The sequence below is a fragment of the Jaculus jaculus genome, chromosome X (assembly GCF_020740685.1).
Source record: "Jaculus jaculus isolate mJacJac1 chromosome X, mJacJac1.mat.Y.cur, whole genome shotgun sequence".
Taxonomy (NCBI): domain Eukaryota; kingdom Metazoa; phylum Chordata; class Mammalia; order Rodentia; family Dipodidae; genus Jaculus; species Jaculus jaculus.
Window position 1 is genome coordinate 114,054,368 of NC_059125.1, and position 288,358 is coordinate 114,342,725.

A 288,358-nucleotide genomic window follows, 5' to 3' on the forward strand; every position below is an offset into this window, starting at 1 on the left:
TGTTGTTATGCAAAAAGAGAGGATGTCAAACTGCTTTCTAAGTATTTATGATTATTCCCATAGATTAGTGCTACTCACATCCTCTATTAAAATGTTTCATGCTGGGCATGGTGGCACAATCCTTAATCCCAGCACTTGGGAGGCAGAGGTAGGAGAATTGTTGTGAGTTCAAGGCCACTCTGAGACTACATAGTGAAATCCAGGTCAGTGTGGGCTAGGGCGAGGCCCTACCTCAACCCCTCCACAAAAAAAGCAATTTCAATGGGCAAAGTTAATGCAGAAGTTCATAGCTTGCAAAACGGCTGAGAATAAGTAACTCTCATGTGCCCTAAACCGAACAACTACACCTCCCCCTTCAAGGCTCAGGAAACCTTGTGGAAGAGGGAGTAGGAAGAATGTAAGAACAAGAGGATGGGGGGATGGCTGTGGAATGCTGCCTTCTGTACATGATATGGCTGTTGCATTCATGAACGTATAACAGAAGTGGTTTCCTGCATAAGAATGAACCTGTCAATGTTTCATCAAGGATGGGAGAAGGGCTCATAAGACCTCATACCTTCCAAAGTTGCTAATGGCAGCTAATAAATGACATGGTAGGGGTGTCATGTTCTTCAGTGGTGCAGCCACTGGTAATTTGTCCATATGCAAGTAAATAACTTCCCACCCATGCTCATACAAGCAAAACTGATTTAACTTAATGGGTCTAATCAGGCATTAAATAAGATGGATATTGATTATGAAGAAGAAAGGTTTTAGTGGGGGTGGAGGGGAAAAGATAAGGCTGAGAAAGCCGTACAGTAAATAAGATCAAAATCCATTATATACATGTACGGAAATGTCAAGAACAGAAATTCTAAATTTAAGAGCAGAGTTATAAAGGGGAAAGTGGGGGAGGGGAGGGAAATACCATGGTTTGTTGTCTGTAAGTATAGAAGTTGTTAATAATATATATCTTTAAAAAATTACAAATAGAACTGCCATATGGTCCAACTGTAACATTCCTGAGCATATAACCAAAGGACTCTGTATCCTACCACAGAGATACTTGAATATCCATGCTTATTGCTACTCTATCCACAATAGTGAAGAAATGGAACCAGCCAGCACACACACATCAATATGGGAAAATGTTGGTAAAAATCAAAAAGCTAGAAAGATGACTGAGAGAGTAAAAAGAGATGATGGAGATGGGGCAGAAGGACACGTATGACATAAAAGCAGAAAGAAGAAGGAGTAGATATGAGGTGAGGGGCCAGGGGTGTGGAGACACGGGAAGAAGAGAATAAACTAATTCAAATTGTGTTTGAAAATGCCATAGTTATACCCAAAACTTAGTATGCTAATTTAAATTAACAAATACATAAATACACATTTTAAAAGAACTAAATAAAATATTGAAAATCTGAAATAATAGGTCAGCATATTTGCAGCCTAGAATAAAAAAAAACTGAAAACCAAGATGGTTCTTCAGGCTGGAACTCCTAGAACAAAAGTATTCAAAGCTGTCTGTACTAGTAAATTGAAACTGAAGGTGCTTCTTCTTATTTGATGTTGATTTGGCTACATAAAAGTACTGGCTGAAAGAAGATCTGATTGAGAAAGACTAAGTGGATCTCATTTATTCCTGAAATGCATTAGTTTGAAAATGATCATTTGTCCCCAAGATCTGTAATTATTTGTGGTGATTTGATTCAGGTGTCCCCCATAAACTTAGGTGTTCTGTATGCTAGGTTCCCCAGTTGATGGCAATTGGGAATTAATGTCTCCTGGGGGGAGTGCGTTGTTGAGGGTGGGCTTATGGGTGTCATAGCCAGTGTCCCCTTACCAGTGTTTATCACACTCTCCTATTCCTGTTGTCCACCTGATGTGGTCCAGGGACTGATGTCCACTCTCTACTCATGCTATTGTTTTCCCTGCCATCATGGAGCATCCCTGTCAAGCCTGCAAGCCAAAATAAACCTCTTTTTTCCCCATAAGCTGCTCTTGGTTGGGTGATGTCTACCAGCAATGCGAACTTGACTGCAACATTATTTATGGCAGACCACTAGAAGGAAATGTTGCCATAGCATGGCAGAGAAGAGATTAACAAGAACAAGTAATAATTAAAGACTAATTACAGCAATATATTGTGATCAAAGTTACATAAATGTTCTCTATCAGTAATTGTATTGTACAGTAATATTGCACTATAATTTGGTTTGACCATAGGTATTGGAAAACAACTGAAAGCAAAGCCTCCAATAAAGAGGGACTACTGGATGGATATTTGCTGAGGGTAGTTTCCAGTCCAAGCTACTTTTATTTTCTCCTCCTCTCCTTCCTTCTACTCCTCTTCCTCCACAAGATAGTCTTCAGAGCCACTGGCATCTCCTTTGTGTGAACACCTTAGCTGGAGTTAGGGGAAGAGGAAGTCACCAACATGCAAGACAGTCAGGCTTGCTCTTGTGGTAGAGAAAAACAACCAGATTTGGAGGAAGTATGTGTTTACAGAATGTTTCAAATGTAGTTTTATTACTTTCAAATAGATATTCAATAACAAAAGCTCCACTCCAAGTATGGTCCTCAGAACCGACTTGTCTGAGCAGAGATGACACAAATTTGTAAACAGACTGTGAGAATATCTAAACACACATACCCATCTGTCTGCCTGCAAGGCTTGCCTGTTTCAAAAGCTGAGGTGGAGCTCATATGGGGGTTATGTTTTGGAGAGTAAAAGTGCATGTATATGAAAGGGCCTTTGCATTTTTTTGTTGGATGCTTTCCATTTCCTTCTGGCTGTGTGAGAACTCTGATAGAATTCCCTTCACTCTCCCCAGATCCTTGGCTTTCAAGAGCCTAGGATGGGGGTAGTGATCAGGAAGGAAGAGGGATCCAATTTTCTTTTCTTTCACCTCTATCCAGGGTAAAAATAATGATCTCCAACCTGAAAATCACCAACATAGAGAAGGCACACAGATTCCTCATTCACAATTCACTCAGCTGAGAGTTGGAGCTATGAGGCTACTGGGACCCCACAGCTGCCACCTTCCAGGTCAGAAGTTGAGCCAGGTACTTTTTGTGCATGCAGAGCTATCCAAAGCCCACACCTTGCCCCCATCCATCAGCTCATAGAAGATCTAGTTAGGGATCTACCTCTCCTTGTAGCAGGAGACTTGCTTGCCTCAATAGACAGGTGTCCTGCCATTTAGTCTGAAAAAAAAAAAAACTGATCTGGATTCCTTGCCTAGGCAGCTGAAAGAAAAAGCAATCCCCTGGGGTCTGGACACATTCACACTATCCAAACACTCCCTTGATGAAATTCTCTTCTTTCTTTTTTTTGGTGGGGGGAGGGTTTCAAGGTAGGATCTCACTCTGGCTCAGGCTGACCTGGAATTCACTATGTAGTCTCAGGGTAGCCTCGAACTCTCAGCGATCCTCTTACCTCTGCCTCCCGAGTGCTGGGATTAAAGGCGTGCGCCACCACGCCCGGTCCTCTTCTTTCTTTAATATCATAAAGGAGTTCCTGGTACTTCCCCTTGCAAAGGCATCATGAGTGGGAAAGTAGAAGCATATAGCTTTGGTAGCTGGCCTCCAAGAACTCCCAAAATGAAAGGGAAAATGGTTAGAAAATTCTGATAGTACACAAAAGATATTTTAAAAAATTGAGTCAGGGTCCTGCTATATGGCCCAGGCTAACCTCAAGTTTACACTTTTCCTATCTCAGCCTCCCAAGTGCTGGGGTTACAGGAATGCACCACAATGCTGGGCTGAAAATATAAAATGTTGACACATGAAAGCCCATCTCTGCCTTCATCTCAACTAAGACCCCATCCTTCTTAGACTCCTTCTGGAAACAAAAATACTTGCATGCAGGTAACCACACATACACACACACACACATGAATGCACATACACACACACTCCTTATATACAAACACAGATGTGTTCTCAGTTGTGTTCCTTTTCCCAGGTGCCATGTGCATGAGCTCTGTAGGCAGCCCTACTGATCCTATGCATCTAGCATTGTAGAATTTTTGCTTGTTTTTCTCCACATTTTAGCTATTAATTTGAGAGAGAGAAAGAAAGAGAGAGAGGTAGAGAGAATGAGCACACCAGGTCTTGCAGCCACTGCAAACTAACTCCGGACACATGTGTCAACATATCCATCTGGCTTATGTGTGTTCTGGGAAATAGAACCTGGGTCCTTAGGCTTCCCAGGCACAAGCACCATAACTGCTAATCCACCTCTTCAACCCTGTTTTATATTGTTGACAGGATCTCTTAGGTTAGACTGGCCTGGAAGTAGTATTAGCCTAGGCTGGCCTAGAACTTGAGAGCCTCCTACCTCAGCCTTTTCCATCTGTATTAGTCAGGGTTCTCTAGAGGAACTGAACTACTAGAATGAATTATTTTAAAAAGGGAATTTATTGGATTAGCTTATGGTAGTCCAATAGCAGTTGAAGGCCCAAGAATCAAGGAACCTGGTAGCTGCTCAGTCCACGTGGCCAGATGCCTTAGCAGTCCCAATCCAGCACTGAAGGCCTGGAGGCTTCCTGAGGAGCCCCTAGGTTTCAATCCACATGGGTCTTCACTTGATGCTAGTCTTCTGTCTGCACTGGTCTTAAGCAGCTCCAGCAGCCAAGTGGAAGGAAGGAAGGAAGGAAGGAAGGAAGGAAGGAAGGAAGGAAGGAAGGAAGGAAGGAAGGAAGGAAGGAAGGAAGGGGCTCTTTTCACCCAGAACTTCTTTATATAAAGTCCCCCTCTGAGAGGGGCCTCCCACTCTGGAGGAAGGACTCACTCTGGGGGAAGGACTTCCTCCTTCAGTGAATCCTTTCTAGAAGCAACCTTGGAGATCCACCCAAAAGGGATTTCTGTGGATTACAAAATTGATCAAGTTGACAACACCTTAACTATCAAATCATCCTTTTCCCTAAAAGCTGAGGAAACAGCTAGCATTCACTCACCTCCTCCTGGAAACCTTGTTTCCTAATGAATTGCACCCAATCCTAGCCCTGAAATGTGAAATCACATTCAATTCAAGTCATTTCAAGGTTGCCTTTTGATGGGTAGGTCCTTGAGAACAGGACATGTACTAAGAACTCTTTTGTCACACATTCCACCTTCCACATGTAGTAAAGCTTTCTTTGTAAACAAGGATGCGACCCTGGCTGCTAATTCTTTAGGAAAATAATCAGGTTACTTAAGTTACTCACTGAAAATGAAAGAAAACTGGAAGACTTTCTGAAATAAAAAAAAAAAAAGAGCAACAGAAATTACAGTTAAATGGCCTTCCTAAGTAGACCAAATATGATTAAAATGAAAATTATAAAGTCAGCCCTAGGTTTGAAATCCAGCTGTACTGAACACTAAATGTGGATTCAAGCAGGCCAATGTTGCCTCCATTTTCTTAATCATACAAAAAGGATAGTAATCACCTTATCTTACAGAGCTATTACCACATTTTCTCAAGACTACACTTGACAAGTCTCTAGCAGAAAGTCTAGTATATGGAAATGGCCCCAAGCTGTCAGCTGTGAGATGATGATGAGGGTGATGTCAACCCATCCCACAAGGAGAATGGCCATAGCCTTGGGACACTTCTTCAAAAAGCAGAGGTGACTTCTAGAATCTTTAATGGATGCCTAATTGCTTTCTGGACTATCCATACTTGACTATAGGAGTCAGTAATGATAATCTGAGCTCTTCTGCTAACATAATTTAGAGAAATGTCTGTAGAAATTGTGAGAATCCAGGAGTGCATATGAAAACATGGTATGAATGGTAGTATCTCATGGTATTGGAGAAGAAATAACATAGATCCTTGAATATCACAAAATTCTGTCCTTATAAATATGCTGACTACCATGGTATACATAAGGAATATTTCATAAAGAATCCAGAAGTAGTCCCTCTTCTAAATTTAGTGCCTCTCTCTCCCTCTCTCTCTCTCTCTCTCTCTCTCTCTCTCTCTCTCTCTGTGTGTGTGTGTGTGTGTGTGTGTGTGTGTGTGTGTGTGTGTGTCTTTTCCAGCATAGACTGAAGACCAGAAGTTCTCCAGGAATCCTTCAGGCCTTCAGCAACACATTGGGGCTATTGAGACATCCAGCCTCATGGACTAAGCAGCTACCAGGTTCTTAGACTCTTCATCCTATAGGCAGCCATTGTTGGACTGTCCAGCCTATATCTTGTAAATTAACCCAATAAATCCTCTTTGCAATCAACATTCATTCTTTGGTTCAATCCTTCTAGAGAACCCTGATTTATACCCTTCTTTTGTTAGTACTCAATTCATTCTTTCCCTACCATCTACAAAACTATATTTGAAAAGTCAGATCTTCCCAAGGCCATTTCCTGCTTTCAAAACACCTTCATGTCTTCCCAAACCCTGTGTAATGAAGTGAAAACACCTGGTCAGACACAAGCCACAGCTGCAGATCAACTGTATCCAGAATTCTTTTCTGGGGTGGGTGTTATTCAGACAATTTCTATCAACAAGAGGAGAAATATTAGTAATGAAAGTTCTTTCTTCTCCTCCAAAGTGGTAAATCTCATCTACATTCAAGACTTACTCAAACCTCATCATCCCTGTGAGGTATTCCCTGTACTCTCCTCACTGCTGCTTTTACTTTGCATGCTAATGGTGCCTACAATGCCCTGAAGAGAACCATCATCACATTGTAGTTATCTGTTCAAACTGAGACCTCTCCAGGGAAGGGACTATATTTTGTCTATCTCTACTTTGGCATTCAACACAAGACTAAGTCCAAGGAAGGTATTTAATAAAGGCTTGTGGAAGGAGTCAATGGCTTCAATAACTTCCTATCCCAAAGAACAATAGGTCAGTATATAATGAATGTTTCCTGACTTTGTTAAGAACAGAATGTGAAAATTTTTTAAGGGACTTGAAGTCTGGCCTTGACCTTGACTGGTATTCAGTTTGCAAAACTACTTATTTCAAGCCAAACTCTTCTGTCTCTACTCTCCAGATAAGAAGCATACAGAGTAACAGAAACACTACTGCCACAGTCCTAATCATTTGTTCAAATAGTCACTCTGTCCTCTCCAAGATCTCCTCCAGCCCTTTAGGCTTAGATAGGAGCCTTGCTATGAACAAAGACCATTTTACACCCCTGCCCAGCAAGAGATTTACTCTCTTTTGAACACCTAGAAAGCCCATTGCCTGGAGAACTCTGGCACCCAGGATAGACCACCTCACTGGGTTAATTGGTTTCACTGGGAGTCCCAGACTCTCAGAGCAGAACCTCAGGAGATCATCTATTCTGACTGGCATTGTACCAGGGACCTGGAGGCTGAGAGAGAGAAGTACCTTATCTGGATTCTCTTGGAGAATATAATCAAACTAGATTCTTGGACTGTACCCTAGATTTATGAAATCAAAATAATAATCTAGGGGATTTCAGTTAAGAATACTGAACTTCGGGCTGGAGAGATGGCTTAGCGGTTAAGCGCTTGCCTGTGAAGCCTAAGGACCCCGGTTCGAGGCTCGGTTCTCCAGGTCCCACGTTAGCCAGATGCACAAGGGGGCGCACGCATCTGGAGTTCGTTTGCAGAGGCTGGAAGCCCTGGCGCGCCCATTCTCTCTCTCCCTCTATCTGTCTTTCTCTCTATGTCTGTCACTCTCAAATAAATAAATAAAAAATTAAAAAAAAAAAGAATACTGAACTTCCTTCTCTGTTGTAAATTGGTTTGGTGTCCCTTAACCGGCTCACTAGAGACCACAAGCTCTTTCATTCTACTTCTGTGTCCTCCAAGATTTAATTCAGTGCTCTAATCAGTTTTCTCTGGTGACTAGCCCCTTCACAAAAGAATGAAAATGAAGACAGAAATTCAGCTTGAAATGAGTCCACCTGAAAGCACCAATGAAGAGTTGGCCTTGTGATTTTCCAAGTACTGAGGTTCTACCTAACCAAAATGTTTTCAGTTTGGAAGAAATTATTTCTTAGGATGATTTCTTAGGATGACTCCCTGTTGAGGTAAGTCTCTGCACTGTCCTAAGTTACTCCACATTGTGTAAAACAGTGGTTTATCAATTGTGCCTTCCCCTGAGAGACTCAGTTGTACAAGTATCATTTGACTCCGTTTTGAAGACAGAGGATGACTTCGCACCTTGGTGGATATATAAACAACACCATCTGTCTGGAACTACCTACAAGGCAGAGACTGGTAAATAAGTCTAAAAATACAATTTACACATTTATCAAAGTCATTTGGGGCTATAGGAACACACGGACATAAAATTCTATCAGGAAAACAAGGCCCAAAAACTTATCAGATACACTAGACTGAGAAGAGTGGAACACCCTCACTTGGACCCTGTAGGAAGGAGTACACCTAACATTGGCATGGTGACAGCCCCACCCACCTGTCCTCTGACCACCTGTTGTATATATCAAGGTACTGACAGGGACAGAACTTCTGACTGTACCAGGGGCTTCACCTTAGCTCAGTCCCTGCTGTTTACATGCCATTGTTGAATTGCCATCCTCCTGCCTACCTGTACTCCTGCTATCTATCCACCCAGACCACAGCCTCTATGGTCTTGTATCTCACTTCCACAGCTGGACACTATGCTGAACTCCACTCTGCAGCTCCCCTCAAACCTGTGACTAGACTGTCTGATTCGACAGCAATAGCAAAAGCAGCAAGCCTCCAGCTGTGTGATGTGTGACATGTTATTTGAGAGTCAATATCAGAAATTAAGATTTGAATAAGGGGGCCGGAGAGATGGCCCGTCAGTAAAAAGTGCTAGCATACAAAGCCTGATGGCCCAGATTCAATTCCCCAGTACCCACAGGCAGAAGAGCTAATAGGCTTCTGCAGAGAAGAGATTTTTTTGTGTTTTTGTAAGCTCTTCTGCCTCTCAGGCTCCAAACAGACACCACCATTGCACCTGTTGGTACATTTGGCCTAGTTGGTCAACCCTAAAGCTTTCAGGGTCCACTGCTGGTTAAGACCATTGATGGATTTTCTCCCCTCCAAGGCTGTGTATTACATAGCTCTTTCCAGAATCCTGATGAGTTAATAGGGAGGAAGCGTCCAGCTCAGTTCAGCTTAGCTCCACTTCAGTTTGACAAGCATTTTCCTTAACTCCTCTCTGAGTACATAAACGGGCATCCCAAAACAAACACACGTGATTACCTGGATATATATTGGTGTCAGTTTTATATTCTGTTTATGTGTATCCCGAGCTTGGGCAGTCATCCCAAGTAACCAAGAAGAATAGCTACTCCACAAATATGCTTTATAGTCATCAAACTGAGTTCATTAAGACAAGAGAGTAGTCTCGAACATTTTGGTAACACATCCACCTAGTACCATGACAAAATAGTCTCTCTACTTAAGTTTTGGCTTATCAGAAATTCCCACTAAGATTCTTCCCTGAGAAGGCTCTGCTTTGCTAAGAAGGCCAAAGATATGCCTAGCTCCCCACTGACACTACCACTCCTATAGCCAAAGGCTACTGGGAAGAAATGTGGCCCCTATGCTTGCCAGACATGCCCTAGCATGGCCCTTAAAGAATCTTCTAATACTGAAAAGTCACTGCTCTTTCCCTGAGTATTTGATCACAAGGAAGAATCATTTGCTCACTCTTGTCACCAGTCATCTTTCAGGGACCTGGACAGCAAGTGCCCTCTAAAGCCCATGAATACTCATTTGTATCCAGTCACCCCTCTGAGTATAGAATTAACAAGGAATGATAGTCTAAGCATGATGGTGGGGAGCTATATAGACTCAGGAGGGTTACCTAACATCCCCCCCCCTACAAAGTCCAAGCTATTTTCTGGAATATCAGAGGGTCAGTGACAGGAATGGCATGTTTGGTTGTTAATTTCTAAAGGGTACTGCAAATCCAGAAATAGAAAATAAGAGCTAAAAAGTAAGATACACCACAGTTGTTGAACTGAAATAAGATTGGAAAGTAAGGGTAGGGATACAGTGAGACCATCTAATTGTACTGTGGGAGGGCAGAGTCAAAGCAGAAACCCAAGTCTCAGGATGCTTGAGCAGCATCATTCTGGGCTAAAACCCAGGGTCCTTTCCTTTCCTAATGCTACAGTTTTCTGCCACCACTTCCTCTTCATAACCTTGCCCTTAAGGAATCTAAAATCAATTAATCAAGAAAATCCTTCATGTAAAGGAGGTCATCCAATCCTAACACTAGTGCATTGAAGGCCTGGGTCCCTACAGACCACCATAATGTTTAATTGGGGGCCCCTCCATATGGAAAGATGTCCTTGTTCCCTACTCCCTCAATGTCTTCATGTGAGTTTTGAGTTGTTTTCCTATACTAGACAAAATGACCTTAACATTCTTTCAACAAATCTTCACTGTGGCCATGGAAACATATTTGCCAAATTGGACTGGCTTTACTATCAAGGGTTTCTTGCCTAACGCACTGAGTTCCAAAGAACAGAGATAACTTGACCACCAACACATGAGGACACCTTGAGAATGAACATTCCAGTTTCAGCTTGGCCTGTACAGTTTGATAACTATCTGAGGCTATCAGTCTTCTGCTCCTTTTCACTAGCTGAAAGCAGTCAAACCCATGGATCTTTCTGATACTTTTTGTGAGACAAAATCTCTTTTATGTGTAACCCAAGGTGGCCTGAAGCATGTGATCTCTTCTGCCTCAGCTTCCCTAATACTGAGTTTATCAACATGCACCAACATACTCAGCTCTCTGACACTTTTTTTTTCTTTTTGAGATAGAATTCTATGTAGTTCATGCTGGCTTCAAACAACTCCTGATCATTCTGCTTCTACTTCTCAAGAGTTGGCCCAGATGATACTTTTTAAAAAAATCTCTACAATTCCATGAGAAAGACAATATACTCTTATAATGCTTGGGGGAGGAATCTGAGCCCTCTGTCACCCTAAGACAAGAAATAATAACTGCTTGGGCTGGAGAGATTGCTTAGTGGTTAAGCACTTGCCTATGAAGCCTAAGGACCCCAGTTAGAGGCTCAATTCCCCAGGACCCATGTTAGCCAGATGCACAAGGGGGTGCACACATCTGGAGTTCGTTTGCAGTGGCTGGAGGCCGTGGAGCACCCATTCTCTCTCTCTCTCTCTCTATCTGTCTCTTTCTCTGTCACTTTCAAATAAATAAATAAAAATAAACAAAAAAAGAAATAACTGCCATCTGATTGGATGTCTGTCTTGATGCAAGTAATGTGTATACTTTACACATATATTACCAAACCTAATTCTCACTGTACTCCTGGAACAAAGGTGCTTTTAGCAGGCTTAATTCACAGAAAATATCAATGACTTGCCCAAGGTCACACAGCTAATATGAGACAGGATCAAGATTCAGACCCAGATCTCTTGATCCAAGTTCCATGCTCTTAGCCACTGCCCCTCTTGTTTTCATGACAGGTTTTTTTTGTAACATTTATTTATTTGGTTAAGAGAGAGAGAGAGGCAGATGGAGAGAGAATGGGCATGCCAGGGCCTCTAGCCACTGCAAACAAACTCCAGACACATGTGGCACCTTGTGAATCTGGCTTTATGTGGGTCCTGGGGAATCGAACCAGGGTCCTTTGGTTTTGCAGGCAAATGCCTTAAATGCTAAGACATCTCTATAGCCAAGGGCAGGGTTTTAGAAAACATTAGCAGACCCCAGGCCCCACTTCTGACCTTCAGAACCCTGATGTATGGGGCCTAGGATCTTGTAACATACCAAACTAAGTGTTTCTGTGATACTTAGAAGTTTTTGAGCCTTGGCAATACCATGTGACCTGCATTTGTCATACAGTGTGGGCAAGAAGGGCTATAGCTTCTTTGCCAGGCCCAGTACTCATCAGCATCTTACTCAGCAAATCTGCAGCCTGGGCATTCAAAATCAGAAATGCTACACCAGGCATGATGACATGCATCTGTAACCCTAGCACTTGAGAGGCACAGGCAGGAGGATCAGAAGGTCAAGGTCATCCCTAGCCACATAGCAAGTTTAAGACCAGCCTGGGCTACATGAGAATTTTTCTCAAAAAAAAAAAAAGAAAGAAAAACTAAAGATAAAAAGAGAAAGAAGGACTGGAGAGATGGCTTAGCAGTTAAGGCACTTGGCTGCAAAGCCTAAGGACCCATGCTCAACTCCCCATATCCCACATAAGCTAGACACATAAAGTTATGCAAGCACTTAAGGTTGCATGTGCCCAAAAGGTGGCACACATGTCTGGAATTTGACTGCAGTAGCTGCATGTCCTGGCATGCCAATTCTCTCTCTCATAAAAAATTGCAGAGAGAGAGGGAGAGAGAGAGAGAGAGAAGAAAATAGAAAATCAAGACTAGCCAGACTAGGACAGCCAAGCCCTTTCATCCAGATTGAGGATTCTTTCTTAGCCTTCATGGGTGATATACCCCTTTGACAATTCATTAAAAGCACACAAATTCAGTCTTTCCACTTCTACACACAAATAGAGACTTGTGTTCCATTGGTAGCCTCATCACCAATAGAAATGCAACCTTTTGCACATATTGTCAAGGGATGTATAGCTCCTCTGAAGCACTTTCCTGAGCCCCTTCCTTTAATGCAAGGATCCAATATTACATCAACTTTTGATCTAGAAACATAGACACAAACTATGTCTGCTGGTTGTGTTATACTCCAATCCGTTCAGTATCAGAGATCTGTAGTGGATCATTAGAGGAGGAATGTTGTATTACCTGAAATTTGTTTGAAAACACTTCCTAGTATGTGAGAATAAGGGGCATGGTGAGTCAGAATGCATACAATTTACCACAAGTTGATGGTTGTTGAAGGTGAGAATTCAATATAGTGTTCTCTACTTTTGAGCAACTTCAGAAATATCCATATCATATCTATTTAATATTATATCCAATTATATTTTAAAAGCTGAGTTATGGGCTGGGGAGATGGCTTATTGGTTAAGTGCTTGCCTGTGAAGCCTAAGGACCCCGGTTTGAGGCTCGAATCCCCAGGACCCACATTAGCCAGATGTACAAGGTGGCACATGCATCTGGAGTTCGTTTGCAGTGACTGGAGGCCCTGATGCGCCCATTCTCCCTCTCTCTCTCTCTCTCTCTCTCTCTCTCTCTCTCTCTCTCTCTCTCCCTCGTTCTCTGTCTGTCACTCTCAAATAAATAAATACAAACAAAAAGAAAACCTTTAAAAAAAAAGGTCAGTTACAAGATATGTGAATTGTGAATTATATCTCAAGAAAGCTGATTAAAAAAAAAAAAAACCTTCCTTATTAAGACCTTCCTAAATCTGCCACTGGACATATACTAAAGGCAAAGATACAACCTTTTACCTTCTTGCCTGCTGTTCGTTTAAGTCATAACAGTTAGTTCAGATCTCTTGGTGTGACTGAGATGGCAGGAACCATACCAAGCAGGCCTCCTTAAGGAACAGAGAAGGCTAATTGCTATATACAAGCACAAGGCCCAACTGCCTCTAATAATAAGCTTTGCTCTACAAATGATGAACTCAATAATGATAAAGTCCCATTCCACTTTCAGGGCATTTTATGAAATTAAATTGAGCCAAAAGTTACAAATACCCTGCCAAGACCTTAAAAAAATCATGACTAGTTCCCAGTTGTTTAAATCATGAAATAAGAAAAATGTTTCCTGGGTGGATTTTCAACTGTATTTTATTTTGAGACAGAGTCTTGCTATGTAACCCAAGCTGGCCTCGAATTCACTATGTATGCCAGACTGGTCTTGCCTTATAGAGATTCTCCTGCCTCAGACTCATGTGTGCTAGGATTATAGTTGCCCACTCCTGAATGGATTTTTAAGGGCAGTCTTTAAAGCTAGCAAGTTGTCATGACATCCATGAGCAAGACAGAATCTGACTATCCCCCAACAGGTTTTTGATACTGAGGGATTTGGGGGTGAGGGCAAAGTGACATTCCTGCCTGTGTGCAAACATCTGCAGGTTCCTTTTCCCTTCTTCTCCAAAGGCCCCAAAATGCCTCTCTTTGTGAGGCCTCTGAACACTGAGGCTGTCTTGTGACAAATGATGAAACTTACAGCCATCTACAAGGTTGGCCTAACAATAACATTTTTCTGTAATATCAGGTCTGTCTGCCATTATAACTCCTTTGTGAAAAGATAATGACAGTAGTGTCTGGCTCAGAGAATTAACTTGTGGATTTTGTCATTTTGTTTTGCAGTATTGGGCCTTCTGGGTGCGAACACAGAACTATATCCCCAGCCCTGATGTAAGGTTTAAATGAGATTTTGTAGGTAAAGTTCTCAAACAGGGCCTGGGCACGCAGATCTCATTAAATATTAGTAATATTGTTGTCTTTGGATTACTGCAGTACAAGCTGAGCCATCTTCGGATATAGCAGAGTGGTAGCCAATAGCATCCATCCAACCTCTCCTCTCCCATTGCACTTAATGGTACCAGGTTGCTAAGTGCCAACCAGTGGGCAGACGGTTGGGTGGTGGAAGTTGAAAAGACAAGGCAATTAGATGGTGATCCACTTAACTGGCAAAGTAAAACTAAGAAATCTGCTATTTCCCTCACACACCCAGGTATGGGTTGCCCATTCTCTTTTCTTGATCCCCATGAATGAGATAGTCCATGCCTTCTTCTCCCTTGATATGCATTTTACCCAAAGTTTCATTTGGGTATGATCCAAGCAAAAGGGGAAATGGCTAGAATCTGATGCCTCTCTATTTTTTCTTTCTTTCTTCCTTTGTTTCTTTCTTTTCCTCCTTCCCCCGCCCCCACTTTCTTTAATTTCTTTACAGGGCCTCATGTATCCCAGGCTGGCCTCATACTGTGTGACGAAGGATAATCTTGAATTTATGATCTTCCTGCCTCTACCTCCCAAGTGCTGGGATTACAAGTCTGCACCACCACTGGTGCTAGGGATTTATCCCAGGGCTTTGTGCATGCTAGGCAAGTACTACCAACTGAATCACATCCTAAGACTAATTGTTCCATCTTTCCAAGTCTGGTACAACAAATACAGAAGTGGTGGCTGACCTTCCTCAAGCCTAAATCTTTTATCCTCTTGCTTTAATTTGTTCTGTTTATAATGTTCGGGGGCTTTATTCTTTGCACAATTCTTCTATTTAGATGGGCATGAAGGAATTTTTAATGAGCCCAATCCCGCAAGGAGTGCTTTCTCAAGTCTAGGTAGTCTATAGTACCATGGGGTGAGCTCTGTACTCTGCCTCTCAGCTTGAATTTGTTACTGTTCTGTGATACCAGGAACTCATGCACATTGGGCCAGCACTCTACCACTGAGCTACATTCTAAGCTATCTTTTTACTTTGTTTTAGACAGGGCCTTTCTAATATATTCCAGGCTAGACTTGAACTTGTGATTCTTCTGCCTTAGCCTCAAGAGAAACTGGGATTGCAAGCCTGACAGCAATCTGCTCCATACGCCACACCTTGTTCTTTGACATTCTGTAAGTGGTGTTTAATAAGGATGCCAGCTGAGTAGCAGTGAAACCAACAAGAGAGAAAGAAAGCGCCATAGCTCTTCATTTAAAAAGCACAAAACATTTAGTTGCCTTTTCCTAGATAGAACCTTGGATGACTTTTAACATTAAAAAAAAAAAAAAAAAAAAACTCAGGGCTGTAGAGGTGGCTTAGCAGTTAAGGCACTTGCCTACAAAGCCTAAGGACCCATGTTCAATTCTCCAGGCCACAAGTAAGCTGCACAAGGTACTGCATGCATCTCGTGTTCATTTGCAGTGGCTAGAAGCCCTAGCGCACTCATCCCCTCCCTCTCCCTCTCCCTCTCCCTCTCCGCTTCTTACCCTCTTTTAAATCAATCAATACATAAAATACTTTTTAAAATTCCTACTTTAGAGCAGAACATCTTAAACTTTTTCCATCCATGACCCCTGTTTACCCCAAGAAACTTTTATATTATTGAAAAATATAGATATACAGTTCAAATATATACCGAAAATAAATCGTAAAGGAATTAATTTTCAAAAAATTATTACCATGTGTTAAAGATGAAAGCAGGGCTGGAGAGATGGCTCAGCAGTTAAAGTGCTCACTTGCAAAGCCTGACTGCCTTGGTTTTGATTCCCCACTACTCATATAAAGCCAGATGCACAAAATGGCCCTTGTGTCTGCAGTTTGCTCTTTTTTTATTTATTTATTTGAAAGAGAAATAGGCAGGGCAAGGGAGAGAAAGAAAGAGACAGAGAGAGAGAATGGGCAGGCCAGGGTCTCCAGCCACTGCATATGCCCTCCTGAGCATCTGGGTTACGTAGGTCCTATGGAATCGAACCTGGGTCCTTTGTCTTTGTAGGCAAGTGCCTTAACTGCTAAGTCATTTCTCCAGCCCTGTGTCTGGAGTTTGTTTGCAGAAGCTGAAGGCCCTGGTGCATCCCTTCTCCTCTCTCTCTCTCTCTCTCTCTCTCTCTCTCTCTCTCTCTCTCTCTCTCTCTCTCGTGGTGGTATATGCCTTTCAGCTCAGCATTCAGGAAGATAAGGTAGGAGTATCACTAAGAGTTCAAGGCCAGCAGGAGACTACATAGTGAATTTCAGGTCAGCCTGGGCTACAGCAAAACCCTACCTCAAAAAACCAAAAAGAAAATAAAAGATGGAAACAAATTTGCATACCGATGAGATGGATATGTTTGTTTATTTTTACCCAAAGAATCAATGAAGCTATGCTTATACCCAATGCAGATTAAACTGCATATTTGATGCTACCATATGTAGAGCATCTTCAACATCTTTCAGAGTTGAGAAAAATGGCTTAGGGTCATTTCAGAAATTGTTGGAAATTCTGTCCTAACCCCAACCTAAGTTCTTTGCATGATTTATTTTTCATTTGTGTGTTATGTGTATATGTAATGTGGTGTGTGTGTGTGTGTGTGTTTGTGTGTTTGTATAGTGTGTTATATGCACAATTACATGCCTTTGTGGTGCCCCATGACCTCATGTGTTGTGGTGGGGCTGGGGAGACTCCTTCTTTTGAGCTGGAATCTCTTACTGATACTAGAGCTTTCTGTTTTATGTGAGCCTAGGGTCATTCCCTAGTCTTTGTTCTCCTCTGACTGAGTGGGGTGCATTGAAGTGAATGGTTGTTTTATACCTAGGGTACAGTTGTCTTTGAAAATTAATATATTCACATTCATTTTTCTATGTGGTGTTATTCTTTTATAAACTATACAACTCAATATTCACTGACATGAATATCCCCATTCAATTTTGCCTTCTTCTGCACCATGCTTCCATGTTGTTTCGTGTACACAGAACTTCAAGTCACATGCACTCATAAGCAGGCTGCAAATTTAGCAGAAATACTACCAGTGATCAGAGGGCAGCATCATTCAGAGTCTTATCCTAGTGTGCACATCATTATTTCCAAATAACTGTTTTCAAGATTCTGGCTTTCAGGATTTCAACAGTATGGGTTTTAATCTTTTGGAATTGTGATATGGGGGATTTTTCTGGATTTTAACTTTAGGATTATGATGCTTGGAATTGTGTCTTTTGGAATTATTGCCCAAAACTGTAAAACTGTCCTTATTTGTACATGGTATGACTGTTTACATAGAAAGTCCTAATCAGTAGTTGTGACAATGACTTGTTGGCTAAGAGAGGCAGCAGATGGCCTTGGAATCACTGATGGCAACAGGAGACACTGGAAAGCAAAAATGGAATCTGTGATCTTTGAGGATTTGGCCATGAGTTTCACAATGGTATGAGTGTGAGTCACCTTAGTATTCTCCTAGAATTTTTGTAGCCATTTTCAAGGTTCTTTTTTCTTGGTACCTTTATTTTCCTATGGCAGATAGGATCCTGGAGTTTTCCTACATCATATCTCTATGGAGCTTCTTTCCAGAAGAATTCAGCAATGCTCACTCTGCAATGAAATTCAGTCAAATTTATGAGGAATCTCAAAATGAGAGGAAATTTGAAAAACTACCCAATGACATAAACATGCCCAAATTCAAGTGGCTTTAATCTCAGAAAACTTCCTCCAAAAACTCATACAGGTTTATCCTCTCTATCCAGAAAATCGAAAACACAGTATAGTCCAATATTGGATACATGAATAGTAGCAGCATATTGTGGCAAATGATAGTCTCTGGTGGTTTAATATATGCAAACTTTGTTCCATTATAAAATTATTTAAAATATAGTATGGTGGGCTGGAGAGATGGCTTAGCGGTTAAGCGCTTGCCTGTGAAGCCTAAGGACCCCGGTTCGAGGCTCGGTTCCCCAGGTCCCACGTTAGCCAGATGCACAAGGGGGCGCACGCGTCTGGAGTTCGTTTGCAGAGGCTGGAAGCCCTGGCGCACCCACTCTCTCTCTCTCCCTCTATCTGTCTTTCTCTCTGTGTCTGTCACTCTCAAATAAATAAATAAAAAATAAAATATAGTATGGTGCTTGCAGATATTGTTCAGTGGTTAAAGGCACTTGCTTGCAAAGCCTGACAACCTGAGTTTGATTCCCCAGTACCCACATAAAGCCACACAGTGGCACATGCACATGGATGGAGTTCACTTATAGTGGCAAGAGATCCTGGTGTATGCATTCTCTCTCTCTCTCTCTCCCTCTCTTTTTCTCCCTTTACTTGAAAAATATTAAAAAAATATTAAAAAATAAAAATACAAGGGTGGAGAGATAGCTTAGTGGTTACGGCACTTGCCTGCGAAGCCTAAGGACCCATGTTTGACTCTCCAGGTCCCATATAAGCCAGATGCACAATGTGATGCAAGTGAAAGATCACACATATGCACAGGGAGGCACACGCGTCTGGAGTTCAATTGCAGTGAGTGGAGGCCCTGGTGCGTCAATTCATTCTCTCTCTCTCTCTCTCTCTCTCTCATAAAAAAATGCCAGTCTGTTGGGCTTGCCTCAAAAAAACTAAATAAAATAAAAATAAAAATACAGAGTGAATTTCTTCTGCTTTTAGTATAAGTATATATGACACAAAAGTGATTTATGTTTCAGTAGAAATCATGTTGAAGAAATTCCATTGTGTTTATGCACAAATTTTATAATTTAGAAAAATTTTGTTAAGAATTTCTCACGAGAAGGAATTCTGAGTAAGATGGCATACTGGACACTGCCTTCATGTAATTTGATGAATGAAAGTCAGAATAAGAGCAAATACTCTATTCCAAAGAGAGGAAGCACTTGGAAATTCAGAAAGGAAAACCTGAAAAGTGGGGGCTGGATAGTTGGATTAAATGTTAAGGCACATGCCTGTGAAGCCCAAGGACCCAGGTTTGGCTCCCCAGAATTTACGTAAGCCAGGCGCACAAAGTCACCCATGAGCACAAGGTGGTGCAGGCCTCTAGAGTTAACTGCAGTAGCTAGAAGCCCTGGTGCACCAATTCCCTCTCTCTCTCATTCTCTCTCTGTCCCTCTCTCTCATTAAAAGAAAAGAAAAGAAAACCTGAAAAGTGGTGAGAAAAAGACAAGCAATGCACTGAACTGAAATAAGCCAAAGTGAACACAAGTTCAACCACGTTTATCCCCACTGCAGTTATGGGAAGCAGAGCCGTATCCAACAGACACGGCAAGAAGATCTGGTATAAAGATGCTGGAAACCCTACACCAGAAAAAGCACACAGCTCTCACACACTTCAAATCCAGTTTGGAGCTTTGAATGACAGAAATGGATCAGAATTAGAGAAAAATCTCATTTTGTCACTCTGTATGACTCAGAGGGCAGTGATGGGGCACCATCTTGAGAAGGAACCGATCACTTTAAACTGAGCAAACCCAGGGGCCTTAGAACAGGGAACCTCATAAGTCAGTGAGTCTGAAATTACCTTCCACAGGTCAAGAGACAGACCTTGGAGCCAGTTATAGAGAGGGGAGCCTGATCCTGACAAGCCAAAAAGTGCAGACAGCCAGAAGCTCAGTATAGGCAGTGAAGTGCTCATGGGGAAGCGTCATGCTCAGCCAGGAGCAGGCTTCAGCAATTGAGAATAACTAGAGTTTGGTACACTGAGCCTGAGACCAGTGGGTGGCTCAACCTCCGGAGCCACCTATCTGCCTTCACTGCTGTGGTGCCTGAGGACTCTGAAGTTCCAGCAGAACACCTAACATCCACAGCTACATCCCTCATGCACAGGGATTAATCGTGGGGATTGGGCCTGGACATGCAAAGACAGGTCTTCCATCTGTACAGGTCTCAGTGTCATAGCTGCTTCCTCCAAACTGGGAGGCACTCTTGAGTTTAGGATTTACAATCAGGGGTTGTCTTGGGAGTCAGGGAGAAGCTGCTCATCCCATAGACTGCAAAGATTAAGTGTGCCCAGCAGAGGTCACTGGTATGCAAGAAGGGACGCTACTAAAAGAGTATTCTCTGAGACTTCATGGACCTGTCCACTACAGGCTCAACACCATCATAAATCAGAGACAAAAGTCCACAGGTTCAATTGACACCTCCTCCCCATGTGTGTTACTGGTAACCACCAATTTCCAAGGACCCAATTGCTGCAACGATTTATCTGTTTTTGTTCCTTGGATTTCCCTCTTTAAAAAAAAAAAAAAATACACTTTAGCAGTATCTTCACTTTATTGTAGTTTTTTAAAAACTGCTGTCTAGATTTTTGTTCTTTATCATACAGTCATGCAATTTTGCTTACTTTTATTTTTGGATAATCATTTCCTCTTATTCTACCTTTATCTTTTTTTTTTTTTTGTTTTTGTTTTTGCACCATTTTCTAATTTTTCTTGCTTTCTACTAAATTTTAGTAGTATATTGACTTTATCCTATCATTTTTAAAATATTGTAGTTATGTACTTGTTTTTTTGAAAGAGAAAGAGAGAGAGAGAATGAGAGGAAATGTGTGTGCCAGGGCCTCTAGCCACTGTAAATGAGCTCCAGATTCATGCACCACATTGTGCATCTGGCTTGTGTGAGTACTGGGAAATTGAACCAGAGTCTGAGATTTCACAGGAAAGTTCTTTAACTGCTAAGCCATCTTTCCAGCCCAATCTTATTGTTTCTTAATTTAAAAAGCTATTGTGTTTTCATTTTTATTCAACTACTTATGTTTATCTAATTTCATTTTTTGCCTTTCTCATTATGGAAAAATATGGTTTTTCCTTTTCTAGTCAGTCCCTCTTTTCTTTTTCCCTCTATAAGATTCTTCTACACTCATCATTTTATTTAACCCTGGCACATATTTAGTCTCACCTATCTCTGCCTTATACCTTTATCTCATTTAATATATCCACACTTACCATAAATAAATTTTAACTCCATAGGACATTATTCTACAATATCAATACATAGTGAGACCTTATGACAGAAATACCAAAAAAAAAGTCAATTAGCATTTAACTCTGAAAGCTACATAACCAACCATCCAGGCAAGATGTGCACACTGGTATAATAGTGGCATGTCTGATATGGAGGTAACTAACTGCTCCATGATTGGATTTAGGCCTCCTCCACTGGAAGGAATTCATGTCTGATACTTAAAACCTAGTTAAAAGCCTATTGTTGTGAAGGTCATAAGCACTAGAGGGAAAGCTATTACTGCTCTTTGGTAAAATGATTTTATTATGCCTTTAATATTGTCCTCTATGGGATGGAGAGATGGCTTAACAGTTAAAGCACTTGCCTGTGAAGCCTAAGAACCCAGATTTAATTCCCCAGTACCCATGTAAGCCAGATGCTCAAGGTGGTGCATGAGTCTGGGGTTCGTTTGCAGTGACTAGAGGCCCCAATGCACCCATTCTTCCTCTCTCTCTCTCTCTCTCTCTAATAAATAAAACAAATATTAAAATAAATAAAATATTTTCCTCTAAATACTCATGTTATATTAGTGCTACTTTCACTTCTGGGCAAAGAAGCTTTTCTTTTCAGTTAGTGGTGACTATTGGGGAGATTCAAATCTTTTCAAATAGCTGAGAAGTGATTGTTGAGTGTTTAGCACTGCATGAGACATGTCTATCATACTCTTCAAGGCTCAGGAACAATAGTTGAAGAGGTGGCAGAAAGAATGTAAGTGGGCTGGAGAGATTCCTTAGCTGTTAAGGAGTTTGCCTGCAAACCCTAAGGACCAAAATTCAATTCCCTTGGACCCATGTAATCCAGATGCACAAGGTGGCACATGCATCTGGAGTACCCTTGCAGTGACTGGGGGCACCTCCTCATTACATTCTCTCTCTCTCTCTCCCTCCCTCTCTCTCTCTCTCTCTCTCTCTCTCTCTCTCTCTCTCTCATAAATAAATATTTTAAAAGAAATAATGTAAGGGCCAGAGGATGAGGAGGATTGCTTTGCAATGCAGTATATCCGACAGAGAGTGGTCACTTCATTCATGGCTTTACAGCAGCTGCCATTACCTGCATAACACCTGCATAATTTGGGCCCATCAACACGTTGTCATGGATGATGAAGGGGGGTTAAAAATAGGTATCAGGGCTGGAGAAATTGCTTAGTGGTTACAGCACTTTCTTACAAAGCCTAAGGACCCAGGGTTGATTCTCCAATACCCATGTAATGCCAGAAGCTCAAGGTGGCACATGCATCTGGAGATTGTTTGCAGTAACTAAAGGCCCTGGCATGCCCATGCTTTCACTCTCTCTCTGCCTCTTTCTCACATACTCTCACTCTCTCAAATAAATAAATAAATAAAATATTTTTGAAAGACATCAAAGCTACAGATATTAGCTCAGTGGTAGAGAATTTGTCTAGCATGCATGAGGCTCTGGGTTCAATCTCCAATAACACCAGAAGAAACTTGAAAACATCAACCTGGGCATGGTACATGCATTTAAGCCCAGCACTCAGGAGACAGAGGCAAGAGGATCTCTGTGAGTTCAAGGCCAGACTGACACTACACAGTGAATTCCAGGTCAGCATGGACTAGAGAAAGACCCTACCTCAAAAAATCAAAAGAAGAAGAAGACATCAAAATAGAAGAAGACATCAAAATAGAAGAAGAAGACATCAAAATAGAAGAAGAAGACATCAAAATAGAAGAGGGAATAGTTAGAAAAGAGGCAGTTCAATATCAAAGAATGAAACAACCCCTATGAATATCACTATTTTGATAATAGCTAGGTTTGATTTATACTATAGAACATTTACCATAGTTAAATTCAAAAACTCTTATAGGGCATAAATCAACAGGTGTCCCAGAAAATAATCTGTAAAAAACCTTAGTATTTGGCTTCTCATGTAGTAGACAGCTCTATGAATACAAAGATGGTTGTGAGAGGAAAATTCTGTTGAATTCTTACATGCTATTGTGAACAAGAAAACTCATTGTGAAGGGCTGGAGATGTGGCTTAGTAGTTAAGGGGCTTGCCTGCAAAGCCTAAGGACCCATGTTTGTCTCTCCAGATCCACATTAGCCTGATGCAGCAAGGTGAGGCATCTACAAGGTTGCACATGCCCACTAGGTGACACAAGAATCTGGAATTCAATTGCAGTGGCTTGAGGCCCTGGTGTGCCAACTTTCTCTCTCTCCCTTTCCCTTTCCCTCTCTCTCTCTTTCTCTCTATCTCTCTCTCTCTCTTATTCTCTCTAAAAATAATAATAAAATATCCTTATGGAGTAAAGCTAAGTAAAAGATAAATATATGGCAATATCACCATTGTTTATTTATTCCTAAATTTGCCCATACAGTTCAGCGGGAGATAAACTATGGAAGTATCAGGAATATTCAGAGAAATTTTATACATGTCAGGAATGTAGAAATGCCATAAGTTCACCTCAGTGCTTTCTGAAACATTTGAGAAACTCTATGAATATAAGCAACGTCGGAAAGACTTCAGTAGACATAGTTATATTCAAATATATGAAAGAATTCCTGCTAGAGAAAAATCCTACGAGTGCAAGCAGTATGGGAAAGGCTTCAAAAGCCTTATTGTCATCTAAACCACAGTATAGTACACAATTGAGATGGCTCATATATGTGTAAAGTTAGGTCCCTTCTACTGGACTCATGTGATAAGCTCTTCATATTCTTTTTTTTAATATTTCATTTGTTTCAGAGAGAGAGAGAAGAGGCAAGTAGAGAGAACAGGTGCACCAGGGCCTCTAGCCACTGCAAACGAACTCCATACACATGCACCACCATATCCATCTGGATACTGAGGTATCAAACCTAGGTCCTTAAGCTTCACAGGCAAGTGCCTCAACCAATGAACCATCTCTCCAACCCATCTTTCTTATTCTTAAATTTCATATTCTCTGTTTAATTCAAATAACATGTAAGTGATTTTTCTGTACTATTTTTTTTACTTTTTTGTTCCATTATGTCCTGGAACTCACTATGTAGCCCAGGCTAGCCTTGAACTCATGGAAATTGTCCTACATCAGTCTCATGAGTGCTGGAATTATAATTGTGAGCCACTATGCCTTACTTATTTTTTTTACTACTTCTTTTGTTGGGGCATCAGGTGGTTTCAGTGTAGCATCTTGCTCTAGCCCAGGTTGACCTGGAATTCACCATGTAGTCTCGGGCTGTCTTAGAACTCACAGAAATCCTCCTACCTCAGCCTCAGAATTCTGGGATTAAAGGTATGTGCCACCATGCCTGGATAGTTTTTACTTTTGATGTACATTTTCTTCTAATAATATTTCTGTGCATGCTTTTGGAGTTTCTTAGTTGTTTCAAAGAATTATAGATTAACAATGCTAAGAAATTTGGAAAATAATCATATATTAGACCATCCTTACATTTTCCCATTTTTCTCTTTTCAAGTAAAGAGTGATTATTTAATATCACATACCTATAGGTAATGTTCTTTTCCTCATATAAATTTTTCATGTTTATATTATCATACATTTATCATAATAATTTGTCCTCACTCCTCATATGAAAAGATACATCCTGTTAGTTTAAGTTGCAGTGATCAAGTTTTCCACACAACATAAAGGAAATATTAGTTACACTATAAAATAATCCCTAGAATTTATACTGAGTTAAGCAAGGCATCATGACATAAGATCCATACAGAAAAATCTACTGAATTTCTTTTAAAAAATATTTTAGGGCTGGAGAGATGGCTTAGTGGTTAAGCGCTTGCCTGTAAAGCCTAAGGACCCCAGTTAGAGGCTCGATTCCCCAGGACCCACATTAGCCAGATGCACAAGGGGGCACACACATCTGGAGTTCGTTTGCAGTGGCTAGAGTCCCTAGCATGCCCATTCTCTCCCTCTCTCTCTCTCTCTCTCTCTCTCTCTCTCTCTCTCTCTCTCTCTCTCTCTCTCTCCCTCTCCCTCTCCCTCTCCCTCTCCCTCTCCCTCTCCCTCTCCCTCTCCCTCTCCCTCTCCCTCTCCCTCTCCCTCTCCCTCTCCCTCTTTCTCTTTCTCTTTCTGTCTGTGGCTCTCAAATAAATAAAAATATACAAAAATTTCTTAAATATATTGTATTTATTTATTTACTTATTTGAGCGAGGGAAAGAGGAAGATAGAGAATGGGCACGCCAGGGCCTAAAGCCACTGCAAATGAACTCCAGACACATGTGCCACCTTGTGCATGTGGCTTTATGTGGATGCTGGTGAATTGAATCAGGGGCCTTTGGCGTTGCAGGCAAGTACCTTAACCAAAGCATTCATCTTTCCAGCCCATATATTTCTTTTTTTTTTTTTTTTTTTTGTTGTTTTTGTTTTCGAGTTAGGTTTTCACTCTAGCCCACACTGACCTGGAATTCACTATGTATCCTCAAGTAGCCTTGAACTCATGGTGATCCTCCTACCTCTGCCTCTCCAGTGCTGGGATTAAAGACATGCAGCACCACGCCTGGTCTATATATTTCTTTTTTTTTTTTAATTTTATTTATTTATTTATTTGAGAGAGACAGACACAGAGAGAAAGACAGATAGAGGGAGAGAGAGAGAATGGGCGCGCCAGGGCTTCCAGCCTCTGCAAACGAACTCCAGACGCGTGCGCCCCCTTGTGCATCTGGCTAACGTGGGACCTGGGGAACCGAGCCTTGAACCGGGGTCCTTAGGCTTCACAGGCAAGCGCTTAACCGCTAAGCCATCTCTCCAGCCCTATATATTTCTTTATATTATCCATGAGTACATGGACACAAAGTTTTAACTGAAAATGCTTAAATCTAACAAAACATGTATAAAGCATATTGGTTAAAACATTGATGAAAGAAATTGAAGATCTAAATAAGTGGAGAGACATAGGTATTTGTAGATTATAAGATTCTACATAGTAAAATTGACAATTGTCCCCAAAATTATGTATAAATTTAATGTAAATGCATGTTCTCATTTACATGGAGGAATTAGAATAGATGAAACAAGTTTGAAAAGGAACAAAGTTGGAAGTTGGAGGAGTTGGTCTACCTGGTTTCAGAACATACTACATAACTACAGTAATCAATAGACACAAAGATCAATGAACAAACCAAAGAAATCAGAGCTAGACCCATACAAATATGCCCAACCTACTGTTTACAGAGGTACAAATGCAAGTCAAGGGAGGAAAGATAGCTTTATCAATAACTGGGGTCTAGAACAACTGTGAATCTATAGTCCAAAGAGACAAAATAGCTTAAAATGGATGCCATATTTAAATATAAAACTTAATAGATCTTATAAAAATAAAACCACAGGAGAAAAATCTTCAAGTTTTAGAACTAGGCATTATCCATAGAATTGCCACTAAAAGTATAATCTATAAAAGAAAACATTGGAGAATTTGACTTCATCACAATGAAAGCTTTTTGCTCTGTGAAAGACCATTGAAAGAGATTATAAAGACAAACAACAGATTAGAAGAAAACACTACAAACCACATATTTAATAAAGGACTAGTGTTGCAGTTACTTTCTTGGTGCTTGGGAAAACACCCACCCAGAAGCAGCTTATGGAAGAAAAGGTTTATTTCAGACTTACAGAATCTAGGGGAAGCATTATCATGGCAGAGGAAGCTGTCTCATTTCCATAGATTCATAGCAGAGGGTGCCACCAACAGCTAGCCAACACCAACAGCCAGAGCTCAAAGTGGTGGCTCTTTACACACCTTAGGGCTGGGCTAAAAGATCCACCCTCACTTCCTCTATCAGGTTGCTGGAGACTCATGTTGCAAGCTTAATCACAAATACCACAGGCGAGCTGGAGAGATGGCTTAGAAGTTAAGTGCTTGCCTGTGAAGCCTAAGGACCCCAGTTCGAGGCTCCATTCCCCAGGACCCACATTAGCCAGATGCACAAGAGGGCACACACGTCTAGAGCTCGTTTGCAGTGGCTGGGGGCCCTGGCACACCCATTCTCTCTCTCTATGTGCCTCTTTCTCTTTCTCTGTGTCCCTATCACTCTCAAATAAATAAAAAATAAACAAAAAACATTTTCAAAATACCACACAGGCTATGGAGAACATGCATTCACTTTCAAGCCACCACAACTAGTGTATAAAATATATAAATAACTTCAAACTTAATAATAGAATTGCAACATGCTAAGGTTTGGAATTTTAGTGTCCCTCAAAAGTTCATGTGGTAAAGGTTTGGTCTCCAGTAAGAGCCATTTAGAGATGGTGGAATCTTTAAAAGGTGGAGTCAAGGATGCAGTCTTTAGGTCATTGGGGGAAAGAGTCATGAACCCCCTTCCTCTTTTTTCTTTTACTTTTCTTCCTTTCTTTCTCCATTTTTTAAAAATTTTTGCTTCTTATATATGAGGTGAACAGTTTTGCTCTATAATGTTTTACTATAGTCACAAGCATCAGGACCAACTGATCATGGACTAAAACTTTCAAAACTGTGAGCCAAAATAACCTTTTAGTTTTTTTTTTTTTTTAACTTGATTATCTAAGGTATTCATTATACTATTATTATGGCAAGCTGACTAATACATAATCTAAAAGGACTAAATGACACAAATAGGTATTTCACCATAGACTAAATACAGATGGAAAATAAGTAGATTCAGGGCTGGAGAGATGGCTTAGCGGTTAAGCGCTTGCCTGTGAAGCCTAAGGACCCCGGTTCGAGGCTCGGTTCCCCAGGTCCCACGTTAGCCAGATGCACAAGGGGGCACACGCGTCTGGAGTTCGTTTGCAGAGGCTGGAAGCCCTGGCGCGCCCATTCTCTCTCTCTCCCTCTATCTGTCTTTCTCTCTATGTCTGTCGCTCTCAAATAAATAAATAAAAATTAAAAAAAAAGAAAATAAGTAGATTCAATATATAGTCAATATAATTGGCCATTAGGGAAATAAAAATTAAAATAGAGTGATATAAACATAACATAATAACGCTAAATGTTAGTGAGTATTTTGAGGAAGTAGATCATTCATATGTTGGTGATGGGGATGTAAAACGATATGGCCACTCTGAAAAATGGTTTGGTCATTTCTTACAGAAATCAAATATATTTCTTAAAACATACAGCTAACATGACCCAGTAATCACATTCTTGGGCATCTACCCCAGTTAAGTTAAAACATACACACACACACACCCTGTACAAATGCTCATAGCAACTTTACACATAAGAGCCAAAAACTTGAATCAGACCAGATTTTCTTCAACAAGTGAATGGTTAAGTAAACTGATACATCTATACCATGCAAAAGAAGAAAAAAAAAAAAAAACTCAGCAATAAAACCAATTAAATTTTGATGCATATAATCACTAGGACAAATCTTTATGTAATTATGCTGAATAGGAAAAAATCAATCCCAAAGGGTTATTTCTTGCAACTGCATGTGAACCTATTCTCCCACTAAAAAATGTTTCATTTAAAAAGGCATTTCTAGTTCCTCTATTTATTCCCCTCGCTTGGTCCTACCACAGTAATCCATGCTGAAGTGTTACTGGGCAATAAAGGCACAAGCATTATCCCAAGTCCCATTTATATCTTAATGAGGGCTTCTTGGAGATCAAAGAAGGGAAGTGTTTTGTAAATAAAAGAACTTCCTTGAACTTAAAAAAAAATCAGGATACTTTGAAGTCTAGTCTTAATAGGTTTGGGGGCCTTGGACAAATGGTTTGTTCTTTTTTTTTTTTTTTTTTTTGGTTTTTTTGAGTTAGGGTCTCACTCTGGTCCAGGCTGACCTGGAATTAACTCTGTCATCTCAGGGTGGCCTTGAACTCATGGCGATCCTCCTACCTCTGCCTCCCAAGTGCTGGGATTAAAGGCGTGTGCCACCATGCCCAGCGGTTTGCTCTTTCTAAAATTACATCATTCACAAAACATTGAGGGAGATCAGGAATGTGGCTCAGTAATGGACCACTTAGCTAGAGAGAGAAGAAGAGAAAGAGAAAAGAAAAGGGAAAGTAAAGACAAAGGAAGGAGAAGGAAAGAAAGAGAGAGAGAGAGGGAGGGAGGGAGGGAGGGTGATGGGGGTGGGGGAGAGAGGGAATGGGAGGAAGCAGAGGAGGAAACAGAGGGAAGTCGAAGTTGGGGAGGGAGCGAAGGAAGAAAGACTTTAAGTGACAAAGTGGAAACATTTGTGTATTGGGGGGAAAACTCTTAAATTCGTGGTTTCTTCTACTGTACATTCAATACAGATTATCTGTTTTTCCAAAGGTCTCGGAACTTCTCACCACCAGCAAACAAATAAGCAAGCATTTCTCTACTGGAAAACAGCTAGATATCCTCTGATCGAATTTAGTTCATACATTTATAGTGTCAAGAGTCCAAAGGTTGAGTGCTTAGTTGCCAAGATTATCTTTCCAACTTTAGCTACCAGTCACAGGCCCACAGTTGATTTTATCTGTGCTTCAAATTAACTGGCTATGAACAGGGACCCCACATTTGACTAATTTGTCTCAGCAGCTTAAAGAACTCAGGAAAATACTTATGGTTCCAGATTTATTTTAAAAGATATTACAAATGGTACAGGTGAAGAGATGATAAGGAAGGGGACGTGGAGCTTCCATGCCTTCTCTATGCATGCCACCCTCTAGGGATGTCCACATGTTTAAAAACCTGGAAGCTCTCCCAGCTCTGTGCTTTTGACGTTTTTGGTCATTTCATTACATATGCATTATTCCTGATAGACTGTGTGGGAAATACCATGAAAGCCTGTCTACTCAGATTCTTTTTGTTTTCTCTCTCTCTCTCTCTCTCTCTCTCTCTCTCTCTCTCTCTCTCTCTGTGTGTGTGTGTGTGTGTGTGTGTGTGTGTGTGTAGTGGTGTAGTGTGGTGTGTAGAAATACTTTCTTCAAAGTATAGGATAGGATACTTTCAGTTTGTGTCTGGACACAAAGGCTTGGTCTCCAGCTTGATAATAATTGAAAGAGAATCTTTGGGAAAGATAAAGCCTAATGGGAGGAACTTTGGTCATTAGAATCTTGACCTTGAAGGGTATTGTGAGGCCCTGGTTCTTCTTCCTGTCTTATTCCTGGCCCCCAAGAGGTAAGCAACTTGCTCTTTCAGGCAATTACTTCTGGCCCAAAAGCAAAGAGATCAACTGACTATAGACTGAAACATCTAAAACTATGAGCCAAAGCATACTTTTCCTCTTTTTAAGTTGACTGTCTAAGGTATTTTGTTACAGTAATATAAAGTTGACCCACATAGGGTCTTATCACCTACTTTTGGACAAAACAATAGGGGAAAATTCATTTCTACAACCTGACCTGGAGAAGAGAAATTCTAATTTCTATGAGCTGTCATGGTAGGGGAGTTTTGAGTCAGAAAGCAAAGATGAACGCATGAGGTGAGGAGAGAAGAGGAGGGTAAAGGAGAGGGGAAGAGAGAAGAGAGAAGGGGAGAGGAGAGGAGGGGAGGGGAGGGGAGACGAGACGAGAGGAGACGAGACGAGACGAGACAAGGCAAGGCAAGGCAAGGCAAGGCAAGGCAAGACAAGACAAGACAAGACAAGACAAGACAAGACAAGACAAGACAAGACAAGACAAGACAAGACAAGACAAGACAAGACAAGACAAGACAAGACAAGACAAGGAGATGTTATGAAATCACAAGTTGGTAAATTATAAACTAATGCACCAAAGAAAGATCTTTCCTGGATTCCTCTTTTCCTATCCTCATTAACTCAGCTGTAGAAAATAACTGTGTCCCAGGTCTTCCTCTATCCTATGCTTGGCCCGAGTACTTGCTCCAAGAGTTTCTGGATATTTGGTAATACTCATAATAGCAGAGTATTTAAAGCCAGTCTTTGGGTCTCATGAAGGATAAGGAAAGTTCAGTTTTTGCTTAGTGGGACTTTCAAGAGCTTTTCTTAATAGCTTTTTTTTTTAAAATTTTTATTTATTTATTTGAGAGTGACAGACACAGAGAGAAAGACAGATAGAGGGAGAGAGAATGGGCGTGCCAGGGCTTCCAGCCTCTGCAAACGAACTCCAGACACGTGCGCCCCCTTGTGCATCTGGCTAACGTGGGACCTGGGGAACTGAGCCTCGAACCGGGGCCCTTAGGCTTCACAGGCAAGCGCTTAACCGCTAAGCCATCTCTCCAGCCCTCAAGAGCTTTTCATAGCATCCCAAGTAGATAGCTCCCTGTCCAGGACATAACTTCACTCAGAGACCTCATGTGATAAAGAGCCAGGGCTCACAGAACAAGCCAGCTGCCTGTTTGGGGGAGCAGAGAGGCGCAATGAGAAGAAAAACCTCTTACCTTTACTGTGGTGATTTGAACGGATGTCCCCCAGTTGATTCAGGAGTTTATTAAAGCTTGTAATTTAGATCTTCAGCTGCCTACCTAGAGGAGGTGTCACTGTAGGCAGATCCTAGGGACCCAAGGTGTGTTTGGGGACTGATCTGTTTCCAGCCAAAGCTATGCAAAGTGCTGGAGCTATGCCTGTGTTCCTGAAGTGTCATGATGGTGGCTTTTCTCTCTGTGTGGACCTGTGAACGGGGGCCCAGATTCTTCTGTCATTATGGAACTGTCTGTTAGTTTCAATAAATCCATTCCCCCTTTAAACTGTGCCTGGTCTGGAAGTTCATCCTAGCAGCATGAATCTGACTACTACATTGACCAAGAATTTCTTATATATTATATCCTTTGCTCCTCACCATCGTTGTTATTTTCTATCTATAAACATTGAAACTAGACAAGGCTGAGCCCTGCCTAACATTCACACTTTGAGTGAGTCCATGGGCCAGCTGGGGACAGAATCACAGGCCAAACATTTCCCACAACACAAATAGTGCCCAAAAGAAGAAGCCAAGCCATGAAAAAATGTGGCCATTCCTGTCCTGACCTGGAATCTTTCCCTAGGGAGGTGCAACCAGGCCTCCCCAGGCCTTTCCACACAACCTCTTCTGTGAAGGCCTGGCGGACTTATGGTGCCGCCTGACATGGCTGCCCTCTGTCCCAGCCCTGAACTTTCAGTGACCTGTGTAAAAGCAAAGAAACCAGGCTGGGGTTTAGGTATCTCCTTGAGCAAGCATTGCCTTGCACAATCAGCTCTTCAGGGCCTCCTCAGACGCCTCTTCCAGCCTCTCCTTGGTGTTGGCAGCTGCAAGGGAAGGAGACTAGCTGTTTTCATCTATCCATGAAGGCCCAGAATGTCCTTGAAGGCTCCCCAGAGACCGAACAGAGCCAAGTCCAGGCCTCTCTGGAAGACAGGCTGAGGAGGTAGCAGCCCTCTGTGCTCTCCCTCCTCCCTACACACACCCCTCCCTGACCAAGGCCTGGAGGATGTTTTCCCCATCTTTTCACTGTTGCCTACACCAGAGAGCAGGGATAAAACTGGAATTTGGAAAATCAAATACTGCTTGGGAAGATGACTACCAGAAGCCATTTTCTTGGATTAGTTCACCATTTTCAAGTTGCCAACTTGGAAAACAGAGTGGAGCTTTGAGGCCAGGAATATTTGGATGAGAGAGGAGGAGGGCTTGAGGTTGCAGTGTGGCCTCTTGAACATTCAGCTCTTTAATAAAGAAGTCACTGGATAATTCTTTTTGACTATCAACCCCGCATCTAGCGCCACACTGCATTTCAGGGGCCACTGATTCTGAACTCCAGTTGCTGTCTGTCTAGGTCTAGAATGAGGGGACCGAGCTCTTAGGAAAAGCATAAGGCAAGAGTGTAGGCTAAGGCCAGGGAGGTTTGGCCACCAGTCAATTTGCGGGACCTTCAGCATTCATATCCTCATTTATTCAGTATTCCCTCATTAACCATTCCTTCACTTAACAAGTATTTATTGAGGCACAGCGATATCCTGCTGGAGCTTACATTCTCATGGGGAGGAAGATAAAAGAAAAGGGGTAAGAGAGCCTCCTTGTGATAGGGTTAAAAGAGGCCTCTCATTACCATGATGTCACTGTAAGAGTTACCTCTTAAAAATCCACACATGCTTTCCAGTGTGTGCTGCCAAACCCAAGATCGAACAGCCGCCTGAGAAAACTGCCAACATTTTGCAGACAAGCAAGACTCAAAAAACGGGTCCCTAGCACCTCATAAAAACCTTCCCCTTTTCAAGGCCTCTCACTAGCATACAGGAGGCCTTGACTAGGGAAGGCAGAAAGGGGCTGTAGAGAGGGCTCTTGGACATCCAGCTGTTTACTTAGTGTGTCATTCCCTAATCCCTTATTCCCTATAGCTCCATAAATTTCCTCCCTGTCTTAAAGGCACAGTAACTTAAGGTCATTCAGCTCTGTGTTTCTTCATTCATGTACTCTAATAGAACTTACTGAGCAGTTTCGTAATACAAACAGTTCTCTGTGAGCTGGAGATTTAGGAGTGAGCTCCATAGCCATGACCTCTTCAGGAGTTTACAGTCTAGTCAATTGGAGAGAGAGTGATTAATCAACTACATGAATAACTATTTAATTAATTAATTACAACCATGGTAATTAGTTTCAGAGAACCTGAATAATAAAGTGTTTCTTACTCCATGAAGGGGCAAGGAAGGTTTCCTGAGGAGATATTTAGAGCTGAGACCTAAAGAATGAGCAGACTTGGCCAAGTGAGGCGGTAGTAGAGATGGCTGTCTTGCAAAGAATATGGCACATGACAGTCACAGATCAGTGTGGTAGTCCTTTCTTTCTTGTTTTATTAGCATGCATTAATTGTACAAAGAGAAGAATCTCATTATGACATTTCTATACATGCATATAATGTATTTTGATCATATCCCCCCACCCTTTTCTCCCTTTTCCTTCCTCTTCCATATCCATAGTAGTTACCCTTTTATTTTCAAGTACTTTTAACCCCTAGCTTCCCCATATGAGATAAAACATGATATTTATTGTTGTAGGACTGGCTTAACATTTACTTGTGAATGCAAATGTCATGAATTTTTCTTCTTCTTTGTGGTTGAATAAAATTCCATGGTGAGTATATGCTGTGGTCTATTTATCTATTCCCTTTGGTTACTGCAAATGGCAGAGCAATAAACGTGAGTGTACAGGTATCTATATTGTAAGCTTAGAATTCTTTTGGTAGTACATTCAGAATTGATATGTCTGGATCATAAAGAAGGTTTATTTTCAATTTTTTGAGGAACCTGCAAGATACAAAATCAATATACAATTAAAACAGCACAGTGGTAATTACAATTCATAGAAAAGTAAGTCAGGAAAACAATTCACATAGCATCACCAAGGTGTAACTTACCAAAAATGATAAAGAACTCTGTAATGCTAATTATATAGCACTGAAGAAAGATGCCAGACCTGATGGCACAGGTCTATAGTCATTAGTATGTGAGATCACATATTCATGTCCTGCCTGGAATATAAGGTGAGTTTAAGACCAGCCTAGACAAATTAGTGAGAGTCCATTTCAAATTTTTTTTAAAAAATAGGAAAGGGGCTGGAGAAATGACAGTGGTGAAGCCCAATTCCTGTGCAAACATGAGGACCTGAGGAGACCTGAGACTGCTTGAAATTGAGTCTCCAGAACCCACATTAAATAACTGGGCTTGGTCATGAGTGCTTATATCCCAAGTCCCATAAGAAAGCAGAAACAAAAGAGATTCCAGCTCAAAAAAAAAAAAAAATGGAAGAACCCTGGTACAGGACATTCTGTGTCACATCCTCCATTACAGGGGAGTGAACCTGAACCCCACCACAGGTGAGTGTATGGGGCACCACAAGGGCATACACACGCACATGCACACACACACACACACACACACACACACACACACACCAGGAAAACAAATATATGAAAAAAAGCTGGCCATGGGTTTTATTCACAGAACCACAAAAATAAAATACCAGAAGGCTGAAAAACTTTCTATGTTCATGGATTGTTAAAATGAACATATTACCAAAAGCCATATACAAATTTAATGAAATCTTCATTGAATTTCCAATGTATTTTTTAACAGAAAAAAAAATGAAGCTCATATGAAAACATGAAAAACTTCTGAATAGACAAAGCAATCCTGTGCAGAAGATAGCTGGAGGCATCGCAATGCCCCAGTTCCAATTCCACTACAGGGCCACAGAATCAAAAATAGCATGGTACTGGCACCAAAACAGATACATTGAGCAATGGGATAGAATAGGAGATCAAGAAGTAAGCCCAGAGGTCATAACCATTTTATTCTTTTTATTTTTTCCCAAGGTAGGGTCTCACTGTAGCCCAGGCTGACCTGAAATTGTTCTGTCATCTGAGGCTGGTCTCAACTTCACAGCAATCCTCCAATCTCTGCTTCCCAAGTGTTGGGATTAAAGGCATGTGCCACCATGCCTGGCCATTCTTTTTGTTTCTTTTTTTTAAGTTTCTTTTTAAATTTGACTTATTCATTCGTTATTTATTTATTTAACAGAGAGAGTTATTTGGGGTATACCAAGGCCTCCTTCCACTGTAAACAAACTTCAGACACATGCATTACATCTGGTTTTACATGAGTACTGGGGATTCAAACATGGGCCATCGGACTTTGCAAGCAACCACCTTTAACTGCCTAGCCATCTTTCTAGTCCAACCATTTTATTCTTGACAAAAGTACCAAAAGCATACTAGTGGTGTGGGAAAATAGAATGTTCACATGTAGATGACTGAAAATAGCTCCCTTGTCTCTCACAGTACAGACATCAATTCAAAATAGACCAAAGACCTTAATGTAAGACTTGAGATGTTGAAACCAATAAAGAAAATCATAGGAGCCGGGCGTGGTGGCACACGCCTTTAATCCCAGCACTTGGGAGGCAGAGGTAGGAGGATCGCCGTGAGTTCAAGGCCACCCTGAGACTACATAGTGAATTCCAGGTCAGCCTGGACTAGAGTGAGACCCTACCTCAAAAAAAACAAAAAAAAAGAAAAAGAAAAAGAAAGAAAGAAAGAAAGAAAATCATAGGAAAAATACTTCAAGATCTAGCCATAGAATGACTTTCTGAAAGGGAAGCCCATAGCTCAGGAAACAAGAACAATAACTTAGAACTGGGATTGCATAAAATTAAAAAGCCTCTGCATAGCCAAGGAAACAATCCACAAAGTGAAGAGCTATCTTATAGAATGGAAGATTGGACAAATATTCATCTAACAAGACATCACCATCCAGGATATATAAAGAACTCAAAACATAAATGCAAGAGAGCAAATAATCTAATTAATCAATTGGCAATGAAAACAAACAGACATTTGTCCAATGACAATACTCAAATTACCAATAACTACATGAAAAAATCTCCAATGTCCTTAGCCATCAGAAAAATGCAAATCAAAACTAAACTGAGGAGGATTGCTATGAGTTTGAGGCCACCCTAAGGCTACATAGTAAATTCTAGGTCAGCCTGGGCTAGAGTGAGACCCTACCTCAAAAAAAAATAAATAAATCCAAAAATAAACAAATATTGATTAGGAGGAGAAGGGATCTACTGGGAATGTAAATTGCTCTAATGTTCTCATTCCAAGAAACTGCAAACATGCAGATGTTGGAGGTGTGAGTAGGAAGAAACTAACCCTAGATAGTTCTGGAATATAGGTAAGGAGGGACCAGACAGGCAAGGACTGTCATGCCATTGTAGAAATTTGGTTGCATCCTAACAACACCAAGGACCCCCTGAAGGGCTTTTGGTTGAAGGCTATGGTAAAGTTGCATTGGTTTGGGAGAGAAGCCAGACTGGAAATGGGGTACTGTAAGAAAGCTGCTACAGCCACTTAGGTTGGAGATGGTGATAACAGTTTTGACTACTGTGGTGTGGTGACATTGGAGAACAGTGGTCAGAGTCTAGCATATTTAGGAAGAGGAGTAAACAGGTGTGGAAGTTTGAATGGAAATATCCCCCATAGCCTCAAGTGTTTATGTTTAAGCCTCTTACCTAATTCCCATCAGGGGGAGCTCTGCTGGAGGAGATGTGTCACTAGAGGCAGACCTTGAGTTGGATTAGTCTAGCCCACTGGATGCTCAGAGCCAGCTCACTGTTATCTCTCTGAGGCAGATGTAAGAGTCCTCACTATCCCCAGGGGTCATTGGCCATCAATGTCCTGGGTGCAGGAGTGGGGGGGAGCAGGGTGAGTGCAACAGGCCCCGGAGACAGTCTGGTGGGTAGCACTTTGTCTCGTTTATTCAAAAGGGAAATGGGTTTATAAACACTTGGGAAAGGTTGAGAAGGTACACACAGACTATAAGGTGGTTGGATACATAGGTTTATGAGTTGTTGTTATCTAATTGGCTGGTGTTGGAAGGCAGAAGTTGTGAGGGAGAACTTGCAAGGGAGATAACAGAGGCAGCCAGAAAAGCGTGACTTCAATCACATATTGGATGGCTACAGCAGCAGGGAGACTGTTTACTACCATGTAAGCGTCTCTTGTGCAGCTGGCCACAAGGTCAGGAACTGTGGGGTCAGGGAAGAACCTTAGACTATGGAATGTGCAGGTGCTTTGGGATGGGAGGTTTTGGATGGAGGCTGCCGCTTCCGTTTTCCTCTAGGTGAATATGAGGCACACTACAACCTCGCGAGAAGGGAGGACCCGGTGCCAGAGTGGGTTCCCAATGTTAAGACCAGCTGCAACCCCCACAGCCCAAGGTCTCCGGCCATGTCCGATAGCCCAAGCCAGCTTTCTCACAGTCCCAGCCCGTGGTTAGCAATGCCCGACAAAGATGTATGATGAATTGAGACAGCTTCCTCCACAATGATGAAATTTCCCCTAAAACTGTAAGCCTGATATAAATCCTTTCCTCCCATATGTTTTGTTTCAGAAACAAGAAGCTAACTACTACAGCAGGGGACTGTGATCGATTGCCTGTGGAACTGCAGGTTGCAAAAGATTCATTCTCATCTTCTAGAATGAGGTTAAGAGCACATAGGGGACAGAATCTTCAGAACAAAGGGCTTGGTGAAGACTTGGATGAATGTCAAGGGCATTATTATCAGTGGGGACAAAAACCTATCTCCAAAACAGATATTCTATCTGATTCTGTTTTAAATAGCACACTTGAAGTGACAATATTATAGAAATGGAGGACAGATTAATGATAAGCAGGGGTTAGAGATGTGGCATTGTAGACTGAGCCAGTATGGTGATATGAGAGTAGATTAAGGAAAGTCTATGTAGTGATGAAATGATAGTTCTGTATGTTGATTTGTGGTTACTCATGTAATAGAATGACTTACTACTATGTACACACATTAAACCAGTTCATTATCCCATTTCTAATATTGTACTGCAGTTTCATAACATGCAGCCATTGGGAAAGTGCAGAATACATGAGAAAATTCTCTTCTGCCTGAAAACTTACTGTGAATGTATAGTTCTCTCAAAACCTTTTTTTTTTTAATTTTAAAAAAGATAAAACCCATCTTAACTTATTGCTGAAGACTCTGCATGCTTGGGCTGCAAGGTCACTGAGAAATCAAGCTAGAATTGAGCTGAAAACTTCCTCTCTGTAGAGCAGCTGACAGAACACTGCAAAAAGTTATGCTGCTTGCGGCCCTATGGGAGAGAGAACGCATCAGTACAACTAAATAACAGTGGACACTGCAAACCTTAACTTGGGCAAGCCAGGCCAAGTGAGCCAAAGGGTGCAATCGTGGCATTTCTATTATGGGGGAAACCAACCATCTTCTCTCTAATTGGACTGGAAGCCCATTCCATAGGAGGAATACATACCTGATACTGAAAACCTATGAAGGGGGAAGTCATGAGCCCTGGAGGTGTATTGCCTGCTGGTGTCTGGCTAAATGTGTTAAAAAAAATGCTCACCAAACTGCCTGGCAAGCAATTCTCTCAACATTCATGAGCCCTAGGGGTGTAACACCTGCTGGTATCTGGCCAAATGCATATATTATGCTCACTGAACTGCCTGGTAAACAATTCTCTTAACATTCATACCCATGTATTAATGCTACTTTAACTTTTGGTTAGAGAAGCTTCTTTTTTCAGATAGTGGTAACCTCTAGGATGACTCAAAAGGCACCATAGTGCTAAGAAGAAGTGACAGAGAAGTGTTCAGCGCTGAAACATCTCTATTACGCCCTCCAAGGCTCAGGGTCCATTGCCAAAGAGGTGGTGGAAAGAATGTAAGTGCCAAAGGAAGGATAGGTCTGCTTACAATGCACTCTTCCAGACATAAAAAAGGTCCAGATATCATTACCTCACAATGCCTGGTTCTACCTACACAAGACCATCATAATAGGAGGAAAAGATAATGACATCCAAATAAAAGAGAAACTAATTGAGAAGGGGAGGTGATATAATGGAGAGTGTATTTGTGAAGGGGAAGGGGAGGGAGGGGAGGGAATTAGCATGGTTTATTGCCTATAATTGTGGAAGTTGTCAATAAAAATATATAAGAAACTCACCTTAACTGTGGGTGGTACCCATCTATGGACTGAGGTCCTAAACTGTCTAAAAAGTAGAAAGCCAACTCAACAATCAACAGCATTTATTCTTCTCTGCTTTTTGGTGCAGAGTCAATGTGAGCTGTTGCCTCATGTTCCCACTACCATCCCCTCCTTTCTATGATGGACTCTAACCTTGAACTGCAAGCCAAGATAAACCTTTCCTGTTAAAAAAAAAAAAGCAGTTTCTTGGGCTAGAAAGATGGCTCAGTGATTAAAAGTACTTGCTTGCAAAAGCCTGATGGCCCAGGTTTGATTCCCCAGCATCCACCTGGAGCGAGATGCACAAAGTGGCACATGCTCTGGAGTTCATTTGCAGTGGCAGAAGGCCCTAGCCCTCTGTCCTTTTTGTCTTTCAAATCAAACATTTTTTTAAAAAAAGCAGTTTCTGTTATGTGGACAGTATTTAAGAAAATGTGGCTATTAGTAGGGCTAGAGATATGGCTCTGTGGCTAAAGATATTTTCTGGCAAAACCTGATGGCCTTGGTTTGATCCCCCAGTACCCATGTAAAGCCAGATGTACAAACTAGTGTGTGCATCTGGAGTTCATCTGCAGTAGCAGGAAGCCCTGGAATGCTCACTTTCTCTGTGGCTAAAATTAGATAGAGGCACTTCCCTTCTATTTTCATCAAACTTCTAGCTCAGTCATGAGGGCAAGAAAATAAAGAACCTTGTGCCTAAGGTAACTTTTTCCCCCTTTTGTTTTCTAAAGTAGGGTCTCACTCTAGCCCAGGCTGACCTGGAATTCACTATGTAGTCTCTGGCTGGCCTTGAACTCACAGAAACCCTCCTACTTCTGCCTCCTGAATGCTGGGATTAAAATCATGAGCCACCATGCTTCTAAGGTGACTGTGAGTCAGGGAAAATTATGAGTGTTACAGAGGAACAAGAACAGGACCAAGGGTAAGTGGATCCATGAGGACACTGGACATTAAAAAAAAAAAATTAAGAGTACAGATAAGGCAAACCAGAAGTTAGGGTAACAGAAAAAGAAACTGAAAAGCCTTAGAAAGACCCACCTGAGTTTGTGATTTTGTTAACAGATTACCAACTCTCAAATATCTAAAGGGTGAATTGTCAGAGAAACCTTAGCATTTAGAGCCCCCTGGTGGCATGTCAGCTAAAATAACTGTGTCCAACCAGGCAACGCCCCTTCACTAATACCAGCCTCCTGAACAAAACTAACATTTTAAGATCAAAGAAATGTTCATAGAACATTTTAGGTTCACAGAATAATTAAACAGAAGGTACAGAGAATTCTCTTAAAATCCCTGCTCCGAAAGAGGTGCAAGCTCTCTCACAATGAACATTGCATCCACCAGAGTGACACATTTGTCGTAGTGGATGAACTCACATTATTACTTAAAACCCATAGTTGGTCCTGATTGTGCACATTCTATGGGTTTTGACAAATATACAACAATGCTTATCTACCTTACAGTATGGCACAGAGTAGTTTCACTGCCCTAAAACATCACCTGTGTTCTATCAGTCCATCTCCACCTTCCATTTAGCCCCTGGCAACCATTTTTCTTTTACTGCCTCCATAATTTTATACTTTTTCCAAAATGTCCTATTTTTCATGATTTGATGGCTCATTTTTTGTTACTCCTGAATTTTCCATTGTCTGGATATGCCACTCGTCATCCAGTCACTTACTGAAGAACACCTTAGTTGCTTTGAGGTTTGAATAAATAAGAATAAAATTGCTATAAGCATTAAAAAAACTGCTATGCATATTTTCATGTGGTCATGAGTATTCAATTTGTTTGGACAAATACTGAGATGTGCAATTGTGTGATCATATGTTACAAATATATTTCGTTTTGTAGTAAGCTGCCAAGCTATCTTCTAAAGTAGCTCCACCATGCTGCGTTTCCATCAACAATGAATGAGAGCATCTATTATTCCACATTCTCCCTAGCATTTGCTGTGGCCAGTGTTTTAATTTTTGGCCATCCTGATACATGTTTGGAATTACCTCATTGTTATTTTGATATTTAGTATTGCTTTGTTTTCACAGTGCTGGGAATCAAACCTAGTGCCTCACACATACTAAGTAAGAATTTGACCACTGAGCTATCCTACTATCCCATCATTGTTGTTTTAATTTGTATTTTCCAAATGATGTTTGATGTGTTCCACCTCCTGATAGTCATACATGCCATCTTTGCATCTTCTTTGGTGGGTTTCTGTTAAAAACTTTAGAAAGTTTTAAATTGATTATATTTTCCCTTATTGCTGAATTTTAAGGGTTTTGGTATGTTTTGGATAATAGTGTTTATCAGATGTCTTTTTTTCTTTTAAATTTTGATTGAGAACGTTAATATATGAACAAGTTGCAATTTGGTCATATTCCCATCAGGTTATACTCTTATGTCCCCTCTCCTCAGTCCCATTGCCATAAAGGCCCTCCTCAGGGGGTTACTGGTATTCATTGTGAGAGAATGATTGCACCAGTCACTCTGCTGGGGTGATTGCCTTTGAATACTCTGTGCCATCCTGTGGCTCTTACAATCTTCCTGCCTCCTCTTCCACAATATTCCCTGAACCTTGGAGGGCATATTTTAGGCCTCCCTTATTATTGAGCACTTCTAGCCTCTGATTCTCTGTTTTAATGAGTTTAGGGACTCCTCAGTGTCTACTATCATCTCCCTGAAGGAGGTTGTCAGTCTAGCAGTGAGAGCAGCACTCATGTGTGATCCATCTCTTTCTCCATGATGTTTCATGAGACCTGTCAGATGTGATAGAGATGGAGCATCTCCTGCTAGGTAGTTGACTTTCTTTCCTTGTCATATGGATGGGTCTTGGATCTCCTAGGTATTTGCCACCATCTGTAAAAATCAGATTCCCGGCCTGGGGAGATGGCTTAGCAGTTAAGGTGTTTTCCTGTGAAGCCAAAGGACCCAGGTTCTATTCCACAGGACCCATGTAAACCAGATGCACAAGGTGGCACATGCGTCTGGAGTTCGTTCACAGGGGTTGAAGGCCCTGGTATGCCCATCCTCCGTCTCTCTCTTGCTCTCTCTCTCTCTCTCTCTCTCTCTCTCCCTCCCTCCCTCCCTCCCTCCCTCCCTCCCTCCCTCCCTCCTTCTCTCTCTCTCTCTCTCTCAAAAAAATAAAATAAAATAAAATCAGATCCTCCAACCAAGAGTGAGAGTAGAGTGAATCAAAGAGTATAGGAACACTCACTTAAAAACCCTTTTGAGAGGCATACCCTCCTATCTTAGCCAAAGAACAGTGGGAGCTTCCCTCTAGAGTCTATGCCCTTCCTATTCATAGGTTTATGACTTTGTTCTCAGTACAAGTTATGGATGGCCCTCTCCACTGAGCAGGCCTCCTATCCAATGACAGAGAAGTTGATTAAACCCATAAACTGTGTGCCACTATTACATATGTATGTATATCTTGCCCAGCTGGCTGCTTTTGGAAATTGCAGGATCTCCTGTTTGTTCAAGCTGTTGGTGACCATTATACCCCATCAGCTCCCATAGCAGGAGGCTAGTCTTTCTCAGTTCCAACATGAGCTCTCAATGTTCTGTGACCACAGCCTGTGATGTCTTCAGCAATAAGGTCTTACCATTTAGATATGGTGGGTAACCAAGTACTTTGGCAATGACCTGCATTATTTTGGGGACCTCATGGGCCTCTGTGACCAATAGCTCACTGCTTGAGATAACCCAGTTCTGGAACAGGGCTTTAATAGCAAAGCCTATGGTTTTAGAGCTAAGATTTCTCCATCCCCTGCAGGGTACTTCTGCCCAAACAAATCACCCCCTTCTTAATAAGAGTTATATCTTTTAATTCGCTAACCAATAGGAATGATTCTATGGTACTGACTCATGCCTTCGTTAGTTTTGTAAACTTCCCCCTCCTACCTTTACCTTTCCTTTACCCCAGTCACTTCCAGTACCTTTCCACTTCCTATACTCTGTCTTTCAACTTGACTGTCAAGCATCACTTCCTCTCATCCATTCCTGTTTTCCTTCTCTCCTAGCCTCATCCTAGTCCCTTGTCAATATTGCTGATGCTTACTACAGCATATAAAGAAGCTAAGCGGTTCCATGTTAAGAACTGCATATAGAGAGAGCATGCGATGTTTGTTTTTCTGAGCCTGTGTAGCCTCACTTAGTATGATTTTTTCCAAGTCCATCTATTTATCCGCAAATTTAATCACTTCATTTTTCCTTAACACTGAGTAGAATACCATTGTGTATATGTACCACATCTTCACTATCTATTCATCAGTTGATGGGCATCTGGGCACATTCCAATTCCTTACCATTGTGCATAGAGCAGCAACAAATATAGCTGAGCAAGTATTTCTATAATAAAGAATAGAATGCTATAACTGGATCAAATGGTAGATCGATTTTCAACTTTTTTATTGACTTATTTATGAGAGTGAGTGAGAGAGAGAACAGGTGCCCCAGGGCCTCTAGCCACTACAAATAACTCCAGACACATAAGCCACCTTGTGCATCGGGCTTACGTGGGTACTGGGGAATTGAACCTTGGTTCTTTGGCTTCATAGGCAAGTACCTTAATCACTAAGCCATCTCTCCAGCCCTTTTCAGGAGCCTCCATACTGATTTCCACAGTGGCTGTACAAGTTTACACTCCCACCAGCAGTGGATGAGGGTTCCTCTTTCCCCACACCACCCCAGAATTTGTTGTCATTTGGCTTTTTTAATAATTAACAACTTCCATGATTGTAAATAATATCCCATGGTAATTCCCTCCCTCCCTCCCTCCATTGTCCCCTTTGAAGCTCCACTATACATCATATCCCCTCCCCCTTTTTTATGATAGCCATTCTGATTGGAGTGAGATGGAATCTCAAAATCAATTTGATTTGCATTTCCCTGATGGCTAAAGATGTTGAACATCTTTCTAGATGTTTATTGGTCATTTTTGTATCACTTCCTTTGAGAACTCGCTGCTCAGTTTCCCTGCTCCACTTTTAGAGTAGGTTGATCAATTTTTAAATGTTTTTATTTATTTATTTGCTAGGAAAAGAAGATAGAAGAGAGACATAGAAAATGGGCATGCTGGGGCCTCCAGCCACTGCAAACAGACTCCAGATGCATGTGCCTCTTTGTGAATCTGGCTTTACATGGGTCCCGGGGAATCTAACTACAGATTTTGGTCTTTGCAGGCAAGTGCCTTAACCACTGAGTTATCTCTCCAGCCCTAATAATTTTTTTTTTTTATTGCTTAGGTTTTTGAGTTCTTTGTATATTCTAGAAATAAACCCTCTGTCAGATGTATAGCTGGCAAAGATTTTCTCACATTCTGTAGGTTGTCTATTGAGTCTCTTGACAGTTTGGTCATCTGTGCAATAACTTCAATTTCACGAGATCCCAATTGTTGAGGGTTTGCCTAATTCCCTGACCTACTGGAATCTTATTCAGAAAGTCTTTGCCTACATCTATATCTCAAAATGTTCTCCCTGTTTTTTCTTCTATTTGTTTCACTTTTAGTTCTTATATTGAGGTCCTTGAAGCCATTTGGAATTGATTTTATGAGGATAAGCGGAGAGGGTCCAGATTCATTCTTCCACATGTAGCTATCCAATTTGTCCAGCACCATTTGTTCAAAATGTTTTCTTTTCTTCAGTGTGCACTTTTTGCTTCCTTGTCAAAGATCAGATAGTGTCTGTTTTTATACCAGTACCATGCTGGTTTTATTACTATGGATTTGTAGTATTTATTGAAAGCAGGTATTGTGGTGCCACCAGTAGCATCCTTTTGTTTAGGCTACTTTTGGCTATCTGAGGCTTTTTGTGCTTCCTTAAATTTTTTGAGACAATGTTTTCTAACTCCGTGAAGAATGCTGCTAGAATTTCATTGAATCTGTATATTGTTTTGGGTAGGGTGGCCAAATTTGTAATATTAATTCTTCCAATCCATGGGCATGGGCGATCTTTCAATCTTCTCATGTCTTACTCCACTTCTTTCTTCAATGTTTTAATGTTTTCATTGTAGAGGTCTTTCACTTCATTGATTAGTGATATTCCAATATATTTAATTTTTGTGGTTATTGTAAATGCAGTTGCTTCCCTGGTTTCTTTTTCCATATGTTTGTCATTGGTATATACAAAGTCTTTTATATTTTATGTGTTGATTTTATATCCTGCCACTTTGCTGAAATAATTTATAACCTCTAGATTTTTGGTGGAGTCTTCCAGGTCACTTATGCATAGAATCATATCATCAGATATGTCTCTTGCAAATATTTTCTCCCAGTCTTTCTTATCTTCTCATCTCTTAACCTTTCACAGATTTTTTTTTTAATTTTAATGAAGCCCAAGTCCTTACTTTTGTTTCATGTAGGCTGTATTTGGTGTTGTATCCAAAAAGACATCATGACAAGATTTTCTTCTATTTCCTCTGTTTTCTAGAAGTTTTATAATTTTGTGTCCAAGTTTTAGTTAAGCTGTGAAAAGCAAAACACCTGTGTCTAGAATTTTCGCATACAAAAATCCAACTTTTCTGGGCTATGGTAATAAACAACGGTAAGAGGAAAATTATTTTCCTTGATCCTAATTCTTGTGGAAGAAAGTCAAAGTTCTTAGCATTAAAATTTTTTGTAAATGCCCTTTATCTCAGTGAAAAAGTTTCATCAAAGCTCATTCTTGTATGTACAGTAAGCTAGGGTTTGGGGGACAATGAAGTGAATATTTTGTTCCACTAGATGGCGCTTGGCTTTCCTCAGGTTTCCTGTCTTTGCTTAAAGCCAGACTTCCTGTTAAAGACAATCTTACGTAAGGTTAGATTTTGATAGGTAGATACTATGACAACTCCTGGGTTAAGAAACAAGGGAACACAGAATGTAAGTAAAAAGAGTGAGAAGTCTACCCTTCCTGTTAAGTCTGACAGGCATGTATGGGCAACATATGTCAAAGTACATCCCTTGCCCTTTTTTATTAATTGAGCGCTCAGTTCAAAAAAGCAGAGGTGACAATGATAATGATGATATGAGCTATTATGTTTCAAACATGTGTTAAGCACCTTGCTCACACATGGCTTACTGGGCTCCCATTCACTTGGTGACAGGGAAAGATAAAGATCAATTATAGATCCAAAAGAGGACCAGAATCCAAATTTGATTATGTGTTTGCATTCAAACATACCAGTTCACCAAACTGGGCTCCTCCACCACAAACCCAGAATCATAGGGCACATCTAATTGCAGAGTACCTGATCCTCCTCTGAATAGGATACCTCGGAACTTCCATCCTCACTTTAGATTAGGACCAGCCCCCTTGTCTCCCAGGCAATCTACCAAAATGTAAATCTTTCCAGGACAGGGCACATGCTGTAGTGGTCTCACAGGGAATACCAAGTGTACTCCACATGGGATGAAAAGAAGCTGTGGATGGCTATGAAGATCAAAAGAGCTGAGTAGGTTGGAAAGGGGAGCGCTCATAATAGGATGAAGGAAGTGCCAAAAAATTATGTTGATGTGTAATTTGAATGTACTACTTTATGGATGTTTTAGAGGGGAAACTCAGTGCTTCCTAAGATAACTAAACAAGTTTAATATCTTTATGGAACGAAAACCAAAAATATGAAAACTTTGGCACTGAATAAATGCTAAAAGGAAGAATATTAAATTAATTGTAGTTGATGCTGGATTGTGGGATTATGGGTTTATATATATACACACATATATGTGCACATAAATTATACATCTCAATATATCTATATCCATCTCTCTCCATATATATATGACTAAATATCGCACTCTTCTGGCTAATGTGAGTGACTGCTGCTCTGCTGCTATTTGCCAATTACAGCTTTAGCCCCACTATCTTGCCCTTCCTGGCTCTACATAAAACTTACTGAAGTAATATGATGGAGAATGGAATTTCAAATAGGAAAGTGTGGGGGTGGGGAGGGAGGGAATTACCATGGGATATATTTTATAATCATGGAAACTGTTAATAAAAATTTTTAAAAAAACTTATTGAAATACGTAATCAGAACTATCTCTACTTTCGAATGGGATGGTATTCAAGCTAGAGCAAAATCCAGCTTCCTTAAACCCTCCTCAAATTCCAGAACACAAATTCAAATCCTGTAATTAGCCTTTTCTTGAGGTGACCATGGTTCATCGTAGGGTGTATTATCCCTTCCTGCTGGCTAGGGGTTCCAGGGAGAGGGGAAGAAAGGAGGAGAGGGAGACCCCTTACTTTTTCTCTACATGATTTTATCTTAGTTTTTTTAAATATTATTTATTTATAAAGGAAGAATGAAAGGGAGAGAATGAGAATTGGTGCAACAGGGTCTAATACTGCTGCAAATGAACTCCAGACATATGTGCCATTTTGTGCATCTGGCTTTACGTGGGTACTGGGGAACTGATCCCAGGCTATCAGGCTTCGTAAACGTCTTCAACCCCTGGGCAATCTCTCCAGCCCCCTTAGTTTTAAACTTACCACATACCATAAAAAACAGAGACTTGACATTGTACTCATGAACCCATAGCAGCCTGATAACATTGCATCATGGATGAGAGAGGAGCTCACAAGACCCCACTCCTCTCTGAGGAGCTACTGGCAGTTCATACTTGCTGTGGGGGAGGGATCATGCTCTTCAGAGGGGTAGCCATGGGTACTTTGCCCAAACTCCAGTAAATAACCTCCCACGCATGCTCATGCAAGCAGCCCTAATTTAACTCAGTGGCTTGCACAAAAGCCATGAAAGCATAAAGGGGATTAGTTGGGAATAAAAAGGGTTTTAGTGGGAGTGGGGATGGGATAAAGTAGGGCAATGTGAGATAAATAAGATCATAATCAAAATGCATGTATGAAATAGTCAATTTTTTTTAAAGTAGAGCCTTGGTTAGACTTCTGAAAAACAGTGAAGTTTCATCAATTGAAAGAGCCAGCCGGGTGTGGTGGCCCACGCCTTTAATCCCAGCACTCAGGAGGCAGAGGTAGGAGGATCGCCATGAATTCGAGGCTAAAAAAAAAAAAAGAAGAAGAAGAAGAAAGAACCATACTTCACCATACCTGACTAATACTATTTCAGACGGCTGAAATTTCTTTGTACTTAATATTAAAAAATAAAAATAACCAAAAAGGGGCTGGAGAGATGGCTTAGCGGTTAAGCGCTTGCCTGTGAAGCCTAAGGACCCCAGTTCGAGGCTCGGTTCCCCAGGTCCCACGTTAGCCAGATGCATAAGGGGGCGCACGCGTCTGGAGTTCGTTTGCAGAGGCTAGAAGCCCTGGCTCGCCCATTCTCTCTCTCTCCCTCTATCTGTCTTTCTCTCTGTGTCTGTCGCTCTCAAATAATTAAATAATTTAAAAAATAACCAAAAAGTAAAAAATAAATTTTAAAAAATCAAGCCCAGGGTAGTGGTGCATGTCTTTAATCCCAGAAATCAGGAGGCAAAGGTAGAAAGGTCACTGTGAATTCAAGGCCAGCCTGGGCTACAGAAAGAGTTCCAGGTCAGCCTGGGCTAGAGTGTGACCCTACCTCAAAGAAAAGGAGCAACTAGAAAATTAATGATCCAGTGAAAATGGTGAGAAGACAGTTCAGCTAGTTTAATTGGCATTAGTTTGTTTCCTAATTATATACTAATTTCTTTAATTTATCTATTCATTAACAAAGATCAAGTAGACTTCTACTTAGTTAAAGCTTGTTAATCATTACTTGAGCCTACTGTCTTACTTGAAAGTAACTAATTTTAATATTGTGTAGAGGTGCTAGGGAGATGGTTCAATGGGAAGAGAACTTCTTGTCCAAGCATGACCATAAGAGTTCAATCCCCAGCACCAAGTTTTTTATATTATTATTATTAGTTTTGTACTCAGTGAATACAGTCAAGTTGGTACCATTGTTAGCCTCCTCCCTGTCTTCCTCCCTCCACCTGGCTCCTCTTTGTTGGGATATATGGGTCATGCATTGTGGGGTTATCCATCAGTTATGGGTAGGAGGAAATGTCCCTGTGTATCACGAGCCAACGTGTGACTCTGACATTCTTTCCACCCCCTCTTCTGCAAATTTCCCTAAACCATGTTGGGTTCATTTTAGGTCTGCTTCAGTGATGAGGTCTTGGGAGCCTCTATGTCTCTGGATATCTGATTGGTAGAAGTTGATTGTCCTCTGTGTCGATCTCCTCCACCCTTGTGCTGATATCAAGTTCACCAAGAAAACAGCACACTTGCTTGTTTCACCAATAATTCTTAGTTTCAGCTGGGGCCCTTTTGATGTATGATGGGGTGGTTCTCTCCTTAGGATCTACGTCTATCTGAAAAAAAGAAGCAGATTCTCTGACAGAGTAAAATTAGCACCAGATAAATGGGATAACCATTATTTTTTTAGAGAGAATGTAATAGGTGTAGGCCCTCTTATAACCCATGATTGGTGGTAGCTTGATAATGGAGAGTGGGCTCATGTTTGGATCTGGTTCTGACTTGTTTCCCAGCTCCAGCTATGGGTTTCATTCCACTGAGAAGATCAGTTAGACAAATGAAGAGCAGTTGGATTCCCACCATGGCTGTGTGCCACTATTGCACTTGTGTGGACATCACAACAGGTTATTTGCTGCTAAGTTGGTTAGACCATGAGTTTCTTGGACAGATATTGGTCATTTTCCTTCAGTTGCCCATGTAGCACCTTCTGGCACTAGACACACTGTCTGGGGACTGACTCTTTTCCAGCTTCCAGCCATGTCACTCCATGTTATGCGTCAACCACATATGGTGTCTTCAGCAGTAGGGTCTTACCACTAACCTTTGGTGGGTCATCAAGTACTTTGACAGAAATCTGTCTTTTAGGAAACCTTGTAGTTCTCTCTGATCAAAAGCTCATTGTGGATGATAGCCCCATGCTGGTACTGGGACTTACATGTCAGTGCCCACTAAGAAAATGAGGGAAAAGATAACTAATATACAAGAGTTAGAGAGAAGAGAAAGAGAGAAAGAAAAAGAAGATTAAGGCCAGTCTTCATCGTACCCTCTCCAGGGCCTTGTGACTCAGATGTTCCCCTTAAGGGCCTGGTGAAGGTTCAACCATTTGGTCTGCCTTTTAGGATGTAGAATTTTATGGTAACATTGCCATTTGGGTCCAGATTTGTGACCCATACCCCCTCCATTGCCTTCCCTTCCCTCCCTACCCACCATATTGTCTATTCCTCGAGAGGTTTTCTGGGTATGTTGGCATCTTGAGTAGATTCAGGTTAGGTACTATAGATGAGTGAAAGTATGCAGCAATTATCTTTCTGTGATTGGGTAAGTTCACTGAGAATGATCTGTTCCATGTTTGACCATTTTTCTTCAAATTTTATTGTGTCGTTTTTTCTTACTGCTGTGTAGAATTCCATTGTGTAGATATACCACATCTTAGTTATCCATTCGTCTAGTGATGGACATCTGGGTTGATTCCAACTCTTAGCTATTACGAATTGAACAGCTATAAACATGGTTGAGCAAATCTCTCTGGACTGAGGCTTGGAGGTTTTAGGGTAGATGCCCAGTAAGGGGATAACTGGGTCTGTTGGTAACCATATAGTCATTTTTTTTGTTTTATTTTGTTTGTTCTTTTTTGGTTTGTTTGTTTGTTTGTTTGTTTTTCAAGGTAGGGTCTCACATTAGTCTCAGCCTGATCTCCAACTCACAACAATTCTCCTACCTCAGCCTTCTGAGTGGTGGGATTAATGTGTGTACCATCATACCTGGCAAGGAGAGAGAGAAAATAGGCATGCTAGGGCCTCAAGCCCACTGCAAGTGAACTCCAGGTGCATGAGCCACTTTGTGCATTTAGCTTTACATGGGTATTGGGGAATCAAACCCAAGTCATTAAGCTTTGCAGGAAAGTGCCTTAATGGCCGAGAAATCTCTCCAGACCTTGTGTTGTTGTTGTTGTTGTTGTTGTTGTTGTTTTCAAAATCCAGCTGTTCCTTTGCATTCCCATAACCTGTGCTGAGGGGGTGAAGACAGTAGGATCACTGATGATAAGCCACTGTAACCAGAAATAAGGTAGGCGAGCAATAGAGGAGGACACCCACCATCCTCATCTGCCTCCACATATGGGCACACATCTGCACATAAATACACCAACCACACATATGTATACTATATACATTAAAAAAGATTTTAAGCGGGACATGGTGGTGCACCACTTTAATCCCAACACATGGGAGGCAGAGATAAGAGGATCACCATGAATTCAAGGCCATCCTGAGACTACATAGTGAATTCCAGGTCAACCTGGGCTAGAGTGGGACCCTAGCTTGAAAACAAAAGATTTTTAAAAGTGCTAATAAATCAGACTTCTTTCTATTTTCAAAGGAGCCTTACCTACTAATTTTTCAGAAACACTAAGAACAACTACTTATCCACATGCCATCAAGGGTCCCAGCTAATTCCTGGATTAGAGAAATGGTTAAAGAAAATTAGTAACAGATAACCTCACTGTAGTTTGACCAGCGATCTGAGAGAGGAAACCTCAAGGAAATGATGGGAATCCCAAGAAGGATACCTGTTTCAGCCTGGAAGGTAAGGGAAGAGGCCCCAGAAGATATAAGGGTAGAGTCAAATTATTAAAGAAGAATGAGAATTAACAAGGCAAAGGCTGTGTTGGGCTTGGCTGAGCTACAGCCACTGGGAATTGGGGGGAGGATCTAGAACAGCTGGATGTGACAATAAGGTCTGTGTGCTGTAGGCTGTAGAAATTCCAAGTTGTTATTTATTTCCCAGATTCAGGGAAGAGCAGTAAGGGATGAGAGGAGAGCATAGGCAGAGGCATGCTCATGAAAAGCTAAAGATGGCTTTCTTTAACCTGAAGGACCATGGGTCATATAACCCCCAGAAACTCCTGGGGGACTGGATATAATACACATTTCCTGCTGCCAGAGATGCTGATTCATCTGGCCTGTTCTTAAGGCCCAGGTACCTATGGTTTAGTTTTTAGACTGTTAATATGGTGGATTATAGTCATTGAGTTTCAAAAATAGAATGTTCCTTTCATTATAACATTAACTCCACTGGGTCATGGTGTGCTATTCTTTTTATATGTTGCTGAATTCCATTTGCTAGTGTATTACCAAGGATGTTAGAATCTATATTCATAATAAACTTACATTTGTAGTTTTACTGATTTACTGACTGATATTTAGCAACCTGTCCTGTTATCAGGGTAATACTGGCCTCATAAATGAGTTGAAAAGTGTTCCCTACCCCCTCTATTTTATGAAAGAAACCACGTAAAACTAGTGTTTTTTTTTTTTTTTTTACCTTTTCTTTAGTTTTTGTATATGCATGTGTGGTATGGCTGTGTGGATGGGTGGTGTGTGTGCGTGTGTGTGTGTGTGTGTGTGATCAATGTCATCAGGGATCTTTCTCAATTGTTCGCCACATTATTTTTTGAGACAGGGTCTCACACTGAACCTAGAGCTCCATGATTAGGCAAGACTACCTATTCAATAAGCCCTAGTGATCCTCCTCTACCTGACTCCCCAGTGCTAGGATTACAGGGGTACACCACCATGCCATTTTATATGGGTGCTAGGGATTCAAACTCATATACTTCATGTTTGTGTGGCAAGGGCTTTTCTGATTGAGCCATCTCCTCAGCTTGGTGTTTTCTTCTTTAAATATTTTGGTAGTGGTCATTAGTGAATCCATTTTGGCCTGAATTTTTCTTTGTGAAATGTTTTAAATTACCAATTCAATTTCTTTAATAATAATAATAATAATAATAAGGCATGATTTTAAAAATAGAGAGCACTAAGGGACCTAAGAAAGAAAAGAGTCCTTCACTGTCCTGGACCTGACTTACATCTCTCACTGCTGAGTCAAAAGAATTTGGACACAACTCATCAAATCATGAGCAAGATGGCCTAACAAAGAACTATACTCTGTTTAATAAGAACTGTCTCTAGCAACAGTATTAAAGCAACTGATGGTTATGTCTTAAACCATTGAAACCTATGATTTTTAATCTTATCAGCACTCCATTTTATCCATAAACCGTCACAATGCATGTCATAAACCACCCCACAATCTCATAAAGAAATGTCTTTAGATGAAAGGAAAATATACCAGCTCACTTTTCTTAATTTTTAAGCTTTACTTGGCCTTTAAATTTGGTTATAAATTACATCTTTACAACAATGTAATTTCCAAAGACAAGAATCATATTTATTGCTATTATTAATACTTAAGCACCTATCTTTCTTTTGATTGTGTGCATGCATACATGCATGTAGGTATGTTCGTATGTATGTGGGCACATGCATGTGGAGGCCAAAGTTCAACATCCTGTCTCTTCCTCAAATGCTGTCTACCTTATTTTTTGTTGTTTATTTTATTTTATGTTTTATTGACAACTTCCATGAATATAGACAATATATCCCTCCCAACCCTCCCTTTTTCCCCACCCATCACCCCTTCACTGAATTCCTTTTATTTTCTAACTAGTCTCTCTTTTATTTTGATGTCATCATTTTTTCCTCCTATTATACAAGTCTTGTGTAACCACTGTGAGGTCATGAATACCAAGGCTACTTTGTGTCTGGAAGACAGCAATGTAAGGAGTCCTACCTTTCCTTTGGCTCTTACATTCTTTCCACCAGCTCTTCCACAATGGTCTATGAGCCTTGGAGGGTGTGACAGAGATGTCTCTCTTAGTGCTGTCGCTTTTTCTCATTACTTTGGCCAGTTTTGAGTCACCTCAGTAGTCACTGCCATCTGAAAAGATAAGCTTTACCAACCAAAAGAGAGTAGCATTAATATATGTGCATAGACATAAGTGTTTAGAGGCCAGTTTAGTGGACATAATCTATGCATTTAACCAGAAAACAGTAGCAATTTCTCCCCTAGAGCTTATGACATCCTCAGCCATAGGCTTTTAACTAGGTCTTCAGTACCAAACATGAATTCTTTCCCCTGGATCGGGCCTCAAATCCAATCAAAGATCAACTGGTTTTCTCCAAAACAGAGATGTCACCATTGTACCAGTTGGTCTTCCTTATTTTTTGAGATAAGGTCTCTCACTGAACCTGGAGCTCACTGGTTTGGCGAGACTAGCTAGCCAGTAAGGTCAGGGATCCTTCTGTCTCACCCCAGTGATGAGATAACAGTCATGTGCTGCCATATTTAGCTTTTATGTAGGTGTTGATGCTCATGCTTGAAAGTAGGCACTTTTACTCATTGAGCCATCCCCCCTAGCTTATGTGATTCATGCCCAGACCATTCTGTCTCATTGTGTGGTCTCCTTTGTTTAACAAACTCTACCTTTGCTTCATATTGGCTTGTCCTATAATTCTTTTGTGGTATGAATCAGCTACATTTGAGTAGAGATCTCTGGAAAGAAATCCTCAGCCTGTACAGCTGGGTACATCAAGTTACATCTCTCACTCCCAGTGACAAAATGATTAGTTAGATCACCTAATTCATATTTTGTGAATTTTATAAGTTTGCACTTGTTAAGTAACTGATACATTGCATTTAAAATATTTATTTATTTATTTATTAAGGAGTGAGAATGGGCATGCTAGGGCCTCTAGCCACTGCAAACTCCAGATGTATGTGCTACCATGTGCATCTGGCTTTTGTGGGATCTGGAAAATGGAACCTGGGTCCTTAGGATTAAAAGGCAAGCTCCTCAACCACTAAGCCATGTCTCCAACCTGATACATTGCATTTAAATTGTCAAATTTATATATATATATAACTGTTGGAACTATTCCCTTTTTATTTCTTTAATATCTATCATGCCTTTATAGGTACATCCTCATCCTGTTTCATTTCTTGTATTTTTCCTGTCAGTCTTGCTAGGGGCATATGATGTTCATTGTCCATTTCAAAGAATATGTTTTTAGTTTCATTGCTTTTCTTGCTTTAATGTTTTCAATTTCATTGGTTTGTGCTCATTGTTTTTTCTTCTTTATACTTGCTTTGGGTTTATTGTACTCTTTGTAGTTTCTTGCATTAGGAGTTTAGTTCGTTTATTTGAAAATTTTTCTCTTTTTAAAAGTATATTTATTTATTTGAGAAAGAGAAAAAGAGGCATAGAGGGATAGAGTGAGTATGTGTACAACAGAGCCTCCTGCCACTGTAATTGAACTCCAGACACATGCACCACTTTGTGCATCTGGCTTTATTTGCATCAGGCTTTGCAAGCAAGTACCTTTAACCACTGAACCATTTCTCCAGCCCCAAATTTTCTACTTATATAAGCATTTAATGCTGTAAAGTTTCATCTCAGTACTGCTTTAGCTCTAGCCCACACATCTTTATACATTATATTTTCATTTCTATTCAAAATATCTCCTGATTTCCTTTCAATATTCCTCTTTGACACATGGCTTGCTGAGAAATATTTTATTCACTGTTGAAGTCACAGTATTGGAAATGTTCTTATTTTTCTGTTACTAATTTCTAGCTTGATCCATAAAAGTCAGAGAACACAGTGTGATTTCAATTCTTCTTCTAAGTTTGTTGAAACTTGTTTTATGACTCAGTATATGGCTACTTGAAAGAAGTGCTTCTGTGTAGTGGGGGAAGTGTCCTGTAAGTATCACTTAGCTCTGCTTGGTTGATGATGCTGAGTTTCCTGATGATTTTGTCTCTAGTGTCTATCTATGTCTTTAATCAAATGTAGGGAAATGGCATGTGGCCTTTACTTGAGATCCTGTGCTTTGGGCACTGAAGTCAGGATAAAAAAAAATCTGATTTAAGGTACACCAGGAATACAAGGTCTCCCTAACCTCAAGTCTCTCTCAAACACGATGCAGAACTTACTCACCCAAAGTCATGTTCTCTGACAGAAGCCATCCCAGCTTACACATGTTTAGCTGATTAAGTCTTTCTACAAATGGAGCAGGCTGTTGAAATAAGTTGGCCTGTAAGAGGGTTTTGATTGGGAGAAAGAGCAGGAAGAGCTCAAATGTACATAGAATTTCTATTATAATTGGCTCCTAACAACCTTGCTGTAAGGCCATCCTCTCTGGGCGTGAAAGAGCTTAGCATTAATGAAGATTCTCAGAATACTGTCAGCTCCCATAGTGCCATGAAAATGAAGGAAACCTTGGTACTTCTTCACTGGCTGGGGTCCCAGTATTTACTAGGGAAATAAGTTCCTGTGTACCCAGGTATGGTTGTTTTGCGGCAGGCAGCCTTGAAAACAATCTGTCCAAGAGATGGCATCAAGAGGCAGCACCAGCTAGTTTCCCCCTGGCATTTACTTAGTTTGCTCCATGCCCAAGCAGCTCATTGCCTTCTCTTCCTACCGGCACCTATAACAGGGCCTTATATGTACCTAACCAACCCCTCTGCCAGAAGTGTTCCTTCTGGCAAAGATGTGATGAATTGTGCTGGGGTGCTTGAACAACCCCATGTTCCCTAAGCAAGATTTTCCCACACCTCCACTCCACTCCCCCTTCCTAAGTGATAGCTGAAGCACAGGTAGGATCTCCCAGGTGGGCCTGGAGTATGTGACAGATGGAAAATAGTAAATGCAGTGGTTCTTAATCATCAATGGGTGCCAAAGCCTTGGGCGAGTTTAATGGTTTTTGTCCTTTTTTCCCAGTTGTAGGGATGTTTGTAAATTCCCAAGGAATAGTCTTTGAGCCCCATTTTAAGTACATCAGGATTACCAAAAGCGACAACATACCCAAATCATTCCCTCTAGTTTTTTGTTTGTGTTTTGTTTTTGAGACAGATCTCACTATGTAGCCCAGGATGGTCTAAAGCTCTTGATCATCCTTCATCAGTCTCTGGAGTGCTGGATTCAAGGCATGTGCCATCTTCCTGGCTTGCTCAGTCTTCTGTGCATTTCTTATTGTCATGTTCAGAGCAAAAGACAATAGCCAGGCAATTCTAGGCCTATATATCTTCATGAAGTACTTGATTACCTCTTCCTTAGCTTCATTTCTTCATGTCCATTATTCTATATTTGGTCTCATTGATCTTTGTTCCCAGTCCCTAGCAATTCAGGCTATTTTGGGATATAAGAGCCATTGATGTGGGGGGGGGGGTGTAGCATGATGTCTATAAACAGAAAGTGATGACTAGGATATCTTCTATGATTTCAGATTTATGCAAATAATATGTAGGGATTCAGTCACAGTGTGATAGACTGCTGCAACAAAATATATGACCTGACCTTCCTGCTCCATCTTGTCTATCATCTTAAGTATTTTGTCAGGGAGATTCAAAGAACTATGTCTACATGAGATGAAGTAAATGATTTGCATTCTTCTCTTCTCATTACCATATCTAAGATCAATCAACAACTATTTTCCAAGGCGTGAGGTTACAGGTCTGGCCCAAATGCCCAAGTAGTTGGATACAAGTATTTCTACTTCCTGAGGTTGGTGGGTACCACTAAAGGTGACAGGAATATCCATCTTCCTGAAGATTAATTGGATAATGAATCAGATTCCTGTCTGTACATTTTCACCACATACAGATTTCTATGCTCTTAAGGATCCTGAAGAACAAAGGTCATGGTCAAGTTCAGAGAGACACTTGGGTACTAGAATGCCTTGGAATGTTTGAGACACATACCATGCTCCTTGACATCCTCGGGCCTTGGAGGAGGCAGAGAGGAATCTATGGCACAGTAAATGAAACCATTTCAGGACAAGAAGTAAAAACTATACCAATCTATATCTCAGCTATGCAGTTTTTCTTTTACTTAAGTTGTTACAATAGTTCTGTAGTTAAAATTTCAAAAGAAATAAAAGAGGCTCAAGATTAATCCACACTCCCATGTCTGCACACATACACACACACACACACACAAATGCTTCATCAGGTCAAGCACTGTTGCTTTTTTCTCTGTGTTCTTCTATGGATATTCTATTTCATTTTTCTGTTTAATTACCTCCATTCAAAGTTTAGATTGGGACTTTTTTGCAGTGTTCTGCAAACACAGAAATTTGTCTTTCATTTGAAATCAGGGGTTACAGAAGAGGTCTTTCCTCCACAAAGCACTGTTCTGAAAGGCTTGCTAGCCCCTAGCATTTTTAAAGTATTCTGATTCTATCCCATGAGAATTAATGCTTGCCATTCTGCATCCTTAGTGAGTAAAGATCTTGTTATTGTTATGAGGTAAACTTTTTGTTAGAGAAATAAGTCTCCCTACTCATCTGATGTAGTGCATGAAGATTTGTGGGAATGATTTTTTTTAAGCTTTAAATGTCATGAGGGAAAGTTTGATCTCAATTCTACTGATCTTTTATAACCTAGTGGTAAAATATCTTTGACATCAGAATAGATCTTTATTTAAGCCCAAGCTCTAGTCCCTGGTCAATTCTATTAATCTCTCTGAGCCCATTTCTTCCATTGTAGTGTAATGCTAATCATTTATCAAACATTAGCTAAGATGAAGATGTGACACCTAATCACAGGTGCCTGTGGCTCACAACTTTAATCCAAACACTCAGGAGGTAAAGGCAGAGGCAGAAGAAGCAAAAGTTCAAGGACAACGTGGGCCACATTATGAGAATGTGCCTCAAAAAATTAGAAAGAAGAGAAAAGGGAAGGGAAGAGAAAGAAAGGGAAAGGAGGAAAAGGAAAGGAAAGAAAGAAGGAAGGAAGGAGAAAAAGATGTAGTACTTAGCATATAATTGATGCTCAACAAATACATTAATTGCACATTTTGTGGGAGAAGTTACATGCAAATTAGGACCACAATCATACTATGTGTGTATATGTATTAATATACTGGTGCATATGTATGTGTAATAGAAATGGTATTGACAGACTCCGGCCTTGTTACCTGACCTCTATCCACTATGATGTGAGAAGCCTCCACCACACAGTTGTGCCTGCATGGACTCTGTCATGGTGAAACTATGAATCAAAATAAATCTCTTCTCCCTTAAATTGCTTCTGACAGGTGTTGGGAGTCATGATGACACAAAAGTAAGTAATATAAGTTCGTATCTTGAAAGCAATTCTTATGAACAGAAGGATTACAAATGGAAAGATTACTTGTCCTTGATGGTCCTGAGACAGGCAAGATCACACTAGTCCAACTCCCTAATTTTGTCATCATTCAGCATCTTTAGCAGCAGACATAATTTGCCATGACAAAAGGGAGAAGGAATGTGTGACTTTAGATGTTGATTGAAAATTAGGGCACCCATAGATTGCCATAGTGACCATGAAAAGGAACATGTTGCTTCTACCAACTCATATCTTCAGGGATTTTTTTTTCCTTTATTTTTTCCCTTTACACCACCTTGTAATAAAAGTTCTGAGCTGCTTAGTTTACTTTATAAGATGAACTGGGGCTGGAGAGATGGCTTAGCGGTTAAGCACTTGCCTGTGAAGCCTAAGGACCCCGGTTCGAGGCTCGGTTCCCCAGGTCCCACATTAGCCAGATGCACAAGGGGGAGCACGTGTCTAGAGTTTGTTTGCAGTGGTTGGAAGCCCTGGCGCGCCCATTCTCTCCCTCTCCCTCTATCTGTCTTTCTCTCTGTGTCTGTCGCTCTCAAATAAATAAATAAATAATGAACAAAAAAAATAATTAAAAAAATGAGATGAACTGGGTGAGGGATAAAGCTGGGCTGGATGCTATAGAGATAGATTTGGAAGGACTTGGCTATGCCACACTGCCTGTTAAGTACTAGCCCTGAGGTCTGCACTATGATTCTCATGTCTCCCTGGGATGGTAACTCTGGTCTTCCTAGAAAGTGAGGCCTGAATTTGGGGAGAGAGTCATGCCCTTAATGTTATGGATTTGGAGGGGGGTGAGGTAGGGTCTCACTCTAGCCCAGACTGACCTGGAATTCACAATGGAGTCTCAGGATGGCCTCAAACTCACAGAGATCCTCCTACCTCTGCCTCCCAAGTTCTGGGATTAAAGGCGTGTACCACCATTCCCAGCTATGTTATGGATTTTTTTAACTTTTTAATTTTTTTACTAACAACTTCCATGATTATAAAAAATACCCCATGGTAATACCCGCCCTCCCCCCACCTACCCCTTTGAAACTCCACTCTCCATCGTAGCCCCTCCCCATCTCAATCAGTCTCTCTTTTACTTTTGATGTCTTGATCTTTTCCTCCTCTTATTGATGGTCTAAAGCAAGTAGTGTCAGGCACTGTGAGGTCATGGATATCCAGGCCATTTTGTGTCTGGAGGGAGCATGTTGTATGAAGTTCTGCCCTTCCTTTGGCTCTTACATTCTTTCTGCCACCACTTCTGCATTAGACCCTGAGCCTTGAAAGGTGTGATAAAGATATTGCAGTACTGAGTATTCCGGTCACTTCTTTCCATCACCATGATACCTTCTGAGTTGTCCTGCAGTCACTGCCATCTGAAAAGAGATTCTCTACTAAAAGTGAGAGTAGCATTAATATAAGGATGTGAACATTAACAGAAGTGCTTACTGGGCAGTTTCATAAGCATAGTATATACATTTGTCCAGACAATAGCAGACGTTATACCCCTAGGGCTCATGACTACTCCTGTTTTAAGTTTTCAGTATCAGGGATGTATTCCCTTCCCATGGTGTGGGCCTCCAGTCCAATTAGAGGGCAGTTGGTTTCCCCCAGAACAGACATGCCACTATTGCACCCTTTGGCTCATTTGGCCTGGCTGGCCAATTATAAGGCTTGCAGTGTCCATTGATGAGTATCTTCATTGGTGATTTCTCTTTCTCCCATTGAACTGCATGCAGAATGGCTTCTTCCAGCTTTCTGTCAGCTGGTCTACATGGAGGAGGTCATCAGCTCAGATCCAGCAAAGATTTCTCAGTGGCCTTGCAGCCCAAGTATATGGAGTCTTCAGCAATAGGGTCTTACCATGTATTCCTGGTGGGAAACCAAGGGCCTTGGCAATGGCCTATAATGTTTTGGGGGCATCAGGGATCTCCCTGGCCAACAACTCACTGGAAGATATCCCATCCCTGGCACTGAAAATTTTCTAGCAACAATCTATGGCTCCTGAGTGTTCCATTGACCAAAAAAGTCGGATTACATATGTTTTATTTATATCCTCTTAGATTTTAATTAGCTGTCCCTCCACCTTTCTTTTACTTAATCTCTTCCTCAGACCTCATTTTGGGCCTTTTCACCCCCATTAATCTATTCTTCTACTTACATGTATGCAATACTATCCTATTAAGTACCCCCTCCCTTCCTTTCTATTCCCTTTCTATCTCTTTTCTAGCTTAATGGCCTCTGCTACTGAGTTTTTTCCTTCTCACACAGAAGCCCAGTCATCCACATATGAGAGAGAACATGCGATGCTTGGCTTTCTGGGCCTGGGTTACCTCACTTAGTATAATCCTTTCAAGATCCATCCATTTTCCTGAAAATTTCATAACTCCATTTTCCTGTACCGCTGAGTAGAACTCCATTGTATAAATGTGCCATATCTTCATTATCCATTCATCAGTTGAGGGACATCTAGGCTGGTTCCAATTCCCAGCTATTGTGAATTAAGCACAATAAACATGATACAGCATGTACTTCTAAGGAAATGAGATGAGTCCATAGGATATATGCCTAGGACTGCTATAGCTGGGTCATATGGTAGATCAATTTTTAGCTGTCTTAGGAACCTCTACACTGATTTCCACAATAGCTGGACCAGATTGCATTCCCATCAACAGTGTAGAAGAGTTCCTCTTTTTCCACATCCTCACCAGCATTTATGTTCATTTGTTTTCATGATGGTACCCAATCTGATAGGAGATGGAATCTCAACGTAGTTTTAATCTGCATTTCCCTGATGATTATGGATATAGGACATTTTTTAGATGTTTATATGCCATTCATATTTCTTCTTTTGAGAACTCTCTATTTAGTTCCATAGCTCATTTTTTAATTGGCTTGTTTGGTTTCTTATTATTTAATTAGTTGAGTTCTTTGTATATCCTAGATATCAATCCTCTATCAAATGCATAGCCGGCAAATATATTTTCCCATTCTATAAGTTGCCTCTTTGCTTTGTTCACAGTGTCCTTTACTATAGAAAATCTTTGTAATTTCATGAGGTCTCAGTAATTAATCTGTGACTTTATTGCCTGAGCAATTGGGGTTGTATTCAGAAAGTCTTTGCCAAGACCAATATGTTGAAGGGTTTCCCCTACTTTTTCCTCTAGCAGTTTCAGAGTTTCAGGTCTGATGTTAAGGTCTTTCATCCATTTGGACTTAACTCTTGTGCATGGAAAGAGAGAAGAATCTATTTTCATCTTTCTACAAATAAATATCCAGTTTTCCCAGCACCATTTGCTGAAGAAGCTGTCTTTTCTCCAATGAGTATTTTTGGCATTTTTATCAAATATAAGGTGGCTATGGCTACCTGGACTTACATCTTGGTCCTCTATTCTGTTCCATTGATCTACCTGTCTGCTTTTGTGCCAGTGCCATACTGTTTTTGTTACTATGGCTCTGTAGTATAGGTTAAAATCAGGTATGGTGATACCACCAGCCTCATTTTTGTTGCTCAGTATTATTTTAGATACTCAAGTTTTTTGTGATTCCAAATGAATTTTTGGATTGTTTTTTCCATTTCCATGAAGAATGCTTTTGGAATTTTGATGGGGATTGCATTAAGTGTGTATATTGCTTTTGGTAAGATTTCCATTTTCAAAATATTGATTCTTCCAATCCAGGACCAAGGGATGTTTTTCCATTTCCTAGTGTCCTCAGCAATTTCTCACTTGGGTTTTTTATAGTTTTATTGTAGAGATCCTTTACTTCCTTGGTTAGGTTTATTCCAAGGTACTTTATTTTCTTTGATGCAATTGTGAAAGTGAGTGATTCTCTGATTTCATTCTCTGTGTGTTTGTTGTTAGCATATAGGAATGCTAATGATTTCTGTGTGTTTATTTTGAATCCTGGTACATGGCTGTAGGTTTTGATCAGCTCTAAGAGTTTGCTGGTAGAGTCTTTAGGGTCCTTTATATACAGAATCATGTCATCTGCAAATAATGATAACATGATCTCTTCCTTTCCAATTTGTACCCCTTTTATGTGCATCTTTTGCCTTATTGCTATGACTAAGACTTTCAGTACTATATTAAATAAAAGAGTGGACAGTGGACACCCTTGTCTTGTTCCTGAATGTAGTGGAAAAGCTTCCAGTTTTTCCTCATTTAGCAATATGTTGGCTGTAGGCTTCTCATAAATAGCCTTTATTTTTATTTATTTATTTATTTATTTGAGAGCATCAGACACAGAGAGAAAGACAGATAGAGGGAGAGAGAGAGAATGGGCAAGCCAGGCCTTCCAGCCGCTGCAAACGAACTCCAGATGCGTGTGCCCCCTTGTGCATCTGGTTAACGTGGGACCTGGGGAACCGAGCCTCGAACCGGGGTCCTTAGGCTTCACAGGCAAGCGCTTAACCGCTAAGCCATCTCTCCAGCCCATAAATAGCCTTTATTATATTGAGATATGATCCTTCTATTCCTAGTCTTAAGGACTTTTATCATGAAGGGATGTTGGACTTTGTCAAATGCTTTTTCTGCATCTAACAAGATGATCATATGATTTTTCTCCATCAGTCCATTTATATAATGTATTACATTTATTGATTTGCATATGTCGAACCATCTCTGGTATAAAGCCTACTTGGTCCATGTGAATGATCTTTCTGATATATTCTTGTATTCTGTTTGCCAATATTTTGTTGAGAATTTCTGCATCTATGTTCATGAGGTAGATTGGTCTGTAAAATTTTCTTTTTTTGTTCTATCTTTGCCTGGTTTTGGTATCAGGGTGATGCTGGCTTTGTAGAAGGAGTTTGGTAGGATTCCTTTTTCTATTTTATGGAAAAGCTTAAGAAGCAATGGTGTTAGTTCTTCCCTGAAGGTCTGGTAATTTTTAGCAGTGAATCCATCTGGGCCTGGACTTTTTTTATTTGAGAGATTTTTGATAACTGCTCAGATCTCCATACTTGCTGTAGGTCTATTTAAGTTATTAATCTCATCTTGATTTAATTTTAGTAGGTCATATAAATCAAAGAAATCATTCGTTTCTTTTAGATTTTCATACTTAGTGGAGTATATGCTTTTATAGTATGTCCCTATGATTTTTTTGGATTTCTCTGGCATCTGTTGTGATGTTACCTTTTTCATCTCTAATTTTATTAATTTGTGTCTCTTCACTCTTTCTTTTGGTCAGATTTTCTAAGGATTTATCAATCTTGCTTATCCTTTTAAAGAGCCAACTCTTTGTTTCATTGATTCTTTGGACTGTTTTCTTGTTGTTGTTTGGTTGGTTTTTTTTTTTTTTTTTTTTTTTTTTTTGGTTTCTATTTCATTAATTTCTGCCCTAATTTTTTATGATTTCTTCCCATCTACTGATTTTTGGTTTGCCTTGTTCTTCTGTTTCCAAGGCTTTAAGGTAAAGCATTAGGTCATTTACTTATGATCTTTCCAATTTCTTAATATAGGTACTTAAAGCTATAAATTTACCTTGTAGAACTGCCTTCATTGTGTCCCAGAGATTTTGGTATGTTGTGTTCTCATTATCTTTTGACTCTATAATTCTTTGATTTCCTTCTTGATTTCTTCACTGACCCATTCATCATTTAGTAGTGTGCTGTTTAGTTTCCATGATTTTGTGTATGCTCTATAGCTTTTGTTGCTATTGATTTGTAGTTTGATTCTACTGTGGTCAGACAGAATGCAAGGAATTATCTCAATTTTCCTGTATTTGTTAAGATTTGCTTTGTGGGCTGGAGATATGGCTTAGCGGTTAAGCACTTGCCTGTGAAGCCTAAGAACCCTGGTTCGAGGATCAGTTCCCCAGGAATCACGTTAGCCAGATGCACAAAAGGGCACACACATATGGAGTTCATTTGCAGTGGCTGGAGGCCCTGGCGCGCCCATTCTCTCTTTCTCTCTCTATCTGCTTCTTTCTCTGTCTGTTGCTCTCAAATAAATAAATAAAAATAAATTTAAAAAAGATTTGCTTTGTGTCCTAATATATGGTCTATTTAAAAGAATGTTCCGCCGGGTGTGGTGGCGCATGCCTTTAATCCCAGCACTCGGGAGGCAGAGGTAGGAGGATCACTGAGAGTTCAAGGCCACCCTGAGACTCCATGGCGAATTCCAGGTCAGCCTGAGCCAGAGTGAGACCCTACCTCGAAAAAGAAAAAAAAAAAAAAAAGAATGTTCCATGGGCTGCTGAAAAGAATGTATATTCTGCATCACTTGGATGAAATGTCCTGTAGATATCTGTCAGGTCCATTCCTTCTATGACCTCATTTAGTCCAGATACCTCTCTGTTTATTTTTTCCTGGGATGACCTGTCAATTGATGACAGTGGAGTGTTGAAGTCACCCACTACCGCTGTGTTTGGTGTTATCTGTGACCTTAGTTCTCATAGTGTTTGTTTGATGAATTTGGGATCCCCCATGTTAGGTACATATATGTTTAGGATTGTAATGTCCTCCTGTTGGGATATGCCCTTAATCAATATAAAGTGACCTTCCTTATCTTTCTTGACTAACGTTGGACTGAAGTCTACCTTATTAGATATTAGGATAGCAACCTCTGCTTGTTTTCTAGGCCCATTTCCTTGAAACACTGATTTCCAACCTTTCACCATAAGATAATGTCCATCCTTTGTAGAAAGGTGAGTTTCTTGGAGACAAAAAATTGTAGGATCCTGCTTTTTATCCCAGTCTGCAAACCTATGTCTTTTGGTTGAGGATTTGAGGCTGTTGATATTAAGAAATATTATTGAAAGGTGTGTATTTATGTTTTTTGTAGTTCTGGTTCTACCTTTGCTCTCTTGTGTTAACTAGTACTTTAGTATTGTTTGTTTTCTCTAGGTTCCTTATATGTGTGCTTTTCCTTCTCTTCTGCATGGAGTATTCTTTCAAGTATTTTCTGTAGAGCTGGTTTGTCTTCAAATACTCCTTTAGCCTGCTCTTGTCATGGAATATCCTTATTTCTCCATCTATTTGAATGGATAGCTTTGCAGGATAAAGTAACCTTGGTTAACAGTTGTTATCTTTCAGAACTTGGAATACATCACTCCAAGTCCTTCTGGCTTTTAAAGTTGTGTTGAATAATCTGCTGTAATCCTGATGGGCATGCTTTTGTAGTTAACTTGATTTTTGTCTCTAACTGCTTTCAATACTTTTCTTTGGATTGTGTGTTTGGAAGTTTGATTATAATATGGCGAGGAGAGGTTCTTTCCAGGTTTTGTCTGGCTGGGGTTCTAAAGGCTTCCTGTATCTGCATTGATACCTATTTCCCAATTTGGGGGAAGTTTTCTTGTATGATTTTGTTGAAGACGCCTACTATGCCTTTGGAGTGAAATTCTTCTCCTTCTACTATGCCCTGAATTCTTATGTTTGGTCTTTTCATAGTGTCCTGTATATCTTGAAATTACCACTCATACTTTTCTATTATTTTGTCTTTCTCTTTGTTGGACTGTATTAGAATGCCATCTGGTCTTCTAGCTTAGTTATTCTGTCCTCTCCTTCATCCATTCTACTGGTGAGATTTTCTACAAAGTTTTTTTATTTCATTAACTATTTACATTATTTTACATTATTATATTATTAACATTATTTCATTGCTAGTAATTCTGACTGGTTTTTCTTTATTATTTCTAGTTCCTTATTTATGTCTTATATTGACTTCTTTATTTCATTAAATTGGTGTCCTGTGTCTTCTTTGATTCCTTTGATTTCCTCTTTGATTCCTTTGATTTCTTCCTTGACTTCTTTGAACATATTTACAATCATTCTTTTGAAATCTTTCTCAGGCATTTCCCCTAACTTGTTCTCACTGGAGGTCATTTCTGATGCATTAATACTTTTTGGTGGATTTATATTGTCTTGATTGTTAGTGTTTCTTGTGTTATAATGCATATATTTTGCATCTTGGATTAAGTTAATGCTTGGATTTTCTAGTTAGCTGGGTATTCTTAGATTTATCCATCGATCTGATATTATATATCTTCAGGGTAGGAGCTTAAGGTATTAGGTGTGGCTCTTAAGACTCTCAGAGTATCTACAAAGGTGTTTCTAGAGGCTGGGTTTGCCTGCTATGTGAGTATTCAAGTATGCTGAGTGGAACAAAATACAGATAGATTCTAAAATATAACTAAACAATGCACACATTCAATGAAAACAGCACTGAGTATTTATGCTAGAGTAGGTATTATAACAACCAGATCCCCTATCAACAAAGAGGTTAAGATTTCCAGTTTGTTGAGGGTTCCAAGTCAGCTTGTGACCAAGTGAGACCCTTCCCTGGTGCAATCCCAGTTACCTTTTTGGATTATTTTGGTCTCAGTTATGCTGTGCTCTGCTTGCCTCCCTCTTTGATGCCCTGTGGGTTCAAGTAGGCTGGCTATATCACTGGACCACTGTTCTGTTTTCTGGAGCTGGTTACTGGCTTTTTCTGTGGGCCAAGCCAAGCCTGGCAGCTGTGTCCCCATAGACCTGGAACCTCTGCTGCTGGAGCTGCTGCTGCTAGAGCCCCCACTGCCGCTGCTGATGCTGATGCTGCCGCTGCTGGATTCACTGCTGCTGTAGCCACCGCTGCTGCTGCTGGAGCTGCTGCTGCCCCTGCCACTGCCAGACTTGGCACTGCCAATGCCAGAGCTGGAGCTGGAGCCGCCACTGCCAAATCTGAGGCCACCACTGCTGGAGCTGAAGCTGCTGCTGCTGGAGCTGCTTTGGCCTGCCTGTGTGTGCTCTGGATGCTCTGGATCTCTCCTACTTCTCTGCTGCCATTTTAATTTCTCATATACTTCACATTTTAGTAAAAGTGTGTATGTTGCTGGGTGTTCTTTGACTTTTTCTCCCCTAGGCTGCTTTGGTGCTCTTCCTAAACCACCATCTTAACTGGAAGCCTATATCTTTTTTTCTGTTATGGATTTTTAATGTACTGATGACTTGGTCCATTCACAGCTCCCCTCTCATGATGGACTCTTTTCTTACACTGTGTTTACTAGAAGATGATATAGGCAAAAGTGTTCAGATAACAGATAAGTCACTATATTGGAACATCACACAGAGATCAAAGAGACCACATGTATGATTCCACTGATAGGAAACGCTCAAGTGTATAGAGATGAAAGGAAGATTAGTGATTTCCAGGGACTGGAGGAGGTAGAAATGTATAATGATTGCTAATGGGTACAGTTTCTTTCTGCAGTAATAAAACATTCTGAAATTATGGTGTTGCTGGTTGAATGACTCTGAATATATGAGAAAAGCAATGAATTATGCACATGCACTTTAAAGGAATGAACTTTTATCTTATGTAAATTCCATCTCAATAAAACTGTTGTTTAAAAACAGTCAGGAAGATTTCTTCATTATGCCTCCTAAAAAGCCCATGCATATGTAAAACATGCTGGGGGTTGCTGAATTTTCACTGTCAAACTATACTTAAGAATCGATATTGTTATATTAATATTTAGCAACAACTTCAATTTTATAAATCCTCTTTTGCTAAAACTAAGAAACCTTGAGAATGGAGCAAAGGTAGGTTTTTTGTTTTTTTGTTTTTTTTTTTTTGATGATGCGGTAACAAAGTAAAAATAATGGCCTTAATGAAATCTATCAAAACAAGAGCATAAAAAGTCCAACAAACACAATAAGAGATATCTGCACATTTTTTCAAATAATCCAAGGTTTTAATGACCTTGGCAGTATTGCCAAGGAGCCCTGGAATTAGAATGAACTATTCTCATATCATTTCTCTGAGATTCTAGGTATGGGAAAGTTTTTGCTCAACATTTGCTAGACATTTAATTCATTTCACCATTTTGAAGGAGTTGTCAAGGGAATTCACAAAGCATAGCCAAGAAAACATCTGTACCCACACTTCGGTGAATTATTTCCCTTCACAGCTATGTGAAATTCAGTTCCATAAATGTTCATCAAGCACCCACCAGATGCATGGCACCATAAAAGAACAAGACCGTTATTCACACTGCCTTTTCCCCCTGGCTGTGAAATTGCTTCTAGGAGTAGGGAGGGTAGGAATTATTGGGTGCCAAAATATTGAAGACAAGAGGAAAAGGTGTGAGTAGCACTGTCAAAATTCAGCTTCACCCATACCCAGGGTTAGCTCTGCTGTTGAGGTATAGTAGTTAATAGTCATACTTGGCCATTCTTCATGATTGTGGTACTTAATCTCTAGTTATCAGTATGACAGGATTTTGAACCACCATGGAAACAAATGTCTGTGAGAGATGATCTTAATTAAGTTAACTGAACTTGAAAGCCCCACCTTAACTGTGGGCAGCACCATTCCATGGGCAGAAATCCTGGACTGAATGAAAAGGAGAAGGCAAGCTGAGAAGCAGCATTCATCTCTCTCTGCTTCCTCACTGGTCTGCATGTGACTAACTGCCTCAAGTTCCCACTTCCATGTCTTCCCCACTATGATGGACTGATTGTAAGCTTGATCTGTAAGCTGAAATAAACAATTCCTTCCTCAAGTTGCTTCTCATTAATTATTTGGTCACAACAAACTAGAAAGTGACTTTTAACATATGTACTGTTCACATGTTCTGTCAAATTGGTGCCATCTGCCTTATGAATCCAGAAAACCAATACAGGGCTGTACTCACAAAACCTCCAAGCTCAGGCTTGGATCTACCACACAGTCAGTATATGAAATTGGCTAAATCACCCCTTCTTCTATTCTGGAGCATTTTCTGTCATAAAAAATGAGGGAGAAGAGTGAGACCAGTTGTTATATAATGTACTTTACAATTTGGCCAACTTATACTTTATAGTATTATGCCTAACCACAATGGGGTTAATGTGGAGATCAGGATTGAAAGGCAATCAATGAGATACTTCCAGATGCCAAAAAAGAAAGGGCATAAAGTAAGAAGTCATGGGTAAATTCAATGTGCTTTACATAGGCTGATTTTCATAAGCAAGTAATGCTAGTGATATGTAGGGTTTTTATACTGGCCTCAAATTAAGAAACAAGCCAAAGATGTTGTTTTAGTGACTGATTATGATCATTTTGTAAGTTCATAACAGTTATAATAACCCTGTGAGACTGACCTTACAAATTGTGTTTAGGAACATTGGAACTAAGAATATTCCCTTGTCCCCACAAAAGACCTCATTTCCAAGCTTATTATTGTAAAACTGAGCCAGAAATTCAAAACCACTCAACAGATCACAATAATCATATTCACATTATGGAGGAGGTCTACTGTGGGCCAGTCTCTGTTCTAAAATGTTATTTCTATCCACTATTTCATTTAATCCACTTAATATCTCTATAAAGTAGAAATTATTACTGTACCTATCCTGAGAATGAGGAAATAGAGGCACTAAATCTGTATACATTTTTGGTTAAATCTTCATATTTTTGAAACCATAAGGAAATGAAAAATTAGAGGAATGGGGTAAGACAATCCCTATAATCTCGAGACAGTTCTGTTAACTAAAATCATGTCAACTTTAGAATAATGTTGTTAAAAGAATTTGCAGATGATAAGGAAGAGCAAAGACTGGTCACTAAAGATAAATCTCCATTTTCTCCCTTGAGAACAAATATCCTGACTTTTCTTCCCTCTTTTCTTCCTTCTTCCTTCTTTTTCTTCCTTCTATTTCTCTCTCTCTCTCTTTTTCCCTTTCTCTCTCTCCCTCTCCTGCTCTCTCTACTATGTAACCCAAACTGACCTCAATATTCTGGGCTCAAGCAATTTTCCTGCTTCAGTATCTCCATGTGTGTACCAGTACATCTGGCTGAATCTTCCATTTTTGTGATATTTCACAATAGAGATGACTTGACTCACAATTTGTGTATGACATTATGAGTGACTTTAATCGTTTTGTCACTCTTCCCACATTGTCCATGTTTTAATATCTGGAAAACAGAGGGATAGTGTGCAACCTTTTGTCTCCAAGGCTCATCAGTGCCAGGCTTTGCCTACAACATGAAAAAATGGACAACTTTCTGGGAGCCAGAGGATATATATGTGTGTGTGTGTGTGTGTGTGTGTGTGTGTGTGTGTGTGTGTGTATGTATATATATTATATATATCTATATCTATATTGATATCAATATATCTATATCTATATAGATATAGATCTCCAAAAACTGAAGGAAGAACAAAAGTCAATGTGGCCCAGTCTGTCTCCTCTGATGCCTTAGCCCAATGCATGGCCACTACCGACTGTCCATGCTTCAATAACACCATGTTCTTTCCATCTTTGTGCCTTCACACAAGCTTCTCTCATGATAGCCCATCTTATTCCCCTTCTTCATCAAATAAATGCAATTGCAGCCAAGATCTAGATCACATTCTGTCACTACATCTTGTGACCTTTAAAGCGTATGCACCCCACATCTAACCCTCAGAATAGATTTCTTTCTCTTTCCCTGCTTTCCAAGGAGAATGATAGAGCATGACATGGTATGGTAAGTACATTCATGGAAAATCCCCACCTATATTTAGCCCTTAGCTCTTTAAATGTGCACCATCCCCAACATACATAGCCATCTCATATGCACATACCCTACAGATACAATAGAATGTTGTGTTTGGGGAGATGAACTCAGGATACTGTCCCAGCTTTGTCATTAACATGAGGATGACCTTGAGAAAGCACCAAAGCCACTGTGTTACTCACTTATCTCCTCTGCAAGATGGGGGATAATAATACTTCTCTCAATAGGTCATTTTAGGGATCAAGTGAGAAGGTCAATTTCACAGCACAGTACCTGGCATACAGTAAATCCCCATCAGTCATTGATAACAAGTATTACTATTTCACAAGCCTGGCATATAGACAATGACCCATTCATATTTGAGGGAGCATCTGAGCATAGTAAGGCTTTAGAGGTTCAGGTGGGTGGGAAGTCAGGGCAGCTGGGCTAGTCAAGCTAGATACCTTGAATTTATCATTGCCTTTCATTACACTCTGTTCTTTTCTTTCAGAGCTTTGATCACCACATGTAATTATTACATACATGCATGTATTTTTTGGTGTTTCCCAATAAAATGAGCTCCAAAATACCAGAACCCATGTGTAGTCTCACCACTACAACAAGTAGGTATGTATACACACACACACACACACACACACACACACACACACACACACACACACATCTCAAAAGTCTATTTTTTAATTTTTTAATTTGAGAAAGAGAGACCAGAGCTTCATGCATGTTGAACACACAGTCTACTACATAGTGGCAGCCAACCCTCTAGCACTTGAATTTGAAGAGTTTACTCAAAAGAAATTATTAACACAGAAAATAATTATTATTTGTGGTGGTTTGAATGTATGTCCCCATGGACTCAGGTATTTTATTAAGATTAACCTTCCTACTTATGTGCCCAACAGGCAGATCCCTTCTACAGGTGGCATGTCACTATGGGCAGATTTGTAGTCAAGCCCTACTAGGTGTGTAAAGAGACAGTTTGAGCTCCAGTAATTTTGAGTCTTGGATGTTGGTGTTTTCTGACTGTTTGGTGATGTCACTCTGCTTGGATCTATAGAAGTGAGCCAGCTTCTTCCACCATGATGATGTTCCTCTTACAGGATTCTGTAAACCTGAAATAAACCCTTTCATTCATAAGCTACTTCTGGTAAGGTCTTTGTCCAGCAATGTGGAGCAGACTGCAATAGTACATTGGTACCAGGAGTTGGGTTATTGCTGCAATGAATCTGACCATTTGGGTTTTGGTTTTTCAAAACTTGTTGACTGGAGGAATGTGGAAGGATTTGGTTCTTCGGAATGGAGAAGCCTTACAACATTGTAAACAGAGCTTGGTGGACTATTCTGGTGAGATTCTGAAAATGATAAATGTGAAGAGAATTGTGGACAGTGAAGACTTGGCTTTAAGACAAGGGATGACTTTGTTGGAACTGGACTAATAGCATAAAGGATGACTGCATTCTTCTGCCCATGCAGAGAGTTTGAACAAGGTTGTATTTAAAAGTAATGGACTGGTGTGCTTAGTGTAATGAATATAGAACAGAGATATATGAAAAATATATGGTATATCACCAGAAAAATTCAAGCAAGTTTGAAGTTACTCACACAGAGACTGGTTTTAACTTATTAATGCTGCTATTGTATGTTGTTTCCTACCATTAAGGATGGGCCAACTGCTTTACACTGGGACAATGGAAAAGATACCTGAGGATGAAATCCACCCTTGGCAGGTTCAATGAATAAGACTGCAGACTATTTTCTAAGGATGTGCCTTGAAGAATTCTAAAGGAGTATGCTGCTCTTCAAGGTCAAGATTTTCTCCCACCTAGATTTAAAAATTTGGCTATGCTATAATCCTGGTACTCATTTTGGAAGCATGAAAAAATGCAGAAAAGCAGGTCATGAAGTACACATGGTTCTAGAAGCAGCTGCTGATATGTGGCCTGTGAAACATGATAGAAACCGGTAACAAATACACTTGAGGCAAAGTAAGGTCATTATATGAAGGTGAACTGGAGCATGTGAAGCAGGGTAGAAATCCCTGTATTGGAAGACAAGCATGGCCATTTTATGGAGCTGTGAAGATAAATCATGGTTTTTAGTGTAGACCCAAAGATGTTTTGGATATACCAGTACTGTGGACCAGCTGCCAGATGGAGTGACAGAATTGGCATCCAGAGACTTTCATCACTGATTATGAATGTTGGGATTGGAATTGCAGATGCTTGATGTTTACCTGCTGGTTATAATTTGTACTGATACAATATCTGCTTATTATACCTTCTTACAATAGAAATGTTTACTCTGTGCCATTATGTGTTGGAAATAACTTGTTTTAATTTTATAGGGCACACAGTTAAAAGACAGTCAAATCTCAGATGAGACTTGGGACTTTTGAATAATGCTAAAATTAGTAAAGACTATGGGGATCTTTGAAGCTGGTCTGAATGCAATTTACATTGTGAGATGTTTATGATTCTGTGGGGGCCAAGGGTAGAATGTGATGGTTTGAATGTATGGACACATAGACTCAAGTGTTTTATTAGGATTAAACTTCCTATCTAATCCTCCAACAGGCACATCCCTGCTATGGGAGGGTCATGTTACGGTGGAATCATCTGTAGTTCAGCCGTACTAGGTATGTAAAAGTCAGTTTGAGTTTGGTTTTGAGTTCTGGCTGTTGGTGTTTGTTGGATATTTGGTGATGTCCCTCTGGTTGGAACTATGAAAGTAAGCCAGCTTCTTCCACTGTGATGGTTGATGTCACCCCCCCCTACACCGCCCAGCTTCTGTAAGCCTGGAATAAGCCCTTTCTTCCATAAGCTGCTTCTGTTAGGGTGTTTTTCAAGCAACATGGAACTAATTGCAACAGTATTCATAGGGATAACTGCAATTATAATTCATAAAAGAAAATAAGAAATAAGCCTAAATATGCAAAATAGAGTAATAATAAAAATAAATCAGGGTAGAAACATATGGTAATATTTGCTGCAATCATTAAAATTATATTCATGGATCTGGGCGTGATGGCACATGCCTTTAATCCCACTTGGGAGGCAGAGGTCAAAGGATCACCATAAGTTCAAGGCCACCCTGAGACTAGTGAATTCCAGGTCAGCTTGGGCTAGAGAGAGACCCTACCTCAACAAAAATTTATTTTCATGGAGAATTTTAGTTACACAGAAAAACAGAAGAATGTTCAGAGACCAAGCCAGGACAGATAATTGCCTATATAACTCATTAGCTTTATAATCTTGGGTTACTTACCAAACATTTTTTTAAATCTAAGTTTATTCATATGCAGGATGGTATAATAGTAAGAGCAATTTAATAATGTGACTTGAGGGCTGAGATAATGGCTTGGTGGTTTTGAGTGCTTGCTGCTTAAGCATGAGGGCCTCTAGGTCCAGACAAGGCACTTCCAAGTTCAACTCCCTAGAGCCCACCTAAAAAGCTGGGTGTGGCCACCATGTCTGTAACTCCAGTGTCAGGTGTAGGTATGGATTCAGAGATTCGCTAAGGATCACTAATGGACAGCACCTCTGGGGTGAGGTAAAGACCTAGCATCAAGGAAATATATGGATGAATGATAGATCTTTCTGGTTTCCTCACACAGTGCATGGGGCATGAATCTGTATACACATGTATATATCACACATCACGCACACCATACCACACAAACATGGAAAAATACACATATAATATTTACATATATTAAGTTATATATATATATATATATGTAGACACACACACACATAAATACACATCAAAAAGGAGAAAGAAATATCAGTCAAGATTTTGTCACCAGTAGCAATCCAACAGTGTCCTTATATCTCAGACCCTCAGTTTCATGGACGTTGGGAGGCAGTGTATATATATGATATCTTAGTGCTTTCAGATTACCTAAATTGCAGCCATGGTGTTGTATTCTGAGAGTCAATAGTTCTTGATTGCTCACCTTCCTGATTGGGGGTGGGGCAGAGGTTGTTGTGAGACTACTTAGAAACAAAGTCCTAGAATCAACTCCTATAGGCTATAATCAATTCTTCCAGTCCTTTCCCTGATTTCTGGTATTGATTTATTAGATTGATTTTGCAGAGCTAGGGGTCAAACTCAGGACTTTTCACATACTACTGATTTTTGTAAGTACTCAATTCACTGTGCTTTTCTCCTAGAAATAATGAAATAGTTAATTTTTCTTGCTACTGAAGACTAGGAAACAATGCTAACCACTAAGTAATGTAGGCACCTTTGTGAGCAAACTTCAATATCTATGCATTCATTTCCTTTATTTTCAGCTGAAACGTTGTGACACAAGCTGAGCCTTCCTAGCCACTATTTGAAACTTTCCAGTGTGTTCCATGATATTGAGCTAAGCATGCCCAAAAATGTATCTACAAGGGCTGGGGAGAAGGATCAGTAGGTAAAGTGTTTTCCTTACAAACATGAGGATTTGAGTTTGATCCCCAGAACCCATGTTAAATAAGCTTGGTTTGGTGATGGTGTACACTTGTAATCTCAATGCTGGGGAGGCAGAGTCATGAGGATACTCTGGACTCACTAAACAGCCAGTCTACTAGTATACCTGGTAAGCTTCAGGTCAATGATAGGATACGTATCAAGAATGGTGGATGTGGGCTGGAGTGATGGCTTAGCGGTTAAGCGCTTGCCTGTGAAGCCTAAGGACCCCGGTTCGAGGCTCGGTTCCCCAGGTCCCACGTTAGCCAGATGCACAAGGGGGCGCATGCGTCTGGAGTTCGTTTGCAGTGGCTGGAAGCCCTGGCGCGCCCATTCTCTCTCTCTCTCTCTATCTGTCTTTCTCTCTGTGTCTGTCGCTCTCAAATAAATAAATAAATAAATAATTTTAAAAAAAAAAAAGAATGGTGGATGTCATTTGAGAAATGATACCCAAGGTTGTCCTCTGGCCTCCTGGCCTTCACATGCACATACATGCACAAGAGTACTTCACACACACACACACACACACACACACACACACGCATACACACACTTAAAACATGCATCTTCTATCTTTCCTCCTTAAATTATGACTTCTAACTGAGCATGCTCAGTAATGTTTCCACTCCTAAAATGTTTACCTATATAAATATGTGTAAGCTTCCCAGATTGTGTGTGTGTGTGTGTGTGTGTGTGTGTGTGTGCATGCATGCACACATGTGTATACACTTTTTTGTTCAGGGAGGGCATTGTTTTATTAAATGACTCCTAGAGGTGTTAGGGAAAATAGATTAGTGGGTAAAGTGCTTGCCATGGAAGCATGAAGATCTGAGTTTGATCCTTGGAACTCATATAAAATGTCAGGGGCTGTGGTGTGTTCCTATAATTCTAGCACTGTGAAGGCAGAAACATGGGATCCCTAGGACTTTCTGGCTCTCTAGTCAAGCTGAATCAGTGAGCTCTAGACTCAAGACAAGATCCTGTCTCAGAAAATAAGGTGGTGAACAACTGAAGAGGAACAAATATTGACTCTGGTCTTCAGAAGCCTATACACACGTGTGTACACAATCCCATACATATGTGCCCACATACCTATGAACATACATACATACAATACATCCACATCATACTTATGTACATGCACAAAATACAATGACTTCTACACCTTTCTTACTCACTACCGGTAATAAACATTTCCTTACCCCTTCATTTCTTAGCCATTCTTGTTTTGGCTTCATAGTCACCAAAATGTGAACTCATTACTTCTTGGTTCAACAACAACAAATAAATATTCTCTTTAGGATATATACAGATGCTGATGCCTATTGATATTAAGGATCTACAGTTTATTCTTAAGATTAAGGTAAAACATTTAAACATGTGAGTTATACACATATGAATAACATGCTAAGCCATTGGAATAAATGAAATCACTAGGGAGACAATGACAATGGAAGGTAGGCCAGGGAATACATACAACACTCCAAAATTTCATGGCTTGGGAAAAGAAGTGGTAAAGATGGCTTATGAGTGGCAAGTAAAAAATGAGAAAAACTATCAAAATGTACACCCCAGAAATCAAGTAATGAAAGCATCTTGAGGTGTCACTATCAATTCTTGTTAAATTCTCTTAAGAGATAAGAGTGAGGGAGGAATATAAAAATGTTCAGAGATGGTGTTGAGGCAACAATGAAGGGAAAGCCCACTGGAATGGATGGAGGAGACAATAGAAGGTAAGATGTGGAGAAAGTACATATAAATACCCTTTGTAAATAAAGATTTGGATATACAGGGAGAAAAATTATGGGACAGTAAATAAAAGAAAGATTTGGGGGCGGGAGAAAGTATTTTAAAGAAAAGAAATATCTGAGCATGTTTATTAGCACATAAGTATAAGGAGTTAGATGGATAAAATTAATATGTAGGATGTATAAAGAGTAGCTGTGGGAGCTAAGGCTTTGAGAGTGTGTGAATCAAATGAATACAGAGTCTGGGGGGGGGGCTTGGTTGGACAATAATGCCCCTTATAGAGAAAACAGAGTGTAGCTACAGATAGAGGTCAGTGGGCTGTGTGGGGGGAGGACAATGGAGTTTCTTTCAAATTGCTCTTATTTTTATTAATGAAAGTAAATAGCAAAACATAAGTTAAGAATGAGATTATAAGGACTATTGGAAATTTGAACTGTGTAGAGATTGCATAAAAGTCTGACGATTGGTGAGAGAATTTACTGTGCCCAGGAAGTGTAGCTGTTGGACAGCATAGTCCATTTGTCAATTATGTTAGACACTTTCAGCCCCTCCACATCTTTACCCTCAGGTAGCCACTGGTCTGCTTCTTGCCATCATAGACTAGATTACACTTTCTGGAAATTTATAAAGGTAAAATAATAATATACATAACATATTTTACATTTTGATGCTATATTTGTCAAGGTTCTCTAGAGAAACAAAAAAACACAATAGACTAAATATATACTATAAAGGATATTTATTATTATAGCTCTGAAGGCCTGGAGGATCCCTGGAGTGCTGTTGGTCTTGAGTATATGTAGAAAGGCAGAAGAAGCCAGGTTCCAATGTCCACTAAGGATGGCAGCAACAAGGTAAATGTACTCACCAGCAAGTAGGATGGCAGCCAGGCAAAAGGCACTGCCTTTTCCTAAGCCTCTTTACACATATGCTACCACCAGAAGGGTTGCCCACTCTAGAGAAAGTTCTTCCTCCCTCAGTTAATTCTTCCTTGAAACACTTTCACAGACCTGCCTAAGAGGCTTTATCTTGCATGATTCCTGATCTGATCAAGTTGAGAATAGGCATTAACTGTCACAGTTGCTATTATAAATAGCATCATTTTATTTGATCATTGCTAAGTACTAGAAATAGAATTAATTTATATGTCAGTCTTTCATTCTTCAACCTTCCTAACTCACCCCTGAGTTCTAGTAGCTTGTTTGTAGAATCCACTGGATTTTCTACATAAAAAGATCATGACGTCTGTAAATACAATTTTATTTCCCTCACCAAATTTGTTTCAAGTGAGTAGAACCCTGTGCTTTCTACTATAGGTTCATTTATTTATATGATACTAGGGAAAGGGAGGTTAGCAACTGGGATTAACCAAGATAGAGCTTTGGAAAAGATTTATTGTGTGGCCAAGAGAGTGGGTGGCTGAGCCAAGTGCGGTGGTGCACACCTTAAATCCCAGTACTCAGGAGGCAAAGATAAGAGATAAGGTCCTAAGTTCAAGGCCACCCTGAGACTACATAGTGAATTCCAGGTCAGCCTGGGCTAGAGTGAGACCCCTACCTGGAAAAAAAAAAACAAAAGAGAGAGAGAAAAAGAGAGGGGGGGCATGGTTGGGGTAGGATAGAAGAAAGGCAGTGGTGAAGAAAGTCACAAAAGTAAAGGACAGGGCGTGAGACAGTCATCCATCCAGATGGCAAAGTCACCAGAAGTGATGAAAGCATATTAATTTTGGGGATACCACTGGATTTAACAAAAAGGCTCCTTCATTATAATTTGATAAAGCCTGCTTATAGCCTTGAGGATGAGGCCCAAAGTGTAAATCTTGGGCACTCACAGATATTGCTTCCCACATATCCCCATATGTGCCAGGATGAGGGGATCGTTCATTTGCTGGTGCTTGTCTACAGTCCATCTTTTCCACTCTCCCCCAGAGGCCTCTGCTCACATATAATTTCACTCTAAACTCACAACAACCCAGATTTTTTGTTTTAAAACAAAGTCCTGTTTACTGTCCTCCTGATACAAGTGAAGTCCAATATCACAAAGACTTGGCCAACCTTTGTTACAAAACCGTAAAGGGGAGAAGAAATTTTATTTAGCTATATATTTAGAGCAGAGTAAAATGGGAGATAGTTAATCTCTTGGTTTGGTTACCCTGCCACCAAAGAAAAAAATCAAAGAAGGAATATTTCCCTTCTATTAACCTTAGATGCTTACAGTTGGCAGAGGTATTGGTTTTTTCATTACTATAGTAAAATACTTGAAACAGCCAGTTTATAAAGAACAGAGATTTATTTAGCTCACACTTTTTGGAGGCTCAGAGTATGATGCAGGCATTAGCTCAGCGCTGATGAAAACCTACTTGGTTTATCACATTATGACCGGATCAAATGTGCACATATATCTGTGTAGCTTCTCTTAAAGATAATTTTAATCTTGGGGTTCCACCTTAACAACTTTATCTTAATCACTTCCCAGAGGCTCCATTTCTAAACATCATAGGAAAATTAAGTTTCTACCTTTTTAATACCTTTAAATGGGATTAAATTTCAATAATGAGGCCTTGGGAGATATCAAACCATATCCAATCCCAGCATTGGGATAGATATAGGATTATATCTATATATAGCAGTAGGAGAGTACATAGGATTACATCCACAGAAATTACCCACTGTGTGCCCTATGGAGCAGAAATCTCTCTAATTGCATTGCCATTCACCAGTTCTCTTTTAGATGACATGGATGTGAATGGGTTAATATGATTCAAAACCACCTAGTATTGCTTTAGCAAACCACTGTGTTTCCCAGGCAACACAATGCCTGCATTTCTCCTGTTTCTTCCTGTTCCTAAAAGTCCCTATGGAGGGAATGGTGAAAATATTAACATTGGCCAGCACTCAAGCCCTCGCTCTTCCCTTCCCCCTCCTCCAGCACTTAACCTTGATTCCTACTGCATGGAAAATGTTGATGTCATGATGTGTGAATTCTCTCAAACTTGGGGTGTCCAGATGGCTCTACTTATCCTCTTAGAGGCTGAGCTCTGGTGTCCTCTTCTTATTCTTTTGATTTCATTCTCTTCTGTTTAATTTTATGCCACAGGGTTGAATATTTCCCTTTTCCTGTATTTTCAATCTCGAAGCATCTGCTAGCTATGTTGTTACAGCTTAAATCTATTACACAGCTTTCTGAGAAACAAAAACTCAAGCCAAGAAATCCGCCTTCCCCCTCTCTTCTACACACTACCCCCTTAGTCAAATAGCTTAGTTCATTTGTGCTGCAATAATAGAAAACACAAACAGGGTGATTGTGGTGGTTTCAATGTGAAACATCCTTCACAGCCTCATGTTTGTGATTAAGCTTTATACCTAGTCTGCAGCTGATGGAACCGTTGGAGGTGGAGCCTTGCTAGGTTGGATTCATAAAGATGGTGGCCCTCATGGCCTAATTACCTCTCACTGGGCCCCACCTCCCAACATCAAGGATCAAGTTTCCATGAACTCCAGGAAACACATTCAAATTATAACATTAAACTTTTCAAACATAGTTTTGAGAAACAGATCTCAACCCTTACATCCCACTCAGTCCCTAGGCCACTAAAGCCAGGCTTTTGTCTTTTCTGTACAATAATAAGAGGACTTTGGTATATGTAAGCTGGGCTTCCTAGCTACCTAATCCAACTTGCTCTGTCTTCTTCATTCATGTTTCTTTCTCAATCTACACAGTACTGAGACTCTGTACCCCCTCCAACTGCTTCTGGCCCTCTTTACTCTCTATAACCTACTAACAATCTAGAGATGCCAGATAATGTGGCTGAATAAAACAAGTATGGCATGATATTTACTGGAATTCACAAAGAAATATGCCCTTGCCCTTCTTGTTCTCTTTTATTTTCCATTTCTGAAAGTCATGAATAACAAAGAAAATATCTGGTTAACTCTGCTATTAATAAAACGAAGCTAATACACTAAAAGACAAATGGTACTTGTTCTCAGCCTTGGGGATACAGTAGGAATAAGTGGAGTTCATTTAGGTGTACTCTTCAAAGGAGAAACTGCTAATCAGCTCTGGCCAGCTGTTGCCATGCATATCTGATCCACTCTTTTTGTTTTGTTAAAATAGGGAATTGCGGGCTGGAGAGATGGCTTAGCAGTTAAGCGCTTGCCTGTGAAGCCTAAGGACCCCGGTTCGAGGCTCGGTTCCCCAGGTCCCACGTTAGCCAGATGCACAAGGGGGCGCACACGTCTGGAGTTCGTTTGCAGAGGCTGGAAGCCCTGGCGCGCCCATTCTCTCTCTCTCCCTCTATCTGTCTTTCTCTCTGTGTCTGTCTCTCTCAAATAAATGAATTAAAAAAAATGTTTTTTAAAAAAAATAGGGAATTGCCATCCATATCATACCCTCCAAGGCTCAGGAAACATTTCTGAAGAGGCAGAAAGAATGGGTTTTGGAATACTGTCTTCTGAACATGAAGTAGCAGCTGTATTCATGACCTCATAGTGGCTGTCATTACCTATACAAGACCTGCACAATGTTGAGTTCATCAACATTTTGTCAGGGATAATGGAGGAGGTAAAACAAAACACAACAATGTATAAGAGGAACTAGTTGGAAAGAAGGGATTCAGTGGATAGAAGAACAAAAGAAGGTAATGAGAGGGAAATATGATCAAAACACATTTTGTACATGTATGGAAATTGTTGATAAATTTTATTTTTAAAATAGGGTATTGTGGGCTGGAGAGATGGCTTAGTGGTTAAGCACTTGCCTGTGAAGACTGAGGACCCCGGTTCGAGGCTCGATTCCCCAGGACCCACGTTAGCCAGATGCACAAGGGGACGCACGTGTCTGGAGTTCGTTTGCAGTGGCTGGAGGCCCTGGCGCGCGCCCATTCTCTCTCTCTCTCTCTCTCTCTCTCTCTCTCTCTCTCTCTCTCTCTCTCTCTCTCTCTCTCACTATGTCTCTCTATGTCTGTCGCTCTCAAATAAATAAATAAAGATTTTTTTTAAAAAAAATAGGGTATTCTTAGGTAACTTGGGCTGACCCAGTACTTGCAATCTTTCTGCCTCAGCTTCCAATAACACATATGCTGAGATTCATTTAAAAAATATTAAATACAGGTTTTGTGAAAAGACCTTCAGCTTACATGTTTGTGAAGACATTAAAGATGTGCCACCTCAAAACATGCAACACTGCAGTATTGTTTCAAGGTGAAATCTCTTGAGGAAGTGTAACATCAGTAAGTGTGGTTTAGCCACTTGTTTCTCTGAATATAGTAAGCCATAAGGATTCTTCAAGAAAGCTGGCCTTGGTGGCACCCATCTGTAATCTCAGCGCTCAGAAATCAGTGGCAGAAGGATTGCAGCAAGTTTGAGGCCACCCTGGTGTGCATAAAGAATTCAACGCCAGGGCTGGAGACATGGGTCAGTAGTTAAAGCACTTGCCTGTGCACGTTAAGGACCCAGGTTCAATTCCTCACTACCCATCTAAGCCAGATTCATAAGGTGGCACATTTGGAGTTCATTTGCAGTGGCTAGAGGCCCTGGAGCACCCATTCTCTCTGTCTCTCTCTCTAACTGCCCCTGTGTCTCTCTCAAATAAATAAATAAAATTATGTTAAATTTATTTTTATAAAAGAATTCAAAACCAACCAGAACTGCATAGTGAAATCCTATCATACAAAACAAAAAAGACTCTTTAAGGTTGGATGTCCTTCCCATAGCAAGGTCAGAAAATAGCCTTGAACACTAGACACTGGCCCCTGGGTCTGCAGTGACTGTGAACAAACTCTTTGAAGTGACCCTGACCTCTCACGAGTGTCTAACCCCTCCCTTATCTATCTGCACAATACCCTTAGAATTCATTGACTCAAGTGTAGAGATCAATTTGTCTGCCATGCCTTCATCTATTTACTCTTTTTTGTATAAAAATATCATGCTTTGGCCATTTCTCATGAAGGCCCTCATGTACAATGTACATATCCTCAATTTCATCAAAGGCCTCGTGTACTTGTAAAATAAATAAATTTTATGTTTTTTTTCCCTGTTGAATCAGCTCCTATATTTATTGGGTCCTCAAAACCAGCAACAAGAGTCCACATAAGAACAAAGGAGGAAATATGGAGAATCTCTCTCTCTCTCTCTCCCCTACTTTTACATCTAATGTTTATTTTTATTTAGTTATTTATTTTCTATTATTTCCAGCTCCCGCATAGCCAGGCACACGGTGACGCAAGCACTCAATGTTGCACATGCGCACAAGGGTAAGTATATGTCTGGAGTTTGTTCTCAGCAGCTGAAGGCCCTGGTGCACCCATTCTCTCGCTCTTTCTCTTTCTCTCTCAAAATAAATTTTAAAAAAATATTAAAAGAGGATGAGGTATGGGAGATGACTTAGTGGTTAAAGGAGCTTGCTTGCAAAGCCTGCTGGCCCTGGTTCGATTTCCCAGTACCCATGTAAAGCCAGATACACAAAGAGGTGCATTCATCTGGAGTTTGTTTGCAGTAGCAAGATGCCTTGGCACACCCATACACTCTCTTTCTCTCTCTCTCTTTCCCTCTCTCTCAAATAAATGAACAAAAATATAAAAGGAGGATGATAACAGTCTCACTTGTAAGAGATGAATAAAGAAATATACAGAAGGTTCTTATAGCACTATATACACATTAGCTGGGATGTTGACAGGTCCTACCTGCAGCATGGTTGAAGTGTTGAGTGTAAGGAAGAAGTAGAAAAGAGAGAGAAGTGAAGAGATAAACTAGATCACAAAAGCCTGAGTTTCCTGGGAAACTGATGGGAAGTAGCCTTTAGGGAGCTTTGGAGGAGTGCTCTTGAGATGTAAACCTGATAGTGAAGAAAAAAGCAGCAGGACTAGGCAGAGGAGGAAATGGACCTATTAAATAGTCTCAGCTGGGTTCGCATCAATCACACAGGGAGGAGGGCAGGGAACAGGCTATCTGTACCTGTATTGGCCATTTGTTCCTATGGGCTAAATTGAGAAGGGGTTGTAACTGTATGTAGCAAGTTCTCTTAGGCCCAGTGCAATCTCAGAAGGTTCCAGTTTGAAACTGAGCTGCCAACAGTTGCAGTAGTTGAGCAACCAGAGATTCAGTGCTTGGATCTTGAGTGGGGGTGGGAGGCGAAATCTGATTTGTGTGCCAGTTAGGCAAACTATATTCAGACTTTGGACTTGCTTTTAGTGGCAATGCAGTCTTTATGAGGTTTTCCTAGAATAGAGCCAGCCATGTCACATCTTTCTGCTTTTGCTCAGAGTGCTTCATCTACATTTGCATTTCTTTTGGAAGCACCATCAGAACCTGCGGGATGCTTATACACTTGAGCTGCAATAGCTTAGTAATGAACTGCCAACAGTTAGAGCCATGCTAATTGTATTGGAGTTCTGACAAGGCCACTTATTAGCTGAGAGACAGTGAGCAAGTCCCTCAACTTGTCTGTACCTATGTTTTCTCAGCTACGAAATGGCAATGACATAACCAATACCCTGGCGGTGTTTTAAGAAGAGTACATGACTTAATACAAAAAAGTGTGAAGAATATTGTCTGGCACAGAACAAGTGCTCAAATAATGTTAGCTCCTACTCAGGATGTAGATTCCCAGGCTTTCCATGAAACCTACTGGATCAGAATCTTGGAGGACTTATCCTAGGGATGGATTATGCCAATCTTCACTAAATATTGTGACACTGGTTTCTTGGAGAATTCCACTCCTTCCTGATTCACCTGATGAAAAGTATTGAATCCACTCAAATATTCACATGCTTTTCTGTATAAAGCCTCTCTAAATCACACCTTTCCCATCCTTTTTGTACCTCAACCTTACCCTGCCCATAACCTTGTGAAAGACTATCTGTTCTCAGCGCACACACAGGAAATGTAGACAGGGCGGGAGCTGCTGGCATGGTATTGGGGGAGAGGGGCAGTGGTGAGCCTGCTGCTCAGTTCGACTCTGGGTGATGAGGAGGTGGCATAATTGAGTGGATTAACTAACTCCAGTGAATTGTCTACTTGAAATGCTTCATTTTAGCCCAGCCAGGTATGGTGGCGCATATCTATAACCTCAGCACTTGAGAGGCTGTGGTAGGAGGATCACTGTGAGTCCCATGTCAGCCTGGGATAGAATGAAACTCTGCCTCAAAATAAAATAAAATAAAAACCTTAATTTTATGGATGAAATTCATTCACACTGGAGAATTATTATTATTATTATTTTGCAGAATAATAGTTTCTAGGAAGGCTGAACTCTCCCCATCACTCACAGGTGACAGGGCCATGGGCAAAGTCACCAGTGTGAGTCCATGGGTTCTGGGTCTGCGCTCAGTCTGTCACTCTGTAAACCTGAGACCCACAGTAATGACCTCTGTGCTCCCTTGGTCTCAGTACCCCCTCTGTCAAATGGGGTGTCTCTGGGCCTTGTGAAAAACCAGCTGAGCTCAACAGGAGAGTGACTCTGAAAATGTCAGCAGAGGACAAGGGTCAGTCACTGCACTTCCCACTGTGGATCTCGATCCTGGAGCAAACATGAGCTGGGGTGCTCTAAAACACACACCACCTAGATGCGGGTGCGCATGTGTATGTAGTGTATGTGTGTAAGGATACGGGTAATGTATCTGTGAGTGTGTTAGAGGTGCACTGTGTGTGCACATAAGTGTCCACATAGATGTGCTGTGTTCATGCATGTGTGCAGATGTGCACACCCCACACACACATGTATAAAGGCCAGAAGAAAACATTGGGTTTTCTCATCCACATACTTCTTTCCTTGCTTGCGGCGGGGTCTGTCCCTCAGCTCAAAGCTGCTTTTTGTCTGTGAGAGCCAGCGATTCTCCAATCTCCATCCCCACAGGCTGTGGGTGTAGACGAGTGTGTCCACACTCAGCTTTTACATGGGAAGTCAAACTTGGTGTTCTCCAGCCGAAAGGCCCTCATGCGTAAGCAGCAAGTACTTAATGGCTAAGCCATCTCCCCATCACCTACACGGTCTCTCTCCAGCATGTGCGTGAAGCTCAGCACCCACCAGCTGCTGAGCAGTCACTGAGGACCATGTGATCACAAAGGGCCTGTGGCTCTTCGCTTCTCTTACCCTTGCCCCCCCCCAGTGTGTTTCACTGGGGGCTGGAGAAATGCTCAGTGGATAAGAGCATTTGCTGCACAAACATGAGGGCCTGATCTCCAGCACTTACGAAAAACCTGGGCATGGCCACACATGCCTATGACTCCAGTCCTATGGTGGGCAGAGACAGGAGAATCATTGGGGCTCACTGATCAGTGAACACCAAAAACAGCACCTCCATATTCAATGAGAGACTCCATCTCAAGGAGACATTTTGCAAGAGTGATAGGGGACACATGATGTGCTCTGGCTTTTACACACATGATACAGGGTAAAAAAAAAAAAAAAAAAAAAGACTATCTGTTTGGTCCATAAGCTCCTTTCTTGAGAGTAACAGCTGTGTATCTCTAGCCTCACCACCAAGCCTCATGTGGATCCAGGACTCAACAGGGCTAATGGATGGACTTAGGAAGATCCCTTTGGGTCTCCAAGATTGAAACACTAAGTGCTGCCCACTCTAGTTCAAGACCTAGTTGGCAACTATGCCACCTTTTTTGCTGCTCTTTGAATGTTTAAGCTTTTCTTTTGCTTTATATAATAGTAAGAATAAATGCTTACTGTATAAAAAAGAAAGCACAAATTATCCAAACTCATAAGTTATTAACTTTGGGGTGTTTATTTCTTTCATTTTTTTCTCTATGCATGTGTATTTAATGTAATTAATTTTCATAGTCAGATAAATTCAGTTTCACAATTTTTGTATATTTTTGAGAGAGAGAAAAAGAACAAAAGAGAAAGGGAGAGAATTGGCATATTAAGGCCTCCAGCCACTACAACCTGACTTCAGATGTGTGTGTCATCTTCAGTGCATGTGTGACATTGCACTTTTGCATTACCTTGTGTATCTGGCTTACATGGAATCTGGAGAGTTGAACATGGATCCTTAGGCTTTGTAACAAGAACCTTAACAGCCAAGACATCTCTCCAGCCCTCACAGATATTTTAATATTTTATTTTTTTATTTATTTGAGAGAGAAAGAGGCAGATAGAGATAAAATGGGCATGCCAGCACCTCTAGCCACTGCAACTAATTCCAGATGCATGTGACACCTCGTGCTTATGTGGGTACTGGGGAATTGAACCTGGGTCCTTAAGCTTTGCAGGCAAGCACCTTAACCACTAAACCTCTCTCCAACCCTGTTTCCCAAATATTTACTGAGAACCTAGTATGTGCTAAGTACTGTTCTAAGTGTATAAGACACAGCAGTGAAAGAGTAGGCCAAATTTCTGCTCTTTTTTAGATTATATTGAGGTCATAGGAAGTTACAAAAATTAAAAATAACATCTTATATTATTATGAAGCAATAAATATGAAAATAATATGTAAAGCATATGCACATGTGGTGGCAACTCACTTGTAACCCCCACACTACATAGGATGAGGCAGGAGGATCAAGAGTTCAAGGTCATTGTACTGGACCAGCTGTTAAGGCACTTGCCTGCAGAGCCTAATGACCCACCTTCAATTCCCAAGCGCCCATGTAAAGCCAGATGCACAAAATGGCACATGTATTTGGAGTTCATTTGAAACGGCTAGAGATTCTAGTGAACCCATTCTCTCTCTCTCTCTCTCTCTCTCTCTCTCTCTCTCTCTCTCTCTCTCTGTCTGTCTCTCTTTTTCTCCTCTCTCCTCTCTTTCCCTCCCTTTGCACATAAATAAATACAAATATTTTTTAAATAGTTCAATGGCTGGAGAGATGGCTTATATGTTAAGGTTCTTGCCTGCAAAGCCTAAGGACCCATGCTCTATTCTCCAGATCCCACTTGAGCCACACACATAAAGGTAAGGCAAGTGCAAGTTCGCACATACCCACTAGGTGGTTCAAGAGTCTGGAGTTTGATTTCAGTGGCTGAGGCCATGGAATGCCAATTATCTCTCTCGCTCTTGCTCTCATTCTCGCTCTCACTCTATCTAAAAAGATAGTTCAAGATCAGTGTGCATTACATAATAAGTTCCTGGCCAGCTTAAGCTACATAGTAAGATCCTATCTCAAAAAGAAATACATGTTGGGGATGGATAAATAGCTCATCAGTTAAGGCAGTTGCCTGCAAAGCCTAACAACCCTGGTTCGATTCCCCAGTACCTACATAAGGCCAGATGCACATAAATACATGCCCATTCTCTCTCTCTCTCTCTCTCTCTCTCTCTCTCTCTCTCTCTCTCGTGCATGCACTCTCTCTTGCTCTTTCTCACTCTCGCTCTGTCTCTGCCTCTTTTTTTCTCTCTCTCTCAAATAAAAAATTAAAATATTTTTCAAATTAAATACATACATAAACAAGAAAGTAACGCAGAAAAAAGGGATAAAGAGTGGAAGAGAGTGTTTCAAGAGTGGAAAGGAAATATCTGGAGGATATTCCAGGAAAAAGTAATTGTGTAAGTAGAGTCCCTAAAATGAAAGATCCTAGTTGTTCACTGGGCAGCAAGGAGTTTAATGTCGCTAGAGCGCAGGGATCAGGGGTGATGGGATCAGTGAGGCACTAGAGTAATAATGGTAACAGTAGGTGGGTAGTCATCAATGGGAGAACTATACATGAGGCCTACATCTCCCCAAGTAGCTAATGCCAGCTAATGATTGCTGGAGGAGAGGAAGTCAGGTTCTTCAGTGATGTAGCCTCTGGTAAGTTTCCCATTCCACAGTAAATAACCATCTACCCGTGATCATGCCAGCAACCCTAATTTAACTCTATGGGTTAAAAGGCATGAATGTAAGATGAGAGTTTATAGGAAAAAAGAGTGCTAATGGGAAGGGAAGGGAACAAGGGAGGGTAGTTGGGGTAATGAGATCCAAATACATTATATATGTATGAAAATGGAAAAAATAAACAAAAACTTTTTAAAAAGAGTAGATAGATAATGTAGACCTGTGTGGACCTTGCAAGATAATATAAGAACTTTGTTTTTTTTTGTTTGTTTGTTTGTTTGTTTTTTGAGAGTGACAGACACAGGGAGAAAGACAGATAGAGGGAGAGAGAGGGAATGGGAGCTTCCAGCCTCTGCAAACAAACACCAGACGCGTGCGCCCCCTTGTGCATCTGGCTAACGTGGGTCCTGGGGAACCGAGCCTCGAACCGGGGTCCTTAGGCTTCACAGGCAAGCGCTTAACCGCTAAGCCATCTCTCCAGCCCAAGAACTTTGTTTTTTGGTTTTTTTTTTTTGTTTTTGTTTTTTCGCTTTTCGAGGTAGGGTTTCACTCTAGCCCAGGCTGACCTGGAATTCACTATGGAGTCTCAGGGTGGCCTCGAACTCACGGCAATCCACCTACCTCTGCCTCCCGGGTGCTGGGATTAAAGGCGTGCGCCACCACGCCCGGCAGAACTTTGTTTTTTATCATGAGATAGGTAAATATCTTTGGATATTTAGGTGGTTTCTAGGTTTTTCATGTCATATGTCATGCTCTATAATTTTTTTCTACATCAATCTCTCCAGATTTTTCAACAATTTCCTAGGTTAATATTCTTAGAAATAAATTTCCTCATTATAGGTCAGGAATGATTTGAGGCATCTGTTACATATTGCCAAAAGGCTTTCACAGAAGTCTATACCCATTTATTTGATTTCCACAAATTACCCACTATGTGCCACGCATGGACTAGGGCTTTGAAGTAGATCAGTGAAAAAATGAATCTTGTATTCTAGAAATTTCATTCTTGCCAGCATGTATCACTGTACTTGTCAGGCTATCTGTTTGTCAACTCTAAGTATTATCATTCCTAAAATCTTCAAGGGGGAAAAAAAATGTTCCTTTGGCTTCATTTGCTTGCTAATGAGGCAGAATTTTCTCCCAAAAATATACTATCTAATCAACCAGTTACCCTGTCTATCTTTAAGACCTCTTTAGAATGTATGAAAGTCATGTTTGAAATTATTAAAAGACTTAACATGTATGTTAGAAAACAAGTAGTCCTTATATCAAAGTACATAGGATTTCAAACTTGGTTTGAAACCAAAGGGTGCAGAGAATGCAACTCTTACATTCTGAGGAGGGCTTTTCAGTCATGAGCATCTGTAGCATTTACCTTCTTAATGCTGGGACAAAACATACAACCAGAAGCAGCTCAGAAGAGGAAAGGGTTTTATTTCTGGTTTATAGTTTTGAAGGGAAGTTTCATCTTGGCAGGGAAAGCATGACAAGGACAGACAGGCCAGGCACCACATCTGCACAGCAGCAGGGAGGAAGTAGAGAAAATGAGATGTGCTACCACTAGCAAGTAGGGCTGGACTATAAACAACCAAAACAAGCCTCCCATGGCACTCCTTCTCCGGCAAGGCTCCACCTTCCAAAAGCTGTACCAGCTGGGAATTAAGTATGAGGCTTAATCACACACATATGAGGCTATGAAGACACTTCACATTCAAACCACCATAGCATCCTTGTTTATTTCCAGGTAAGTGGAAAACTGCCACACTGGAAGACACCTGTCTATCCAGCATGGATTCTAACATGAGGTGGGATGTTTTTCAGCAATCTAAACATCTTAATGTTACTAGTAGTCCACTTTAATATAAAATCTGGTTTGAAAGCAGTTATATTTTAAAGCTGCATAACCTCTTAAGATTTTTTATTGCATATTTTCTACCCTCTATAACTACCTTTCTTTAATCCGTTCCTCTCCCAAATGGATCCAGAGGTATAGAAGAAAGGCTGTGATACATGAGAATGACATGTCCCCTCTAGTCCTCCATGCAAACAATTTCTACACTTTTAATAGTGGTCACCTTGAAGGAAAGAATATCAAGAGCAAGGAGAAGGGATTTAATTATCTTGTGAGTCTTTCTATAGTTGAATATTAAACCTTGGTGTGTAGCCCACTCTGGTCTTGAATTCAGCCCCTCCTGCCTCCAACTAATGACTTCTGGGATTAGAAGCATGTGTCATTATGCATGATCATATTTTGAATTGTCTGACTTCACACAAATAACTTAAAAAATTCCCAGCAGGTGATTTATTTTTAGATTATGCCTGTATTAGGAAAATCAGACAAATTGTGTATTATTTTAAATTATGGGCCCATTGATAAGGGCACAAGGGCACAAGAATGATGACCCAAGATCAGTTCCCCAATACCTACATACAAATGTTAGGCATGACAGTGTGTACCTGAAATACCAGTGCTGGGGAAGCCAAAACAGTAGAATCTCAGGGACTTGCTGACTACCTAATCTAAGTGAGGTCTAGGATCAGTGAGAGACATTGTCTTAAAAACAATAAGGTGGAGGGCTAGAGAGATGGCTTAGCAGTTAAGGGACTTGCCTTTGAAGCCTAAGGACCCAAGTTCGATTGCCCAGGAACCCACATAAGCCAGATGCATATGGTAATGCATGTTTCTGGAGTTCGTTTGCAGAGCGGCTAGAGGCCCTGGTGTGGCCATTCTCTCTCTCTAACAAATAAATAAATATAAAAAATAAGGTGGAGACTGATAGAGGAAGATATCAGACATCAAACTCTGGCCTTTACACATCCACACATCCACATATATGTACATGCAAAAAATAAAATGAAAGTAAAAGTATTCCCAGTTTTATAAAACAAAATCTGCATGTGTCACTGTGCTTTTTTTTTTTTTACTTTATACATTTAGGTGCTGCTAAACTTTATCATAGTGAATATGTGTAAGCATTGTACATTTTTGAGAAAAAATAATAAACCATTTCCCCAGTGCTTAAAGTGACATTTTCCCTTTGTGGAAAATATTAAAATGTATAAACAAGAAACCAAAAAATCATAAGAATTAGTTTGTTTCTTTTCAGGTTTCCTTTTATGTATGTCTGGGACATCATTGAATTCATACTGTAGATAGTTTCGTATCCTGTTTTCTCTCCTAACACTAAAACATAAGCATTTTCCCATGTCGTTATGGCATTTGGACAGCTAGAATATTATTTTATCACAATTCTTATGGGCTAATTAGCCATTGTTCCAGTCAGGTTCATGTTCCTGGCATAAAACACTCGACCAAGAGCAGCTTGTGGGAGGAGAGTTGTTTATTTTGGCTTACAGGCTCAAGGGGAAGCTCCATGATGGCAGGGGAAATGATGGCATGGGCAGAGGCTGGACATCACCTCCTGGCCAACATCAGAAAGGACAGCAGCAACAGGAGAGTGTGACAAACACTGGCAAGGAGAAGCTGGCTCTAACACCCAAAAGCCCACCTCCAACAACACACTGCCTCCAGGAGGCTTCACTTTCCAAATTGCCACCAGCTGAGGACCTAGCATTTAGAACACATAAGTTTATGGGGGGACACCTGAATCAAACCACCCCAGCCATTTTATTTGAAGTTAGACATTTCGGTTGTTTCCAGTGATTCTGTATTAAAAATCAATCTGTGATAAGCATCTTACTAATGAAAAATTTGCATTCTGAGTGGGATGGATTCATAGAATTACTGGGTCAAAGAGTAGGTTTCTAGAAGCAGAATTAATGTATAAAAAAACTTTTATGGATAGAAAAAGTTTATACTAATATCCACTCCCCAACAGTAGATGAGTGTCTCCTCACTCTCATACCAGCATTATATATTATTTCCTTTCCTTTTTTGGTGCGTGTGTATGCACACACGCATATGTGTGTTTTGTTTATAGTATGGTATGGTGCGTATATCCATAGTGTATGCACATGTGTGTATAGATGTCTGTGGAGGCCAGAGGGAAACATAGGGTGACCTTCCTCTAGCACTCATATGTGTATTTCTTTGAGATGGAGTCTCACTGAACTTGGAGTTGCCTTTTTTTTCAAACATTTTATTTACTTATTTATTTGAGGCAGAGAGAGAAATAGATGATAGACAGAGAGTGAGAATGGGTGCACCAGGGCCTCCAGCCATAACGAATAAACTCCAGATGCATGTGCCACCATGTACATCTGGCTTACGTAGGACCTGGAAAATCAAACCTGGGTCCTTAGGCTTGTCAGGAATATGCCTGAACCATTAATCCATCTCTCCAGCCCAGGAGGTGCCATTTTTGGTCACACTAGCTGACCAGTGAGCCCCAGTGATTCTCCAGTTTCCATTATCCACAGGACTAGGAATACAGGCATGTTTGGTAATACCCAACTTTTGATCAAACTCAGGCCCTCGTGTTCATGTGTCAAATATTCTTACCCACTGAGCCATCTCTGAGACCCCTTTCACACCCTCATATTCTTCCAGTAGGAAGGTGACAATGACATCTCTATTTTTTATCACTAACAGAACTGAAGATTTTTCATATTTCTATTCACCACTGTTATCCTCTTACACATATGCCTATGTTGCTGTGGTCTATATACTTGCTTATGCATGTACGTGTGTGTATGCCTGTGTATGTGCATGTGGAGGCTAAAGGTGGATGGCAGATGTTTTCCTCAATAAGTCTTCACCTTACTTTATGAGACAAGTTCTCTCACAAAACCTGGAGCTTACCAATTAGGCTAGACTAGCTAGCCAGAAAACCCCAGGAATCTTCCTGCCTCTATCAACCCAGCCCTAGAATTAGCATACAAACTCAGGTCCTTCATGACAGATACTTTACTAACTGAGCCATCTCCCCAGCCCCTAATATATGTTCTTGTGAAATCCCTACTAGTTCCAATTTTGTTCAGTTTGACTAGAATCTTAAAGGTTTTCTTATCAATTAAAATGGGCTCTGAAAGATAATAATCCTTTGTCATTAACTGCAAATGAAAATATTTTTCGCAAGTTTGCTGGTTTTTAAAAATGTCTCAGCTATACACAGTTCTTTTTAAAGGGATTTGATTCTAAGTGGAACTGAGTGCTCTTAGTTTGAGCTTGTTTCAGGGTGATTAAGTTGAAGAAGTTTGACAAAAGATCTGGAGGGGCAGGTTCAACTAATCCTAAATTTAGCTTTGAAAGAAAAATGCATGAGTCTGATATAAAGATTGTTTGGCTCATTAAACTTTAAGGTGATTTAAGAATATGAAGGAGGTTAGGGATGAAAGCAGTTTTTGCCAGAAATTTTTAAAATTTAACCAATTATCTCTTTGGTTTTGTTGTATGCTTGAAGGGGGGGGGGTAAATTATGAGCCAGCAAACAAAACTCTTGATGGAAAATTACTGTTCTGGGCTGCAGATGTGTGTGTGGCTTGGTTTCAATTATTTTTCCCCATTTCTATCCTGTCTTCTGCTCCCCTCCTCTCACTACAAGAACGCGTCCAGATTAAGCCTCTAGAGGGTAGAGACAACCCTTGTACCACAGAGACATGTTCTAGCAACCTATTGGCACATCAAAGGCAGGATGAAATACCTGGGAAAGAAAGGATCTAGTCCAGCATCCTTACAAACTTACTCCTTTGTCAGGAACCCAGAGCAAGATTACTATGGCTGCCAAGGGTAGCTCACAAACCTCAAACAGAATGTTGCCAAAATAAAACAAACAAACACTTTGAACATTCCAAGATTTGTCTCCTTTTTTCTTCTTTATTTTTATTTATTTATTTACTTCAGAGGAAGAGAGGCAGAGAGAGAGAGAGACAGAGATAGGGAGAATGGGAGTGCCAGGGCTTACAGCCACTGCAAAGAAGTCCAGATGCATGCTCTACCTTGTGCTTAGCTTACATGGGTCCTGGGGAACTGAGTCAAGGTTCTTTGGCTTTGCAGGCAAGCGCCTTAACCGCTAAACTATCTCTCCAACCCGAGATTTTTAATTTTTACTAAGCTCAGAAAGAGAATGTTACTTGCTGGTGCACTGTGACTAAGCAAAAAAAAAAAAAATCAATGAAGGAGATTTTTTTGGAGAATACATCTAAAGGAAATTGGACTATTCGAGCCCCAGATATTGAGGAGGCAGTTCTGCCCCACAACATCCGGGGAAGAACTGGGGAAGGGCCAATCAAAGTTAATGGAGGTTTCTAAAGTTTAAAAGAGAGTGAAAGAGAGAGATGTCTAGGTCTCTAAGGTGGAAAATGAGTTCCAGGAAAGAGTTTTCTGTGTCCTAAAACAGCTTCGTGGTCCTGGGGAATGTCCAAGCAAGGGAGGAGTGAGGGGCTTGGGAAAGAAAGGAGAGGAAAGCTCCCAGGCAGGAGAAATGTAGTCTGGTTTTGACATCCCTGAACGTTCAGGAGGAGGGCTCAGACAAAGGCCCACAAAGCAACGCTCTCTCAGAGGGTCTGCTGGGGCCAAGCCAGGAGCCCAGGAGGGCTGCGCGCCAAGTCACCGTGCCAGGGCGACGTGAGGCTAGGGCCGGGCCCGGCAGGTAGGAACGAGGAGCGAGCTGAGCTCAGTGACAGGGGTGGAGGAGCCGAGTCTGGATCCCGAGCCTACGTGGGGGGCCAGAGTGGCCTCACAGCGCGCCTAAGCTGGGCGGGACACTTAGGTGACCGCGAGGGGTGTGGCTTAGAGGCTCCGCCTCTCCGGGTCCCGCCTCCTCCACTGCCTAGTCTTCATCAGCCGCCCTGCCGCCCGCTTCACAGCTAGCTGAGAGGGAGGAGAAAGCTGTGAGTTCCGGAGCTCAGACTAGCCCAGCCCAACAGCCCAACCTTAGCTTTAGAGATCATGGCTGCCGAGGATGTGGTGGCGACTGGCGCCGATCCTAGCGAGCTGGAGGGCGGAGGACTTCTACACGAGATTTTCACGTCACCTCTCAACCTGCTGCTGCTGGGCCTCTGCATCTTCCTGCTCTACAAGATCGTGCGCGGGGACCAGCCCGGGGCTGGCAGCGACAACGACGACGACAAGCCGCCCCCGCTGCCCCGCCTCAAGCGGCGCGATTTCACCCCCGCCGAGCTGCGGCGTTTTGACGGCGTCCAAGACCCGCGCATTCTTATGGCCATCAATGGCAAGGTGTTCGACGTGACCAAAGGCCGCAAGTTCTACGGGCCCGGTACGGAGGCCGGCGAGGGGTGCCTGGAAACAAAAGAGGGGCCCCTGGCGTGGAGCTGGGTCGGCGAGAGGCTGAGGGGATCGAGAGGACCCCAAGTGAAAGGGAGGGATGGGCGATCGTGGCAGGGTGGCTGCCCTGGCTGGGTGGGGACCAGAGGCAATCCGGAGGGGCTGCAAACCGGTGGGAGGCGCGCACCCCCCAGCCCACGCTGCTAGCGGCAGGATGGGGGTTCAGAAAGAAGGCTGAGGCTTTGAAGCCACGGTGGGAGAGGTCTGGAGAGGCTCGAAGGCCCAGAGCACTGGGTGCCGGGGGAGTTTGCGAAATGGGGGGGTTGAGGAGGCTCCAGAAAGGAGGGGCTGGTGTTCGAGAAAAGGAGAGTGGGAAGGCGGCCCACACTTGGAGAAGATGCGAAGGCTCATGATGCCAGGGGTAGCCATGGTGGAATGTGAGGGTGTGGGGAGAAAGGTGGGGGGAGTGATTTAGCATCAGGTGGAAGCATTGTTCATGGTGGAGAATGCTGTGTGTGAGCAAGCTGTGCATGCGCGCTGTGTGTGTTCTATGTACACGGTTGGTCTGCTGTGTGTGTGTGTGTGGCGCACGCGCGTGTTGGTGTGCTTGGAATGTGGCATGTGTCGGGTATATGTGTGGCATGTGTCTGGTATGTGTACGTGCTGTATGTAGTGGACTGAACTGGAGAGGCTGGAAGGTGAACAAGGGAAGTTTGGTAGGAGGAAGAGGACTGATTAGAATGGAATCATGAGAATGCAGTGGACAGTGGTAAAGTGTGGCAGGATGATTGGTAATATGGTACTCAGTGTATAGCAAAAGAGAAAGGCCTAGAAGGCAAAAACCCCGCCTTAAAATGAAAAAAAAGGGGGAGGAGGATAAGACTATGAAGGCTTCTGGGGGAGGAGTGTCTGGAAAAGCCAAGCACAGAGGAAGTGAGGGATGGATGACTGCTGTGCTGTTGGAGGTGGAAGGTTTGAAAGGATTCTTAGATATAAGGTTTATGAAAACCTGATTGTGATTATCTTATGCTTGTGAAAATACAGATTCCTGGTCCAACCCGCCATAGCTACTGATCCAGCTAGATGCAGAAAGTCTTGCTTTCTAAAACACTTTCAGAGGAAGAAGAGAATTTAGCTCCTACAATATGGACTCCTCTCAGGTCTGAGGAAGTGCATTCACATGCTCAGTGGTCTGAGAAAGGAGAGAATAGCCAGCACTAATCCAAACCAGTCACACCCTCTCCTTCCTTTAGCTCTCCAGAGTCCAGCTAATCAAGATCAGATATGCCAGGGTACTCACACTTAATTTTTACTTTTGGACCTTTTAGAACACCTATTTCTTGTAAGCATGTAGCTGCAAAACAATGTAAAAATCTGTCACTATAGTAGCACATTGTCAATAAACACAATAAAGTAAAAGCCTATAATTACTCCACTAAACCATAAAGCAGTCAGAACGTGTGCCTGGGCCACTGTTCTATGGTTATCATTTGCAAAGTCATCAGGAGGAATGTTAGTGTGCTGCCAAACACAAAACTACGCGTCAAAACAACCTGTATTTTAGCCGGGATAGGTTTGGTCACTGCCAGCCATGTGAACAAAGCATTGTTCTCTCTGGCCTTTAGTTATCCCTCTGGGGAAAAAAAATAGTCCATTGTGAGATCTCTTGAGTCTCTGCTATCACTGAGTGGGCCCACAACCAGTCACAACATTATAGTGAAAATATTCCATGTTGCAAAGTATTGGTAGAAAATACTCATTGGGGGCTGGAGGGATGGCTTAGGGGTTAAGGCATTTGCCTGCAAAGCCAAAGGACCCAGGTTCAGTTCCCCAGGACCCACGTTAATCAGATGCACAAGTGGGTGCACGTGTCTGGAGTTCCTTTGAAGTGGCTGGAGGCCCTGGCACACCCATTCTCTCCCTTCCTCCCTCTCTCTCTCCCTCTTTCTCTGTCAAATAAATAAATAAAATATTTAAATAAATACTCATTGGAGTGCTTATTACTCTGTGCAAGGCACTGTTGTAGGTGCTAGGAAAATAGTGAGGAAAACACATTTCCTGTCCATAGATCTAGCCTGTGAAACATATATAATTTTTAATGTTTCTTGTACAACTTAAGTGGACTGTGACGTTTGCTAAGTAAAGACACACTCTACCAATTCTATGACTGTAATTTCTAAAATGGTGAATTACAAACCAGAATTATCCACCTGTCCTCAAACACTAGGTGCTACTCTTTCCACCAGAGGTGTAAAACTGTGTGAAGTTTTTGTTTTTTCTAACCTTCTTTAGGGGAAATGGAAGCATGTAATGACGACTAAAACAACCAGTTTTTGGAATCTGAATTGCTTTTAAAAGTTATTCATAAGGGCTTGAGATGTATCTCAGTACTTGAGTGCTTGCCTAGAATGTGCAAAGTGTTTACTTCCATCCCCAGCCCTGAGAAAACAGTTGACCATAAAATTCACATAATTGGTAAAAAGGAAAAAAAGGCTTAATGAATTGAGGTTTCAAGTAGCCACAGTGAAATCCGATTCATTCTCCTACTTGGTATAGTGGCTGGCTACAGCAGGGTTACTATACAGCCTACTTTTGGAAAACAAGACATTGTTTAAAGTACACTTGGATTCTTTTCATTTACTTGTGCAATATTTAAATAAGTCTAAACATCCACTTTAAGTGTCTACAGAATGATCTACAACCCTCAGACAAAAGTTTGGTATGCTGTTACACATAATAGTGTTCCTGGGTTTTATGGAGTTTTGAAAGTTGTGATTCAAGCTTTTTTCCATGAAAATTTTAGTATTTTCACAATCTTCTTTTTAAACTTATCAAAAACAATAACACGGCTGATCTTCTTGTGCTGGTGCCTATTTATTGACAGTAAAAGTTAGGTAATATGGATAAATATGCAAACCACTGATACTTATAAAATTATTTCTCTTGCACATGCCTTGAGATACTGTTTGAGCCTAACAATCAAAGATCATCAAAACATATCAGAATCCATTTATAAAGAAATGTGTTCATTTACACATTAGTGATTAAGAAATCCTAACTTTTACTGGCTGGGCCCCAAGTTTCTAAAATAGAGCTAACTTGTAAGTGCAAAGTCCTCAAGTTGAATTCTAATCCATGGACTGTATTATTATAGATCATTACCTACAAACACCACCCCCCAAAAAATCATGTATTACTTATATTAGCTATTTATAAGTCACAGAAAATTAAACATATGTAGCGCTTTTATTTTGTTTCATTTATTTAATGGCAATAGGTCTTTCAGTGTCTTCATCACAGATCATCAGATGTGGTTTAAGAAATTTGATAATCAAAAAGGGAGCGTTCTGTGTTAAGAATAAGGAAATCAGCTTCTTTCTGGATGTGATCCATAGAGAAATGTATTACTATCTAATAAAGAATCTGTGTTTGGTTTCACTTTGTTTTTAAAGAGGGACCCTATGGAGTCTTTGCCGGAAGAGATGCATCCAGGGGCCTGGCCACATTTTGCCTGGATAAGGAAGCACTGAAGGATGAGTATGATGACCTTTCTGACCTCTCTCCTGCCCAGCAGGAGACCCTGAGTGACTGGGAGTCTCAGTTCACTTGTAAGCATTTTTTTTTAGATTGTGCCTGGATCAAATTTCTGTCAATAATAGGGATTCATGGTAGGACAATAGTTATTACTAAGCAGCTTGAAACTTAGGTGCATTTTGATAGGCTCCTGAATCTTGGACGGATCAAGTTCATGGCTTAAACTGATTGTGGCAGTGCTGAGTCACTTGCTAAGATTGCATACCAATTTTTAACTTTTTATGGGTTTCTGGTTTTGATGTATTTATTTTTCCATAGAGGTATGGATTGCACACTACCACTTCAGTGTGTAGGGGAAAGGGCATTGAATCTCTTGGCTACAGAAAGCGATTTTAAAAGCCCTCTCTTTTAGAACCTACTGTTTAAAATCAGCCCACATCTCTGTTGAAGAATGGGAGACTTGTATTCTGAAAAACACCTCCTCATTGAATCTAATTTAGCCCAATCATAGGTCTCATCCACAAATGATGCTTATAATCTGCTCAGCAACAATGATGTCTAAATTTTTTTAAGAAAAAAGGAAAACATTGTTTCAGAGTTATGGAATATATGGAGCTTTGGGGAGTTGATAGAAAAGAAGGGTTAAATTCAGCCCTTAAGAATTCAGAAATTGGCTTCTATCAACCCTTGGGACTTGCAAGGATATAATTTTCACTTTAACAATATTTCATTGCCACAAAATTGAATAATAATCTTTCCCAGATTTTATGAAAAGTGTGTGAAGACCATGACTATGACTTTGAGGAAGAGTGTTTGGATGTGTAGGGGAAGCTCTCTATTTGCTGTTCTTTATAATCAGTTAAACATTACATGTGCTTTTGGCTATATCTAACCATTTTCTTTGAAATAGTCTCAGAGATAGTTCTTGGTTAATAATTAGCTAGATGTGACCCTACCTTTGAATTTGGATCTCAAGAAGACCCAGTATAACTTTCAGTATAGAGGCAAACCTTTGAACTTTGAAGACCCAATTCAGTTTCCTAGGATAGTTACTAATATTTACATCCCAAAGATGCCTTTGTAACAATAGACTTCTATATGAAACTACTCAGTGATAACTTATAACTTGCAAAGCTCCATGTTTTTAGGGTTTGCCTGCAGGCATGGGAGAAAAAGTGAAATTTTTCCCTTTCACCTAGGACTAGCCTCAAATCCTGTTGTGACACCTCAGCTATACTCAAAACTATTGTTAGTTCCACTTAAGACAGGTTTCCCAGGCACCACCCAGTTTTTACTTGTCTGTTGCACAGTCCAGGGCACCCCAGAGACCTTTATGCTACCTTTAAATAGGGAAGTTCCAGGTTTTCCTAATATGATTATTTCACACAAAAGCAGCTCTGGTTACCTGGTTAGACAGGTTGGTTGCCCCTCTCATTCCTTTCCATATTCCAAAAGAAAATTTGGCCCTCTTGCCTTCTAATACTGAGATTGTACATTTACCTATTTGTTTGGGTACAATAATGAGGGGGTTTGCTGGTTATGGTTTGCACTCCTACTAAACTTTTTGTCTTCAAAATCTCACAGTCCTTTCCTGCCTTTTACCATTTCCTGTACCCATATTTTCCCCATACTAAGAAAACCTAGTATCGGGCTGGAGAGATGGCTTAGCAGTTAAGCGCTTGCCTGTGAAGCCTAAGGACCCCGGGTCGAGGCTCGGTTCCCCAGGTCCCACATTAGCCAGATGCACAAGGGGGCGCACGCGTCTGGAGTTCGTTTGCAGAGGCTGGAAGCCCTGGCGCGCCCATTCTCTCTCTCTCCCTCTACCTGTCTTTCTCTCTGTGTCTGTCGCTCTCAAATAAATAAATAAATAAAGTTTAAAAAAAGTATTACCTCAACAAATGGGAAAAAAAACCAGAATTCAACACCCCATTTGTCATAAATTCTTTAAAAAAAAGAAAAAGAAAACCTAGTATCTATCCTATCTACTTCTATTATCTACTGTCCTGTCAGCCTATCCATTATTCCCTTCCTTGACTGTCTAACAAATTTCTACATGTTGCCCATGAGCATTGCTTCATTTCCTCCATACTCCCTTCCTTGCTCGCTATAGTGCACTGGTATCCACAATTCGAATGCACTCTCTGGAACATTCTCAGGGACCAGCTTCTTTCCAGGACTAACTTCCTATCTCTGGTTCATGTTGCAGATTTCCTGTCATGTGGCCCCATCTAGAGTCTCCATTAAGTACATGTGTTGTCTACTATCCACTTCATGAACTGCTATTTCCATTTTCTTTGAAACTGTATGATATTCTTTGATTTCCATAGACATCACCCTACTTCTGGCTCTGGCTCCTTCACACTAGCCTACTGGACACCTTATTCCTAGACTGTACTTACTGAAATCTGCCCTATGTATCTCAGTGATAATATTGCCAAAGCAACACTTTGCTGTGTCATTCTTTCTCTTATAAACTTTCAGTGCCCTTTGCCATCTGTAAGTGAAGTTCAAATTCCTCAGGCTGACTTTTCAGGTCTTTCATAATATTATTTCTTCACACTGATTAGCCAAACCTATCTCCTACTACTTCCAAATGCCATTCTCCTCTTGACCAAATGTTTTCTTTATTGTTTCCCAGGTACGTCTAGTCTTGCCTGTGTGCCTTTGAACATAGTTTTCATTTTACAGAAATATCTCCCCAAAAATCATTGTATACATTTTCCAAAACACATTCTTCTTCTGTTAAAAAATTTTCCATTAAAAATTCTGTACCCTTTTCTAATTTATATTCAGTTTATTTCCCTCAAATACTCTCTATACATATGCTCAGTTCATTTTGACATTATCATGCATGTTCATTGCAAGATATTTTGTACTTTTGAACAAAGTTCTTAATTCTGTGCTAACAAGTACTATGTTATAAACTGCCTTCCATATCCATCAAGAAGCCTAACTCATTGTTGAGGATATTGTGTGGGCTCCTAACAAATGCTTTAAAATAAAATGTAGCAATGTTTTGTAAAGCATGAGAATGACCATTTGTGTGTTCTTCTCTACCTCCAGTCAAGTATCATCATGTGGGCAAACTGCTGAAGGAAGGGGAGGAACCTAATGTGTACTCAGATGATGAAGAACCGAAAGATGAGACTACTCGGAAAAATGATTGAGGCATTCAGTGGAAGCATATCTATTTTTGTATTTTGCAGAATCATTTGTAACATTCTAGTCTGTCTTTAAAACTTGGTGATTTCAACATGTTTGGAATTTGCTGTAATTTTTTAATTAACATCACTAGTGACACTGATGAAATTAACTTTTTTCTTAGGATGCATGATATGTTTGTGAGTCACAAGTCCACAAAATGAATTGTAGTGCTGTAATGCATATGTTAATAAGTTTTTTCTTCTATCTGTAGTTAGAACAACCTGAGTTTGAATTGGTTTATCTTGAGAGGTAGGTAAGACATAGGTATTTCCCCAAACTGCTAAGAATGTTAATTGTGTACCAAGAATGAAGTTCAACGTTTTTTCATGATGCTCTCTGAAAACAAGTCCTATTTACTCAATTGACTTAACTGCATGATTTCTGTTTTATCTACCTCTGAAGCAAATCTGCAGTGCCCCAAGGGTTAGGTATTGATTAGAGACAACTTTCCAGTAACAATGAGAACTTGAGTTCTGATAGAAAAAACAATACTGTGTTTCTGCTTTGGTATGTGGTCCTTATACGGACACAGACACTGTCACACAGTAATCTACAGTTAGGATTAAAATAACATGTGGACACTGAAAGTAGAGCTTTGGAAAAAGATCTAAACAAATGAAGAAGATTGTAGGACTGGCTTCCCAATCCCCGTGTTCATGACAGGACAGGCAGTGGGTATGTGGTAATTGGACAAAATGTAAAATGTGAAGGGCATACAGGACAGGTTAGAACAGGTGTGTGTTCTCCTAAAAGCCTTCATCCATACACACAAAGGATAGGAAATACTACATAGCACTAGCCAAGTGGTTTTAAAAGGAAAATATAATTCTAATGTAAGAGTTAAATGCTTCTGTTGTCACAAAATTGTAGCCACTGCAAAAGTAGTATTCAAGTATCTAGGTCTTGGATAATACTCTAGGTTAACACTAAACCTAGCTTAAGTAGAGTCTACAGTTGTATAAATTTGTAAAAGTGGTATATGAACAACTAGTGATGTTTTAAACTCTTGTAATCATAGTTAAATAGTCTGTCTTTTCTTGTGAACTATGTTTGATGATTTTACCTCAAATCAGAAAACAAAATGAAGTGTTGGGGTCAGTTAATAAAATGGTTTTGCCCAATATAGTGTGGCTGACTTTTTTTTTTTAATCTTTATTTTACAAAGTGAGAGAATTGGTGCTCAAAGGCCTCAGCCATTGATATCAAACTCCAGGTGCTTGTGCCACCTAGTGGGCATGTACGACCTTGCACTTGCCTCACCTTTGTGTGTCCAGATATCTGGGAAGTCAAACATGGGTCCTTAGGCTTTGCAGGGGCTGGCTTAATTTTTTTTTTAAATTTATTTATTTGAGAGCGACAGACACAGAGAGAAAGACAGATAGAGGGAGAGAGAGAGAATGGGCGCGCCAGGGCTTCCAGCCTCTGCAAACGAGCTCCAGACGCGTGCGCCCCCTTGTGCATCTGGCTAACGTGGGACCTGGGGAACCGAGCCTCGAACCGGGGTCCTTAGGCTTCACAGGCAAGCGCTTAACCGCTAAGCCATCTCTCCAGCCCTTAATTTTTTTAAACCTTATTCTAAGAGATCAGATTTTGCTATCTGACTTCAGTTTAACACTCAATTTCATGGGATGGAGAGATGGCTTAGCAGTTAAGAAACTTGCCTGCCAAGTTAAAGGGCCCAGGTTCGATTCCCCAGGACCCATGTAAGCTAGGTGCAAAAGGTGGTGTGTTTGGAGTTCTTTTGCAGTGACTGGAGACCCTGGTGTACCCATTCTCTCTCTCCCTCTTTCTCTCTCTCAAATAAATAAATAAATAAATAAAAGTTTTAAATGTTCAGCTTCAGGTGCTGGAGAGATTGTTTAGGAGTTAAGGTGCTTGCCTGAAAAGCCTAAGGACCCAGGTTTGATTCCCCAGTACACATGTAAGCCAAATACAAAGAGTGTTGCATGCATCTAGAGATCGTTTGCAGTGGCTAGAGACCCTGGCCAAATGCACAGGATGTTGTATGCATCTCGAGATCATTTGCAGTAGCTAGAGGCCTTGACACACACATTTTCTATCTGCCTCTCTCTCTCTCTCTCTCAAATAAAGTTATTTCACTTTAATTTTTTAAAAATAGTATTTGAGAGAGAGACAAAGAGTGACTATGAGCACTCTAGGGCCTCATGTCGCTGCAAATGAACTTCAGATGCATGTGCCAACCTCTGCATCTGGCTTTATGTGGGTACTGGGGAATCAAACCCAGGCTATTCGGCTTTGCAAGCAAACACTTGTTGAGTCATATCTCCAGCCTCTTAAACTTTTGAGTGCACTATGTATTCCAAAAGAAACACACTTGTGACCCCATGATTTCAAGGCCTTAAGGTAAGAGAATCACACATTCAAGGCCAGCCTGGGCTACATAGCAATACTATTTCTCAAAATAATAAAAAGGGGCTAGGGAGATGACTACAAGCATGAGTATCTGAGTTTGGATCCTTAGAACACACTTAAAAACCCAACATGGTAGCACTCTAGCTGCTGTAATTCCAGTGTACCTATGGCATGAACGGGGGCAGAAATGAAATTTCACATACCAGCTTGGCTGGGGTACATAGCAGTGAACGATGAGAGGCCCAGCCTCTCACAAGATGGAAAGTGAGAACCAACACCTGATGTTGTCTTCTGACCTCCACACATCACAAAAAATAAAAATAAACCCTAGGAAGGAAATGAGAATGAACTGAACTGCTTTCTATGACTTGCAAAATTCTGCCTCTGAGTTAACTTTCTAAACTGAAGGCCACAGCAAAGTTATTAAGAACTAATGTTACTACAGAAGGCATTGGGGTTACCACATGTGAGGGATGGTTGAGATTGTGTGTGTGAGAGAAATGGGGGGGTACATGTGGGTGCAGGTGTGTACAGGCAGAGTTCAGTGTCAAGTGTCTTCCTCTATCACTTACCACTTTATTTTTTATTTTATTTTATTTTTTGCTCAGTAAAAGAAATTTATTTTGTCCTGGAAAGAATGGATATTAAAGTTAAATGATTTTCCTTTCCATACTTTATCTTCCTTTTTTTCATATTTTCTTTGGGATACTACAACTTTATTTTTTTTTAAATATAGTTTATTTACTTATTTATTAGAGGGAGAGAGAAAGAGAGAGAGAGAGAGAGAGAAAGAAAGAGAGAGAGAGAGAGAGAGAGAGAGAGAATGGGCATGCCAGGGCCTCTAGCCACTGCAGACGAACTCCAGATACATGTGCCTCCTTGTGCATCTGGCTTACGTGGGTCCTGGAGAATTGAACCGGGAATCCCTTGGCTTTGCAGGCACATGCCTTAACCACTAAGCCATCTCTGCAGCCCCTACAACTTTATTTTTTGAGACAGGGTTTCTCACTGTACCCAAAGCTGATTGGGCTACACAGACTAGCCAGTGAGCCCCAAATATCCTCCCTTCTGGGTATGTTCTGGGGTTACAAGCATATACCACCATGGCCAACTTTTATTTACATGGGTGTTGGTGCTTCAAACTCATATCTTCATGCTTCCATGGCTAGGAGGCAAGCACTTTACTCATCGAGCCAGTGCCCCCCCTTTCTTACAGTCCATAATAAGCACTGATACATTCCTTCCTTCATAGAGTTCTTAAAACCCCACAAAGAACATTTCTCTGGAGTGCTCAGAGTTTAAAGTAGAGTTTGCCTTTGTTATGGAATACTCTGAGGCAGTTTACTATGTATTTCATGTGCAAATACAGTTAACTTTTGAATGATCAAAGATAGATTATCAATGCCCTATGTTTTTTGGACTAGACTCCTCATTCCATACACACCATCATTTTTGGACATTCTGTAAACTTGAGCACTTACAACCTGAGCTGAAAGGATTAGTCGATTTTGCTACCTTTCTTTTGCACATTGCATGTGTAGTAAATCTTGAGTGTTGTGTGCATGTATATTCGTGTGGAGATGTGGCCCTTGTGTACCTGCCTGGAGGCCAGAGGAGAACATCAGGAGCCCCTCCATTGTTCACCCACCTGCTTTTCCTTGAGGAGTCTCTTCAGTATTCCAGAACTTTGGCAGCTTTCATTTCCCTAGTCTCTGCTCCCCACGGGATTGGGATTACAGATATGCATGACCAGCAGAGCTATTTACATGGGTTTTGGAAAATCAAACCCAGTGGTCTTAGGCCCTCATGTTTGCACAGAAAACACTCTTACTTTTTAGTAGCACTGATAAACCCTGTGCCAAGCAGGTGTTGCATACCTGCAATCTTAGCGCTTGGGAAGCACACGCAGAAAGATCTGGATTGCAAAGCCAAATTGGGCTATAAGTGAGATCCTGACTCAAACAATGTACTGAAAGAAAATCTTAAATAGGATTTCAGTTTATCCAAAATGGAAAACAAAGAGCTACCTTTGGTTACATGAATCCTGACAATTCCTATCATAACGAAAAAGTTATAAGCTCGGTATGAAGCTCAGTGGTACAGGGCTTGCCTAACATAACAGGGTCTTGGATTCAGTCCTCAGGACCATAAAAAATAAAGGAAATTTGCATAAAAACAATACTAGGCCAGGCATGGTGATGCATGCCTTTAATCCCAGCACTTGGGAGGCAGAGGTAAGAGGACTGCTGTGAGTTTGAGGTCACCCTGAGAATACACAGTGAATTCCAGGTCAGCCTGGGATAGAGTGAGACCGTACCTCAAAAAAAAAAAAAAAAAAGATAGCTATCATTCCATTGGAAATATTACAGATGCACAACATTCTAGCCAGTACATGTGGCAAATGAATAGTCAACCATCACTATTACAATTTTATTTATATATATGAAAATTAAGTATGTATTATTTCTCTAACAATGAAGTGAGAGTAAAACAACATTAGTACAATGCAGCATACTACAAGTAGAAACCCTCCCACACACAGTAGAATTATTAGCATTTACTTAAAAATAACATTTTAAACAGTTTTGCAACAAATAAGCACATTTATTTGGTTCTATTTTCAAAATTACTAGGTTATATGGCTTTCTACCTGAGAAATTCAAACATGTGATCAAAAGTACATCGACAGACTTTTAGCTTTCTTACAGCATTATAAGCAATACATACAAGGAAAAATACGAAAATACCTATTTGAAAAGTTTAAAGTTCAGGCCCTTAATAATACAGTAAGATGATAACAAGAAAATACTTTTGTGCAACTTAACATCAAAATAAAGAATAACAACATTAAGAACAAAAGCAGTTATAATAGTTTCGGTTCCATTACATTCCTTACTAAGCAACTGAGCAACAAGCACAGAATAAGTTGATCTCTTCCTCATTTAAGGCCTACACCAGAAAGAGAATGACTCAAATCTAGAATGCATTAGCACAGATAGTTACAAAGAATCCAGGGTTGTTCCAAAAGTTAACATAAAACCAGTATGTACTTTCTTCTAGGCCCCAGGATGGCGTCTAGCAAACAGACAAAGAAAATGTTATATAGGAATGACACAGCACCAGTTCTATCATACAAAAATTTGCACATGCTGCTGAATTCTAAAATTTAATTTTTATACCTTTACTGAGCAAACTGGTTCCAGATCTAAAGTCTCTGCTATGAAAAACTATCAAATGAGAGAAGAAATTTAGATTTTATTCCCCCAAAACATCTGCATTTTATTACAAACTCACTAATGGTCTTTGTTTTGAAGAAACAATATGCTAAAAGAAAGAAGGCAGGATTTCATTGGAGGAGAATCTTGTCTGACAAAAAATATGGGCTGTTAGTAATTTAAAAGGCTACATTGGACAACAGTACTTTGAATATGAATAGTCATTTCTGGTCCTCAGAGAAGAAAAGGCACTCTGGCCCTATGAGCAAACTTTCACATTGGACAAGTCAAACCTAGCTGTAATAGTGAGATCACTGGCTTGAAGTGGGAATGAACATGGTTCTCATCTAAGTAATACACATGGATTTGCTATGGTATATTCAATTTCTGCATATTTGCATGTTTTAGCATACTTCTTTCCAAATGTAACTAAACAGATCAATGAAGCAACTTACTCTTTGTTACTTCTGGTAAATGAGATTTTTGTAGCCCCACACTAGGTTGCTCAAGAGGCTGTTGATGGGTGTACGTTATATATTTCTAGCAACCACACTGCCCAGCATCCTGCCTGGCTCTACCAGATAATGTTTTCCTACTTAGTATCAAATTGATATGGAAATGAACTGTTTCATAGAAAAATGCTGTCCAGCACTGATTCTATAGATTCCAATCACTTTTTCCTGTGGCAGGCAGTCTCTAATCTCGCTGACATATGCAACTGCTGGCCAGGTATAGCTTTGTTGGGAATATAAATGTGTTCAACTGTCCCCGAGGCCCTGCATCCAAGGCAGAATGAGGCGGCCAAGCTTTCTGTAGAACATACGCAAGGCTAAGAATTAAATCTTTAGCAATCTATAAATGTCTCAATTTAAAAACATATTCAAGTCCAAAATGAGTAGGCAAAAAGATAAACTGGTTTTTAACAGAGTTTACAAAATCCGCATACTTAACAATTTTTTCCACAGCTAGAAAACTATGGCCTTTTCTTTTAACTCTTCCTAACTCCATGGTATTATTGAGGATGTGAGGAGGCACTTGTTACTGTTTAATAAAAGTCAGTTTGGGGATTTTCAGTGACGTTTTACAAACTGATGTCACCCAACCCTGAGTGAAAGAATTACACAGCCTGAAATGAGATACTGTCACAACTTCTTTTCCCAAGTACCATCACTGGTACCCCGGGATCTTTCAAAATTTCCTTTTGCAAATCCCCCTGGTTATCTCACTTCAATCCTGGTGCTTCTGTTGATGGAAAGACATGGGGCTTATAAAACAAACAACAAAAACTCTACTAACAGTCCCCTGTTAGTTTAATCCTCAAAGGACAATCAGCTAGCTCCTTTTAGATTCTTCTAAAACTTTGTCTTTAAAAGGACAAGGGGATAGACACAGAGAACACTCAACTTCTACCAAACCAGATATCCAGAGACACAGAGGCTCCTAAGACTTCATCACTGAAGTAGACCTAAAACAAACCCATCATGGTACAGGGAAATTTGCAGAAGAGCATGTGGGAAGATTGTTGTAGCCACGTTTTGGGACAACATGCACAAGCACAGAGATATTGCCTCTTACCCACAACTGATGGCTAACCCCATAATGCACAACCCACATTCCCCAATGAGGAGTGTCTCCGCAGAGGGTGGAGGACAGGGAGGAGGCTAACAATGGTACCAACATGGCTGTATACACACTGTGTACATAACTAATTTTCAAAAAGGATAACTCTGTGAGAACTATGAGGACACAAATAGGATTAATTTTCTTCTGTGGTATTCTTAAAATTCTAATGTCATGAAGAAGTCCATTAATGTTCTAGCTGTTGGCTCTCTTTATCTCTACTTATTACTAAAGTCAGGAAAGCTTATGACTTACTGCACATATTGTTTCTGTCTAAATCAAAGAGCATGTCACAAGATCCTTATTCATTACAATCATCCTCAAAGATAAAGGATGGCAAGTGACATAACAGCTAAAGATTCATAGAGGACCATCTCAACTCCTCTCAGTGCTAATCTATTCCTCCTCTGCCAACAAATTAAAACAGTAAAATAAAGTCTGCCCTTGGATCACAAAGTTTTATAAGCACATTGTTTTGCCAAGCTTCAGAATCCAAGGTTTTATATTTCCAAAGCTTACTATCACACCTACAGTCATTTTGATTTATATTTTAAACTTTACTAAGAGGAGAAGGATTTTACACATTTGACCTTGTTCAAGTTCTGTACAGGTGCTAACTACATAGCTATATTTGGTTTTAAGTTTTTCTTTTCATGAATAGTTTATTGTAAATCTGGGTGTTCCTGATCCATGTGGTCACCAAAGCCTTCAAAATATAAAGAAGAGTAGTTGCTTCTTAAATAACCTCCATATTCAATGTGCTCCTGACTGTTATGTCTAACATTATAGTTGTCAGAATCAAGCAGGAAATCTCTAGAACCGGTAAACCTTCTGTCATTCTGGTTATATTCTGACTTCCACAGCTTCTGTCTTCTTTTGGGGAAAGAGCTCAAATAGAAAGCATTAGCACTGTTTGGTGACATTAATGGCATATGAAAGGATTTACCTTTTACCTTCTGGACCACTGTACTATCATTAACTCTTCTCTTTCTTGTAATGTCTTCTAATTCCTCACTGGAATTTGATTCATAGTGGTAGTCTTCATTATACAAGAATCTGGGGGTTATTTTTTCTTTGCTTTTGCTTATGTTTTCATTTTTAATGGACTTGCTTTCATCTTCAAGCTTTGAACATGTCAACTCATACTTGGATCTCTTGTCTGGTATCTTAAGTTTAGGGTTAGAGTATCTTTCCTCACTCTCATGTTTCCACTCTGAATGCAAGGTCTCCTGAGTTGACTTAGTTTTTTGTTTGCAAGTGATGATGCCCTCATTGTCAAGAGTTCCTTTTGAGGTGGAGCTATGATATTCAGCCATAAATCTCTCTTCTTCATCTTTGTATACACTCAGAGTCTCATTGAAACATTCAGAATCACTACTAATTTCCTCCAAGCAGTTGTTCAACTGTGTGTTGAAGTCCACTGACTCCAAAGGTAAGAAAATCTGACTATTCCTTGTGGACTGTTCCTTTGTGGACTTTTTGACTTGGTGAATGTGAGTCATTTTTAGGAGATGTTTCTCTCCATCAGCTGGGGACATCTGACCACCAGCTTCACTGGCTATAGCCTTGCAATCACTTTTCAACTTCTTAGTACATTCTTTGGTATGATTCCGCCTTCCTCTCTTTTGTGATTTATACTCAAAAACCTGAGTATATACCTTTGGCCAATAATCTTCTTCATCCTGTTCTTTGCTCTCCAGGTCTTCCACTTCACTCGGAGTGGTTGAGTGGCATGTTTGTTTTCTCAAGTTGATCTGAAATCCATTCCCCTTAGCATAGACATTCCTCTGCCACTGAGAGTTGCTTATCATGTCACTTGCTTCTAGGAAGACAAGTGCACATTTGGGTGTCTGATAAAAGTTTAACAGATAGTTGATAAATTCATCAGTTTCATATATCTTCTTCTTCCTGCCACGTAGCCTATAAGATTTATTAGAACTGTGGTCATCATCTTTTTCAAGAGACTGACCACGAGTCATTGTAATCTGCACAGAATTCTGATTATAGACCAAGTTGCGATTGTATCCATCAGTAAATAGTTTTTCAGTTCTCTCTTTTCTGGTTGAGTAATGAGAAGATTTCTGTAAATGAGCCCTTCTTTTCTTCATTTTTTGTTTCTGTTTACTATCTGACTTAGAAACCTGAGATCTTTCCATTTCTTCTTGATTTGGAAGATGCAGAGTGTTTAACTCTTCTTCCTCCAGAGTTTTCAATGTGGTCCCTGAAATGTGATAAGCTTCTGGGTCTATAACATCAACCTCCTGTGAATTAAACTGTGTGGACCCCTTCAAAGAAAAAAAGTTAAAGATCTCTCATGAAAATGCAAACGCTGAAAATTTTCAAAAACTGAGTTGGCACTGCCCTGAAGAGACTTGTGATAGAACCAAATTAGAAACAGTATTGCACTGAGGAAAACAGAGACTACTAAATGAAATGTCTTGATCTAATATGAGCTCATTTTTTTAGGTTTATGCCCATCTTTTTAAGGGATTTCCTTTTTAATATTTTATTTATTTATTTACTTACAGAGATAGAGAGATAGAATAGGCATGCCAGGGCCTCTAACCATTGCATTTGAACTCCAGATGCATGTGCCACCTTGTGCATTTGGCTTTACATGGGCACTGGGGAATCAAACCTGGGTCCTTTGGCTTTGCCGGAAAATGTCTTAACTGCTATGCCATCTCTCCAGCCCTGTGCCCATCTTTACTGCTATGGCCTTAAAACACTTGACTCTTCATTTGCACAAACATTAATGAGCCTAATGTTCTAGATATTGTGATAGGGGCTAGAGAAGCAAAGAAGAGTGAGAAATGCTATATATCCATCACAGACAATCCTAGTACAAGGAGACTAATTGGTAAAATGTGTCTAAAAGGTAAACTGGCTTAAAAGATAAACTGTTCCTTTGTTTCTTATTCCAGTCTCTTACTATAGATTGCACATTGAAAGTGTCTGTGAATTATGCCACCTCTCCCACGTCATTAAAAAATACAATGTGGGTAATTGTGGCTCAGTAGCAAAACACTTGTGTAGCACAAGTGAGGCCCTCAGTTCTTTATCCATCACTGCACAAAAGAAAGGAAAATCAAAATCAAGCAGCAAATATAGCTGTGACTGTGGGTCTGCCATGGCCAGTCCTGTAATGTTCTCTGCTGTGCACAAATACAGAGCAGGGGAATATGCTATCTACACTGCCAGTCCCAGGACAGTTTCTAATGTGCTTCCACTGATACTTGTCACACACCAGGACATAGTGTCTTCTAAAATGCACTAGTATTGGAACCTGGACAGCACATAATCAGTATAAGTATTAGTGAGATCCAGAATTAAGATGATACAACCACTGAAAAGAGCTAAAGTCTTTTTTCAAAAGAGACACACTTGAATATTACTAAGGTAAACTAAAAACAATACAGCTGGCCTTGTCATAAATGTCATATTGTTTTTATGATGTGAATTTCACTAAGTTTGACTGTCTACAATAACAAGAACAAGGCTGAGAAAGTGAATAGACAGAAAACTCGCTACAGAATAGCAACAGTATTCACTCCATATTAAAACACATTACAAATGTATTTTTAAATCAGTGTTTTGGGAGTCTTATTTCTGGCTTTTAATTCAGCATATCTTTGAGACTGGATGTCTTTAGAAACTCAGAATGGTAGAAAAACACTTTGTAGAAATGAAAATCTGTGAACAAAACAATTATTCCTTACCAAATAGTTCATGGCAAAGCTGGCCTGAGTTTGACAAGGCTCAGTTCTCTCGCTTCTCATCCAAACCTGTTACAGATGAACAGATAAGTAAAGTTAATGGAAGACTACTTGTCTAACACCCACACCCACACTTTGTTTCTCCATGGCATTTCCCTGCCACATCCATTAGAAACTTAGAAAAATAGATAAACTAGCCCGATTTCTCTGAATTTTAGAAACACAAATGGGGGCAGAGTTGAGACATTACTGCTTTAGTGTATGGTTTTACAAATCCACAGTTGGGGACTACCAGAGATCAATGTAAAAGAACCTCCCGTGAATGTCACAAGCTTTCCACAGTGTTGTTTTTTAATAGCTCAGTGCTTAAATGCAAAAGTTGAGGCTCAGAAACACCAGTACCTACCAAAAATTGGAGAACAATTAGGAAACAGCCTTACTGAAATTTTCCTCAGGAGTACCCGTAACAACCGAAGGGCCTCAACCCGCCTCTGAGCCAGCAAGTACTTCCTCTCCTCCCACTCCTCCGAAGAGTCCAGCTCTTGAGGTGCCTCGGCTTTGGCTTTCACCTTCTCCTTTCTTGACCGGTGTCTGTCCCTTTCCTTCAGGGCTCGTCTCCTGTCCCTGGCCTTCTTCCTCTTTTCCTGGGCTTTCCTCACTTCCTCTTTTCTTTTTCTGGACAATGATTAAGATAAATCATTCAAATTATATTTATTAGACATCTGATTTATCCCCGTACTATTCATTTATGTTTCCAGGAATCTATCACTAATAACCTCAGGACCTAGAATAGACAACTTAAACACACACACACACCACAAATAGCCACTGAAACATCATCAGTCAAGAGGGAAGGACACATAATTTTGTTGGTCTAATACAAAAGTGTGAAAGAGATCTTATGGAGGGGAAAGAAGAGGAAAGGATGGAGAATTTTTTTTTTAAATAGAATCAAATGAAGACATAATTTATCATAACCTTTGAGACACAACACAGGCAGCTCTACAAGGAAAGTTTAATAAATAACTTGATGGAACATCACAAAGTCATAGGAAAACAAAAACAAACCAAACTCAAAAGCAGTAGAGAATGAAATAATACAGATCGCCAGGTGTTGTGGCACATGCCTTTAATCCTAGCACTTGGGAGGCAAAGGTAGGAGGATCACTGTGCATTCAAGGCCAGCCTGAGACTACACAGTAACTTCCAGGTAGAGTGAGACCCTACCTCAGAAAGAAAAAAAGAAAAGAAAGAATAAAGATCAAGCCATAATTTATGAAATACAGACTAACATCATGGAAATAAAGGGTAAATTGTTTAAGAATATGCAACATTTGACAAGCCCTTAGTGAAACAAACTGAAAGGAAAACAGAGAAGGGCTGGAGAGATGGCTTGGCGGTTATGCACTTGCCTGTGAAGCCTAAGGACCCCAGTTTGAGGCTCAATTCCCCAGAACCCACATAAGCCATATTCACAAGAAGTAGCACATGAATCTGGAGTACATTTGCAGCGGCTGGAGGCCATGGTGAGGCCATTCTCTCTCTCTCTCTCTCTCTCTCTCTCTCTCTCTCTCTCTCTCTCTCTCTCTCTCTCTCTCCTTCTCTCTCTCTTTCACAAATAAATAAAATAAAATAAATAAAAAAGAAAAAGAGAGAAGACATAAATTAATTAAATTGAAAATTTACAACAGATACCAATGAGATATAGAGGACCATAAGAGAATAATCTGAAAATATGTATTCAAAAAGCTGGAAAATTTAGAAGAAATGAATAAATTCTTAAATATATATGACTTTCCAAAACTAAAGAAAAAGTATATAAACAACTTAAATGGATCTATATTGGGCAATGATACTGAAGCAGCCATAAACAATCTCATAACACCACCAACAACAAAAGTTCAAGATCAGCCGGGAATGGTGGTGCATGCCTTTAATCTCAGCACTCGGAAGGCAGAGATAGGAGGATCATCATGAGTTCAAGACCACCCTGAGATTACCTAGTGAATTCCAGGTCAACCTAGGCTAGAGTGAAACCCTACATTGAAAAAAAAAAAGTTCAAGATCAGAAAAGTAAACTGCTGAGTTCTACAAGACTTTTTAAGGACTAACACTAATGCTTCTCAAACTATTCTATTGAGCAGAAAGGGAAAGAAAGCTACCATGCTCATTATACAAAGCTAGTTATTACCCCGATACGCAAATCAGATAAGAACACAACAAAAAAGAAATAAAAATTTCACTGATAAATATACATAATCAATAAAATACATGCAAACTAAATTTAAAAGGTCATATACCTAACCAGCTCCAGGGTGATGGTGACAGACACCGTGGTCAATCAAAACCCATCAAAGCAGAGCTGGAGAGATGGCTTAGTGGTTCAGGTGCTTGCCTGCAAAGCCTAAGGACTCATGTTCGACTCTCCAGGTCCCACATAACCCAGAAGTACAGTGACACAAGCATGCAAGGTCGCACATGCACACAAGGGGGCACATGCATCCAGAGTTCAATTGCAGCGGCTGGAAGCCCTGGCATGCCAATTTCTCTCTCTCTCTCTCCCTCTCCTGCTCTTACATAAAAAGGTCAATCTGTTAGGCTTGCTTAAAAAAAAAATCAAAGCAGATACCCAGAGGTTACAGCAAACTCAACACTAAATCAGACTGCAAACAGCCTTGCAATGGCTCAGGAAACATTGCGGAAGAAGGTGTACAAAGAGCCACAGAGTGGGTAAAAACATTCTGAGACACGATCTTGCCCCTGCTATCCCACAGGGACTGACTGGGTTCTTCATGACCCCACAGCAAATACCATAACCCCAACCCCACTGAGGAAAGTTCCCATGGAAATGGAGCAAAGACAAAGGGATAAAAGAATAATGTGTGTGTGTGTGTGTGTGTGTGTGTGTGTGTGTGTGTGTGTGTGTGTCATGACTAAGTTAGTTTCATTCCAGAGATGCAGGGATGGTTCAACAAATTCCAGTCAATAAATGTTAAATAGCACGCAAATAGACTTAAGGATAGAAATCACATAATCATCTCAATAGATGCAGTAAAGACTTTTGACAAGGTTGTTGAACATTCCTTCACAGTAAAAGCTCCAAAGAAAGTAAAAATAGAAGAGCCTATAGGCACAATCATATTAAATGGAGAAAATCGAAACATTTCCTCTAAAAAGCAGGCGTGAGACAAAGGTATCTGCCTTTGTCACTCTTGTCCAATACAGAACTTGGGATTTTAGAGAAATCAGGGAACAGAAAGAAAATAAAAGAGATCAAAAAGAGAAAAGAAAGGGGGAAAATGGGAGGGAAGGAAAGAGGATATAAATAAGAAAAGAAATACGCAAATTTTACCAATTTATAGACAACATGATCCTATACTTAAAAGACCTTAAGAATTCTACTAATAGTTGGTAAAATGTTGCCTCTCAAGCGTAAGGACCTGAGTTCAATCCCCAGTGATGACGTAAAATATCAGGCCTAGTGGTGTACATCTGAAATTCCACCACTGGGGAAACAGAGACAGAAGGATCCCTAGGGCTTTCTGTTAAATGACAGTTCTGTCTTAAAGGAGATGGATAGCATTCCTGAAAATGATGCCTGAGTTTGTCCACTGGCCTCCACATGTACACGTGTGTGCCCATACACATACAAGACACACACACCCACACAAACACATTTTACCAGAAAAATTCTTAGATCTGATAAAGCACTTTCAGGAAAGTAGGATAAAATACCCATACAAAGAAATCAGTAGATTTTCTACATATCAATAATGAACTGATCCAATTAATAATAGCTTAAAATGGGTGACAAGAATTGAGCAGTTTTCTCAAAGCCAAAAAGGTGGTAGTGGTGTAACTGGATTTAGGACCAGCTCGGTGCTCTCCTTGGAGCACCAGCCCTTCCTTTACTGTGTCACTGAGCCTTGCAACCACTGTAGAGCAGCTGATCAAAAGGTCTGGAGTTTTCATCAGCTGGAGGCCTTGGTGCACCTATTTTCTTTTTTTCTATCTGCTTCTTTCTCCCTCTCACTCTTTCTCTGAAATAAAGAAATAAAAATGTTTTTAAGCCTGAAAAAAAATAGCTTAAAATATTTAGGAATAAATCTAACCAAGAAGGCAAAAAAAAGCTTGACAGTGATAACTTTAAAACACCAAAGAAAGAAATTGAGGATGACACTAAAAGATGGAAAGACCTCCCATAGCAGAATTAATATTGTAAAAATGACTCTATATTACCAAAAGTAATTTATAGATCCAATGCAATCTCCATCTAAATTCCAATGAAATTCTTCACAGAGCAATTCCAGTGGCATCACAATACCTTATTTCACATTATAACTACAGATCCATAGTTATAAAACCACCATGGTACTGGCACAAAAAAAAAATATATATGTAGGCCAGTAAAATAAAGGACATAGAAAAAAAAATCTTACACATTTTCATTCAAAGCACCAAAAACACACTTTGGAGAAAAGACAGTCTCTTCAACAAATGTTGCTTGAAAAACTAGATACCCAATATCAACCTGTGGCCTCCATATGCATATGGGCACATATGTATGCATACCTACACACTTGTGCTCACAAGCATGAAAATGCATATAGGCACACCATACACACAAAAATGTGGATGGAAAACTTTAATGTAATAGCTGAAACTGTGAAATTGCTAGAGGACATCATAAGGAAAACACTTTAAAATATAGACAAAGAAAAAAAAGGAGAAGAAGAGGAGGAGAAGGAGTCAGGCATGGTGGCATATGCCTTTAATGTCAGTACTTGGGAGGCAGAGATAGGCGGATCACCATGAGTTCAAGGCCACCCTGAGACTACATAGTGAATTCCAGGTCAGCCTGAGCTACAGTGAGACCCTACCTTGAAAAACCAAAAAAATAAAATAAAATATAATATAAGCAAGGATTCTAATAATTACTTAGGAAATAATAGCAAGAATTGATATACAGGGTTTCATGAAATCAAAAACTTCTGCAAAGAAAAGAATCATCAGAAGGAAAAGACAGCCTACAGCATATGGGGAAAAAAATATATATATATATGTATATATATATGATATGTGTGTGTTTCTGACAAAGTTAATGAAGAATTCAAAAAATTAAAAATTAAGCACAGGGCTGGAGAGATGGCTTAGCGGTTAAACGCTTGCTTGTGAAGCCTAAGGACCCCGGTTCGAGGCTCAGTTCCCCAGGTCCCACGTTAGCCAGATGCACAAGGGGGCGCACGCGTCTGGAGTTCGTTTGCAGAGGCTGGAAGCCCTGGCGCGCCCATTCGCTCTCTCTCCCTCTATCTGTCCTTCTCTCTGTGTCTGTCACTCTCAAATAAATAAAAATTTAAAAAAAAAAATTAAGCACAAAAATCAAAAATAAAATCAGTAAATGGGAAGTAACAGACAGTTCTCAAATAGCAAAAGAGCATGTGAGGGCTGGAGAGATGGCGTAGCGGTTAAGCGCTCGCCTGTGAAGCCTAAGGACCCCGGTTCGAGGCTCGGTTCCCCAGGTCCCACGTTAGCCAGATGCACAAGGGGGCGCACGCGTCTGGAGCTCGTTTGCAGAGGCTGGAAGCCCTGGCGCGCCCATTCTCTCTCTCTCCCTCTATCTGTTTTTCTCTCTGTGTCTGCCGCTCTTAAATAATAAATAAATAAATAAATAAATAAATAAATAAATAAATAAATAAAAGAGCATGTGATAAATTTCTCAAATACTTAGCCATAAAGGAAATACTAATCAAAACTATATTGGGGGATGGAGACATTTTTCAGTGGTTAAAGGTACTTGTTTGCAAAGCCTGATGGCCTGGGTTTGATTCCCCTGTATCCATGTAAAGCCAGATGCACAAAGTGGTGCATGCATGCAGTAGCAGGATCCCTGGTGTGCCCATTTCCTCTTTCTGTATGTCTCTTTCTATGAAATAAATACAAATTAAAAATAAACTACATTGGAGCTCCTTCTTGTGCTAGTCAGAATTGCTATCATCAAGAAAACAAACACCAAAAGCAGTTGAGAGGCACCAGTGTTTGTGGCCTGTGCACTCGGCCTAGTGAGAGGTATGGTGTGTTTGGGGTCTGGATGTTCCAGAAAGCAGTGAGAACTGAGGACAACCAAAATCTATCAGCAAGACAAGAATAGGTAGCTGAATCCTTGTCAGGAGATGAACCACTCCTAGCACAGCAGCTAGAGTTCAAGTGAAACCACAGAGGAATAGGCAAGTTGAGCAATAGTGCTGCTTCCACTGGGCCTGACAACCTGTGCCAGGGTGATGGAGACAGACACTGAGGATAGTCAAAACATACCAAACCAGAAATCCAGGAGCTTCTGAGAGCTCAAAACTAAAGTGGACTTAAATACACCCACCAAGGCTCAGGAAATTTTGCAGAAGAGGGAGTGGAAAGATTGTAGCCTCAGGGTGTCTGGGAATGTCCAAAGGTATTGCCCCCCACTGCAATGACTGCTGCGCTCACAACTCATAACCCACACCTCCATGGTGAATATCAGCAATCCCACTAAAGAGGGACCTCAGAGGAGTGGGGGTAGGGAGAAGGGAAATGATGGTACCAACACATGAGTATACATACAATGTTTCTATTTAATTGAAAAAAGAAAAAGGAAAGAAAATGCATCTGCAAAAGAAAATAAAGTAAAAACACCAAATGCTGGAGAGTGGCAGGGGCCACAGGAACCCTCTGAAATACTGGCAGGAATGTGAATATAAATTAGCACAGCCAATCTACAAATCAAACTGAAGGTTCTGCAAGAAACATTAAAATATAACTTCTATATGATACAGCTATACCACCCCTGTTTACATACCTGAAAAAAATCTAAGCAGACCAAGGAGTGACCAGCCCATCCATGTTTATTGTGACACTATTCATACTAGCCAAAATAAAGAGTGTACCTAGACGCCCATTAGCAGATGAATGGACAAAGAAAATATGGTGAACATAATGAAGCTTTATTTTCAGCCACACAAAAGGAGAAAATTATGTCATTTATAAAAAAATAAATGGAACAAGAAATCACCATGTTAGAATAAGCCAGACTCAGATAAATACCACTCATTTTCTCTCTTATGTGGAATCCATACTTTAAAAACCTAAGACATGATAATAGGAGAGGGAATATTAGAGAGGAGTAAGTGAACTAATACAAGAGGGTACAAGACAGTAATGGAGGGGAGACATAAAAATCACATGTTTTCTTTCATAAGCCAAATACATTTTATGTACATTTATGAGTATATGTGTTTATATGTGTATGTACATATGCATAACATGAAAGCAGAAGCAAGACTGTTTGGAGGGAGGAAGGAGACAAGAGTGGGGACAAGAGAATGTAATGGAGGTTGAATATGAGCAAAGTATAATACTACATGATAGATATATGAAAGTGTCATAATGAAACTCATTATTTTGTAATCAAATTTTAAGCAAGAAATAAAAATGGAGGGAAAAGGGAGGAGGAAAAGGAAAGGAGAAGGAGAAGGGGGAAAGAAAGAAACTTTAAAGAGAAAAAATAAATTCAAATCATGGGTCCCAAGCAGTCAGTCTCAAGCCACAAGCAAGGACTACAGGTCTCAGATTTCAATGTGATTTAATTTTTCTTGAGACCAAAATCATCTGTGGGTTGATTTTGCATAGGTAAATAAGGATGAGTCAAGGCCCTGAGAAAATATTCAAGGTAAGAACTAGTCCGTGGCATATGCTACTTAAACCATAACATTATCATAAACATACTGGCATAAAAGAATTCTGGCCATCAAGAAAAATGGTCCCAACAAACCCATAACTACGGTTGACTTTGAGTACTGATCATTTTATAGAAGACAACCTTTTCCAGAACTATTTTTTAAATTGGTAAGCTAGATAATATTGGGAAATGATAAGTAAACTGGTAAGATTTCTAACTTAATAGGTTAATTTTCTGTCATTTGGACTTTCTTTAGAAGTGCATTGATAGGGTTTTCCATCTGTCCCAATACCTGCTCCACACCCCCACATTACCTGCCTAATCTAGCTATCCCCCCACAGGAATTAATCCAAATGAAAAAAATTAGTCTACTCACCTTTCAGCTACTTCCTCTTCTCTCTTCTTTTCTTTTTTCCTTTCTTCCTCCAGCTCTTGTAATTTTAGCCTTTCCTGATTCCTCCTCTTTATAGCTCCTTCACTGAAGTGTTTGGTTGTATCAAACATAACCTACCCCAAAGCGTTTATAAAGTTTTATTAGAAAGACTTGTCAATTGACTGAGTTTATTTTGGGCCAAAAAAAAAAAAGGAAAGCTAAGATGGTACGTAGCAATTCAAACTCAAACTACTTCAAAAGGTCCTCTTTGAATGCCAGGACCCATACTGCCCCATTGCTGCTCAGCCACCACCTGAAAAGTATCTGTAGATGCCAGGATCTTCTTAGAATGAGTATATCAAATCGCCACCTTAACCTTATATAATTTATATTATAGCTATATCTCAATAAAGTTGCTAAAAACAACCCTAAGAAGATTATTTTACATATGAATATAGGCAGCCTCACATGGCCAGTAGAGACACAAATTTGCAATGTGAGCATATTACTTTTAAGTAAGTTAAAAAAAAATCAAGTGAGTCAATGTACTTTTTAAATAAGACAATGGCTATTTTTTAATTTTAGAGTGAGAGGGACAGAGAGAGAAAGAGTTGGTGCTCCAGGGCCTCAGCTGCCACAATTGAATTCCAGACATTTTCACCCCCTATTGGACATGTGTCACCTTGCACTTGCCTTATCTTCATGCATCTGGCATACATGGGATCTGGAGAGTTGAACATGGGTCCTTAGGCTTTGCAGGCAAGTGCCTTAACCACTAAGCCATTTCTCCAGCCCTCAATGCATTGTTTTAATGGCCAGAAATAAAAATAAGTGTGACAAGGAATGGTATAGAGGGACAAAGATGTAAGAAAACTGACCTAATATATCACATTGGACTCTCATCATTTAAAACCTATGTTTCAAAGTTAAAATATATTGAAATAACTGTGGGCTAACGCCACAAGGCATGACCCATATACTTCAACAAGGAGGGGCCAATGAGGAGGGGGTAGGTCATGGATGAGCCTAATAATGGTACCAAACTGCCTGTACTTGCTGAATAGAAAACTAATTAAAAAATATATTGAAAGACTACGGTAAGTTACATTTGCTTAGAAACTAAAAAGAGGCCAATGCTGTGGGTGTTAACTCAGTGGTAGAACATTTGGCTAGAAACAGAAGGACTTGAGTTTGATACTCAGTACTGCAATAATAAAATAAATTAATAAAAGGAAGGAGAAATAGCTATTTACATACAGATGAAGGAACTTGGGAGGTAACTCACTCATAAAGCACTTGCCTAATATGCACCTTAACAACACAAATAAAATAAGCTTGAGAATAATACACTCATAGGCCATAGATACTTTAAAAACAACATTGCTATATTTTATTTTAAAGCATTGATTATGAATGTCCACTGATGAAAAATTACCTTATTCATTATTTTCTAGCATTTATTCTTTATAATTATGTAGTCTCATCTTGGTTCTATTCTAAAAGCTATAGAAAAATATTTGCCTTTTGAAATACAACCAAGGTGAGACTACGTATTATGAAGAATGAATAATTTTATGTAATATGTTGATTAAAATGAACTATAATAGTGTCTTACAATGGAAATAAGCTGCATAAATAAAGAACTGAATTGAGATGAGAACTATAATTCTGCAAGAAAAAATATCAACATGGATGTACTTGTATAGCATACACTGCTAAACAGAGAAGACTTATAAAAGCAAAGGTATTAACAAGAGAATAATTCATTATAAACCTAAGGAGGAAAATCAAGACTGCATTTCTGACATGCTGCATTAATATGCATTAATATATTATTACTGACATGAAGGCTTTTGTGAATTTTGTTTTACCTGTTTCCCTTGTGAGGTCCATTCATTGTACTGTCTGTGTTTGAGTGTTGCAGCCTCAATTCCAAGTGGCCTAGATTCCCTCTGCCTATCAGTTCTTTGTTGGTTTTTGAAGACAGTGCTTTTCAATTCTGCAGGTCTTGTGTTTTGTATTCCATAATATGTTTTTCTTCCTTTTAGAACAGACACTCTTGCCTTTGAATATTTTGTTTGCCTTTTTACTTTGAAAGGGTTGTAAGTATCAGTTTAACCCATTGGGAACATCCTACAGTTATACATTATGGGAATGCATCTATCTATACTATTCTATTCCATCGGCATGTGAATGGAGATTAAGGGAATAACCACACTGATTATATTTTTATAATAAAAGAAAACAACAAATTTCATTTTTAAGATTTTGTAGTATTTAAATGAACATATAAGCCAGGCATGGCGAGCATGTTTATAATCCCAGCACTTGGGATGCTGAAGCAGGAAGATTGCATGGTTGATGCCAGCCCAGAATACATAGTTAAGTTCCAGGCCAGTCTGAAACATATAACAAGGTCTTGTCCGAAAAAATTTAATGTAACTTATTAAAAACATGAATGCATTTAGTCATTCATCTGTATGTTCCAGTTTCTTTAAAAACACAACAAAACTTGTTTCCCCCAAAAATACCGGAAGGGTATTCATTTTTCCTGGGATGTATGCTCCAGCACAGAATTTTTGAATGTTTGACCTGTGCCTGCACAGTGCAATTCAATGCAAGATGGAAGAGTACTTGGAGCTTGTAGGAAAGGTTTGAAGATTTAGTTACTTAGCATTTACCTCCTACTAACTTTTGGCTAAAGATATCCTTTTTATATTGGTTTAATGTTAAAATCCTTGGATATTTAGGGAATTAGCTTATAGATCTTTTTAGGCCCCATCAGTTTATGGCATCACTGTTCAGTTCAGCAAATGTGCTGGTGGAGGAGCAGACTGGGAAGGAAAAGGCAAAGTATACAGAAGGTAATCCTAAAGACAACTCAGTATAAATTATTTTCCTAAGCTGCACAGATCAATTATAATTGTTGATGGCAATAAACATTTATAAGGTGTATAGTAAAACATTAAAGCTATTGGAAAATAGGAATGAACATAAGGATAAATGCAGTCAAATTCTGTTTTACTTTTGGAGTACAAATTTATGACAGATAATACAGTTTGTATCTTTTTTATTTCTTAAATATACATTCAAACACACATATGCATATATGTGTATTCATATACACATATGTATATGTATGTGTGCATATATGTATACATATATATACATATATATGTGTGCATATATATATGTGTACATATATACACACATATACATATTTGAGGTTAGAAGAAAGGGCTTTGTGAATATGCTAGGAAAGTAATCTTAGCATGATGCTATACCTACAGACATGAAATATAATTTTTTGAGACAAGGTATCATGTAGCTCAACCTAGCCTCAAACTTGCCATGTAGCTGAGAATGGCCTCTAAGTTCAAATCCTTCCTTCACCTCTCAAGTGCTAGAATTAGAAGCATGTACCACCGCACCTATCTGAAAATATGATTTTAATGTTGGAAATCCTATATTTGAGCCAGGCATAGTGGCTTATGCCTTTCATCCAAACACTTGGGAAGCTGAGGAAGGAAGATATTTGTGAGTTCAAAACCAAGCTAAGCTACAGAATGAGCTCCAGGCCAGTCTGGGTAGAGTGAGATCCTGCTTCAAAAATAAATTCCATATCTGAAAGAAGTCTCAATTACTAGTGGCTTTGTGATGACAAGCTATGAACAAACTGTTTGATGTTCATTTAGTCTGAATGATTCGTTATTCATTATATTCTAAGTGAGCATGTAAAAATACTTTGATATTTTTATTTTTATCATTTATTTGCAAGGGAGAGAGAGAGAAGTGTGGGCAGGCCAGAGCCTATTGTCACTGTAAATGACCTCCAGATGCATGAGCCACCTTGTGTATCTGGCTTCACGTGGGTACTTGGCAACTGAACCCAGGCTGTCAGGTTTTGCAAACAAGTACGTTTAACCACTGAGCCATCTCTCCAGACCCCTACTTTGACATTTTAATGTCAAGTTACATTTTGTTAAATAGTCATTGCTTTTGAAAACCATATAGTATGCTATTTAGGGATTAGTTCATTATTTGTTTGTTTTATATTAAGTATTTATATACTATAAGAAATTGTCATAGCTCCATTTTGATTAGTCTGGATGTTTGCAGGCCCTGAAATATATCTTGATGAGTGGAGAGAAACAGGAGATTATTATCAAAGCAATATGGACATCAATGAATTGACATGAGTAAATACATGGGCTGAAAAATAAAAGATCCATGTTCACTAGGGTTTTGTTTTAGCAGTTTACTTGATATAACATCTTGAAAATGTAAGTTGTGAACCCAGGCATGATGTGGGACTAAACTGTTTTCCTTGTGGTTTCTTACTTCATAATTTCCTCTCCCTCAGTCATTTGTCAAATATGAGAGACACATGGGATAGTTCCATAGGGGGCATGAGTACTCCTTTAAAGCCCTCAAGACCTGAGGCAGAGCCTCAGATGATAACCTCCACCACTTGAAGTCATGGCGGGCAGACTACCTGACACCAGAAGCTTAAGTGTGTAAATCAAGATTATTTTTCTTCCTAAACTTCTATTTTTCTAATGATAACATGAGTCTCTACATTAGCTTTTGTTCAGAGCCTAGTGGAACCTAAAGGAATTTATTTTTGATGCATCCCTCCAACTTTGGCTCAGGACCACTGAACAATGGAAAGTAAAGCCTGATCCTTCTTACCTTAATGTTACATGCCAGAGCTTTGCCATCGTCTCCTTTAAGCATCAGCTTCATTCCTCGAAGGGATTCCATGGCTTTTATAAAGTCAGTTGACTCCTGGTACTGTATAAAAGCCTCAAATGTCTGCAAACCAAAGCTAAAACCCCCAAAGCTCCCACCAGTCATCACTTCTCTGTAAGGGTCAAGCATAGGGATATCTACATTCTTGATCTTCCCAAAACTTTCAAAGACTACCCGAAGGATCTCTTCACATGGCTTCTCCCCACTGGAACCTTTAGGTGCAAACCACTTACAGGGCAAGCCTTCAAAATAGATGGAATCTGGGCTCTTATCATGTTCCTGTTCATCAGCCCCATCACTCACTAAGGCCGCTTTTTCTTTGGGGAAATGTTCCCACTCTCCCTGGGCATCTGTAGCCACTACTTTTAAGTCTGTTTTCAAACCATTTATCTTGATGATCTTCCCATGTAATTTTGCCTTCAGGATCTGAACCAAACTTCGGGTTTCAGCCTCACCCTCAAATCGAATAAAGTCTTTTGTACTCTTGGACAGCCGCACGGTGGTGAACTGGTCAGGGCAAATCAGGCTTTTCAGTTGGTCAAGAACTTCCCAGTTAGAGAAGGGCCGCACAGGTTCTATACTCTCTGGGAGCAATACGTTGATCATTAATTTTGCTATAGGCTTGAGGTAGAGGTGCTGAGCAGCACAGAGCTCTGTTGCCTCAGAGTTATCATACACCACTGTGACTGTCATGGTGTCCTCACACCACCTTAGGGGACAAAAGAGAAAATTTAAATATACACGGAGCAGAACACAGATTTGGATTGTGAAATGGTGAGTTCATTGCTGGATAGAGGAAAGTACATACTATAGTCAGAATTAAAATACTATCTTGGGGCTGGGAAATGATTCCATGAATAAAGCACTTGCTACACAAGCATGAGTAGCCAAGTTTGGATCCCCAGAACCCACAAAAAAAGCTGGATGTTGTAGTATTAGCATCTATGAACCCAACGTACCCAGGGTGAGAAAAGAGGCAGAGACAGAACCAACCTGAGACTCATAGGCAAGCTACAGTTGCAAGCACAATATGGTAAATAAGAAATCCTGCTACAAACACCCCAACACCAAAAACTATCTTACTAAGCAACTGTACTAGGGTCGTAGTACACAAAGTTAAAACACAAAATAGCCAATATCTCCTATATGTCAGCAAAAAAAAAAACAAGTAGAATCTGAGATTTAAAACATGACACCAAACTACATGTGGTGGCTCACAGTGATCCCAACACTCAGGAGGCAAAGACACAAGGAATGCCATGAATTAAGGCCAGCTTAGAGTACATAATGACTTTGAGGTCAGCTGAGACAATACAGTGAGATGCTATGTCAATTCACATTCAAAGTAATACCATTTACATTAGCATTGAAATTCATTAAATACTTAGATAGAAGCCCAACAAATTATATATAAGGTTTATGTGAAAGTCACTATAAAACTTTAAGGAAAAATATCAAAAAACTAAGTATGTGTGGTATATGAATAAGAGTCAAGATGGGCCTGGAGAGAAGGATCAGCAATTAAGTGTGCTTCCTGAACAAGAATGAAAGCCTGAGTGGGCCTGAAACTGCCTGAGTTCAGTTCTCCAGTTCCCATATAAACCAGTCCTGCAGAGGAGCAAAGAGCCAAGAATCATCAGACCCTACCCCACCAAGCTCCAGATTTAGAATAACAAAAGACTCAGGCTCAAAACAAGACCAGGTAGAAAACAGAGGCAAACACTTGACTTTCCATTCTAGCCATTGCAGGAGAGTAAGCCCTGCCACAAGTGAGCATACAGGGGACATACATGAATGTACATCACACACACAGACACACACATGGGGTGGGGGGTAAAAAAGATTCAAGATATGTTACTCCCAATTTAATCTATACATTCAGCATAATCCCAATCTAAATTTCAGAAAGATATTTTTGGGAATCAAAGCTGATTCTAAAGTTTATATGGAGATGTAAGGACCCAAATTAGTCAAATCAATATCAAAGGATAAGAAAAAAGTTGCACTGACACTTTCTGACTTCAAGATTTATATCACACCAGAGTAATCAAGACAGTGTGACATTGCCAGAAGGATAGATAAGCAGACTGATGGAACAGGATAGACAGCCCAGAAGTAGACTCACATAAGCACAATTCATTGATCCATGAAGAAATAAGCAAAAATAATCTTTTCAACAAATACTGCCGGAACAGCTGGTCCACCACTGAATATGGTAATGATGAGTTTGGGAAATGACAATAAAGGCATGATCCATGAAATAAATAATTGATATGCTGGACTTCATTAAAATTTAAAACCTCTGCTCTGCAAAAGATGCTATCAAGGGTATGAGAAAAACAAGCCACATGCAGAGAGAAAACCTTTATAAAGAATATATAGGGGTTGGAGAGATGGCTTAGTGTTTAAGGAACTTGCCTGCAAAGCCTAAGGACCCAGGTTTGATTCTTTAGGTGGCCCATGCATCTGGAATTTGTCTTCAGTGGCTAGAGACCCTGGCACACCCATTCTCTCCCTTTCCCTCCCTCTCTCCGCACTCTCTCAAGTAAATAAATAAGCAAATATTGTTTACAAAGAATATATAAGAAAAAGACATCAAAGTATACTGAACTTTACTATTAAAGTACACACTTGAATTTAAAAATAGGCCAAGCATGTTTGGGGATTTAGCTCAGTGATAGAGCATTTCCCTACCATGTATAAGACCCTAAGTTTTATTCCAGCCCCTCCCCAAAATGGGACAAAGATCTGAACAGATACCTCTCCAAAGAAAATATACAGATTCCAAAAGGCATTTTAAAGAATACCTCTTAAATTGATTTCAAAGCCTGGGCTCCATTCTTCTAAATAGCCTTAGCAGTGATCAATTTCAAAATTCTTTTATCATGAATTTGTTTGTGGTGCTGGAAATTAAACAGAGGCCTTTTGCACATCCCTGGTACATGCCATTAAAGTCTACCCTCAAAAAGCTGGGCGAGGTAGCGCACGCCTTTAATCCCAGTACTCGGGAGGCAGAGGTAGGAGGATCGCTGTGAGTTCGAGACCACCCTGAGACTACATAGTTAAATCCAGGTCAGCCTGAGACAGAGTGAGACCCTACCTCAAAAAAAAAGAGTCTACCCTCAGCTCCTAGATTTGATATTTACAAATCATCAACTATATCTAGAAGCCACAGTAAACACCAATAACCCTATTGAGGAGGGCCCCGCATGAAATGGGGAGTGGGGAGAGAGTATATAAGACTATAACCTATATTGAAAAAAATAAGAGGAAGTTTAAAAAGAAAGTTCCTTAGAGGAGTGGAAATGGGGAACCTTGTTTCTGCCAAAGCATATTTTTGCCAGGGATTAATCAGGATCCCGGTGCAGAAGTTTCTCCCACTTGGGTGCTTTTTCTGTCATCCATCAAACCACTTCATATGAAGCCAACTACAACTACTTAGTTGCAAATAAAACTGTTGTTTGGGTTGAAGAGATGCTTAGCAGGTAAGGTGCTTGCCTGTAAAACCTAAGGTCCCAGGTTCAATTCCCCAGAACCCACATAAGCCAGATGTACATGGTGGTGCACGCATCTGGAATTTGTTTGCAATGGCTAGAAGCCCTGGTGTGCCCATTCTCTCTCTCTCTCTTTCCCTATCTTTCATAAATAAAAATAAAATAATGAAAAAAAACTGATACTTATTCTAGTCTACTATAGAACTTAAATCTATTTCATATATAAATTTTAACATATGTTGAAACAATCTGCAAATTTATATCTATTGATAAAATGGAAATCAGTGGACATATTTACAGATAAACAATTTCTTAAAAAAAATGTGTTCCTGTAATTTGGTCCAGACAGACTTTACTCCTAACAAGATTGACAATCTGAAATAATCTTTCACACTGTAGCTATTCTATCTTTTCTTGAAATATTTATTTGTTCTATATCACAAGAGAAGTTAAGATATACTGGCATATCATGTTCTATCAATTCAACAATCTAGACGCAGTGTCAACATTTCTTGATATGGTTTTTGTTCTCTGGCACTAGTAGAAATAAGCATTACTGCAGGAAGCCCAGAACACAATAAGAAATGGTATCGTTGGGGCTGGAGGTATGGCTTAGCAGTTAAGGCACTTGCCTGCAAAGCCAAAGGACTCAGGTTCAATTCCCCAGCACCCACGTAAGCCAGATGTTCAAGGTGGCACATGCATCTGGAGTTCATTTGCAATAGCTAGAAACCCTGGAGCACCCATTCTCTCTCTCTCTCTCTCTAATAAATAAAAAAATAAAACTTTTTTTTAAAAGGCCAGTCTTGCCAGGCGTGGTGGCACACGCCTTTAATCCCAGCACTTAGGAGGCAGAGGTAGGTGGATCGTCGTGATTTCGAGGCCACCCTGAGACTACATAGTTAAGTCCAGGTCAACCTTGGTTAGAGTGAGACCCTACCTCGAAACAACAACAACAACAAAAAAGGCCAGTCTGTTGGGTTTGCGTGAAATAGAAAATAAGCATTTACAATGATTTCGGTTGGGACAAAAAAGAAAATAAGCATTTGTTCTTCCTTAGTTACTATTTTAATATGTAATTTAGTTGGCATTATTAAATTGACTTAGCTTTATTATTGTCCAAATAATCACTTATCAGATCATGTTTCTGTTAGCTTATTGCATATTACCAGCAATTAAATTTATTTCTCAAGAATATTATTGTTAAAATATAATAAACTTTTACATATCTTGGTAGTTAATTATTCCCATTTAGTAGTTCATGCCTAGGCAAAAAATACTTCTCACAACTAAGCCTAGAATCACAGCTGAAAGCAGGGAATCTGACATCCAAATGGCTGGGTTTAAACCAACTTCATTGATAACTAACTTGTCCCATCATGGACTATTTCCACACCTGTGCAACACGATGCAAAAAGGTATATCAATTGAGTCCTTTGAAAATTAAGTGTTTTGTTTTAAAACATATATTATTCATATGGGACAAAGGCAATCTATTTAAAGCACTGAAAATCTTAACTGAAAATAGCATTTTTTGAGGCAAACCCAACAGACTGGCCTTTTATTATGAGAGAAAGAGAGAAAATTGATATTTCCTGACCTCTAGCCACTGTAATCACACTCCAGATGTGGGTGCCACCTTGTGTTCATGTGCATCCTTATTCATGCATCACCTTGTGCATCTGGCTTACATGGGATCGAGAAGTTGAACATGGGTCCTTGGGCTTCACAAGCAAGTGCCTTAACCACTAAGCCATCACTCTAGCCTTGAAAACAGTATTTATTAATATGAATTTTTAAGATTTTATTTATTTATTTATTTATTACAGACAGAGAGAGGGAAGGAGGGAGAGAGAAAGAGTGAGAATAGACATGCCAGAGCCTCTATCCACTGCAAACGAACTCCAGACACATGTGCCACCATATGTATCTGGCTAATGTGGGACCTGGAGAATCAAACTGGGGTCCTTGGACTTGGCAGGCATGTGCCTTAACTGCTAAGCCATCTCTCCAGCCCTTTAATATAATTTTTAAATATCATATTTGAAAGGGTGGCAGAAAGAAAGAGAGAATGGAGGTACCAGGGCATCCAGCCACTGCAAATGAACTCCAGACACAAGTGTCACCTTGTGTATCTGCCTTATGTGGGTACTGGAAAATGGAACCTGGATCCTTAGGCTTTGCAGGCAAGCACCTTAACTGCTAAGCTATCTCTCCAGCCCTGAAAACAGTATTTTTTTAAAGTAATTAGAAAAAACAGTTGGAAGAGAAACCACTTAGATTATTAGTATTACTGGAGTTCACATGTGATAACCAACATTTTAATATTCTGCAAGCAATGGAATAATGTGGCATCATCTTGGAAGTTGATACATTTGCTGTTCTGAGTATCACAAATCTTTTTTAAAGAAACCTATAATTTTTTTAAAAATCTATAATAATGAGAAAAATACCTAAAATCAAGTATGTTTTAGAAAAAATAAACAATGACTGTAAGGGACAATTTAATTTCCCCAAGAAAACACAACTGTCATTGAATTTTTAAAAACAGCCTCTGATGAAAGTTCCAACCAAAGCAATTAACCAAGAGAAAGAAATAAGAGTATCCAGATGAACATAAGGGAGTCAAATCATCCCTGTTCACAGAAAACATGATCTTATAGATAGAAAAGCTTCAAGGGTATACCAAAATTGCATTAGAATTTATAAAAGAGTTGCAGAATATGAGATTAATATAAAAAGAGAGTAGAATTTCTTTTTTTAAATTAATTAATTTATTTATTTGAGAGTGACAGACACAGAGAGAAAGACAGATAGAAGGAGAGAGAGAGAATGGGCGTGCCAGGGCTTCCAGCCTCTGCAAACGAACTCCAGACGCGTGCGCCCCCTTGTGCATCTGGCTAACGTGGGACCTGGGGAACCGAGCCTCGAACCAGGGTCCTTAGGCTTCACAGGCAAGCACTTAACTGCTAAGCCATCTCTCCAGCCTGAGAGTAGAATTTCTTATAAAACATTTTATATTTATTGATTTATTTGAGAGAGAAAAAGAGGCAGAGGTGGGAGGGGGGAGAATGGGCACACCAGGGCCTCCAGCTGCTACAAACAAATGCTAGACACATGCACCACCTTGTGCATCTGGCTTACATGGGTTCTAGGAAATCAAACCTGGGTCCTTTGGCTTTGCACGAAAGTATCTTAAGAGACTAGAATTTCTGTACAGCAACAATGAACTTGTTGACAAAATAATGAAGAAAGCTGTATCATCTACAATAGCTACTACGATATCTGGGAATAAATGTAACTAGGGAGGTTAAAGACTCTACAGTGAAACTATATAAAACCTTGATGAAAGAAGTTGAAGAGTTCATAGACACAAACACAAAATACAGAGTTATTTCATGTTCATGGTTTGGTAGTATTAATATTGGTAAAACACCTATACTATTCAGAGTGATCTACAGATCTAATGTAACATCCATGAAGATACTATTTATATCCTTTACGGATATGGAAAAATACTATTAAATCATATGTGAAATTGTAAAAGATACTGAATAGAGGCTAGAGAAATGTTTCAGTGGGTAAGAGTGCTTGCTGCAAGTGAGAGGACCCAAGACTGCCTGAATTTGACTCTACCGAACCCATGTAAACAACTAGATGTGGCCATGCATACCTGTAACCCCAGTTCTGTGGGAAGCAGACAAGAGAATCAGAATATGAGAATCACTGGGGCTCAGGAAAACTATAGCTTCACATTCTAAGACAGACACTGTCTCAAGAAAACAAACACACAGTTAAGCAACAGAGGAAGGACACTCCACCTGATTTTCACCTCTGACCACTGTGTATACATAGGCACTTACATTTGCATGTTCACATGCAGTACCCTCCACTACACACACCACTACCACCCCACACATACTACACGAGCAAAAATTTTAAAATAAAGATCCTGTTAACAGCCGAAGTAACTTCGAGCAAATCAACAAAGCTAGACGCATCATAATATATGACTTCAAAATATGCTATAAAATGACAGTAACAAAAATAGCATGATACTAGCATAAAAAGAGACACAAAGATCAATGGAATACAACCAAGGAACCAGAAATAACTGATTTTTTTAAGTCATCAAGAACATATATTGAAGAAAAGTGCTTGGAAAACTATGTATATGTATCCATATACCTACACATATGTGTGTGTGACTGAAACTACACCTCTATTTCATCACATATAAATATCACCTCAAAATATACTGACAACATAAACATAATGTCTGAAACAATGAAACTACTGGAAGCACACATGAGGAAACACTTTAGGATATTTATTTGAACAAAAAAGTATAGTGTAGTGGTGCACGCCTTTGACCCCAGCACTTGGGAGGCAGAGGTAGGAGGAGCACTGTGAGTTCAAGCCACCGTGAGACTAAAGAGTGAATTTCAGGTCATCCTGAGCTAGAGTGAGACGCTGTCTTGGAAAAAAAAAAGTATAGAGGTACCTCACAAAAAAACCCTAGAGCTGGAGATATGGCTTAGTGGTTAAGGCACTTGCCTACAAATCCAAAGGGCTCAGGTTTGATTCCTCAGTACCCACATAAAGCCAGATGCCTGAATCTAGAGTTTGTAATGGTTAGAGGCCCTGCTGTGCCCATTCTCTCTATCTAGCTCTCTCTCTTTCTCTGTCTCTCTTTGATAGATAGATAGATGGATAGATAAATAAATAAAATATAAGGACTTCTTGGTAAGATGGCAGCATAGGAGCTGTACCAAACCAGCCTAGTGAGGGAAATAAGCAGAAAAGTAGCAAAATACACTCTTCTACCAAAAAGTGAAGGTGAATAAGTTATTATCAACTACAGCAGAGAAGCAGGATAGACTAAGATCTTCCAGAAAGGAAGAAACCAGGCAGAATCCTGCCAAGGTGCCAGTGGCCCAGGTTTGTGTGCCCGGCCAGCACATAGCTGCAGGAGCAAAAACCAGATAAGAGGATTTCCACTCACAACAGCCTACTTGCAAAGTCAAGAAACCTGAAAGAGAAGACAGCACGGAACAGTAGCTGAGTAGCTGCTGAAGGAGAACACAAACGGGACCAGGTGAGAAGCTACGGAACAACTCCTGGCATTCTACACTGTTTTCCATCCCCCAACCATCAGTGCCATAGCGAACCACCAGAGAACTAATTAAACCCTTCACCACAGACCATCCAGCAACATCTGATCAGAACATCAGGTCCACAGCACAACTCAAAGGGATCAAAGTGAGCACTCAGCATTGGCGAAATTGGAAGCCATCTGAAAAGGTAACAGAGTCCACGTACACAAAGGCAAGTACATAGGCCTGCACTGGAAGTGCTAATCTCTCTTTCCCTGCCAGGTGAAGTTATGCATTACACATTCTTGTTTGGCTTTATCAGTCTCAAATAAGCTGTATTTTGGTGTTGCCTTTGAGGTTCCCTGATTCATAAGGCTTTTGTCTTTTTCTATATCACTATTGGGGCCAGGTATGACATGGCCCCAAGGTGACATAGAAGCCATTTCAGACCAGAAATCCCAACATCCCAGGTGACAGGATTAAGGGTGTGGTGCAGCACACACCCTTAGGGACTTTGGTTTTATTAGATTATCTATTTGTTTTAATCCCCACTACCTCATAAATACTCTGTGGATTTAATGTGTATACTGCTCAGTTGAATTTTAGAATTAACCTGTACATTACTCCATCCAGTACACCAGAGTACTTCAATATCAGGCAAACTCAACACCTAGGGTCACTTTCTGCTTTCTTGGAGTATAAGAGCTACACTTGGCACCTTAACCTCCTACCCTGAATATATATAAAGTTGGAATTACATGGCTAAGAACACAGCAGATACATAGAAAACACAAGAATCAAATGAACACAGGATACAAAAAAAAAAAAACCCTCTGCATTATAATGCAAGAAACACAAAAAATCAAGACAATACAATCCCACCAGAAATTATAAATCCATCAGATATGATCCCCCAGTGAGACTGTTTTAGATGAAATGCCTGACAAAGATTTTAAAAGCAATGATTCTATCTACACTCAAAGAAAACCAACTCCTAAAGGAGAACACAGGAAACCAACTTAATGAAATAAGGAGGTCAATACAAGACATGAGTAAGTAAACCGAAATGATGAAAAAATACCAATCAGAATTATTATAAGTGAAAAACAGAAAAAGTCAAATAGAAAACTCTGTATAAAGTCTCACCAGTAGAATGGATCAAGGAGAGGACAGAATCTAAACTAGAAGACCAGGTGGCAGATTTAATACATGCAACAAAGAGAAAGACAAACTAATAGGAAGGCATGAATGGGAATTCCAAGACATTTGGGACACTATAATGAGATCAGAAATAAGAATTCAGGGCATAGTAAAAGGAGAAGAATTTCAATACAAAGGCATACAAAATATTTTCAACAAAATCATAGAAGAAACTTTCCCCAAGTAGGGAAAGTGATGCCAATAAAGATACAGGAAGCCTATAGAGTGCCAAAATCGGGAAAGAACCTCTCACCATCATATTATAATTAAACTACAAAACACACAAACCAAAGAAAATATATTGAAAACAGTTAAAGAGAGAAATCAAGTCACATAAAAAGGTAAGCCCATCAGGATAATGACAGATTACTCAACACAAACTTTAATTGGAATGATGTTTCCAAGTTCTGATAGACAAAAAACTGTCAACCAAGATTATTTTATCCTGCAAAGTTATCCAGCCAAATAGATGGAGAAATAAGGACATTCCACAACAATGACAACAACAACAAAAAAAAAACAGACTAATGAATACATGAACACTAAACCAGATCTATAGAAAATACATGAAGGGATCCTCCATGTAGAAAGGAAATAAAAGCACACACATAAGGAAATAGGAAAAAATAAACCATACTCAAATAGTTAATACAAGAGAATAAAGGAAAAACTATAAAACAAGAAGAAAGGCAAGAATAAATACACACCTTTCAATAATAACTCAATATCAATGGCTTCAATGTCCCAACCCAAAGACACAGGTTTGCATACTGTATTAAAAAGCAGGATGCTTTGATTTGTTGCCTCTAAGAAAACCCACCTTTCCATAATAGATGGACAGTATCTTAGGGTAAAAGGTTGGAAAATGCTGTTTCAAGACAATGTGCCTAGAAAACAAGCAGGTGTTCCTATCCTAATTATGACAGGGTAAACATCAAACCAACATTAGTTAGGAAAGATAAAGTAGGTCACTTTGCTTATTAAAGGAACACTCTAACAAGAGGACATTACAATCCTGAACATACATGCATCTAACATTAGGGCTCTCAATTTCATCAAACAAATGCTATTAGATCTAAGGTCACAGATAACACCAAATACAGTTATAGTGGGTGACTTCAACACCCCACTCTCATCAAATGACAGGTCATCTTGGCAAAAAATAAACAAAGAAGCATCTGCATTATATGTGGTCATAGAACAAATGGACCTAACAGATATATACAGAACATTTGACACATATACTGCAGAATACATTCATTTGAGCAACACATGGAACATTCTCTAAAATAAACCATATGTTATGACACAAAGCAAATCTTAACAAACAATGGAAAACTGAAATAATTCCTTGCACTTTATCTGACCACAATGAGATTAAACTATAAGTCAATAGCAGGAAAGCTATACAGCACACACAAAATAAAGGAATCTAAGCAATACTCTACTAAATGATGAATGGGTCATTGAAGAAATCAAGAAGAAAGAAAAAAATACCAAAACCTTTAGACACAATGAAGGCAATCCTAAGAGAGAAATTCATAGATTTAAGTGCCTATATTAAGAAATTAGAGCTGGGTGTGGTGGCTCACACCTTTAATCCCAGCACTCGGGAGGCAGAGGTAGGAGGATTGTCATGAGTTTGAGGCCCCCCTGGCACTACATAGTGAATTCCAGGTTAGCCTGGGCTAGAATGAGAACATACCTCAAAAAAGAAAAAGAAAAAAAATTAGAAAGGTCACAAGTAAACAAGTTAATGCTTTACCTTAAGGCTTTGGAAAAAGAAGAACAAGGCAAATCAAAAATCAGTAGATGGGAAGAAATAATAAAGATCAGGGCAGAAATTAATGAAATTAAAAACCAAAAATGCAATACAAAGAATGAGACAAAGAGATGGTTCTTTGGAAGGATAAACAAGATTGATAAACCCTTAGGAAATCTGGCCAAAAGAAAGAGAGAAGAAACACAAATGTAATGGCTTAGTGGTTAAGGTACTTGCCTGCAAAGCCTACGGATCCAGGTTCAATCTCTCTCAAGATCCCATCTAAGCCAGACACACAAAGGTGATGCAAGTGCAAGAGCGCACATGCACACTAGGTGGCACAAGTGTCTGGAGTTTGAGTACAGAGGCTAAGGCCCTGGCATGCCAATTCTCTCTCCCATTCTCTATCTGTCTCTTGCTCTCGCTCTGTCTCTCTAAAAATAAAAATAAAGTCGGGCATGATGGTGCATGCCTTTAATCCCAGCACTTGGAAGGCAGCGATAGGAGGATTGCTGTGAGTTCGAGGCCACCCTGAGGCTATACAGTGAATTCCAGGTCAGCCTGGGCTAGAGTGAGACCCTACCTCAAAATACCAAAATAATAATAATAATAATTAATAATAATAAACAAATTCATAAAATTAGATATGAAAAAGGCCCCATTACAACACGTAAACAAAGAAATTCAGAAAATCATAAAGACATACTTTGTGAACCTATACTCAAATAAACTTGAAAATCTGAAAGAAATGGATAATATCCTAGACCTACACTAATTAAATCAAGATGAGATAAACCATTTAAATAGTCCTATAACAAGAACAGAGATCCAAGCAGTTATAAAGGAACTCCCGGCTGGAGAGATGGCTTAGCGGTTAAGCGCTTGCCTGTGAAGCCTAAGAACCCCGGTTCGAGGCTCGGTTCCCCAGGTCCCACGTTAGCCAGATGCACAAGGGGGCGCATGCGTCTGGAGTTCGTTTGCAGAGGCTGGAAGCCCTGGCATGCCCATTCTCTCCCTCTCCCTCTATCTGTCTTTCTCTCTGTGTCTGACGCTCTCAAATAAATAAATAATTTAAAAAAAAAAAAAAGGAACTCCCAACTAAAAAATGTCAGGCCCCAATGACTTCATCTGGACCTTCATGGAAGAAATAACACCAATGCTTCTCAAATTTTTCCATAAAATAGAAAAGGAAGGAATACTACCAAATACTACCAAACTCCTTCTACAAAGCCAGCATCACCCTGATAACACCACCAGACAAAGACAGAACAAAAAAAAAAAAAGAAAAAATTACAGACCAATCTCTATTATGAACATAGATGAGAAATTCTCAACAAAATATTGACAAACATGATACAAGAATGTATCAAAAAGATCATTCACCCTGACAAAATAGGCTTTATTCTAGAAATGCAGGAATGGTTCAACATATGCAAATTGATAATTGTAATACAGTATATTAATAGACTGAAGGACAAATATCACATGATCATCTCAATGGTTGCAAAAAAAGGCATTTGACAAAATTCAACATCCCTTCATGGCAAAAGTCCTAAAGAAATTGGGAATAATACAAGGAACATATCTCAACATAATAAAGGCTATTTATGACAAACCTACACACAACATTGACAAACCTACAGCCAACATAGTACTAAACAGGGAAAAACTTGAAGGTTTTTCACTAAAATCAGGAATAAGACAAGGGTGTCTACTGTCCCCACTTTTATTTAATATACTTCTGAAAATCTAAGCTATAGCAATAAGCAAGAGACACACACAAAAGGGATAAAATTGGAAAGAAAGAGATTAAATTATCATTATTTGCAGATGATATGATTCTATACATAATGGACCTTAAAGACTCTACCAACAAACTGTTAGAGCTGATAAACACTTTTTAGCAACATAGCTGGATACAAAGTAAATAGACAGAGATCAGTAGCTTTCCTACATACTAACAACAAGCATGCTGAGAATGAAACTAGGGAATTACTCCCATTCACAATTGCATCCAAAAAAGTACCTTGAAGCTGGGCGTGGTGGCACATGCCTTTAATCCCAGCGTTTTGGGAGGCAGAGGTAGGAGGATCACCATGAGATTGAGGCCAACCTGAAACTACATAGTTAATTCCAGGTCAGCCTGGGCCAGAGTGAGACCCTACCTCGAAAAAACAAACAAACAAAAAAAAAAAGTATCTCGAAATAAACCTAACCAAAGAAGTGATGGATCTCTGCAATGAAACCTTTAAAACACTCAAGAGAGAAATTGCAGAAGACACTAGGAAATGGAAAGACACCCCATGTTCTTGGATTAGAAGAATCAATATTGTGAAAATGTCAATCTTACCAAAAGCAATCTACACATTTAATGCAATCCCCATTAAAATTCCAATGGCATTCTTCACAGAAATAGAAATAACAACACTAAAATTCCTATGGAAGCACAAAAACCTCGAATAGCTAAAACAATTTTGATCAACAAAAATAATGCTGGTAGTATCACCATACCTGATGTTAAGCTATATTACAAAGCCACAGTAACAAAAATAGCATGGTACTGGCACAAAGACAGATACATTGATCAATGGAACAGAATAGAGGGCACAGATGTAAATCCAAGCAGCTATTGTCACCCATCTGATTTTCAACAAAAAATATTCATTGTAGAAAAGACAGCCTCTTTTACAAATGGTGCTGGGAAAACTGGATATCTATATGTAAAAGGATGAAAATAGATCTTTGTCTATCTACAAGAATCAAGTCAAAATGGATCAAAGACCTTAATGTGAGACATGAAACTCTGAAACTGCTAGAGGGAAAAATAGGGGAAGTCCTTCAACATACTGAAATAGGCAACAACTTTCTGAATATAACCCCAATTGCTCAGGAAATAAAACCACTAATCAACTACTAAGACCTCATGAAATTGAAAGCTTTTGTACAGCAAAGAACATTGTGAATAGGCAACCTACCAAATGGGAGAAAATCTTTGCCAGCTATACATCTGACAGAGGATTAATATCAAGGACATACAAAGAACTCAAACAACTAAATAATAACAAATCAAACAGCTCAGTTAAAAATGAGCCATGGAACTAAATAGAGATTTCACAAAAGAAGAAATACAGATGGCATATAAACATCTAAAAAAAAGTTCTGCATCCTTAGCTATCAGGAAAATGCAAATTAAAACTACTTTGAGATTCCATCTCACACCTGTTAGAATGGCTATCATCAAGAAAACAAATGACAATAAATGCTGGTGAGGATGTGGAAAAACAAGCAGCCTTTTGCACTGTTGGTTGAAATGTAATCTGGTACAGCCATTGTGGAAATCAATGTAGAGGTTTCTGAGACAGTTAAAAATAGATTTACAACATGACCCAGCTATACCACTCCTAGCCATATATCCTAAGGACTTGTTGCACTACCTTAGAAATACTTCCATATCCCTGTTTATTGCTGCTCTATTCACAATATCTAAGAAATGGATCCAGCTTAGATGCCCCTCTACCAATCAGTAGATAATGAAGATGTGGTACATTTATACAATGGAGTTCTACTCAACAGTAAAGAAAAATGAAATTTTCAGGGAAATGAATGAACCTGGAAAATATTATACTTAGTGAGTTAACCCAGGGCCAAAAGGCCAAGTGCTACATGTTCTCTCTCATATGTAGATCCTAGCTACAAATGTTTGGACTTGTATGTGAGTTAGAATAAAATTTAGTAACAGAGGCCAGTAAGCTAGAAATGGGATATAAGTGAGGGAGGAGAGTAGTGGGACTTGGGGGGGGGGGGTACTGTATATGTGTAAGTAGAAAAACAGTTTACTGGGGGTGGAAAGGCCTAAGTGAGGTCAGGGGAAGAGATTGAGTAAAGGGAAGTTGGAGGGAGGCCTAATAAAAATCTAAGAGGGTATGAAGTCATATGAAAACCTACTTTTTTGGACAATGGTGCATTAGAAGCCATAGATTGTTACTAGAAAATTTTCAGTGTCAGGGGTGGGATACCTTCCAGTGAGTTGTTGGCAGGGAGGTCCCTGATGACCCCCAAAACATTACAAGCTGTTGCCAAGTGTCTTGGTTTCCCACCAGGAGTAAATGGTAAGACCCAATTGCTAAAGACTCCACATGTTTGGGCTGCAAGATCAGTGAGGAATCCTGCTGGAGCCAAGATGAAAACCTCCTCGTGTAGACCAGCTGACAGAAAGCTGAAAAAAATAAACTATGCTGAATGCAGCTCCATGGGAAAGAGTGAATTCACCAGTGGAGATAACAGTGGACACTGTAAGCCTTAATTTTGGCCAGTCAAGCCAAATGACGCAACAGGTGTTAACAGTAGCATGTCTGTTATAGGGAAAACCAACTGCTCTCTAATTGGACTGGAAGCCCACTCCACCAGAGGAGATAAATGTCTGATACTGAAAACCTAGGGTAAGGGAAGTCATGAGCCCTAGCAGTGTAACATCTGCTGGTGTCTGCCTAAATGTACATATTATGCTCACCAAACTGCCCAGTAAGCACTTCTCAAAATTTTCATACTCATATGTTAATTATACTTTCACTTTTAGTTAGAGAAGCTTCTCTTTTCAGATGGTGAGGACCTTAGGATGACTCAGAAAACATCATGGTGCTGAGAAGAAGTGACAGAAGAATGCTCAGCACTGAAACATCTCTATCACAACTTCCAAGGCTCAGGGTCCATTGCAGAAGAGGTGGTGAAAAGAATGTAAGAGCCAAAGGAAGGGTAGGACTCCTTACAACGTGCTCCTCCAGACAAAAAATACCCTGGATATCCATGACCTCACAGTGCCTGACTCTACCTACACAAGACCATAATAATAGGAGGAAAAGATGATGACATCAAAATAAAAGAGAGACTGATTGAGAGGGGGAGGGGATGTGATGGAGAGTGGAGCTGTGAAGTGGAATGTAGAGGGGGGATTACCATGGTTCATTGTCTATAAGTATGGAAGTTGTCAATAAAAAACAAAAATGAAAATAAATAAATAAAAATTTAAAAACTAGAAATAAGAGTCATAACTAGAATATGATCCAGAAATCTTCCTACATTCTGTATATATCCAAAGTAAATGAAGTCATTATGTCAAAACACTCTAGTGTTTACTGAAGAAGTATTCATAACATCTAAGGAATGAAATTAACCTAGGTGGACATATATGGATCAATGGATAAAGAAAATGTGGCACGGAGTTACAATGCAATGTTTTCCAGCCTTTAAAAAAATGAAATCTGCAGCCTGGGCTAGAGTGAAACCCTACCTTGAAAAACCAAAGAGAAAAATAAATAAAATTTGACTTTCAGGTCCCCGGGCCAGATCTGGGTTAACCCCCACAGTGAGCAGTTGGCCAGGGTGATCTATGAGATCCCCCAAAACAATGCCAACCTTTGCCAAGCACTTTGTTGGTTACCCAACAGAACTAAAAGGTAAGACCCTATTTCTGAAGGCACTACAGGAAGCCATCCCATAATGCTGAGAGACAATGTGGGAAATGATAAGAAAGCCAGTCTTCACCTGGAAAACCCTCATGAGGCTGAAATGTGCTTTTGGAGCTACTGGGTGAAAAAAAATTCACCAATGTATGAATAACCAGGATACCCTGCAAGCCAGGGAACACAACAGCCAGAGAAGAACTATACACTTGTCCAATAGTGGCACACAGGATTTTTGGGTAACCAAGTGCCCTCTGATTGGACATGAGGACCACTCAGTGGGAAACAACTCATTACTGGTACAGGGAACCAAGGCAGTACCCCATGGTCAGAAAATTCACAATACCCAGAGAGAAACCATCAGTATTCCCTAGAAAAGTAGGGTGGGGTGGGCAGCCTCATCAAATGTCTATCAAGCTCCTAGATATATCTCCTTTAATCAAAACTGCTCTTATCCTTTGGTCAGATAATCTGTTTGATTTTATAGGTGGCAGAGAATACTGGGGAGATCCAAGATATATCAACATAAGAAAAGACTGCTGGATGCTCACAAGGAGATATGCCACCTCTACCATCCCTACCGGGATCCAGAAGAAATTGTGGCAAAGCAGCAACATGAGCATTGCACCCATTGCTGGTCCCAAATCCACATCTAGGAAAATAACAACAGACACTGTGGTGAACCAAAACACATCATAACAGAAACGCAGAGGCTACAGAGAAGTCAATGCTAACTGAGAACATTATGCTCAGGGACTGTTACATAAGAGGGATCAGGTAGATTGTAAGAGCCAAAAGGCAGGTAGAAACCCCCTTAGAGACACAGTTCCCCCCAGAGTCATAGGCCCTAATTATCCTACAGTAAACACCTATACTGATTCACCAATACTACTGAGGAGGGCCTGCAGGGAAATGGGGACCAGGAAGTGGACATATTATATCTTATGTTAAAATATTAATCAATAAAAAGTTAAAGTATCACAGGCAGGCAAAGTGATATATAACTTTAGTCCCAGCTAATAAGGAAACTAAAGCAGGAAACTGCTTGAGCCAGGAAGTTCAGGGCCAGCTTGGCCCTGAAAGAAGGAGAGAGGAGAAAGGGAGGAGGGAGGGAGGACAGGAGGTCACTACAAATAAATAGCAAGAGGTAAGAAAATGAAATCCTAGTATTTGCCACACCATGGATGGAACCAGAGAACATAATGTTAAATGAGACAAGCTAGACCCATGAAGACAAATAATGCATGTTCTCATTTACAGAAGAAAGCAAAAATAGTTGCCCTGATAGAGGCAGAGAATAGAATAGTGGCTATCAAAGGCTAAGAAAAAGAAGAGGGCACATTTTCCTTTGCTGTTATCCATCTGATGTTGGCCAGGATGTGATCTCCACCCTCTGTTCATGTCATCATTTTCCCCTGCAATCATGGAGCTTCTTCTCAAGTCTGTAAGCCAAAATAAACCCTTTGTTCCCCACAAGCTGCTCTTGGTCAGGTGTTTTCTGGCAGAAATGCAAACCTAACTGTAACAGTAAAATTAATACCAGAGGAATGGCATTGTTGCTGTTAGAAACCTGACTCTGGCTTTGGCCTTTTGAAACTGATTTGCAAGAGGAATATGAAAGAACTTGAAACATTGGCCTAGGAGACACCTTGCATTGCTGTAAATGCAGCTTGAATGGACTATTCTGGTCAGAGTTGAAAGACCTGAATGCAGTAAGAACTATGGACTGGGAGGTTTGGTTTATGAGGGTAAAAGAGAGCTTTGCCTGGACTGGGCTAGAAGCAGTTTGTGTGAGAGGCTTGTGTGAGAGTACTTGTGCAGGGTTGCACTGTGTATAAGTGGACTGGTGTGACCAGAGGGATATGGAACAGAAATAGAATCTTTGGCCCCAAACTTCTGCTCATTCAGCTGCAATTGTTTGAGAGATTACAACTTTTAGAGAATGAGTCAGCTAACCTGCACTGGGACAAGAGGAAAAACGCAGAATCTTTTAAAGGGACCTGAATGCTGAAGGAGAGTCCTGTACTTCAAAGTCTGCTTTATTTCCCACTGGATTAACAAGTTGGTAGCCCATCTGGTATTATGGAGTATACTATATACAGGAAAATGAGAGTCATTGAATTTGTAACACGGTTTTGTATATTGGAAATGGCCATGAGCACCATGAAGCTGGCTTGGATTACCTACATGGCAGCCCAATGGAGCCATTAGAATGAACCATGAGTTACAGTAGAGACCCACTGGAGATGCCAGGACTATTAGATGGCTGCCACAAGGACAGCCACTGGCATAGGATGAAGTTTGTCAGGACTGTGAGTAGCCTAGCTGGAGGGGTGGAATTAGAACTCCAGAGACTAGTCACTGGTAAGAATTACCCGACTCAGAGATTTATTACTGACTAGAGTTGTTGGACTTGGAGCTAAAGCATTTGATGCCCTGTTTAAATCTTGTACTGGCTGAATATTTCTTTGCTATGTTCAATGCCATCTTTTGTAGTGTGAAAGTTTATTCTATGCTATTATGGGTTTTTCTTTTCTTTTCTTTTCTTTTTTGGTAATACAGCTCAGTTAAAAGGCCTTGGATGATGATGTTTGAACATCATTGAGACTGATAAAAACTATGGAGACTTTTTCAAGTTGGGCTGGATACATTGCATTTTACATCATGGATGGTTCAATTTGTGGGAGCCATGGGCAGAATGTGGTAGTTTGATTCAGGTGTCCCCCATAAACTTAGGTGTTCTGAATGCTAGGTCCCCAGCTGATCACAATTTGGGAATTAGAGCCTCCTGGAGACCGTGTACTATTGGGGGTGGGCTTATGAGTGTTATGGCCAGCTTCCCCTTGCCAGTGTTTGGCATACTCTCCTGTTGCTGTTGTCCAACTGATTTTGGCCAAGTGGTGATGTCCACCCTCTGCTCATGACATCATTTTCCCCTGCCATCATAAAGTTTCCATTCAAGTCTATAAGCCAAAATAAATGTTTTGATTTCCACAAAAAAGAAGAGCAAATGGACAGTAGCTAGTTAATGTATAGGAGAACAGTTGGATGGGAAGAGTAAGTCCTAACATAACTAAGTATGGTTGAGAACAACTAATTGTATATTTCAAAATAGCTAGTTGGTATAGTTTTGAATGTTCACAGTACAAAGAAATAATACATATCTGAAGAGACTGACATAGCAATCACCCTGATATGAACATTTCACACTGTACACATGTATTGAAATGTCATTCTACAACCCATAGTTTCATGAAATTATTGAGACAATATTTTTAGATTTTAAAATGTGTTAATGGTACTGGAGAGATGGGTTAGAGGTTAAGGCGCTTGCCTACAAAGCCAAAGGACTAGGTTCAACTCCTCAGGACCCACATAAGCCAGATGTACAAGGGAGCACATTCATCTGGAATTCATTTGCAGTGGCTGGAGGGCCTGGAGCACCTATTCTCTTTCTCTCTCTAACTGCCTATTTTTTATCTGTCTCTCTCAAATAAATAAATAAAAATAAAATATTAAAAAAAATAATATCCTATAAAAATGTGTTAATGGGCTGGAGAGATTGCTTAGCAGTTAAAATGCTTGTCTGCAAAACCTAAGGACCTGGGTTTGATTTCCCAGTACCCATGAAAAGCCAGATGTATGAGGGAGCACAGGTGTCTGAAAGTCATTTGCAGTGGCTGGAGGCCATGGCATACCCATTCTCTCCATCTATCTCTTTCTCTCATAAATAAATAAATAGATAGATAAATAAATAAATAAAATATTTGAAAACTGTGTTAATTAAAAATTTTAAAACTTTTGATGATCTCATTTCAAATCCTCACAATTCAAATTCCTATTACCAGGTAATGATAATAACATACTGAGACCTGAGACAGTCATTCATGTACTTTTCCCTGCTATTTTCAGTTTTTAGATTTTAAAACTAGATGCCTATAAATATTTCATCTTAAATTACTTTCCAGGATTAGAGGCCTAACTTTCAAACTTTATTTTAAAATATGTTGATGACCTACTGTATACCAAGTCATACACCTTCTATGTATGTCAACACCACTGGAACATTGGTGAACAACATTTACAATGTGTACTTCTTCCATAAAGCCACCTCAGGCCCAAAACTAAGAAAAACTAAATGAAGAAGAGAGAGGGAAAGAGGAAAATGAAATGAAGGAAGGAAGGAAGGAAGGAATAGAAGATAAAAGTGGGCCAGGCATGGTGGCATATGGCTTTAATTTCAACACTTGGAAGGCAGAGGTAGGAAGATCACTGTGAGTTTGAGGTCAGCCTGAGACTACATAGTGAATTCCAGATCAGCCTGAGCTAGAGTGAGACTCTACCTCAAGAAAACATAAAAATAAATAAATAGCCAACCAGAAGCAACTTATATAAGGAAAGGGGTTAAATTTATCTTACAGGTCCATGTGGTGGTATCAATCATGGCAGGACAAATAAGACAGGAACAGGAAGCCTGCATCACATCATCCCATCAGCAAGGAGGAAGTAGAGAGAGAGAAAGAGAGAGAGAAGGAAAGCAAATACCTAGAGACCAGCTGTAACTTCAAGGTCCACACCCCAATGACATACTTCCTTCAGCAAGGCTCCACATCTGAATGGTTCCCAAACAACACAAGCAGCTGGGGATGTGGGCATTTTCCACATACAACCACATCATTCTTCTAGTCTTGTGATTAAAAGCAACACTATTGACATAACTTATGCTTCAACACCTTTACAAAAGACAATGGGAGTTCCTATAACCTTAAAAATATATTTAGTCAATAATGCTTACACAGTGTACAATTTAGGAGTATCATGTGTGTAAAGTTTTATTAGAGTATTCCATATAATATGCTCCAAATGCTAGAACATTTCTGGGAGATTATCAGATCTGCCTCTTCTTTTCCAGTACTGTGATTATAGGTGTGCACTACTGGCCATTTATGCTGTGCTAGGGGTCAAACCCATAGCTTCATGCATTCCAGTAAAGTACTCTACCAACTGAACTAAATCCCTAGCATTGCTTTTGCCTGTAATACCACCTAAAAAATTCTACAAAGTCCATATACAAAATTAGTCCAATATCTTTACCTCAGAATATACTGAGAAATTCACTGGCTACTTCTCAAATTTTTAAATGAAATTAGCTTTGAAATACTAAAAGCATTTGTGTTATCAGAAAGGTACCTGTGGTGGTTTGATTCAGGTGTCCCCCATAAACTTAGGTGTTGTGAATGCTAGGTTCCCATCTGATGGAGATTTGGGAATTAATGCCTCCTGGAGGTGTTGTATTGTTGGGGGCAGGCTTATGGGTGTTACAGAGTTTCCTCATGCCAGTGTTTGGCACACTCTCATATGGTTGTTATTCTCCTGATGTTAGCCAGGGGGTGATGTCTACCCTCTGCTCATTCCATCGTTTCTCCTGCCATCATGGAGCTTCCCCATCCAGCCTATAAGCCAAAATAAACCTCTTTCCCCACAAGCTGTTCTTGGTTGGGTGATTTCTCCCAGCAATATGAACCTGACTTCAACAGTAAAGTTGGTACCAAGGAGTTGTGTCATTTGCTACTAGCCACCTAACTGTGTGACTTTGGCCTTTTGGAGATGATTTTCAAGAGAAATGTAAAAGGATTTGAGATCTTTGCCTAAGAGACGCCTTGCAGTTCTGTAAATACAGCTTGATGGACTATTCTGGTCAGAGTTGAAAGACCTGAATGCATGGCTTGTGAGGGTGAGAAACAGCTTTGCCTGTACTGGGCTAGAAGCAGTTTATGTGAGAGAATTGCTGTTATGCCCATGTCCTAAGAATTTGTGCAGGGTTGCATTGCATAGAAATGGACTGGTGTGAACAGAGGGATATAGAACAGAAAGAAACCTTTAGGCTGAAACTGCTACCTGTTCAGCAGCAATTAAATGATTACAGTCATTTAGATTGGGCTAGCTGACCTGCATTGGGGCAACAAAAAGAATGCAGACTCTTTTGAAGGGGTTTGAATGCTCAAGCAATGTCTTATTCTTCAAAGTCTACTTTATTCTCCCACCCCCCTGTATTAACAAATTGGCACCCTGTACCTGGTATTGTGGAGTATAAGAAATGCATGAAAGACAGGTCATTTAATTTGCAACATGGTCTTGTGCTTTGGAAACGGCCATGAGCTGTGTGAAACAGATACTAGATGCCTGCAATGGAGACCCAATGGAGCCATGAGGATGAACTGTGGTTTGCAGATGGCTGCTAAGCAAAGCTTCTGGCCCCAGATTTAGTTTTCCAGGACTTTGAGTAGCCTAGTTGGAGGCACAGAATTGGAACTCCAGAGACTTGTAGCTGGTTAGAATTATCAGATTTGGAGATTTGTCATTGGCTATAGTTGTTGTACTTAGAGCTACAGAGCTTGATGTTTGCTCTGTTTAAATCTTGCATTGGTTAAATATTTCTTTGCTATGCCCAATGCCATCTTTTGCAGTATGAGTGTTTATTCTGTACCACTATGTGTTTGGTGGGGGGATTTTTTGGTGTTATATCTCAGTTAAAAGATTTCAGACTATGGGAATGTTTGAACATCATTAGGACTGATAAAAAAAAAACTATGGAAACTTTTAAAGATGGACTAAATGCACTGCATTTTACATCATGGGTGGTTATCAGTTTATGGAGACCAGGGGCAGAATGTGGTGGCTTGATTCAGGTGTCCCCCATAATTAGGTGTTCTGCTAGGTTTCCAGCTGATGGGAGATTTGGGAATTAATGCCTCCTGGCAGAGATGTTTTACAGTCAGGTTCACATTGCTGGCAGAAATCATCCAACCAAGAGCAGCTTGTGGGGAAGAAAAGGTTTATTTTGGTTTACAGACTAAAGGGGATTCTCCAGTTGGCAGGGAAAACAATGGCATGAGAAGAGGGTGGACAACAGGAACAAAAGAGTGTGTCAAACACTGGCAAGGAGAAACTGGCTATAATACCCATAAGCCTGCCCCCCAACAATACACTGCCTCCAGGAGGCCTTAATTCCAATAACTCCATCAGCTGGAACCTAGCATTCAGAACACGTAAATTTATGGGGAACACCTGAATCAAACCACCACATGATGTATTGTTGGGGGTGGGCTTATGGGTGTTATAGCCAGTTTCCCCATGCTAGTGTTTGGCGCACTCTCCTATTGCTGTTGTCCACATTATGTTGGCAAGGGGGTGATGTCTACCCTCTCTCATGCCATCATTTTCCCCTGCCATCATGGAGCTTCCCCCTCAATTCTGTAAGCCAAAGTAAACCTCGTTTTTTCCAAAAAGATCCTCTTGGTTGGGTGATTTCTACCAGCAATGTGAACCTGACTGCAACAGTACCCATCCATGCCTTCTCACTCTCAAAGATTTGCTATGAGAGTGTTAGCAAGGGCATTTGAATGAGGCACATGAAAAAGGAAAAATAGGGAAAAAAATAGGACAATCTACACAACTCAAATTCTCTTTGGAAATAGTTTCTTTTCTGGTGTTTTTAACCACATGGTTAGTCATTTTGAAAGCACTTAAGATATATAAAATTCCACCACCACATTATTAGACTCAGCACACTGGTCAACATTTATTTCAGTCAAACCAACCTAGCCATTTTCCAATCTTCTGGCTAATGTTAGAATCCCAGTAAGTCTTGATCAAATAGGAATATTGCATGGCTCTTCAGTCAAAATGTTTAAGTGTCCTGATACATCATTAACCTAAATTGCATTTTTTTGTTCTTCAAAGAGAGATTGAAAGAGATTATGAATTATCATACTAAGGCTCCAGCCACTGCAATCGAACTCCAGATGTATGTGCCACCTTGTGCACATGCACAACCTTGTACATGTGTCACTTTGTGCATCTCACTTACATGGGATCTGGGGAGTCAGGCATGGTTCCTTAGGCTTCACAGGCAAGTGCCTTAACTGCTAAACTATCTCTCCAGCCCTCCAAATAGCACTTTTAGTACTGAGGTTGACCATATACTCTGATCTTTGAATAATTTCAAAATCATGTCATTAAATGAGTGGCCATCAGCTTCACAAATGACCTTGCAAGCAATGGAATGCCAGATTTAGATGGTTTGAAAGGGCTCATGATGGGGCACAGGGGTCTTCTGGACAGGAAGAAAGAAACTTTTAGAGAGCCACAGACATTCAGAAATGATAAATTTGCACCATAAATATTAAAAGTGATAATCTTCAAAGGGGAAAGTGGGGGGGAGGGAATTACCATGGCATATTTTTTTATAATCATGGAAAATGCTAATAAAAATTTAAAAATAAATAAATAAATAAATAAATAAAAGTGATAATCTCTTCTACCATACCAAAGAAATTCAGATCCAAGGCAGAGTTTGGTGTGAGTAATTTTAATTTTGAAACAAAAAGAAATAACTAGGCATGGTTGTGCATGCCTATAATCCCAGCAATCTGGAAGTTGGGGCAGGAGGATTACCAATTTAATGTCATGGTAGGCTACACACCAAGATGCTGTCTCAAAAAAAAAAAAAGAAAGAAAGAAAACAGGAAGGTAGGGAAAAGGAGGTGAGGGGAGAAAACTATATTCATATCTATTCATCTCTTTATCAACATAATTTCCCATTTTCTTTTATCAAAAGGTCATCATAAGGTGTACTTTATGTGAAAATGTACATGAACGCCAAGTGCTTTGAATGTTTCTGAGTCTTAAAGAACATAAATTAACATTAGAAAAAGGTCTGTGGGCTTGAGATGTAGTTCAGTTTGTAGAGTGCTTGCCTAGCATGTACAAAGCTTTGGGATTGATCCCCAGCACCACATAAACCAAATGTGGTCACATAACTGTAACTTCAGCCCTTAGGAGTTAAAGGCAGGAGGATCAGAAATTCAGGAACATCTTCAGCTACATAGTAAGTTTGAAGCCAGCCTGGGCTACATGAGACCCTGTCTTTTGAAACACCAGGTTGTGTTAAGCCTTCGGTTTAAATGTATTTACAAGACTCTGCATGCCAGTATGTATAGGCGGCACCCCATGACAGCAGGGGAGGGAGCTAGGTAAAAGCTCAATGTACAAAGTTGTTGGCAGACCTGTCTGACAAGTCTTTTAGTCTTCTGCCCTTTCTTTAGCACCTTGTTGGAAAACAACTCTTTCCAGACACCTCCAGGTGGGATGGCTGCCTTATAACTTAGATTAATTTACCACAATGCTGTGATAGTAGACTCGCTTTCTCTTCACATGAAAAAAAAGGCCATAAGGGATTTAGATGAATATGTTTGAGTATCTACCATATATTCATCTCACTCATTCAATAATCAGAGTATTATTTGTGGGAAATAAATATCTTGAATTTACCAGTGTTTTTGCCCCTCAATTCTAGCTTCAGCCTGAAAATTACCAGCAAAATTCCTGCTTTGCAGTCGCCACCTAGGGGAGAAAAGCAACCTTTACATGGGACTCTATTTTGTATGATTAAACAGCTTGGGAGAGTAGCAATAGTTCCCAAGTGTCTTAAACCTTCAAGGTGAACTTAATTGAATTTAAACCCCACAAAATAGGATATATCACCCAATACCTTGTGCAGAAAATGTGATCAAAGGAGGAAGGATCGGAAAGGCCAGAACTCATGTGAACTCTTCATGGTGACCAGTGTGTTGTGGTGTCCTAACCGGAGAGAAACAGGTACAAAAGTTAAATGTGAATGCAATGGTTTACAGATAAAATAACTACATATTTAAAATGGTCAGCTTGGATAGCATGAAAGATGTATACAGTTTTATTGATATACCATCATAATCTGGGCTTTGCACCTGTTTGACTAACAATTTCAATTGATATTGTCAATATGATTCTTTTTCCATGCCTGTAGAAATTCCATATGATGAAATTTTATAGCTTGTCCATAGGGAATTACTACAGCTTCCATTAGATATTCCCCCAATGTAGAGATTTATTTTATAGGGTCTACCTATGTAGCAATGGCTGGTCTGGAACTCACTATGTAGCTCAGGCTGGCTTTAAGTTCACCATCCTCCTGTCTCATTCTACTAAAGGCTGGAATTTAAGGCCTATGCCACCATACCTGGCTTCATTTTTTTCTGAAAGAGCGCTCTACACTATTATTATAAGAAAGAACACTATGAACATCTTTCTACAAAGCATTTAATATGTATTTGTTCAAAATATACTACCATATCAAAGTCAGGAATAAGCTTTTATGGCCCACTACATTAAGTCAAGGAATCAGGCCATCAGTAGAATCAACATGCCTGACTCCTTTTCAGCTCTGCTCATATTAGATCCCTTAATAAAAATTGGCACCTCAAAGTACCTTTAATTTGCATTTTACTTGATGTGGGCTGAAGATTCCATCAACCTTATGCTCATATTCAACTGCCTATCATTGTCTCCAATGGAATGTTCCTTGGCATTTCATCCAAACAAGTACACTAGAGCTCTTAATTTCTATCCCCCAAACCTGTCCTCTACTTTACACTTGCTCCCCCACCTATTAATTTCCATTTCCCTATGTAAAGCCATCTCCACATGTTGCAGCTACCTTCTCATTGCTGGCACAAAGCACTTTGCCCCTCCTGCATTTCTCCTCTCCAGTCCAGCCCCACTGGCATCTTTACTGTGCCACAATTTTATCAGATACAGTCCTTAGTGCCTTAGCACTTAGGGCCCCTCTCTTAGTAGTGCCTTCTGCCCTAAGATTTCCTCATAGCTGACTCCTTGTTCTTCTAATTTGATTTGAATTTCACCTCCTTAGAGATCTGTTCCTGAACACTCAAAATACTCATCACTTGGTAACATAACACCCTACTTTATTTTCACTTTAACACTGAGACTATCTAAGCATGATGTGTATCCATTAACTTGTCTTTGTCTCCCCTTCCCTTCCCTAAGAAGTATGCAAGCTCTATGAGGACAGAGAGTGTATGTCTGTTTCACCAATGTATCTTCAGGGCATGTTGTAAGTGGCAGATACTAGGAACTTAATAAGGCTAAATTTTGTCTAAAACTAAGACTCTGCTAGTAACTACTTTTCAAAGGTGCCACTTCTATACTTACAGTGCTAATGCACTATCACCTGAAAACATAGTGAAATGATAACGTAAGCTTGCATGTTCTTCTACACTTCTAGAGCTATTAACACTAATGAACATTCACATATAACTCAGGTACACTTACAAAGCAACTCATTCTGTTGTCACTTTGGGGGCTACAGTGGTTAAGTAACTATGGGTTCACCCTCAAAGAACTGAGTCTAGAAACTGAAATAAATTAAGACAATTAACTGGAATCTGAGGGGGGAGGGAAGTGTCGACTGCCATAAGAGTTTGCATAGGATACTTTGGTACACATATAAGCAATAATGGTCTTAACATTCCTTCACATGAAATGAATGTTAAAATCTTGGGAACATATTTTATGGGTTTCAAATGTGACTGCAGTGCTCCCTTCAAGAGTGTTGGAACACTCATATGAACAGTTGAACTTACCATAATAATTGGCCCACCAGATCCTGGTAGGCAGGGGCCATAAATGGATAGTAAGTGCCCTATATTTTCTAGACACACTTGTACAATGTTGAACAATGCCAACATAGAAGTGGCTTATACCTGCCTATCGAGAACATAATGAGTACATTCAGGGACTTCTAGATTGATAATTTTAGCATGATATTTTTAGTTGTTTTTTTTTCTGAGTTTTTCACCCTGAATTCTTTTTTTACAAGTTTGACCCAGATCCTGTATTCATCTGGTAGTCAGCTGAAAGAAAATCTAAGTCTAAGTAAAGGACAATGGTAAACAAAGACTCAACAGAATATGTGTGCCTGGAGCCCTAACATAGCGTGTTTTCAGTACCAAGCCATAGGATAAGAATTTCCTATATGTGATACTCATTCCCTGACACTCTTTCATAATGATGTCCGCAGCATTTGTATGTGTGATTATTCTCACTCCATAGAGACAGCGCTACCATAGGTTGGGACAATTCCCTAGTTACATAGTAAGGCAAGAAGATAATCTTGAAATGGAGTCTTCCTGAATTGGGCTTATGAGCCCAGGGCCTACAGAACCAGCTGGTCCCAAGAATGGAACCTGGGGACTGAGCAAAAGAAGTAGACTTGCCTACATTCCCCCTACCCACCCACCCCCACCCACCCACCATCCCAGCTAAGAGAGTCCATTCTACAAAGCTCTGTCTTCTGTAAGTGAAACAGCCAGACCTTCTAGAATTTCATGGTAAATTGAAGATCCTTGTTTATGTTGATATCTCCAGCATTTTCAATGTTGATCCCTAAATTCAATTGCTGTTTTTGAATAGTTCATAGGCTTCGGCATACCTACTGAAAGCTGAATTAGACCCAGTGCCCCCCCCCCCCCCCGCGCAGCTTGCATTTTCTGAACACTATACCCAGGAATCTGCTAGGGTGCATGCATTTGGTATTCCCCAGGGGGGCAGGAAATTACAAAAACAAGAACTATGTATACAGAAAACCGAGCAAGCTCCTCAAGAGAAGCGGGATATGGTGTCTCATGCCTGTTAATTCCAGCACTGTGGAAGCTGAGGCTGGATACTGTCATGAGTTCAAGGACAGCCTGGGCTACAGAGTTTAGTTCCAGGTCAGTTTGGCTACAGTGAAATCCTGCCAAAATAATGATGATGATGATGATGATGATGATGATGATGATGAAAGGAACTGAGTATAGTGATTTACAACTTTAATCCCAGAATTCAGGAGGCTAAGGTAGGAGAATGCCCTTGAGTACAAGACCAGTCTGAAGAAAGGACTGGGGAGATGGCTCTGCAGTTAAGGGCACTTGCTTGCAAAGTCCACTATCCTAGGTTCAATTCTCTGGCCATGCACCTAAAGCTGAATGCAAATAGTGGCACAGAAGATACTGTTACACCACTCCCCCACCCCCAACACACATGTAAATAAATGAATGAATTTTTTATAAAGAAAGTGGGCTGCAGAGATGGCTTAGCAGTTAAAGCTAAGAATGCTTTTTGAATCTCCAGGTCCCATGTAGCCAGATGCAAAAGTGACACAAGCATGCAATGTCACACATGTGCACAACAGGGCACATGTGTCTGGAGTTTGTTCACAGCAGCTGAAAGGCCCTGACATACCCATTCTCTAGTCCTCTCTTCCTTTTTCTCTATCTATCTCTCATGAAAATAAAATAATGATTTTTTTAAAAGGACCAGTTAAAGGAACTTGCTTCTCAGCCTGGGTTCAATTCCCATGCCAACCACATAAGCCAGATGATAAAAAAGCACAAGCATCTGGTGTTTGTTTGCAGTGCAGTGGCCATAGGCCTTGGAGAACACACACACACACACACACACACACAATATTAAGTACTTCTCTCTCACAAAGGCAGGGGTGCATACTGGTAAAATAGATGTATAGCTAGTCTCAGCAGCAGACAGCTGCTTCAGTGTTTGGAATCTCTCTGTGTGTCTCTCTGCCCCCCCCACACACACACATAAGAATTTGAAGTACACACACACATCACCACCACCACCACCACCATTTTGTATACAACCTGTTCCTTGATTCCACCATTTCTAAGTATCAAGCTCTACCTTTCTTTTGATGCTGAAGGTGACTCATGAAGCCAGTGGAAGGTTATGTGGCTGTGATAGGGAACCTGGACAAATGGATCACACTGAAGGTTATATTTCTGGCTAAGAATAAATGGAAAACATGTAATCCATTTCAGAAGGCAAGATGGTCTCTATGTGCCCTGCCCCTCCTCTATATGACTCCCCTTCAAATCAGCCCTCTCCATCCTGTAATGTACATAAAAGCTGGGAACCCCCAAGCACCAGGTAAGTAAGTACTTTGTGATTAACAAGAATTGAAGGACAAAATATTTTCATGAAAATTACTCCAAACTTCATATCACTCCAGGTTTTGAGGTGATGTGTACCCACACACTAAATTTTTTAAAAAGCACAGAAAAATTTGCCTACTAGAATGACACATGCTTTTAAAGGCAAGCAAACAAGCAAACAGAAAATAGACCTTGAGAGATCCCAGCCACATTATCCCAAATAATGGTTTTCTGAACATAAAAGCTGAGCCCTATCATCATGCCGCACAATTTCACACTCTTTCAAAGGCAGGAGCTCTCAAACTTAGATCAGAGGCAGAAAATTAAAAATAAAAAAAAAAACATAGGACAAAAGGCGTATACTGGGCTGGAGAGATGGCTCAATGGTTAAGGGTACTTTCTTACAAAGCCTGGCAACCCCAATTCAATCCTCCCCCAAATCCACATAAGGTTTTGACTCCAATTGGTAAATGTATCTGTAATGTCACTGCACCTATGACAATGGGGCAAGGCCAGGAGAATCCAAAGCTCACAGGCCAGTTAGGCTGGTGATAGTTTGGAGAGACAAAACAGGAGAGATCCTGAATCAAAGAAGATAGAAGAAGAGCACAGACACCTGAAGGTTGTTCTCTGACAACCAGGCACATGCTGCGCACACACACACACACACACACACACACACACACAAATAATTTTTCAATGTACGTGATCTGGGCTGGGGAGATGACTCAGCAGCTAAGACCGCTTTTGCTTAAGCATGAGGGCCTCTGTGGCCATAAACAACCAAGTTTAACTCCCCAGGAACCCACCTAAAAAGCTAGGCATGGCCACACATGTCTGTAATCCCTGTGAGGGGGAAGACCAGAGAATCTGGGGTTTACTGTTAGGGAAGACTCTATCTCAAGGAACTACACAGATGAATAATAAGAGGATACCCAACATTCTCCTCTAGCCTCTGCACACATGTGCATGGGGTGCAAGCATATACAGGCATGCACTACACATCACATGCATTCCAGGTGCACCAAAAATGGGTGATTAGGGAAAACGAAAAGGACTAGCTTGTTCTCATGCTGGAATACAGCATTCCAATTCAAGTTATCTCTTGGGTTAACAGCATTCAAAAGTCCTCAGGTGGTCAAATGTAAAGGCACCAGTCCTAAGACCAACACATTCAGAGATGGTTAATTCCCCTATACTGTGAGTCTCCCCAACCTGCTTCTTTCCCTCATCCCTTTGCATATCCACGCAAATTGTTTCCAGTTTGATTAGTCCTGGAGACCAGGAACCTTCAAAGCATCAAATGTAAAAAAGGAGGGCTGGAGAGATGGTTTACTGTTTAAGGTGCTTGCCTGTGAAGCCTAAGGACCCACGTTTGACCCTCCAGGTCCCACATAAGCCAGATGCACAGTGACAGTGACACAAGTGTGCAAGGTTGCACATGCACACAAGGGGTTGCACGGTCTGGAGATCTACTGCAGTGGCTGGAGGCTCTGGTATGCCAATTCTCCCTCCCCCCCCCCACCTCTCTTATTAAAAAAGGCAGTCTGTTGGGCTTGCCTTTAAAAAAATGTAAAGAAGGAACTGGCACCAGTCCTATGAACCAATGCGTTTGGGGATGGTTTATTCCCCTACAGCATTAGTGTACTCAACTTGCTTCTTCCCCTCCCCCTCTGCACATCAACCGAAGCTCCAGACTCTGGGAGGCCCTGCTCTTTTGATCAAATTGATACGACCTGGACACTTCAAGAGCATCTTGAGCAGCCTAACTCACCAAGACCCTGGTTGTCATGGGGAGGTGGGGAAGGAGGCAGAACCCTGCTAGGAATTATCTGAATGTGGCAGAAGCAGGAAGAACGGGGAAAGCCTGAGCCGTTGGCTTGTGCACCAAGCAAGAGAGGGTACCTTTCTGTTCTCCTAACCCTCCTGCGGCTCCTGCCACCATATCCTAGGAGAATGAATGCCTCCAGTGACCTCGGCAGCAGCGGAGTTCCTAGCGCCCCCTTGTGCGGCACCAAGGCCCGAGAGAGCAGAGTGCAGCCTCCTAGTCTAGGGTGAAGCAAGAGGACCAGCAGAAGATCCTAAGGGACATCTCTGGAAAACCTGACTCTGCTGGGGCAGGGCGAGTGACAGAGATGCTCAGCCTATCCCCTCCCCTAACCTCACCGAGGGTCCGGCTTGGCCGGGTCGGCCAGGTACCCGCAAACGCAGTAGGCCAGAGCGGTCAGCCAACTGAGACGCAGCGGGACGTGGCCGCCTTCTGGACTAGCAGAGCCACCGGCATTTACCGCGAGCCTAGGGAGCCGCGGTGTCTCCACTCCCGGCTCCGCTGGGACAGCGGGACTGCCCGCCGCCGCCTCCCTCCCTCCAGCCGCCGCAGACCCTACCACCAAGGCTTCCAGTTACTCTCTGCGACCGCCGGCGAGGCCAGCTGTTGAATGGCTCAGGTCGCGACACAGAAGCGTCCTCGCAGCATCCCAGTAGGCGACGCAGGCGCGCCTCCTCAGTGACAACGCCCCGCGCACCCCTCGCCTGGCTGTGGCTCAGATGAACTCACACGGCTGCTTCCTGGGCTCCAGGTTGCGGGGCTCCGGCCTATGGGTTGCGGAGCTCGGGGCTTCGGGGCTGCGGAGCTGTGGGCCGGCCTACCTATCTGCTCGCCAACCTCAGGGGCTCTCACCAAACTAATTCCCTCCCCTCGCCAGCTCTGCCCCCGCTAGCTGCCATCCCTCAGCTTGCCCGCAGAACCAATGGCAACAACAGACTAGACCCGCCCCTTGGTTTCCCCAGGGCCAATCATCTTCCCCTAAGCAACAATTCAAGTAATCATGCCCTTTCTCATGCTGCGAAGCCCCAGTCCACGTTTATCCCGTGTAAAAGGTTCTGACCCCTCCCAGTTACATGATTCCAAATCTTCACCCATGTTCTGACCCTTCCCAGTTTCACCATTTAGAGGCAGCAATTTACCTAATCTGCAGGAAATGCCTCTTCCCCAACCCCCAGTCTATTTTCTTCGAAGAAACTAGTATGAAGCCAGAACTGGGGCGTGGTGGCACATGCCTTTAATCCCAATGCTCTGGAGGCAGAGGTAGCAGAATTGCTACGAGTTTGAGGCCAGCCCGAGACTGCATAGTGAATTCAAGGTCAACCTGAGCTACAGCAAGAACCTACCTGGAAAAACCAAAAGAAAAGAAAAAAAAAAAAAGTCAGGACTGGAAAGATGGCCCAAAGGTTAACTGGCTGGCAGGGTTTAATTCCCCAGTACCCACGTAAATCCAGATGCACAAAGTAGTACATGCTTCTGGACTTTGTAGTAAAGAAGCCCTGGCGTACCGATTCTAACACACACTCTCTCTTTCTCTCTTTCTCTCTCTCTCTCTCTCCCTCTCTGCCTCTTTTTGGGGAGGGGGTTGTTTTTTGTTTTTATTTTTTATTGACAACTTCTATACTTACAGACAATAACCCATGGGATTTCCCTCTCCTCCCCCACTTTCCCCTTCATAACTCTGCTTTCCATCATATCCCTTCCCTCTCTCCATTAGTCTTTCTTCTAATTTGATGTCATCACCTTTTTCTCCTATTATGGGGGTCTTGTGTTAGGTATTGCTAGGCACTGCCAGGTCATGGAAATCAAGACCAATTTCTGTCTGGACAGTTGCACTGTAATGAGTGGGGTACCCTTCCTTTGGCTCTTACATTCTTGGTGCCACCTCTTCTGCAATGGACCCTGAGCTTTGGAAGGTATGATAGAGATGTTTCAGTGCTGGACTCTCCTCCATCCCTTCTTCTCAGCACTGTGTTGCCTTTTGGGTCATCCCAGTGGTCATCACCATCTGAAAAGAGAAGCTTCTCTAACCAGAAGTGAGACTAGCATTAATATATGAATATGAACATTAAATGTAATGCTTTCAGGGCAGTTTGGTGAGAATAATATATACATTTATCCAGACAAGAGTAGGCTTTATACCCCTGAGGCTCATGACCTCCTCTGCCACAGGCTTTTTAATTTTTTTGTGTTTATTTTTAGTTATTTATTTGAGAGGGACAGACAGAGAGAGAAAGAAGCAGAGAGAGAAAGAATGGGCACACCAGGGCCTCCAGCCACTGCAAATGACCTCCAGATGCATGCACCACCTTGTGCATCTGGCTAACGTGGGACCTGGGGAATCAAACCTCAAAACAGGGTCCTTAGGATTCACAGGCAAACACTTAACCGCTAAGCAATCTCTCCAGGCCCTGCCATAGCCATTTGATTAGGTTTTGAGTACCAGGCATTTATTCCCTCCCACAGAGAGGGCTTCCAGTCCAATAAGAGAGCAGTTGGTTTCCCCCAGAGCAGACATGCCACTATTGCACTCATTCGGTCATGTGGCCTGTCTGGCCAAACTTGAGGCTTCCAGTGTCTACTGTTTTCACCACTGATGATTTCTGTCTCCAATAGGGCTGCATACAGTGCAGTTTTTTCCAGCTTTCAGTCGGCTTGTCTAGAGGGAGGTTTTCTGCCCAGCACCAGCTTGATTTCTCAGTGACTTTGTTCCTCAGGCATGTGAAGTCTTCAGTAATAGGGTCTTACCATCTGTTTCTCAAGGGAAACCAAGGGCTTTGGCAATAGCCCATAATGTTTTGGAGGCAACAGGGAACTCCCTGGTCAATGACTCATTGGAAGGTATCCCATTCCTGGCACTGAAAATTTTCTAGTAAGAATCTATGGCTTCTGGATGTGCCATTATTCAAAAAAGTAGGTTTTCATATAGCTTATTCAAAATATCTTGAATTTTGATTGACCCCCCCCTGCCCTTATTTTACACAATCTCTTCCCCCTAAGTCCTTCCCTCTCCTCCCTCCCTTAAAGCTTACTGGCCTCTGCTACCGACTTTTGGTTCCAGCTCACACATAAGTCTAAACATTTGTAGCTAGGATCCACATATGAGAGACATGCGACATTTGGCTTTCTGGACCTGGGTAAGTCCAGAGGCAGGATTTCACTCTAGCCCAGGCTGACTTGGAATTTTCAGGGTGGCTTTGAACTCATGGTGATTCTTCTACTTCTGCCTCCCAAGTGCTGGGATTAAAGGTGTGTGCCACCATGCCCGGTTCTCTCTGCCTCTTTTTGTCTCTCTTTCTCTCTTAAATAAATAAAAATAATTAAAAGAAAAACAAACCACAGAGGTTGGGGATTTATCTCAGTGGCAGGGTGCTTGCTTGCTAAGCATAAAGCCCAGAGTTAAATCTCCAGTACTGAAAACAAACAAACAAATAAATATTAAGGAAATAAACTGATAAAGCAAACCAAGGCTGGAGAGATGGGCCAACCATTAAAGCACTTGCCTACAAAGCCTAAGGACTGGGGTTTGACTCCCCAGTACCCACGTAAAGCCAGATGCACAAGGTGGTGCATGTGTCTGGAGTACATTTGCAGTGGATAGAGGCCCTAATACGCCAATTTTCTCTCCTCCCCTTTTTCTAATAAATAAATAAAAAAAAATTTTAAAGAAAACCAGAGAGGTACAGTTGCAGTCAGTTGTTTATGTTTGTTTTCTTCTTGTCATTTGTTCCAATTACAGGGCAACATCTGGGAACCACTGACCTCCCTGGCTCTCTGGATTGCCACTTGGGTCATTGACAGCCTTGACCCTTGACCCTAACTTGATCCAACAATTTGAAGACCATTCCTCTAGCCCTCTGTTCCTCTAGACTCAGTTGCTGCAAAGATATAAGTTCAGGCTGCTTTTTAAAAAAATTTTGTTCATTTTTATTTATTTATTATTTGAGAGTGACAGAAAGAGAAAGAGGCAGATACACACACAGAGAGAGACAGAATGGGCGTGCCAGGGCTTCCAGCCACTGCAAACGAACTCCAGGTGCATGCGCCCCCTTGTGCATCTGGCTAACGTGGGTCTTGGAGAATTGAGCCTCGAACCAGGGTCCTCAGGCTTCATAGGCAAGCAAGCGCTTTACTGCTAAGCCATCTCTCCAGCCCGTCAGGCTGCTCTTTGAATTTAAGCCAATCTGTTTATAACTTTTGAAAGTAGCTTCACCCTTCCTCCATACCACCACCCCACAGCACAGTACTTTCAGTACAGAGCAGACCAGAGTGGTCACAACCTTTGTCTAGACAACCTTTGAGCTTGAGCTCCCTAAAGTGGCATTAAGTCAACACTTACAAGACTTATTGTCAGCTCTCTTCTCAGGGATATTTCTCACAGTGACTGCTATTAAAGTTAAGTTTTCTGCTTGATTAGCTGGAATGGGGCAGTGGTGCTAATTTCATCCTTCTGCCAAGACCTCTGCTGTTCATTTTTTGGTCCTTAATATATCTTCACCTCTGCTTGCTACTTCTGTTTGTGTTCAAACCCTCACCCTATTTGCAAAACTGCCACAGACCTCTCACTTGTCACCTTACCCCTAGGCTTTCACCCTCTGGCGGGGCTCCCAATACTCCTCTCCTTATCTATTTCACACTAGATGCCAGAACTCTGGCTCAGAAACACAATAAAATTCCCACACCAATTTAAAGGACCACTCCAGCTACCAATTATTTTCTACTTCCCTCCCATTCCCATTGCTCTTAGGATAAGATCCCCACCCACCCAAGTGCAAGTAAAACCCTTGGCAACCGGGCTTCACCTGCCCTACCTCATTCCTAGGTATCCCACCTCCATCTCTGAACACTCTATACTTAGATAAACTCAATTTCCTGTTGTTTCTCAAATAAGCTATGGTTTTACTTTCACACCAAGTCTAGAATAACCTTCTCCCTACCATACTAGACCTGACTCATTGATATATTTTTTTTATTTACTGAACAAATATGTCATGAACATCCACTGAGTGTATACTGGGGATATAAAGCATGTAAGAATTTTAAAAAAAATATGTAGGGGGCTTGAGAGATGGCTCCACAGATTAGCTGCTTGCCTGTAAAGCCTAAGGACCTGGGTCCAATTTCCCAATACCCATGTAAAGCCAGGTGTGCAAAGTGACACATGCATCTGGAGTTCATTTGCACTGGCTAAAAGGCCCTGACAAGCCAATTCTCCCTCTCCTCCCCTCCCTCTTCCTATTTCTCTGTCACATAAATAAAATGTTTCTAAATGTGTAGGATTTAGAGTTAAATACCTCTATTCTTTAAGTATGTAATAATTTTTGTGTGTTATTTTTCTTGTAAAATATAGATACAAATATACTTTACTTGACATTACCACACAGACCTCAAAGCTGCTAGTTGATTTTGCTTGGTAGGGGTTTGGGAATTAAAACCCAGGGCTTCATACATGGCAGGTAGGCTCTCTACCACTGAGCTGCACCCCCAAACAAAGGCAGCTAATTGCAAAAATTGCTTTGGACTACAAAGGAATGAAGGTTTGGTAAAAAATGAAATACATTTTCTCCCCTGTTGAATATCATTAAATGTTAAACCAATTCCATTAAGGTTGGCAGTTTGAAGGGATTATGGACCTTTTATTTTATATTCAGTTTAACTTACAAAAATACTTTATTTTAATGCTCCCTTGTTATGATTGTGCTGAAGTTTTATCTCCTTTCATTTATTAGATCAGATAAGCCATCTATAACATACTACAGTTGTGTTAATATTTGAGTCTCAATAGCACATGAATGGAGCATTTGTTTTAAACAGGAACCAATTATAATTATGTACTACCAGAACTTTGGAATTAAACAGGATTTTAAAATTAATTTAGTGAAACACTAGGTGCTTGAATTACTGTGTAGGCAGCTAGCCATGTTGCTTATGACATTTTCAGTTCCCTGGCCTCTGAAAGCATGCTTTATTGCTAATGTAAAAACATATGGGGTCTACACAGCTGAGTTCACACTTGGAGTAATTTGGAGGGTATCTAGAATGCTTCTCCCTATAGTCAGTCAGTCTCTCTCTTTCTCTCTCTCTCTCTCTCGTTTGTTCAAGGTAGGGTCTCACTCTAGCCCAGGCTGACCTGTAGTTCAGGCTGGCATCAAACTCACAGTGATCCTCCTACCTCTGCCTCCTGCATACTTGGATTAAAGGTGTGCACCACCATATCAGGACCTAATTTTTTAAATTTTTCTTTCTTTCTTTCTTTCTTTCTTTCTTTCTTTCTTTCTTTCTTTCTTTCTTTCTTTCTCTTTCTTTCTTTCTTTGTAAGGAGAGAGAACGAGAATGGGTACACCAGGGCCTCTTGCCACTCATATACATGAGCCAATTTGTTCATCTGGATTTATGTTGATACTGGAGAACTGAACATGGGCAAACAGGCTTTGCAAGCAGCACCTTTAACCACTAAGACTAGAGGCGGTGGAGATGTTTTAGCGGGGTATTTCAAGACAGTGTCTCACTATAGCTCAGGCTGGCCTGAAACCCACTCTGTAGCTCAAGACTGGCCTTGAACTCACTGAGATTTCCTACCTCAGCATCCTGAGTGCTAGGTTTAACGACAGGCCCTGGGATGCTTTTCCATTGATTTTTCTTCAAAGTTCAATGTGTGCTCATAACCTATTCTTTTCACCTTGGGCATCTGGCTTTACATGGGCACTGGGGAATCGAACCCCAGTCCTTAGGCTTTGCAGGCAAGCATCTTAACCGCTGAGCCATCTCTCTAGCCTGAACCTCCTCTTTTCAAATGCAAAACTCATTTGGAAAAATCACATGCTAATTATGTACTAGTTTTTAACATCTAGCATAAGGAAAGCAGCAGGACTTCATGGAAAATAAAAGGGTACTTGTAATGAATTGCAGCTTTCAAAATGCATCATGTTGTATCCTTATAATAACTTTGCTAAATATCTTGATTTCTATTTTAGCAGAGGAAGAAGCTACAAGCCATTTGGATTGAATCATTTCTTAAAGTATTTGAATTCTAGTTCTGCCTTTGATTCTTGGGAAAATAACCATGCTACTCTAGGACTCAATTTACCCATCAATAAAATCAGATGTTTCTTTGCAAGGATCCTTTCCGTTTTGTCTATAATCCCCGCATTCTTGCTTGCTGAGATCAAGGCACTGGGATGTGGGGGTGATTGGGCATTTTAATAGGGCCAGGAAATCATTCTGGTACCAGCAGTACTTTCTGGAAAGGACATGATTTGATAGAATGCCAATGCAGAGAAGGAAGACAGTGAGATATATACACACACACACTAAAAATCCAACTTGGGCTGGGGTGATGGCTTAGTGAGTAAAGTGCTTGCCACACAAACATGAGGACCTGCATTCAGATCTCCAGGACACAGGTAAAAGCTCTAAAATCCTAGCACTGGGGAAGTAGAGATAGGAAGAGCCCCGGAACTTGCTGGCCAACTAGTCTAACCTAAACAGTGAGTTCTGGATTTGGTGAGAGGCCCTGTATAATTTTTAAAAAATAAAATAAAATGAAAGAGTAATTGACAAAAACACCTGACATTGACCTCTGGCCTCCACATACACATGCACACATGTGCATGAAAATCCCCACACAAACATACATATACACATACACACCCCAAAAATAAAAGATATAAAAATTTAAAAATCCAACTCTGCTTCATTAGTCTTGTAAGCAAATCTTGATTAAAGAGTACTCTGGTAAACTATTTGATCAAATTGAAAGAATAATAATCAAAATAAATTATAATTAAAAATCTATGCTTCATGGTAGCACACACCTTTAATCCCAGCACCTAGGAAGCAGAGGTAGGAGGATCACTGTGAGTTCAAGGCCACCCTGAGACTTCATAGTGAATTCCAGGTCAGCCAGGGTTAGAGTGAGACCCTACCTCACCTCAAGGAAAGAAATAAACAGATGAACAATAAGAGAAGGACACCTGAACTGGAGAGAGGGATCAGCAGTTAAGGCACTTGCCTGCAAAGCCTAAGGACCTGAGTTTGATTCCCAGTACCTATATACAGCCAGATGCACAAAATGGCACATGCATCTGTAGTTTGTTTGCAGTGGCTAGAGGCCCTGACATGCCCATTTTCTCTCTCTTTCTCTCTCTCCTTGCAAGTAAATAAATTTTAAAAATTAATAATAATAATAAAACAGTACACCTAAAAAGAATCTGTGTTTCATCCTGTGATTGTTCCATACAGCAAAGAAGACAGATACAAAATTATGGCCTAAGGTCTTCACTTGGAAAGAACACTAGTAGGTGAATGGATGTGTTCTATTACTTTATACAAGTCCCCAGGAGATAAGTAGTTCATGCCACATTCATTCATTTACTGAGCAGTCTAGATAGTGGAGTACTTAAATGAAGTTAATCAAACATGATGCATTGGCTTAATCTTACTAAGAAAATATGGAATCTAAGATGCTAGGTGAGAAGTAATCTTAAACTGGTTAGACAAGAAACTCAAAGCTAACTCCTAAAATGATAAGCCTAGTTAATAGTCTGATCTTTATAGAGTGATTAAAAACATGTTTAATTATAGTAGAATCAGCTCTGTCTTATACACATTTAATCACTTTTCAGTAAATGGCTTAAAAGTCAGAATAAATAACATTAACCTACTTCTGTGAAGTTTTAGTGTTTTTTTTAATTGCATGTGTATATGGTATGACACATGGGTTGATGGGCATGCATGTGCCACAGGGCACATGTGGAGGGCTGAGGAAACCCTCAGTGTGTTTGTCCTCTCCTTCTACCTTGCTTGAGACAGAGTGCTTCTTCCCCTCCTTCCTTCCTCCCTCTCTCCCTCCCATCTTCCTTTCCTTTATTCTTTTAAATTGTTTTTTGGTTTTCTTGAGGCAAGCCCAACACACTGGCCTTTTTATGCGAGAGTGACAGAGGAGACAGGGTGGGGGGAGAGAATAGGTGCACCAGGGCCTCCAGCCACTGCAATGGAACTCCAGACATGTGTGGTCCCTTGTGCAACATTGTGTGCTTGTGTCACTGTGTCTGGCTTATGTGGGACCTGGACAGTCAAACATGAGTCCTTAGGCTTCACAGGCAAGCACCTTGCCTTAACCACTAAGCCATCCCTCCAACCCCCCTTCTTTCTTTTTGCCAGTGTATGTGCACCAGTCTAGTTGGCCGGTGAGTTTCTGTAATCTTCTGGCGCCACCTCCCATTGCCATTGACATATTAGGATTACAGATAAATGCTACTTCACACCTGGCTTTATGTGGGTTTGCTGGGGGATTGAACTCAGACTACAGCTTTGCAAGCAAGTGTCTTTAACTGAGTCATTTCCCCAACCCAAGTTCAACAGCCTAGGAATACAGAAACTTAAAATTTTATCCAGGTTATGCCTTCAATAGTTGTGTGACCTACAGTGATTTCATTTAACCTCTCTGGGCTCAGTTTCTCCCCTTGTAAAGTGAGAGAGAGTTGGGGCAGATAATCTTTGTATGTTGAATCCAACACTCTTAATACTTTAAACTCCACCATTGTCTTATATTTTTCAGTAGCTAAAAATTGCAAGGAACATTTTTGGTTTACCTAAAATATGGATTCCTGGAAATTTTTGCAATAATGTTCTGTTGTCCCTGGACACTGTCAGTTGAACATACTGACCTCAACAAATCTGTCCAAATAAGAAAAGAGCACGGCTGGTGGCACCAGCTGGCCCAAGGGGAATGCCTGGGGTGGAGGTGGTTTAGACGTGCACTCTACTCTACCTGTCATGGCTGTGTGTACAGGGCCAGGCCAGGGAAGACTGGTTTCTGAGATAGTGGACTGGGCAGTGAAGTACTACACCCTGGAAGAGATTCAGAAATACAAAGATAACAAGGCACCTGAATCATTCCGCACCACAAGGTGTACAATCTCACGAACTTTCTGGAAGAGCATCCTGGTGGAGAAGAAGTCCTAAGAGAACAAGCCGGGGTGATGCTTTGAGGATGTTGAGCGTTCTACTGATGAGAGAACTATCCAAAACATATATCACCAGGGAGGTCCATTCAGATGACAGATCAAAGTAAGCCAAGCATTGGGAACCACTTATGGCTACTATTTGAGTCTAATACCAGTTGTTGAATCAACTGGGTGATCCCTGCCATGTCAGCCCTGGCTGGAGCCCTGATGTATCATATCTACATGGCTAATGATTAAATGCCTCTCTGAAGCCAAGGAAAGACTGCCCTGGACAAGGGAGAAAAGAAGCCAGTGTTAGTCTCTTAAACAGCAAAAACCTTCATCTGAAAAAAGCAATTATAATTTACTTATTTTCTTCTTTCCCATGTTAGAAGCAAAACTACAAAAACAAAAAGAGAGCTGGGCGTGGTGGCACATGCCTTTAATCCCAGCACTCGGGAGGCAGAAGTAGGAGGATTACCATGAGTTCGAGGCCACCCTGAGACTACATAGTGAATTCGAGGTCAGCCTGGGCCAGAGTGAGACCCTACCTCAAAAAAACAAAAAAAAAAAAAAAAAAAAGAAAAGAAATTTTTCTACACTTGAACTTTTCAATGTGCCTTTTTACTCATCAATCTTACTTTGATGTGTCTTTGCTGCATAATTTATTTATTGTAAGCATGCTCTTTTTAAAATATATCTAGCTTTTAAAATCTATACAAAACAATAGAGGGCTAAAGGGATGACTTAGCAGTTAAAGTGATTACCTGAAAAGCCAAAGGAGCCAGGTTCAATTCCCCAGGACCCATGTAAGCCAGATACACAAGGTGGCATATGCTTCTGAAGTTTGTTTGCAGAAGCTGAAGCCCCTGGTGTGCCCATTCATTCTCTCGCTCTCAAATAAATAATTTTTTAAAAAAAATACTTAAAGAGGGATGGAGGGATGGCTTAGTGGTTAAGGCATTTGCCTGCAGGCCAAAGGACCCACGTTAGCCAGATGCACAAAGGGGTGCATGCATCTGGAGTTCATTTGCAATGGTTGGAGGCCCTGGAATGCCCATTCTCTCACTCACTCTCCCTCTTCCTGTCAAATAAATAAATAATAAAAACATTTTTTAAAAAATACTTAAAGAATAGAGAACCATGGGATATTTTTTATAATCAGGGAAAATGTTAATAAAAATTGAGAAAAAAAAAAAAGAATAGAGAACAGGCAAGCACACAGCTGTAATCCCAGCACTCGGCAAACTGAGACAAGTGGATCAAGAGTTCAATGCCAGCTTGGGCTACAAAATGATACCCGTCTCAACAAGAAATCAACACCATCCTCATATTATCCACCTTAAATCCCCACAAAAAAATAGAGCAGAAAGCAATAAAGACACAGAAAGACAGGAAAGTATCTGATGTAGACTTTCATATTTGTAAACAAGGAACTGGAAGCCACTTTTTAGCAACTGAAGATCCATATTCTTTCCTTTCCATCTTTTTTCCATGCTTTTCTTTTCCAGGGATTTTATTAAAATGCCTCTTCTCTAACAATGAATCAGGAGCATTCGTTACCAGCCCCAGAATACTATGGCTATCTCTAAGAGGACTTGAAAAGAGATTTTTTAAAAAAAAATATTTTATTATTTACTCATTTTAAAGTGAGAGGTGGAGAAAAAGTCAGATAGAGAGATTGAGAATAGACATGCCAAGACCTCTAGCCACTGCAAATGAACTCCAGATGCATGCACCACTTTATGTGTCTGGTTTGTGTGGGTACTAGGGAACTAAACCTGGGTCCTTAGCATTTGCAGGCAAGAGCCTTAACCACTAAGCCACCTCTCCAGCCCAAGATTTTTTAAGGAATATCATATTATAAGGAGAGGAAGAAAAATACATGCACAATATAATCTCAATAGGCTAGAAGAAAACACTACATATACTAAAGGTGGGATAGGTATATACAAAAACAGTAACAATGCTGATGTGTAGGTGGCAGATTTTTTTTAATTTTTTTCCTTTAATTTAGCATTTTACAAATCAACGGGGAGATTGGTCAGTGGGTAAAAACACTCGATGTGTAAGCATGAGAGCCTGAGTTTGATCCCTAGCACCCAGATGTGGGCATGCGTTCCTGTAAATCCAGCCCTGAAGGGCCAGAGACAGAAAAATAAGGCAGAAAACTCAGCCATATTAGATGACATCCAAATCCAATATCTTCCTCTCATGTCCACACACATGCATACAGGGCAGGCACATTTGCACACACATGTGCATATGCACACAAAATATGCACTTAAGCAGAAAATAGTGGTGAGCACCTACAGTCACAGCTACTTAGAAAGCTGAGGTGGGAGACTAATGGATGCTAAGGAGTTTGAAGCCAGCCTGAGCACTTTGCATATGCATATACATATATGCATATATATTCTGATTATAAATATAAATATGATATATTTATTTGTCTTTAAGGAAAAGAAAAAGAGTTGATCCTTTTTTAATAGAATAGCAGCTAAAAATGGCAGAATTGGGGCTGGAGAGATGGCTCAGCTATTAAAGGCCCTTGCTTGTAAAGTCTGATGGCCCGGGTTTCATTCCCAAGTACTCAGGTAAAGCCAGGTACATAATATGGCCCATGTGTCTGGAATTTGTTTGCAGTGGCAAGGGGCCCTGGAATATCCATATTCTTGCCCATCCTCTTGTGAAAATAAAAAATACATTTTTGGGGGCTGGAAAGATGGCTTAGCGGTTAAGTGCTTGCCTATGAAGCCTAAGGACCCCGGTGTGAGGCTCGATTCCCCAGAACCCTCGTTAGCCAGATACACAAGGGGCACACGCATCTGGAGTTCATTTTCAGTGGCTGGAGGCCCTGGTGTGCCCATTCTCTCTCTCTCTCTCTCTCTCTCTCTCTCTCTGCCTCTTTCTCTCTCTGTCTGTCATTCTCAAATAAATAAATAAAAATAAACAAAAAATAGATTATTTTAAATGGCAGAATTTAGGATGAGAAGACCTGCATTTGGTAAATACAGGTAAGTGCATAGAACAACCACTGGCATACTATAAGCACTAAATTGATAATGGCATATTTAAAATGTCAAACATTTACTGTAACTATAGCATATTCATGTGCTATATCAAACAGTTCAGATTACTTTAAAATGATATACAGAGGAGCTAGAGAGATAGCTTAGCAGTTAAGGCACTTGCCTGAAAAGCCTAAGGACCCAGGTTTGATTCCTCAGTACCCACATAAGCTAGATGCATTAGGTGGCACACAAGTCTGGAGTTCATTTGCAGTGGTTGGAAGCCCTGGTGCGCTCATTCTTTCTTTCTATCTATCTATCTATCTATCTATCTATCTATCTATCTATCTATCTATCATCTATCTGCCTCTGTCTTGAATGAATAAATAAAATGACAAATAGAAATAATTTTCCCATCTTTAATCCTCAGCCTTACCCCTAGAAATAACCACTATTAACAATTTCTTACTTATCCTTCAATACTTTTGGAAACCTAACACAAATATGTCCTGTTGTAATTTCCTCCAAATTCAAACATTTTATTGGTTCTGGTACAATCATGCTTTTGTCTGTCCTCTATGCCCTTTCTGGGGTGAATAGACTTGTGTTCATGTCTTTACAGGGAAAACATTTCATGTACCACATATGTATGCACCCACAGAACCACAGCATCTGCTCCATTCTATAGCCTTATTTGTTCACTATATGACCTTTCTTGGAGATCTTTTCATTTTCAAGCATCTAGATCTACTCTTTTGTAAAAAGTAATGGCAAAAAAATATAACATTTACTATCTTTGCCACTTGAAGTGTATAGTTTAGTAGTACTACGTACATTACATTCACACTGATACATAACCACTCTCCAGGGGCAGGGACTCTTTAGCCACTAAACAACAGCTCCATCTTACTAAGACCCAACAACCACTTGTCTACTTTCTGCCTCTAAGAATTTGAATACATTAGATATCTCATATAAGCAGGACCATACAAATTTGTCTTTTTGTGCTGACTTGTTTTACTTATCATTTAAGTTAGCACATTCCTTTATAAGACTATATAACAATCCAGTGTTCATGTTTATTTTTTGTACATCCATTCATCTGTTCAAGGACATCTTGAGTTCCTTCTCATGGCTATTTTGAATAATGCTGCAGTTAACATGGGTATGTAAAAATCCTTTCAAGACCTTGCCTTTCATTAATTTGTGTATAAATAACGGAAGTATATATAGTTTGATCATATGGTACTCTTATTTTTAATTTTTTTAAGAAGCCTCCAAATTATTTTCAATAGTGGTTCAAACATTTTATAAACCCAACCAAAGTACACCAAAGTTCTAATTTCTTCTTGTCCTTGAAAACATTTATTTTTCCCACCTTTTCATTTTTCTTTATTTTCCCCCTTGATAGTATTGCCCCAATGGGCCTAAGGTTACTTTATAATTTTTAATAAGCTACTTAGGGGGGCTGGAGAGATGGCTTAGTAGTTAAGGCATTTACCTTTGAAACCTAAGGATTCAGGTATGACTCACCAGAACCCACATAAGCCAGATTCACAAGGTGAAACATGTGCACAGGTGGCACACATGCACAATTGGCTCCTTCATCTGGAGTTTGTTTGCCATGGCTAAGGCCCTGGCACACCAATTCTCCCTCTCCCTCTCTCTTGCTCTCTCTCTCTCTCTCTCTCTCTCTCTCTCTCTCTCTCTCTGTCTCTCTCCCTCTCTCATAAATGAAAAAAAAAAGCTACTTAGTGTTTCATGGAAAATCTTCTACCAATAGACAATTTGAGCCCAGTGCCTAGTCTTTAGCTATCTTAAACAATGCTACAATGAACAGCCATGTATAGATCTCTGTCTGTCCCTCTACATATATATGTATATGTATATATATGTATATGTATGTGTGTATGTATATATATATATGTATGTATGTATGTATGTATGTATGTGTGTATATATATATATGTATATATATGTGTGTATATATATATATATATATATATATATATGTATATATATATATGCCATAAGGTATATGAGACTCACACACACAGGATTTGCCAGATAAAAGGGGACATGCATATTTTGTACTGCTTCATTATAATTTCAGATTTACCAAAAAATGGAAGAATTAATTCTATTCCTCCAGTTGTTAGTAGTTTGTCCATTTTCTTAATAGTTTCTTTTCAATTATATACACATATTAATTTTCTTCTGAACCATTCAGGAGTGAATTTAGACATGATATTTCTGGGATTATTTCCTTTGTTTTGTCAGAAATAATTTAAGGAAGGAACGATTGTTTTTAGGCTTACAGACTCATAAGTGTTAGCCAGTCATAGTGGGTAGGGCATTGTAGAGCAATGTGCTTTACATCATGACATACCAGAAAGCAGAGAAAAGGAAATGCCAGTGCTCTCCTGGCTCTTTCCTTTTTCCTAATTCTGTCTGGGACTCCAATCTGCAGGATATTGCCACCTACATATGTGATATGTCTCCTCGCCACACACCCCAATTCAGTTAATCCTCTCTGGAAACACCCTCACAGGTATACAAGAATGTCTCATCAGTCTTCTAGGTGATTCAAAATCTAGTCAAGTTAACAATGAAGACTGACCATCACATTTTAACACTAAGTATTTCAGCATGCATTTCTTAGAACAAAATATTTCTCTTATATTAGCATACTTCAAGTATCAATATTAGGAAGTTTATATTAATAAAACCCATTATCTAATCTACAGGTTTCACTCATAGTGTTCCAATTAAACAAATAATGTAGCAAAAATAAATTTTAGGAGGAAGTCAGTTCCCTCATTAGACCACCCATCTCCAGGGTCACCGTCATTAACCAGCTTGATTCTGACCTCTCCTAGGAGTCCACCCTCAACAGGGACACCCTTTTCACCCTACTTGGTATCTGACATTGTGATCTGTACCCCACACTACTCTTCACCATGTATCCTTCCTTTATTCTGCCTCATGTAATGGCTTTATGACTGAATTATTCAAGACAGAGGGGGAAGGACAGTGTGTGTTCATTTTTAATTTTGATATATGTATATTATCAAATTGTCCTCCAAACATCTTGCATCCATTAATACTCTAGGACCTCTGGTTCTCCATTTTCTTTTCTATTGTCTCTCAATGAATTAATTGGTTTTCCTTTCTAATATTGTTCATAGGTCTCCTCCCAATGAAATATAAAACAAAGTAATGCTTTCTAAAAATATCTACTGTGCCAGGCATGGTGATGCACACCTTTAATCCCAGCACTCAGGAGGCAGAGGTAGGTGGATCGCCATGAGCTTGAGGCCACCCTGAGACTACATAGTGAGTTCCAGGTCAGCCTGTGCTACAGTGAGACCTTACCTCGAAAAATATAAATATATATCTTCTGTGCTTCTTTATACTGGTATATTCACACAGGAAGCATTCCGCCTTAAAAATTCAAATTTTCTCTTTCATGCTGACTGACAGCCATAGGGTCCATATCGTTGGTCTGTAAATTGTACAGAGTTGTAAAGAGGAAAAAAACAAAGGTATTTGTTTACAAAGAATAGCAGTATATTTTCCTACAATTTGTGACAAGTATGAACATTTCAACTGTACACCTACAGGAACTTTTCAAAAAGGATTACCTTGCCCTTTGTTACATTTTGGATCAATAACTTTTTAACCACGAAGGAACTACTTGTTTCTCAGCCTGTCCTTTAGTTTTCAGTTTATAATCTACACTTGTGTGTGCATTTACTCTACCTACAGCTCTAGCTACTCTTGCTTTATGTTCCTGTCCCTTAGGATAATCCTTACAATTAACATTTATCAAATATTTTATTTAATTCTTAACTCACACAGTCTCATAAAAGCCTTATGAGCTCGATGTTTCTGCCCCTATATAACACACGAAGAAAAGCTGAACCTTTTCAAGAGTGAGATACCATAGTAAAGGAGTGATAAAATGGTGGCTGGGACCCAAATCTTCTCACTACATCTGAAACCTTCCAAATCTCCTCTATTGTATCTCTCAGGACTTCTCTTCAGAGGCAGTATCCTTAAAGGCTTCAGCTCCCCCCATCCCACCCCCACCTTGAGCTGGGAAATGATAAGAGTGCTTGCTGCTCAAGCAGCAGGACCTGATAGGACCTGAGACCACCCAGTCTGATACACAATCACCCACTTAGAAAGCTTGGTATGGTCACTCAGAGCTGTAACCCCAATCCTATGGGGGTGGGGGAAGTCTACAATATTGCTGAGGTTGAGAGACTCCAAGACTTCATCATGTGGTGAGAGATAGTAGAGGATACCCGACTTCTCCTCTGGCCTCTACATGTATTCCCAAGATGTCCCCCCATCTGAACACACATGTACATAAATCACACACACATGTATACACACAGAAACCCAAAATCATCCCTTTCTTCCCACATTCAAGACTGAATACAAAGAAACCTCTGCCCTAGCCTGCCTAACCTACATTTGCCCAAGTCAAATCAGCTCTTTAAAAGGAACGAACACTTGGGTTTCCCTAAATATCTTTATTGTCATCAAAATGTAGTTTTGTAAACTGTTTTAAGTGCCTCAAGAACATTAATATTATTATGCTTACCAAAAATGAATATAAAATAAACTTGTACATTAAGCAAAAAAATCCACCTTTATCACTATGTTGACAAATTATTTTCTTGTTTAATGAATTTTAATTTATGATCATAAACCAGGTGAAACAAGTTAAATGGGTTTCAAAGAGTACTTCTTAGATTAATTAAAGTACTAGAAAATAATAAATGTATGTTAACTTATGTTACAATGAGACAGATCAACATGTGTTGAAATAGAGTGTTTGTTGAGCTATACTATTGAGAGAAAACAAATATAGATTTATAAATTGGTGAAGGTAGTATGATATCATTTGTGAAATACATACCAACATACATATATATAAATAATTACATAGACATTTGAGTATGCATAAAATACTAGGATATCTATGGAAAGAAACACAGAAATAGTGCACATTTCTGAAGAGGACAATTGGATTGCAAGGGTGAGGAGATTTAAATTTCACTAACTCATTACATCTTCTCTTTACAACATTTGTATTTTCTCCATGTGCTGGTACTATCTGTTAAAATATTTTAGTTGTACAGTACTTTTCAATCTTTAAAGAACTTTTACACATACAATTTTATGTAACAGACATGTAATAACCCAAGGTGGTAAACATTTTGCCATTTTCTTAGGAGGTGTTCAAGAAGGTTCTAACCTCCAGCCTACTTTGCAGCATTCTCTCCACTGCCTGCAAGCTCCAGCCACACCTTAGAGAAAATCAATCTCTACATTCCCTCTCTCCCTGACAGCAGGGCCTCCGGCTCCATTCTCTTCTAATTAATGTAACTAGGCATTGTGTTCCATAATTACAGGGTTTGTCAGTGAAATCAATAGTTGCATCCCTTGTGACAATGACATTTTAGCTCTATCATTCTCCCCAGAGTCCACTGGCTTCTCTGAGCCAAGAAAACTCCCAAGATGATTAACATGTGTATCTTCTCTCACTCATTTTAATGCATGTGCATGTATCAACAGATTCTCAATTCATATGATTTTATATCACCCAATTGTGATTACTTGAAATTCAATGATAGTATAGATTTTAGTGACTTTATCAGGGTATACTTTACATAACACACAGTTCGCTATTGTTCATGTATGGTTCTGTGATTTTTAACAAATATAAAGACCTTTGCAGCCTCAAAGGTATGTTGTGATCTTAAGAATCTGCCTTAAAATACCCCAGATTATAATAGATTTCTTGTATGACTCAGTTCTCTCCTTTTACATCAACTCCCAAACCTATTCTATACCCTATTCTTTAATGGAAGAATACTACTATTATTGGGTCTTTATAATAATAGCATGAGCCAAACATGGTGATGCATACCTACAATCCAGCATTTGGGAGGTGGAGGCAGGAAGATAGGGAGATCAAGGTTATCCTCAACTATGAGACCTGGCCTCAAAAAAGAACAGAACTGTAGTATGGCTGGGCATGGTGGCACACACTTGTAATCCTTCAGAGACATAGGCAGGAGGATTATGATTTCAAGGGCAGCCTAGGTTGCATAAGAGATCATGTGTCAAAAAATCTGGGTTAATTTAGTTCTGTCTCAGCCATCGGCTTGTTATGTGATGAGCAGATTGTCCTATCTGGATCTCAGTTTCCCACCTCAAATTGGTATCTTAAGGGCTCTTTCCAGTCTCATATGCTGTGGCTCTCCAATTCCTCCAGTTTTTGTTGTTGTTCTTTAGATATAGGGTCTCACTTTATAGCCCAAGCTGGCCTTGAATGTGAGACAATGTTCCTCTCTCAGTCTCCCAGATGGTTGGGATTAAAGGTTTGTACCACCAAACCCATATAAAACTTAACTAACCCCCAATGGCAGCATAGAGCCTCTTCTCTCAAACACTGCTAATATCCTGGAAACTGATTGTGTCTTTATAATAATAGCATGAGCCAATCAATCAGTTTCTCCTGCTATACCTGAAGATTTCATGATGGTTCTGGGTATAGAGAATAGCTAGGAAATACAAACTTCCTTCACATTCCTTCTAAGTGTTTTTTTTTCTTAGTATTTAGCACAATTAAATAAGAAGATGCATTCTTTTCTGTCCATAGAACTTCTGGTTACCAGACAATTGTATGCATCACTATCATTGCCCTTAATATTCTATTTCTTTCTAACATATGTTAGCAAGCTGTGAAGGCAGCATGAAACTGTAGCAGGTGAAACTATATAGACACTGCTTCCTGCTTTTGACAAAAATTGTACTAAAATTAGTCCCTGTTCCCCATAGATTTGAGCCAGGGAAAGCAATTTAGCTTCTCATCTTGTTTTTCTAGCAATCAGTCTATAACAATTAAACAACCCATGATAAAGAAGAAGTATACTTTATATATTTGTGTGGTAAGACCTGAAAATTTCTCTGCCATCAATTATAATTGTACTTGGTGTCACCATAGTAGGAAAGAGCAGGCCAGCAACAATTATGAGATGCTAAACTCTATGCTGAATTTAATGTGAAAATCCCAGAATATTCAGGTTGTCAGGGAATTGTTTTCAACTATTTTCATATTTTTAATTAGAAATCATACCACTCCCTTTAAAAATAATTTCTTTTTGTTACTTTCACTGTAACAGCACATTCTTTAAGTAAGCCGAGATTCATGAAAAATATATTTATCACATTTTTTACTTGTGAATATATATGTATTTACAAACACATATACACATGTAAAATGATTACATATGCACAGGAAAAGGTCCAAGATTGCACATCAGTTGAGTATTCCTCAGAGAGAAACCATCAGAGATGCAGGTAGTTATTTATTTTAGATATTCCTGTGTACTGTCTGTCCAGGTAAAATTATACTGCTACATTTTACATATAAAATGAATTCCATTTGGCTGACACTATTAAAATAAAAACCAATAGATTTAAGAAATGTGTACATCCACAAGAGTGACTGTTTCAGCCTAATTGCGCATCTTCAGTGCAACATCACAAAACATTCGTTTCTTACTGTTTTGGAAGCTGGGAAGTGTGCGATTAAGGCACCAGCATCAGCACATTTTAAAAATATTTTATTTATTTATTTGAGAGATACAGACAGAAAGAAAGAGAATTGGTTTGCTGCTACAAATGAACTCTAGACACATGCACCACTTTGTGTGTCTTGTTTCAAGTGGGTACTAGGAAATTGAATCTGGGCTGGCAGGTTTTGCAAGCAAGCATCTACAACCACTTAACAATCTTTTCAGCCCTTCATCACATTGAATTTTTTCCATTTATTTGCAAGCAGAGTGAGACACAGAGAAAGAATGGGCATGCCAGGGCCTCTAGCTGCTGCAAAAGAACTCCAGATTCATGTGCCACTCTGTACATCTAGCTCTATGTGGGCACTAGGGAATCGAATCCAGATCATTAGGATTTGCAGGCAAGCACCTTAACCACTGAGAAATCTCTCCAGCCCCCTTCATCATATTTTTAAAAGAATAAAATTTTGGAAATAATTTGAAGCAACTGGAGTGTTTATATAAAATATAACAATTCCATAAAAGACAATTTAATGAAGCTAGCAAAAAATTCACTTTTCATTAAATAATTTTTAGCTTTCTGACCTACAACTTATCCCATAAGGTTCACATCTCATAATGTTTCATTTAATTGTGAAAATTCAAAGGGTTTCAACATATTTGCAGAATTGTAAAACTTAATATATTACCCTGTTTTATATTTCGATACTGAAATACTTGAGTCAGTCTGCTTTTGAAAAAAAAGTAGTTTTATGTACTTTACAGTTTTGGAGGCTAAACGTATAAAACCAGGCAGCTCCTGTGATGTGGTCTCTACTGAGGACTGAATAGAAGATCCCTTCACAATAGTAGGAGTGGAAGAGTCACACCTTTAAACAGGAAGCCAGAGATCTGGGTAGAGCCAGACTAACTGTTTCTATAACAACCTTATAGTGATTCAAGAGCCTCCCACTAGAAGGTGCTTCTTAAAAGTCCTATACCGGAGCCAGGCGTGGTGGCGCACGCCTTTAATCCCAGCACTTGGGAGGCAGAGGTAGGAGGATTGCCATGAGTTCAAGGCCACCCTGAGACTACATAGTGAATTCCAGGTCAGCCTAGGCTAAAGTGAGACCCTACCTCAAAAACACCAAAAAAAAAAAAAAAAAAAAAAAAGTCCTACTACCACCTCTCATATCACCAACTAAGAACTATGCATACAGCACATAAACCCTTGGAGGACACATAAACCATATACAAACCTTAGCATCTAGTAATCTAGTCTGAAAACATTTTATCACCCCAAAAGTGAATTTCAGTCATTTCTTATCAATTTATAGCTCCAAAGCTGTAAAAGCACAAATGACTCAAAATAAGATTAGACAAAGGACCTCACAAAGGAGACATGCGCATTAAAATACATATGAAATGATGTGCAATTTTATAAAAGGAAATGGAAATTGACACAATGAGATTCCATTTTCCCCATCAGGCTAGCATCTTAAAAAAAAAAAAAAGATTGATACATTTACTACTAGGTCTGGGTGGGAGAAACAGCCAGCAACCTTTGGGAATTTATCTTATAGTACCTAAAGGTCCAGTGTTGTACTTACCTTCTCATTGTTAAGATAAAGCATTCAACCAAAAGCAGCAAATGGGATGAAAATTTTATTTTGGCTTACAGTCTCAAGGGGAAACTTCATGATGGCAGGAAAAAGTATGACATGAGCAGAGGCTGAAAATCACTTCTGCCACAGTAGGTGGAAAACAGTAGCAGGAGAGTGAGTTGAACTAACACTGGCAAGCTAGGGGCTAATAAACATCAAGGGTCACCCCCCAGCAATACACCTCCTCCAGCAAGGCTCCACCTCCCAAGTTGCCATCAGCTGGGGACCAAGCATTCAGAACATGTCAGTTTATGGGGGGACATCTGATTAAAACTATTACAATCAGTATGTAAGGATATATATATATATATATTCTGATTTTTGCATGGATAGCAAGTTACAAGACAGCATTTATATGGATATTATAATATACTATCCTTATATCAATAACTGCTCTTGTCATATGAAATGCATCCCTACCTCCAGCCCTATCAGCAACTCTATAATGGTATACAACATTATCACTCCCTAGAGAGGAAACATGAGCTCAGAGAAGTAAAACAACATGCTTTACATCTTAACATATTGCTAAGTCTTTATTCAGGTCCACCTGTTCCCCAACCCATCATATCTGTCATCAATGATAACTTTCTTGTTACAATAACTGAAACTCCATGTGAGGTGAAATCTTCTCAGATATTATTTTTGAGAGCTGTTCATGTCACTCCAGGAAAAGTCATGTAACACTTAATGCCCAAACAGGGACATGGAAAAGCAAAGATGAGTGTAGAGGGAGTAGTTGCATTGTCCTTACTATGGGAGGTAGGGTATGCAACATAAATTAAGCCTTCTAAGGGTAGAGCACCCATAAGGACAATACCAATATGGCTGTTGGTTTGGAATAGTATGATCCTTGCTGTAGTAGCAGTTGAATCTCCCTTCTATGGATGATAAGACATGGAACTAAGGCTCAGCTATCTTCCCAGAGGGAAAGTCAGAGTGGGAAGCCTTTGGGGAGAGAAGGATCCAGCAGGTCCACCTTTCTCCATGTCTTATGGTTATGTCATACCAGGTAGTACACCTTCTTTTTGAATGTTGTCTGTCAAGGAAGTACAGAGACATCCTGAGAATGACTGACACATCAGAAAGCATATTATATAATCACGGAAAGTAACACATATGGATCAGTATTGTACAAAAAAATAATAATGGGGGCTGGAGAGATGGCTTAACGGTTAAGCGCTTGCCTGTGAAGCCTAAGGACCCCGGTTCAAGGCTCGGTTCCCGAGGTCCCACGTTAGCCAGATGCACAGGGGGCGCATGCGTCTGGAGTTCGTTTGCAGAGGCTGGAAGCCCTGGCGCGCCCATTCTCTCTCTCTCCCTCTATCTGTCTTTCTCTCTGTGTCTGTCACTCTCAAATAAATAAATTAATTAATTAAATAATAATAATAATGGCATAAATTGCATTGACCCTGCTATGGGTGATAAGACATGGAACCTAGGCTTAACTGACTATCCAGAAAGAACTTCCTCATGTAAGACTGGAGTTATAAGGAAAGATATGTGGGTGGCATCCTCCATTTTAGCTTCTGATTTTGTAGGTAAACTGGATTAACAGAAAGGATGAGATTTAGATGCTGGCTTCTCATTTCTTTCCTTTTTTTTGGGGGGGGGGGTTGTTTCCAGATAGGGTCTCTCGATAACCCAGGCTGACCTGGAATTCACTATGTACTCTCAGGCTGGCCTCAAGCTCACAGTGATTCTCCTACCTCTGTCTCCAGAATGCTAGGATTAAGGGCATGTATCACCATGCCCAACTGGCTTCCCATTTCTTATGGCTGAGTGTGAGTGGAAGGGCATAAAGAAAAGATAGTAAACTGGGCGTGGTGGCACACGCCTTTAATCCCAGCACTCAGGAGGCAGAGGTAGGAGGATCGCCATGAGTTCAAGGCCACCCTGAGACTACATAGTGAATTCCAGGTCAGCCTGGACCAGAGTGAGACCCTACCTCAAAAAAGCCAAAAAAAAAAAAGAAGAAAGAAAAGATAGTAAAAATTATATCTATGTTAAATAGCCACTCCTGTATTCCAAAAACTTGGAAGTCATGGGAAGAATTGAACAGCAAGGAGAAGGAAAATGAGGTAGAAATGATAAAGAGAGAGCTGAGCATATGAGGAGTTGTGTTTAATGTCCAATTCATTGGTCTGGATAGGGCTGTATTCCACTGAGAATTAAGAAGGAAGCTAAATCAGCAGGCACCAAGGGATAGGTATGGGATTTTGTGGCTTTTCTGAGGCTCTTGGTAGGTTATGATCTTTATGCAGTAGGAGAGGCTCTGGTTAGACTTAGTGACTTAAATTGGCATCTTTATAGAGCTTAAAAAGTGCTAAAGCAATCAAGAGGGAATGAGAAAAGAAAAAAAAAAGGAAGCAATGGGACCTATTCAGGTCCCTCAAAGGCAAATGTAGCATATTTGCCAAACAAGGGCTTTTAAGTGGAAAAATTGACAAAGCCAAATGTTATGCTAGGTCCCCAAAACCTGAATGGCAGCTTACCAAAGCACTGAACAACAGGAGATACTAATCATCCTCAATGGGCCAGCTGCTGTAGAACATTTTAAGGGGTGGGAATCACCTCAGTAGTTTCCTTAACACAGTGGACAAGGTTACTTGCAGGTGAAGAACATGCAGAGTGACTGGAGGCCCATGTTGAATTGCAGATCTGTTGGTCCCCTACTAATGTGAAACATATTTGGTTTGGGGTGTATGTTGGGATCAGGAATGCCTCGGTTCCTGGTGGCTCTCAAGAGCATCAAGGACAATGGGCATCAGTGGATGGAGCTAGAGATAGAATGGTGCCGGTGAAAGGGGTTGAGCTTGTTCTAGAAGTGGGCAATTGTTCCATCTATTACCCCAAAGTATGCTGTATACATTCTTCTCTGGGGCTATAGCTTGTTCACACAGTCTGGGGCCCTGGCAGCAGCCAGATATGGCCAATGGAGAGGCAGTGGGAAGCTGAATTGTGAGACCTAGACAGCCAGCTAGAGTGAAACAAAATGCAGCAAGGGAAAGAATGGCTCTTGCTCTGCCTCCTTGACCCCAGGCCAGGCAGAGCTGCATAAACTGGGAGGAGGCAGGATAGCATATGGGGAATGACTATGGATGTAAGTAGGGTAATACTACCATCCATGCTGCTATATTCCACATCACTCTTTTGAGGAAACAATTGATATTAGTAATGGGATCTTTTCATGGGGTGTTGGACCTTGCTAATTTTTTTTTTTTTTTTTTTTTTTTTTTAGTCCTCCTAGCTGCTGACTCTTCAGACAAAGTGGCACCTGTCTGGAATTGACTACAGTAGATCTTCAGAGGTTTTGCCCTCCCTTTACAAAAATGTTTCACTATATAAAACTAATCCCTGGGTGTTTTAAAGATTTAGGAAAGCACTGCAAATACATGAAAGCATAGTTAAAGGAGCAAGGGTGGGTAGGAAATCAGTCTGCACAGCTCTGAAATTCTTAGGAGTTTTCTAGTTGAGTAAGATGCAGATGACACTCACCAAGGTAAGAATTTTTAAGAAAATTCTGTAACAACCTGTGCCTATAAACATTAAAACAATGGTTTGTATTAGATATAAATAAAAGGGGATTTTCATAAATTTACACTGCATTCCCAGAAGCCATACAGTTATTAAACAAAAGACCCTAGTGCCAAGGGCAGGCTACCTCCCTAAGAATTACTGGCTAGGAATGCCCCTGAATTCTCACACAAAAATACATGATATTGTCACTACTGGTGGATGCATGCTCCAACTAGATGATAAGACCTTATTGGTGAAGATACCACATGTTTTGGTTCCAAGATACAGAAAAGTCAATCTGGGATAGAGCTGGAAGATCCCTCCCCACTGGAACATTGTAGTACCAGAAGGTGCTATGCAGACTACTGGGAGAGATTTGTTACTGGCAATCTTGCTTTGTTATGGACCTGTGTGCTACACTACCAACATATCAGGCAAGATGTACTCAATAGCCACAAGGGTTGCACAAGTGATATGGGTACAACCAACTACTTTCTGATTAGACTTAAGGTCTTCTCCAAAGAAGGAGGCCCATTTTTGATACTTTAAATCAAAAAGCTGTGTCTGTGTCTCTGGGGAGATCATAGGCCCTAGTGGGGAAGCTACCACTGCTGTTAAGTAATTACGATGTTCTTGTCAAATTGCCTCTACGCATTTATGTTTATCCACATAATCATTGCTTCTGTCCTCCAAGAGTGACATGGTTATTACCACAATGATCATAACAGCTACTGATACCCACAGAAGACCAACTGAGCCTATTAATATTACCTAATAGGATTCACAGAGATTCAAGAAACTCACTTCCTTTTTCCCCCTCCCAACTATATATAGTTCTAACCCTACTTTATGTAGTATCAGAAGGTGCTAGAATATATAGGAAGTGGACATTTACCTGAAGGCATGATTCTATCATGCTTGGGTGTGATTTTTTTGGTGATGAAGCTGTTTTGGAGTCAGTCACATGATGAAACTGAGTAAAAGAATAGTTAATGAGGGAAATGAGTTGTGGACATGCAAAAGTCAATGAACAAATTAATTTGTTTCATGTGACAAATATTGATTACCAGTACTAACAGCCATCGTTTAAGGAACTTATGGAACTGTCAATGAATAAAAAAGACAAACCAGGCATGGTGGTGCATGCCTTTAATCCCAGCACTTGGGAGGCTGAGGTAGGAGGAATGCTGTGAGTTCAAGGCCACTCTGAGACTACATAGTGAATTCTGGGTCAGTCTGTGTTAGAGTGAGACCCTACCTCAAAAAAAGACAAAAAATTCTGCTCATAGGTACCCATGGTAGGAGAGTGAAGCAAGTCTCCTTTCAAACTCACACGATTGTTAACAGAATTAACTTCCTTGCAGCTGTAGAACTCATGGTAGCTTGTTTCTCTGGAGCCAAAAAGAGAATGAAAACTCCCTTTTCATTGTTGTATGTTCACTGTACACAGTGCTAGGTCTCATAAAGACAATTTCAAGTATTAGACTCCCTTTTAAAAGATATCTGATTAGTTCACTTACTAGGTTAGGTTCCCTCACTCTGGATTATTTCCCAATGTATTAACTCAAAGTTAATTTTATTGTAGGCACATTACTTATATCTGAAAACATTTCATAAGCTTTAGTGTGACCACACCTACTTCCTGGCAAAGAAATTTGGGGGCTGCCACACATAGCTTTGTTCCATCTGCCTAAAAAGGGCAGCAGCATTAATACTGTGGTTGGAAGATACTTTCCCTTGGAATTGGAATCAAAACAACATGGATCTTGTGCCATGACTGACTGTGAAGAACCTCACAAATAGGATGAAGGAGAAGCATTCCAGGCAGCTATTCACCTCCTTCAGCAAGCTGACCACTACAACCTTAAGTTCACCAAAGATGGCAAGTTCTGAAAGTTTAGCTTTGTCGACTTCCAGTCAGGAGAAGAGACCTACAAGGTGCTGAGCTATTTCAACCAAAACTTTATCAATAATATCCAGATTACAGTGACATGGAAAGAATCTTTCCCTTACCTATCTGTTGAGAGTGATAGCATTTGATCTTTCACACCACACTCAGGTCCCAAAACTATACTTTATACAGTGAGGTCTTTGGCTTACCTGCCTGATTCATACATTTTCACATACCTAAGAGTCACCTGAGAACTTGTTAACTGTCTACCGAGCCTACTCCCCATAGTCTTTTATTGAGCATGTGGAGATGAGGTCCAAGAATAGGTCTGTCTCACAAGGTCTCCAGTAAGGTCTGCACTAGGATTGCACACTGAGAAGAACAGTGTCAATCATTTATTCACTTACCCATTCTTTAAGCACACAGTGAGCTCTCACTCTTATCAGAGAATTGAGACAACTGTGATGACCTGGCCTCTGTCCTCACTGAGCCAACTACCTATGGGCAGGTATAGAACTGACAAACCAACAAGCTCTTATGCTAATTGTCACCATGGACTGTGGGACAACAGAGGAGACTCCTACCCTGGCCGATCAGAAAGCTTTCTGGAAGAGTATGTATAAGTGTAGTCACTTGTGTGCATTTAATGACATGATTAAACAACTCTAACACTTTGTTAAGAAGGGAAAAGGCTAATGATAAACAAGTATATATCATGGGAGCCCATCACCTACAGGTGCATAACATGTACAGAGGGCCAAATGCTAGTAGTTTTACCAAAATAGTAATAATTCCCATCTTTGTATGTTAAGAACTGTTTTAACTTAGAAAAATATCCTCACTTTTTCCATATAACAACCTAATCACCAAAGTGCTGGGATGTTTACAGGTCCCCATTCTCACTGAGGGGAAGAGGATTGTGCAACACATACACATGAGGGGGCAGGAATCACAGGCCATGTTATAATCCCATAAACCATAAACTCGAAGAACAGAAGTCAATTAAGTAGTTGGTTACCTAAGTATAGAGTTCAGAAAAAAGGTCTGGACTAGAGATAAACATTATGTCGTCACATGAGATACTACCTAAAACTATGAGATAGGATGAAGCCTACAAAAGAGATTCCTGATAGAAAAGAGGTTTCAGACCTTATCTCTGTAGTATATCAATGTTTAGAGGTTGCATATATGTATCATATACACTGAGCAGAAGGAGTAAGTGGGGTGGGAAGCAAACCAAAATATAGGACATCATGGAAGCCAAGTTAAGGTTATTTCAAGAAGTAAAAACTGATCAGTTATTTCAAATGTTTCTGCTAGATCATGGACAAAAATGACTTCAAACTGTCTACTGAATTTATAGAAATATTAAAGTAACTTTGGCAAATGCCACTTAGTTATAGAGATTGGAGTGATAGCTTAAGTAAAATGTGTTTAAGAGAGAAAGAGAAAAGGTGGAGCTGTCAAGTATACACAATTCTTTCAAGGATTTTGGATATAGACAGGAACCAAGAAAGGAATGTGTTAGTTGAAAGCAAAAATAAAGTCTAAAGAAGATGTTTACAATGGAAGTAATACAAATCACATTTATATTCTGACGGGAATTTTCCAGTCATAAAGGAAATTGGATTATTTGTCGACAAACAAGGTGGGGAGTTACTGGAGTGGTGACCTTGAATGTAAGAAAGAACAGGTTATAGAAAACAAGTGGGAGGTTGTACAGATAAGACATGCATAGAAATGTGATGGAGTGCAGAGTTTGGGCAAAAATGCAGACATATGAATAATTGTGCTTTGAAACTCTATGCAAATAGTCTTATGCTCTACATTTCAGAGACAACTGAAACTATCCCTTGTATTCCTCCATTGTCCCTAATATGTTGTCATGAAATTACTGAAAGCTATTTCACAAAACACGCTACTGTACTACTTTACCACTTGAGAGCAGATTAAAGGATTTTAGTACTTTTTAATATTTATATGTATATATAATTATTATTATTACAAAAGACATTCAGTACACCTAACTGTGGTTTTTCGGATATAATCCAAATTTAAAATGTAAATCAATTAAGAGAAAATTGTTAGCTAAATTACAAGGGATACTGTAAAACTTTTGGGCCATTTGCCAACAACTGACCTTTGAGGAAACTGATTAAAGAATTGATTTTTTTTTTGAGTCCTTCTAAGAGCAGACATCTCTAAGATAACATAATTAGCTGGCTTTATTCCTGAAATTCTACTGTGAATTAAATTCAGGTATTTCAACACTGAAAGGCGCACACTCCCCCAAGCCCTGCTAGTTTATATTCTGAAAAACAATATGTTCTACCACTGAAGAATGAGACAGTTCCTTCTATCCTGAAGGGTCTCTAATTAAATGCAAAACAGAAACATAACGTGAAAAGCCAAACATTTCTATACAGTGAATATAAATAGAAAACCTCAAGCCATGCACTATAAGAGTTACTGCAGTGAAAAGCCTCCAGATGACTGAGAACATAGGCTCTTACCAGGATACAGAGGAAAACTACAGTGTGCAGAATAATGGCACTTGTAAGAGATTTCCATCACCACTCCCCAGAACCTATAAATATGTTACCTTACATGGCAGAAGAAAAGGACCTTTGCAGATGGAATGAAGGATCCTGAATTATCTAAGTGGGCCCAACATTATCACAAGGGTCTCTATAAAAGGGAGGCCAAGAGGAGATGAAACAGCAGGAAAATTTATATCAGCAGGATCTGAAGATGGAGGGAGGGGCCATAAGCAAGGAGTACAGATGGCCTCTGGAATCAGATTCTCCACTAGAGCTTTCAGAAGGAGCAGACTTTTTTTTATTATTTTTTTTTATTTTTAAATTATTTATTTATTTATTTAAGAGCGACAGACACAGAGAGAAAGACAGATAGAGGGAGAGAGAGAGAATGGGCGCGCCAGGGCTTCCAGCCTCTGCAAACGAACTCCAGACGCGTGCGCACCCTTGTGCATCTGGCTAACATGGGACCTGGAGAACCGAGCCTCGAACCGGGGTCCTTAGGCTTCACAGGCAAGCGCTTTAACCGCTAAGCCATCTCTCCAGCCCAGGAGCAGACTTTTGCTGATGCCTTGAAATATAGGACTATTATTTTTAAGCTAGTTTATTTTATTCACTTTTTGTGAGGGAAGAGAGAAGAGGGAGGGGTTAAACCAGGGCTTCTTGGCTCTGCAAATTTACTCCAGATTCATGGGCCACTTTATGCATCTGACTTTACATGGGTACTGGGGAATTAGACCCAAGCCCTCAGGCTTTGCAAGCAAGTTCCTTTAACTGCTGAGTCATCCCACTAGGTCCAGGACTTTTAATTTCTAAAACTGTAGGTAATGAATCTGTGTTGCTTTAAGCCACTACCTTTGTAGCAGCAGTAGAAAATTAACAAAATAATGTCAATTTTGCAAAGTTCGTAAAGGCTCTCTAGGAAATTCCTTAGTGTCTGTCCGGCCTGTTGATCCTCAAAAAATGGGACTGAAATAGATCTGAATTAACAGACTTTCTATAGCATTCTTATGGTTCTTAGCATGTGTTCCTGTATTAACATTGATTATATGCCCACTAGATGGATGCAACTCCTGTGCAGGCTCAGTTATTATAAAGCCCAATAGTATGCCCACCGAGCAAGCATGATCAACCATGCTCTCTAATTGTATGTGTTAGTTTCTCAAAGGTCTTCACCTATGACTCGAGCATCAAGACACACTCAAAATAATATGGCTGGAATTGTGATAGGTTGGAGAAAAGAGGCTACCAGAAGAGACTGTGAAAGTGACATGCTAAAAAAGGAAGAGAGACAAAGTCAAAACTGCCAGGGGAAGAAGGTGCACTTTCCATCCCTTAGAAAAACTGCTGCAGGCTCACTTTGAGTCTTTGAAAGCATGCCAAGAAACCTACTTAGGGCAGAGGGAACTCACAAATCATTGTGTGGCCTATGTAAGTACAGCAGGATGAATCTCAGCTGAAGGCCTCACCCAATATCCAGAGGCCCACTTCCATTCCAGGCACCTTGACAGTACTGGAAAGAGTATGCTTCCTGTTTGCCTCAAGGTTTTATTTGGAGCCTCTGTTAGGTAGCCTATTAGGCCTCAGGAGGGGAAAAAAAGAAAACTATAGAACCCAGAGCCAAAGTCAACTTCTTCAACACAATGCCAGGCAACCTAGACAGATGAGAAGTTGTCACTTCCTCCTATTCAAAAAATAGCTAAAATGCAAGGGCGATCTGGCTGTGACATCTGTCACCCTATTGATCACCAGGGTTGATTCGGTTGATCTGGCTGGCTAGGCGGGTGTCCCCTTCCTCTCTCACCTCTCCATGTGCATCCCTCCCAAAGCTGCATGCTCAGTCGAGCAGGACGACCTTCCCCGAACAAAGGAAGACTAGCCTTTGGTCAAAGTATACGAGTAGCTGTGTTCCCCTGCTAGAACCTCCAAACAAGTTCTCAAAGGCTAGCTAAAGGGAGAAATAGTGCTTGTACAGGATATTGGACAAAGGCCCGGTTGGTAATTTTCTATCTCCATACGCACATGTGCAGTCTGCTCTCATATGCCTTAATTCATTGCACTTTGTAAGAGGACTGGTCCTAGTGACTATTCACTGAGATTACTGAGTCATGGGGAAAGAACCTGAAAAAAGAAATTCATATTCTCAACAGAGAATTCTGGAAATTTCAAAAATCTAGAAGAAAGGATTTTATTCATTTTACCAGAATGACTTTCCCATGACACATGTTTGAGGAGATTGATATCATTAATATTATTTCAACATTTTAATATATACATGTGTGCATCAAAGCATCAGCTATTACCACATTTATGTGTAGAATTTCTGTATTTTGGTTACGAGTTAAACATAAATGCAATTTCATGATTTACTGTCTATATGTAAGGGGGTTGTCAACAAAAGTTTGGCTAAATGCATATATTATGCCCACCAAACTGCCCCGTAGGCACTTTTTTTAAAAGTTTACACCCATACATTCATGCTATGCTCACTTTTGGTTAGAGAAAGTTATCTTTTCAGATGGCAGTGGCCACTGGGATGACTCAAAAGTCATCATAGTGTTGAGAAGTGACAGTGGAGTGTTAAGCACTAGGACATCTCTATCACAACCTCTAAGACTCAGAGTTCATTGTAGAAGAGGTGTCAGAAAGAATGTAAGAGCCGAAGGAAGGGTAGGACTGCATACAGTGCACTCTTCTAGACACAAAATGGCCTTGATATTCATGACCTCACAATGCCTGACACTACCTACACAGACCTTCATAATAGGAGGAAAGATGATGACATCCAAACGAAAGAGAAAGTCAGGCATGGTGGTGCACACCTTTAATCTCAGAACTCAGGAGACAGAGGTAGGAGGATCACCATGAGTTCAAGGCCACCCTGAGAATACATAGTGAATTCCAGGTCAGCCTGGGCTAAATTGAGACCTTACCTAAATAAACCAAAGAGAGAGAGAGAGAGAGAGAGAGAGATAAATTAGAAGGAGGAAGTGTTCAATGGAGGCTGGATTTGAGAGGGGGGAGGTAGGGTGGGAATTATCATGGTTATTGTCTATACTTATGGCAGCTATCAATAAAAAGTTTAAAATCAAGGCTAGAGAGATGACTCAGCAGTTAAGGCACTTGCCTACAAAGCCTAACGACCCAGATGCATGAAGTGGTGTATGCATCTGGAATTCGTTTGCAGTGGCTGAAGGTCCTGGTGCACCCATTCTCTCTGTCTGTCTCTGTTCTTTCTACCTCACTCTTCTTGTATATAAATAAATAAAATTCTTCAATTTTTTTTCAAAAATAAATGCAATTTAAAATACCACAGCTGAGAATATAGCTCAGTGGCAGAGTGATTGCTTACTATTCTTAAATAGTCTGATCCCCAGTGTTACAAAAAATGTTAAAATATCTGTTAGAAAATAGAAAAGACTTTGGGAAATGGAGATTGCTCAGTGGATAAAGTACTTGTTCACACAAGTATTAGTTCCTGAATCAGATCCCCAGAACCCACACAAAGCCAGATGCTGTAGCCTGTCTGTAATCCCAGTGTGTCTGTAGCTATATTGAAGGCAAAAATAGGAGAATCCCTGAAAGCTCGTGAGCCTTCTAACCTGACAAATACAGCAGACAACAACAGAGACCCTGTCATAAACAAGTTGAAAGATAAGGATGGATACTCAAGGTTATCCTCTGACCTGCACATGTGTGCAGTGGCATGCAGGCTCCTGTTCTCACATTCACAAACTCATTTTCTCCTTTCTCTCTCTCTCTCTCTCTCTCTCTCTCTCTCTCTCTCTCTCTCTCTCTCTCTAATTTGTGTACACACATACACCAATTTTTTTAAAGAAAGTAGACAAGCATAGATAATTTAAAAAATCCTGTTGTAGTTACTTTCTCCTTGCTGGGGAAAAACATCTGAACACAAACAGTTGATAGGAGAAAGGATTTATTTTGACTTATACCCTCAAGGTCAAGTTTCAACATGATAGGGAAAAGATGGTAGAGAAGAGGCTGGACATCACATCTTTCTACAGCAGCTGGAAGAAAAAGTGAGCTGAGCTACTATTGGCAAGATGAACTGGGCTGTAACACCTCTAAGTGCACCCCCAGCAACACACCTCCTCCAGTAAGGTTCCACCTCCCAAGCTGCCTTCTGCAGGGGACTAAGTAGTCAAGACACATGGAACTATGGAAAATATCTCATTCAAACCACCATATTCTGCCCTTCATTAGTAACACTTTTACCTCATCACTAGAGGCCTGCTTAATCTTAAATCTCGTTATATATCTAGAGGTGAAGATGGGTGGGTACTAAGGACATCAACATTTTCTTGCTTTCATCTCCTTAAGGCAAGGTCATTGCTGGTTCCATAGATAATGAGGGACTAATTCCCCAGGCACAGGCAGAGAGGGCAATAGTGCAGGGTGTGGCTTTGGGGATATACTGGCTGTTAACGGATGCTGCTTCCTCAGGCAAAATAAGTCCATCAGAAGCTGAGAATTCAATGTCTCCAGCTTTATCAGGCTCTTCCACACATCTCCATCCAAAGTTACAGGATCCCATTTTTTCCCACTCAATCCCTTCACCTTAACTGCTGATACCTTTTGAGTCTGGGGACTTGAACTTGCATTATAAGTCAGCCAATTGTACAGTAAGGACTTGGGCTTGGTTTTCTGAAACTTGAGCCCTACATCCTACAGCTGCTAAAGATCAGCTGTCTGTCTAAGTGTCAGGGCACACTTAGAAGCCTTCAGACTGCTTATATAGATCTTGAGCTAGGAATTTTTATCTCTGATCTTACTATTTTTCCTTGTTACTTTATCCAGAGATGCTAGAAACAACTAGCTAACTTCATTATATTTCTTACTTTTCCATAAATGATTAAAAGTTTTATAAGAGTCACTAAATTCCTTGGTCCTTACAAGAGGTGAATCAGGATTGTCATGTATACCTCTCTCAAATACTTCTTCAAAATGTTCAAAAATAAAATGAAATAAAACATAACAAAGGAAATAAATAGTTCACACCATAGATTATCAGCGCTCTCCTTACTACCAGTAAAGTCTTTAGTAGCACTAAAGTTGGAGAGTCAACACAAATTAACACTAAGACCACTAGAGAAATCCAACCTTACAATTCTGTTTCTCAGGACCCCCACTCCTGGGGTTTTTCTATGTGAGAAATTATGTCACTTGCAAATAGAGGTAAATTTATGCATTACCTCCTATTTTATGTTTTTTATTAGTTTCTTGCCTTACAATACTGACTAGATCTTCTAACACTATGTTGAATATAAGTGTAGAAGTTAGGATTTATGTCTTACTTACAATCTTAGTGGGAATATTTCTAGTGTTCTGCCATTAAGTATAATGTTATCTGTAGTTTTAATAGACTTAAGGAAGTGCCCCTCTGCCAAAAATGAATGTAGGCTTTTCATTCAGAATGTGTGTGACATTTTGTTGCTATCTGTTACTGCATTAATTTATACATTCATGTAAGTTTTCCTCTGTACCTTAGTAAAATGACATATTATGTTGATTTTTTTAATATTGACTACAGATTTACATTCCTGGAAAAGCACCATTTGATTATAGTGTATAATTATTTTTTTTTTATTCTATCTTTTTAAGAATTCTAGCAGGCTGGAGAGATGGCTTAGCAGTTAAGCACTTGCCTGTGAAGCCTAAGGACCCTGGTTTGAGGCTTGGTTCCCCAGGACCCACGTTAGCCAGATGCACAAGGTGGTGCACGTGTCTGGAGTTCATTTGCAGTGGCTGGAAGCCTCTCTCTCTCTCTCTCTCTCTCTGCCTCTCTGTCTCTCTCAAAGAAATAACAAAAAAAAATTTAAAAAAGAATTCTAGCAAACTAGGGGTGATGGCTCATGTCTGAATTTCCATGGTTTGGATGTAAAATGTCCCCCATAACCTCAAGTGTTTATGATTAAGCCTCCTAGTTGGTCCTAGCTGCTAGAGTTTTTCAGAGGTGGCACCTTGATGGAGGTGTGTCACAGAGGACAGGCCTTGAAGCTCATTAGTGTAGTCCATTGAGTATTTGGAGCTACATAGGTCACTCTTGATATACCTGCCTTGCTGCTGATGCATGAAGATGTGAACTAGTTGCCTGCTCTGCCATGCTTTCTCAACCGAAATGAAATATCCCATTGAAACTTTAAATCTGAAATAAACCCTGCCCTTCCATAAACTGCTTCTGGTTGGATGTTTTGTCCCAGCACTGAGAAGGTAAGTACAACATTCTCTCCTTGAATTCTACCAGTTTGCACTTCATATATTTTGGGATTTTGTTTGTTTTTTTATGGCTTTATTTTGATTTGATTTGTGTATTTTTTAAAACATATCTGTTATTACATTAAAATACTAACACTTTTTTTTTTCCTTAAGAGTTGACCTTTTTTGAGGCAAGCCCAACAGACTGGCCTTTTGTTAGGAGAGAGAGCAAGAGAGAGACAGAATTTGCATGCCAGGGCCTCCAGCCACTGTTAATTAACTCCAGACACATGTACTGCCCTGTGTGCATGTGTGACATTGCACATGCGTCGCCTTGTATATTTGGCTTACATGGGATCTGGGGAGTTGAACATGAGTCCTTAGGTTTTACAGGCAAATGCCTTAACCTCTAAGCCATCTCTCCAGCCTGAGTTGACCCTTTATTGGTATAAATTATCCTTCTGTATCCCTGATAGTCTCATAGTCTAGGTTGTTTGATGTTAATATTAGCATGAGATTTATTAGTGCTTGAATAGAATTTTTTCCATCTTTTTTTGGTTTCTGTTTTTCCTTTTTTTTTTAAAGACAGAGTCTCACTTTAGCCCAAGATGGCCTGGAACTTACTGTATAGTCCCAAGCTGGCCTTGAACTGACAATGATCCTCCTACCTCTGCCTCCCAACCAAGTTCTAGGATTAAAAGCATATGTGTACCACCATGCCTGGCTTATATTGGATTTCTTTTTATAAATTTTATTTATTTATCCATTTTGAGAGAGAAAGAGAGGAGGAGAGGGAGATGCAGATAGGGAGAATGAGTGCACCAGGGCCTCAAGCAACTGAAAATGAACTACAGACACATGTGCCCCCTTGTGCATCTGGTTTAAGTGGGTATTGGGGAATCTAACCTGGGTCCTTAGGCTTCAGAGGCAAGCTATCTCTGCAGCCCAAATTTGATTTCTTTACTATGTTTAATTATTTATTTGGTTGTATCTAAATCTCCCATCTTGATATATGTTACTATTTATTCCATCTATGTTGGGATTTTTTTTCCCTTTTATTTTCTCACTGCCTCAACAGTACATGAGCATTTTTAATATCATATTTTGTCTTTTTGACACATGTCTTACTTTACCTTTTAGTCATTGATGTGGGGACTATAATATGTACCCATAACTTCTCAGTGAACTTTGAATTAATAATTTATCATTTCAAGTAAATAGTCATTCCTCTGTATCTGGATTCTGTTTCCTCAAATTCAAGTAGCCACAGATTGCTAATATTTTTTTACTTATTTGTTTATTTGAGTGAGAGAAAGAGAGAAAGAAAGAGATAGACAGACTAAGAGAGAGGGAAAGAGAGAGAGAATGGGCATGCCAGGGCATACAACCATTGCAAATGACCTCCAGATGCATGCTCCGCCTTGTGCATCTGGCTTGCATGGGTCCTGGGAAATCAAACCTGGCTCCTTTTGGCTTTGCAGGCAAATGTCTTAACTGATAAGCCATCTCTTCAGCAGACTGGTAATATATTTGATCATTAAAAATATTGTATCTGGGACAGGCATGGTGGCGCACGCCTTTAATCCCAGACTCAGGAGGCAGAGGTAGGCGGATCACCGTGAGTTCGAGGCTACCCTGAGACTACATAGTTAATTCCAGGTCAGCCTGGGCTAAAGTGAGACCCTACCATGAAAAAAAAATTAAAAAAAACCCTATATCTGACCAGGCATGGTGGTACACACATGTAATCCCAACACTTGGGAGGCTACAGTAAGAGGATTGCCAGGAGTTTGAGGCCAGCCTAGAGCTACAGAGTTCCAGATCAGTCTGCACTGAAGTGACACCTTGCCTTGAAATTATATATATATTTGTAATTGTTTTTTGGACTTCTCCTAAGATTGAGTGTAAAATTATACCTGTACTGAACATGTAAACGTTTTTCTTGGCATTATTCCATGAGTGGAACAGTATAGCAAACTATTTATGTACCATTTATGGCATATTAGGTATGGTGGTTTGATGCAAGTGTCCCCCATAAACATAGGTATTCTGAATGCTAGTTTCCCAGCTGATGGCAATTTGGAAATCAACACCTCCTGGAGGCAGTTTATTGTTGGAGGAGGGCTTATGGATGTTACAGCCAGTTTCCTCTTGCCAGGTTTTGGCACACTCCTGTTGCTGTTGTCAGCCAAGAGGCGATGTGCACCCTCTGCTCATACCATCATTTTCCTCTGCCATCATGGACCTTCCTCTCGAGTCTGTAAGCCAAAATAAACCTTCTTTTTTCCCCACAAGCTGCTCTTGGTTGGGTGCTTTTTGCCAGCAATGTGAACCTGACTGCAACATTTAGGTATTACAAGTAATCTAGTAATAATTTAAAGTATACAGCAGTGAAACATGGATAATTTGCAAAACCTTTGGCAATTTTACATAAGAGATTTGTGCATCATAGATTATGGACCTAGTCACCCTCTTAGTGCAGTAGACAGCGCGTCAGTCTCATAGATTATGGACCTAGTCCCATGCTGATAACCGCAGGTGACTCCATTGTAAAAATCTTGGAAAACTATATTCCTTTTTATTCCTCTCTTCTCAGTTGTTAACTATTGTTTTAATGAATATTTTACTTCTGAGTAGGTCATAAAATTCATGGTACATTAACATGATTTTTGCTTCAAACAGTATATTATTTACCCAGTATAGTGAATGAACATCTTTTATTTTACTCAATAATTACCATTTTCATTTAAGAAGCTCTGAATTTCTAGATGGTATGATTTCCCTTAGTCTTGTAGAAGTTTATTTTTACACGTGTATGTGTGTGGATGTGTTCATGTCCATGTGGGAGGGTACACATATGTGTGCAAGTGTGCATGTACAAGTATAGGGGTGGAGGCCAGAAGACAACCTCAAGTTTCATCCTCAGGTATGTCACCCTCCACGTTTTTGAGACTGGCTGTCTCATTGGCATGGAGCTCACGAATTACTCTAGACTGGCTAGCTGCCATTCTCCAGGGAGCCATCTGTCTTCACCTCTACAGGGAGAACGTGCCACCATGTCTGAAATTCATGTGGGTACTATGGATCAAACGTGAGTTCTCATGCTTGCAAAGCACACACTTTACTGACTGAGCTACCTCTGTAGCCTAATTAACATTTATAAATATTTACATGAGATGAATTATGACTGGTTCTCATTTTTTTTGTTTTGGTTTTTCAAGGTAGTGTCTCACTCTAGCCCAGGCTGACCTGGAATTCACTATGTAGTCTCAGGGTGGCCTTGAACTCATGGTGATCCTCCTGCCTCTGCCTCCTGAGTACTAAGAATAAAGGTGTGCACCACCATACCTGGGTTAATTCCCATTATTTGAATTAGTTATTCACTATAATTTCACAACACACACACACACACACACACACACACACACAAAGAATACTGAACTACTCAACAAGAAGAAATGTAAAATTAATTTCCTGTAAGTCCACCAACTGATGAATATGTAACTTTATTTTTATATGTTTGTATTAAAGATACCTTGTTTTGCATATACTATTAATTCATTAACATCGAACTCACAGCCTCAAAAGATCCAAAGTCTGAAAAGTACTGAAAGAGGAGAGGAGAAAGTTACCATTTTTAGGCAATTTTAGTTAGAGATCGATGTCCAGAGAGAACCAAGGAGATACCACTCCACATTCCATCTCACCCTGACACAAGAATGGAACTCTTGACAGAAATGGAACTTGTGTCTGATGGAGGCTGATCCACAGTGGCCCCTGCTGCCCAGTCTAACACACTACCTTGAGAGATCACAGAAGGCCCTGGGTGGGCTGGCCCAGGGATCTGCCCTCTAAATCTACCAACCAATCCAGTTTTCCCCTTGCCTATAAAGGCTCCTATCTTCTTCCTGTCACTAACTCCTCCCAGCTCTGTTCGGCTCAGCTCAGCTCAGCTCTGCTTTTCTGGCTCTGTTAGGCCTCCCTACCTCTCTTCCTTTGGGCCACAGGGATAAACTTGAGTCCAGCTTCCCCCTCACTCAGCCTGGCTGGGGGGTGGGAACAACATAAAACTGTTTCTTGGTCTGGGGGTATTTTTTTGCTTGCCTTTGCTTTATGGTTTGGGGTAACTTCTCACTTTGAATACATGCATGATTTTCCTCTGGTTTCTGAATCTACTATGTGTATATTTTTTATACTCCAGATCTACCATGGGGGTGTTCTCACCAGCTCTAGGCTTGCTACATGTATAATTTCTTTAAGCTCAGGGCAACCATGAGTATAACTCCATTACTCATTTGTCTCTGAATCTCTTGGTCTCTGCTTTGATATCTGCCCTCTCATTTTTTTTTCCCCTGAGCCTCACCGTTTGTCCTCTTAACTTCTCTAAAACCACATGGCAGATGCCATGTTGGTTTCTCCTAAGTCTCCTTACTCCTAGATTACTACTTCCCACATGTTTATGACGCTAATCTAGCTTTCCATCCTAGATCCAAATCTCCCTTAAATAAACCCCATAAGCTGTGATTTCTCCCTTAGATAAACCCCACAATTTGAGACTTTCTCCTCAATAAACTTAATAATTCATAATTTATCCTTCCTGAGTCTGTCTTTATTAATTCTTTATTAAAGGTAGGACAGAAAGAAAAACTTGGAGCTCATAAATTCTGGAGGATTCCTCATGAACACCAAAATCCTGCATCAGTATCAAATGCTACTCTGATTAGGGAGTCTGGGGTGAGGAGTAGGAAGATTCTTTGCACTTGTGTTTTCAAAAATATGGCTACTTCCCAGTCATTCTCCTTCTACAAATGCTTACATAACAACTATTTATTGAACCCAGCATGATTCTGAGCACAGGGATAAAAGGATAGAAAATGCCAAGAATGCTCCTGCCCTCAAGGAGGCACATTCATATTCCAGTGGGGGAAAGCTGACAATAAACATGCAAATATCTTCCTCAAAGTCATAAGTACAAATATATTCAGTAAAATTATAAGACAATATAAAATTATATAGCTTGAGAGATCACAAAGGCTTCCCTTAAAATATAAAATTTAAGCTAAAATACCTTTTAAGCAAAGAGATAAAAGTGTGATTTCTTTCTTACCAGGAGGCTTCATGGCCCCTATGTAAATCTCTCCCCAGAAACCAGCTCAACAAACCAAGGAATTTTGGGAGTGGCAACCTTGATCAAACCACAAAAAATATTGCTACACCCTTAGCCCAGGGCAGCCTACCTGCCTTATATTCACCAGAGGGACTTCCAAATAAGACATTCTCCAGAGTGATTTGTTGGGATACTTTCAGATAACATATTCTTTATCTGTCGTTTTCCTAACCTGTGCCTGACAGTGCAGTAGAGACAGAGGCTTATCTTAAGAGAGTTTCCAGAGAAGCACAATAAGAAAGCCTTCCATATAGGGAAAGCTGTCTATGGCATCCAGCAAAACCCATAATGTAAGCCCTAAATCTATACTATCATGCCACTGGAGCTGGCCACCAATACTCTTTTTTGTTGGTTTTTGTGTTTGGTTTGTTGTTTTCTTGTGAAACAGAGTGTCACACTGTAGCCCAAACTGGACTGAAATAGTATATAGCCCAAGCGGTTCTTGAAATCATGGTGATTCTCCTGCCTCAGCTTCACAAAGACTAGGATTACTGATGGGAGGCAACAATATTCTTTTGAAACACAGAAAGTGCCTGATTTGTGGTGGCACACTGTTATAGGTTGAATATGAAACCCCCATCATAGGACCATGTGTTGAAGGCATTTGAAGAAGTTGGAGCTAGCTGGAGGAATTGGGCAACTGCCTTACACTTTTTACATTTCACACTAAATGTCTCCCAATTGGTAACAACATACTAATACTGAAGGCAGCACTGTTGTGAGTGGTCTACATTAATCAGCTATACCACTTCTGTTTCAATGATCTCCATTTCATTCTTTGGAGATAACGGTACCATATCTCCACAGAGGCCTAATTTTATAAAGTCTAACTAGGGACCCCGATTTTTGCAACTGTTCTGAAGAACATACTTTCAAGCCACAATATCCAAATCCACAAATCCTCAGCCCTTTGTAAGCTGACAGAACCTGGCTAGGCAGAACATGTAAGCCAAATTTTTCAAGTCTTGTGCTTATCGTCCACCTTCTACCAATAAAACCACTGGGCAACACATCTTCCAAATGCTTACCACACTCTGCAGCCATGTACTAGAGCACAGCTGTTTGAATTGTGGGTTGTAACTCCACATTAATTCACATAACGGAATGTGAGGATCACGAAAAATTGACAACAGTAAAAGGTTTCAGAACAATGACCCAAAATTAATTCAAAATCACATATGTAATGAATCCAAGGCATCACTGACAGTGCTCATCTGGGTTACATCACGTGACTTCACTGCAGATTTATTTTGAATACACAGCACATGCACTTTGCACTGTGCATGTCTTCACACCATGCAAAACTAAGGAATGGCGCCTGAAGTACCTCACTCAGATTTGAAGTTACTATATATACTGAATGACTATATAGATACAAAAGTTTTCTTCTCTCATAAAAACAATGATTGATTTTGGGGGGTGTTGCAGTCCGGTTCGCATTGCTGTTAGAAATCACCCAACCAAGAGCAGCTTCTAGGAAAAAGAGATTTATTTTGGCTTACAGGCTCGAGGGGAAGCTCCACGATGGCAGGGGAAAACGATGGCATGAGCAGAGGGTGGACATCACCCCCTGGCCAACATAAGATGGACCACAGCAACAGGAGGGTATGCCAAACACTGGCAGGGGGAAACTGGCTATAAAGCCCATAAGCCTGCCCCCAATAATACACTCCCTCCAGGAGGCATTAATTCCCAAATCTCCATCAGCTGGGAACCTAGCATTCAGAACACCTAAGTTTATGGGGGACACCTGAATCAAACCACCACAGGGGGTATGTGAATGCACAATGTGTGTGTGTGTGTGCCACAATGCACATGCGGAAGTCAAAGGATAACTCTAGGTGTCCATCATTGCCTTTCACCTTAGGTGAGAGCAAATCTTTCTTTTTGTCCACCACTGCACTCCCCAAGCTAGCTACCCCGTAAGCGGCTGGTAAATGCACCTGTCTTTGCCTCCCTTCTCACAATAGACACACTGGGATTACAGACACCTATCACAGCATTCAGCTTCTGCATGGGTTTTAGGGACCTGAATTCAGGTACTCAGGCTTGCACAGCACTTTATCCATTGAGCCATATATCCAGCCCACATAATGGTTGAAGTATGGGAAACAAAGACATTTTAAATATTTTATTTTATTAGGTATTTGAAAGAGAGAGAAGGAGTGGAAGGGAGGGAGAGAATTGTTGTGCCAGGGCCTCTAGCTACTGTAAATGCACTTTAGATGCATGTGATACCTTGTGCATCTGGCTTTACGTGGATACTGGAGAATCGAACTTGGGTCCTTTGACTTTGCTGGCAAGCATCTTAACTGTTAAGCCATCTCTACAGCCCACAAAGATTTTTAATATTTTCACACCATCATTCCTCAGCATATAAATATCATATTATATCTTTGAATAGCATTGGTTGTAATGCTTGACTTTAAAAATTGGTCTTTGAACTTAATAAAAGTTGTTAAATAAATTTCAGTTTTAGCACAGAATTTCCAAAAATCACATAAACACCCTAAACATTTCTCTGCTATCTTGTACCTATGTATTTATGCAAAGCATTGTGTTTGGAATTGATGACTATAAAATCAAAGTATCAATCAACTTTGGATCATTCAACATTGTACCAATGAACACTGAAGATTCTCTACATCCTAGAGTATAAAATATTCAGCCAAAATTTCCTTCTTCATGTAAAAAAATATATATACCCATCTCATTAGTATGCAAAGCCCCTTTAATCTTTAATAAGTGATAAGACTATTAGTATACCAAAAAATGGGGGGGGGCTGAAGAGATTGCTTAGTGGTTAAGGCACTTGCATACAAAGCCTAACAACCCAGAAAGAGAGAGGGAGAGAATGAGCACGCCAGGCCCTCAAGCCACTGTAAAGGAACTCCAGATGCATGTGCTCCTTGTGCTGATGTGGGTCCTGGAGAATCAAACTGGGATCCTTTGGCTTTGCAGGCAAATGCCTTAACCACTAAGCCATCTCTGCATCCCCCTTCCACCTTATTTTTGATACAGTCTTTCACAGAACCTGGAGCTCACCAATTCAGCTAGACTAGCTTGCTTGCTAGTCAGCAAGCCCTAGGGATTCTCCTGTCTCCATCACCCTGGTGATGGTGTTACAGGAACATTATTAGGCCTGGCATTTTATGTGGTAGTTAGAAACCTGAACTCAGCTCCTCATGTTTGTGCAGCTGGTACATTACTCATGAGCTATTTCCCCAGCCCCCCAAAGTATTGTTTTAAAATAAACTTCCTTATGATCTATCAATATATATTTTATTTGTATAGCTATTTATATACTTATATATCCTGAGTTGTATAAAAATTTCTCAGGTGAGGGTTGCAGAGGTTGTCCAGTGGTTAAGGCATTCACCTGCAAATCCTAGTGATCAGGGTTCAATTCCCCAGTACCCATGTAACACCAGATGAACAAAGTGGAGCATGTATCTGGAGTTGGCTTGTAGTGGCTAGAGGCCCTAATATGCCCATTCATATTCTCTCTCTCTCTCTCCTCTGTCTTTCTCTCTCTCTCCTCTCTTCTTGAAAATCAATAAATAAAATATTTTTTAAAATGCTTTATCAGGTGAGAAGGGCACATGATTGGAAAAGGTTTAAGAAGCCCTATATTAAAACACCCTTTTTCATAGTAATTGCAGGTTTTCCCTTCATAGCAAACAGTCACGTGACATTACTTCGCTTTGGCAATAGACATTGACTACCCACCACACACTGGACACCAGGTTGGATATGAGGCTCATGGCTGTTCAAAGGTTATGATTTCCCTTTATCCGAATTTAAAAAAGGTACTCCTGCTCCAGATTGACACCTTGGAAGTAGCACGCATGGCTTGGTGAATACAGCAAAGGCTGGGTTTGAGTTCTATTATATCTTTGATCTTAAGTGTCCTCCCAAAACCCATATGCCAAAGCCTTGGTCAACAGCAATTAAAGGTAAAATCTAGTGGGAGGAAGTCATATCACCAGGAGCATGCCCTTCAAGGGGATGTTGGGACCAATCCCCTTCCTTGTTTTGCTTCCTGAATGCCATGAGGTGAACAGACCTCCTCTACCACAAACTCCCACCGTGGTATACGGTGTTGCCAAGGGCCTAAAACAGTAGGACCAACAGATTATGAACTGAAACCAATTAAACTGAGCCCAAACTAACTTTTCCTTTTAGTAAGTTGATTTTATCATGTGGGCAGAGTGTTGCAGGTCTATAACACCAGTACTTGGAAGGGGGGGGGCTAAGGCAGGAGAATAATAAGTTCAAGGCCAGCCTGAGCAACATAACAAGGCTCTGTCTCAAACAAAATGTTGAATTTTACCAGGCATTTTGTTACAACAAAGGAAAAGTGACTAACATAATGCCCCACTGGTCCTACCATCCAGATTCCTTTCTGCTGTGAACAATTGTATCCAGCAGGCCTACAGAGATCCAGTAATAGACTCTCATCACTGACTGAAAACATTCTGAGACATGTCCATTTGCCAGACATCTTATCTAGCTCTCCACCTACAGTGTCTGCACTACCTGACCCTAATACATATTTAGGGTGTACTCCCTGCCTCTGATCACATTCCCAGAGACCGTAAACCCAGTCACCTCCACCTCAGCTTCCTATTTTTCATGCATATCCACTTTATCTCTCACCACTCCTTGCTAGACACATCTAGTCTCAACCCCACCCTGCACCCTACACCCTCAGGATCCTGTGTTGCCAAAGAGAAACTTAAAAACACAATCAAGGAGACTTGGGGGCAAGACACTAAGTCAAATTCGGAACCCACCCCACCCCACTTAGCAAGAAGGGAGTGAAAGGCAAGAGGGGCAGGGCCAAGCCTGCTTTCTTAGGCTGATCATATCACCCCTAAGTAAATGGCCAACATCGATTGACAATGATGTCTAATCCCCCTGTTGAAGACTATGTTCTTTTCACCTTATCCTTTGATCCAGCCTGTTGAAGCAAATCCCATTGAAATATTTTCCACTATTAAATAGAAGAACATTACTGTGGCCACTGTGGCAATCAGAATGGAGGTTCTTCAAAAACTAAAAACAAAACTATCATATGATCCAGCTGGAGTACTCCACATCAGCTTACAATAGAGATATGTGCACATTCTGGTTTATTGTTGCACTGTGCACAGAACAACTTATGGAATCAGCCCTGGAGTCCATCAATAGATGAGTGAATGAAGAAAGCATGGTGTATATACAGAATGGAGTATTACTCTACCATTAAGGGCAAAATTAGACAATTAGCGCTACATGAGCTACTGGAGGAAAGTGGCCAGCAATAGTGTGAGCAAGCAGGAGTCTAACCTACTCAGAAGCAACCAGCCTGACAAGAAGTACACACCAGTACAATGGTGACACACAGCCTTGTTGGGTAACCAATGGCTTTGTGACTGGCTAAGAGATCCACTCAGTGAAAAGGAACCCCTAGCTGGAACTGGGAATCAGATCTGAATCCTATGGAGGCAAAGATTACGCTCTCCATTGTCAAGCACCCACTAGTGTTTGACTAAAAAAGGGGCTACATCCATCAAAATCTCCCTAAATTAACAATGCATATTCCATTTAACCTATGCTGACTTCATTCTCCATTGGAGAATCTTGTTGTTGTTGTTGTTTTTCCTTTTCAGAAGGTAAAAAGACCTGAGGAGATAAACCATCTCTCACACTTCAGCAAAGGCCCAGGTGAAACCACAGAGAACTGGGAAGATAAGCAAGAGTGCTGCTTCCATGGTGGGCCTGACAATTACTGCCAGGGTGAAGGAGACAGATGCTGAGGATACTCAATATATACCAAAGCAGAGATCCAGAGAGCTCATCACTCAAGTAGGATTAAGACACACCCACCACGGCTCAGGGAATTTTGTGGAAGAAGGGGCAGAAAGATTGTACATGACACAGGTTGGGATGTCATATGGAGAGGCATTGCCCTCTCCCCTAATAACTGACTGTTATTTCTATAATGCAAAGACATGCTATATCCATACAAAGTATGTTCTTAATAAAAAAATTAAGAATAAAATCAGGTTATTTGCAGGAAAATGGATGAAACTAGAGATCATTGTGTTAAGTTAAATAAGCCAGATGAGATTCAGAAAGACAAATATTGGGGCTGGAGAGATGGCTCAGCGATTAAAGGCACTTGCTTGCAGAGCCTGAAGGCCTAGGTTCAATTTCCCATTACTCACGTAAAGCCAGATCATGTGTCTGGAGTTCGTCTGCAGAAGCATGAGGCCCAGGCATGCCCATGCTCATTCTCATTCCCTCTCTCTCTCTCTCTCTCTCTCTCTCTCTCCTTGCAAATAAATAAAATTACTTTTAAAAGAAAAACAAATATTGAATGCTTTCTCCCATATGTGGAATCTAGACTATTTTGAAAAAAAAATACAGCTGGCTGTGGTGGTGGGCACCTTTAATCTCAGCATTTAGGAGGCAGAGGTAAGAAAATCACCACAAGTTCGAGATCACCCTGGGACTACAGAGTAAGTTTGAGGTCAGCATGGGCTAGAGTGAGACCCTACCTTGGAGAAAACAAACTAACTAACTAAAAAGACTTGAAAGCAGAGGAGAGGTGATTTGAAAAGAGAATGGAGTCTCAAGTAAAGGGGTGGGGAGGCTAGAGATGTAAACTGGGTGAATTAGATCAAAGTATATGATACACATGCATGAGAATGTCATCATGAATCTCATCATTCTGTACAATGACAATACAATGATAAAAGAATATCTAAATCCCCTGTCTGAGCCAGGTGTGGTGGCACATACCTTTAATCCCAGCGCTCAGGAGGCAAAAGTAGAATCACTGTCATGAGGTTGAGGCCAGCCTGAGACTACATAGTAAATTCCAGGTCAGGCTGAGCTAGAGAGAGACCCTACCAGTGGCTTTGAAGATTCAGCCACTGGTGGAGGTAGGCTTTCAAGGCAAGGAGGCGTGTCCTCAAGACTATAAACTTACAGCTGAGCTGTCACTACTTGGCTCTGGAGACTCTGCTGTGGGCCATGGCCCCTAGGAAGCTGAAGTGATTATAGCTTCATGGTGCTAGGAAGCAAGCGCTGGTCCTAGGAGGATTAGGGCCCAGCCTCTTGGGCTGGGCAGAGCTGCCTGACTCAGGTGGCCCCTGGGGGCGGGGTGACAGAGAGTGGAAGCTGGAGGAGCAGCAAAGGAGGCCCAGGAAGCCAGAGTGCAGAATGGGAAAGCGGCAGGAGTTGGGGAGAAGGGAGCAGGGTGGAAGGCCAGCAGCATACTAGGAACCATCCAGAAAAATATCCAGGGACTGAAAAGCCAGTTTATTGTATGAGAATGTGTCTGCCCTTAAAAGAAACCTTAAATCACTGGGAGCACAGGACCCTGTGTCAAATTATCTGGGTCTAAATTTAGCTCAATGTTCTATTAACTATTTCTGGGGAGATGTGAGCAAACATATATTCATCTCAGATGGGGAACCAACAAGACCAAAGAAAGGATTGCACCCAAATCTATAATGATGAACCAATGAATTTCATTGGGATGATTTATAGGAGTATAGACAACCACTTGAGCTCTGCTGCTAAAGAAAAGTAACGCCTCCCAGCAACTGTTAACTGCTTATAGATCCTCTGGAAGGGGAAAGGGAAGGACTCCCAGCATCTCTGTGAGGAGCCTTCCCTGAGGTGCTTCATGAGCTGTTCCAAAGCCCCTTGCACCTAGGAACCCCTTGTGCACTACTTATGAGCTGTTGGTGCCCTAAATCTTGAGCCACCCAGGAGCCACTACTGTGCTGCTTCATGAAAACCCTCCCCACCTCCATGAGGAAATGTTAGTGGACCTAAAGGCGGAAGTCTCCTGTCTGTAATCTTGGCGACCTTGGTTTCACGATGGCCCAGCACTCCACAGCACCCCACCACTTGTGCACTTGGAACTTTAAAAAAAAAAAAATGTGTCCTAGAAAGTTACCCAGTCTCTAAACACTTGGCAGCCTATTTAAAATCCCTGCTCACTTACCCAGTGGATAACATCTAGCAAAACCTTGTGCCTCAGCTTCTTCCTCTTGGAGATGAAAATTATAACCATCTTTTTCTAGTACAAGGCTATTGCTAAGAGACCTAATTGAGATGTGTGGCCTTGCCTGAAGCAAGTGTTAACTGTATCTTAGTCATTATTGGCATTCCATTATGAATCAGTTTCTCATGTCACAAAAATGCGGGAAAGAAAATAAAGGGAAGGGGACACTGCTCTGCATGATCATGAGGAGCTACTGCTACTCTAAAGTGAAGAAGCCAAGAATAGGTTGCTTTTCCTCTACACAGATTTAGACTACACTATCTTTCAGAATCTGCTGTGGACCTAGAAGAGATAGTGCATGCATCTCTTTGAGCCAACAGCAACCCCTCATATATAAGAAAAAAATCATAGAAGCCTGTCTGTCTGTGACCCTATTGATGGAGAATTCTGGAAGGGATGATATTCAAAATCCCGCAGGCTAACCCTAACATGTTCTGCTGGAGAAGGCCCAGAGCAATATGCTGACTGAATAATTAGAAAACAAGCAAATGTCTGGCTGAGGAGAGAGATGGGTCCTGCAGCAAGAACAAGCCCTGCAAGTCAGGGGTAGATGAAGTGCCACGTGGTAGAGTGAAAGAAGTAGAGGGTAGAGGTGAACTTGGACGGTTGGCATGGATGATATATGGGTAGAAACATTCTAGAAAGTCTCTGTGCTTGAAATTCCCTTTGGGTATCACAAACTGTTCTACAAATTAGGACAGCTGTGATGGTGATATAGGGGAGTAGAAACAGGAAGACAGTATAGGAATGTGTGGTTTCCTCATTCTAGCACCTGTGCCTGTTTACCCTCTGTCAGAGGGGATTCTTGGGCTAGGTTCTGAGAAGTGCCCAGGAGCACACTATGTTGGTCTACAGAAGTTGAAGAGAAGAGAAACTGATAGAAAAATGCCTCAGGAGAACCCTGAATCTAATCCACTAGAAGGGAATGGCACATGAAGGAGGAAGAGTGGGCTTTCTAGCTGTGTATCTTAGGGTGTGTGGTTTAACATCCCTATGCTTCCGTTGCCTCATCTGAAGGTGAGGGTACATAATGATAGTATTTAGCACATAGGATTTAATGAGAAAACATTTAATAGTCACTGGACTACTTAAGGACAATATAAGTATTATTAAATGAAGGCAAAGTTAGGAAGGCAGAAATATGAAGTGACTGGTAAATAATATATCAACAAAACTGAGCAGTAAGACTTGATCCCCTTGTTCAAGAGAAAGGATCAGTCCATCTACCCCACACAAGCCTTTTGGCCACTAGAGCATGTCCACTCTAGCATGAAGGATGGGTTGGGGCCCCATTACTTGCCAAGTTAAGCTCAATTCTCCATGGGAGTTTATATCCCACTGAGGCATAGATTTGCTCACTGCCCAGGCACAATACAAAGCAGAAGGTGATTCCATGTCCACATGGAGTGTTGTAGTTACCTTCATCTTTCTGGAATAAATCACCTCACCAAAAGTAGCCGATGGGAGGACAGTTGTTTACAGTCTCAAAGGAAAGCTCCATGGTGGCAGGGTAAACCATGGCATGAGCCACAGCACGTAGAAAACAGCAGCAGGAGATCGGGCCAACTTCTAGCAAGGAGGAGCTGGCTATAACATCCCTAAGCCCATCCCCAACAATACACCTCTCCAGCAAGGCTCTGCCTCCCCACTTGCCACCATCTGCGTATCAAGCATCCTGAATACATGACTTGAAGGGGTACTTGTGAATTAAACCACCAGAAGGAGAGACTTTGAAATAGATTTGCCATCTGCACAAAGATGTGTGGGTAAATAATGTGTTTCTTGTCATAGTGAAAATGGGAATCTGTCTAGAACTGTTCTAAATTCAATCACACAAACAGTTGCAAAGGCTTTCTCATGATTTCACTAAGATTATACATTTGGGGGCAGGAGGAAACAGAAATGATATCAGTCCCTTTCTATTGTAGCAGCAGGAAGCACACAGTGTAACTATATCTCCTTGCTGGTCATGTTAACTTCCATCATTGGTGAAGGGGGTGTCTGCTGAGCTTCCCTTCTGAAAGCTACTGCATTTCCTTTTGTAATTAATGCTTTATGGGGAGATAGTTTGAGCCTATGTAAATATCCTATTTCTCATTATATTTGACCTACAAATCCTTTGACAATCCTTGCTGAGCACAATCATTACTGGGATACATGCTAAATGCTGAATTTCTATTTCCATCATTCCATCCACATTTGTTAATTGGCACAGTGCTGTGAGGAAGCACTTTCACTTCTCTTTGTGTAATAATTTAACTATGTATTCATATAACTATTCACTTGCCAAAGAATTTATTGTCACACATTATAAATTGTGTTTGTTCTAATTGAATCTCTGACTTTCTCATTGCTTGGACAAAAAAAAAAAAAGACACAAATAAAAGCAGCTTAAGAAAATAAGGGAGGGCTGGAGAGATAGCTTTACAGTTCAGGCACGTGCCTGCAAAGCCCAAAGACCCATGCTTTACTGTCCAGATCCCACTTTAGCCAAACACACAAAGGTGAGGCAAGCGCAATATCTCACATGCCCACTATGTGGCGCAAGCATATGGAGTTTGATGGCACTGACAGAGGTCCTCATGTGCCAATTTTCTCTCTCTCTCTCTTTCTCTCTAAAGAAAAATAAATGAAGGCTGGGGAGATGGCTCAGCAGCAAACAAAGTGCTTGCTTGCAAAGCCTGCTGGTCTGGGTTGAATTCCCCAGTACCCACATAAAGCCAGATGCAACAAGTGGCACATGCATCTGGAGTTCATTTGTAATGGCAAGAGACCCTGAAGCTAGCTAGCTTGTTCTCTCTCTCTCTCTCTCTCTCTCTCTCTCTCTCTCTCTTCCTCCCTCCCTCCCTCCCTCCCTGCCTCCCCCCCTTCCCTTCCCTTCCCTTCCCTTCTCCCTCTCTGCTCATAAATAAATAATATTTTGTAAAAAGAAAAGAAAAGAAATCAAATGATTTATTTTTAGCTTATAGTTTCAAGGGAAAGACCATCAAGGCAGGAAAAGCATGGCAGGAGCAGGAAGCTGATGTCAGATAGTCTCATCATCAGGGAGGAAATAGAGAGACTAATGAATGTGGCTGCTCAGCTTTTTCCTTTTTATTCAGTCTAGGATTCCAGCCCATGGAATAGCATCACCCACCATTAAGATGGGTCCAAATATTTTTTTTTTTCTGCCACACATGTTGATCAATATCTTGCTTCATACTATAGGTCTCTCCCTTTGCAGATTTTTCTTCTCTTCTATTCTGTCCTATGAACTCTATTCTCCATGGTCTCCTGGGACTCTCTGTTCTGTCTCCTCAACTCAAGTGAATCCAGTGGACTCCACCTGAGATCCTTTTCCTTTAGTCTAGAAATTTTCTCACCTAGGTACATGCTACTTAGTAGAGAAGAGAATAAGAACCAACATTGGGCTGGAAAGATGGCTTAGCCATCAAGGCACTTGCCTATGAAGCCTAAGGACCCAGGTTCAATTCTCTAGGTCCCACATAAGCCAGATGCACAAGGTGGTGCATGCATCTGCAAGGTAGTGCATGAATCTGGAGTTCATTTGCAGTGGCTAGAGACATTAGAACACTAATTCTCTCTCTCTTTCTCTGTCTGGAAGAAAGAAAGAAAGAAAGAAAGAAAGAAAGAAAGAAAGAAAGAAAGAAAGAAAGAAAGAAAGAAAGAAAGAACATTCTCTGACCTCTAGTCTGTAGTCTAAACTATAGATCAAGTTATTTCTATCTTTCTTAGGTGTAATTTGACAACAAATGGGTGATTAATCAGCCACAGATACACACAGCCTGTCCCACCCACCACTATCTTTAGTGGCAAGAACTCATGTCTAGTTGGGGACCCATGTAAAACATTTCAGTTTTCCACTCCCATATTGAGTATCTAGACTGTGCAGAAAGTCAGGGAAGCATCAGCAGGACAGGCTTCCCAGAGGAGTATCTAGACAAATAAAAATGGATAACATACCCTGACTGAGGACAGTGAGGTCAGAACACTGTCTCCACAGTTCTTGTTAAAATGTGTTTATAACCTCAGAGAGATGTTGATTGTAAGAAAATTCTGATCCTTGGTTTGGGGTGAAGTGGAGATGCTGCCCCTTAACAGAGGACTGACAAGAGAATTTGATATAAGTCCTATGGCAAGAAAAGGACCTTAACAAAAACACATGCTCCCAAGTACATGTTTTATTATTTATTGTTTATTGCTTATTTTGTTGTTGTTCATTTTAAGGGGGAAAGGTCTCATTACGTAGGCCAGGCTGGTCCAAAACAAACAATCCTCCTGCTTCTGCCTCCCAACTGCTGGGAATACAGATGTGGTCCACCACATCCAGCTTTTGTTTTTTGGGGTTTTTTTGTACTTGTTTTATTTATTCAAGGATTATCTGTATTTGAATCTCAGTTTGATATTTTGATAAATACAGTAATAACATATTTTAAATAAAGTGTATACATTTATCAAATTAAAATTATTTCAAGTGCCAGGTATGGTGGCTCACACCTTTAATCTGAGCACTCAGGAGGCAGAGGTAGGAAGATCACTATGAGTTTGAGGCCAGCCTGGTACTACAGAATTCAGACCTTTACAGTGAGACTTCTATCATGCTGATTGGAATCCTTGTCACTACCGTGGCTGCATTTGCTATCCCGTTCTGTAGTTCCTCTGGGTACAGGTACACAAGACAAATTGCTGCTGCCTCAGTGACCCTCTCCCACCTTTCCCTACTCCATGCCAGATTTCTAATATGAAAATACAGTATCTCTGAGTTCTTTATCTCATTCCTGTCTCTTTCCTTATTACTTCACAACTTTGGCAGAGCCATCACTACTGACATTACAGTAGATAGCATATGAGAGGCAAAAAAAAAAAAAAAAAAAAAATTACAAGTTTTTGCCCAGGTCATGAAGAGCCAGGCTGTCTGCTTGAAGTTCTAGGAAAAATACTTCAGACCCTGGTCATTCAATCATTCAGTGAGCTAGTATTAAGCATCATGCTTAATAGTTGAGGACTAACAGGTGGTTACACATGGCTTATTTCATAGTCTAGAAGAGAACACATACTTGGAAAAAGATTAAAGAGAACATTGATTTGCAAAACAAGAATGAACACAGACTGTTATAGGGACATGGTAAAGAGAATTATGAGCTGAAGTGGGGAGGTAAAGATGTGGGCTGGTGCTTAGGGAGGTGCTCAAGTAGAAACAGCATGAACAGAGGCAGAGATGTGGGAGAGGGAGAAAGGGGGCGGTGGGAGGGTCTGTCTGGATAAGTGTTGTAGACAGCATTGCTGGGACTAAGATCCAACAAGACACAGTTTATAGGAGGAAGGGGTTTACTGTAAACTTACAGAGTCCAGGGGAAGTTCCATCAATGGCAGAAGAAGCTGGTTCCCTTTCAAAGATCCAAGCAGAGAGAAACAACTACAGCAGACACCACAAGCACAAACAGCCAAACCTCAAACTGCTCTCCATACACCTTTCAGCCGGAATGAAGATCTGCCCCCAAACACACCTTATGGCTGGACTCATTTCCACCCTCATTGACAAGCGCCACCTCCCAGGAGGAATATGCCTGTTAAGGGGCTCAAGTAGGAGATCTAATAAAAAATGATTGAGGGGCTGAAGAGATGGCTTTGCAGTTAAGGTGCTTACCTATGAAGCCTAAGGAAACAGGTTTGACTCCCCAGATCCCATGCAAGCCAGATGCACAAGGTGACACATGTGCAAGGTCACACATGTGCACAAGGTGGCACATGCATCTGGAGTTTGATTACAGTGGCTGAGGCCCTGGTGTGCCAATTGTCCCTCTCTCCCCCTCTCTCTCTCTCTCTCCCATCGCTCTCGCTCTTGGTCATTAAAAAGGTCCGTCTGGGCTGAAGAGATGGCTCAGTGGTTAAGGCATTTGCCTGTAAAGCCAAAGGACCCAGGTTCAATTCCCTAGGACCCAGGTAAGCCAGATACACAAGGGAGCACATACATCTAGAGTTTGTTTACAGTGGCTGGAGGCCCTGGCATGCCCCTTCTCTCCCCCCCTTCCTTTCTCTCTCTCAAATAAATAAATAAATAAAAATTTTTAGGATTGCTGTGAGTTCGAGGCCACACTGAGACATGGTTAATTCCAGGTCAGCCTGGGCTACAGTGAAACCCTACCTCAAAAAAAAATTAAAAGAGGAAAATCTTAAAAAAAAAAAAAAAGATCAGTTTGTTGGGTTTGCCTCAAAAAATGACTGAGAAGGGCTAGAGAGATGGCTTAGTGGTTAAGGCACTTGCCTGCAAAAGTCAAAGGACCCAGGTTCAATTCCCCAGAACCAACATAAGCCAGATGCACAAAGGGGCAAATGTGTCTGGAGTTAATGTGCAGCAGCTGAAGTTCCTGGTGTGCCCATTCTCATTCTCTCTCTCTTTCCCTTTTCCTCTCTTTAATAAATAAATAAAATAATTTTTAAATGGCAGGGGATAAATATATATACAAAATATTTTTTTCAATATGACTGAGTCTGTGGGGCCATACAAACTATCACACTCAAACTACCATCATAAGGAAATGGCTGGAATATTAGACAACATGGAAAATGGGCCTGGAAATTCACTCGAGTCTATGAATATCACACTAAGGAGCATGCCAGTTACCCTAAAAATCAGATCTGATGCTGGGAGTATTTGAGGGCAATCTGAGCTACATCCATATCTTTTCTAATAATAAAAGGAAGCAGGTCTTCTGTCTCCCAAACTAACAGGTATTTACTTTTGGCCACCATTCCCTTTACCACTTCTCTAGTTAAGGCACTCCTATCCTCTTCATTTCCTGCACAAACTGAGCAGCTGTAGTTACCATCTTCTGCTTTTATTCATTTACCAGATCAGTTGGGATCTTCAACTTTACCAACGTCTTGTCTCCCTGGAAGTCTCCTTTGTATTTGTTGCTTGTTGAAGCATAAAACCCAAAGTGACACTGTGTATGACTAGGGCTCCCCTCATTTGCCATTATGCTCGTGCCCCTTCTGGGGTTTGGCCCAGACTTCTTTCCAGAAGCTCTTCTTCCAGCTGCATATTGTATAGTGACAGAGAAATTTTTATTGTTTCTTTTTTTAATCTTCACAGAGCTGAGGGTGGAAACCAAGGCCGGGTGCACATTAGGCAAGTATTCTGCCACAAAACCATATCCCCAGCCCTCAGTGTCACTGTTCTGACATGTTTGTCAACAATGCAGGTCATATTCAGTGCAACATTTCTTACCATATTTTAAAAATATTATTTCAATTCTATAAAAATGTAATTCTCATTCAGCTATTATTTACATGAATGTGTAATAGGCTTCAATTTGTACATACTTTTTCAAACAAATATGTTTATTTATTGCAAGCAGAGAAAGAGAGAAGACAATGTGTGTGTGAGCGAGAGAGAGAGAGAGAGAAAGAGAGACCGAATGAATGAATGGGTGCACTAGGGACTCCAGCTGCTGCAAATGAATTCCCAATGCATGCCACATTGCGCATCTGGCTTCACGTAGGTTCTGGGGAATCAAACCCACACCATTAGGTTTTGCAGGCAAGCACTTTATTTGCTAAGCCATCTCTCCAGGCCCAATTTGTACATATTTTTGTTTGTTTGTTCATTTTTCAAGGTAGGGTTCCACTTTAGCCAAGGCTTACCTGGAATTCACTATGTATTCTCAGTCTGGCCTTGAACTCACAGTGATCCTCCTACCTCTGCTTCCCAAGTGCTGAGATTAAAGGTGTGCACCACCACAGCAGGCCTCCACATTGTACATACTTTTAACCTCAATTTTAACTCCTAATTATATAAATACCAATAGACACATCACAATTAAACAAAAGTTCTTTGGTTTACTCAATAATTTTATAATACAAACGGGTCCTAGTTATAAAACTAGAAAGGAACCATGAAAGAGGAAGAAGAGATCTTTAGGGATGGGGAAAAGTGGGTAATGTCACATGACATGAAAGCAGAAAGGGGTTATTTTGGGAGGAGAAAGGAGGCAGAGTGGAGGGAAGAGGTGGATAATGATGGAAGAAGAGTAAAAACAAAGTAAAAAAGGCATATATTATTAAAGTGCCATAATGAAACCCATTACTCTGTAAGCTAACTTAATTTTTTAATTAAAAATGAATAAAAAGAGACAGGCGTGGTGGCACATGCCTTTAATCCCAGCTCTCGGAAGGCAGAGGTAGGAGGATTGTTGTGAGTTTGAGGCTACCCTGAGACCACATAGTGAATTCCAGGTCAACCTGAGCTATAGTGAGACTCTGCCTCAAAAAGAAAGAAAGAGGGCTGGGGAAATGGCTTAGTGGTTAAGGCATTTGCCTACAAAGCCTAAGGACCCGAGTTTGGTTCCCCAGGACCCACGTAAGCCAGAGCACAAGGGGGCACATTTGCCTGGAGTTCGTTTACAGTGGCTGGAGGCCCTGGCACACCCATTCTTTCTCTCTCTCTCTCTCTATCTGCCCCCTCTAATAAATAAGTAAATAAAATATTTTTAAAAACAGAGAAAGAGAAAGGGAACGGGGGTGATGGGAGGGGAAGGAAGGGAAGAAGGAAGGAAGGAAGGAAGGAAGGAAGGAAGGAAGGAAGGAAGGAAGGAAGGAAGGAAGGAAGGAAGGAAGAGAAAAAAAACAAAAACGAATAAAAAAGGGTTGGAGAAAGGGCTTAGCTGTTAAGGCACTTGTCTGAGAAGCCTAAGGACTCATGTTCAACTCTCCATGTCTCATGTAGGCCAGATGTAGTGATGCAAGTGTGCAATGTTGCACATGCATGCAGGGAGGTATATGCATCTGGAGTTAGATTGCAGTGGCTGGAGGCTCTGGCACGCCAATTCTCATTCTCTCTCTCTCTCTCTCTTTCTCTCTCTCATAAAAAGGCTAGTCTGTTGGGCTTGCTTCAAAAAATAAAATAAAAATGATGAATTCATTTGAAAATAATGAAGGTTCATGTAAAATGCATACTTTGATATCTTTTTTTTTTTTTTTTTTTTTTGAGGCAAGCCCAAAAGACTGCCATTTTAAATGTGAGGGTGAGGGAATGAGAGAGAGAGAGAGAGAGAGAGAGAATTGGCACACCAGGGCCTCCAGCCACTGCAATAGAACTCCAGACATGTGTACACCCATGTGCACACGAGCGTACATACAATACCTTGCATGCTTATGTCACTGTGTGTCTGGGTTACATGGAACCTGGAGAGTTGAACATGAGTCCTTAGGCTTCACAGGCAAGCACCTTAACTGCTAAGCTATCTCTCTAGCCCTCCATTGTCTTTTCAAGTGTTTAATCTGCAGAATATTTTTAACTTCCTCAAATAAATAAATAAAAGGAGGTCCTGAGATAAACCTTTAAGAACTGCTAAACAGCCATGGAACTGCACAATTCCTGTTACAAATTCCACAAGCATGGCTGGAGAGATGACTTAGCAGTTAAGGCACGTGCCTGCAAAGCCAAAGGACCTTGGTTAGATTCCCCAGGACACATGTAAGCCAGATGCACAAGGGGGCACATGCATCTGGAGTTTGTTTGCAGTGGCTGGAGGCCCTGGTGTGCCAATTCTCTCTGTCTGTCTGTATATATATCTGTGCTTCTTCCTCTCCTCTCTCTCTCTCTCAAAAAAAAAAAAAAGAATAACACCTCAAAAAATTCTACAAGCATAGAAACAGACACAGACTGGGAAGATGCCTCAGCAGGTAGAGACACTTTCTTGCAAAGCCTGTCAGCCCAGGTTTGATTCCCCAGTGCCCACATAAAGCCAGATCTACGAAGTGGTGCCTGTGTCTGGATTTGTATGAGGTGACAGGAGGCCCTGGTATGTCCATTCATTCTCATTCTTTCCCTCTCTCTCTCTCTCTCATCTTTCTCATCTCTCTCTCTCATAATTAAATAAATAAATATTTTTAAAGCAGTTTGGTTCTGATATCTGTAAAGGATGATAACAGCAGGGTAGATAAACACACTAGCAAGTAGCAAGTGCAGACAGGCAAAAGGCTCTGTTTTTTTTGCTGGAATCTCTTTTATATATAGGCTGCCACCAGAAGGTCTGCCCTCTCTGGGGGAAGGTCTTTCTCCTCAATTAATATTTCCTGGAGACTCCTCACAGAAGCATGTCTCTTACTTGACTCTTGATCTGTGAAATTGGCTATAGAAATTAACCATCACAGGTAATATTGAAATGACCATGAACACTTTGTGGTCTTTACTTCAGGGAAATTGGGTTGAGGGTATATTTAGTGGGATTTGTAGAGATACACCTGTGCTTTGCAGTCACTGTTTCCTCAGTGAAGGACTGAATTCCTAGAATACTTGTGACAACCTACTGCTGATTCACCTACTGTCATGATGGGACAATAGAGGAACAGGAGTCATATTGTAACATGAACCTGTCTTATGGTACTTGATCCTGAAACTATCAGTAGTAGAGGTCATGGTGACACAGGTTTGATATGTACATAGCTGTAAGTGAGTCTGTGGCAAATCCTTCCAAAGAATAAAATTGGATGCAGAAGATTTGGTTCTTATTGAGGCCTAGATAAAAAACAGAGTTTCTCTCTGTTAAGAATATATTAGAAAGTGAGGAGGGGGAAGGAATTACCATGGTTTTGTCTGTAATCATGGAAGTTGTCAATAAAAAAAAATATTAAAAAAGAATATAGTAGAGGGCTGGAGAGGTAGCTTAGTCGTTAAGGCACTTGCCTGCAAAGCCTAATGACTCAGGTTTGATTACCCAGAACCTATGTAAGCCAGGTGTACATGCTGGCTCATGCTTCTGGAGTTTGTTTGCAGTGGCTAGTGGCCCTGATGCGCCCATTCTCTCTCTTTCTCATAAATAAATAAATAAAAATAAGAATATATTAGACAATGCAATACACACAATTATAAGTATAACATACTCTCTTTTTCTGAGGAGAATCCCATTAAATAAAATTTATCAGAATTTTATATGTGTAGGGCCCAAACCTGCAGCAGTAGTATAAACAATAAGATTGAATAAGCTATGAAGTTATGTTTCATGAATCCTGATTGACAAAGTCTGCCTGATCATAATTTTCTCATGTTATATACATATTCACTTTTTGGCTTCATTTTATACATTTTAAAGCCCCACAAATTTTATATATATATATCAGGTTCTACATGTAGCATAAGCCCCTGCTCAGACTTTCTATCAATTAGCAAGTCCAGATGGTTCTGCTGTTCAAATATATCCATAATCTCACCCTTTCTCACCACCTGGATAACTGAGATAAGCTTCTTGACAAGTTTACATGCTTCTGCCTTCCAAGTTTCTCTTCCAAGCTGCATGGCTACCCCTAGCTCATGCATAGTCAAGCCTCCAGCTATCTCTGTGGCACCATCTCCTCCTGTGTTTGCCCTCTCTTATTCTACTCCAGAAGGACCACTTGCCTCACTCTTCCTCAAAAACATCACTCTCACAGGTTCACACTGGCTGCTTCCTTTCCCTGGAATATTTTTCCCTCAGATACCCACATGGCTTCTTCTCATACCTCTTGCAAGTCTGCAGAAATAGCACCCTCTCAATAAGGCTTATGTTGTCCTTCTTATTGAAATTTTTAAGCCACCACTCTCCTGGGAACCTTGTTCCTATTATCCTTGACCTCTGCTTCTTTTACACACATCACCTTCCCACCGTCTAAAACACTGCGGAGCTTACTTCTAAATTGCAATTTATTGCTCCCCATCTATCTCCTCTTTTTAGAATGCAAGCTCCATGAACAAAGAAAGCTCTTATTTTGTTCATTGCTATATTCCCAGTATGTAAGCAATGCTTGGTACCTGGTAGGCACTCTGTAAAGATATGCTTAATGAAGGCTGGAGAAATGGCTCAGTGGGTAAGAGCACTTCCTGTGAAAGCATGAGGGTCTAAGGTGGTGTGAAACCATCTGAGTTTGATTGCCCAACACCCACATAAACATCTGGGTGTGACCAGACAAGGCTGTAATTCCAGTCCTGAGGGGAGCAGAGTATTGCTACAGCTCACAAAAATGGCAAGCTCCAAAAATCATTGAGCAAACTCTATCTCAAAGAAACACACAAGTGAGTTATGGATGGGGGCACCCCTATATTCTCTGATCACCACATGTACACACACAGAGAGAAAGCACATTCTTCTACACACACACATGTATACACTACACACACAACATACATACAAATATACCATACCACACATGCTACACACATGCACTGTGAAAAAAAGAATGACTAAAGAGTGGTCCTAACAGAGGGAAGGTTACATACATAGATTGAGAGATTAAAAAAAAATATGTGGCTAATTCAAAGAACTACAAGTCTCAAGTAGGCAGATTAGAAGGGAAAGTGGCCCAAGTTGAGTCAAACAAGGCAGGCAGGAAGGACAGGGGGAAGGAATCTGCAGACAGAAATAAGGACACTGAACCTCAAAGCAAGGAAAATCCACCAATGAGTTGTAACAATGGAAGTGATGAAGTCATTATCCAGAGAGCTCATTGGCAGTTGTATAGGAAGCAAATTATAGGAATACAGAAATATAGGAAACCAATTAAGATGTGATTGGAGTCTGGAGGGATGGCTCAGCGGTTCAGGCGACTGCCACATAAAGCTAACAACCTAAGTGCAATTTCCCAGTACCCATGTAAAGCCACATAATGTTGCATGTGCACACAAAATGTTGCATGTGTCTGGAATTTGTTTGTGGTGGTTTAAGGCCCTGGTGTAACCATTCTAACTCACTCTCTCTCTCTCTTTCTCTCTTGTTCTCTCTCTCCCTCTCTCTTTCTACTGAGTGTGGTGGTGTATGCCTTTAATCCTAGAACTCGGGAAACAGAGGTAGGAAATTTGCTGAGGGTTCAAGGCCAGCCTGAGACTACATAGTGAATTCCAGATCAGCCTGCCTTGACTAGAAGGAGACCCTATATTGGGAAAAAAAAAAAAAAAAAAAAAAAAAACAGAGCCGGGCGTGGTGGCGCACGCCTTTAATCCCAGCACTTGGTAGGCAGAGGTAGGAGGATCGCTATGAGTTCGAGGCCACCCTGAGACTCCATAGTGAATTCCAGGTCAGCCTGGGCTAGAGTGAGACCCTACCTCAAAAAATAAAAAAAAAATAAAAAAAATAGAAGTGATTAGAATATTTCAAGCAAGAGGTGATGGTATCTAACTCATCGTCCTCACAATGGATATGGAAAGAAAGGGAAGTATAATAAAAATACTTAGGACATAAACTCAAAAGGCTTTATAAATGAAACAAAGAGAAAAGGTTTGAATAATTGACACAATATTTTTGCATATTTATGAGGTACAATGTGATAGATTTGTGCTTTTGTTTTTGGCACTTGGAATCGAATAAAGGGCCTCACACAAGCCAAGTGCATACTTGTGGGCTACACTTTTCACTCACAGAAACAATGGGTAATGATCCACTTTGGGTAACTGGCATATCTATCCCTTTAACTTTTATCATTTCTTGATCCTCCTTCTCTGACTCTTCAGCAATTTTGTACTATCATGAGCTACCATAACCAGCAATTTTATCATTTCTTGATAGTGAGTGTAAATTCCTCTTTCTGAAATATTTTGAAGTATATAATGGATCATTATTAATAATAACAATAATGAGCCACAGAATAGCAGAACTTATCTGTCATATGAAACAACAACATACATCTGCTGACCTACCTCTTTCCCTACACTCTAGCCCTCTTCTCTCCAATCTCTGTCAACCATTGTTCTACTCTCAAATCCCATGACATCTACTTTTATAGACTTCACTTATGAGTGAGAACATGCAGTGTTACTTTCCTGCGTTTGGTTTATTTCACTTCACGCAGTGTCCTTCAGGCCCATTTATGCTGCCAAAATTGCTAACATGGGCTGGATAGATTGCTTAGTGGTTAAGAAACTTGCCTGCAAAGCCAAAAGACCTGGTTCAAATCCCCTGAACCTACATAAGCCAGATGCAAAAGATGGCACATGTGTCTGGAGCTTGCTTTCAGCAACTGAAGGCCCTGGAGCACTCATTTTCCCCCTTTCTCCCACTTTCAAATAGATAAATAAAAATTATTTAAAAAATAAAAAATGACATGTTATGCTTTACGTGGTTGAATAGTATTCCATTTTGTATATGTACCACAGTTTCTGTATCAAACTAAAAAGCTTCTGTACAATAGAAGAATCAACAAAGCAAAGACCTACCATAAATATTTCCCAAGATGTTAATATACAAACTATATTGAGAACTCCAAAAACTCAATAGCCAAAGAACCACAAATAACCTGATTTTAAATGGGCAATAGAGCTCAATAAGCATTTCTCAAGAGAAGGTATACAAATGGCTAACAGATTTATTAAAAAGTGCTCAACATCACTAATCATGAGAGAAATGTAAATCAAAACCACAGAGATACCACCTTGTGTTATTAAAAGGACAAAAGATAACAAGTGCTCTGGAGACAGAAAGGCTGTTGCTAAGAAGAGAGTGTTCATCTATGCTAACTGCAACTATATAGGTCAAGTGAATAAAGACTCAAAACTATGCTGGAGATGGGAGAAATAGCTTAGGGGTTAAGACACTGACAACTGAAGCCTAAAGACCCATGTTTGACTCTCCAGGTCCCACGTAAGTCAGACACACATGGTGATGGAAGTGCAAGGTCACACATGCACACAAGGTACTGCATGTGTCTAGAGTTCAACTGCAGTGATAGAGGCCCTGGTGTGCCAATTCCCCCTGTTAATTTCTCTCTCATCTCTCATAAAAAATAAGATAACAGGGCTGGAGAGATGGCTTAGCGGTTAAGCGCTTGCCTGTGAAGCCTAAGGACCCCGGTTCGAGGCTCGGTTCCCCAGGTCCCACGTTAGCCAGATGCACAAGGGGGCGCACGCATCTGGAGTTCGTTTGCAGTGGCTGGAAGCCCTGGCGCGCCCATTCTCTCTCTCTCCCTCTATCTGTCTTTCTCTCTGTGTCTGTCTCTCTCAAATAAATAAATAAATAATTTTAAAAAAAAACTTTAAAAAAAAATAAAATAACAAATAAATAAATTTACAGATAAATAATCCTGGGCATGGTGCTGCACACCTTTAATCCTAGCACTTGGAAGACAGAGGTAGGAAAATAACTCAGTTCCAGGCAATCCTTGGCTAGAGTGAGTTCCAGGTCAGTATTGGTCAAGAGTGAAACTCTGTCTCAGAAAAAGAGTGGGCAGCCAGGCATGGTGATGCACGCCTTTAATCCCAGCACTTGGGAGGCAGAAGTAGGAGGATCGCTGTGAGTTCAAGGCCTGAGACTACATAGTGAATTCCAGGTCAGCCTGAGCTAGAGTGAGACCCTACCTCAAAAAAAAAACAGAGAGAGAGAGAGGTGGGCTAGGGAGATGGCTTAATGGTTAAGGCACTTACCTGCAAAGCCTAAGGAGCAAAGTTCAGTTCCCCAGGACCCCTGTATGCCAGATGCACAAGGTGACACATGCATCTGGAGTTCATTTGCAGTGGCTGGAGGCTCTGTTGTGTCCATTCTCTTTATCTGCCTATCTCTGTCTCTCTCTCTCTCCCACTAAATAAATAAATATATATATATATACATATATATATATATATATACATATATATATTTTTTTTAATTTTTCTATGAGAGAAAGAGAATCGGCACACCAGGGCCTCCAGCCACTCCAATCGAACTCCAGATGCGTGTACCACCTTGTGTGCATGGGCAACCTTGTGCATGTGTCACCTTGTTCATATGGCTTACTTAGGAACTGGGGAGTTCAACATGGGTACTTAGGCTTTACAGGCAAGATCCTTAACCACTAAGCAATCTCTCCAGCCCTGAAATATTTTTTTAAAAAGACTCAAAGTGGCTACTGAGATTTGGTGAGAGGGAAGTTATTGGCATTCTTTCTGTAAACGGAGATAAGAAAGCTCAGCCTGGAGTGCATTGTTAAGGAAGTGGGAGCTGATGAAATGAAGGCCACTGTACATATCTGCAGAGCACTTGGCACCTTGTACATGCCATACCACTGTCCCTTCTCCTTTCTGTGTATGACCATACTACACAGCTTCAATAGTATTGCTAATTAAACAAATTCTGAGTTAAAAAATTGTTAGCAAATTAAAATAATACCTTAAATACTTAAATATTTACTCTTACTTTGGTATCAAATTTCTCAAAATAAAATATTAAATTCAAATATTAATAAGGAAAACAGCTGGTCCTAAATATTCAAGCTCCCAGAGGAACAAGTTAATGAATCATTTTAAAAGCTAGACAGCTTCATGCTTAATCTGTTCAAGGAATAGGAACATAGTCTTTTCTCAATTACAGTTTTATAAAATGAATATAAATCTCTCATTAGTCTGTTCCCAAAATGGAAATGGCCTGTTGACATTATAATAATAAGAATAAGTGTTTGTTGACAGAAAGTTAGACATTAACCTATTGTAGAAAGAAGAAATGAGATACCAAGTTTCAATTTTTTCAAGATTGAAAATGTTCTGTCAGGGGAGAGGGAAGTGTAGCTCTAAATACAACAAAAACAATGTTGTGTGGAATGGACAGTGTTGATGGTTGTACTATGGTATTAATATATTTAATATAACTAAAGTGGAATAAATGATTAAAATTACCAATTTTATAATATTTTATTTATTTACTCATAAGCAGAGAGAGAGAATGAGCTGGGGCCTCTAGCCACTGCAAACAAACTCGAGATACATGCACCACTTTATGAATCTGGCTTTATGTGGGTACTGAGGAATCGAACCTGGGTTGTTAGGCTTTGCAGACAAGCACCCTAACCACTAAGCAATCTCTCAAGCCCAAAATGGTCAATTTTTATGCTATGTATATTTTTTTCACAAATTTAAAAATAATTTTAATTAATTTTTTAAAATTCAAATTTTTTTTTAAATTTTTTTAAAATATTTTTTGTTCAATTTTTATTTATTTGAGAGCAACAGACACAGAGAGAAAGACAAATAGAGGGAGAGAGAGGGAATGGGCGCGCCAGGGCCTCCAGCCACTGCAACCGAACTCCAGACGCGTGCGCTCACTTGTGCATCTGGCTAACGTGGGACCTGGGGAACCGACCCACAAACCGGGGTCCATAGGCTTCACAGGCGAGCGCTTAACCGCTAAGCCATCTCTCCAGCCCTAAAATTCAAATTTTTTAAATGACAGCACTAAAAGATCCCAAGTTTGACAACATCACAAATGAGAGAGAAACATAAGAGTATCCTCTGATCCCACTTCTATTCTATTAGTGTATAGAATTTGTCATTTATCCATTCATTTGACAAATACTTATTGAATGTCTTCTATGTGCCAAGCACTTGTCAAGGTGCTAAGAATACATTAATAGAACAAAAAAATTCCCTTATGGATATAACTTCTAATGGCAGAGAAAAAAACAAATAAATAAATAGGAAAACATGGATTATTTTAGAAGGTACTACAATTATTTCAGATGGTAATAGGTGATGTAGAAAAATAAGGCTGAAAAGGGAGATAATGAGTAATGGAGAAGCTTTTTTTTTTTTTTTTTTTGCAGTGCTAGAGATTGAACCCAGAACTTCAAGTATGCTAGGCAAATGCTCTAACACAGAGCTACAACCCCAGCTTAAAGCAAATATAATTTTACACAGTGAGCCCTCCATATCTTTGGGTTCTGCAGCTTCAATTAACTATAGATCAAAAGTATTCCCCAAAATTGTATCTAGTTGTGCATGGTGACACACACCTATAATGACAACACTGGGGAGGTTGAGGTAGGAGGATCACAAGTGCACGAGCTAGTCTAGACTACATAAAAAACATCCTATCTCAAAAAATAACAAAACAAAAATAAGCAAAAATGAAAAGGGGGAGAAAGAGAACACAGGAAACCAGCTTAATGAAATAAAGAGATCATTACAGGACATGAGTAAGGAAATAGAAATACTGAAAAAGAAAACCAGGCTGAAATCCTGGCTCTGAAGAAAATAGTCAATAAAATTAAAAAAATAAAAAATAAAAAAACCCTGTGGAAAGTCTCCCCAGTAGAATGGATAAAGGAGAGAACAGAATATCTAAACTAAAAGACAAGGGGCAGATCTAATATAGTCCAACAAAGAGAAAGACAAGCTAATAGCAAGTTATGAATGGGAATTTCAAGATATCTGAGACACTATGAAAAGATCAAACATAAGAACTCAGGGTATAACAGAAGGAGAAGAATTTCAATCCAGAGGCTTAGTAGGTGTATTCAACACAATCATAGAAGAAAAGTTTCCTCAAATTAGGAAAGAAATGCTAGTGCAGATACAAGAAGCTTTTAGAACACCAAACAGACAAAATCTGGAAAGAACCTCTCTTTGCCATGTCATAATTAAACTACTAAACACACAAACCAAAGCAAATTATTGAAAGCATTGAAAGAGAAAAAGTAAGTCACCTACAAAGGCAAGCCCATCAAAATAACTGCAGATTATTCAACACAAACTTTAAAAGCCAGAAAGGCTTGGAATGATGTATTCCAAGTTCTGAAAGATAACAACTGTCAACCAATATTACTTTATCTTGCAAAGCTATCTATCCAAATTGATAGAGAAATAAGGATATTCCACAACAAAAACAATCTAAAGGAATTTATGACAACTAAGCCAGCTCCACAGAAAATACTTGAAGGAATTCTTAATGCCAAAGAGAAGGCAAAACACACACAGGAGGAAATCGGTAAAAATAAACCACACTCAAGTAACAGTTAAAACAAATGAGTAAGGGAAAAATAGGAAACATTACAAAATAAGAATGGCCAGAATCAATGCATACCTTTCAATAATAACTCTTAATATCAGTGGCCTCAATGCACCATCCAAAAGACACAGGCTTTGAGATTGGATTAAAAGGCAGGGTCCTGCCATTTGTTGCCTCCAGGAAAATCATCTCTCAATAAAAGATAGACACTGCCTTAGGATAAAAGGATGGAAAATGGTATTTCAAGCAAATGGGCCTAGGAAACAAGCAGGGGTTGCTATCCTAATATATGACAGGATAGACTTCAAACCAACATTTGTGAGGAAAGATAAAGAAGGTCATTTTATACTGATTAAAGGAACTCTCTAGCAGGAAGACATGACAATTCTAAAAATATATGTACCTAACATGAGGGCTCCCAGTTTCATCAAACAAACACTATTAGACTTAAGGTCACAGATAACATCAAATACAATTGTAGTTGGAGACTTCAATACCCTACTCTCTTCAATTGACAGATCATTCTGGCAAAAAAATAAACAAAGACATCTGAATTAAATGATGTCATGGAACAAATGGACCTAACAGATATCTACAGAACATTCCATCCAAATGCTGCAGAATATACATTTTTCTCAGCAGCACATGGGACATTCTCTAAAATATATTAGGACACAAAGCAAATCTCCACAAATATAGGAAAACTGAAATAATTCCTTTTACTCTATCTGACCACAACAGGATTAAACTGCGTATCAGCAACAAGAAAAGCTACAGAGCATACAGAAATTCATGGAGACTAAACAGTACACTATTGAATGACCAATGGGTCATTGAAGAAATAAAAAGGAAATCAATAAATTCATAGAATCAAATGATGATGATAATACAATATACAAAAATTTTGGGACACAATGAAGGCAGTCCTAGGAAGGAAATTTATAGATCTAAGTGCCTATATTAAGAAATTAGAGAGTTCACAATAAACAATTTTATGCTCCACCTTAAGGCCTTGGAAAAAGAGGAACAAGGCAAACCAAAAAGCAGTAGACAGACATGTAGATCAATGGAACAGAATAGAGGACCCTGATGTTAATCCGGGCAGCTACAGCCATCTGATTTTTGACAAAAATGCCAAAAATATTCAATGAAGAAAAGACTGGCTCTTCAACAAGTGGTGCTGGGAAAAGTGGATATGTACAAAAATGAAAGTAGATCCTTGTCTTTCTCCATGCACAGGAATCAAATCCAAGTGGATCAGGGACCTTAATATCAGACCTGAAACTCTGAAATTGCTAGAGGAAAGGTATGGGAAACCCTTCAACATATTTGCATAGGTAATGACTTTCTGAATATAACCGCAATTGCTCAGAAAAATCTACAAAAATAACCTAATTATTACTTTCCTGCCACAACCCAGTAATGTAACATTCCTATATCATTGGCTGTATACTGTTTGTTCACCTGTCTATACAATGCCTTTAAATTATTTTTCTTTAGCTGGGTGTGGTGGCACAAGCCTTTAATCCCAGCACTTGGGAGGCAGAAGTAGGAGGATTTCTGTGTGCTTGAGGCCACCCTGAGAATACAGAGTGAATTTCAGGACAGCCTGGGCTAGAGTGAGACCCTACCTTGAAAAACCAAAATTATATTTTTTCTTTGTTTATATTTATGTGTGATGTGTGTGTGTATGTATGTTCACATATGTGTTTTAAAAGTACATGAATGTATGGATTCCTAAGTGTATGTGATGTGGGGGGGGGGGCAGCGAGAGGTCCATATCAGTTATTTTCATCAATCACTCTTCACCTTATTTTTGATACAGGGTCTCTCACTGAACCTGAAAGTTATCATTTAAGCCAAACTAGCTGGCCAGCAAGTTCCAGGGATTCTTTTGTTTCCACCTCCCCAGCACTGGCACTACAGGTGGATACTGCCACTCCCAGCTTTTATGTTGGTTCTGGTGATTTGAACTCAGGTCCTCATGCTTGCATAGCAAGTAATTTCATCAACTGAGCCACTTCCCTAGCGCCTCATTATAATATATTTCTATGAAAATAATAGAGAATTAATGTTTTTCCTCTAACATAGTTTACCAAAATTTGTAAAAGTGATACTTTGTTCTTGCTTTCACTTTGCTGTGATGAATTTTTTTTTTTTTTTTTTTTTTTTTTTTTTTTTTTGGTTTTTCAAGGTAGGGTCTCACTCTGGTCCAGGCTAACCTGGAATTAACTCTGTCATCTCAGGGTGGCCTTGAACTCATGGCAATCCTCCTACCTCTGCCTCCCGAGTGCTGGGCTTAAAGGCATGCGCCACCATGCCTGGCTTGTGATGACATTTTTAATTGCCATTATAATAATAAGTTTTGACAGGGTTATGTTTCCTTCAGTTTAGATATCTGGTTTCCTTCTCACTATATTTACACTTTGGTTCATCAACAAAATGGAAAATTCTGAAAAACACAATGGAATATTGATCTAAAAAGAAAGCATGTATAAAAATAACCGAATGCATTTAAGAATTGACACTGTGTATTTTCATGCAATTATATAACCAAATAATGCTTAATAATCCATACATTGAGTTGTTAATATTTTTAGGCTTTGTTGGTTGAAACATTTGTTTTTCTTTTCCAGGCTATTTCCCTGTGTTCATGTTAATTTCATTTGCCATTTCATCAGAAACTGCAAGATTTCTTCAGAGTAAGGTGAGTCAGAAACATTAAAATATAATCTAATGTGGTTAGATACATAAATATTCAAATTCATACATGGGCAAAATTCATGATTTGTAGAACTATTATCACCTTGGCTCCGTACATACTGACTCTTTGATAAATTCTATTTTGTAAGATTCTCACGAAAATGGTGCAGCCATAATAGAAAACAGTATGGTTGTTCCTCAAAAATTAAAACTACAAGTATCCTATGATCCAGCAATCCTACTTCTTTGTATTTATCCAAAACAACTGAACAAAAGATCTCAAAGCAATATTTGCATTGCCATATTCATTTCAGCATTGTCCACAATACCTAAAACATGGAAACAACCCAAATGTTCATCATTGGATAAACAGATAAAGAAAATGTTGAGTTGGGCAGATGACTCAGTGATTAAACGCACTGCTGGCAAAGCTGACATGCCTGGGTTTGATTCACCAGTACCCACCTTAAGCCAGATGCACAACGTAATTCATGCAACTGGATTTCTTTTGCAGTGGCAAGAGGCTTTGGTGAACCCATATTCTTTCTCTCTCTCTTTCCCTCCCTCTCTTTCTCTCCTTGCAAATAAACAAAAATATTTAAGGGCTAGAGAGATGGCTCAGCAGTTAAAGGCACTTGCTTGCAAAGCCTGACAGTCCAAGTTCAATTTCCCAGTACCCATATAAAGCCAGATGAATAAAGTAGTGCATATATCTGGAGTTTGTTTGCAGTGGCAGGAGGCCCTAACATGCCCATGATCACGCTTTCTCTCTCTCTCTCTCTCTCTCTCTCTCTCTCTCTCTCTCTCTCTCTCTCTCTCTCTCTCTCTCTCCTTGTCTCTTTCTCTTCTGTGGCACCTTCAAATTTATAAAAAGTATTTTCAAATATTTAAAAGAAAAGAAAATGTGTTGTATACATACACATGGTGTCCTACCATATGTGACAACATGGATGAACCCATGAATTATGCTATGTGAAATAACCCAGTCACAAAAGGACAAACATGATTCCACTTATGTGTGGCATCTAAAATAGCCAAATATATAGAAGCAAAGAGTAGAATAGTGGGTATCAGGAGCTAGGGAGGGCAGAGGAAATGTTCAATGAGTATAAAGTTTCAGTTATGCAAGACGATTCAGTTCTAGAGAGCTACTATACAATCTTGACATACCATTAACAATACACTAGTATATACTTAAAATTTTCGTTAAAAACATACAAATCAGAGCTAAAAGCATACATTCAGTGTTAGTACAAAAACAGATAGTGTGGTGCATTCACTGTTGCATACACTGCATTACAGAGAATATTAGTTACAGAAGAAAACTCATTCTTACTAGAAGTTTTGACTTTGCTACATTTAATTTTATATGTTCAATGAACAAACTTTTACAAACTACCTTCTGATTATATCCATTCAAAATTATATTTCTCGAGCCGGGCGTGGTGGCGCATGCCTTTAATCCCAGCACTCGGGAGGCAGAGGTAGGAGGATCGCCATGAGTTCAAGGCCACCCTGAGTCTACAGAGTTAATCCCAGGTCAGCCTGGACCAGAGTGAGACCCTACCTCGAAAAACAAAAAACAAAACAAAACAAAATTATATTTCTCTTCAATTACTTCCAATGTGGGCTGCTGTAGGAATAACTAATATCATGATACAATCTTAGCCAGCACACTGAGGTAGGTGTATTACTGGAAGCCATTTCTATGCTAAGATGGTTGACCACAGCACTAAAGTAACTGTCAGCTGTGCAAATCTATCTGATCAAACCCCAAATAAATATAAATCCAATTCAACCTCCCCTCTTCAAGGTCCCACTGAATGTCCACCTCAATCCCAACCTCACCATGAGGGAAGTAAAGAAGAAGATGGAGTGGTAAGCTGTTTTAACTGATTTCTGGTTTTTGTTTGGTTTTGTATGCACTGTGTGCAAAATATAGATGAGATTCCTGAATTCTGGAATTGCTAAAGAAAGAAACATTGTCAATTTTAACAGACATTGCCAAATTGCCTTCAGTTGACATTTTCATCAGTAACATATAAGAATGATTTCCCCCTACATCTTGTTAAGCACTGTAAACTAATCTAATCATTTTGTAATCCATATAGCAATGCTATTTTAATTTGCGTCACTTTGCTCGCCAACAAAGCAGAACCTCTTTCCATGTTTATTTTCATTTGTATTTCCTCTTTTGTATGACAACTGGATTGTTTGTCAATTTTTCTATTTGAGGACATGCCTTCTTTTTATTTTAATCAATTTGTTAGAATCATCCCATATATGTTTCAAATACATTTTCTGAACATATTGTTTGACTTTCAACATTAATTATGTGGTGTTTTTAATAGAGTTTTATGTAATTTAAGCTTTCATTACTTTCTTTTAATAGCTTCTGCTTTCAATGTTACATCTGAATGTTTTTTGACAAGAGGCACAGAAATAGACTTTAAGATTATTAACCCAAAGCTTAGCTAGAACACGTTTTCTTTTCATAGCTAATCAGATATCTTGCAATAAGGAAAAAAACTGCTTCTATCCACCCCCAACTTTAATCAAGATGTTTTTCTCTTTATATTATTGGCAAAAACCACTGCCTAATTGAGACTTCTGCGTATTCAATGAATGCTTCTGTGTATTTGACCTAACAATGTCCAGGGCCTAATGGGGTCATGTGCTCTCTCAAACAAAAATGAGAACAAACATGAGTAAGACAGTTTATTATGACTTGTTTTTGGTCTTTTGCAAAATGTAACATTTTCAGCATATGAGTTGCATTCATTGGTAGTAACATACTTTTCTGGTTTTGAATGCATTTCAGTTCATTTAAAAATCAGAATTGAACTAACGTGATTCTATTCTAAGGTATTTTTAGTCATGAGTTCTTTGAACGATGTTTAGGTAAGATGTTTTTGCCTTGCATGAATTAGAAACCTCTATTGAGCCATTAAATGAAATGAGCTCCACAGTATTTGTATACTTCAAGTTAAACTTTCTTTAAGTCTGAAGCTTACACAAGAGGATTTTGATATGAATTGAGCTACTCAAATAATTTTCTCAGCACTTAAGAAGTCAACTTGATGGCTGGCATACCTCATAGGCAACTAAAGGCCCAGACAATAGGGGTGGAAGTGGTAAGAGAGACAGAGAAAGAATCAGAGAGAGAGAGAGAGAGAATGGGCACACCAGGGCCTCCAGCCAATGCAAATGAACTCCAGACACATGCACCACTTTGTGCATCTTGTTTACATGTGTACTGGAGAATCAAACTTAGGTCCTTAGTCTTCTCAGGCAAGTGCTTTAACCACTAAGCCATCTCTCCAGCCTGAGAGATAAATTTTGAATTCAGTAAATATACAAACTAAGAAAAAGCAAAGAGTGTCCATAATTCAAGTACTGTGAAAAACTTGTGAAATCTTTCAAACTGTTAAAATATCAAAATGCAGACATAAACACTGCAAGAATTCCTGGTGACGAAGCAAAACCAAGTAAAAGATGGTGCTTCATTTAATTTGATTCCCTCATATATCTGAAATTGATAGTTATGAGATTATCATACATAAAATTGATAACCAATCAGAAGGACTTCCACCTCTATCTACTCAATTTCTATCTATGGTGCTTTTAAGTTGACTGCACAATAGCCCTATGTACATTGAGTGATTCATGTCTCCTAGCCTGTAGAACAGAGGTGAACTCCTGGACAAGACAGATGAAACCATCTCTTCCAGTCAGAAGGGTTTAGGGGCAGAAACGTAAAACCTTACTTTGATGAGCTGTGGTATGACCGATCTCCACCAACAGAACCAAACAGCAAAGAGAGTAAATGCAAAGGAAGGACAGAAGCCAGTGTTCAGTGGGCAAGAGACATGAAGTATAGAAAGAAACAACTTGAGTTCCTGAAGCATATTCCATATCAGATTCCAGCCCTTTTAAAGATTAAATTTCATCTCACACCTGCGTTCCAGAGAAATATTCCAGTCTCATAATACTTGTGGCACTATTGGGAGGTGGTATGACCTTTATGAGGTAGGGCCTAGTAGAAGGAAGTAAGATCATTTGTAGCATGACCTTAAAAATGTTACTAGGGGGCTGGATAGATGGCTTAGCAGTTAAGGCTCTTGCCTGTGAAGCCAAAGGATCAAGGTTTGATTCCCCAGGACCCATGTAAGCCAGATGCACAAGGCGGTGAATGCATCTGGAGTTCATTTGCAGTGGCTGGAGGCCCTGGTGTGCCCATTCTCTCATTCTATCTGCCTCTTTCTCTGTCTGGCGCTCATATATATATATGTGTGTATATATGCTTCTAAAAATATTTTAAAATATTACTAGGACTTTGCCCACTCTCTCCCTCTCCTCTCCTATTCCCCCCTTCCTTCTTTCTCTGTCTCCTTTTCTCCTTCTCTCCTTATATCTCTCCCCTTCCAGGCTCTCATGAGGTAAGAAGCTTTGCTCCAGGGTGCATTTTTTGATAAGATGTTTGCCATGCCATAGGCACGAAAACAATAAAGCCAAATAACTTAAATTTTTGGCAACCATTAGACAAATTTTCCTTCTTTTTTAAACTTTGTTTTATTTATTTTATAGCAGAGAGAGAGTGTGTGATGAGACAGACAGAGAGAGAATGGGTGTGCCAGGGCCTCCAGCCACTGCAAATGAACTCCTGACACATGTGCCTCATTGTGCATCTGTCTTATGTGGGTCCTGAGGAATCAAACCTAGGTCCTTTGGCTTGGCAGGCAAGTACCTTAACTGCTAAGCCATCTCTCCAACCCAAATTTTCCTTCTTATAATTTGATTGTTTCAGGTATTTTGTCACAGTGATGAAAAATGGACTAACATAGTAATACACAAAGGACTAGTATAAATCAATTGAACAAAGTCAAACAGCTAAGCAAATTGGCAAAGACCAAAAATAGGTAAGTCACAGAAGGTAAGATACATATGGCCAACAAACATATGAGATAATGCTCAACCTGACACATAATTCAAACACAGAAATGGAAACTTTAGATCAACAGATATTCTTAACTATCCTGACATGAGGCTAAATATCTGAATCCTCCCTGCCAAGGAAAAATTGGGATTTATAAGCCCAGTGAAAGAGTGTGAGATTTCTATCAAAGGCAGCATTGACTGCCAAAATCCTAAAGGCAGGTCAAAGCCCTTAGGAAAGTTGAATCATCATATCACTAGTGCCAGCCCAAACCTAAAAAGTCAGAAACTGAGCCCAGAATTCAGTAGTGTATCTCCTTTCCACTCACCTGCTCCATTTTTCTGAGATATAGAATTCTCTCCCCATAATTCCCATGCCCCTTTTTATTTTCTGAATTCTTCAGTTCTCTCCAATCTCTCCCTCACCCTCTCCCTCTCCCTCTCCCTCTCCCTCTCCCTCTCCCTCTCTCTCTCTCCCCCCCTCTCTCTCTCTCTCTCTCTCTCTCACTCTCTCTCTCTCTCTCTCTGTGTGTGTGTGTGTGTGTCTGTGTGTGTTACTATAGATCAAACCTAAGGCTTCATGCAGGGTAGAGGTGATTGTTAAACTATGGCTATCAACTTGACTGAATTTAGAATCACCTAGGAGACACAACTTTCAGTGTGTCTATGAGACATTTGCAGAGAGGTTAACTCACCAAATTTCCACATTTTTCCTGGGGTCAGCCTTAAGTATTTTACATGTTTAACCAGATACATATTTGCATGGTTTATAAATTCCCTGTCATTACTTGTTTTCAGTTCCAGCTCTGTCCTTAACTGTCAGTATAACCTTGAGTCTTTTAATTTTTCTATATGTCAGTTTCTCCAAAGTAGAAATAGGTGACTACTGTAGAAAAATTCTAGGTCATTCCTACTCTTGTTCCTACATTCTTATGTACTTTGGCAAAGTGGGTTGAATTGTGTCTCCAAAATATCTATTTTAAATTCTTAGTCCCCAGAACCTGTAAATGTGACCTTATTTGGAAATAGTTACAGATATAATCAAGTTAAGATAATGTTATTAGAATAGACGTTAATCCAACATGATTGGTGCCCTTATAAGAAGAGTAGCAGGTAGCTGGGGAGATGGCTCAGTGTGTAAAAGCACTTGCTAAGCAAATGTGCTGACCTAAACTCAGATCCCCAGAACCCAAGTAAAACTGTGTTTGGCAACACATATCTGTAATCCCAGTGCACTTATAGCAAAATGGGAAGTGGAGACAAGAGAATACCCAGAAGTTCACAAGCCAACTAGCTTGGTGTATGCAAAGGTAAACAATAATAAGACCCTGCCTCAAACAAGGCAAAAGATGAGGACTAGAACTGAAGATTGTCCTCTAAATGCCACACATGTGCTGTGGCACATGTATGCCCACACTGGCACATGTATACCAACACTCATACATAAAAAAGCATGTCTAATCACACATACACTAAAAGTGTTGGGTGTTGTGGAACAGATCTGTAATCTCAACTTGAAGGGCTGAGGCAAGAGAATCAAAAGCTCAAGACCTAGAACTGGAGAGATAGCTTGATGGTTAAGGTGCTTGCCTAAGAAGCCTAAGGACTTATGTTGAATCTCTCTCTCCAGATCCCACATTAGCAAGGCACAAAAAGGTGAGGCAAGTGCAATGTCTCACATGCCCACTACAAGTACAAGCATCTGGAATTCAATTTCAGTGTCTGAGGCTCTGGCGTGCCAATTCCTTCACTCTCACTCTCTCTCTCTCTCTCTCTCTCTCTCTCTCTCTCAAAAAAAAAAACTCAAGACTTGGACCCCTTACCTTAGCACTCCAACAAGGATGTTGTGGCTTAACAGATTTGAGGTAATTCAAGCTTCAGCCAGAATGACAGAGATTTCTGTAGTGACTGATTGAGGAAGAAAGTGTGCCTTGAATGCAACAAAGATAAGTGCAACCATCCAGGACCTTAAGACACTGATCATGACTCAGACTAGCACCCACTGGAACAAGATTGTTCTTAAGAAGCCATACATAATTTTAAGGATTATGTGTCTTTGGGAATCCATGATGGGATGAACCTGGAGATTTATTACCAATAGATTAGAATTGCTTACCCCTACTTTGCCCTCCCCTCCTCCCCACTCTCAGCTCTTACATGGTATGGATGTCTGTTTATAAAATTCATGTTAATAAAAATGTTGGGCTATAAGCATGGCATGGTGGCACACGCCTTTAATCCCAGCACTCGGGAGGCAGAGGTAGGAGGATAGCCATGAGTTCAAGGCCACTCTGAGATGACAGAGTTAATTCCAGATCAGCCTGTACCAGACTGAAACCCTACCTCGAAAAAAAAAAAAAATGTTGGGCTGGAGGATGGCTTAGCAATTAAGGTGCTTGCCTGCAAAGACTAAGGACCCAGGTTTGATTTACCAGAACCAACACAAGGCAGATGCACATAGTGGTGCATGCATTTGGAAGCTTGGTTGCAGTAAACAGAGGCCCTGGGGCACCCAATCTCAATCTCTCTCTCTCCCTCTCTCTCTGTCTCATAAATAAACAAATAAAAATAAAATATTTTAAAGATGATAATGAAAAGATTTTTTTTTAAGTTACAAGGCCTGCCAGAGCTAAAGAGTGAGTGTAGAAGATGGCTGCATAGGAGTCACACCAATCCAGCCTGGGGAGGTATTTGAGCAAAACCACAGCAAAATATACTCTTTGGCTGAAAAGTGAAGGTGTATAGGTTTTTATCAGCCACAGCGGAGAAGCAGGAGAGACTAAGACCTAAGAGAAAGGAGGAAATTGGCCAGAATCCCACCTAGGAGCTTGCAGACCTGGACCCAATCTGTGCTGATCCGTGCACCTGCCCAGTGCCCAGCTGCAGGATCAGAGAACAAACAAGGTGATTTCCCAACCTCATCAGCCTCCTTACAAAGTCAAGAAACCTGAAGGAGAGGAGCTGCTGAAGGGGACAAAGGTGGACCAGCTGAGCAGTTCCAGTACAACTCCAAGCTTTCTGCACTCTCCATCCCCCAACCGACAGTACTGCAACACTCCAGAGAACACATTCAGCTCCCAGTGGCAGGGCATCCAGCACAGCTGATCAGAACACCATATTCACAGCACAACAGAGGGATCAAGTGGGCACTCAGCATTGATGAGATTTGATGACACCTCAAAAGGTAATGAGGCCAACTGGCAAAAAAAAAAAGGCAAGTACATAATCCTGCACTGGAAGTGCTAATCTCTCTTTCCATGTCAGGGCAGGTTATGGGTTACATATTCTTGATTGGCTTTACCATTATCAATTCAGTTGTATTTGCTTTCACATTCATAGGGCATTTGTCTTTTTCTTCTGTCATTATTGCGGGCAGGGTATAATTCAGACCCAGGCTGACATGGAGCCCATTTCAGAACAGAAATCTCAACCTCCAAGCTAACAGGATTAAGGTTATCTGGTAGTTTCAATACCCACACTTGCATACACTATGCTGGTTTTTATTGAATGTGTATATTACTCAGTTCAATTTTTGAATTTGGCAGTAAATTGCTCCACCAAGCCTACTAGAATACTTGAATAGCAGACAAGCTTAACACCTAGGATTACTTCTGTGGTTGGATTGGAGTACAAGAGCTACACCTGGCACCTTGACTTCCTACTCTGAAGGTACATAAAGTTGTATTTCCAAATCTAAAAGCACTACAGATTATTCAAAAACCCAAACATCAAATCAACTCAGGATGCAAAAAAATTCTACATTATAATATAAGAAACACAAAGAATAAAGACAATATAATCCCACCAAAAATTATAAATCCATCAGAAATGGCCCCCATTGAGACTGTTAGATGAAATTCCTGACAAAGATTTCAAAAAAAAAATTATTTTATCTATACTCAAAGAAATCAAGGGAATCAAAGAAGAAAACAATGGAATCAGAGAAGAAAACAAACTCCTGGAGAAATTTCAAGACAACACAGGAAACCAGCTTAATGAAATAAGGAGGTCATTATAAGACCTGAGTAAGGAAATAGAAATACTGAAGAAAACCCAGGTAGAATTACCAGCACTGAAAAACACAGTCAAAGCCTCACCAGTAGAATGGATGAAGGAGAGACCAGAATATCTAAACGAGAAGATGAGATGACAGATCTAATGCAGTCCAACAGAGGTAAAGACAAGCTAATAGGAAGGTAAGAATGGGAATTTCAAGATATCTGGGACTCTATGAAAAGATCAAATATAAGAATTCAGGGTATAGTACAAGGAGAAGAATTTTAATCCAGAGGATTAGTAGGCATTTTCAACAAAATCATAGAAAAAAAAATTCCCCCAAAATGGGAAAGAAATGTCAATGCCAAAGAGGATATAAATAAGTCATATGGAAACCTACTTTTTTGGACAATGGGACACACAGGAGCCATATATTGTTACTAGAAAATTTTCAGTGCCAGGGATGGGATACCTTCCAGTGAATTGTTGGCCAGGGAGGTCCCTGATGCCCCAAAACATTACAGACCATTGCCAAGGCCCTTGTTTCCCACCAGGAATAGATGGTAAGACCCTATTGCTGAAGACGCCACATACTTTGGCTGCAAGGTCACTGAGAAACCCTGCTAGAGCTGAGCTGATAGCCTCCCCCATGCAGACCAGCTGACAGAAAACTGGAAAAAGCCACACTGCATGCAGTTCAATGGGAGAGGGAAAAATCACCAGTGAAGATACCCAACAGTGGACACTGCAAGCCTTATATTTGGCCAGCCAGGCCAAGTGAGCCAATGGGTGCAAAAGTGGCATGTCTGTTATGGGGGAAACCAACCACCCTCTAACTGGACTGTAGGCCCACTCCATGGGAGGGACTACATCCCTGATACTGAAAACATACAAAAGGGGTAGGCATGAGCCCTAGGGGTGTAACATCTGCTGTACTTTCTGGCTAAAAGTATATACTATGCTCACCAAACTGCCCAGTAATCACTTCTCTTGATGTTCATACCCATATATTAATGCTACTCTCACTTTTGGTTAAAGAATCTTCTCTTTTCAGATGGCAGTGACCGTGGGATAACTCAGAAGACACCATGGTGCTAAGAAGAAGCAACAGAGGAGTGCTCAACACTGAAATATCTCTATCACACCTTCCAAGGCTCAGGGTCCATTGCAGAACAGGTGATGGAAAGACTGTAAGAGCCAAAGGAAGGATTCTATATATAAAGGACCCTAAATACTCTACCAGCAAAGTGCTCCTCCAGACACAAAATGGCCTGGATATCCATGACCTTACAGTGCCTGACACTACCTACACAAGACCATCATATTAGGAAGAAAATATCATGACATCAAAATAAGAGACTGATTGGGATGGGGAAGGGATATTATGGAGAGTGGAATTTCAAAGGGGAGTGTGGGGGAGGGGGGAATTACTATGATTACCATGGGATAGTTTTTACAATTATGGAAGTTGTCAATAAAAAATATTTTTTTTCAAAAGACAAAAACAAAAATGAGATAAACCATTTAAATTGGCCTATAACAAGTATGGAGAGCCAAGCAGTTATAAAAGGACTCAAAACTAAAATAGTACAGGCCCAGATGGATTCACTGGTGAATCTTACCAGACCTTCATGGAAGAACTAACACTAGTGCTTCTCAAACTTTTCCATAAAATAGAAAATAAAGGAATTCTACCAGACTCCCATGAAACCAGCATTACCCTGATACAAAAACCAGACAAAGACAAAACATAAAAAAGAAAATTACAGAGAAATCTCCCTCATGAACATAGATGCAAAATTTCTCAACAAAATATTGGCAAACAGGATACAAGAATATTTTAGAAAAATCCTTCACCCTGACTGAGTAGGCTTTAATCCCAGAGATGCAGGGATGGTTCAATATATTCAAACTGATAAATATAATACACTATATAAATGGGCTGAAGGACAGAAATCACATGATCATCTCAATAGATGCAGAAAAGGCATTTGACAAAAACTAACATCCCTTCATGGTAAAATTCCTACAGAAACTGTGACTAGAAGGGATATATCTCAACATAATAAAGGCTATTGATGACAAACCTATAGCCAACATAATACTAAATGGAGAAAAAACTCGAAGCTTTTCCACTAAATTCAGGAACAAAACAAGGGTGTCCACTGTCTCCACTTTTACTTAATATAGTACTGGAAGTCTTAACCATATCAATAAGGCAAGAAACACTCATAATGGGATACAAATTGGAAAGGAAGAGATCAAATTATCATTTACTGATGATATGATTCTATACATAAGGGACCCTAAAGACTCTACCAGAAAACTGTTAGAGCTGATAAATACTTTTAGCAACATAGCAGGATACAAAATAAACACACAGGAATCAGTAGCTTTCCTATATACTAACAACCAACATGCAAAGGATGAAATCAAGAAATTTCTCCCATTCACAAGTGCCTCAAAAAAAGAAAGTACCTTGGAATATACCTAAACCAGGAAGTTAAGGTTCTCCACAATGAGAACTTTAAAATACTCAAGGGAGAATTGCAAAAGACACTAAGAAATGGAAAGATATCCCATGTTCTTAGATTAGAAGAATATTATGAAAATGTCAATCTTATCAAGAGCAATCTGCACATTTAATGCAATCCCCATAAAAATTCCAATGGCATTCTTCACAGAAAAAAATTCTAAAATTCATTTGGAAGCACAGAACACCTGGAATAGCTAAAACAATCTTGAACAACAAAAATAAGGCTAGTGGTATCACCATCCCTGATTTTAAGCTATATTACAAAGCCATAGTAACAAAAACAGCATGGTACTGGCACAAAGACAGACATGTAGATTAATGGAACAGAATGGAGGACGCAGATGTAAATTCAGGCAGCTACTGCTATCTGATTTTTGACAAAAAATGCCAAAAATATTCATTGCAGAAAAAGCAGCCTCTCAAAGAAGTGGTGCTGGGAAAATGGGATATCTATATGTAGAAAGATGAAAATAGATCTTTATCTTTCTCCATGCACAAGAATCAAGTCCAAATGGATCAGGAGCCTTAATATCAGACCTGAAACTCTGAAACTGCTAGAGGAAAAGGTAGGGGAAACCCTTAGACACATTGGCATAGGCAATGATTTTCTGTATATAGCCCCAATTGCTCAGGAAATTAAGCCACTAATCAACCAATGGGATCTCATGAAATTGCAAACTTTTGTACAGCAAAGGACACAGTGAATAGAGCAAAGAGACAACCTAAAGAATGGGAGAAAATCATTGCCAGCTATACATCTGACAGAGGATTAACATCCAGAATATACAAAGAACTCAAAAACAAAACAGTAGGAAATCAAACAACCCAATTAAAAATTGAGCTATGGGACTGGCTTAGTGGTTAAGGTGTTTGCCTGCAAAACCAAAGGACCCAGGTTTGATTCCCCATAACCCACGTTAGCCAGATGCACAAGGGGGTGCACGTGTTTGGAGTTCATCCTCAGTGGCTGGAGGCCCTGGAACACCCATTCTCTCTCCCACCTCCCTTCCTTTGTCAAATAAATAAATAAGAAATAAGGCGGGCCGGGTGTGGTGGCACATGCCTTTAATCCCAGCACTCGGGAGGCAGAGGTAGGAGGATCACCGTGAGTTCAAGGCCACCCTGAGACTTCATAGTGAATTCCAGGTCAGCCTGAGCTAGAGTGAGACCCTACCTCAAAAAAAAAAAAAAAAAAGAACTAAGAATAAAAAATGGGCTATGGAACTAAATAGAGTTCTCAAAGGAAGAAATACAGGTGGGATATAAACATCTAAAAAAGTGTCCTACATTCTTAGCCATCAGGAAAATGCAAATTAAAACTACTTTGAGATTCCATCTCATTCCTGTCAGAATAGCTGTCATCAAGAAAACAAATGACAGGGTTGGAGAGATGGCTTAGCAGTTAATCACTTGCCTGTGAAGCCTAAAGACCCCGGTTCGAGGCTCGATTCCCCAGACCCACGTTAGCCAGATGCACAAGGGGGTGCACGCATCTGGAGTTCGTTTGCAGTTGCTGGAGGCCCTGGCGTGCCCATTCTCTCTCTCTATCTGCCTCTTTCTCTCTCTGTCTGTCGCTCTCAAATAAATAAAAGTACCAAAAAAATTTTTAAAAAAGAAAACAAATGACAATAAATGTTAGTGAGGATGCAGAGAAAGATGAACCTTTCTACACTGTTGTGGGCATGTAGTCTGGTATAACCATTGTGGAAATCAGTGTGTAGGTTCTTGAGACAGCTAAAAATAGATTTACCATACTATCCAGCTATAGAACTCCTAGGCATTTATCCTAAGGACTCTTCTCACTACCTTAGAGATACTTGCACAACCATGTTTATTGCTGCTCTATTCACAATAGCTAGGAAATGGAACCAGCCTAGATGTCGCTCAACAGGTGAAAGGACAATAAAGATGTAGTATATTTACTCACTGCCATTCTATTCAGCCTGAGAAAATGAACCCAGTAAGTTTTCCTGTGCTGTTGAACTGTTGTTCCAAAGGATCCTACGTGCTTTTATTTGTCCATTTCCAATTAAAGAAAGTTTAAGCATGGCATTCTTTTTTGTTTTGTTTTGTTTTGTTTTTTTTCTTTGAGGTAGGGTCTCACTGTAGCCCAGGCTGACCTGGAACTCAATAAGGAGTCTCAGGGTGGCCTCAAACTCACGGCGATCCTCCTACCTCTGCCTCCCGAGTGCTGGGATTAAAGGCGTCGCCACCATGCCCGGCTTAAGCATGGCATTCTTAATTCCTGATTTAGCAACTTCTTTAAATGATAAAAATTAATGCATGATATACCAGATAGTTGGAAAATATAAATTTCTAGAAGATTATAGCAATATCCATACTAATTGATATGTCTTTAGAAAGATCATGCATGTTTATCATCTAATTAGAATCATACAATCAAAAGAATAAAGAGTACTTCCTTGGGGGATACTATATAAATAAATAAATACAATATTTTCATTAGAGTTGGCAATGTTCCTTTAAGCCTATTTGAGTGCTAGAGATTAATGTGTAAATTTAATGGTTTTATGTTTAGACTTGATATTTAGAAGGTATTTAGCCCACTAAAGGAAAGTATTTTTAAATGTATTTTGTGTTGGCAGGAGATTTAGTTTACAGATAGAGCTCATGCTAAGCATCTACTGGCTCTGGATTCAATCCTCTGCATCAACAATTTAAAAAACATGTATCATGTATTTGAAAAATGCTGTGATACCAGTTTATAACCCACAACCCCATGGTGCATACCAGCAATCCCACTAAGATGGCCCTCAGTGGAATTGGGGCAGGGAAGAAGGAAATTATAGTACCAACACATGATGTATCCATATAACTTTTCTACTTAATAAAGAAAAAGAAAAGCTTATGCATTAGGAATTTTTTTTAAATGCTGTGATGCTTACAATGCTAGGTGAATAAAGCAACCTGTAACATATTTCAGGTCTTGAAGAAAAGAATGTTTTAAAGAACCATCTCGATATTCCCAGGAGACATGAAAAAGAATATTTTGTGACACATGAAAATTAAATGAAATTCAAATTTAAATTTCAGTGTCCATAGATAAAATTTTGCTGAAACACAGTCTCCCTCATTCCTTTATGTATTGTCAGTGGCAGTTTTTATCCACTCCCTGTTGTAGAGAGCTAGCACAACTAAGTGGTTTAATACAACACAAATCTCTTGTCTCATGGTTTCTGAGGGTTAGTCGTCTGAGTAGGATTTATCAGTGCAATCTTCTCAGGATCTCACTAGGCTGAACTCAACGTGTAGGCTGAGACTGGAGCAGGTATTGCCTGATTCTCAAAGTGACCTATATGTGAGCTGGGAAGATGGGTAAGTGGATAAAGCACATGCCATACAAGTGCAAATGCCTGAGTTCAGAATCCCCAGAGCCTATTTAAAATCAGACGCAGTAGTATGAACATTTCTAATCCCAGCACACCTAAGGTAAGTAGGAAGGAAGAAATAAAAGAATCATGTGGGAATTCACAAACCAGCTTGTGTGGAAAAAAAACAGCAGTGAAAGAGAGTCCTTACCTCAAATAAGGTGAAAGGCAAGGACTGACACCTAAGTCTGTGCTCTGACCTCCACACACGTGCCATGGCACATGTGTACCCACACTCACAAATCATGTGTACACACATTTATACCAGAAGTACCATTCCTTCCTTCATTCCTTTCTTTTGAGACAGGAAACTACTATGTATGATGTATGATCGGTCTGTCTGTCTATCTATCAAACAGGCCATCCTCAAACTAGCAATCCTCTTGCCTCTGCTGGAATTACAGGCAGGATTCACTAATACACCATGTCTTGCTTCCAAGTCTACTTTCAAGCAGTTGCAAATAGTTGCAAGAGAGACCATACGGCCCACAAAGCTGAAAATACTTGGTATCTAGTCCTTTACAGCATGTTTTCTAAACCCTTGTCCCAAAGTAAGCTGGGTTTCGAACACAAGAACTGTGTGATACCTTTCAGGCAATAAAACTGAATCTGGAACAATGAAGCAGAAAGAAGAGTCTATAAGAGAGGGAAAATACCAATACCAAACTGCTTAAGCTCTGGTTGTTTTTTGTTTTTGTTTTTGTTTTTGTTTTGTGTGTGTGTGTGTGTGTGTATGCTGTTTATGCACATGAATGTGCCCTTATTGACCTTCATGCACTTGACTATGGTGACTGGAGCCAACCCCCTGGTGTCCCACCCCATTGCTCTTCAGCCTGTTCTTATTTGAGCTGGAGTCATTTACTGAGCTTGCCTTTGTTCTGTAAGATAGGCAATTAATTCCCTGGCTTCTACTCCCCTTTGCCTGATGGGGGATACAGGTGTGGATGGCCATACCCAGCTGTTTATATAGGATCTGGAGATTTGAACATGGGAAGTCTCAGCCCCCTCAGACCCTCATGCTTACACAGGAAGCCAACTTAACTGCTTAGCCTTCATTCCAGCCCAGCTTTTTATTTTAAAATTTTTGTTTACTTACTTAATTTTTTACCTTAAATATACATAAGTTTTATTTATTAAGTATAGTTCAATACAACTGAAATATTTTTTACCAAAAAAGTATAGTACTTATATACTCAAATCTACCAAGATAGTATACAGACTGACCAATTAAAAACTGGGTCATTGTTTAGTATAAACCTGTTGCAGAAAACGTGACTAATGGACTTCACAAATGATGTTGCACAAACACCCAGAACAAAGCTACCTGAAAGTGCTTTAATAAATAATTACTTAATTTCCTTTAGTAGTACAGACCTAATTTTAAATATTGACTAAGATCTTAAAACAAGCCATTTTGTTGTTCATTTTTATTTATCTGAGAGCAACAGACAGAGAAAGAGAAACAAAGAGAGAGAGAGAGGGAGGGAGAAAATGGGTGCAGCAGGGCTTCCAGCCACTGCAAATGAACTCCAGACGCATGCGCCCCCTTGTGTATCTGGCTAACGTGGGTCCTGGGGAATCGAGCCTCAAACCAGGGTCTTTAGGCTTCACAAGCAAGCGCTTAACCGCTAAGCCATCTCTCCAGCCCACACAAGCCATTTTGTTGAAAGTTAGTTTCACAAAATTTTATGCTGGTTGGTACACTGATGATAATATTAATAAGAAATAAGATACAAAAAGCAACATGGTGCAATTATATATTCTAAAGTACTAGAGATTTCCATGATATAAAATATCTTAGGTGTTACCCCTTTAAAAAAAAATAAAGCAGGAGCTTTTTTCAAGCTGTTTAAATCATGAATGTATTTAGTTTTATAATATGTAAGCTTTAGAAATGTCTACTCTCTCAGACTGGAGAGATGGTTTAGCGGTTAAGCGCTTGCCTGTGAAGCCTAAGGACCCTGGTTTGAGGCTTTATTCCCCAGGACCCACTTTAGCCAGATGCACAAGGGGGCACATGTGTCTGGAGTTCGTTTGCAGTGGCTGGATGCCCTGGCATGCCCATTCTCTCTCCTCTCTTTCTCTCTCTCTCTCTCCCTATTTCTCTATGTCTGTCGCTCTCAAATAAATAAACAAAAATTTAAAACAGAAATGTATACTCTCAAGCTGGGCATGGTGGCACACGACTTTAATCCCAGCACTTGGGAGGCAGAGGTAGGAGGATTGCCATGAATTCGAGGCCACCAGGAGACTACATAGTGAATTCCAGATCAGCCTGGGCTAGAGTGAGACCCTACCTTGAAAAAAAAAAAAGTATACACTCATGAACATAGTTTTATAATATGTAAGCTTTAAAAATATATACTATCAAAACTCCCTGATGACATTCTGATTTTGCCAAAATTTCCATGATGTATTCCAGATAATGATAGCAATGTACTGGGGAGGGACAGCTAAAGCTAGGGAGCATGTGAGTGGCACTACCATTAGGAATTATCCACAAAAGGCTGCATCTACCACAGAAATCTTACCTCACATTTAAATTACCCCATTTCTTCACATCCCTGGTTCCTAAAAAACCCTTATCCTGTGAAGTATTCTGCTTTTTCTTTTATTCCATTTATCTACTACTATAACCCAGGATTATGCATCAGCAAGCTATCTAAATTTGCAAAAGACAAAAATCAGAACGTGACCAATGATAAAAATTGACCACACTTAAGACTCAGTGTGCTAAAAGTTTAAGTGATCAATCACTGGCCGCCCAGAAGCATTCTTTGTTTCTTTTCCAACAGGACGAAGATTCTTCATATGTTTCCTTTTTCCATATGGGAACCTTGGCTTTTTTTTTTAATTTTTTTTTTATTTATTTATTTGAGAGCGACAGACACAGAGAGAAAGACAGATAGAGGGAGAGAGAGAGAATGGGCACGCCAGGGCTTCCAGCCTCTGCAAACGAACTCCAGACGCATGCACCCCCTTGTGCATCTGGCTAACGTGGGACCTGGGGAACTGAGCCTCGAACCGGGGTCCTTAGGCTTCACAGGCAAGCGCTTAACCACTAAGCCATCTCTCCAGCCCGAACCTTGGCTTTTAAAGCATCAGTGGTGTAGCTCACAGCTTCAAAGGATGCAGTCCTGTGGGCTGAGAACACAGCAATGATCGTGCTTGCTTCTGACACTGGAACCAAGTCAAGGCGATGGAACACCACGATGTGTCTGACCGCCCACTTCTGTCTAATGTCACCACAGATTTTTCTGATTTCGTTCTCTGCCATGGGAAGATACGCTTCATACTCTAAGGTAATGACTTTTTTGCCCTCAAAGTTATTTCTTGTAGTCCCTACAAAGAGGGACACTGCACCACACAGTGGAGAAATGAGCAACTGTGAGACATCATCTACCAAAAGCCTCTGGACAGTGAACTTGACCATGTACGCTGGGTTTTTCTTCACCCTCAGCCACGCTTTCCCTAGATGGCTCAGAAGCACTACCATCCACTAATGGGAGGGGGGATAATGGAGACTTCATCTCCCGGTTGAAGCAGTAGTTCCTGATCTCCAAGCTTGACATACTGTTAACAAACAGCAAATATTATCTGATTTCTAACATTAGCCAATCTGGGATGCCTAGTTTCCTTTTTGTTTTGTTTTTGTTTTTGTTTTTTTCAAAGTAGGGTTTCACTCTACTCCAGGCTGACCTGGAATTCCCTCTGTATTCTCAGGGTGGCCTCGAACACGGCAATCCTCCTATCTCTGCCTCCCGAGTGCTGAGATTAAAGGCGTGTGCCACCACTCCTGGCTTAAATCTCTTTCTACAGATGGGATGCTTTGATTTCTTGTGGCATAGATATGGTCTCTGAACGGACTTCTGCAATCTCTGCACTTTTTGTGAAATACAGGACTTCAACCAGACATCAAGGCATCATCCCGCTAAAGACAACTCCAGCACCGACTTGGCACCCCGTGCACCAGCCTGGGCCCTACTTACTTAATTTTAAGGCAGACTCTCCCTAAGTAGCATAGAATGGCCTCAAACTCAGGATATTCGTGCCTCAGCTTCACAAGTGCTACGAGGCATGTGCTACCATACCTGGCTCTGCTTAAAGAGTTTACAACATACACACACACACATTCTCTCTCTCTCTCTCCCTCCCTCTCTCTCTCTCTCTCTCTCTCCTGAACTAATGGCACTTTTCAAATGCATCACTCCAAGCATACATTAAGAGAATAGTAAAAAATAACTCATTATGTCATGTTTTTATCCCTGTTCATCTTTGTTGAATTAATGTAATTGTTTCTTTTTTGTAGTTATTTCTTGCTGCTGCTATTTGAGGTGCTGGGAATTAAATCCAGGCCTTTGCTCATGCTAGGCAGACATTCTACCACTGACATACATCCCCAGACCTGAGTGTGTGTGTGTGTGTGTGTGTGTGTGTGTGTGTGCGCGCGCGCGCGTGCGCGCGCATGTGCATTTGGCTTGTTTTCAAGGCGAGGTCTCACTTTAGCTCAGCCTGACCTGGAACTCATTCTGTAGCTGCACACTGGCTTCAAACTCAGTGCAGTCTTTCTACCTCAACCTCCCAAGTGCTAGGATTAAATGCATGTTCCAGTTCACATATCCAGCTCCCAGACACGTTTTAGTTGTTAATTTTTAGGACAGACTGTCACTATATAATCCAGGCTTGCCTTGAACTGGTAATCCCCCTGCATCTGCTTCCTGAATGCTCACAGTACAGTCACATGTCACCATGTCTGGCTTATCTATTTGCTCCTTTTTTAAGTAATAAGGAACATACAGTTGATATCTCCTATGACAGACGCCTATGATCCAAGACTCCCTATCACCCCACAGACAGCCTGTATGTATTCCTTCACCATCATTCCCCCATCCACTGAAAACATGCATTTGTTTGCCATGTTTTGAAACTTTACATAATTAGAATACAGCATGTATTCTGCAATTTGCTTCTTTTCCATTTATGTAATCATCCACATCAGTGTGTACAGTTAAATATATTTTGTTCCTTTTACTGCCATATAGTATCTTACCATATGAATATAGCATAGTTTACTTTTCTGTTCTATTGGCAATGTGTGTTTGTGTTATACAGAGTCATGTGCTATCAAAAACAATACTGTTATGAACAATCCTGTATAGTCCCTTGGTTTAAATATGAAAAAGTATCTCTATCATATTTATATTTTGTTTTATTTTGTAACAGAGTCTCATCCTGTAGCCCAGCTTGTCCTCAAATTCATGATCCTTCTATCTCTGCCTCCCAAGTACTGGGATTACACATATGCAAACCACACCCAACCTGGGAAGTAGAATTTCTGGGACTTAGAGTAAATTATGTTCATATTTATTTGATGCTGCCAAGTTCTTCCATATGACTGTTGTACCAATATATACTCCAACTAACAGTGATCAGTTCCCTTTTCCCCAAAGTCCTTATTCATAAGTAGCATTATCAGGTCTTAATTTTCACCAATCTCGTGGGTATGTAGCAGTCATTTAATTTCACCTTTTCCTGATTACAAATTACATTAAATGTTTCCATATTTGTATTGTCCCTTCAGATTTCCCCTTCTGTGAACAGCTTGTTCATAGCCCTTGACAATTTTCCTCTTGAGCCACTTGCTGGTTCTTAATTGATGTAGACTTCTTTACATATTCTGAATACTAATCATTTATCATTTATATTCATTTATTCATTCTCTTGACAAGTATTTTTTTGTTAGTATATGCTATGTTGGAGGACAAAAGGATATGGCAGCCAGCAAATTATAGTCCTTGCTCTCAAGGATTATGAATTCTAATGAAGAGACAGACAATAAATAAAAGAGCAAAGAGGGCTGGAGAGATGGCTCAGCAATTAAGTTGCTTGCCTGCAAAGCCTAGTGATCCAGGTTTGATTCCCCAGTACCCATGTAAAGCCAGGTGCACAAAGTGGCACATGCATCTGGAGTTCATTTGAAGTAGCTAGAGGCCCTGTTGTGCCCATTCTCTCTCTCTCATAAATAAAACTAAAACAGCAAAGAAACACAGATAGCTAGTCAGCACTCAGTAAGTGCTGTGAAGACATACTACATAGGCTGGAGAGCTCAATAATTAAAGGCACTTGCTTGCAAAGCCTGGCAACCCAGGTTTGATTCCCCAGTATCCATGTGAAACAAGGTACACAAAGTAACATATGCATCTGGAGTTCATCTGCAGTGCATCTTTTTTTTTGAGGTTAGGTCTCGCTCTAAACAAGACTGACCTGGAATTCACTATGTAGTCTCAGGCTGACGTTGAACTCACAAGGATCCTCCTACCTCTGCCTCCCACCCCTGGATCAAATAAATGAATTTTTAAAAGACAAAGCAGAGAAAGAAAGTGAAGTGATGGTAGTATGATCAACATGTTGGTCAAGTAAGGACCCAGGAAGTGACAAATGGGACATTGGTGAATTGAAGGAGAGAGCCAAGTACATATTTGGAATAGATTATAGTATACAGAGGCAAATGATGTGTCAAAGGTCTTTAGGTTGGAATACAGCTCAATGGTGGTGTTTGACGAGAATGCACAAGCTTTCCCTAGCACCAAAAAAACATATGTCTGAGGTAGGGGTTGACCTCAGTTGGTAGTACACACAAAGCCCGAGCTTGATTCCAGTACCACACAAAAAAATGGGAGTGGTGGTATACGTCTGTACTCCTAGCACTGGAAAGGTGGGAGCAAAAGAAACAAGAGCTCAAGGTAGGGCTGGAGAGATGGCTCAGTAGTTAAAGACACTTGCTTGCAAAGCCTGATAGCCAGGTTCGATTCCCCAATGCCCATGCAATGCCAGATACACAAGATGGCACATGCATCTGGGGTTCATTTGTAGTGGCAGGAGGCCTTGGCACATGCATTCTCTCTCTTTCTCTCTGCCTCTTTGTCTGTCTCTCTCATCAATAAAATAAAATATTTTAAAAATAAATATAAAAATTAATCCAAGATAATCCTCAGCTACATGGTGACTTTGAGGCCAGCCTGGGATACATGAGACCCTTTCTCAAAAACTAAAAGTCAGAGCTAGGAAAAATCATGTTGAAAATATTTTTCCAAGTTTATAGCTTTTTTCCAATTTTACTTATGGTCTATTTTTCTTGTATGCAAGCTTAAATTTTCTAATGTAATATAATTTATCAAGCTTGTACTTTATTGGGGCTGAGGAGATGACTCAGTGGATAAGAGTGTGTGCTGTACAAGCAGGAGGACCCAAGTTTGATCCCCAGCACCCACAAAGGGTTTTTATTGTTGTTTGTTTGTTTAGTTTTTCAAAGCATAAAGCAGCTGGATGTGGTTCCTTTAATCTCAGCATTCGGGTGGCTGAGGTAGGAGGATCACTATGAGTTGCAGGTCAGCTTTGGCTAAAGTGAGACCCTGTCACAAAACACAACAAAACAAAAAACTCAGGTGTGAGCCGGGTGTGGTGGCGCATGCCTTTAATCCCAGCACTTGGGAGGCAGAAATAGGATCACCATGAGTTCGAGACCATCCTGAGACCACACAGTGAATTCCAGGTCAGCCTGAGCTAGAGTGAGACCCTACCTCAAAAAATAAAAAGTAGTTATTGTATATATGTAAGTACAATTATTGAGATGGGGAGGTAATATGATGGAGAATGGAATTTCAAAGGGGAAAGTGGGGGGAAGGGAGGGTATTACCATGGGATATTTTTTTATAACCATGGAAAATGTTAATAAAAATTAAATAAATAAATATTAATAAATAAATAAATAAAAAGTAAAAAAATAAGTAAAAATAAAAAACTCAGGTGTGGCACTCCTATAACCCCAGCAATGAAAGACAGGAGGATTTATAGGACTCACTGGTTGGCCAGTTTAATCATAAAGTGGCACAAGCTCCAGGTTCAGTGAGAGACTCTGTCTCAAGGAAATAAGGCAGAAATACAGTAGAGGAGGGCAACTGAAATCTTCCTCTGTTCTCTGCATTTGTGCCTACAGGGCACATGCACACACACACACACACACACACACATAATTGTATACACCACATGTGCACACATACACACTACACAGAAAAAGATCATACTTTATCAGTTTATATTTGTTTAGGAAGTACTCCCTTAGCACACAAGATCATAAAGATGTTTGCTTATGTTATCTTCCAAAAGTTCTTAGCCAGATGTGGTGGCGCACGCCTTTAATCCTAGCACTCATGAGGCAGTGATAGCAGGATTAGGACTGACATGAGTTCTAGGCCATCCTGAGTCTACTTAGTAATTTCCAGGTCAGTCTGGGGTGTATAGCAAGACCCTACCTCAAAAAAGAAAGAGGAAAGAAGGAAGGAAGGAAGGAAGGAAGGAAGGAAGGAAGGAAGGAAGGAAGGAAGGAAGGAAGGAAGGAAGGAAGGAAGGAAAGAGAGAGAGAGAAGTAATTCTGAGGATGGAATACATGAGCTGGGCATGGTGGCACACATCTTTAATCCCAGCACTCTGGAGAGGTAGGAGGGTCATTGTAAGTTCAAGTCTACCCTGAGACTACAGAGTGAATTCCAGGTCATCCTGAGTGAGCTAGAGTGAGATCCTACTTTGAAAAACAAAGTGGCTGTGGAACCCAAAAGTTCTCAAGTACATGCCACATTTAGATAATAAACCACTGAGTTTGTTTTTGTACAGAGGTATGGTTGAGATATAACTTTTTTGCCATGGAGATAATAATCAATGGTTCCAGAAACATTTGTTAGCTAATTCCTCATTTTTTATACTATTCATATATCAAGTTTCCATTTACATGTAGATCTGTTTATGGGCTCTGTATCCTGCCTCACTCACCTTCTTTTCCTCTTCCCTGTCTTCATTACTAAAATTACAGAAAGTGTTGCCATCTGGTGGGGAATTGTATTGTTCTCATATTGCTTTGGCTATGCTTGATCCTATTTAGAATGTGAACTGAAATTGCATTAAGTCTGTAAATGAATTTAGGGAGTTTGGACATCATGAACTGAGTAAGTCTTCCTATACATGAACATATTTTACCCCTCCATTAGCTTAGCTTTACCTTAATATTGTTATGATTTAAAAAGGCAATGTCCCCCATAGGCTCATACTCTGAATGTTTGGTCCCTGGGTTAAGGGCTATGGCATCTTTAGGAAGTGGAGCCTGACTAGAGAAAGTAGATTACCAGGGGATGATCTTTGAGGGTTATGTCCACTTCTGATTCTAGCCTGCTCTCTCTACTTTCTGCCTGCAGGGTTATAAACAGGTCACTGCCCCACACTTCAGCCACAAAGGTGTGGCTCTGTGATGCCTTCCCCACCATGATGTACTGAAATCCCTCTGAAACCATGAACTCAAATAAACCTTTCCTTCTTTAAGTTGTGTCCTCCTGATGTTTTGTCAGAACAATGAGAAAAATAACACAAGTATCATTCAGTAAAGATATCCTTTTTTGCATACAGGTCTTACATATCTTTCACTAGATTTTTCATAGATGTCTTGATTTTGTTGCTACTCTAAACTTTGTTGCAATATTGATTTTTTTTTATTTGAGAGCGACAGACACAGAAAGAAAGACAGATAGAGGGAGAGAGAGAATGGGTGTGCCAGGGCTTCCAGCCTCTGCAAACGAACTCCAGACGCGTGCGCCCCCCTTGTGCATCTGGCTAACGTGGGACCTGGGGAACCGAGCCTCGAACCGGGGTCCTTAGACTTCACAGGCAAGCGCTTAACCGCTAAGCCATCTCTCCAGCCCGCAATATTGATTTTTAATATTGCTTTCATATCCTCAAAACTTATTAACTATTTTTGTTTCAATAGTTAATATTTTCTTTATATCCTTTTGACTTTTATTATGTTTATTATGAATATAATTTGTAAGGACACATCATGTGTTGGTACAATCATTTCCCTCCTCCCTGCCACCATTCCGCTGAGGGCCCTCCTTAGTGGGATTGCTGGTATTTCTCCATGGGGTTGTGGATTATGAGTTGTGAGAGCAACAGTCAGTCATTGGGGAGAGGGGTAATGCTTCTGAGTATGCCATCCCAACCTATGGCTCTAACAATCTTTCCACCCCCTCTTCAAAATTCCCTGAGCCATGGTGGGTGTGTTTTAAGACTACTTCATTGAAAAGCTCTCGGGAGTCTCTGGATTTCTGCTTTCATGTGTGTTGAGCATCCTCAGCATCTGTCTCTTTCACCCTGGTGCTAATTGACAGGTTCAGCATGGAAGCAGCACTCTTGCTCATCTCTCCAGTTCCTCTGTGGTTTCACCTGAACCTTGGCTGAAGTGCATGGTGTGGTTTATCTACTTGGATATCTCTACCTTCTCAAAAAGAAAAATATATTCTCCAACAGAGAATGAAGTCAGCATAGGATAAATTGGATAAGCATTGTTAATTCGGGGATACTTTGATGGATGTAACCCCTTTTTGGCCAAAGACTAGTGGGAGCCTGTCATTGGAGACCATAATCTTGGTCTCCAGAGAGTTCTGACCTGGTTTCCAGTTCCAGCCATGGGATCCTTTGCAACGAGCAGATCTCTTAGCCAATAAGAAAGCTATTTGTTACCCACTAAAGCTATGTGCCACCATTACACTGGCGTGTATATCATGTCAGGCTGGTTGTTTCTGTGTATCTTTGACCCCTACTTGCTCACACCATTGGTGGATACTTTCACCTGGAGGTGCAGGTAGTGCTTTACAGCACCAAACATGCTAACCATTTGAGGACTGGCTCCCTTGGCCAGTGTTCTGTGTCAGCAGCATATGGTGTCTTCAGCAATAGGGTCTTACCTTTTACCTCAGGTGTGTAATCAAGTGTTTTGACAGAAGCCTGTCTTGTTTTGGGGTCCTAGTAGGTCTCTCTGATCAACAGTTCAATGTGGGTAGCAACCAATGTCTGGTACTGGGAGTTGCAGGCCAGGGTCAAATGTTTAAGTTAGGCCTCAACCCACCCTCTACAGGGCCTCTTTTTTCAGGTGCTCCACTCCATACTCCTGTTGAGAGTTAACTCTTTTAGTCTACCTTCAAGGAGTAAGCTTTCTATGATACCAGTTCATTTTGGGTTTAGTTTTATGTTTATTTCCCCCAACCCCTCCCTCCCTAAAAAAACCTTACATCCCTATTATCTGAGCCTCAAGTTGCCTGTCAGGTATATCAGCAACTCAAGCTGTTCCAAGTTATAAATCACAAAGGAGTGAGAACATCTAGCATTTGTCATTCTGTGATTATGTATGTTCACTAAGTATGATCTGTTCCAAGTCTGTCCATTTTCCCACAAATTTCATTGTGAATTCCATTGTGTAAATGTACCACCTCTTCATTATCCATTGATCCAATGGTGGGCTCCTGGGATGATTCCAGTTCTTATCTATTATGCATTGAGCAGCTATAAACATGGTTGAGCAAATCTCTGTGCAGCAAAGAGTGGAGCCTTTAGGGTAGTTGCCCAGTAGGGGAATAATCAATATGGAGACTCCTGAAAAGGATGAAAATAGAACTACCAACAGACCCAGTAATATTTTCTATGTAGAGAATGTGTCATCTGTCATTTTAATCCTTACATTTTATTTTTCTCCTATTACACTTCTCTTTCCTCTTCTTTTTATATTGCAAGGTTGAAGTGTTCATTTTGTTCTTCTGTTCTATTGTGCTGGTGTATTAGTCAACTTTTCATTGCTGGGACATAATATTTGACAAAAAGCAATTTAAGGAAGGAAGGGTTTCTTTCAGTTTAGAGTTCCAGGCTTTATGTCCCTTGTACTGCAAAAGACACAGTGACAGGAGCTCTCCAGGCAGCTGGTTACAGGCAACACAGTGAGGAATTAGAGAGCAGTGAATACTGCTGTTCAGCCTGCCCTCTCCTTTTTACAGACTCCTAGCACAGGCGGTGGTGCTGCCAACTGTCCAAGTGAGTCTCCCAATCTCAATTAACCTAATCAACATAATCCCTCACAGGTAATTCTAGGTCCTGTCAAATTGACAGTCCATATATATCATCACATCTAGTTTTCTTTCAAATATGAAATAATGTTATTATTGCAATGAACCAACTACTCAGTTATGTATTCTGATAGCTACCATTTTATTTTAGACATGTCCTTGTATGTTCATAAGTAAAGGTAGCCCGTGATTTTGCTTTTTTTTTTTTGTTTATTTATTTGAGAGCGACAGACATAGAGAGAAAGACAGATAGAGGGAGAGAGAGAGAATGGGCGTGCCAGGGCTTCCAGCCACTGCAAACGAACTCCAGACGTGTGCGCCCCCTTGTGCATCTGGCTAACGTGGGAACTGGGGAACTGAGCCTCGAACCGGGGTCCTTAGGCTTCACAGGCAAGCGCTTAACCACTAAGCCATCTCTCCAGCCCTGATTTTGCTTTTTTTGAAAAAAAAAATATTTATTTGACAGAGAGAAAGCGGGGGAGAGAGAATGAGAGAGAAAGAGAGAATAGGTGCACCAGGCCCTCCAGACACATGCGCCACCTTGTGCATCTGGCTAACGTTGGGCCTGGGAAATTGAACCTGGGTCCTTTGACTTTGCAGGCAAACACCCTAACCGCTAAGCCATTTCTCCAGCCCTTTAATTTTGCTTTTTGATAACAGCCTTATAGCATTATGGGTTTGGCAGCCTTATGAGTTGGAGGAACATTTAATGGAACCATTTATATAGTATTGAGCTTGTTCCCTGATTGTTCCCAAAAAACTGCCTTAAAAACTAACTAAAGGGCCGGGCGTGGTGGCACACCTCTAATCCCAGCACTCAGGAGGCAGAGGTAGGAGGATTGCCATGAGTTCAAGGCCACCCTGAGATGACAGAGTTAATTCCAGGTCAACCTGAACCAGAGTAAGACCCTACCTCGAAAAACAAAACAAAACAAAATCTAACTAAAGGACAGTAGTGAGCTGTTAATTTGTCTATCTATCCAGAGATATATATTTAACAACTACTTCAACTATGCCTAGTTTTTCATTTCTTCTTGAGTGGATTTTAGTGAACACTCACTTAAGTTTTCAATTTAATTTTTTTTTTCTTTTTTGGTTTTACGAGGTAGGATTTCACTCTAGCCCAGGCTGACCTGGAATTCATTCTGTATTCTCAGGGTGGCTTCAAACTCATGGCAATCCTCCTACCTCTGTCTCCCAAGTGCTGAGATTAAAGGCATGTGCGTGCCACCATGCCCAGCAATTTTAAGAAATATTTTATTGATTTATTTACATGCAGAGAGAGCCAGAGAATGAGAGAGTGAGGCAATGGGCACACCAAAGCCTCCCGCCACTGCAAATGAACTCCAGATGTAAGTGCCACTTTGTGCATCTGGCTGATTTGAACCTGGGCATCTAGGCTTTGTAAGCAAGCACCTTTGACCACTGAGATACCTGCCCACTCCCTCAAGTTTTCAAATTTATCAGCATAAACTTTTCTTATTGTTACTTAATATCCTATCACTGTGTTAATTAACTCTATTTTCATCCTTTCTTTTTAATTTAATTAATTAATTAATTAATTTGAGAAAGAGAGAGAGGGAGAGGCAGACATAAAGAGAGAGAGAGGGCCAGGTGTGGTGGCTCACGCCTTTAATCCCAGCACTCGGGAGGAGGAGGTAGGAGGATCGCAGTGAGTTCAAGGCCACCCTGAGACTCCCGTAGTGAATTCCAGGTCAGCCTGGGCTAGAGTGAGACCCTACCTCGAAAAAAAAAAAAAAAAAAAAGAGAGAGAGAGAGAGAATGCGCCCCCACCAGGGTCTCCAGCCACTGCAAACAAACTCCAGATGCATGTGCCACCTTGTGCATCTGACTTATGTGGGTCCTGTGGAATTGAAACTGTAACATTCATGAGTGATCAAGACCACGGAGACCACTCTGAGGCAAAGATGGAAGCTTTGACTCCAGTTTGTCCTGACATAACAGAACCAAGGTCCTTTGGCTTTGCAGGCAAATGCCATAACTGCTAAGCCATCTCTCAAACCCTTCATTCTTTCCTTTATTTTTGCCTTTCTCCTGTTTGCCTTGACAAATCTACCAGAGTTGTCTATTTATTCCTCTTTTAAAAAAAGTGTTTGTCCCAGGCTGGAGAGATGTTTTAGCAGTTAAGGCATTTTCCTGCAACCCCTAAGGACCCAGGTTCAACTCTCCAGAAGAAGCCACATAAACTAGATGCACATGGTGGTGCATACATCTGGAGTTCATTTGCAGTGGCTAGAGGCCCTTGCATGTCCATTCTCTCTCGATTTACCTCTTTTTCTCTCTCAGCTTGCAAATAAATAATTAAAAATAAGATATTTTTTAAAAATGTTGTCCCAAGCCCTATTTTCTGTTTCTACATTGACACATCCACTTTGCTTTTGAGGATCTACAACAGACAAGAAGGGATTACAATGGGACAAAGTCAAGACCCCACAGAAGAAGTGCATATTCCAGTGGTTTTTAGCTGTGCTACATAACATTACAGTTGGTGAAAACAATTTTTTTTCAGTTTTCTGAGGTAGAGTGTCACTCTAGCTCAGGCTGACCTGGAATTCGTTATGTAGTCTCAGGGTGGCCTTGAACTCATGGCGATCCTCCTGCCTCTGCCTCCTGAGTGCTGGGATTAAAGGCATGTGCCACCACACCTGGCAGTCCCCAAGTTTCTAATCAATTTCAATACTGTTACCATAGTCCAATGTTTCTCAACTGTTATCTGTAGAAAAATGACACAGAGTAAATATTCACACTGCAAAAGATGGCACTGAACATAGCATGGAACAACAAAACCAATGGAATATCTAAAGCAATCAAGTTCCATAGCTCCAAGTTCAACATCATTAACCAGTTGCAAAGTCTGGCATTCCAATTCCACCACTCCAGTTGGGCTGCTCACAGCCTGGGGAACAATGCCTCCCAAGCTGGAAGTTCTCTTTGGTGGCAGTCTCAAAGTCCCAGCATTTCAAAAAATCCCAGGGGCCTCTACTGCAATCCATGGTTTATCCTCCTGGCTTCATCAAGTCTCCATACAGGGACTACAACAACCCTGCTTCACATTGCCCATAGCCATTTCCAAATAACAAAACCATGTTGCAAATCCAATGATCCACTCTTTCCTGCATTTGTTATAACCCATATTACCAGGTGGGCTACCAAATTTGTTAACCTAGGAAGGAATAAAGTCAATGTTGAAGAGCAGGACACTCCTTGAGCAACTAGGTCCCTCACTTTCAAAACAGTCCACATTTTTCCTACTGTCCCAGTGCGTAACACCCGGCCCAATCTCAATGGTTATAATCTCTCAAACATCTGTAGCTTAACCAACCTGTTGTCTTTAGCCTGAAGAAGCTTTCATTTCTCTCTGTGCCATATCTATCTGCTTACACCAGTTCATTTATAAGCAACACAACCCTACGCAAGTTCTCAGTACACAGGTAGGCAGAATGCAGCAAATTTCTCACAAAAACTGCTTCTAGACCAGTCCCAACAAACTTCTTTCTTCCCCCCAAAAGCCAAATATCACAGTCCATAGTTCTTATTGCATTCAGGTCTTCCAACTCTGACCAGAATGATCCATGAAACCCTATTTCAGCACTGCAAAATGGCTCTGAAACCAAGTTTTCAAATCCTTCCATATTCCTCCTGCAAATAAGCTTCAAAAGGCCAAAAGCCACATAGTCAAGTTTCTAGCGGCAATGACCCCATTTCTCAGTATAAATTTTACTATTGTGGTTACCTTCTTGTTGCTGGCACAAAGCACCCAGCCAAAAGCAGCTTGTGGGAGTAAAGGGTTTATTTTGGCTTACATACTCAAGGGAAAGCTCTGTGATGACAGGGGAACATGGGAAGAGCCTGGAAATCACCTCCTGGTCAAAATCAGGTGGACAATGGTAGCAGGAGAGTATGCCAAACATTGGCAAGGGGAACCTCACTATAACATCCATAAACCCGCCACCAACAATTCACCACTTCCAGGAAGCTCCAATTCTCAATTTGCCACCAGCTAGGAAGCTAGCATTCAGAACAAATGAGCTTATGGGGGACACTTGACTCAAACTACCCCATATCCTATTCCCCTCCCAAGGAACCTCGACTTCTTTCCAACTAATCCTTCTTCTACTTAGTTATCATTTTTTCCCTCCTCCACCACCCATGATGGACTGCTAATGTATCCAATATTGTGCAGGTAGAAAGTCACTGTGAAGGAGCCAGGCGTGGTGGCACATGCCTTTAATTCCAGCACTCAGGAGGCAGAGACAGGAGGATCACTGTGAGTTCAAGGCCACCCTGAGGCTACATAGTGAATTACAGGTCAGCCTGAGCTAGAGCAACACCCTACCTCAAAAAAACAGAAAAATAAGTCACTATGAGATCATGCATGAAACAGTCACTTCATGTCCAGAAGACAGTATTTCAAAGCACTCCTCTCTATTCTCTGTCTCTTACATTCTTTTTTCTAAATATTTTATTTTTTATTTATTTGACACAGAGAGAGAAGCAGATAAAGAGAGAATGAGTGTGCCAGAGCATCTAACCACTGCAACCAAACTCTAGATGTTTGCACCCCCTTGTGCATCTGGCTTACATGGAGAATGGAACCTGGGTCCTTAGGCTACCTTGAAAAAAATGTGTTTATTTATTAATAAATGACAAGAATTTGTTGCAAATATATTTGATTCATTTCTTCATTTAAAAACATTGAATGCTGACTGTTTGGTACTTACTAAGGGAATAGCAGCAAACCAAACAGACAAGCACCTTCTCTTAAGAATCTATGATAATAAGGAAAGCAGGCACAAATCAAATATATAAAACATAATCACAAGTTTTATCAATGATATTAAAGAAATTAATGATACTAGAAGGAGTATAAGAAGTCCTCTCTCTGGCTGGAAGGATGACTTAGCAGTTAAGGCACTTGCCTATGAAGCCTAGGGACCCAGGTTGAACTCTCCAGAACCCACATTATCCAGATGCATATGGTAGTGCATGTATCTGGTGTTTTTTGTAGTGGGTAGAGTCCCTGGTACACCCATTCCCTCTCTCCTCCCTTCTTTCTGTCTTTCTCTAATAAATAGAATGGTTGGATTTCTCTTATATAATTGCAGCTGAATGGGTAGAAGTTTTGGCCCAAAGATTTCTTTCTGTGCATATCTCTCCACACACACCAGTCCATTTCTACACAATGCAACCCTGCACAAATTCTCAGGACATGGGCATAACAGCAATCCTCTCACACAAACTGCTTCAAGCCCCATACAAGCAAAGCTCTTTCTCACCCTCATAAGCCAAACCTCACAGTCCATAGTTCTTGCTGCATTGATATCCTTCAACTCTGACCAGAATAGTCTATCAACTGTATTTACAGCACTGCAAGGTGTCTCTCGGGCCAAGGTTTCAAATCCTTCCATATTCCTCTTGAAAATCAGCTCCAAAAGGCCAAAGCCACACAGCCAGGTGTCTAGCAGTAAATGACACCACTCCTCAGTACCAACATTACTGTTGCATCCAGTCTTGCATTACTGGCAGAAATCACCTGACCAAGACCAGCCTTTGGGCAAAAAAGGGCTTATTTTGGCTTACGGACTCAAAAGAAAGCTCCATGATGGCAGGGGAAAACAATGGCATGAACAGAGGGTGGACCATCACCCCCTAGCCAACATAAGGTAGACAGTAGCAATAGGAGAGTATGCCAAACACTGGCAAGGGGACACTGGCTATAATACCCATAAACCCACCCCCTATAATACATTGACTCCAGGAGGCATCAATTCCCAAATCTCCATCATCTGGGAACCTAGCATTTTAAACACATAAGTTTAAGGAGGACACCTGAATCAAACCACCCCCTATGGGAGATTGCTCAGTGGCTAGTTGCTTGCAAACTTGGACTGGGTTCAATTTCCCAGCCACCCTATAAAGCTGAATGATCATTCATTTGTAGCAGCACAGTCCCTGGCACAACCATACACAGACACACATGCAAAAAAGAAATTTTTTAAAACCTATAAGCCAAAATAAACCCTTTCCTTCCATAAGCTTCTTTTGGTGGGGTATTTTTTTCCCAGCAATGGGAAAGCAACTGAGACACTGAGCAAAGATTAGTAGCTATTTCCTGAGATGACAAAGATTCTGGGAAGATCAAAATGCGTCAAAGTGAAAAGAGTTTGGTATTGGGCATGTTAAGGTGAGAATCTAGAAATCTGTAAATGGGAAATTGAATATGTAAGCTTGAAGCTCAGAGGAAAAGTCAGAGCTGTAGATGTAAATGTGAATTGTCAGTAGAGAAGGTATTTATGGTATGGAACCAGAAAAGATTACCAAGCAAGGGGGTGTGGATAAAGAAGAAAAAAAGGGCCAAGGATGGAGTTGTAAGCATTCAGACATGTAGGGATGATGATACTTTCCCCTCCCAATTCTACACTCTTTCACCCTTTCTGTTCATATGTGTAGGTCTGCAATGTAGTATAAGGCATTCCCTGCCCAATTCTGTAGCCCCTCTTTAGACCTCTTGCACTCTTAACTCAGTCAGAGTATCTGCTTTTTAGAGGTCTTGAATTAACACAATCATGCCAGGATTGGTCTTAAAAGCAAGGGTAAAATGAAGCATTAAAATTGGCTCACTTACTGAAATGAGGACTTAATCCCAGATGGTATGTGGGTCACAGTCCCTGATACAAGATGGTAACCCAAGTGCTAAATATCTCACTGATAGTGACTTGGGATGATGTTCTACTAAAGAAAATGTTCTGGCGTGGGAAACTTTTCCCCTGGTGAGACATAGACACATGCCTTCACCCCACAGGAGTGGGATGGCAAACCAAAGTGTGATTACACCACTACCAGTTTGGTGAACCAATGAGTTTATTGGGGGATCATTTATTGGACTTGGGGCCTCCAAAGCAGCCACTTTAATGAGATTCCTATGTCAAAATTACTCCTTGGATGCTCCTCCCTCAGCTTCAGGATGAGGGCTCACTTACATAGCACTGAGACCCCAGAGCAGCCACCCCACCTAGAAGTCTCATTCCACCCTGAATGACAACTTCCCTGTGACTGCTTCTAGCAGCTCCTGGTCCCTATCCAGGGGTATGAGACCACAGAGAACCACTTCAGTGGACAAGGTTACACCCATAGATGCTCTTCCCTCAGCCTGAGGGTAAGGGCTTACTTACAGAGCAGGAGACCCCTGAAAGCAGCACTTCAGTGGGGCTCACTATGCTGTGATTTATCCCTGTAGAAGCTCCTCCTCCAGCCTTGGGGTGAGGGCTAACTTACAGAGCATGAAGATTCCAAAGAAGCACTTCAGTGGAACTCACTGTAATGAGATTACCCCCACAGATGCTCTTCCCCCAGTCTTGGAGTAAGGGTTTACTTACAGAGCATGGGGATTCTATAGAAACCAACTAGATGGAGATCAATGTATCCAGCTTACCCCCACAGATGCTCCTCCCTCAGCCTTGGGGTGTGGGATTACTTACAGAGCATGAGGACTCAAGAGAAACCAACTAGATGGAGTACTTTGTTCCTAGATCTTTATCTCTCGATCTACTCTATCTCCCTCTGAGGTCACAGATCTTCTGCATTATTTTGTACAGCTAGTACTAAGGACATCTAAATCTCAGGTGATCTGATGACTCTCCCCACATCTTCTCTCATGAGCTGGCTTAACTGCTTTTGATAAAGCTGGCAATAGCAATTTATACCTTTCAATGCAGAGGAAATTCTTCATACAACAAATGGAAAGCAGAGATGGCTAACAACACACATGAATAGTGGAATTGGCTGGCTGTTACTAAATTGCATTGACCCCTATGGAGGGGCAATTAAACTGATTGAGAGGTGTTGCAGTCAGGCACTCGCTGTGGCAGAAAACACTCAGCCAAAAGCAGTTTATGGGAGGAAGGGTTTGTTTTGGATTGCAGACTTGAATGGAAGCTCCATGATGGAAGGGGAAAACATGGCATGAGCAGAGGGTGGACATCAACCCCTAGACAACATCAGGTGGACAACAGCAGCAGGAGAGCGTGCAATATTGGCATGGAGAAGCTGAATATAACACCTGTAAGCCTGCCTCCAATAATACACTGCCTCCAGGAGGCTCCAATTCCCAAATTGCCACCATCTGGGGACCTAGGACACATGTTTATGGGGCACACATGAATCAAACAATCACATTCTTCCCTGGCCCCCATAAAGTTATAGCCATCTATGACATAAAATGCAATGCATTCGGTCCAACTTTAAAAGTCTCCATAGGTTTTATCAATCTCAATGCTATTCAAACTTTCCCATAGTCCAAGGATTTTTTTAATTGAGACATAATACCAAAAAATAATAATGGCACAGAATAAGCATTCACACTGTAAAAGATGGCATTGAATACAGCAAAGAAATATTCAATCAATACAAGATTTAAAACAAACAGGGCAAACATCAAACACTGTAGCTCCAAATCTAACAACTCTAACTAGTGACAAGTCTCCAAGTCTGATAATTCTAGCTAGTAAAGTCTCTGGAGTTCCAATTCTACCCCTCCAGCTAGGCTACTCACAGTCCCAGAAAACTTTATTGGGTGCCAGCAGCTCTACTTGGCAACCATACCATAGCCCTGGCATCTCCACTGGGTCTCTACTGCAATGCAGAGTTCATCCTCATGGCTCCATCGAGCCTCCACACATGTAATCCAACAACCCTGTTTTACATTGCCCATGTAAATTTCAAAAACAAAACTAGTCAGTCTGGGCTAGAGTGAAACCCTACCTCAACAACAAAACTGTTGCAAATTCAATGACCCTCTCTTTCCTGCATTATTATACTCCATAATACCAGGTGGGTGACCAACTTGTTAATCCAGGGGGGACTAAAACTGACTTTGAAGAGTAGGGCACTCCTTCAGCATTCAGGCCCCTTCAACAGCATCTGGAGTTCATTTTCTGTGGCTGAGGCCCTGGCACACCCATCTCCCCTTTCTCTCTCTCATTAAATACATAAAAGTTGTTTGTTTGTTTTTTAAATACAGAGTCTACATTCTTCATGTTGTCCCAATGTATGTCAGCTGGCCCAATGTCAGTGGTTGTAACCTCTCAAATAATTGCAGCTGAATGGGTAGAATTTTTAACCCAAATATTTTATTTCTTTCTGTGCCATATCCTTCTGCTCACACAAGTTCTTTTCTATGCAATACAACCCTGCACAAGTTTTCAGGACACAGGCATAACAGCAAGTCTCCAACACAAACTGCTGACATGGGGAATCTGACTATAACACCTATAAGCCCACCCCAATTGCCTCTAGGAGATTCTGATTTCCAAATTGTGACCAGCTGGGAACCTAGCATTCAGAACACATGAGTATATGAGAGTCACCTAAATCACACCACCACAAGAGGGCAGTTAGCAATTGAAAACTAAATGTAAAAGGCAGAATATTTCTTTAGTAGCTCACAAACAAGTCTTTATCTGGTTAGTAAAACCTAAAGATCAAGCTCAAGAGTCTCCAATCTTCAAAGATAACTGAATACTTAACCTGCAATGTAACTCATCCCTCCCTATTAGGTCTTCCCCCTGATGGGAAGGCAATACAAAACTCTCTCTATTATGAACAACAACAACAAAAAAAGTGCTTTCGCCTTTCCTCTTGACTACAAAACCAGTAACTAGGGTTAAGTCAGGGCATAGCCCAATAAGGGATGTGCTGAGCCTGGTAAGAAAGAAAAGTTTTATACCCCAAAGGAGCTGAGAGTACTAGACGATATATCCTAAAAGAGGCCCTAGAGGTTCCATGGACTAGATTTCGAGGGTATTTAATCAATGGGGCTAAGAACATAATACTAGATAAAATAGAGTTTATAGATTTGGGACATCCTTTGAAATACAAAAGTTACTTATCCCAGCAAAGAACCTAGGCTTTAATGTAAATATATTGTGTCAAGGTGAGGTGTGTGGAGTACATTAGTAGATGATCTATAAAGGAACTAAAGTGCTCAAGGAAGTAAGGACACTGGAATGGCATGGCATATTACCTGAGGAAAGGAAAACCCATGAAATAATTATGTTACATGGGAGGACTCAAGAGCTACATCAATGCCAAAAGTAATACAAGAGGGAAACAGGCACCGACATAACCAAGAAATCCTGCAGTGCTTTCCTGTGCAGGACAGGACGAAGGTGGGAAAGGCAATCACAGAGCTGGGCTTGTTCATACAAGCCAAGGTAATAAAGGCCAGGTGGCATGTTTAACTGTCCAAGTCCACTATTGTTAAGACCAACAGCCAGAGAGGCAGCCAGGGGGACTTGACCCTCAGGGAATCAATCATGATGTCCCTAGGGACAAAACATATGGACAGCTATGATTGTCAATCTTGACTGTCAGCTTGACAGGTCTTGAATCTACTAAAAGACATTCCTCTGAGAAGTTCTGTGAAAGTGTTTCCAAAAACTATTAACTATATAGTCTATCACTTCTGTTTCTCTAGAGAATCCAGTGTAATTCCATAACCAACAAGGACATTACTCAATTATATAATTTTTTAAAGCAGCAGTAGGTGAACAGGATGCCAAGACCCATACCTTAAATAAAGGCCATAAACCCTTGCTCAGTTGCTAGACCTGAGCCAGTTATCAGATCCAGAGCCCATTAATTAAAGATATTGTTAAATTCCCATGAATATGAGCCTTGTATCACCCTTTCAGTCATGTATAATTATAATAGTACTTAGTCCTTGCCTAAAAAGACCTATGCCCACTTGCTTGGATGACTCAGAGATATATTTATAGGACTACTAGAGATAAGTATCTTGAGACTCAAAGTGTGTTTCTAGCAAGGAGTTTCATTTAATAAGTAGGAAGGTAAAACAGGTTTGGATAAAGCATACCAATATAGGAGTACTCTCCTGGATTTATAGAATTTAACACACTGGCAAGGTTTTTGGGGCAAACAGGAGTAAACGTACTGCTAGCATGGATCATAGAAGCTGGAAATATGCTACCTGACAGGCATTAAGTCAGGTGGCAATACCTGAATTTCTGTGACTTTGAACTTAAATTGTCAGGGAGGTAGGCGTGATTCAGTAGACACATGATGTCAGAATGCCAGCGGGAGGAGTATGGGGCACAGAAGCATGCCAGGGACCTAATGTTAACCCACGCCATTAGGAATGTGCTGGTGAGAGGGGCATTAACACTACTTAGAATTTCAGTGAGGGGGCTGCAGAGTTTGCTCAGTGGTTAAGGCACTTGCTTGAAAAGCCCAAGGGCCTAGGTTCAATTCCCCAGTACCAATAAAAATTCAGGTGTGCAAAATGGTGCATGAATCTGGAGTTCATTTACAGTGGCAAGAGGCCCTGGTATGCCCTCCCCCCCCCTTGCAAATAAATAAGTAAAAATTTTTAAAAAGAAGTTCTCTCTCCTCCACAGGCCACCCCTCCACAGAACAGGGAAGATAGTTATAGAAACAATCACAGAGCTGGGTTCATGACTAGCAATGGAAATGATGGAACCTCTTCCACCCTAGAAGGCTCAGCAATTCATTCTCACAGGAATAGACATTTATTCTAGCCACATTCTTGCTTTTCCTGCCCACAGAACCTCATCTAAGACCACTATCCAGGAACTTAAGGAATCCCTGATCCACAGCATGATATCCAACATACCAGAGCATCTGACCAGCAGATGTCTTTCATATAAAATCAAGTATGGAAGCATAGTCATTACCATGGGAGCCCTTGGATAAGTCATATTGCACGCAAATCCCAAGACATTTGCCCATTGGAGCAATGAAATGGCCTGCTAAAGGGGCAAATGAAGCACCAACTCAGAAGCAGTATTCTACAAGGATGGGTGTCATCTTCCAGGGTGCAGTATAAACACTAAACCAGACGTTACAAGATGAAACATCATTCACAATCACCTACCAGTAGAAAGACATTGCACCTCCATCCTTGCTCCACAGTCTGAGATTCAGCAGAGTAGAAGGTAATTTTCCCAAACAGGGTATATCTCTTGCCAGGGGCACAGCAGGACTCCCATTGAACCTTAAGTTACAGCTGCCACTGGTGCACTTTGGAGGCCAAAGCAATGGGAGGTAAGAATTAAAAATATACTATCTGAACTACACATTAGTGTTAGTTGAAGATGATGTAGATTAGTTTTAAAATGTGTAATGTTACTCTAGGACAACCAGGATAATTGATGCAGTAAAGGAAGATAAAATGGAATCATATAAAGATCTCAACCCCGGGACACATTAAAATAGGATAGGGAAGAAACAAAAAAATAAAGGCAATTATTGTGGTTTGAATATGATTTGACCCCTAAAGGTCCATTTGCTGGAGCTTTTGTCCCAAATGTTATAATAATGAGAGGTGGTCAACCCTTTAAGAGATAGGACCTTGGTGCTGGGGAACGGCTCAGTGTGTAAAGTACTCATTGCACAAGCATGAGGTCATGAGTTTGAATTCCCAGCACTAAGTAAAAGCTGGGTGTGGTGGCTCTCAGCTACAATCCCAGCACTGGGGAGGCAGAGACAGGAAGATTCCTAGGGCTTGATGGCTACCTAGTCTAGCTGAGTCGGTGAGCTCTAAGTTCAGTGAGAGATCCTGTTTTAAAAAATAAGGTTCTGCCAGATGTAAGTCCAGGTAGCTATAGCCACCTGATATTCAATAAAAATGCCAAAAACACTCATTGGAGAAAAAACAGCCTCTTCAGTAAATGGTGTTTTGAAAACTGGATATATATCTGTAGAAGGATGAAAACAGATTCTTCTCCCTCTCCATGCACAATAATTAAGTCCAAATGGATAAAAGACCTAGAGGAAAAAGTAGGGGAAACCCTTCAACATATTGGTCTTGGCAAAGACTTTCTGAATACAACCCCAATTGCTCAGGCAATAAAACCACAGATTAATCTCTGGGACCTCATGAAATTACAAAGATTTTGCACTGCAAAGGACACAGTGAATAAAGCAAAGAGGCAACCTACAGAATGGGAAAAATTCTTCACCAGCTATATATCTGATAGAGGATTAATATCTGGGATATACAAAGAACTCAAAAAGTTAAATAATAAGGAAACAAATAAGCCAATCAAAAAATGGGCTATGGAGCTAAATAGAGCATTCTCAAAGGAAGAAATACAAATGGCATATAAGCATCTTAAAAAATGTTCTACATCACTAGTCATCAGGGAAATGCAGATTAAAACTACATTGAGATTCCATCTCACTCCTGTCAGATTGGCCACCATCATGAAAACAAATGCTCATAAATGTTGGCGGGGGGCTGGAGTGATGGCTTAGCGGTTAAGCGCTTGCCTGTGAAGCCTAAGGACCCCGGTTTGAGGCTCGATTCCCCAGGACCCATGTTAGCCAGGTGCACGAGGGGGCGCATGTGTCTGGAGTTCGTTTGCATTGGCTGGAAGCCCTGGTGCACCCATTCTCTCTCTCTCTCTCTCTCTCTATCTCTATCTCTATCTCTATCTATCTATCTATCTGACTCTCTCTCTGTCACTCTCAAATAAACAAAAAAATAAAAAATAAAAATAAAGTTGTTTTTTAAAATAAATAAATAAAATAAATAAATGTTGGCAGGGATGTGGAAAAAGAGCAACCCTTCTACACTGCTGGTGAGAATGCAATCTGGTCCAGCCATTGTGGAAATCAGTGTGGAGGTTCCTAAAACAGCTAAAGATTGATCTTCCATATGACCCAGCTATAGCACTCCTAGGCATATACCCTAAGGACTCATCTCATTTCCTTAGAAGTACATGCTCAACCATGTTTATTGCTGCTCAATTTATAATAGCTGGGAAATGGAACCAGCCTAGATGCCCCTCAACTGATGAGTGGATAATGAAGATGTGGCACATTTATACAATGGAGTTCTACTCAGCGGTAAAGAAAAATGAAGTTTTGAAATTTTCAGAAAAGTGGATGGATCTGGAAAGGATTATACTAAGTGAAGTAACCCAGGCCCAGAAAGCCAAGCGCCACATGTTCTCCCTCCTATGTGGATCCTAGCTACAGATGATTGGGCTTCTGCGTGAGAAGGAAAATACTTAGTAGCTGAGGCCAGTAAGTTAAAAAGGAGATATAAAGGGAAGAGAAAGAAAGGGAGGGGTGTACTTAATAAGTTGGTATTGTATATATGTAAGTAGAATGATTGAGATGAGGAGATAATATGATGGAGAATGGAATTTCAAAGGGGAAAATGTGGCGGGGGGAGGGTATTACCATGGGATAATTTTTATAATCATGGAAAATGTTAATAAAATTGTGAAAAGATAAAAATAAATAAAAAATAAAAATTTTAAAAAATACAACAACAACAAAAATAAGGTTCTGGGCTGGAGAAATGGCTTAGTGGTTAAGCGCTTGTCTGTGAAGCCTACAGACCCCAGTTCGAAGCTTGATACCCCAGGACCCACATAAGCCAGATACACAAGGTGGTGCATGCATCTGGAGTTCATTTGCAGTGGCTGGAGGCCCTGGCACGCCCATTCTCTCTCTACCTACCTGCCTCTTTTTCTCTGTCGCTCTCAAATAAATAAATTTTAAAAATTAAACAAAAAGGTTTAAAAAATAAGGTTGTCCAGGGCTGGAGGGATAGCTTAGCGGTTAATGTGTTTGACTGCAAAGCCAAAGGACCCAGGTTCAATTCCCCAGGACCCACTTTAGCCAGATCCACAGGTGATGCATACGTCTGGAGTTCATTTGCAGTGGCTGGAGGCCCTGGCGCACCCATTCTCTCTCTGTCCCTCTTTTTCTGTCAAATAAATGAACATTTTTAAAGCTTTTTAAAAAAAATAAGGTTCCCCAGAGTATTTTTTATTTATTAATCTATGTTTTTTATTTTTCAAAGTAGGGTCTCATGTTAGCCCAGTCTGACCTAGAACTCACTCTGTAGTCCCAGGCTGCTCTTGAACTCAAAGCAATCCTCCTACCTCTGCTATCCTCCTACCCCTGCCTCTCAAGTGATGGGACTAAAGGTATGCACTACCATGCCTAGCACCCCACCTTATTTTTAAGACTGAAGAAAAAAAAACACATATAAAACTTTGGCCACTATACAAGTGCATGTGTACCTGTACAAATATACACACACCCCCCACAAAACTTGTATGAACACACACATACACTACACATGTATACACATGCAAAAAAGAGATAAGGCCTATTGGGAATTAATTAGGTTAGGGGAGCATCACCTACATGGAACTGGATTAGTTACCATGACAGCCAGTTGCTACAAGTGAGGCACGCAATGTGTTTGGCTTCTTCCAGGTGCATTCTGTTGGACATGTTCCCACCATGTGATGCTATCCATCATATTATGATGCAACATGAGGTCCTGACAAGACATGATGTGTACATTTAGATTTTTCAGCCTCCAGAATCATGATTCAAAATAAATCTCTTTTCTTCATAAATCACCTTGTCTCAGTCACTTTCTTATAACCACACAAAATAGACAAGGGGCAAAAAAATAGAAAACCATTGTAAAGATGGTAGATATTAATCTAACTATATCAATAATTGCTTCTTCTTTTAACACAAGGTCTCATATGTAGCCTAGATTGGCTGGGAACTCACTATGTAGCTCCAGCTGGCCATGGATTCATTATCTTCCTGCCTCTGTATCATGAGTACTGGGATTACAGACATGTACCAATATAACTTGACTTCAAATGTGAATGATCTAAATGAATCATTAAAAGTCAGAGGATTTTGTTGTGGATTAAAAAGCATACAATCAGGCTGGAGAGATGGCTTAGCGGTTAAGCGCTTGCCTGTGAAGCCTAAGGACCCCGGTTCAAGGCTCGGTTCCTCAGGTCCCACGTTAGCCAGATGCACAAGGGGGCGCACACATCTGGAGTTCGTTTGCAGAGGCTGGAAGCCCTGGCGCGCCCATTGTCTCTCTCTCCCTCTATCTGTCTTTCTCTCTGTGTCTGTCACTCTCAAATAAATAAATAAATAAATAATTTTTTTAAAAAAGCATACAATCACCTCAGAGTGGCTGATGCTACCTACCTACACCTACATAATAAGAGGAAAAATGATGACATCAAAATAGAAAAGTTGGCTGGGCGTGGTGGCGTACACCTTTAATCCCAGCACTTGGGAGGCAGAGGTAGAAGGATCGCCGTGAGTTCAAGGCCACCCTGAGACTACATAGTGAATTCCAGGTCAGCCAGAGCTAGAGTGAGACCCTACCTCGAAAAATAAAATAGAAAATTTGGAGGGCTGGGGAGATTGCTTAGTGGATAGGCGCTTGCCTGTGAAGCCTAAGGACCCTGGTTCAAGGCTCGATTCCCCAGGAAACATGTAAGCCAGATGCACAAGGTGACGCATGGATCTTGAGTTCGTCTGCAGTGGCTGGAGGCCCTGGTGTGCCTATTCTCTCCCTCTCTCTCTTTCTCTCTCTCTCTCTCTCCCTCCCTCCCTCCCTCCCTCCTTCTCTCTCTGTCTGTTGCTCTCAAATAAATAAATAAAAATAAACAAAAAACTTAAAAAAAACAAAAAGTTGAGCATGGTGGTGCATACCTTTGTTCCCAGAACTTAGGAGGCAGAGATACAAGGATCACTTTGAGTTTGAGGCCACCCTGAGACTACATAGTGAATTCTAGGTCATCCTGGGCTAAAGTGAGACCCTACCTCATAAAACCAAAAAATAAATAAATAAATAAAAGACAGACTATTTGGAAATGAAGAATGGATTCAGTGGAGGGAAAATTTGGGAGAAGAGAAAGGAAGGGTAGGGAATTGCAATCATGGTATATTGTTTATATTTATGGAAGTTTTCAATAAAGTGGGTTTTTTTAAGTATACAACTCACTATATAAAATGTCTATAGGAAATCAACTTTGAATATAGAAATATTAGTAGGTTAGAAGTCAAAGGATGTCCACAAACACACCAAGAAGCTCACTAACCAAAAATACTGGAAGGACTGCATTTCTATTAAAGTAGACTTCAGAACAGGGACACTATATGATTCCAGGGTTGTTTCTCAAAAAATAGATTCAATCTTAAATACAGAGTAGGAAAAGAAACGAAGCAAAAGTTAACACTCCTGCAAAGATAAATAGAAGCATTTACCATTATTATTATTATTGGAGGCATCAGCAGCCTACTGTCAATAATTGATGGAGCACACAGAAAGAATGGTAATCTAGGGCTGGAGAGATGGCTTAATGGTTAAGGCACTTGCCTGCAAAGCCTAAGAATCCAGGTTCAATTCTCCAGGTCCCATGTAAGCCAAACGTACATGGCAGCGCCTGCGTCTGGAGTTTGTTTACAGTGGCTGGAAGCCCTGGCACACCCATTCTCAATCTCTCTCTCTCCCTCTCTCCCTCTCTCCCTCTCTCCCTCTCTCCCTCTCTCCCTCTCTCTCTCTCTCTCTCTCTCTCAAATAAATAAAAAAAGAATGACTAATCTAGAAGGGAGAAGAAAACCAGTGGCAGGCCTGGGACCAACTGCAACTAGGCAGGCTGTACTTCTTCCCACTAAACTCTTCTGCATTTCTCTTCAGAGAAGTCCACAGGAACTTTGAATATGTTTGGAAAAGTTAGTCTATGCAGCACAAAGGGTGGAAGTGGCAGGCATGAAGATACACAGCTCGGCTCTCTTTCTTCAACAAAGCATCTGTCGTGTATCTGTGAGGAGTGCTATTAGCTGGCAGCCTCGGGACACACAGCACCCAAGATCTGCCCCAGCTGACAAGGCCATGTTTCCCTGCATATCCTCTAGTCAATAACCAAGTATGTGGCAGTACTAGAGCCTACCCATTTATGTCCAGTGTAAGACTCTTGTAACAGGCCGTCCTTCCTCTAGAACTCCCAATTTGGTTGGTCAAGACATAGCTACATCTGCCTCACAGTCTAAGGAACTTATATCCAATTCTGCTTCATTCTCCCATGTCTTTCACATGCACCAGATCTGCATTGTGGCCTGATGGCTTTCCTTGCTCCATCTCCCTCCCTCTCCTTTTATCTTTTACATGAAATATCCCCAGTTAGCATCATGAATTCCTAGCCCCATGTTAGCAACTGCTTTCCAGAGGACTCAAACTGACACAATTAAGCCACTTCCTGCCACCATCCATTTGGGAAAAATTCTTTACAAGACAAACATTTTAAGAGTCTTTTCATTAAGATAAAATGTTTACAACAAGTTCCTCTGTGGGCTTCTTCTGTAGGTAATTCAGATAACAAAAAGCATTTATTACACTTTTAACACTCATGCCCCAGTCCAATTATCTCTTTCAAACTGTGTGCTGCAAGTATCATTTCTGAAACCATTGCATCCAATGTCTCTTCCATGGTAGCTCACTGATGAACCTTGTCATACAAGCCTAAATTTGGGCTGCTCAGAGTTGATCATAATCATGGTTATGATCATTTGGATGGAAGGGTTTTGTTGTAAGAAGACATTAGATTTTGCTTGAAACTGGAACAAGTAATGGCTTTTCCTTATGGAAGTCAGTGACTTCCTTGAGTAAGAGTCGGTGTGTAAAAGAAACCTTAACATAATTGACAAGCATTCACTGCTTCTTAAAAGCTTCATGTGTAACTCAGGTAGAGAGGGCATTCTTGGGTATAGAAGAATGTGAACACATTAGTCAAGGTAGACTAGACTGTGTGGTAGTAACAGATCTCAAATTTCAGCCACTGATACAAAGGCTTATTTCTCATTACACAAAGTCCCCAAGAGATAGCTCCTGTCTGAGTAACTCCATAGGATAGTTTTCCTCAAAGGAATGAACTCAGGATCCATACTCCTTGCATTGTGTTCTGCCATGTCCTAGTTGTCGCCACCAGCTGCAGCACAGCAGAGAGATTTAGTATGAAAACTCACTAAGGGGCTAGAGAGATTGCTTAGTGGTTAAGGTGCTTGCCTGCAAAGCCAAGGGACCCAGGTTCGATTCCTCAGAACCCACATAAGCCAGATACACAAAGTGGTGGTGCATGTGTCTGAAGTTCGTTTGCAGGAGCTAGAGGCCCTAGCATTTCCATTCTCTCTCTCTCCCTTCCTCTCTCTCTCTCTCTCTCTCTCTCTCTCTCTCATAAATAAAATAAAATAAAATAAAATTTTAAAAAAGAAAGAAAACCTACCAAGGATGTCATATGAGCACGCATAAAGAGGCAGTTATCAATCCCACATATATTCTATTTCAGGACAAATTCTCAACAGCCCACACAGCTAAAGGGAACATGAGGAATTAAGGGAGCTGAATATGGATATTAGTATTTGGTATAATAGCTTGAACACAGAAAACAAACCCCCTCAGTTGAATTTGCCACAGATATAACACCCTTCCTGTTATGCCCTAATATAGCACTTTCAGTCTAAGTTATATTCATCTGTAGGCTTAACATCCTTCCAGGTTCACTGCATTACTCTCCACTCATTTGCTCAAGTCCTTATCTCTTCTATATGAAAACTAGATAAAAGGAAGGCAAAGAGCAGCATGCAAGGGTGACCAAAGTGCAGTCTCCGTGAATATTATGGTATAAATCAAAGGCACAGTCCAAAGTGAAGTGAAATTGAATTTCCCTTTTCTCTGGAGGTATGGTTTATTCTAGCCTCTCATTACACTGGGATAGCCCATTAAGACATCCCTAAAAGAGGCAGGGGTAGTGGTTCATGTCTATAATCCCAAAACTCAGGAGGCTGAGGCAGGGAGATAACCCACCCATGAGTTTGAGGACAACCTAGGCTATATGGTGAGTTCCAGATCAACCTTGGATACAGAATGAGACACTGTCTCAAAAGTGGGGTGGACTGAGGAGATGGCCTCATTATTTTATTTTATCTTTTTGAATTTATTGTTTTATTGACAACTAGGTGGCTTCATTGTAAAAGGCACTTGCTTACAAGCCTGCAAGTCCAAGTTCAATTCCCCAGCATCCACGTAAAGACAAATGGAAAGTGGTGCACGTGTCTATGATCTCAATGCACCTATGGCACTGGGGGACAGAACAAGGAAAATCTAGATGCTCAAGAGCCAGCTAAACTGGTACGAACAAAACATCAATAAGGGAGAACCCATCTCAAGCAAAACAGAAGGAGAGGACAAACACCCCAAGGTTGTCCTCAGACCTCCACAAGTGTGCAATGACACCTGCATACACACACACGATGCACATCTGTATGTATACAAATACATACATACATACATACATACATACATACATACATACATACATACAGTGGAAGCATTCTAAGAGCCACAGAGTTGGTAGGAATGTTCTGAGGTACAGTCCACCTGATACCACAAGGACTGACCCTACAGTGAATATCCTAACCCCACTGAGGAAGGCCCCCAGGGTAACAGGAACAGTGGCGAGGAGATATGTGAGTATAATATATATAAAATAACAAGTGAAAAAGTGTCTTCCTTACAGGGAAGAGAGTGCCCTGAATATCCAATGAAAGAACCACCAGATGCACAAGGTGGCACATGCGTCTGGAGTTTGTTTGCAACAGCTGGAGGCCCTGATGTACCCATTCTCTCTCTCAAATAAAAATGATTTTTCAGCTGGGCATGGTGACACACACCTTTAATCCCAGCACTCGGGAGGTAGGAGGATCACCATGAATTCCAGGCCACCCTGAGACTTCCAGATCAGCCTGGACTACAGTGAAACTCTATCTCAAAAAAACAAAAATTAAGCAGGGCGTGGTGGCGCACACCTTTAATCCCAGCACTCGGGAGGCAGAGGAAGGAGGATCGCCATGAGTTCAAGGCTCCCCTGAGACTACATAGTGAATTCCAGGTCAGCCTGAACCAGAGTGAGACCCTACCTTGAAAAACTAAAAAATAAATAAATAAAATAAATAAATAAGAAAGTCACTTTTCAGCACTTTTATAAAAAAGAGACAATTATCTGGCATTTGTTTGCAGTAGCAAGAGGCCCTGCTGTACCCATGCTCTCTCTCTCTATCTCTCTCTCCCCCCCAACCTTCTCTCTCTTTCATACAAATCAGTGAATATTTTTTTTTAAAAAAAAGTATGGAGTGTGACTAAACTACAGAGTATGGCACTCCCATTAGTTGAGATAGAGGACTGGGAGAGGGTCTTATTTGGTGAAGATCAGGGTTTCCTTTGTTTTTGAGACACTTTAGGCTAGAGATGCCCATGGGATGTCCAAAGGGAGGGTATCAGTTACTTTCTCATTGTTGTGAACAAATAACTAAACAGAAGCAAGTTAGGGAAGGAAAGATCTTGTTTTGGCTTCCAGTTCCTCAGCATGCAGTCCACTTTGGCAGGGTAGGCATGGCAGGCTGCAGCAGGAGCACAGCTGGTCACTTTGTGTTCACAGTCAGGAAGTAGTGAGTGGGTAGGAAGTAGGGACCAGACTATAGAACTTCAAGGCCTTCCCCTGGTGACTCACTTCCTCTAGAAAGGCTCTACCTCCAAAGGTTCTACAACCTTCTCAAGCAGTGTCATTTTGTCAAGGACCAAGTATTCAAACACAAAAGCCTATGGAGAACATTTTATATCCAAACCACTACAGGGAGTTACTAAGAAAGTACCTGGGCATGAGAATGTGGATTTCAGGGGAACATTTCAGGCTGTGTATTTAAGAGTCATCAGAACATAAATACCTTCAATGCCATGGGGCTAGATTATGACAGGAATCATTGAACCAGAGAGAGGGCTCTAGAAAGAACCTAAATAGCCAAAGCAATTCTGAGCAAAAAGAACAAAGCAGGAGACTGTTGAGAGCTACACACTAAATGAGACATCTCTATCTTTCCCTCCTAGGCTGTGGAAAGAATGTAAGAGCCATAGGATTGTGAGGACTTTGAGACCCTTGCTTCTGGGCATGAAGCGAGTGGCACATTCATGACCTCATAGAGGCTGCAGGCTATCTTTACTTCCACAAGAGCTGCACAACATTGATCCCATTAACATTTTGACATGAATGATGGGGAAGGGGAAAAAGAAAAAGACATCAAAATAAAAGAAGGGATAAAAATGTATAAAGAAGGGTTAGTCAGAAAGAGGGTGTTCGTTGGAACAAGGGTGGGGGAGGGCAGACAAAAGAAGGCCTAATGGGAGAGGTTATTAAATTACAGTATGTTCATGTATGAAAATTCACAATTAAAAAAGAGAAAGGGCTGAAGAGGTTGCTCAGTGGTTAAAGGCACTTGCTTGAAAAGCCTGAAGGCCCAGGTTCAATTCTCCAGAACCCATGAAAAGTCAGATGCACAAAGTGGCACATGCATCTGGAATTGTTTCACAGTGACAGGAGACCCTGGTGTGCCCATTCATTCTTTTTCTCTCTCTCATAAATAACTAAATAAATATTTTAAGGAGAGAGAAACACAGTACAAGAGCCAGGCATGGTGGCACATGTCTCTAATCCCAGCACTTGGGAGACTGACAGGAGGACTTCTATGAGTTTAAGGCCAACTTGGGTTACACAGTGAGTTCCAGATCAGCCTGGGCTAGACAGAGTCCCTGCTTTAATAAAAGAAACAATATAGGATTCACTTTGGCAGCACATATACTGAAATTCGAATAACACAGAGATTGGTATGGCCCCTGAGTAAGCATAATACACAAATTCTTTCTTGTGTTGCTTTGTGCCTGCTGACTGGGTCCTGAGACACCTGGAGAATCACAACTACTTTTAACATAATACCTCATCTTGTGACCAGAACAGCCCCACCAGCCTGTCCTGATTGTGTTGCCTGCATTCTTGGCTGGCTTTACCTGAATCATGTCCTTCAGTTCCAGTCACCTCTAATGAAATCATGACCTCTCCATGTCTCCATGGTGACATCTGGGTCTACATATATTGGGCTCTGCTTGGTGGGGCTCACTCTTGTAACAATAGAGTCTGCTGAAAACTTGTTCTAAAAACTAACGAATGGAGCCAGGTGTTGTGATGCATACCTCTTTAATCCCAGCACTCGGGAGGCAGAGGTAGGAGGATCACAGTCAGTTCGAGGTCACCCTGAGACTATATAGTCAATTACAGGTCAGCCTGGACCAGAGTGAGACCCTACCTTGAAAAAACAAAAATAAAATGAAATAAAAATAAATAAAGAACGGGTGCACACACCTATAATCCTAGAATCTCAGAGGCAGAGACAGGAAGATCAGAAGTTCAAGGTCATGCTTGGCTACATAGTGAGTTTGACCCTTGTGACTTTTCTGACCTCTAGTAAAATGGAGACTGCAAGGATTCTTAAACTGCCTTAAGTAGGGGTTCTGCAGCCTATCTAAATGGTCCCTAGCTTGCCGAGAGGAGGTAACATTTCAGCTTAGCTCTGAATAACTAGAGAGCCAGCCCCGTACAAATCTGAGGGTAGAACATTCCGAACAAGACAGCAACTAAAGCAGCGAGTTTCACAAGAGTGACATTGCCTCCTAGGGGACACTTTGAAAATGTAAGGCGAGATGCCATAATGACTTAATTGACAAAGTTCAGGCTGCTGCATTACTGCAATGCACAAGACTGTCCTGGATCCCTCATCACATTCAAAGATTCCGCCAGAATTTCATGGAGTTGGAAAATCTAAGTTGAGAATTTTACTCTGCTTTGCTCCTAAAGACAAAAATTGTTGTGCACAGTGCTTGTGTATGCAATATTTTACAGGAATGCAAGTACCATGTCAATGTAAGATTGTATCTTGTTCCACTCAGAACCTCATCAAGAGTTGTTTGCCATTTAAAAAATAACTATCAGACCAAGGGCATTGCAGTGTCACAGGACACATTACATCTGATGGGAATGATTAGAGAAAATTGGAGAGATTTTTTAATGATAATTCATGCCTGTGGTGCAAAGAAGAGTGGAGGGGAAAAGCAAACACTATAAGAGGACACACAGTACAAACAATTCCCCTTCCACCTGTTCCTTAGTGTCCAGATTTCCTTCCTCAAAGCCAACCTGATGAATAGGTTTTGGTATGCTTCCAGAGAAATGGCTTCATATCTATTTCAAAGGAATGAAAGCAGGTAAGGAAGGCAAGAGGGAGGGAGGGAAAGAGATTGAGAGAGTGAGAATGGGTGAACTAGGGCCTCTTGCCACTGTGTATCTGGCTGACTTATGTGGGTCCTTGGGAATTGAACCCAGGCCAGCAGGGTTTGCAAGTGCTCTTAAATGCTGAGCCATCGGGCTGGAGAGATGACTTAGCAGTTAAGGCATTTGCCTGCAAAGTCAAAGGATCCCGGTTCGATTCTCCAGGACCCACATAAGCCAGATGCACAAGGGGGCGCATGCATCTGGAGTTCATTTGCAGTGACTGGAGGCCCTGGTGTGCCCATTCTCATTCTCATTCTCCCTCTCTGTCTCTGTCTCTCTCTCCCCCTCCCTCCCTCCCTCTTTCTCTCAAATAAATAAATAAAATATATTTTTAAATGCTGAGCCATCTCCCCAGCCCCAATTAATTACTTTTAACATAATACTTATGTTTCACATTCATTTTATTTCCCAAAATTGAAGATCATTTTGTGTTCTTATGTGTAGTGTATGTATTTATGTGTGTGTATGCATGTATGTCTGTTCTTCAGTGCACTTGTGCATGTGCATGTGGACACAGTGGTCAATGTCAAATGATTTCCTCAAATGTTCTTTTCTTTTTTTTTGTTCATTTTTTATTAATTTATTTGAGAGTGACAGAGAGAGAGAAAGAGACAGAGAGAATGATTGAGAAATGGCGCGCCAGGGCTTCCAGCCACTGCAAACGAACTCCAGACGCGTGCGCCCCCTTGTGCATCTGGCTAACGTGGGTCCTGGGGAACCGAGCCTCGAACTGGGGTCCTTAGGCTTCACAGGCAAGCACTTAACCGCTAAGCCATCTCTCCAGCCCATCTCAAATGTTCTTTTAACTTATTTTTATTTGATGCACACTTTCATACATATACGCAATGTATTTTGATAACACCCTTCCTAATTACTCTTTCTTTCCTTTTTTTAATACATATATTTTTTATTGACAACTTCTATACTTACAGACAACAAACCATGGTATTTCCCTCCCCTCCCCCATCTTTCTTTCTTTCTTTATTAGTTATGTACACAGTGTGTATACAGCCCTGTTGGTACCATTGTTAGCCTCCTCCCTGCCCTCCCCTCTCCAATGAGACTCTCCTCATTGGGGAATGTGGGTCATGCATTGTAGGAGTAGCCATCAGTTACAAGGAAGAGGCAATGTCTCTGTACATAATGCCCTAACTTGTGGGTCTAACAATCTTTCTGCCCCCTCTTCCGCAAATTCCCCTGATCCATGTTAGGATTATTTTAGGTCTTCCCTCCTCTTCCACTAAAACTCTTCTTCTCATTAGGTCCCTGTTCTATTTTCATGATTTTTTTTGACTCACTGCCTTAAATTAGGGACATTTGCTTGATTGTGGAAGGTTATTTTCCATCTTAAACTTTTGAGACAGGGTTTCTCACTGTACCCAATACTCACTGATTTGGCTGTATTAGCTGGCCAGCAAGTTCCAATGCTCTCTGTCTTTGGCAGAGCTGAGATTACAGGCATGTGCCATCATGCCAAGAATTTTATGTAGATGCTACAGATCTGAACTCATGTCCTCATGCTTTCAAGGCAAACACTTAATAACTGAACCATCTCCACAGCCCCTCAAAGCTAGAGATATTAATGATGTCCTTCACCAAATTGTTAGCAGGTATAAAGGACAGGAAGTAAGGTTATTGTCTAAAAGTCACAATCCATTTCTTGGATATCCTCAGGGATAGATTTATATTTAAATCAACAGATGGAGCTGATGGTGTAGCTCATTGGTAGCATTTGCGTAGCATATGCAAGACCCTGGGTTCTGTTGCCATGGCAGAGAGAAATAGAAAGACCAATATGCATAATGTGTTTAGCACTTAACAAATACATGATTCTCTGGCTGAGGAAAATATAAACACATCTTGTTATCATGTTATGAAAACACAGAAGCCATCAAACATATACTTTACTGTTACTCATTTTACTGTTCAACATAGCTGCATAAAAATATACTAAAATATGCATTTTAGGTTAAAAAGACTATCAGCTCACCAGGCGTGGTGGCGCATGCCTTTAATCCCAGCACTTTAGAGGTAGAGGTAGGAGAACTGCCGTGACTTTAAGGCCACCCTGAGACTACATAGTGAATTCCAGGTCAGCCTGGGCCAGAGTGAAACCCTACCTCAAAGAAACAAAAAAAAAAAAAAAAAACTATCAGCATTCTCTTTCTTTGCTATAGCTAACAAGACTTAAAATGGCTTTTCTTGTCTTTGGCTCACCTGAGCATCTTATTTGTGCTGAAGATAGAAAGAATGATAAAGCTAAAGAAAAAAGGGTGTACACAGTTCCAAGAGGGGTACATTTTAAGCTTCCCTACAAGTTTCCTTAGAACAAAACCAAGTTAGGCTAGAAATGTAGCTCAGTGACACAGTGTTTGCCTACTTTATAACAAGGCCATGAATTTGACTCTACAGAACCATGATTTTTTGGGCAGGGTCTCATTCTAGCTAAGGTTGACCTGGAACTTAGTCTGTAGCCCCAGTCTAGCCTCACACTCATGGCGATACTCCTACCTTAGCCTCTTGAGTACTAGAATTAAAGTTATGTGGCTGCACCACAAGGATTTTTTTTTTTAAATTAAGCTGGATGTGGCAGCGCACACCTTTAATCCCAGCACTCAGGAGGCAGAGGTGGGAGGATTGCCATGAGTTCAAGGCTACGGTGAGAATACATAGTGAACTACAGGACAGCCTGAGCTAGAGTGAGACCCTACTTCGAAAAACCAACAAAAAAAAAGTTTTTTGTTTTTTGTTTTTTGTTTTTTCTTCCAGTTAAGATGGCAGCATAGGAACCATGCCAATGCAGCCTAGGGGAGAAAAAGCAAAAAAAAAAAAAAAAAAAAAAACAGCAAAATTCACTCTTCTACTAAAAAGTGAGGTGTGTAAGAAATTATCAACTGTAGCAGAGAAGTAGGAGAGATTCAGAGTGTCTAGAGACCACAGAAGCAGGCAGAAGCAGCTCCAGTCGCAGGGGAACCAGGTCCGCGAGGCCACAGCCTCAAGGCTCGGCCTGAGCCAGAGAAAGAGCCAGGTGGGGGATTCTCCACTCACACTGGAGCGCCTTGCAAACTCAAGAAATGTGAAGGGAACATGGCAGGGACCAACACAGGATTGGTACATGAGGAAGAGGATGGCAAGGACCAGTGGGAGGGAGAACTAGAGCCACCGCCCACAGCCTCCCCTCCCCCACCACCAGCACAAGTGCCAGCAAGCACCAGAGACCTGGGGAAGGGAGCTCACCTACACAATACCCAGCACTGTGACCAGAGCAGCAATCCAGCGACCCAGCCAGCCTACCTGAGCCCACAGTGCAACAAAGTGGGACTCAAGCAGGAGCACAGCATAATTGAGACCAAAACCATCCCAAAAGGTAACTGGGATTTCACCAAGTCAGTACTCGCCAAATAAGCCTGGTAATAGGCTTGAATTGGAAGTTCTAATTACACCTTTCATGTCAGGATAAATGATATGTTAAATCTAATGGATGGTTGGATTTGCCATTCTTTTTTTCTGGTTTTTCAAGGTAGGGTCTCTCTCTAGCTCAGGCCGACCTGGAATTCACTACATAGTTTTAGGGTAGCCTCAAACACACAGTGATCCTCCTACCTCTGCCTCCCAAGGGCTGGGATTAAAGACATGCACCAACATGCCCAGCTGAATTTGCCATTCATAAATAAGCTATATTTTGGGCTTATCAGTTGCTGCTTCCTGAGTTATAGTGCTTTTGTTTCCTCTTTTGTTGTTCATTAGGGAAGGATCTCACTGGGTCATAAGCTGACTTGGAACCCTCAACAGACCAGAAATCTTAGCCTCCTAGTTGACAAGAATAAGGGCAACACACATCCTAAGGAGCTGTGACTTTGTTAGAGGATCTGGTTGTCATAATAACTACTCTTCCATAAATACTCTGTGCTTTTTTCATTGAATGTGTATGTACATTGTTAAGTTTTAGAATCTGCCTGTATTGTGTTCCACTCAGCCTACTTGAATACTCTCATTACAGGCAAACTCAATACTTAGGGTCACTTTTGAAGTTACTCTGAGAGTCTTAAGAGCCACACCTAGCACCTTAAGCTACTACCCTGAAGATATATAACATCAGATTGATTGATACATCTAACAATACTGCAGATAATTAGAAAATACAAGTATTAAATAATTCAAGATGAAAAAATATCTACATTATAATACAAGAAACACAAAAAATCAAGACAATATAAATCCAACAAAAAGTATTAATTCATCAGAAATGACCTCCAGTGAGACTGAATTAGAAGAAATGCCTGAGAAATATTTCAAAAGAATGATTACAAATATGTTCAAAGAAATCAAAGAGGAAATCAAAAGAATCAAAGACACAGGAGGCCAATTTAATGAAATAAGGAGGTCAATACACAAAATAAATAAGGAAATAGAAATAGTAAAGAAAAACAGTCAGAATTACTAGGAATAAAGAACACAATCAGTGGAAAAAAAAAAAAAAACTCTGTAGAAAACTTACCGGTAGAATGGATGAAGGAGAGGACAGAATATATAAACTAGAAGAACAGGTGGCAGACCTAATACAGTCCAACAAAGAGAAAGACAAACTAATAAGAAAGTATGAATGGTAATTTCAAGATATTTGGAACACTATGAAAAGATCAAACATAAGAATTCAGGATGGAGAAAGTAGGAGAAGAATTTCATTCCAAGGTATAGTAGGTGTTTTCAACAAAATCATATAAGGGGGGAAGGGTATTACCATGGGATATTTTTTATAATCATGGAAAATGTTAATAAAAATTATGAAAAGATAAAAAATAAAATAAAATAAAATTTAAAAAAAATTTACAAAATCATAAGAAAAGGAAGCCTTTAGAACACCAAACAGACAAAACCTGGAAAGAACCTCTCCTTGCCATATTATAATTAAACTATGAAACATGCAAACCAAAGAAAAGATATTGAAAGCATTTAGAGAAAAATCAAGTCACATACAAAGGCAAGCCCGTCAGGATCACAGCAGATTAGTCAACACAAACTTTAAAAGCCAGAAGGGCTTACTTAGAATGATGTATTCCAAGTTCTGAAAGATAATAACTGTCAACCAAGATAACTTTATGCTACAAAGATATCCATTCAAATAGACGGAGAAATAAGGACATTCCACAACAAAAGCAGGCTAAAGGAATATTTGAAGACAAAGCCAGCTCTACAGAAAATACTTGAAATACTTGAAAGGATCCTCCATGCCAAAGAGAAAGAAAAGTACACATATAAGGAACATGGAATAAAAAACCATACTCATACATACAAGAGAGCAAAGGTAAAACCAGAAGAACTATAAAACAAGAAAAATGGCAAAAGCAAATACACACGTTTCAATAATAACTCTTAATACCAACAGCCTCAATGCCCCAACGAAAAAAACATAGTTTTTCAGACTGGGTTATAAAGCAGGCTCCTTCATTTGTTGCCTCCAATAAACTCACCTTCATGCCAAGGATGGACACTATCTTAGGGTGAAAGGTTGAAAACAGTGTTTCAAGTAAATGGGCCTAGAAAACAAGCAGGGGGTTACTATCCTAATATCTTACAAGGTAGATTTAAGCCCAACATTAGTTAGGAAAGATAAGGAAGGTCACTTTATATTAATTAAAGGAACACTCCAACAGGAGAGTATTACAGTCCTAAAGATATATGCACCTAACATGGGGGCTTCCAACTTCATCAAACAAATGCAATTAGAACTAAGGTCACAGATGACACCAAACACAGTTGTAGTGGGTGACTTCAACACCCCACTCTCATCACTGACAGGTCATCCTGGAAAAAAAATAAATAAAATAAATAAACAGAAATGCATCTGGATTAAATGAGGTCATAGACAAATGAATATAACAGATATATACAGGAGATTTCGTCCAAATGCTGCAGAATACCCATTGTTTCAGCAGCACATGGAACACTCTCTAAATTAGACTCTCCCTCCCTCTCTCTCTCCCTCCCTCATTCTCTCTGTCACTCTCAAATAAATAAAAATAAACAAACATTTTTTTTAAAAAAAAAAAAAAAGCTGGGCGTGGTGGCGCACGCCTTTAATCCCAGCACTCAGGAGGATCGCCACGAGTTCGAGGCTACCCTGAGACTTCATAATGAATTCCAGGTCAGCCTGAGCTAGAGTGAGACCCTACTTCAACAAACAAACAAAAAAAAAA

General features: G+C 40.4%; 2 protein-coding genes and 2 pseudogenes across 7 annotated transcripts; 2 read left to right on the top strand and 2 right to left on the bottom strand.

Annotated features, from left to right (window-relative positions):
- Window positions 1–96,673: 96,673 nt before the first annotated feature.
- Pgrmc1 (progesterone receptor membrane component 1) lies at window positions 96,674–104,993 on the top strand. The gene is made up of 3 exons (XM_004672612.2): window positions 96,674–97,126; window positions 100,587–100,742; window positions 103,732–104,993. Exons 1-3 carry the CDS (start codon window positions 96,799–96,801, stop codon window positions 103,833–103,835), a joined length of 588 nt encoding a protein of 195 aa, XP_004672669.1. The 5' UTR covers window positions 96,674–96,798; the 3' UTR covers window positions 103,836–104,993.
- A 3,764-nt stretch (window positions 104,994–108,757) lies between these two features.
- Window positions 108,758–186,944, bottom strand: LOC101617494 (A-kinase anchor protein 17B-like). 6 transcript variants are annotated; one of them, XM_045140966.1, is made up of 8 exons: window positions 186,911–186,944; window positions 176,631–176,760; window positions 154,194–154,282; window positions 127,570–128,338; window positions 122,881–123,011; window positions 115,237–115,471; window positions 114,800–114,865; window positions 108,758–113,365 (listed from the first exon to the last, which is right to left on the bottom strand). In XM_045140966.1, exons 3-8 carry the CDS (start codon window positions 154,244–154,246, stop codon window positions 111,743–111,745), a joined length of 2,877 nt encoding a protein of 958 aa, XP_044996901.1. In that variant the 5' UTR covers window positions 154,247–154,282; window positions 176,631–176,760; window positions 186,911–186,944; the 3' UTR covers window positions 108,758–111,742. The 6 variants fall into 6 exon arrangements, with proteins under 6 accessions (XP_044996901.1, XP_044996904.1, XP_044996900.1 ...); XM_045140969.1 differs by lacking the exons at window positions 176,631–176,760; window positions 186,911–186,944 and adding an exon at window positions 161,030–161,161 and having other exon boundaries at window positions 115,366–115,471; XM_045140965.1 differs by lacking the exons at window positions 176,631–176,760; window positions 186,911–186,944 and adding an exon at window positions 161,030–161,161.
- On the top strand, window positions 170,075–170,502 carry LOC101617197 (annotated as a pseudogene).
- Window positions 186,945–248,918: 61,974 nt separating the features above from the next.
- Window positions 248,919–249,741, bottom strand: LOC101614569 (annotated as a pseudogene).
- Between the last annotated feature and the right edge of the window lie 38,617 nt (window positions 249,742–288,358).

Excerpts from the sequence above, each read along its gene's own strand:
- LOC101617494 (XM_045140966.1), bottom strand. The coding sequence starts at position 154,246 with ATGAGTTCTGGCCTTTCCGATCCTTCCTCCTTTGATCACATTTTCTGC. Across the intron at positions 123,012-127,569 it reads CTCTGGCATGTAACATTAAG|GTTATGTTTGATACAACCAA; the intron begins GTAAGAAGGATC and ends GCTTTGGGGTAG. Across the intron at positions 114,866-115,236 it reads TACTCCTGAGGAAAATTTCA|GTTTGGATGAGAAGCGAGAG; the intron begins GTAAGGCTGTTT and ends CATCTGTAACAG.
- Pgrmc1 (XM_004672612.2), top strand. The coding sequence starts at position 96,799 with ATGGCTGCCGAGGATGTGGTGGCGACTGGCGCCGATCCTAGCGAGCTG. Across the intron at positions 97,127-100,586 it reads CCGCAAGTTCTACGGGCCCG|AGGGACCCTATGGAGTCTTT; the intron begins GTACGGAGGCCG and ends TTGTTTTTAAAG. Across the intron at positions 100,743-103,731 it reads CTGGGAGTCTCAGTTCACTT|TCAAGTATCATCATGTGGGC; the intron begins GTAAGCATTTTT and ends CTCTACCTCCAG.